The sequence below is a fragment of the Centroberyx affinis genome, unplaced genomic scaffold (genome assembly GCF_046629955.1).
Source record: "Centroberyx affinis isolate AG114_WGS23_722 - 3 ecotype Tasmania unplaced genomic scaffold, CSIRO-AGI_Caff_v1 ptg002102l_1, whole genome shotgun sequence".
NCBI lineage: Eukaryota > Metazoa > Chordata > Actinopteri > Beryciformes > Berycidae > Centroberyx > Centroberyx affinis.
In genome coordinates, this window is record NW_027280428.1 from 254,732 (window position 1) to 527,390 (window position 272,659).

Below are 272,659 nucleotides of genomic sequence, written 5' to 3' on the forward strand. Positions count from 1 at the left end.
GGGCAGGCTGATGCTCTCGTTGGTGCGATGGTTCATGCAAATCAAGCAGGGCATCTTGCCGCGGCCGATCTTGCTGATGGAATTCAGCTTCCCGATCTTCTTGAAAATGGTGTTGAACCTCGACTTCTCTTTGGAGGTCTTGGCGTAGAGGATCTCAGCCTGGCCCATTAATGTAAGTTCATCACCAGTGCTTAGTGTGATGTTGTAAACTTCAGTGTCTTCATTGCATTCCCCTGAAGCCATCTGTGAAAAGAGAACATATAGCCTAAGTACCAAAATCTTACTTGTATTTTAGGGACAATATGTCTGCCTTTATGATTTTGAAAATAAAAATCCATGCAATCTTGACACAAAACAGACCCACATTCAATTCAACCATTTTTCTAACCTCTTTTGGTAGCTGTAGATTGCATCTCAGTTACAACGTAAGCATTTTTTAGTATATCATTCTTTTAACATTTGACTTCTACCACACTGAATTTCCAAAAGGGGATGTTTAAGTTTCAAATTCCACTGCAGTGACAAACAAAGTCCATGCCAGGATGTTACTCAGATTCAAAGTTTACTCTTCTAGTTTGCTCATCAGTGAGCACACAAACAGAGTTTCAGTAGCTCCACTCGTTTCAGACCAAGTGGGAACAAGCATCTCTCACTGGAAAAAAAAAAATCAATTGTTTCACACAACTCTCCATTAGTAAAAGTGCTTAATTGTTTGCATCTACTCACAAAGCTCTGTAAATTGAGAAGGCATTTCAACTAGCATTCAAGCAGAAAAAGCTACTGCAATTTAGCATTCTAGACGTACAGAAAACCAATTGTAGCCCAGAAGCAGCCCAAAGTTAGTGCTTGTTCAACTGTGTTCAGTGGTGTATGGCAGTAAATTCCAACAGTCAATGCTTACTCTCCATGACAATTTAACCAGTTATGAAAATAATAGCACATTCAACAAGCAGTTTCACTACTGGTCTGCAGTTTAACTGTTGTGGTTGTAGTTTATCAGCCATTATTTGTTCATCTTGTGCGTTCCCAGTTGAGGCCGGCATATCAAGCATGTCAGTTCACAGACATCAAATAGGTTTTTTTTAGACTTTAAAATCAAACAGCAGTCATTTGTTTTTGCAACCTGAGCCCTTGGACAACAACAAAATGACAAAAATATCTTTTAAATAATTTTAAAAAAAGAAGCTTTTCTAGACTTGCTTTTATGTAAATGTTTACACTGTTCATTATGTCAAATTGCTGTAAACATTTTATTTATTTTTTCTTTCTATTCATTTACTGTTGTTTGTTGTTTACTCTATCTACTTTTACTTTCATGACTGAAGCAATTCTTCACGTGTGTGACTTTTTTGTCATCTACTACTTTGTGCTTTAAGCTATAAACTCCATTCCAAATTTTAATTGCATTATTTCTCACCTCAATGCTCTTAACACTTTTTCAGATATTTAACTTTAAATACCAACTACTTAACATACAGTAGTAGAGTGGAGGTCAAGAGACTTTAATTATATTTGTAAATCGGTCAATACACACGCTATCCATCTGTCTGTCTGACTGTAATTAAAAGCATAATATAAGATGGCTTAATGATGTTGAAAATCTAGTATCTAGCCCCCAAAGCTACTCCAACACACACAAAGTGCAGTGAGGTGGACCGATGGTATTATTATTTTTATTATTAATAGTAGAGTTTTTTCACACCTACTTAACCTCCTTGAGAGCTGCTTGTTGCCTAATAAGCCAGTTCGCAAACCATATGCTCAGTACATCTACAGAAGTTAAACCAATAATACGGTATCCACTGACAGAAAAGGTATTCAATATTGATACTGCACACGACCAACAGATTAAAGACGTACCTTAACATTGAAAGTGATTTCTTCCATGACGTACACCCTTTCGGGAAACGCTTTGGCCACCTCCTCCACGCTGTTGAAGTACTGCACAGGCTCCTTCACGTCTCGGTCCTGCTCCAGTAACTTAAACTGACCTGAGGCAGCAAAAGACAAAGCCGTCAAACTAACGACGCCTTGCATGGGTTTTACTTTTCAGTGCAAATAATGATAAAATGTCTGGAATATAGCTAGGTGTGGATCTTTTAACCCTTTGACATGCCGGAGTTCCACTCAAAGTTTACTTATGTATCTTCATATATAACAGTGGGAGCTACCTCAGTGAATTAGAGTTCATTCTAGGGCTGCACTATTAATCATACATACTCGTATATCACGATTTTATGTTTCCACAATTGGCAATTGTGTAACTCAGCGATACTGACGTGTTTTATTTCCCAATTCCCCTGAAAGTCCCAATGTAATATATCAAGCACTTCCATTATGTGCGACCAATTACAACCTTTGAATGTGCAACGTTGATTTATGACTGACTGTTTATTAGTTAGATCCAAGTAGGCTTGTTCTCTGTAAGTCCTGAGACATGCTTGTGATGAAGAGTTATGTTATATAAATAAACTTGACTTAACCTGCACCATGTGACCACAAAACAAAAGCTAAGATGGCGAAGCAGGCAGAGAAACCTTACATAGAACAACTCTGGGAAAACGTAGCAATGAGCAAAGTGAAAAAGCATGGATTGGCCCGACATTAGAGAGGAGCATACTGAAAACACTGTCTAAAGGTGGATTGTCTGTCATTTAGAGATGCTTTGGTAAAAAAAACAAAAAACTACATATTCTGTGCAAAGTTTGCCATAGTGTTGCAGCTGCACTCCAATAATTAAGTAGTAATTACTTCTTATTTGAATTATATACAGTAAATAAGGACCACAATAAGTAGGAGATTATGAGTGGAAACAAGACTTTCTAGCTGCTGCCACTCTGAGAAATGATGCATTCTAAAAAGTGAAAATCGGTATTTTCTACATTTTAATATGTAGAGACTATTTAAAGGGCTAAAATGCTGCAAAGTCTCAAATGATTTGGACTCAGAGGGGAGTGAGAAGCAGGGGAGATATATCTATATACATCTCATAAGTGAGACTCACTGAAAGGACCGAATATCAGCTTAGTTTTAAACTTTTCAGCATGACTATAGTAATTCACTGTGTACAGATTACCTCCTCACAATAACAGCTATGTTTCAAACTCTGCTTTATATGCATTGTCTATTGCTGCAATGTCTCACTGCAGCACAATGGATTGTGGTTGTTGTAGTTCAGTCACATGTTCTGCACTTGAATATGTTGGTTGACTTGACTTTTGAAAACTACAACTGCAAGCAAAGAGTGAGTTCTCACAAAAAAAAAACTAAAGTCATCACTCTATCAGGACTAATCACTCAGCACTAGCTCTCTGAACATTGTTTATGACTTTAAAAAGTTCTAACTATAGATTTGTATAAAGTCCACTATGCTTCAGTATTGAGTTTTCAACACCGTACAAGGACAGTTTCCTAGGCATTGGTCATTGAAAACCCAAAGGAAAATGATAAGAGTATCAAAAGTAGGCAAATTTACACAGTTCCCATGTGGATGTGTCTCACCTTCATAGTGCACTGGGATCTCTATTTTGGGCCCAATGACATAGTGTCCCTCCTCCAGACTGTGAGCAGTAATGGTCGTCCACTGACGGCAGGAATGAATCAAGAGGTAGTCGTTGTCTCGAAGCCCTTCAACCAACTCACCTACAGCAACGCAAACAACAAAACCACATATGAATGAGAAGATTGATTATAGACACAGTATACCTTACAGACTAGGAGATATTGTTACAATTAGGTGTAACATATCAATTTGCCCAGGACTTTTGACTATGGTAAATTGTTTTCCCCACATAAATAATGTAGTGAGGATGCTGATTGCTCTAATAAAAATACACCTTTTACATGTCTGTAGTGTGTGCAGCATGTGTGGGCTTCTTTTATACCAAAATTACTGTAAATTGTGGATCTACCAGATCAAAAATAGGAGGTCACTATATCAAAAACTTTGATGGATCACCTTTAATACTTTGAAGGGCACTTGGGATTTTTATTAGTAATTTTTTTTTACCTTTATTTTAGCAGGTTAATCTCATTGAGATTAGGACTCTCATTTCCAAGGGAGACCTGGCCTAGAAAGCAATATCTAATAAAAAAAATTGTTTTGTATTGTAAATTGAAACTGGGCTAAGTGAAAAAAGCCATAAATGCTCAAGCTCTCAAGTTAACAGGCCACCATTAACCAATTATGTGAAGAATGTTTGATTTTTATTATTTATTCATGATGGTTAGCTTTCAAGAAGTTATGTTTTATTGAATAAGTCTGAAAGCATTCTCACACCTTAAAATAGACATAACATTTGTCAAATGTACACTGAATGTACAAACATCTTCCTGAGATGGTTGAATGCAGCCAATTTTGCACAATCCACATCTCAGTTGTCTCAAATCTTAAGACATGTAGAATTTTTACACAATATATAATTTATCAAATTAATTTAGACAGCATAGTATAATGGCTGTAGGAAAATTAGACCATCGCAGTGAAAATCGGTTTATTCTATATGTTGCTTTCTATGCGTTTACTCCGTGTCTTGAGGTTCCATTTGGAGCAAAATGTTAGGACTGATTCACAGCACAAAGGAGCAGCCTCAACCAAAACAGGAAGAGGACGCCTCACTCTACTAGTTGGAAGTATTATATTATATTATATTATATTATATTATATTATATGTGAACAAATACTCAGACAAGTCCATATGCTGTCAACTGTTGCTGTAGTTGAAGTTACTACAGTCCTGGAATAATCAGGATAACACATCATTACACAATGTATTGTAAAGAAGAATAGGCAGGTTAACCATCGTTCACTAGACTGTAACAGTGGGCGAGCGCTATTTCGGTAACATTGCCCAAACTTAATAAATGAATTCTATTCATTCAACAAACTAATGTGCTTAACCTTACCTGCCCTGTTCCTTCCCTGCATCAAATGACTGGCCTGGCCAGCACTTGTAAAATTGAGGGGACAGATTATTACATTGAGGACACTGAGTATTTATTTGAGGAAACAGATAACTAATTCAAGGGCACGGGTTACTATTTCAAGATTATGGATCATTAATTCAAGGGTATGGATTACTTATTCAAGAGTACAGATTGTTAAACCATGCGAACAGATTTCAAAACCGAGGGCACATTTTTTCGTAGAACACTGGACAAGCAAGCATCACTCAATAGGAGGTGAGAGAGCGCTGTTAGACCCACTGACCAGAATTTGGCTCCTGATGAACACATCTTGTGCCGTGGGAGAAATAACTCGCCTCCATATACAAGTTTATTCCAGTTCCAGTATTCAATTTGCTTTATGACAATTTCACATGACCTCTTCTGTATACATATGTCTCTTTACAGAGAACGGGAACAAGTGGCAAGCGGTCTTTGCGACAGCTGGTGTAAAACACCATTACTAAGGGACACATGTGGTCACTAAAATCATCAAGTTTCAAATTCTAGTGGTAGCAGTTTTAAAATCTTTCTCTAACTCGTCTGCTTCTCTTTATCTACATCTCCTCCATTGTGATTGGTACAGATTTGATAGGGAAATCAATAAGGATTAATGGCTTTTACCTGGATTCACCTAATCAGTGTACTTCCTGAAAAGAGTAAGTCTCCCTAATATTTTGTACATTCAGTGTATGTTATCATACATGGTTAGATATAAAATCATTTGCATTTGCTCTCATGACACTTATTTTCTTCCCTCATATGTGGAACATTTTGTCATCTAAACCGGCTGGTTCTCCCTTTGCCGTGGTTATCCAAACTGTGCCCAAAATAGGAAATGTAACAATGGATTTAAAAACAATTAATTCCTGGAAATGCACATCGATAATGATAGAGCCAAAGGCTGTAACCAGGCCATGACTGTGGCAACCTCGTGATTGTTATAAAATCTTGCAAATAAGATAACTGAGGACAAAACTGTTGTGGTCGAGCATTGGTGGCTTTTGTCTGTTAGTGTAGTGTAGTCTGTATGAAACTTTTTAGGGTGAAGCATTTTCGCACTGTGTTCCAGAGTTTAAAAAGTGACAAAGATTTGCCTGATCAGGGAACTGTAACTAAAGGCCAAACTTTCAAAGGCCCTACACCATTGGTCTGATTTTGACAAAGCTTGGAGGCAGGATGCATCTTCACACTGTATTCTAGTGTTTAAAAAAAAAATACACTAATTGGCCTGATGGAGGCATTATAATTCAAAACTCAAACGTGATATCTCAGACTCCACTGGTGCAATATTGATGAAACTTAGAAGGAAGACACAGATTGGCCGATCTGTGGTGTCTGAGATCTGATGCGTGACGGCACACGAATGAATCCACAGAGAAAGACCACACTCCACACTATACAAGCATTGGGTTACAAAGTTGTGAATGATTAGCCAAAACAATGATTGCATCATCCACGGACGGGACGACATGTTCACTGTTGCCTTGTTTAATATTATTTGTGAGCATAAGAAGCTCCAATCAAGCCAAAGCCTTCTACAACTCGACACAATCAAACCATTACTCTCCATGTGGTCTGTCCCACACCTCTCATAAGAGCCACAAGAGAGTGTGGCAGACGGTGGGAAGACGGAGAACAAAACAATAACTCAAACTAATTCTGTCATGACTTTAAAATTACACATCTTAGGCGACATGCTTGTGGTAAGGCTCAGCCGCATGACAAATGGCAAACAAACAGAAGGAAAAAAACAGCTGTTGCAGTGGTAAATTTTGTCACCACATACCATAATAAGCTTCCCCATACAGACACACAGTCAGATGGTTTGCCCTGACCGTCATCTTCTGTAACATTACTGTATTGTTGTTATTAACATGTTTTTCCAGTGTGCTTGAGGTGAGGCCACAGATGCTTATCCGGCCTACATTGGACAATAAAGTTGTCTTCACATCTATCTATTCTATACAAATACTGGTATGGTGCTAAGTGGTTATTGTTGAAGCCCTACCTGCTACAACTGTCACCTGTAGCTCTGCTGTTGTATTTCCCACATGCGCCTTTATAACATACGCACACATTTTTAAAGGCTCGATGTTTTGCACCACAGAACAATATCCTAATCCTTTGTTGTGTCCTGCTGTGCTATTGGAAATGTATTATTCTTACATTCTGAGCTTTTACTATCCATTCATGACACTGCTTGTTGTTGCTTTTTTCTAGTTTTTCCTCTCTGCAGTGTGTTTGCAATGGAATGCGCTTAAAATAAAACCTATCTTAGCTTTAACTACTTGGCTGCAGCGTGTAGGACATAGGGGGCATTATTGTCGGCAGGGTTAACGACAGCAGAAGGGGACTCGACACGGAGCTAAATATACTTGGGGACCGGAGATTCTGGCGGGTCTGGGTTGGGTTCGGGTTATCTGACAAACTCTGAAGACTTTTAATAAATTAGCTAACGTTAGCTGCAACCTGGAAACACGACCGCTGCAAGGGTTACTGCTGGGGACACAAGCTAGCTCACTAACCATTGCCGCATACCAAAGTTATACACATTAATGAGCCTCCTTTGTTGGAAAGCAACAATTAAGATGACATGTCGACTGCAGTAACTTTCCTTAGTCAAAGGGCTTCGTTTACGGTAGCAGCTGAGCTAGCATTAAGGCAGCTAGCGAACGTTAGCCCAGTTGTAGCTTGAGAACTTCTTGTGCCAAATGAATTCCTTACCGTTGTCCAGCTTGACGATTTGCGGCAACCTATAAGCACCGACAAGTTGATCTAATGGCAAAGACGTCGTGCTCCATGTAACATCTTTCAAATTGTTGTACAACATTGTTCCAAGGTCCATATTGCTATTTTACATTAGCTCACTGGAGAGCTAGCTAGTTGTAAACACGTTCACAAGATGCTACGCTAAGCTAACCAACTAGGGAATAAGTCAACTCTCCATCGACAGTTTTATATTTGTCATGTTGCTGATTAATCGACGCATATTTTCCTTTTCATTTTCTTATGTATCGTTGAGGTCTGTTTTCTCATAATATTGCACAGCCATGTTTGTTTGTCTAAATGGTCCTCAGCTAGCGACGACTGCGTCAAGCCAGCTAGAGTAAGATACAATAATGCCGGAAGTTAAGTGATTTTGCTTTTAAAATAAAAGCGCAAAATCACTTTGGGAATTAATTAGTATTGGAATGTACATCAACAACAACATTATATCATAATACGCAATCATTTCATTACTTTAAAATAGAGACTAAACATATTATATTGTGATGGGGTCAAACTACTACAATGTAATCTTTAGGGTGCCTAGTATTTCCTGACGAGAGATCACGTCTGTCCATGCGTGCTTTATTTTGAAAGTGGTAAGCGGAAATTTTTAATTTCCTCTGGCTAGTTTGACACTGATGTAAAGCCCGCAGAAGTAAATACGACTTCCTGTCTGAAACGATCTACAATTTTCAAAATAAAAATAATCTTTTTTGTTTCAAAATTTACCTTTTAATAGCCTTTTCATACTGCATATCATATTTGTGGATTTTCATGAGTTAGCCTACATATTTTTCACTAATTCTTTTTATCCCAGTTTGCTCTACCACTGTTAGTTTACATACCCTGCAGGCATACAATTATTTATATATTTCATATTTCTCAATGGGGATCATTAAAGATCTATCTCATCTTCATCTTATATTATCTTATCTTATCTTATCTTGGGGCACATATTTGTAACTCAGTTAAACTGCAAAAAGTTTTAAAACAAGAGCTAAGACACTAAAAAGCACCTATACATGTCAGACTATGCCTCAGTCAGTGATCACTACCCGCTGCAAGAGCATACAGTATTTGCAGTCATAATATTTACTTTCTTTCCTTCCAGTAAAATTCCTGGCCTCCAGGAGCGCCTGTGGTTGTTAGGGGCTGCGTGAGGCGCTCCTCCAGCAGCTTCCCTCTTCGAAATCCCTCTGAGGAATTCATGTTAAATGTAGTGTGTGCTCCACTCACAAAAAAACATGAGATTACCTTAGTTTTACCGAAAAATAAAACACTCACTGAAGTTCCCCATAGATACCGGGGGAATCAAATAAATTCAGTGAAAAGGGGAACACTATGGGACCTAAAAAAAAACACTTGTGGTGCTGACTAATTGTAACATCACCGACACTGTCATCACACTTCCTGATCCCCTTGGTACAAATCAGAAGTGTTTCCTCTATTCAGTCTGTAGCTGGGCGCAGCTCTGAACAGCCACCATGTCTTTTCTGGACACTCTGCGCCAGTGGGACGAGGCTGCCGCTTGTGTCGACAGGCAGAATTTGGCAGAGGCGCTCCGCATTTTTCTGTCCATCCAAGAGCCAAACTCCAAAATTTACTTCAACATGGGCTGCCTCCGTCTGATCAACCAAGACCTGGATGCTGCTGAGAAGGTATGTGTCACCCTTGTTGGCCAGTATGTAGATAAACTACACAGAAAATATCAAAGTCATTTTGTCATGTTCCACGTCACAAAAGAATTTGGTTGTAATGTCAAAATGAAATGCTTTGATATTCTCATGTGTAAAAAAAAAAAAAAAAAAAAAGTGCAAGTCATCGAGAAAGGAGAAGTGCAGTTTCTTTTTTCATTTCTCATTTCTGGAGGAAGTTACAACGTTTTCTGGTTCTTCCACTCAGGCGTTTGATTGCAGCATAGGCAAGGATGAACACTTGGCTGTCGCCTTCTTTCAAAGAGGAATCACCTTCTACAAAAAGCAGAGGCAAGACACACCCGTCACCTCAATAACATTCATATTCATTGCACTTTGAAAATACTGTATACTGGATAAATTGTGCTTTTATGACTACAATACATACTTTCATTTTACTATTATTGTGGCTGATCAAAACCAAAAGTTACTAACTGTATTGTTCCGGTCCAAAGGTATGAGGAGAGTGTAGCTGATTTCCAACACGCCTTCAAGGAGCTAAGAGGCAACCAGCTGATAGACTACAAAGCTCTTGGTCTCAGATACAAGTTACATGCCTGTGAGGTAAGCATCTAAAAGCCTCCAGAACTCAGAAGTCACACTCAAACTCATAGTTTTAAATGCTTGAGACTTGACTTGGGTTCTGGTGACTTGGGACTCGACTTTGACTTGAAAAGGTTTCTAAAGTCTCGACTTGAGATCTTGTGTTTGTGTAAATGACTCGGATTGAAAGTGGTGAGATTTGTTCCAGCAGACGACTGAATTTAAATTCTGTTTTCTGAATTTGTATGGAATGATTGAATTTATTGAAGCTGAAACTGATTCTAGAAATCAAACTCATGATGCTCTTACCAAGTTTTTACCCTATTAAAACCATATTGCATTGAAAAGTCCTAGATATTTAGTTTTATTTAAGATATCAAAACCATTGCTTTTTGACACTTTCATCATTTTGAGTGCCTGAGGTGAGGCGGAAGCAAACTGACAACCTGATTGGACTTTTCTAATGTTTTAGATTTGAAAAAGGCATCCGCACACTCAAAATCTGTGCAAAAATCATTTAACATAATGGTTTAACACCCTGGAGCATTTCATAATCTATATAAACTTTAATACAATCAACACCAATACTATCAGCACTAATTTTATACGTACACTATCAACATTTACTTACTTATTCTATATCAACAGTTAACAGTCTAATCGATTTTAATCACCAGACATGAACAGATTTCACTTCTGGCTTCTTAAAAATACAATTGCAACTTGTAATTCTCAATTCTCTGCTGCCCCCATGTATTATTCTGTGCAATGAGGGATGTAAAAGGCTTTAATGACTAATATCGTCACAAGTTGTTCATACGATATCCGATCTCCTGCCACAGGTTCTCCACAACATGGCCCTGGCTGAGGCTCAGCTGGGCCACTGGGAAAAGGCCCAGGAAAACCTTGTGAAGGCACTCAACTACAAGACAGAGGCCAAGCTCAGTCTCATCGACAGAGCGCTGCAGTCCACGCTGGTCAGTGAGTCGGATTTTATTTACCGATATTCAATATGTTTAAATTTGAGCATTTTCATGAAAGAAATCAGAGTTTCCTCAGAATTCTATTCTTGTCAGGGTGGAAAAGCCTCTGAAACAGCATTTAGACCATCACGGGACACTAAAACTCTCCACTAAAAACTCAGACTAATGAAATTCTTTTAGGTAGATTGGCAGCTCTTTAAGGGAGGGTGAGCCACCCACCTGATAGGGGAAACTCTGGGATACATTAGGCCTTTAAATTAAGAATATATTTACATTACTGAACAATTAAATGAATAAATAAAATGTGCAAAGAATCTAAAATTGTACTGGAGGAGGACATTGACTGGCCGAGGCCAAGGCCATCATTGATTTAAGTGATAAACTATTCTATAGCATTCACTGTAAAATGCTCTTCTGTCAGAAATGCCTGACAAACATTTTGAATATCCCTTTAAAACCCTGGCAATGAAAGGATGGGGAATTTTCAATCTTAAAATGTAAAGATGTGAATCCTAATAAAGATGTTTCTGACCAACAGAAACAGAAGCTCTTCAAACCTGTTGAGTTCCCGTCAAAAGTGCTATTTCAACCAAATAAGCACTATGTTGCTGAGCTGGAGAAGAAGGACTACCTGGGCAAAGCTAAGGTACCACTTTGCATTACATGCCTTTGCACTAATACATCAGGTACTACATTATTCACTGGGATGATGATAGTACAATAGAGCTAAATGTCTCTGAGTATGTAAATCAATCAATTAATGATTCAATCTTTATTTATACAACACTTTTTGCAGATTGTTTTGCCATGAATCAACGTAATGAACGTTTTTCTTCAAGGAACCTGGGTTACATACATAACCTTCCATTTCCCCTGTCTTCAGGTTGTTGCCTCCATCATTCCTCAGGATGCGTTCTCTGGGTTTGCTCCATTACAGCCACAGGTGAAGTACAATAGGCTTTTCATTAGCAATAACAATTCAGGCCAATTTAATGACAAATCTGCACAGAATGATTGTAGCTGATCATGTTAGACATAATTAGGAAAGTATATTTTATGTAAGATTAAAAAGATTATTTTTATTTAAAGGGGCATTAAGTAATCTATGACCTCTATAAGCATATCTGACTAATCTTTTTCTAGACTCAAAAGAAAAATACAATTTGTTAATTATTAAGGATATTTACAGTATATACAGTATGTTAATCATCACAACTCCATGTTAGGTACTATTTGTTTGATGCTGTTATTTGTTGTGCGTTATGTCAAGCACTATTGATTTGATGCTGTGTGTTTTTATTGACATCTGATAGGTTGAAGACGGTCCTACTGATCCGAAAGCACCTGAAGTTTTGAGGTAGAACGGTCATATTTACTTAAAATCACTTCAAACAGCACAAACTAGATGCTCTCCAAGTAACCAGGACAGACACCATGCAAAAGCTCAAAAGACATATTCAGTTTGTGGTTTTGAACAATATAGTTATAATTCAGCCTTGGCAGCAAAGCTGAGAAGCAGGTTCCCTTAATACATGTTAAGATTTTAGGATGGACAGCAAAGTGAAGTGAGTTGTTATTTGTTGATTTGACAGATTTTCAAACTGGCAACTCTCTAATCATAAGCCTAATTATCCAACCTTCAGAAGTTACAAATTCAAAATTTTTCTATGTGACACATTTATGCCTTATTGTACATTGCCATCTAAACAGTATCATGCTTTTCAGCTTTTATCGAAACCAACTGCTGGTAATGTGAGTGCAGTTAGAATAGATTGGATTGGTTGGAGGGTTATTAAATATAACACAACCGACTACAACATATTAGTAAAAAGTAGTAATAAGTAAAAATGTATGCATAAAAAAAAGACATGACAGTATAGAGGGTGCGCAAAATGACAGTAGAACATACAGAGAAAACAAATGGAAAATACAAAAAACATGAACAATATCAAAAATGTATAATGTAAAATATGAGAATATATGCAGTGTGAAAAGGGCTAGAGGTATATGCAATAAAGAAATGACAAAAATATGAGAATATGAAACGATATTGCAATTTACAGCATAATATAGGATGTGCAAAATTTGTGTTAAAGTGGATTCTCATTTTTTCAATTTAGTCTCCATCTTTGGTGCTCAGTTTGAGTTTCTCTCTTCTTTGTCTGTTCAGCCACGGCGGCTATCGCTGCTCATGCTAACTACCCAGTTCTTCTTCTACTTATTCCGAACAAACCGGAAACGTAAAACGCATCACTTCCTGTGCGGCAGAGGCTTTTTCCCAGGAAAGAGCTACCAGACACCGCAAGTTTAGAACAGACAGTGGAAAAGCTTTCAGGAACTGGATGTAGGTTCAATCACTGTTGTGTTATAGCAATCAGCGACTGTCTCCACAGGGCTTTGGAGGGAGAACCCCACACCGTCCTGTTTGAGTTTGTTCCTGAGACCAGTGATGAGCTGGCTGTGGTGCCTGGCAACATTGTGTTTGTGCTGCAGAAAGGTGCCGACAACTGGGCATCTGTGGTCTTCAACGAAAGAGTAAGAACCACTAAACAACAACCTGCAACCTTCCTTATGAAATATGGATCTCTCAGTTAATTCAACTCAATCATTCATTCATCATTGCCTTATCGTTTATAGAGGGGACTTGTTCCTTACAATTACCTGGAACGCTTGGAGATCACCTTAGCTTCCAAACAGAATGAGGTAAGGAATTGTTTTCTTAAACTTTAGGAGTTGGATAAGGTTTTAGTTTTTTACGCCCTGGTCTCTGCTAGTCAAGAATTTCTCACAGAAGCTTTGGAGATCTTTGAGTTATGGAGCAGCATATCCTCCATTACCACGGATATTTGTGGGTTTTGGTTCATTTCCACTGGTGCATGCAGCCTGAAGATTAGATTAAAATGAAATGATCGCTGTGTTGATTGGGTTGTTGCATATATGATGTAAACGTACACAACTGACAATTCCAACACTGACATATAAGGAAATAATGTAAAAATGTGCAAAACAATATCTATTACAGCATTATCAGGATGTGCAAAAAACAGCAGCAGCAGTAGTAGTGTTTATTTGTTCAGAATGTTCAAATGTTGTTCAAATTAGTTCATTTTATCAAGTTTCGAATTGCCAATTGATATCAGAGATGTGGTCTAATTGGAGAGAAATTATATTGAATTTGATGGTTACCATATGATCTCAGACTAAAATTAATGCAGTCAGAAAAATATATACCTTATCACAAACTGGACTGCCAGTTATCAGTGTGAGAACAATGTGTAATTCCAGTATGGCTGTATTTGGTATGGTATTATTTTATTTCACAGTGCATCGGATGGAAATAAAGATTGGTATTTCTAATAAAATGTTTATTGTCACTGTATGTAGGATGGGAATAACCGTGGACAGGGAGCAACTGAGCCTCCAAGACGAGAACCACCAACCAGACCTGAGAGGAAATCAGGTACACTTGTATATCTGACGATTTAAATAAAATAAACTAAACTAAGAATAAAACATTTTTTAGAATTATTTTTTTGCATGCCAGGCACTTTCCACATTTTAGAATGAGTTAAAGTTTATGAACAAACCACATTAAACCATTAAGAATTTCTATTTTTTAACATCATTGCACTCTAGAAAACACACATTACAGTCACCAGATTTTTGAAAGACACTGACATACAGTATCTTTAATGATGATAACTGGAAGTGCTACCCAGTTCATAATTCCTTCATTGACTTTAAGAATGGCGAAAAATGTATATGATGAATGCATGAACAAAACCTTTTTTCCCTTTTCTTTGGGGATGCATCATGTCAGCTGTAATTCTCGACAATAAGAGCGGGGGAGACGCACAACCTGAGGTATGCAGTCAAACCCCATTAACATATAATATCACCATTCATGCCTGGGCCTTCCCAAAGCTCATCTTTGTTCCACTATAAATCAGAGGAATGTGAACTCAGGGCTGACGGCTTTGGAAAACCCAGCGCTGAAATGTACACTGCTTCAAGTTTAAAGGAGAAAGCTGAAGTGTTTTAGGATGGATTTTATCTTCCAAGTCATAAAATTGTTTGTCGTTTCATTACTGCTAGGGTGCAGAGTCCACTGAAAATCCATCATGTATTGTGAAAGTACATTTCACGTACAACGTAGCGGTCTGTGTATCACCTGGGTCTCCCTATGCCACGCTGCTTGAGAGAATCAGTAAGAAGCTGAACCTCCCCGCTGCTTCGATCATCTTGAGGTATGGTGCCATATTTTTACAAAAAATTACGCCAGTGTAAGTGTTCTACATGAAGTACCAAGTTCAATTTCTTTTGCCGGTTCTAGTTTAACCTCCCAGGCGACTGCACAGACGGTAATCGATGCCAACACCGAAATGGAGAATGTGTGGAGTAGTGCCAGCGAGAGCCGCATCACCTTGTGGTGTAACGTCAAGGAGGTGAGTAGTGGTCTATCTGTCTAGCACTAAGTACATTTGTTCTGGTAGACACTAGGGTTCAGTCAGCTGCCACACTGGTGCTTTAGCTGCACCAATCTGGTCACAACTTATCACAAATTACGTGCTTGTTCAATTCTGGGTAGAAAAGAAGTATACAAGCTAAATATTAAGGAAAAAACATGTAACTCCAGGATCTACGATGACAACTTTATATTCTACACATGTGTATGCCTTCATTCATATTCAACCCCCTTGACTTTTTCCACATTTTGTGGTGTTTCAGACTGAATACAAAATGGATCAAATTGTTTATTTTTGTCAACAATCTATACAAACTAACCCATAATGACAAAATGAAAAGTGTTAAGATTTTGTTGTATTCAATCCCCTGAGTCGACACTTTGTAGAAGCAACTCAATCTAGAGTGTCACTGCAAACGGGTTGAGTACTCATTGACTCAAAACACTTCAGCTTCTCATTTTTAATTCATTTGTAAAAATGTGTTTAAAAATCCACTTTAATTGAGGCTGTAACACCACAAAATCCGGAAAAAGTCATGGGGATTCAATTATTTCTGGGTTTGATACTGAAAGAAACTGTCTGAAAGTACTTTGTACTAACTGTTCTTCTCAGTACTTCAAGCATTTGATTCATACTTTTAGATACTACCATCGCTCAAACTAGTAGTCTCCATATTGGTCTTCTGAGTTAAAAAGTGTCTTCTTGAATCCACTAAGTTATACCATAAACCAAGATCACTTGTTTGATTTTGAGTGATGACAGATAAGAATGTTGTTGTCTCTCACTGAAGTGAAGCAGAAAGGGATTTCATTATTTGTTGACTGTTTTGTGTTTTTAGCAAGTTGATGGAAAGCCAGAGAAGCAGATTCACTTGGTGGCACTTCATTCTTACGAGTCAACAAATCCAGAGGATCTCACCTTCCAACAAGGGGATACAATCATATTACTCTCCAAAGGTGACGTACCATTCTCTTGATCACGCATTGGCAAAACCGTCATCTGAGATATTTGGAAATAATTTATCCAAGAAGCAAAGTTATTTAAATTCATGCTCTCTCCTTTTTTTTTTCAGTTAACCAGAACTGGTTGGAAGGGCAATGTAATGGGAATACTGGTATATTTCCTGCAGCCTTTGTTGAAGAAGTTCCTGTGAACGGCCAATAACACAACTTAAAGCGTCCATCAGAAAAAGTTGTATAGGAAGACAAGTGCTATGTTTACCACATCATCTACTGGCACACTGATGATTCATGGTGTATTGTGATGTTGACTCCTTTGATGTGGATGACTTGAAATGGTTTGGGCCTACACTTTGGAACTGGATTTAAGTCTTGTGTGAATAATTAAAAAAAAAAAAAAAGGAATCCTGCTTATAGTCTGCTAAATTATTACATTGTTGCTCAACCATAAACATGGACATGCCTTGAGGCTGCAGCTTGCACAGGTGGAAAAGGCAATCTGCATAGACTATACATATATTGTGATTATAATGTGGATTGTGCCTTCTGGCTTTAGCAGACCTCAAGTTTAGGTAGATTTGATATTCCCTGCATGTGGTTATTATGTAAGAGAGACTTCTTTGGCTTCAGGTTGCAATTGTTACATCTTGTGTTCTTGGTGAATAAAATATACTTTGTTGTTGAGGGTTTTGCATCAACTTTCAAATCTTTCTATTTTTCAGGACTAGAAAATGGCAAATCTTAGCGTCTTTCACTTACAAACCTAATATGTATAATGCATAAGAATATGGCTGAATTTATATACCGTATTCAATGCTGTTGGATAGTTTAGTAAGTGTATTAGGCTAGCTTCTCAAACTGGCGAATCTGCTTTGCATAGAACAAGTGTGCAACTGTTTTCTAGATGCTCAGGTGGAGGTATTGTTGTTTGACTTCTACCAGTGTACATCCTGGTGTATGAGTGCACACTGTATTTTTCTCATGCAGGGCTCTGCGCTACCTCAATAATGTTCAGGCACTGTGCATGGCAAAAAACAAACACAAAGAGTCCCAATCATAGAAATGGTTAGTCATGTATTAAACCCAATATCATCAAGGTTATGGAAGAGCTTTGGCCGTTTATTTGTAGTTCCCGGATATATATATATAAAAAAAAAAACTGGGTTCCATATGGTTCCACTCATTCATTTGATCAGAGAATTTATGGTACAAGAGTAATGGATAACTAAATTGGATTTGTAGAAATAGAAAAAATAAATCATTGGTACAATACTGTGTGCATAACAGCCTTAACTCGGTAAGGACTACAATTTCCAGTGTGCATTATGCCGTGTTCAATCGACCAGCCAGCGTTATCAAAAATGGTTTTATGCTGGACTGTTACCAATTGTACAGAATTTTACAGATTCCCAAAGAGTGAATGCTTTAAAGAACGGACTTAAGACTCATTCACATCTAGAATAATAACTATAAAGATAACCATAAACTGTAACTGTACATTGTTGCCCAATTCTATGCCCCCTTTTTTCTTAGAACTTGTTCTTAGAATTTGATTGTTTGAAAATGTTTTATTGTCGTCTTTGCATCCCAAAAATTGTCGATCAGTCCAAACGTATAGTTATGGTTTTGGATGTTTTTATATTTATCGTTATTGCTCTAGATGTGCATGGGCCTTTACATGGTAAGATTACATTTCTTTCAAACAGCCGTGCAGGGTGTTAGGATACTAGGGCTGGCACAGAGCATAGAGCTGGCTAGTGTATCCAATCGACACAAAGAGAGTTATGGTGCAAGAATCGTTCTGATTGTGTAATTGATCAGTCGTTGGTGAGGCTATGGGTATTGTAGTAGGCTGTAGTCAACAACAGAATCAAGTTGGACGGAACCAGAACATTTACCAGGCCTTTATGTAACCGGTTCTCTCACTCTCTGTAAAGCACTTTGTAAACTGTTATAGAAAATATGCTATATAAAAAAGTTTATTTAAATCATACTAGGACCAGTATACTTTAAGTACAGGACAGTACTGGTGCAGTGGGGAAAAACAGTTTACCTCAGAAACTGAACTCAATGCCAGCCTCAAGTGAATCACACTTTCCACTCCATGCTCATGTTTTCTAAATTAGACATTACCCTTAAATCCGACTGAATGCGAGCTAAATATGAAGTCCAAGTATTAGTAACATAAGGTAGGAAATGAATTACCGGTGATGCAATTTAGCTGAAATGAAACAAGGGAGGTTTAGTTTGTGAACATTTTAATTTTGCACCTTAACATACTTCAAGAATTGTATTTTCACTTTGAAATAATAGTGTACTTTCTGTGCATCTCGCACAAAAATAAACAATGACTGCATTTTCTAATGTTGGTAGCACAACCATGTGCGAAACATCACATGGTGCACAAACTTTTGATCAATATGGTCATCGTCACAATGACACTGAATGGATGTTGTTCACGTATGAAACTTTCTGAGAGTTTCAAAATCTTATCTGGAAAATTCTGAAAACTTTTGACCCCTCAGTCATTGGCATCTTAGGGCTTCAACCCTTGCTTTGCCACGTGCAGCTCTCTCTGTACAATAATATAATAATATATAATGGGGAGGTCTGGTAATCATTTCCTGAGAACCTCCATGAATTATATACTGTACAGTGAACAAGTAATTACAAGCAATATACAGATAATACCAGTGATTGCAGGTAAGCGTGATTAAATAAGGAATCTGATGGAGATCTTGTGTGTTACTGGTAAATTATAATGTGGACTTCCCTTCATCTTCATAGGCAATAGCTATGCCTTTCCTCCCCTCCACTGCCTTCACCACAGGCGTCTGTCCCAGCTTCTGCTCCAAGCCCTGCCAGCTGCGGCCCGCCAGAAAAGAAGCTGCAAAACACAAAGGGAAACAAGAGACTTTAGAGACAAGTTTGCCTGTGAAAGACTTAAGATTTTCATTTTTTGGAGAATCTTTTCAAAGCAGTCTCTCAACGGCCATGTGTCCTGTCGACGTGTTGAACAAGACACTTCCCATTTACTTAAGTCATTTTGGATAAGGGTGTCAGCTAAATGCCCAAATTAAATTGTAAATTCTATCATCATCCAATTGTTCTTTTGTCTTTTTCACTATATTTTCCATGATCCTTGTTTTCCTTTCCTTTTTATTTCCTTTAATTTTCATTATTTTTTCTTATTTGTATCTATATACTCATATATACACACACATATATTTTTCTAGAATGTATTTACAATGTACGTACTGCACTGTCATAAAAGTGCATTGTATCATTGTATATGGATGTCTATTGAAATCCTCAAATACAGATAATTGAAAATAAATTGTAAATTGTTTATTTTTGCGGTTTTCTCACTTTAACTAAATGCTAATTCAAACTAGTGCTCATTGTATTTAAGTCCTGCTGTTCTTTGGTCATCTTGCTAATTGACAGAGATGCAAACCAAACCACAGCCTGTCCCAGCCAGGCTGAACAGAGCTAAAGCAGACAAGGCAACTCTGATGACAGAGGGGAGAATACCCCACAATACAACTGATGCACGTCTGTTCTGTTCATGTAACAATGTTAAAGTACACAGTCTCCCATGTGCAGCAGAGCTTTCTGATTGTCCCGTACCAGCTGAGTTGGTGTTGGCCACGGTGAGCGTCTGGTTCCTGAGGACCACGGAGGAGCCAAACGAGGACGCTCCGGGTCCGTCGAACGTTAGATGCCGGCTTCGCAGGGCTCCTGTGATCAGAGACACGTCCGTCTCATCGCTCTCCTCCTCCTCATTGGCCAGGGCCACGTGACTCCGCCCACCTGGAGAAAGTATGCGAATGAAAATTTGTACGATTTGGCAAAGAGGCTTCAATAGCTCTCATGAGGCTTCTGATGATAAAAAAAGATGAAGAAAAGCCAAGAACTGTATACAAATGAACTTAAAGTGTACATTTTAAATCATGGGGGAATTTCTCATGTCAGCAAAAACCCTCTCTAACCTGGCAGGAGATGGCGAAAGTCTGTGACATATTCCTCGGACCACTCCCTGTTCTTGTTGCAGGCCACCTCCATCTCAAACGGCGTTACTATGGGTTTGTAGAACTCACTAGAGTCCAGCAGCGAGTTCTCGGGACAGGCAATTAACACAAATATGTCAATTTCGAGAAAGTTGGCAAGCTTGGCCACATTCAGCTTCCCCATGGCGAACATATAGCTCTTCTTCCCGGCTCTGTGGATGGTCTCCTTCAGCTGCTGGATGATGGTGAGGTAGTCGGCCACGCCCAGCGTGCCGACCAGGATGCCCACCACACTGGCGTCTTTGGCTCTTTCTATCGCGTAATACCGCTTCATCAGAGCCCGGTTGATACTTACTGACTCCGTCCTCCCCGTCAGCGTTAAGGGGTCAAAGGAACAAAAGGTGCAGCGGTTCCAAGTCATCATGAAGTTTCGTAAGGTCCCTCCCTCTTGACCTATATAGAACATACTGTAGTCCTTTATGGTCAAGCCACTTTTCAAGGCAAACTGCCTTCCAAATTGATGAAGAACCCGGTCGTCGTCTTGGTCTGAGCGGCAGGCGTCGTCATGTCGTACTTGCGTCTGTCTGTGACTGTAGCACAGTTCCCCGTCCACAACGAGTGCTGAGCCGACAGCGTTTGGATACTCAGGAGTTAGGAGTGCCAGGAGATCATCTGAGGGGGAAAAAATATTAGATTGTGTTCAGTTACTTGGAGAAAAAGAAACCTTAAAACAAACTAAGATGGAAAGTGGGGAGCCTAAAGACAAGGGTTCCACCGATTTGGAGAGTGATACCTATGTTTTTAGATGTCAATCTACGATGACATCACAGCTGGAGACCTTACTAACACAGGGGAGTATGGAGCAAATTGTGGAATTTTAAGTTTCACTTTCAGGCTCTTGTCAGATTGACTGCAATGCTGCTGCTCTGCTGGTCTGTGCGTCGCCAAATGACATGACACAGTGCACACATTGGTGTATTTGAGATCAATTTCTATACACTGACCAACTTTTGATTTCGGACAGGCACAGAGCAATAACCAAACCCTCGGGGGTAGTGATGCGCGGGTCGGGTTTTTTTCAACCCGCGACCGCCCGATCCGACACATCAACATCCGAACCCGCCCGTTCGTTCTCGATATTATCTTCAATGGACCCTAACCGCCCCACCCCGGACAAACCTGCAGGACCCCGGGTTTCGGATTGACCCTTGCATCACTACTTGGGGGTGTTTACAGCGAAAGATTTGTAGCCCTATTCAGTAGTGGAAGATTTCAAGGCCGACATGATTTAAGCTGCATTTTACGATGATGCCCTGGAGTAAAGCCACTGAAGGTTGCATTTTATGTTGCACTTTATGTTGATGTTGGCCTATGTAACCTACAATGCAGGGATATTTTATGTTATAATAAAGAGTATTTACTTTTGAAAGAAAGTCTGCTGATGAGCTATATTGGACTTTAATTTTCTGTGAAAAAAGTTTGTATTCTAAATATATTGTATTTTAAATATATACGCTGTGTAAATTGGAATTTGCAATTGTATTTCCCCTCCCCAGTGCCCCAGATATACAGTATATACACCAAACCAAAACTGTGACCCCCAAACCGTGATATGAACCGAACCATGAGTTTTCTGAACAGTTACACCCCTATGTGCCAATATTCAATATCTTTAAATGTGACAATTTTCATGCCAAAAAATACAAGTATTCGGTGTTTCCCCCCCGAATTTTATTCTTGACAGAATGGAAAAGCCTCTGAAATAGCATTTAGACTACAGGACATGAAAACTCCCCATTGAAACCCAGGAAAATTAATATCCATTTTTTTTAATAAAAAGCAAATAGCAGCGCATTATATAGATCACCATACCAATATAATGGTCTAACCCTATTTAAGACATCAGATAAAAAGAGTTGAAGTGTTTGTGGGGAAGCTTACCAATAACGTGGGCATAGTTAACATCGTAGAGGACGATGATGTGACTCTGCCTGTCGGGGTAGAGGTCCCTGAAGGCCGAGGCGCATTTCTCCAGGTCCACCGCTCTTCTCTCGAACACGTACATCAAGGGCAACCTTCTGGAGGGGCTGAGGCACGTCCTGCCGTAGTGCACGATGCAGTTAGCTCCGAAATGTTCCGCCGCCACTTCGTCCACGCAGCAACTGCTCAACAGAGTTCAAGAAAGACGTGACTTTCCACAAATAACACTATCACATCACATTCATTAATCCAAAGGAAAATAAAGCCTGATAAAGCTTTTTATCAGGTAGCTTTTTTTTTTTTTTTTTTTAATACTACTTAAGTGCTTCCATTTGTCCAAAATGTTGGGTTGAGCATCTCTTTCTCTACACACAGTGTCAGTTGTCTTTCCGTTTTTACATTCAACACTATCTTTGCATACACTCAAACAGAGAATGACGCAGAGAAATAGCTTGGAAAGCAATCATCTTAAAATTTGGGAGTAACACTACAGCTATGGTAACTCAGGACAATGATACAAAGTCTGAAACCCTAACATTTAAGGGGCCATTTTTATGTTGTATTTCTTCTGATAGCAAGCGAATGTGGAGAGAAATAAAAACCACAAACACTGTGTTGCCATCCACTTCCAGTCCCTCATGGTAAAACGCCAAATGCCAATCAAATCAAAGCAAAACACTGGCTCTGTATCAAAGAGGCTCAGACAGATTGGCTGCCTGTTGCACTGCTCTACACAAAGTGGTAGTGTCTAAACCTAGGCAAACTGTGACATTTATATAAACAATTACTAATTTCTATGAAAAATGTTAATTATTTGGGCAGGTAAAAATGATTATTGGCAGGCAGTTTTTTTTAGTTTACAGTCATTGGCAAGTGAGGCAAAAACTTAATGCCTGTAATCATCCTAAACATTTCTATGAAATCTTTCAAATATGTCTCCTGATTCATTTTCTCCTCTCACAACTCACTTTGGATGAAGACACCAAGCACCCAAAATGTCAAATGTAGCGTGCAAAATAAATGCATCAAAAATATTGCAGGTAAACATAAGTTCTGTTACTCAGTGCAAGTATTTTTGCTGGTGTGTTACCTGCCATAGGACGTGTCTCCCAGTATGAACAGCTTGGCTTGAGTTTCTTTCTCGATCTCTGCACCTATTGCAACTGAATCCACCAGCAGCTCATCAGGAAACTGTAGAGCAACCTGTGGGCATCAAGCATTTTAGATGAAGGTAAGTGACTTCTAAAATATAAAGATCTATCCTGTAATCTATCCAGGATCCCCGCCCATTTTCTCTATCCAGGATCCCCGCCCATTTTCCATTTTGAAATTCTGAACTGCTGCCAGTCTCACTGTAAAAACATAAGGGTGTAGTCCTTAAAATCTCAGCCTGGATGTTTTTTAACTTGTGTGAAAAGTGAAAGTGATGTGCTCACCTTTTCAAAGTGATGCTGATTGATGAAGTCACAGGTCTTCTTTATCTGATACAGCTCTTCAAGGTTTTCCACGGGAGCATTCGTAGTCGCTGTAACATCCACCACACGCTGAAGAACCGCCTCCGAGCTGCTGCTGAACGCATCAGCCATGGCTGCATCTAAAACACTCAACAGTGGCTGAGAAAAAAAAAAAATCAGTCAACAACTGCTCACCAACCTGGTGATAAGGACACCAAGTTGATGAAAACATTACTTAACCCAGATTTACATTACTGACTGAGTCTCAGGAACACACATGAGACTCAGAGAGCTTCTGAGTTACAACAAAGGCATTATTTCAATATTGAACATTCCAAGTTGGAGCAATGTTCACAACAATGAGTTATGCAATGTCTAGACATTTGAAATTGAAATATTTTCAACAATAAAGAATAAAATGTATGGCATGTAAATAAGAATATGATACCCCATAAGCTCTTATTCTCACATCGTCTATGAGGGAATATTTTACGAGCTAGGTTATTATAATTAATCACTCATTACACAACTACATGACGTAATTTCTTGTACAAATTCAGGCCAAACTCTATTTAAAAATTTCGTAATTTAAAGTCGGCTTGCTTATCTGCAAAAGTACATAGCTGGTACAACAAGACGTAAGACATTTTAGGAATTGTTAAGCTCTTCTGGTAAATTCGGCATATAGATGATCTACCAGGCAACACTTAAGTAATACAATTTCAACTTTCTTTGTTTTTGATTGCCACTGCTCGGTACCACGCTCCACCTGTATTTCGGTGGAGGAATCTTTGGAGGAAGAGGAGAAGCAGTTATAAAAGTTAAACTTTGACTGAAGTTGAAATTCATGCCGAATTGAAGAGTGTCTCCTAACGATTCGTTAACGGTCTTAAGTTATGTTCTACCAGATATATACTTTTGCCGATAAGCAAAACAACTTTAAACTTAGGTGCCCGAGTTTGTTAAAGACGTTTGGTGTACCGGTCTTTCCATACAAGAGGACACCTATCAGGGCTAGCACTGTACTAGGCTAATATATAGGCGTTTTTGCTTACATTAATCCACAAATATAATTTAACTACGGGTTCACTTGCTTCCCTACAAAAACAGAAACGCAACGTTACTTAAACCGACATAGCATAATCATCACTGACTTTACCTTGGTCCCGTTAGCTAGCTAGTTAGCCGACAGTTCAATCAGACTCCAGAGCGCAGCGTTTAGCATCCCAGTCATGACAAATTAGCATTTAGTAGAACAGACGTTTTATTCTTGCAGCACCACTAACATATAGACTTAAAATTCGGCGTCATTTTGGCAGTTGTTCAGTAGTAAGTGATTCTGTGGCAGCTCTACACGTTTTGTCACTGTTACGCCACACTGGTTACGTTGCTTTTGTTCCGGTCCGATTTTTTCAGAATAAAAGCGTAATCTCTACTCAATTTTTGTGGGGAAAAAAAAAACTTCATTTTGCACAGAAAACACATAATGAAGTAACAAAATGCAACTATACAATCTGAACGATGTTTTTCTATGATAAGAATTGTTGTAAACATTCTGTTGAAAGTACTCTCTACATTTAAACAGAGATTTGACATTTTTAGACTACATAGGCAACACAGATTAAACATTACACAGATCACCTTTCATTGCTACTTCACAAGTACTATGTCAAAACACTCGTACCTACAGACCTGTACCTTCACAACACACTAACATTTAGGCCATGACAGGTCATGACAGGCTCTCAAAGTCAGCCATACTGTAAAATTGTGACATTTTCTGACTATATTGGACACTGCACAGTTTACTTTTCATTGCTACTGCACAACTTCTATGTCAAAACACTCCTACAGACATGTACTTTCACTGCACACTAACATTTAGGCCCAAGCTCTTTAAGAAAAGTCATAGCGAGCCATCAGAATCGGCCATACTGTAACACTGTGTTATTTGTAGAATAAAGTGGACACTGTACAGTTGTAGAACAGACAGTAGTATCTTCTGAATGTGGTAAATACATTGGTGGGTTTAGACTTCCCATGGGGAATAATGGTGATAGGAAAAGACACACACAGATTACAACATTACCTTGCATTCCATCATGAAAGAGAAAAGATGGTAAGGATGCACTGTGTTGAGTGAAATGTGTTTTAAGTCAGTCCTGCCTGTTGATCTGTCTCCATCTATCAGTCAGTCAATCAGACTGAAACAGTTGGGTACCCAGTGGAGAGAGAATTTGAATTCTAAAACGCCTTTAGTACTAACAGATCAGCCTACAATACATAACAAATCATCCTCATGCTAAAATCATACAGTAAAAGAAAAACTAGACTAGCCACTCACCCGCTGCACAAAGCACTCAGCTATTGTGTCTTGTGTCTATGAACAGGTCCTGTTTGTAGATTCCAGCTCTGCCTTTAATACAAGTGTGCCTCTGAAGCGATTTGGTAAGCTCCAGATGCTTGGGGTGAACCTGTCTTTAAGTAGTGAAGATAGGCTCCATGACTCAACACTGGGGCTGGTTTGCAGATGACTCTACAGTGGCAGGGATGATGAAATGGCCTCCAGCACGGAGGTTGAGACTTTGGTGGGATGGTTCAGCATGAAGAATTTACACCTGAACATCAGCAAGACTAAAGAAATGTTGACTATTAAAGGTGGGCACTCTTATTTTACTTTGTAGTTATTTTATCACACTGTAAGAATAATGTGCAAGTGTGGATTTGGTACATGTGTGTTTTTAGGTGTGTATGTATGGTATGCTGCATGACTGTTATCTCATGTACTTCATTGTCATCCGTGTCTTTGTTTTTAATGGAGCAGCATCAAGGCAAATCCTATCTGCCTCCACTGACCCCACCTATTGTTTTCCCTGTTCCTCCAAGCTGCCAGCATGGACTGCCCCAGAAATAAAATAATAAAATAAAATAAATTCACTTAGCAATAAAAACAGAGCATTTCCATTTTAGGAGTCACCCTGTAGGATTTGTTCACTCACTTATCTCATTTCACTTGCTTAACCTGAGTTTTGGCATCCTAAATGTCAGTGAAATGTTAGTTACAGTTAGTTATATTGTCAAATAGGCACCAAATGAAACACTATGGCTAGACTTCCACTTCAAAGCTCAAATTTGACACTTTTCCCTCTTGCAACACACATTTGATGTTGTAGGAGGGGAAAAACAGGTGAAATCAGATGATTCTCTGTGTAGACAGCAATGTATTGGAATCAGGATCCCAAAAGCATCCTAGCAGCAAGATGCTCTTGGTTAATACTAAAATGCTTTTGGGAAATCAGGCCCTGATCAGCCTCACATGGGGGAGTTAAGGCTTTAATATGAGTCTGTCTGCTGTCAAGGCTCCTGCTGCATTTCTTTGAGGCCTCAAACATTCCATTGAGCCATTGGTGTCTTTCTCTGTAGTAATGTTGTACTATAAATGAATAAGTTGAATAAATGCTGTATCATACCATGCTGTATGTTATTTTCCATGGTGTCCAGGTTGCCTTGTAGAGATCATGGACTCCAGTCCCTCTCAGATACAGTCTGAGGTGGAGAAAGCTGAGGCCCAGACCCACACCAGGACCCAGTCCTGGGCGGTGCTGGTCCACAGCTCCTCCCTCAAACAAGTAATTATGGATGTGTGTTCAATGTGATATGAAATGAGAACCTTTGACTCCAAAGATAATCACAAGATGCTCCAGCAGCTGCAGTTCAGGCTTCTGCAGAATTATTTTATTACGTTATGCTCCAACTATTAAACTTATTGACTTATATTACATGCATAGTTGATCAAATCTCAGCTTATGTTTTTGCTCCCTCCCTTGGAGAGTTACACAGGACATGCATGCTTCCCCTTCATTAAATCTTCATGGTTGAAACTCCAGTTCTCTCATGTTGGTCTTCTCTGCTCTCCAGATCAGCCCTTGTGCCCTTCAGTCTGGGGATTGCCTGCAGGCCCACTGCCTCCTTCTGGAGACACAAGGTAATTACATGAAGAGGGGATAGTCAGTGATGGCTATGTATCCCACAATCCTCTGCAATTCATGCGCGGGACGTCCTCTACATGGGACTGGAATCACATTTAGTCAACCTATAGCCAGTTCACACGACTCATCAACTGCAAGCATAAATTTCCCATTTCAGATAGTTTTCACTTTCAAAGCAGCCATCATTATGACGCTACCTGATCCTCCTTGTGTTCTGCTCCCAGGACACACAGCGCCTCCTCTCTTCCTCCTTCTCCTGGGTCCAGGTGACGGAGGAGAAGCAGGAGGCCAACTGTCCCCTTTAATGTGTTGAAAATACTATGTCATATTTGCAGGTGGACAAGTGTGTCCTAGGCAGCTTGGAGGTGGTTTTAGGCCCCAGAGCCGTGCTGGAGAAAGCTCTGTTGGTCTCTTCACTCATCCTCCAGCAATATGTTGTTCACCTGGTGGCTCTGAACGTAGCCCAGCTGGTCCCAGATCAGCTGTCACCTAACCAGGACAGACCGGCGAGTGAGACGAGTTAAACTTACTTTCAATTAAACTTAATTCTGTCTAGACTAGTTTATGTTTTTATTGGATTCTATTTTAATTTTGTTCAGCTTTAAAACGCATGACATGAATAACATAAAACTGTCGAGTGTGAAAAAATGATTCAGACTTGTTTTCAGAGTGATAGTTTTGCACTGTGGAAGAACTGTGTTTGCACGTATAATTTCAGTAAAGTTCATATAAAAAAACAATAGGTAACATTTACATTTTTAGACATTTTCGGGATTTAAAGTGTTTGCAACAGTAACAGAAGCTTAAATTCCTTCATCACCAACAAGCAACCAATAGTGAGAGTTCAAAGGTCAGAGCCATGGTGTCTTGACAATGGCTATCAAACTATTCCTGTGATCTTAGAATGGTAATCTAGCTGTACTGCTCGAGAGCTGCCTCATGGAGACCTTCGGATCATCTATCCAGGTACAACTGGACATCACTGCCAATCACATCCCATTTGTTGGATATCTTTTTCATATAATACTGTGAGCACATGCATTTTCAGGATAGGTGGTCACAGTTGGAGTTGAGCCCCTAACACCCTATCTTGACAAAATACTCTGTACTAACAATGTGAAAATGATACTGATCATGAAGGAATTTGACTTAGTTGACTGACAGGACAAATGTAATATTGTTGTGGTGGACCTAAAATTGTCCTTGGAACAAATCTTTCTGGACTGCCTCTCTCAAAAATGCCTGGTGTGTTGCTGTAGGTGAAGAAACTGCCGGCGATGAGACACCCTGCTCTCCTCTACTCCATCCCACATCTCATCATAGAGTCCGTCCTGACTACGTACCAGCCAGGCAGGCAGGCCGACCTGTCAGGTGCCCCGAACCAAGGTGATCGAATGGAAGAAGCTATGGTCATTTATTGCTGTACATCCCACAATTCCTTGGACTTCATTCAACAGGTGTTCTCGACACAACCAGACTCATGTTGCGGGGAGGAATGGAGTCTTGCTGGTCCCATGATTTTTTAAACTTTAGAAATACTCTCCACTATGACACTGCTTCACCCCTCCTCTACTCCCAGTATTATGACACTGCTTGACCGATCCTTCTTTTTCTGCTCTTAGCACCCAGGGAGAGAGATGAGATGGAGAGCAGGTTGTTCTCTCAGCTTCTCCCTGAATGTCTGCGGGAGAAAATGTTCCAGCAGTATGGAACTTGGATCCGCTGCACCAAGCTCTTCCAGAAAGCTCTGCACAGGATGACTGACCAGGACATCCTGGAGTACCGCAGCAGAGTGGCCGAACCCCGCTCGTCCAACAGGGATGTGGTGCGGGTGGACCGCACTTACTTTGTCGGTGACGACTACGAGGAGGTGAAGACATTGACAGACAACAGCTCGCTGCTCAAGAACCCTCTGGCCCTCGACTGCAGCCTGGCCGCCTTCAAGAAGCAGATCCCCAAGACAGAACTGTCACTGATGGCTTTTCACAGGAAATCCACATAGACGGTTTGTCTTTTCTCAGTGTCCAGGGTACTGCAGGAGGGAGAGGAGACCAGGGGTTTGTCTGCGGCCCTGAGGGGAAACCAACCAGATCAGGCTGTTATGGCTTCAGATCTCTCCAGTCTTCTCCTCCCCAACCATGGGCTGGTGACTCTGCTGCTGTCCAACCACTTCTGACTATACCTCAGCTATACCTTCAACTTTCCTGTGATGTTTTGGTCAAATTGGACCCGTTTTCATGTTTACTATGTAATAACTACCACATTATTTCTCATGGTTACAAAAGGCTTCATGATAGTCTCAACATAGGGTTTTTAAACACAAAACATTTATTAGAAAATAAATAAGCCAGATTCCATATATACATGAGTCTCTATCAGTCAACTTTGACCCAGAACATTGGGTCAATGATCATGTTAATGTTAAATTAACAACAAAAATACTTTCAATACCTGAAATCAACAGTTGAGTTCAGGACTGCTCTATTACAGACTAAAATGATATTATTTTTAAAAAATGACAAAGTACAAAAAACAAGATTTCAGCTTTGTGTCCTCAGTAGAAACCATATAATAGATGTTGTGTCTTTCTAGTGAAAGAAGTGGTATGTTGACCTAAGTAGTGCACAATCATGAGTAGATTATAGGCCTGTGTGTATAAATGAGTGATCAGCTAGTTGGTAAAAACAATATGTAGTAATGCTAGTTGTGTGGAGAATGTTTTCCAGCAGTTACAGTGTGAGTGACATTTGACCCCTGAACATAAAGAAACACATACAACACAGTCCAACTTCATTGAAAAACACCAACAACCAGTTAAATGTTGATTGTCACGGGGATGCCCGATGCCCTATATTAACAGCCAAACATTCCCTGCATTAACTTTCATTTCTTTACAATAGATTACATCTTGGCGCCATTAAGACATGTTAGTTAAGTGTTACGGTGTTTTGGTTTTGATTGTTACATTCTTGCATTTTCTTTGTAGTTTGTGTCTCACTGCAGTGTTCCAGCCATACCGGGAGGCCTACCGGCATTGGCGTTATTTAATATTCCCGCCTGCATTGTTGACGTAACTCCGCAATCTTTACACATCAAATAATTCATTCAAAAGTTAAATAACGAAGCGGAGACATTTAATTATTTATCATGTTTATTGCAACAGTTCACAAATTACTCTTACCCCGTGTATTTTTGTTCTCCTGCACTTGGCAGTTCCGGCTTTGGACCCGGAGTGCGGCAGTGGAATGTGCCAAGTGTGGTTGAGAGAGGGGGGGGGTCCAAACTGATAAATGTATACTGCTATTTTTAATGCTTCAGACTGATTAAAGGGTCATTGCAATTTATTATGTTTATTACATGGTTGTATCAATGTCATAATTATTGTATTGAATCAGACCCTTGAGGTATTGCTGTGTTAATTGAAATTAATTATGTTTTGTATACATAGGAGGGGCTTAGGGTATATAAGAGGCCAGCACCCATGGGTGCTGGCTCACTCTGCCTCGCTCCAGCCAGAAATGGGACCAGGACTGCTGGCCTATAAGCATAGGGCCCACGTCATGGGCTTAGCCTATGTTTAGGTTTAGTTCTAGTTCTGCCTTTTTTTGGTAGTTTTCTTGACGCATTGTCTATTTCTTTATTTTTCTTTTCAAAACATTTTTGAGTATTTTTCATTTTTTTTGTGTTCTGACAACTCAACTTGTAAATACTCCACAATAAATTCCACGTGGTGCTATTGAAGCCTGCCTCGGCCTGTGCCTTCCTCTCCTATCCACTCGCCATCCTAACACTTGGTGTCAGAAGTAACGGATCTTGTTGGGATGCCTCCGAAGAAGAGTCAGCAGCAGCAGCAGCAGATGGGGCCAGAGGCTGACGATGGAGCTGCTGGGGGTCCACTGGAAGAAGGCCTCCATTCCACCGTCAACGCAGAGGTCGCTGCTGAGTCTACCCTCACAACCCTGGCAAGAATGTTTGAAAGTTTTATGCATCTCCAAATGGAGAGAGACAAGAGGCAAGACAAAGAGGCTGCAAAGCAGGAGCAGAAATTCAGTGTGTTTAACCACCAGATTACTCAGCTCCAGTTGGACCTAGAGTCGGCGAGGGCTGGTCGGCCTACTCCACGGATAGAAACTGTGCCAGCTGGGGAACCCAAGTTGGTGAGACTAGAAGACACTGATGATATTGAACATTACCTGACTACATTTGAGCGTCTGGCAGCAGTCTACAACTGGCCACGTCAAGAGTGGGCCATCCGCCTCATCCCGCTGTTGACTGGAAGGGCCAGGAGTGCCTTTGTTGCCATGGACGCCACCCAAGCTGTGAACTATGACATGTTGAAAGAGGCAGTGTTGAGAAAGTATGAAATCAACAGAGATACGTACCGTCAGCGGTTCCGCTCTCTTGACACCCCGCTCAAAGAATCTCCTCAGGAACTGTACACCCGCCTCAAAGACTTATTCTGCAAATGGGTGGAGTATGAGGCCTGCACCAAGGAGCAACTGATGGAGAAGCTGGTCCTGGAGCAGTATCTCAGAGTGTTGTTCCCGGAAGTGAGAGCCTGGGTCAGAGAGCACAACCCAGGGACTGCCGTAGATGCTGCTAAGCTGGTGGACACATACGTGACTGCTCACCAAGGACCAGGGGCCTATCGCTACGCAGGACAACTACGACAAGCCAGGGGTGAGTCTGTTGGGTTGGGGAAAGGTGGTGGTTCCCAGAAGTACTCTCCCAGTCAGCCTAGGTTCACCAAGCCCCTAGTGGTAGAATCCTCCAAGCTCAGGTCTCAGTCAGGCAGTAAGTTGCAGTCAGACGGTAAGGCTGAAGTTGTCTGTTACAACTGTGGGGAAGTGGGTCATACTCGTCCAGTCTGTCCTGTCAAAAAGCCCAACACTACCAGTTTGTGCTATGTCCCCAGACCTGAGGTCATTTCTCCATCTGAGTCTCCTGAGCCACTAACAGCCACTGTTTTGTTAAATGGCAAGCTGTTGTCTGCACTACTAGACACAGGCTGTGGACAGACACTTGTCCAGGCTGAATTCATTGCTAGGGAGACATGGAATATGGAACAGACAGTGCCAGTTATCTGTGTTCATGGGCATAGTGTAGATGTCCCTACTGCTGAAGTCTACATCGAGGTTCACAACCAACCTTACCTGATGAAAGTTGGGGTAGCCACTGAGTTACCATATCCTGTTTTGTTGGGAACAGATCTGCCTATCTTGCTAGACTTGATCCAAGACACAAAAAGGCGGTTGTGTGGAGTGGTGACACGGTCTAAGGCAAGGCAGGGCACCTTTCCACCAGTCCCACAGGAAACAGTCTCAGCTGAGGTAGATCCTGTAGTACAGCTCAGTACCCCTGTCTCCATTCTGCCAACTCCTGTCATGCCTGTCCCTGCTTCTGTGATCAGTGCAACACCAGAGGCAGAGGTTAGTGATAGTCAAGTTGCTGATATGCTTGTTGCTGATGAGTCAGTTGCCCTTGCATCAGCTACCAACCCAGACACATTGCAGTTTTTGCCTTTTTATGGGGAGGAGGTAGATGGGATGCCCACAGTCACACAGGAAGACAGGTGTAGCAGACGTAGAGAGCAAGTGGGGGAAACAATAGCTGAGTCAGATGACCAGTCAGACCAAGAAGTCGAGGCTCCAGAGCTATCTGCTGCAGATGTCCCTTTCCCTGTTGACCTGGCCCAAAAGCAGAGAGAAGATCCCAGCCTGATGGAGTGTTTTAGGCAGGCAGAAGAGGTCACTGGTGTCAGTACTCTTAAGGACTGTTTTGTGCTGGAGAATGGCCTGTTGTATAGACAGTCAGAATATGGCAAGCAGCTTGTCCTCCCACAGGTGTGTAGAGGGGATGTGCTGAGGGTAGGCCATACAATCCCTTGGGCTGGCCATTTAGCCTTCATGAAAACATATATGCGTATAGCCAGGAGATTTTATTGGCCAGGAATGTATACTGAAGTCAAGGAGTACACTAAAACATGCCCAGAATGCCAGCTCACTGCAGGAAAGCAGACAGCCCCTGTACCTCTCATCCCACTCCCGGTCATTAGCACTCCATTTGAGCGTATCGGTGTAGACATTGTTGGCCCAGTGGAGAAAAGCCAGTCAGGCAACAAGTTTATTCTGGTAATTTGTGATTACGCTACCAGATATCCAGAAGCTTTTCCCTTGAGGGAGGTGACTGCTAAGCAGATAGCAACAGCAATGCTAAGGTTTTTCTCCCAGGTAGGCATCCCCAAGGAAGTGCTCACAGACCAGGGCCCAAATTTCATGAGTCGGACACTCTCCCAAGTTTATCAGCTGTTAGGGATAAAGAGAGTGAGAACCACCCCTTACCACCCTCAGACTGATGGTTTGGTCGAGCGGTTTAATCAAACCCTCAAAGGCATGCTGAGGAAGTTTGTTTCGGACACTGGCAAAGAGTGGGACAAGTGGCTGCCGTTCTTGCTTTTTGCATATTGGGAGGTTCCACAAAGCTCTACTGGTTTTTCACCCTTTGAGCTCCTTTATGCCCATCAGGTCAGAGGTCCCCTGGATGTGCTGAGAGAGACCTGGGAGGAGGAGTCGGCCAAGCCCCAGAGCATGAACGTCATTTCCTATGTCCTGAAAATGAGAGAGAGAGAGGCTCATCAACACCACAGCCTTGGCCAGAGAGAACCTGCTGAAATCGCAAGCAAGACAAAAAGAGTGGTATGATCGTTCAGCCCGGAAGAGGAGCTTAGAACCTGGTGAGGAAGTCCTGTTGCTTTTGCCAACGTCAGACCACAAGCTGTTGGCTAAGTGGCAGGGCCCTTATCAGGTCAAGCAGAAGATGGGTCCGGTGACCTACCAGGTATACACGCCGGAACGAAAGAAGCCCCTTCAGACCTTCCACATTAACATGCTGAAGAAATGGCACCCTCGCAATGTCCCTGCAGCGCCTGCGGTCCATTCTCTCTTCATTCGTGCTGTACAGGAAGAGGAGGAACCTGTGGAGCAGTATCTGCCTTGTGAAGAGGAGGGTAAGAGACTTGATTTAGACCATCTCGCAGATGAAAGGAGAAAAGAGCTCCTTGAAATCTTGCCACTTAACCTCTTTGTTGAGTCCCCAGGCAAAACCAATGTTATGTACTATCACATCACCCTGAAGGATCCAACACCCCTCCGGCAGCCAGTGTACAGAGTCCCGGAGCGCCTGTTGCCGGTGTTGAAAAAAGAGCTGGAGATGATGGAGCTGGGGGTGATCGAGCCTTCCTCCAGTGAGTGGAGCAGCCCAATCATCCTTGTCCCTAAGAAGGATGGCACACTGAGGTTCTGCCTGGACTTCAGGAAAGTCAATGGAATCAGTAAGTTCGACCTGTATCCCATGCCTAGAGTGGATGACCTGGTGGAGAAGTTGGGCGGCGCCAGCTTCATCAGGACCCTTGACCTGTGTAAAGGCTACTGGCAGGTCCCCCTTACTGAGGAGAGCAAAGAAATCACAGCCTTCAGGACCCCCTTTGGCCATTTTCAGTTCACCGTCCTACCATTTGGTCTTCATGGAGCTCCAGCAACATTTCAGAGAATGATGGACAAAATCCTGGGGGGCACTGAATCCTTTGCTGCAGCATACCTAGATGACATTGTCGTGTACAGTGGTAGCTGGGAGGAACACCTGTGTCATCTAAAGGAGGTGTTGTCACGCATCAAAGAAGCTGGACTGACAATTCGCCCTGACTAGTGCTCCCTGGCAAGAGAGGAGGTCCAGTACCTAGGATTTGTGCTGGGAAAAGGTATGGTCCGGCCTCAAGTGGGGAAAGTGGAAGCTATCAGGTCAGCTGAACGCCCCAGGACCAAGTCCCAGGTAAAGTCCTTTATGGGGCTTGTTGGTTGGTACAGCCGTTTCATCCCCAACTTGTCAGCACAGGCAGTGGCCCTGACGAACCTCACCAAAAAGAACCAGCCCAACAAGGTGCAGTGGACCGAGGATTGTGAGGCAGCATTTCAGCGCTTGAAAAATTGTCTGTGCACTGAACCACTTCTTAAGAGCCCTGACTTCAACCAGACCTTTACAGTTCAAACAGATGCCTCTGAGTTTGGAATTGGAGCGGGACTGTTGCAGGGAGAACCAGAGAACCTCCAGCCGGTTGCCTACATCAGCAGAAAGCTTAAACCACATGAAGTCAAGTACTCAGTGGTGGAAAAAGAATGCCTGGCCATCAAGTGGTCCCTGGACTCTCTGCGATATTACCTGCTGGGAAGGCAGTTCTTCCTAGAGACTGACCACCGGGCGTTGTCATGGCTGATGACCATGAAAGATACCAACTCCAGGATCACAAGGTGGTTCATTGCCTTGCAACCCTTCAACTTCGAGGTGCGGTACAGGAAGGGTAAGGAGAACTGTACTGCTGACTATCTCTCCAGGACGCCACAAGTGTCGTCTCCAGAAGGGGGGGGAAATGTCACGGGGATGCCCGATGCCCTATATTAACAGCCAAACATTCCCTGCATTAACTTTCATTTCTTTACAATAGATTACATCTTGGCGCCATTAAGACATGTTAGTTAAGTGTTACGATGTTTTGGTTTTGATTGTTACATTCTTGCATTTTCTTTGTAGTTTGTGTCTCACTGCAGTGTTCCAGCCATACCGGGAGGCCTACCGGCATTGGCGTTATTTAATATTCCCGCCTGCATTGTTGACGTAACTCTGCAATCTTTACACATCAAATAATTCATTCAAAAGTTAAATAACGAAGCGGAGACATTTAATTATTTATCATGTTTATTGCAACAGTTCACAAATTACTCTTACCCCGTGTATTTTTGTTCTCCTGCACTTGGCAGTTCCGGCTTTGGACCCGGAGTGCGAAACGGAGGCGGAGGAGTCCAACCTCATTTGTAGAGAGGGGTGGCAGTGGAATGTGCCAAGTGTGGTTGAGAGAGGGGGGGGGTCCAAACTGATAAATGTATACTGCTATTTTTAATGCTTCAGACTGATTAAAGGGTCATTGCAATTTATTATGTTTATTACATGGTTGTATCAATGTCATAATTATTGTATTGAATCAGACCCTTGAGGTATTGCTGTGTTAATTGAAATTAATTATGTTTTGTATACATAGGAGGGGCTTAGGGTATATAAGAGGCCAGCACCCATGGGTGCCGGCTCACTCTGCCTCGCTCCAGCCAGAAATGGGACCAGGACTGCTGGCCTATAAGCATAGGGCCCACGTCATGGGCTTAGCCTATGTTTAGGTTTAGTTCTAGTTCTGCCTTGTCATTTTTTGGTAGTTTTCTTGACGCATTGTCTATTTCTTTATTTTTCTTTTCAAAACATTTTTGAGTATTTTTCATTTTTTTTTGTGTTCTGACAACTCAACTTGTAAATACTCCACAATAAATTCCACGTGGTGCTATTGACGCCTGCCTCGGCCTGTGCCTTCCTCTCCTATCCACTCGCCATCCTAACATTGATAATATTACTTTTTTATCTCTCATTCTATTCCACATCTAACCAACTCTATTTCTGAAAACACACACTTGATAACTGATACATTGGTGTCCATGAGCAGACAACTTTATGGCTCTGCATATCATCAGTGTTGTGCAGAAACCATGTTTCTACACTTATTTATTTATGTGTGTCTGTCTAGTAGCCATTACACAGTGAACTCATATAAAGCCAGCCTCCCTCAGTGTGTTTGAGAGCCAGTTCAGCACAGTTGACTCTGTTCTTCATTCTCATGCCTTTCCTTCCCTCTGAATCCACAAATATCAGGGACCGTTCACTGGCACCACTTTGCATTCTGAAATAAATGAAACCTAATATTTGTTAGGGGCCGCACAAAATGGTTGGTGCAAAATGACAGCAGAACATAACATTGAAGTGACAACGGGGTCATGTTGTCCCTTGTCCTAAAGAATCACTGGCTGCAAAATAAATCAAGTTGCCTTCATCCAGTGCAAGTTAACACTCAGCAGTAAAAAATGATAATCAGCAAACAAAAGAACTTTGATGGATAGAATGTGAATTCCATTTCAAAATTACATCTGTGAATTGTTTTTGGACTGGTACACTGGTAATGTAAAATGCACTCTTTTTATCAGTTTATACTGCACAAGTTGTATGTCAAAACTCTCACGACACACTAATATTTAGGCCCGAGTGGTTTAAGAAAAATCAGGCCCTCAAAGTCAGCCATACTGTAACACTGTGACATTTTCTGACTAAACTGGACACTGCACAGGTCACCTTTCATTGCTACTGTACAAGAGATAAACACTCCTACAGGCCTGTACTTTCACAGGTTCTTATTCCCAAACTGCTGTCCAATTTGGTGACAATATAAAACCTATTTACTCGCTATAAATCATGCAGATGTAGAAAAAGCATGTTAACGCATACACCTATATGTTATATGCTCTATGGGCCACTGTGTTGTGACACTTTTTCACGGATTACTGATCCATGTGCAAGTGGGTACAGATTTCAACATCAATTGTTTTTTTCTACCAGGTGACTCCTGTGGGGCTCTGTAGTAAAGGGCTGGAAGCTTCTCTGGAGAGGGGGGGAGCCACGCTGACAGGTGATCCAGGTACATGAGAACAGGGAGGGATTATATAATACTTCAGTGGAGGGAACAATCAAGGAAATGGAGAGGGGAGGAGCAAACTCGAAAGTCAAAGACAGAGCAGAGTAGCAGGAGGAAAACAGGAAGGCTGAGGCAGGGTGAGTGTTATTACAACATTATTATTATTTTACTGTAACAGTCTCTAAGTCAGTTGTCACCCTGTGGACTGTAGAGGGAATAAGAGTCAGAATGAACTGAACAGTTTATCAGTGATTCATCTGTGGATACAAAATCCTGATTGGCTGTTTAATACACACTGTTTTTACTTAGACATATTTAAAGAAAACAAGGTGATACTAACTTACCCGGTGTAATGCTGGCTGGGTTGCGTGTGTGTGTGTGTGTGTGTGTGTGTGTATTCAGTGTTACTGGTTTACTTCTCAGACTGACTGAAGTCCAGAAGATGAGTGTTCCTGTGGAGGAAGAGGAGGGCAGAGCAGAGCCTCCAGTATCCAGCTGTCTGTCTATGAAAGATTTTCCTCCAGACTTCAGTAATGAACATGGACCCTCAGACACAAAGTAAGAGGACTGGTTACACTGTAAGCCCACTTGATACAACCTGATTAAATGAGAAAATGTCATTTGGTCGCATCTTAAAAATGTACTAAGTACAAATGCAGTATATGCATGAAAATTTTGTAAATATACAAATTACACCATTGTGAGAGTGCTCAAAGTAATTGCAGTGGAACATAATGGGTTAAAAGAAACTCGCGAACTCGCAAACTTGCGTATTCACGCTGAGCACTTCAGTTAACGTCAGACTACATAAAGCCAAAGTTTGCAAGGCAAGGCAGCTTTATTTGTATAGCACATTTCATACACTGGGGCAATTCAAAGTGCTTTACAGGGTGATAAAAATACAGTAAAGGTAAAAGATTTACAATTAAAAAGTGCAAAAGTACAGACAAGAGATACAAAAGATAAAAGACTTAAAAGTAAACTAGTGCAGTTCAAATCAAATGAGATAGAAAGATGAAAGAACACAACAAATACAACAAATACGCCCACTTTTAGATACACATTGTGAGTGAACCCATATGTTTTTCTGTAATTTTCTTTTCCCCTGTCCTTCCTGATTCTACTCTTGATCTGATATTTACGTCAGATCTCACTGCCTAAGGCAGACGAGAATCATAGATTCTCCTCTTGGTCAAAAACCTCACCATCCAGAGATGAGAATCATACAGGGTAAAGCTCTGTCCCCCCCACATATAGTGTTCACTCATGCGCAAGTAAGCATTACCTGGACAAGACGAATGAAAATTCGTACTTGCCCATGTCAGCTCTGTTGGGATCCTGAACAGAAAGAGTTAAAATTAAGGTTATTTAAAAGCTGAGCTGAAAAGATACGTTTTAGCCATTACAGGGTACAGTAGGCAGTGTAAAATAAGAAAGTTTTTAGCTTTGACTTAAAAGTGGTCAGAGTCGGGGCTTGTCTAATATCATCTGGGAGGTTATTCCAGGTCTGTGTTGCATGATAACAAAACGCTGCTTCACCGTGTTTTGTTCTAACTCTTGGGACAGCCAGTAGGCCAGCCCCAGATGTCCTAATGTTCCTAGAAGGTTCATATGGCACAAGCATGTCAGAGATGTATTTGGGCCCAGAGTGATTTGTAGACAAGCAGCAAGATTTTGAAATCAATTCTCTGAGTGACTGGTAGCCAGTGTAAGGATTTTAGAACTGGTGTAATGTGGTCATATTTCTTAGTTTTCGTCAGGACCCTGGCAGCGGCGTTCTGAATAAGTTGGAGTTGCTGAAGAGCTTTTGTTGAAAGCCCTGTGAACAGACCATTGCAGTAATCCAATCTACTGGAAATAAAGGCGTGGGTAAGCCTTTCTAGGTCTTGTTTGGACATTAGTCCCCTGACTCTTGCAATATTTTTTAGATGGTAGTAAGCTGACGAAGTTACCGATTTGATGTGGCTATTGAAATTAAAATCTGAGTCCAGGATAACGCCAAGATTTCTGGCTTGACTCTTAGTTATGAGGGACAGGGAGTCAAGGTGAGAGCAGACATTCTGTCTTTCTTTCTGTGCTCCAAAGACAATTATCTCGGTCTTATCTCTGTTTAGTTGGAGAAAATTTTGCCGCATCCAGTCATTGATTTGTTTGACGCAGTGACACAGAGTTTCAACAGGTCCATAGTCACCTGGTGTAAGTGATATGTAGATTTGCGTGTCATCTGCATAATTATGGTAGGCTACTTTATTATTTTGTAGGATTTGGCCTAACGGGAGCACATAGAGATTGAACAGGAGAGGTCCCAAAATGGACCCCTGTGGAACCCCGCAGGTCATGGCCATCTGCTCGGACACACAGTTTCCAATGGAAAGTACTTTCTGTCATGAAGATATGACTTGAACCATTTAAGGACAGTTCCAGAGAGTCCCACCCAGTTTTCTAATCTTTGTAATAGAATTGTATGGTCCACAGTGTCAAAGGCAGCACTAAGATCCAACAGTACTAAAACAGAGACTTTGCCTGAGTCATTGTTCAGGTGAATGTCATTTAGTACCTTTATGAGTGCAGTCTCAGTGCTGTGATGGGGCCGAAATCCTGATTGAAAGTTATCGAAGCAATTGTTCAGCATTAAAAAGTTACTAAGTTGTTGGTGAACAACTTTTTCAATAACTTTACCTAAAAACGGTAAGTTTGATATTGGTCGATAGTTATCCAGTACAGTAGCATCAAGACTGCTCTTCTTTAGGAGAGGCTTAATGACTGCAGTTTTCAAAGCCGTTGGAAAAATGCCAGATTGGAGAGAATTGTTAACTACAAGTATTAGTTCTTTTGCCAGGCTGCTCAAAACTGTTTAAGGAAGCTAGTGGGTAAAACATCAAGGCAACAGGTGGATGATTTGAGATTTGACACAGTTTCTTCGAGTGTTTTATCGTCAGTGGGATTAAATTGTGTCATACCTACCAAGTTACATCTGGGAGACTGCAGTGATGATGCTTTTTTGTTTGGCATTGAGGAGTTAATCGCATGTCTGATGCCTTGAATCTTGTCATTAAAAAAGGATGCAAACTTGCTACATTTGCTGGTAGAAACTAGTTCTGGGGATATTAGAACCGGAGGATTAGTTAACCTGTCAACGGTAGCAAATAAGATGCGTGAATTGTTACTGTTCTTGTTGATGATCTCAGCGAAAAATGATTGCCTAGCGCTTTTCAAGTTCAGACTGTAAATATGTAATTTTTCTTTATAGATTTCAAAGTGAATCTGGAGGTTTGATTTACGCCATTTTCGCTCTGCTTTACGGCACTCCCTTTTCTGTGCCCTTACAGAATGAATGTTTCTCCATGGTGCCTTTTGCTTATTAGCAATCATTTTAACCTTAGCAGGAGCAATGGCATCAATTACATTTGAAATTTTAGAATTGAAGGTATTCAGTAGATCATCAACATGATTTGAAGCTGGGGCAGTTTCAGATTTGAAGGCTTCCATAAAAAGTGTTGTGGTATTCTCATTAATGTACCTTTTTTTAACAGTTTCTGATCTAATGTTGATTTTTGGTGTAATAGACAGATCAAAGAATACACAGAAATGATCTGATAGAGCAACATCAAGCACAGTGACATTTGAAATGTTAACACCCTTAGTAATAACCAGATCTAGAGTGTGTCCTCTAGTATGGGTCGGCCCTTTCACATGTTGAGACAGATCAAACGTGTCAAGTATGGCTGAAAGTTCTTTGGCGTTTTTGTCACTGACATTATCTATGTGTACATTAAAATCACCCGTAATGACTACACAGTCAAATTCAGTGCAGATAATTGAAAGCATCTCAGTAAAATCATCAAGGAAATGTGGGGAGTATTTTGGTGGCCTGTATATAACTAAATATAGAATACATGGAGAGAATTTCATTTCCATTTTAAACGACACATATTCAAAGGATGAAAATTCTCCAAGTGATAACTTCTTACAAAGGAACCTATCCCTAAAAAAGGCACAAACACCCCCTCCTTTTTTGTTCTGTCGTGCTTCAAACTCAAATATGAAATTTGGTGGGGTGGATTCAATAAGGATAGCATTACCATTCTTGGTGTCCAGCCAGATCTCTGTTAAAAACATAAAATCAGCTTGTAAGAGGTTATAAAATCATTGATTAAAAGTGACTTGTTACACAGGGACCTGATATTAAATAGGGCTAATTTTAGGTTGTTGGAGCAGGGCCTGAGATACTTGGCTTACAGGGAATGTGAATCAAATTTGTAGGATTGGAAGATTTTACTGTGACCCGCTTATGTAATCTTTGTCTTGACACTGTGGCTATTGTATTTGGGAAGGTTGTTCTCTCCCAGGACCTCAGCTTGCTATCAGATAATTTATGAATAACAGTTCTTGAACAGCAGAGGCCCAGAGTGTCCTAGTTGCTGCCGACACTGATAGCGGTGCGCCGGGGGGGCATTGGGGGGGGACAGGTGCGCCGGGGGGGCGTTGGTGGGCGGCGTATAGGTGATGGCAATACCCGTGACCTGGCCAAGCTGGGGGTGAGTGGGATCATTTTGATCCCAGACTTCACCAAGTACTCCATCTGGCTTGTGAACCTAAGAGGAGAGACAGGGGAGGAAGTGGATGCTGGAGAGTCAATTTGACTGAGCTTCAGCGTGGCAGCTTTGACTAACTCCTTGATTGGTGAGTGTGGTGGACGGGGGGAGGGGGGGCGTTGGATCCCTGATTGGGACAGAGACCTCCTCTGAATGCCTTGGGTGATGTGAAGCCGAGGGTCAGGTGAGGGGGGAGAGATACAGGCTGTCTGCCCGTGTGTGCAGTCCTTGTCCTTTGTGGTTATCTGTGCATTCTTGTTTTGGTGTGGCATCCCAAGAGCATGACGTAGATTGGCGCAGAGTAGTCTGGAACCAGTGCTGCTCGGATGAATCCCATCAGGCATAAAGCGGTCTTTACAGTTCCAAAAGATATTGAAATTGTCAATAAACTTTATCCCATGGGTGAGGCACGCCGATGTCAGCCATGTATTCAGGGCAAGGAGTCTGCTGAAGGATTCGATTCCTTTCCTCAAGGTTGGAATGGGGCCTGAAATGAATACATGTTGCGATTGACAGTCACTCAGCTTCTCCAGTAGCAGGCAAAAGTCTTTTTTCAGGATCTCAGAGCCAGTTTTCCCTCGCAGAATGTCAAAAGATCCAGTGTGAATAATAATCCTCATGTTACTTGGATGTGTAGAGAGGATGACTGGCAACAGCCCTGTTAGCTCTCTGACAGATGTGTCATCCATAGTAAGATTTTCAGTCTTTGCCATTCTTACATGCTTTGTTATAGAGTCCCCAATCAGAATAGTGTCTGACTTATCAGCTGAGGAATTAGCAATATGCGAGTCCACAAGTCATTTGGATTCAGCAGCTGAATCCAGACTCACAGACTGAATGCAGATGAAAGCAGACTGACTATACAAATGGGAGCGGCCTTCTCCCCTCACTCGTTGCCGTGCCATAAAATCTGCATCCTGGAGGCCATTGGTCTAAGGCGTGTACCATGTAAACACAACTGAGTTAGAATCCGGCCTGGGACCTTTCCCACATGTCGTCCCCCTTTCTTCCCCCTTTCCTGTCTCTCTCCACTTTACTCTCCAATAAAGCAAAAATACTGTAAAAAATAATATAAATAAATACAGAGAGACTGGAAGGCTGTATCTCTTGGTGTCTCTTTTGGACATGTAGACGTACATTGTGAAAAACTATTCACCTTAACATTCTGTTTACAGCTGCAGATAACATGTACAGAACATGCAGATTTGGATGTGAACATAACTAGTTGTTCTCCTTATCAAAAGGCCATGTTATCAAAAACTCCAATTGTTGTCTGTCTTTACTAGAACTAATGATATGTATAAAACATTTATGTTTCCAGAAGTCAAGTCCACAGGCAGAGAGCAAAGTCTCCAGTATCCAGCTGTCTGTCTATGAAGAGTGACTGGTCTATGGGTCATCGTCCAAACTTCAGTCATGAACCTGGACCATCAGATACAAAGTAAGAGGACTGGTTAAGCCTACCTGATGGAATATAATTAAATGAGTATGAAGAAAAAATGCTGATCTGTCAGTTAGATTGGTTTGCCTTTACTGTTACATTACACACTATGAGAGGATTGTATTCTTGAAGCAAAACTAGTTGTGAAGATATCCAGGAAAGACACTGGACACTGCTTTAAAATACAACTGTTCAGCCAACATGGATCTTCATCTGGATTATGTTAGCCAGAAACTGTGGAGGCATTTTTGCAGCAAAACACCTGAGAACTTACATGTTGGAATTTATACTCAGGAAATATTCACACATCTGTGTCGTAAAGTTGAATTCACTGTAAAGATTTACTCATAAGAAATTGAATATGTGGTTTACATGGGTGGTGGAGATGGAGGGGTTATGTGATAGAAATCATGAGACAAGGACAAGAACAAAAACTATACAAAACACAGTAGATAAAAAGGCAATGTTATCCAACATAAGTAATTGTAAATAAAATCTCACATGCTATACTGTATAATGCCTACTCATATAGGGAATATGCATCTATGAATATGCATCTATCAATGCATCTACACAACTATTGAGTAATCCCACCATGGTGCACCAATTGTGCACCATTGATTGCACCTTTATATTGAGGCAGCATGATGCCATCTGATCATCTAGATAGTATTGGCAAATCTTGACATTTAATTTACAATGAAGTTTTTATTTGCAACTTTATATGGTGTTTTCTGATGATAGCAGACATCAGTTATAATGAATTGTGTTCATCTCCACAGAGAGAGGAAGAGGAGTAGTGTTGTTGTGAAGCAGCAGCTGTCCTGGTGTGCATTGTGTCAGGAGGACCTGAGGGATCCAGTCTCTACCAGCTGTGGACACTGGTTTTGCAGACAGTGCATCACCTCATGCTGGGACCAGTCTGGTTCATCAGGAAACCCAGTCTGTCCCCAGTGTGGAGAAAGATCCAGAACAACACCTGGACTGCAGACACCCAGTCAAACTAGCACTGCACAAAGTAAGACTGGGGGTCTGTCTACTGTTGTCAGCATTTCTAAAACCAAGAAACAATAGCATATTTGTTAAACACTTTCTTATTCTTTCTTCTCTTCCAGCGGACAGCGGTCTGCAGGAGGGTTTAGACGAGCATAAGATCAGTCTGAGAAGGAGATGTGAATTTGTGATAGAAGGAACTGCTGAAGCAGGAACTGGAACCCCCCTCAATAGGATCTACACTGAGCTCTACATCACAGAGGGACAGAGTGAAGGGGTTAATACCCAACATGAGGTGTGGCAGCTTGAGACAGCATCCAAGATGGAGACCCTCCATGACACTCCAATAAAGTGCCACGACATCTTTGAACCCTCACCTGGCCAAGAGAGACACATCAGAGTAGTTCTGACGAAGGGCGTTGCTGGCATTGGAAAAACCTTCTCAGTGCAGAAGTTCACACTGGACTGGGCAGAGGGCTTGGAAAATCAAGATGTCAGTCTTGTGATTCTGCTTTCATTCCGGGAGCTGAACTTGATCAAAGATGAGCGGTACAGTCTTCTCATGCTGCTCCGTGTTTTCCATCCGACATTACAGATGGTCACAGCAGAGAAGCTCGCTGTCTGTAAAGTTGTGTTCATCTTTGACGGCCTGGATGAAAGCAGACTTTTATTGGATTTCCAGAACAATGATGTTGTGTCTGATGTCACACAGACATCATCAGTAGCTTTGCTGTTGACAAACCTCATCGAGGGGAATCTGCTTCCCTCAGCTCTCCTCTGGATAACTTCCCGACCTGCAGCAGCCAATCAGATCCCTCCTACACGTGTTGACAGGGTAACAGAGGTACGAGGGTTCACTGACCCCCAGAAGGAGGAGTACTTCAGGAGGAGATCCAGGGATCAGGAGCTGTCCAGCAGAATCATCTCACATATCAAGGTATCCAGGAGCCTCCACATCATGTGCCACATCCCGGTCTTCTGTTGGATCACTGCTACAGTTCTGGAGCACATGTTGACTACAGACCAGAGAGGAGAGCTGCCCAAGACCCTGACTGAGATGTACTCACACTTCCTGCTGGTTCAGACAAAGAGGAAGAAGCAGAAGTATGATGAGAGACATGAGATGAGTCAACAAGAGCTGACGGAGACTGATAGAATAGTTCTTCTAAAGCTGGGGAGGCTGGCGTTTGAACATCTGGAGAAAGGCAACCTCATGTTCTACCAAGAAGACCTGGAGGAGTGTGGTCTTGATGTCAGAGAGGCCTTGGTGTTCTCAGGAGTGTGCACAGAGATCTTCAAACGAGAGTGTGTGCTCTTCCAGAAAATGGTCTACTGCTTTGTTCATCTGAGCATTCAGGAGTTTCTCGCTGCAGTCTACATGTTCCACTGTCACACAAACAGGGATAAGAAGGTACTGAAGACATTCCTGAGACGAGGCAGGAGTATATTTGACAGAAGATCTCCATCCCTAGATGTCTTCCTGAGGAGAGCCATGGAAAAAGCTCTGGAGAGTAAATATGGCCACCTGGACCTCTTTGTCCGCTTCCTTCATGGCCTCTCACTGGAGTCCAACCAGAGTCTCTTAGGAGGCCTGCTGGGTCGGACAGAGAGCAGTCCACAGAGCATCCAGAGAGCCATCAGCAACCTGAAGAAGACCTCCGATACCTCTCCTGACAGAAGCATCAACATCTTCCACTGTTTGATGGAGATGAACGACCATTCAGTACATCAGCACATCCAAGAGTTCCTTAAGTCAAAGAACAGATCAAAGAAGGAACTCTCTGAGATCCACTGCTCAGCTCTGGCCTACATGCTGCAGATGTCAGAGGAGGTTCTGGATGTGTTGGACCTGAAGGCGTACAACACATCAGAGGAGGGACGAAGGAGACTGATCCCAGCTGTGAGGAACTGCAAGAAGGCTCGGTTAGTAATAAATATCAACATTATACAACAGTGTAGAGCTGCCTTCACACCTGACACCATAAGAATTACAATAAAGATATATAGTTCCTCAAACATACACACTATAAAATGTTGTTCTACATAGCAGTGGTACACAGTGTTGGGCGTAACGCGTTACAAAGTAATGTGTCACTGTAATCACAATAATTTTTCCTGTAACGGAGTGAAGTAAAGCATTAGTGTTCCAATTTCAGTAATCACATTACAGTTACTGATCTAAAATTGTTCGTATCAAAAGATTCACCTTGTCTTATCATGACTTGTCGGAAATATCAGAATTAAAGTAGAGTGCACATTTACAAGCTAACAAAGTGGTAAATTTGACTTGGAAAGTCAGAATTTAATGCTGTAGGCTCTATCTTTATTATCCTACTATAAAATGAGGAAAACTGTCTGTCTGCATCCCGTTTTGCTCCTCAATGGGTTGGCCAATCAATCTGAAACTGCACATGGGCGTTGAGCATTGGCATAGGCAGGGACTGACAAAGCTGATTTTTCCATTTTCCCAAATTTACGCTGTTTATGCGTCTGTGCGGAGTTGTGACGCGCGGATCCCTGGGTATGGACTAGTAAACCTTAAAAAGATTTTGTGTCTGTCATTATTAAGATGACTTCTGCTGGTAATATGAGCTTAGGTCGACAATATTTATTAGCCCAATGAACGCAAATAAGCCTACCACAATCGCATTAGGGTGTAACACAACAGCAATGTAATGAGTAGTGTAACTAATTACTTTTCTCAAGGAGTAATAAGTAAAGTAACGTATTACTTTTAATTAAAAGTAATGAGTAATGTGTAATTCATTACTTTTTCCAGTAACAACCCCAACACTGGTGGTACACCTGTTTATTCCAGAGATTACAACTCAATTGTGATTTGCCAAAAATATTCTAGCAAATTTTTGCTTTGATAATCACTCATTTCACATTAAATCTGTATTCACAGAGTTTCTGGGTGTGGACTCACACACTGTGAAGTCCTGGTCTCAGCTCTGAAGTCCAACCCCTCCCTTCTGAGAGAGCTGGACCTGACTGGCAACAAGTTGCAGGATTCAGGAGTGAAGCTGCTGTCTGCTGGACTGGAGAGTCCACACTGTAGACTGGAGACTCTGAGGTCAGACAGCATTTTTTTATTATGTGCTGACATGAATATTATATCAATATTGTGGTGACACGTATGCATATTTTGATGACATATGCAGGGGCATTGCACTGTATAGGTGTTTCCACAGACTTAAAGAAGTACTGCATGGTGCAAAAACAGTTTAACTTCAATTTAATAAAATAGTTTAAGTTTAATGAAATTTCTCAGCTATTTGGACATTTTCAGAATTATATTCTTCAGTCATTTCACGTTCAGATGTAATTTGAAATGTCCTTTAAGCTGTGTATGTCTGGTTGAAACCTTTTCCATCCCCAAACTAACTGCATCAGTCAGCTTGTTATCTCTTACTTTTGTCTTGGTGAGCAGCCTGTATTACTGAACCCAGGTGAGGCAGTATTATCTGGATTATACAATTCACAAAAAGGTATTGAGAGAATATATTTTATTTGTTTTTATTACATTTGGTCTTGATAGGAGCTAGAGTTGAATGCCTGATATGGGTGACTAGAACTGTGTTTTTATAATAATAATAATAATAATAATGATGATAATAATAAACTTTATTTATATAGCACTTTCCTAAAGCAAGTTACAAAGTGCTTTACAGCAATAAAGACAGAGATAAAAGTCAATAAAACATCATACGAGATAAAGTACTTCAAAATAAAAAATAAAATAAGACTGAAAAAATGTAAATGTAATAAAATAAAAATAAAATAAACATGAACAAAAGGCCTTTACATAAGAAGTGACTTAAAAGATGATACTGATTTTGCTAACCTGAGATACTCAGGGAGGGAGTTCCATATCTGGGGGGCCCTGACAGCAAAGGCCCTGTCACCTTTAGTGATGAGGCGTGTTTTAGGGACAACAAGATGGGCCCTACCTGAGGATCTCAGGCTGCGCTCAGGCTCATGAAAGGTCTAAAATGTAGCTAGGAGCCTGAACATACAGAGCTTTAAAAGTTATCAGTAAAATCAATTCTAAAACCAACAGGCAACCAGTGGAGAGAGGCAAGAATTTGCTTTCTTACTATGTCCAGAGTAGAGAGAATTGCAATAATCTAACTGTGAGGAAATAAAAACATGGATCAACTTTTCAAAATCTTTAAAGGATAAAAAGGACCTGATTTTAGCAATGTCCCTGAGCTGAAGAAAACAAGTTTGGATAACCTTAGTTATTTGGCCATCAAAAGAGAGGTCAGACTCAAACAACACTCCCAGATTACAGACAACAGGTTTGACATTGGAAGACAAGATGCCCAGAGTGGACTGGAAAAAGGTGACCATGTTTGGGGGGCCAAATAAAATAATCTCAGATTTAGACTCATTTAGCTGGAGAAAGTTCTGTGACATCCAGCACTTAATGTCAGTGAGACAAAACCTCGCCAGGTTTGAGTGGGACATATAGCTGAGTATCGTCAGCATAACAGTGAAAGTGGATACCATGTTTACGTATAATGTCCCCCAGGGGGAGCATATAGATAGAGAATAGTAGAGGACCCAAGATTGACCCCTGGGGGACACCACACAAAAGGGGGGCAGAAGAAGAGGAGGCTTCTCCAATTCTGACCGAGAAACTTCTGTTACTGAGGTATGACCGAAATCAGTCAACAGCCTCTGACGCCAACCCATTCCTCTAAGCGTTTGAAAAACAGCGTGGTCAACTGTGTTGAAGGCAGCACTCAAATCAAGGAGGATTAAAATGGAACAATCACCAGAGTCAGCAGCCAAGAGCTGATCATTTAGAACTTTGATTTAAGAAAGCCTGACTGAAATTTATCAAAGATATTGTTCTAATTCATGAAAGAAGTCAGTTGTAGGGAAACAATCTTTTCTAAAATTTTGGATAAAATTGGTCTAAAATTATTTTAAATAAGAGGATCCACAGTGGGCTTTTCAGGAGAGGTTGAACTAATGCATGTTTGAGGGAGGAAGGAAACACGGCAGTATTTAGAGAGCATTTGACAATAGCTAGAATGCTGGGACCAACTGTCTGGACCACCTGTTTCAAGAATCTGGTAGGAATTATCGAGGGGGAGGAAGTGGGCTTCATGGGAGATGGTATCCTCTAGGGTTGGAAGGGAGATTCCATTGAAATGGGTTAGCAGAGCAGGGGGATTGGGACAATTGTGCAAATAGATGTCTCAGGAGCCTGGGAAAATTTGGGATCTAATCCCCTCTACTTTGTTGACAAAGAACTGGAGAAACTCCTCACATTTATCAGGAAGTGGTTCTACTGGTTGACTGGATGGAGGACTGATCAGTGAGTCAATGGTTTGGAATAGAATCCTGGGATTATTGGACTGGATGGTGATTAGTTCAGAAAAACATGCTTTCCTGGCACCCTTGACTGCATCCTGATAAACAGTCATTAAGCCTTTGAGGATATTCAGTGAAACGGCTTTCCTGCATTGTCTTTTAATGTCCCTAGTACTGTCATTGAGCCAAGGCAGGGCATTAGGTTTCCTAGCTCTGTCTTTAAAAGCTGCAATAAAATCTAGAATAGTATAGTGCAATATGCATTTCAGTTTTTGGTGTGTTATTTGTATAATGTTTTCACTGAATGACTGCAAAACAGAGATGAACTCACAGTTAAAATGAACAAAAATCTGTGAAAAATTTGTTTTGTCTGACTGGGTCTTTATATGTTAATGGCCAACCAGTTGTTTGGCTGCCCTGTTTTCTAAAAGTAATTTCAGTACTGACTAAGAACAGTGAACCCTGCTGCCTACAGGCAACATTTCATCAGAATACACATTAAAACAAAGCTTATAACTGAAATGGTAATTTCATCATGAGGTAGTTTCAACAGGATAATACAAATTTCTCCACATTACATGTACAAATAACGTAAAATGTTCTGAGACTGAACAAATATGCACACCTGATTTTCCACCAATGAAGATATACCAGAAAACATATTTACTGCTTTCAATAAATAAACAGCTTGAGTTTTAGTTATGCATAAGTTCTGGCTAACCTAGCATCCAACTCAAATTTAGCTTTTTATCACAATTATTTCCATAGAAACTGCCATCTGAAAATATTGTCACAATTTAATCTACTAATGGTTTATTCAAGAATGTGTTCAAGGTAAATTGACCAATTCTGAGACATACGTAGGTGTGACAGCCTGTCTGATTTCAGATGGAATGACCCTATAAGGCCGATATTATGCTGATCCACACTAACAAAATGCTAAAGTCCATTGACTGGAGCATAACAATGTTGAGATACACATTTAAATCCTGAACAGATATAATTAGTTTATGAAACAGTGGATTGTTGCAAACATTCAGGAATATTTTTATAGCGACATGCTTTATTCTTTATTCAGATTGAGTAAATGCCAGTTGTCAGAGAGCTGCTGTGCTTCTCTGGCCTCAGCTCTGAAGTCCAACTCCTCCCATCTGACAGAGCTGGACCTGAGTGACAACTACCTACAGGATTCAGGAGTGAAGCTGCTGTCTGCTGGACTGGAGAGTCCACACTGTAGACTGGAGACTCTGAGGTCAGACAGCATTTTTTAATAATGTGCTGACATGAATATTATATTAATATTGTGGTGACACTTAATTTGAGGAAGACTGTATACTCACTCCATCTGACATCAGCAGGATGTGGGAGTTTTACAGTTTTAGGTCTCAAATTGTCCTTCTGTTGTTTTCACACAATCCTTGTGTATTCAAATGAATAACAATGAACTATGGTAATGATTTTCTCCATAATTTTAAGGACACAGGGGTCCAAATTGGCTCCAAAATGGCCTCCATCTATGGGGCCAAAACTTTGATCTGAGAGTGTTTGAGGCAATGAAGGAATTAGAGATCTGATTTTTATTGTGGTAATTTCACAGAATGTATAGAGCTCATAATCACCAACGTATTGAGGCAACTATGGATACTCAATGTATTAAAGATATTTTCTTTTGTGTATCAAGGCATAAAAAGTCACTTGTGGGCATGTTAGGACACTCTTCTCTCTTTCACAATTTAAGCATGATGGTATGTAGTTGATGTGTACAACATTTTATCATCCTAATGAAATTCCTTCATGGTAAAAAAAAAAAGTTGTTCTATCATAACTCCAATTTGAATGCAGATTTTGATGTAATATGCACTTTGGACACCAGGGGCATTGCACTTCAGAGGTGTTGCCACAGACTTGAAGTACTGTATGGTGCAAAAACAGAAAGTTTCATGAAATTTCTCAGCTATTTGGATATTTTCAGAATTCTATTCTTCAGTCATTTCACATTCAGATGGAATTAGAAATTTCCTCTAAGCTGTGTATCTCTGGTTGAAACCTTTTCGATGGTGTTGTCTGTTCCATCCCCAAACTACTAACTGAAATGGTAATTTCATCATGAGGGAGTTTCAACAGGATAATGTAAATTTCTACACATTACATGCATACTGAACAGGCTGAACAAATATGCACACATGATTTTTCCCCAATCAAGATATACCAGAAAACATATTTATTGTATTCAATAAATAAACAACTAGATTTTAGTTAGCTTAACCTTAACTAAACCTTTATTTATTTTAAAGGATAAGGCTGGTGTGACATGGTGCCTGCCATGACTCTAGTTTTTCCCTTATGTATCTCTGGGTGCATCCCAAGTCTCTTATTTGATATTTCTGCGCTCCTCGATCCTCGCTTGAACCGGAAGTCGTTCTGGCCCGCCATTTTGAAGGTCATCCCAAAGCTCTTATTTCTGCTCCGAGGAGCAAGGATTGAGGAGCGAGGAGGGATCTCTGAGGAGCTATGAGTGAGGATACACGAGAGCAGCCTTCCTGGAAGACTTTCAGCTGAACGCCATGACGTTAATTACGTCATGACATCGCTTCACATGACGCTTCAGAGGAAAGGACGTCTCATTTCTCTAAAAACATATTTCCTCGTTTCCTGTCTCCTCGCATGGTTTCCTTGCGTCTCTCCATGCATCCTCGGTGGGAGGCACTAAGACACAAGGAAAAGACGCAAGTGAGGGAAACGTGGATGCAATTTAAGGCCCAATCCCAATGTCCCCCCTAAGCCCTAAACCCTGAGCCCTCACAGACTTAATTGACGTCACCTGTGTGCGCAGCTGTAGTGCCTGAGTGTGAGAAGTCATGAGGGCTCGAAACGGTACAGGAGGAATGGGACAGCACTTTGTGGTATCACATGTTGCCTTGCCTACATCAGACTTTGATATCGCCCATCAATTAATCAATTTGTAATTTGCTCTTTGTTTGCGCTTTTGTCTAAACAGCATTATTAAGCTAAAATGAAAAAAAAAGATGAATAATGTTTTTCAACATTGCAAAGTTTATACTGTGCTAATGGATATAGAAAATAGTCTACAATAGGTAAAATATGTAAAAAAAAAAGAAGCAAAGGGTACTTTTAATAAAGCTTAATGAGCACAAATAAGCACATAAGAAAGGCTATGTTAGGCTACATGCTGCTTATATTAGCAGCATCTAACATCCTTCTTAAACGTTTAGGAAAACTTAACTTTCTTTTTTCTCAAATGAGCTGTTTATTCTGTTTTAATGTTGCAATGTTTTCTCTTTTAACTGTATCTTGCATGTAGTTTCACCCTTTCATTCCTGTTTCTCTCTAAGTTCTTGTTAATTGTTTTTTGTGTTTATTTTTCCTTAATTATGTTTTTTTTTCTTTTGTATCGGTTGTATTGGCTGATATTTTCCACATACATGAATATTAACGTCACAAACGCTATGAACTGTGGGTAATTCCCTCAGGCAAAGTCTGCAGAAATGCGGACTTACGGAAAGTCTGCATAAAGGGCTCATAAAGTCCGCCAGTGAGCCCTCGCGCACTTACCGATTTCACAGTGGGACAGCCCTGAACCCTCGCGGGAACACGCGTCAAAGTCCGTGAGTCTCTGAGTGCGGACATTGGGATTGGGCCCAAGAGACTTGGGATGCACCCTCTGTGTTCCCTGCTTCCCTTGTGTCTCCGCCTCCCCGGTCTGTCTCTCTGTGTAAGTCTGTGTCTGTTGTGTGTGTGTGGCGTGGGCGTGGCTCCCTCTCTCCCCCAGCTCCCGGGCTCCTGCTTCTTCTGCACACCTGAACCTCATCACTCATCACCACCAGTATATCAACCCCAGCTTGCCATCCACTCATTGCCAGATTGTTCCGCCTAACTCGTGGATTCCTCGAGCCCTCTCCTCTGTGTGTCTCCCCGACTGCCCATGCCACTCCAGCCAGCCTGTCAGCTCATCTGCTTGTCTGCCTGCCAGCCAGCTCCGCCTCGCTGCCTACAGCCTCTACCCATCTCGTCCCATTCCCCATACTTACCTCCAACCTTCCTATAAACCTTTTTCCATCTTCCTCCGCCTTTTGTCTGTGTCTGCATTTGGGTCCAAGAAAACAAATCCTAACAGAACAATCTGGCCAGTCATGGACCCAGAAGACACACTGAAGGAGGTAAATTAAATTTTGTATGCTGTGGAGCGATTCTCTGCCTACCGCCGTGAGACCTCCAGCATTAAGCAGAAGGATGCAGCTTTTTCTTTGGCACTCCGCACTATTTCATCCAAGCCGTGGCTGCTGGAACTACTGCCTAATCTTAAAGAGTTTGTGAACACTTACGCTGCAGATTCGGCTCCGGCTGGTACCCTGCCTGTATGTCCTGCACCTGATCTGCCATGCCTCTTGCCTGGATCCCCTACATCCCCGGCTGCCTGTCTAGCAGCCTCGTGTGCTGGGCCTGCTAGTCACCAGCCAGTCTCTTTGTCTGCTAGCGACCGGCCTCCTAGCCTTCAACCTGCTTCCCAGCCTGCTAACCATCAGCATGATAGCCACCTGCATCCTAGATTCCAGCCTGTATCTCGGCCTGCACTCCGGTCTGCTAGCCATCAGCCTGCCTCCCAGTTTGCTAGCTTTGGGCCTGCTAGCCACCAGCCTGTCTCCCAGTCTGCTAGCCTTGGGCCTGCTAGTCACCAACCTGTCTCCCAGTCTGCTAGCCTTGGACCTACTAGACACCAGCCTGTCTCCCAGTCTGCTAGCTTCCAGGCGGCTAGCAACAAACCTGATTCCCAGCCTTCACTCCAGCCTGCCAGCAACCGGCCTGCTAGCCCCCGGCCTGCTAGCCTCCAGCCTGCTAGCTTCCAGCCTGCACCTCGGTCTGCACCTCAGCCTGTTTACCGGTCTGCACCTCAGCCTGTTTCCCGGTCTGCACCTCAGCCTGTTTCCCGGCCTGCTAGCTGCCAGCCTGCACCTCGGTCTGCATCTCAGCCTGCACTCCAGTCGATTAGGCTCGGGTTCATGAGACTGCAGCCTGCCTGTTCTGAACTTGCCTGTCCTGAGCCGGCTAGCCCGCTACCTGCCTGTCCTGAGCCGGCTAGCCCGCTACCTGCCTGTCCTGATTCTGCATTCCCTGAACCCCATGAGACTAATATGGATCAGCTGTGGAGCCACCCTGACGTCCAGCGGTCACCCTATGAAGGGACTCGCCTTGCCATTTTCACAGGGCACCGCGGAGTCTCCAAAAGGAGGCGAGGACCCCATGGCTCCCAACGCCACTGGCTCTCTCAGCAGTCCAGCGCCACTGAGTCTCCGCTGCCCAGCGCCACTACTGAGGTCCAGCCTGCTCCGGAGCTGCAGCAGTCTCCTGTACCTGCTGAGCTGCAGCAATTCCCTGTACCTGCTGAGCTGCAGCAGTCTCCTGTTCCTGCTGAGCTGCAGCAATCCCCTGTTCCTGCGTAGCTGCAGCTGTCTCCAGTTCCTGTGCTGTAGCAATCCGCTGAGCCTGAATTGCAGCAGTCCCCTGTTCCTGAGCCACAGTTGTCTCCAGTTCCTGTGCTGCAGCAATCTGCTGAGCCTGAGTTGCAGCAGTCCTCAGTTCCTGTTCTGCTGCAGTCTCCGGTGGCTGTGCTTCAGCAGCCTCCTGTTTCTCTGGCTCCACCGGCCGTCCTTGCCGACGTCCTGCCTGAACTCCCAGACCCCCAGTCGGCTGTCCTGCCGATGTCCAGCCTGAACTCCCAGTCCCCCAGTCGGCTGTTTCTGCCGACCCCAACCAGATCTCCCAGATCATCAGTCGGCCGTCTTCGCCGACACCCAGCCAGACCTCCAGCTGCCCGCCTCCTGCTCTGCACTCCAGCGGTCTGCCTACCCTGCACTCTGCCCCGATCCTCAGCTGTCGATTACCGCTGAAGCCGGTCCCGCACTCCGACGCTGGACTCCGGTCCTGAACTCCAGACGCCGGATGCTTATCCAGCAGCCTGCTCCAACCTGCAGCCGAATCTTCTGATGCCAGCTGCCTTTCCTGACCTCCAGCTCACTGCCAACCTCCAGAGCGGCCCAGCCTTCGTCGCCGGCCTCCAGAGTGGTCCCACCTATGTTGCCGGCCTCCAGGTCATCCTCCAGAGCTGCTCCGCCAGTCTGGTCATCCCCCTGTCCGTCCTCCAGAGCTGCTTCGCCGGTCTGGTCGTCCCCCTGCCCGTCCTCCAGAGCTGCTCCGCCGGTCTGGTCATCCCCCTGCCCGTCCTCCAGAGCTGCTTCACCAGTCTGGTCACCCCCTGCTCGGCCTCTGCCCTACCCCCAGGCTGTCCGCCTGAGGTCCCTGGCTCCATTCTTCAGCGCCCAGGCCACTTGCCCCTTCTGTGTGTCTCCCCGACTGCCCACACCACTCCAGCCAGTCTGTCAGCTCTTCTGCTTGTCCGCTTGCCTGTCTGCTCATCTGCTTGTCTGCCTGCCAGCCAGCTCGGCCCAGATCACCCACACCACTCCGCCTTGCTGCCTTCAGCCTCTACCCATCTCTTCGTCCCATTCCCCATACTTACCTCCAACCTTCCTAAATCTTTTTCCATCTCCATCCGCCTTTTGTCTGTGTCTGCATTTGGGTCCAAGAAAACAAACCCTAACATGGTGTTTTTTTAATGCATTTCTTACCATCAACAAATCCTATGAAAATAACAATACAGCAATGAATTTGTTTTGCCAACAAGTCTCGTCCATGTAGCCGATGGCCAATAAAGCCATGTCTCAGTAGCCACAGCACTTCACTGTATTAAAAAAAATCCATTAAAAACAAGTCAAAGAGCCATGCTGTTGCTCTGGGCAGCATATTTCATCATTGCGATGCACCGGGCCAGCCGACTTTTTCCTCAACCAACTTAATAAGCCGGCTGTAGACACGTTTGCGTTCTCAGGAAAGTAGTTCCGTAGCACTGAAAATAGTCCCTGGCGTAATGAAGAATTTGTTCCCATTTGAATTTGATTTGGTAATAACTACAACAGTCTGACTTTTCATGGTAACAGTTAGCGATTTTTAAAATTTAAACTGTCTTTGTGAGCTGTATTTAAAGGATTTTAGCTTACATGTAAGTGCTGTTGCATAAGTGCTGTGTTCATGATGCATAATTGATAATTGATTCCATAATTTCATGCAATAAATAATATTTGATGTAAAGTTAAAATTTAAATCTGATGTGATTAAATGGATTTGTCCCATACAGTACAGGAATATACTGAGATATATAACAGTTATAAAAATGAACATAGGCTACTGAAAAGGTCATAGCCACTAGTGCATTAGTCCATTGTTTATATTTTCACATTTCTGTTCCGGAACTAACGTTCTCTGTTTGTAGCACCACTGTCTCATGAGGCTCTGCTATATTGCATTCAAAGTTAGAATTATTGACGTCTGAAGTCAAAGCAGACGGTCAAAGAGACTTTCGAAAGATTTTCAAGGACTCAAGAACCTCTTTTCATGACAAGCGGCCAACGAGGTATTTTGTTCTACTTGTAGAATGCCCTTTGTTTCATGTTCGCGTCGTGTCATTTTGTATTTTCGTTTTCATGCTATGTACTGTACAATTTGTTGATGTATTTTGTACTATGTTCATTCACAAATATAGTTCTCACGGCGTGACCAAGGCATGGATGCATCAGAGAAACAAGATGTGCCCAAGCAATAAACGCCCGTTTCAACGAACCGACCTGTGTCTGTGTTGTCGTGAAGAGAGCTACCTTATAATTGGAGCCAATGACTTCCGGGTTGAAGGCTAAAAAGGGAACGTGGGAAGTCGGAAAGTAGCCTAATGGGAGTAGAGCAAACGCATTGCTGATTTTGTTATTTTCATAGGATTTGTTGACAGTAAGAAATGCATCTATCCAGCGTTATCCTTTAAACTACTTGGCATTCAGGCCTGAAACGCTAAGATTTAAGATTTATTCATATGGTTGGTTAAAGAATGTGTTCAAGGTTCACACTAAGAAAATGGTAAAGTCCATTGACCAAGACATAACAACTTTGAGCTACACATTTAAAACCTGAACAGATATAATTGGACTATGAAACACTGGATTGTTGTAAGCATTCAGGAATATTTTATTTTATAGCTACATGCTTTATTTCTTTATTCAGATATAATTAAAGCTACATGCTTTATTCTTTATTCAGATTGAATTGCTGCCAGTTGTCAGAGAGCTGCTGTGCTTCTCTGGCCTCAGCTCTGAAGTCCAACCCCTCCCATCTGACAGAGCTGGACCTGAGTGACAACAAGCTGCAGGATTCAGGAGTGAAGCTGCTGTCTGCTGAACTGGAGAGTCCATACTGTAGACTGGAGACTCTGAGGTCAGACAGCATTTTTTAATCATGTGCTGACATGAGTATTATATTAATATTGTGGTGACACTTAATTGAGGAGGACTGTATAGTCACTCCATCTGACATCAGCAGGATGTGGGAGTTTTACAGTTTTAGGTCTCAAATTGTCCTTCTATTGTTTTCACACAATCCTTCAAATGAATAACGATGAACTTTGGTAATGATATTTGCCATAATTTTAAAGACACAGGGGTCCAAATTGGCTCCAAAATGGCCTCCATCTATGGGGCCAAAACTTTGATCTGAGAGTGTTGGAGGCAATAAAGGAATTAAAGATGTGATTTTTATTGTGGTAATTTCACAGAATGTATAGAGCTCATAATCACCAAGGTATTGATGCAAATATGGATACTCAATGTATTAAAGATATTTTCTTTTGTGTATCTTAAGGCATAAAAAGTCACTTGTGGGCATATTAGGGCACTCTTGTCTCTTTCACAATTTAAGCATGATGGTATGTAGTTAATGTGTACAACATTTTATGAAATTACTTAATGGTAAAAGAAAAATAGTTGTTAAATTATTCTTTATTCAGATTGATTAACTGCAAGCTGTCAGAGAGCTGCTGTGCTTCTCTGGCCTCAGCTCTGAAGTCCAACCCCTCCCATCTGAGAGAGCTGGACCTGAATTGTAACAACCTGCAGGATTCAGGAGTGAAGCTGCTGTCTGCTGGACTGGAGAGTCCACACTGTAGACTGGAGACTCTGAGGTCAGACAGCATTTTTTAATAATTTTTCAGTTCTGTGTTGATATAAATGTTAGATGAATAATTGATGAATGTTGTGGTGACAGTCAATTTGAAGACATCTGTACGCTGACATTATGCAGATCCACACTGAGTAGCTTAATCTATACACACACATCTCATCAAATCCAAGATGGCAGCATGCATAGAGATATAACACTAGAGGAGATATGTCATAGAAAATTCCTATTCTGGAATGGGACCATATGGCAGCCATCTTACCTGGGTCAACTTCTCTGCTGACTGTAATTGGAATCAATGGTGATAGTGCCTTATGCTGCCATTATAATCCTAATAATTTTTTTATTGAAACATCACCACTACTTTTTATTTAGCTCACTGTATGCAACTGTGACTGTCTAAAATTGTACCAGTTTTTGTAGTTTGTAGATAAAAATAGCTAAACTATGTGAAGTTATTATGTTTCAATCATAAAGATTGTCTTCTGGAAGTATTTTAATGGTGCATTTACTTACAGAAACTATGAATCCTTTTTTCAAAAAGACTTCTAATTCTCAGATTTCCTTGGTAGGCTACTCTTTGGTACTGAGCAGTTGTATGAAAATCTGCTTATTTTTAATGTAAAACCCCCAAATTATCTGTTGTTGTAGCAATAGACGGATGTTGGCAGCAATTAAATATCACCAACACTGAAACACACCTAACAATACACCCAGATAAAGTATACAATAAAAGGCAAATGCAATGCCATTAAGTGGTTAGTGTGACAGCTTTAAGCCAATTGAAGCAGGTAATAATGGACATAGGCCCTCACATTTTTTTTTACTTTATTGGCATGACATTTTAGTCTACAATTAAGATTATAATCCATAAAGAAACAATTAATATAGATGCCATCATGTAAACGAGTAGGCTGCTACAGTAAAAGCAAACATCTCTACACTTGAATCAACTTAAAATCCACAGTAACCTATACAGATATTCAAATGAATGCCCTCTCTGTCTGCGACCACACACCACTATGTGTCAATTCCATCAATAAACTACGCCTTGGCAGAAATAGCCTGCAATTCATTTTTAGAAAATCGGCACATTTTCAGCAGCGGCGCCGCTACTGAATACTGTACAAATACTACAGAAAAAACTATGGAACGTATTTTTAGCATGGCGGGTCACAACTTTACGGTGGCAACCTGCCACAGTAGAAGGGGAAACACTGGTTGTACATAATGCTGAATGATGTGTGATGTGATCACCAATATGTGCACTAACTCTTTATAAGCTCGTGAAGAGCGCATGTATTATATATTGAGAACACGATATCACTATTTCGAGGGCACGTTTTGGCAATTCATGCACACGTAAAAAGGAAATCGAGGGAATGAATTGTATCTCGTGTGCATGAATAAACCAAAACAAGGGCTCATTTTAACCAGATCGAGGGAACGAATTGTATCTTGTGCGCACCAAAAAAGAAATACGTTATAGTAAATCGTGGCCACAAGATAAATTATTTTTCTCCCGATGGCCACTCCCGGGCTCCGTAGTATGGCAATAGCAGAGACCTAGCCAACTAAGATACAGCTGAAATGTAAGGATTGCATCTAACAGCTAACTAGCCCCGTTGGGACTGACACCACACTGCGTAGATGTCAGTCCCGGGTCGTTCCCTCCCAATCCGTTGTCCCATTAACTATCACATCGTTAGGCAAGATTTCCAGACCGAATTTTACCATTCTGACAAGCTTTCTGGCGTCCTTGAACACTCTACTATTACATGAGTAAAACATTTTGTTTGAAAATATTTGCAATAAAGTATAAAATCTCACTTTTGTGTAGCTTGTCCGAGTTGTTTTCATTAGGGTGTCATGGCTGCCACTCTTCTTCTGCGACGAGCTGGAAAACTGCTCTTTGCTGCCCCCTTTGGTCAATATCTAGCCCCACAGGGATGCTAGATGGCTATGCCATTACTAGTGTCCCAAAGACAAGTGTCAAACTCACCGTTAACGAGACCTTCATTTAGCGACGCCTTCCAAACGCCTGCTCCTTGGTGGCTCAAACTTACCTTGAGTGTCCTTGGGCGTAGTATCATGTACATGCCACCATAAAATTTTCAATAAAATCTTCTGTTTTCACAAAATGCAGCTTTTTGGAGCTGGGAGCTAAGCTAAAATGCTACCATGTTGATGACGTCCACTGCACGCACAGGTCGTGTCAGCATCATTATCGTGGTAGCATTTTAGCTTAAAGGGTAACTTCGGTATTTTTCAACCTGGACCCTATTTTCCCATCTTTTTGTGTCTAAGTAACTAAAGGGGACAACAATTTTTGAAATTGGTCCAGTATTGAGCGAGATGGCTTCAGCCGGCAGCCGCGAAACGGGCTGCGATGTAATCTTCAGCTTGATCCCCACAAGAAAAATCACCATCAATCTTTTTGTCATCCAGAATGAACACAAGGAATCGCACAAGATAAAACACAATTCGATATCAACGCGTTTGCTTATACTATCAAAAAAAAAGCTCATTGGTCAAAATCTTTGAAAACCAAACAAACAATATTTTTTAATACTTGTACGGTTCTCAAAGGTTGACACATTATGCCTTAATCTGGGTGAATGCAAGAGTTGGTGAAAATGGCTCAAGACTCAGTAGTATTAGTATAATTTATAGACTATATTGGCAAGCCTATATGAATAGGATTTTTCAACATGAGTATATTGCAGATGATGCGGACGTGTGTCCCATCAGTGACCAGACAATACAGAGAAAACTCACTGTATCCATAGCTGCTGTTCTGTTGGCGCATGGTGCGCATGTCCAGTGGGAATTAAACAGGCTGCATCACAACATGAGGCTGTGAAGGAGCTGTGATTGTTTGTGTGATTGTTCTACTATGTGGTTGCATAAACCTAAATCATCACTGCTGCACTGTTTGCCTGTTGCTAAATATGTTAACATTGTGATAACTTTAACAATAATCATAGCATTAATGCATCTTTTCTGTGTCTTTCAGCCATTTTCTCCTCTCCTTAAGAAACTCCTAAGCTCCTAAAAGTCCTCCTCTCTACTCTGAACAGTTTTCCACCTTAGGAGCTCTCTTAAGGGCTAAGATGCTTTGTGAATAGCTTTTATCTTTACGAGGATTTAGTCTTACTTTTAAGGGGAAATTCTTAGAAAACGTCATCACTTTCAGAGTTTTCTTAGAATTTCACCACTAGGACCAACTCTTAGTACTAGGAAGCTTTGTGGATACGGCCCCAGAAGTCCAACCACCCTCTTTTACAAGGGAATGTCCAACAAGCAGGTCCCACATGATGATGATGACAATGATGAGACAACAGCTTGAATGAAGATGAGGCTTGAATGGAGTGGCACGGCTGATCTGGGTTCCAACTGAACGGCTCTACAAAAAAACAGTCTGCACACAGATGTGCAGAGAAATGACTCAAAAGTCCATCTTAAGTGTCCATTGAGCTCTACTTTGATGTATTTCCAACTCTACAGCACTTTTATTTAACACATTGCCTCATAACAGTAACCATATACAGTACAACAATGCAGCTCACAAGCATGAATCATGGTGCAGCACCTCATAAAAAACATCTCGTAAATGAAATGAAACTCTTTGGTACTTATTCACCAGTGTACAGTCCAACTTAAGATGCACCTATAAATCTGGCATTGCAGACACTCAGTTTCTGGCAAAAGGCTGTTAAAGACGAACTTGCATGAAGCTTAGCAGCATAAAAGAATGTATGTTGCACCAACATCTTGTTGCAGATAGCTTGCAAACTAACCTAACAATTAGCCATGCTGCACAGAACAGCATGTTACCCATGGTTAACAAAACTAGCTTAAATTTAGCTACATACTGTATCTGTTGCCAATACAACGTACATTCACAATATTCACTCTTTAATCTCTACTTGTTTATTCAAGCAGCAGAATGTTGTCATTAACATTAGCAAGTGCTGGTTTTCCTTGTTTTGGTAGCCTTTGTTTTAATTTTGGCACCCTGTTGGTGTTGAGTGTTTGGAAAAATCTATATTTAAAACCTTGAAAGCTCTGATTTGGTTATGCGAGATTAGATGTTTTTCTATCCAGGAATATTATATTTATTTTATTATTTTATATTTATTTACTTTATTTCTTTATTCAGATTGAGTGGCTGCAGGTTGTCAGAGAGCTGCTGTGCTCCTGTGGCCTCAGCTCTGAAGTCCGAATTTCATCATGAGGGAGTTTCAACAGGATAATGCAAATTTCTACAGATTACATGCACAAATATTCTATATTCTAATATTCTATAATGTTCTGAGGCTGAACAAATATGTACATGTAATTTTCCACCAATGAAGATATACCAGAAAACACATTTATTGCTTTCAATAAATAAAGAGCTTGATTTTTAGTTATGTATAAATTCTGCCTAACCCAGCATCCAACTCAAATTTAGCTTTTTATCACAATTATTTCCAGAGAAACTGCACTCTGAAAATATTGTCACAATAAAAAGTGGCTATTCAGGACCTTAACTAAACCTTTACCTACTTTGATCTACTTAGGATTCATTCATTCTTGGGATTTATTCATATTGTCGGTTCAAGAATGTGTTCAAGGTAAATTGACCGATTCTGAGACATACGTAGGTGTGACAGCCTGTCTGATTTCAGATGGAATGACCCTACAAGGCCGATATTACGCTGATTCACACTAACAAAATCCTAAAGTCCATAGACTGGGGCATAACAATGTTGAGATACACATTTAAAACCTGAACAGATATTATTGACTATGAAACACTGGATTGTTGTAAGCATTCAGGAATATTTTATTTTATAGCTACATGCTTTATTTCTTTATTCAGATTGAGTGGCTGCAGCTTGTCAGAGAGCTGCTGTGCTTCTCTGGCCTCAGCTCTGAAGTCCAACCCCTCCCATCTGAGAGACCTGGACCTGACTGACAACGAGCTGCAGGATTCAGGAGTGAAGCTGCTGTCTGCTGGACTGGAGAGTCCACACTGTAGACTGGAGACTCTGAGGTCAGATGTTCCTACATTAGTATTATATGAATATTGTGGTGACACAATTTGAGAAAGTAATGTGCACTCTCTTCCTGGTTCTAGTTAACATGCTGGCAGCAGCATTTTGCATTTGTTGCTGTCTCATAGTTTTCTCCATAAGACCAGAGAGAAGTGCATTACAGTACTTAAGTCTGCTGGTGATAAAAGCATGCATTCATTTCTCTGTATCATTGTGGGTGAGAAAAGGTCTGACCTAATATCTTTCAAATGATACAAGGCAGTTTTAGCTATATTTCTGATATGCGCATCAAAGTTTAGGTCACTATCAAAAATAACCCCCAGGTTCCTAGCATGGGATTTAATGTTCTCTGTCAGTGACTTCATTTGTGTTATCATGTTCTGTCATGGTGCCTGGGGCCCAATTACCAGAGTTTCAGTCTTATCTTTTTTTAATTGAAGAAAATGTTCTGCCATCCATGCATTGATCTCAGAAATACAGTTGCTAAGGGCACTCAAAGGAAGCAGATCACCTGGCATGACTGAGATATACAGCTGTGTATCATCCACATAGCAGTGAAAACTGATGCAGTGTGAATAATGGCCCCATGTGGGAGCATTTAAAGGCTAAAGAGAACTGGGTCTAAAATCGAGCCTTGGGGTACACCACTTGTACTACCAACTCTCAGTGAGGAGTGCTCACCCAAACAAATGGAGAAGTCGCAATCTGTCAAGTAGGACCTGAACCAACCTAAAACTGTGCCAGAGAGACCAACCCACTTATGCAGTCTACTTTGGAAGATAACATGGTCAACCAGTGCCAGTACAGGGAACTTATTAGCATCAAGGTTGACTCTCATATCACCAGGGGAATTGCACATCATAGGTGTTTCCACAGGCTTTATGAAGTACTGCATGTTACAAAAAAATTAAGTTTAATGAAATTTCTCAGCTATTTGGACATTTTCAGAATTATATTCTTCAGTCATTTCACATTTTTTAATTTTAATTTTTTTCTAAGCTGTGTATCTCTGGTTGAAATCTTGTGGTTGTCTGCTCCATCCCCAAACTAACTGCATCAGTCAGCTTGTCATCTCTTCCTTTTGTCTTGGTGAGCAGCCTGTATTACTGAGCCCAGGTGAGGCTATTATCTGGATTATACAATTCACAAAACAGTATTTAGAGAATATAGTTTATTTTTTCTTAAATTTGGTCTTAATAGGAGCTAGAGTTTAATGCCTAATATGGGTGACAAGAACTGTGTTTTGCAATATGTTTTTCAGTTTTTGGTGTGTTCTTTGTGAAATGTTTTCACTTAATGACTGCTTAACAAAGATCAAAAATCAGTGAAAAAGTTGTATGTGTTCCTTTTTCAGACTGAGTCTTTATATAATAAAGGCCTACCAGTTGTTTGGCTGCCATATTTCCTAAAAGTAATTTCAATACTGACTAAGAACAGTGACCCCTGCTGCCTAAAGGCAACACTTCATCAGAATACACATTAAAACAAAGCTTATAACTGAAATGGTAATTTCATCATGAGGGAGTTTCAACAGGATAATGCAAATCTCTACACATTACATGCACAAATATCTGTAAAATGTTCTGAGGCTGAACAAATATGCACACGTGATTTTCCACCAATGAAGATATACCAGAAAAAATACACTCATCAGCCACTTTATCAGGTACACCTGCTCGTTAACGGAAATATCCTGCCAATCATGTCGCAGCAACAATATATAAAGAATGCAGACATGGTTAGGTGGCTTCATTTTTTGTTTGACCAAACATTAGAATGGGCGAGATGTGTGATCGAAGTGACTTTGACTGTGGTCTGATTGTTGGTTCCGCATCTTAGAAACAGCTGCCCTCCTGGGATTTTCACACTACAGTCTGTAGAGTTTACAGAGAATGTTGCGCTAAACCAAAAACATCCAGTGAGTGGCAGTTTTGTGGCCGAAAACAGCTTGTTAATGAGATAAGTCAGAGGAGAATCGGCAGACTAGTTCAAGCTAACAAAGGCCACAAATGCTCCAATAACAGCTGCAACAGTGGTGTGCAGAAGGGCATCTCATTATGATAAATAGGCTATAGCAACAGATGACAAGCTGGTACTAGATAGGGCTACCTGATAAAGTGGCCGGTGAGTCCTGCATTCAATAATTCATTAAATAAACACCTTGCTTTTAGTTACATGAACCTTAACTGAACCTTTGCTTATTTTAAAGGTCCCATATGGTATAAAATGGGATTTCTCTTGCCTCTTTGATTATAAAGGAGTTGGATGTGCTATCTAAACATTGTGAAAGTATCAAAACACACGGTTGCCAACTAAATCCACACAATCCATATTAGAAAACTGAGCCTCGAAACGAGCCGTTTGGACTTCTGTAACTTTGTGGCGTCACAAAGGTTCGCTCATTATCATTTTTGTAAGAAATAATAGACTAACAAAGTGTTTTTTCCAAAGCGGTTGAGCGGTTGTCATTGTTTATTTACCGGAGAGTTTTCCCTACCTGTAGCTGCCTGTTCTGCTGGCGCTGTGGTGTCTCATGTTTCACTATTGAAATGGTTAGCCAATCAGAACACAGGGTCGTTAATATTAATGAGCCTTAAAGACACAGCAACAGAAACAGCCTGTTGTTGGTAAGGCTCAGAGGGATGTTGGAAAATGTAAAAATAGATTGAGAGTGTTTTTGGTACATGACACCACACAAACGGCTTTTAACGGACCTCAAGACATAAAATTAACCATTGTAAGCTGTAGAATATGGGACCTTTAATCTATTTGGGATTCAGGGCCCAAACTCCAGATTTATTCATATGCTTGGCTAAAGAATGTGTTCAAGGTAAATTAGTCAAAATAGACATTAGCCACTAACTTGAAAACAAACTCAGCAACAATGAATAGTGAGCTCATATATCAGCTCTTCATATGCAGAGAGAGAGATGAGAAAGTAATCCATATAGAGTTTAATTTTATTTCGTAGCCTATACCGGCTGTCACTGGCTAGCTACTGTAAACTCGTTGCATCATCTGATGTACGGCGCAATAATTATTCCCCCAACTCCCTTAATAAAATTGAACGGACAACATGAATCAGGCCCACTTGGACTGAGCAAATAGGATAAAATAGAAGATAATTTGAAAAAAATGAAATGTATATTAGAAAGTGACTGCTTATACAAATTACTTATGTTGCATTGAAAATTAACTCATAGGCTATTTTGTGAAGCTAATATTTGCCCTACTACAGAGGTTTGAAAACTCTGCACGAGGACATAACAATGTTGAACTACACATTTAAACCCTGAACAGATATAACTGAATTATGAAACACTGGATTGTTGCAAGCATTCATGAAATGTTTTTGTAGCTACATGCTTTATTCTTTATTCAGATTGAGACGCTGCAGCTTGTCAGAGAGCTGCTGTGCTTCTCTGGCCTCAGCTCTGAAGTCCAACCCCTCCCATCTGAGAGAGCTGGACCTGAGTGAGAACAACCTGAAGGATTCAGGAGTGAAGCTGCTGTCTGATCTCCTGGAGAGTCCACACTGTAGTCTGGAGACTCTGAGGTCAGTAGAGGGTTGGAGTCAGTCCATGTTGACAAGGTCCATTGGTTGGTCTCAGTTAGTGGCAGTATTGTGCCAAACACTGTTAGTATCAAACCAAAGATCCAGCATTTCCTGGTAAATCTCCAACCTTATCAATGGCTGCTCTTCCAATCGTGTCAGCCACAGCAGAGAGAGAGTTTCCAGTTGACAGTGTTGTGATCATGTGTTTGAGTTGACCTGCAGATGACTGTTGTTGTGTTCATCCCTACAGGCTGAAATAAACCTGATTATAGCTGACAGCCTTACAAGATGTGAGTATTGACACGGCATGAGCACACTGCTTACACTCTATCTCTCTCACTCTTTTGCGCACACACACACAGATTAATCTGTGTTCCTTTTCTAGTCTTTATATTGTATGTGCTGCATTACTGATTGAGAGGTGATGGAAGGAGTCTTAGTTAATGTTTTTTTCTGATGTCTGTTGTGTGTCTTCTTCTCCCCATCAAATGCCTGTTATCTCACACTGGATACAAACACAGCAAACAGAAACCTCCATCTGTCTGAGGGCAACAGAAAGGTGACGGTGGTGAGAGAGGACCAATCAGATCCTGGGACCAGATTCACAAAACCTTCTTAAATACAAAAAAAAAAGTTTTCTTAAATGCTACATTTTTGGTAACTTTTAGGAAGATTCTTATGAACTTCCTAATTACTTCTTTAGCTAAAATGCTAAGTTACATCAGACTTATGAGGTATACTGATCCCAAAGTTGACATGAGTGATAGCTCATCGGACTCAGGAGAGTTTTCTATCAATTATGATGTCATTTAAGCCCCTCCCTCTTGCCCAATTGGACGTTTTTTTCATTGTCTATCGATCTGTCTGTCCATCACAGAAGTTTAAACAAAATTTGTGCTGCTTTTGATCATCTATATCTATTGACCCCAAAGTCACATTGACATGACTGATGGTTCATCAGACTCCGACGAGAGTTTCCTATTGATGGGTGTCATTTAAGCCCCTCCTGCCTTTTCTGATTGGTTGTTTCTGACAATTTATTTCTATTGATTCCAAAGTCACATTGACATGACTGATGACTTATTGAACTCAGGACAGAGTCCTATTGATTGGTGGCATCATTTAAGCCCCTCCCATGATTGGCTGTGTCTTCATCATCTATATGTATTTATCCCCAAAATGCATTGAGATCAGTGATCGCTCGTCGGACTCAGAAGAGAGTTTCTTTGATATTGATGTCTTTAATGACCCTCCTTCTTTCCTGATTTGCTGTTTTTAATTGTTTATATCTATTGATCCCTAAGTTGAGTTAATGATAACTATGATGAACCCAGTATGCAGGACTTCACTGATAAATGTATCCTCAAACTGTATGAAAAAAAAAATAAGAGCTAACAATTATGTGATGGGAACAGGATGCAGTTTTAAGTAACCAATAAGATATATTAGGGTTTTGTATTTGATTTCGTAGAGCCAAATAGGTTGCAGCTTATCACAAATTACATGATTGTTTCTGTCTTTCAGCTACCCTAAAACAATTTCAACATACAGCTAATTATTTGTAATGTTGTGATTTATTGTCAGCAGCCAACCCTACAATTCTTTATTTTCTATTTTATGGTTTTTATTTCTTTTAATATTCTATTTTTGTGCTTATTTTCTATATTTTTCCTTGCTGAAATGAGGGTGGAAGTAAAAACAAGACTAACAGCCCTGCTACAGTTTGCCATGTTTAGACCCGTGTTCTTGGTAGTGGGATTAAGTGGTTGGTTTTCTCTTCGACTGTCAACTGTTGTGTGCAGGACACGTAAACACTAATAAATTAAACATCACTATGTACAACTTAACACTCATTGACAATAACAGTCACCTGCAATGAAATAATGAATGTTAACCAACTTATTAAATGTATATTCTATCAAAATACTTTTGACAATTTGATGTAGTGGTTGTGCCACAGTGTGGCAAATGTCTGAGCAAAAGAGCACAAATCAATTAAAGAATATGTATTATTTTTTCTTCATTAGGGGGATCTACACTAATCAAGATAAATTAAATGTCTATAGGTTGTAGAAATTTCATGTTTGGCTCTGACAACACAACTAAATCTAGCTGACTTACATTTTGTCCAGTTGTATTCATAAGAAGTACAGTTAGTACGTTATAGACTTCATGTTCTAGGTGACAATGTTTATGCAAGTTGTTCAGATGAAGTTATGAAAGCAAATAAGGGCCATAAAAACAGCCACTGAATACTTAATATTGAATTTATTGGTTCTGAATTCATCTCTTTGAACTTCAAATATTACATTTCTTTCTAAATAAATATGGCTTGATGGTCCCGCCTCTAATGCCGCTTTTCCACCACATGGTACCGGCTCAACTCGACTCGACTCTACTCGCCTTTTTTGGTTTTCCATTGGGCAAGTACCAGGTACCAGGTACCATATCACCTGGTACCTGGTACCTTTTTTGGTAGCACCTCCGTCGAGGTTCCAAGCGAGCTGAGGCGATACCAAAAGGTGTACTACTGACTGGTCAGGGAGAATCGTAATCGCGGCACAGGACATATATGCTAACGTTAGCTACCAGGTTAGCTTACCCTCTTGCGTCGCCTTGAGCAACCAGAGAGCAGTCTTTTGTCTTGCTGCCTTCAGCCTCTTCTGAAATAAAATCTGTTTCTTTGCTGTGACTAACAGCCACATACCGAGAATCAAGAACACCATCCCTTCGATATCCTCCGTTGTTGCTGTGTGTGTCGCGTTTCATGCGGCGTTGCGGCATCGCTATGATGACCAGTTGTGGGGGGGTGGGGCACATTGAGGGGGTACTATCTGCATTGGAAAACCAAAGTGGTACTACCAAAAGCGAGTTGAGTCGAGGCGAGTTGAGCCAGTACCATGCGGTGGAAAAGTGGCATATCATGCCCATCAGCCAATCATAACTCAGGATTTTGGGGTGGCTCCATCTTTATGTAATTTATTTGAATCTTTCAGCTTCCCCACTGGCAGGTTGTTTGCCACCATAAAAATAAACACAACACATACTTTGTACAAAATTAACATTTATTGACAATTTAAGTAAATCTAACATGGACAGCACACAAATCTGAGAATCCTGTTAAAATTATTACATTTTTGTAACAAACCACATATCAGAAAGTTACTGACCTTGTATTGCGAGTACAGTAAAAATTTGATTATTTGTGCTCATATGGTGGAGTGGTTAAGAGGAGTCACTGACACATTATCTTCTCTACAGTATCTCCCACTCCATCAAAGACTTAAAAGCCTGCGCAAAAATGCATATATATGCATTATAAATGCATATATAAAACATTTTCTTTTTTAAAGACGCAACATAAATAACATAATTTCATCCAACTTACTTAGTACTTAATTACTTAAGTAGTTCCTCTATAAGACAGTACAGACCCTGGGCAGACCACTGACGCTCAGTCTCATTTCCGCCTCATTCTTCTTCATTTTGTTCCCCATGCCCTGAAATCTCTCTCTGCATGTGTGTGTGTCTGTGTGTGCAAACCACATCATCGGTCTAATCTTAAAATACAGCCACAGGAGATAAATACGAGTCATTTTCAGACCAAGTGTGAAACAGATCCACTCTCATAACATTTGCTCTGTTGGATGCATCGAAAGTACAAGTGGAATGTCATCTTTTTTTTCATCACATCCAAATGCGGTAGAAACCCAGGACCACAGTGAGACAGGTGAACACTGAACCTAAAAGCAGGAAAGGGAGGAGAAATTTTTTTTTTTTAACATTCAAATTTTTAATTTTTCATTGGATGGAAAGCATAGGTTTTCTTGGAAATAAGCCAATGCAAACCAGTACTTCAACTAACCTCTGTCAGCAATAGGGAGCACATACTTTCATTTTAGACCACATATAAAATTTTTATTATTTTACTGAAGCTGCTGAATTGTGCAAATTACCTCTTCTTACTTCATTGTGATCGAAACGATTAGTACAGAACAGAATCAGTAATGTCATAAAAAAATATATATTTTATACATTTAAACCCATTGACATGAAAAAACCTAATCCTAATATTCTGATATGCATGACTGATATATTCAGTGTTTCAAAGCCACAGTTTCTGATTCTAGATAACATTGAACCAGTGTCATTTCCTACCTGCCAGGTATTTGATAGTGTCCAGTTTATGAGATTCCAACATGGTTTTCAAACCAGCCACTTCAGTGTCTATTTTCATGTTGGTCTGAGTCAAATGACGATCTTGCTCTGCATTCTTCACAAGGCAAAAATGGCAAATAGACACAGATATTACAGATAATGCATCAGCAGTAGTAGCATATGAAAACAAATAGAACTACAACATATACTCAAATAAAATCTTCTGAGCAACTGCTTGCATTACATCTTTCTTGGAAAGTGGTCTGTGTAAATTTTAGCATTAGTGTTTTTATGGACAAATTCAGACACTTCAAAAGTCCCTCAATTCCCAATAAAAGTCAATTAGACTCAAACTCAAAAAAAATATAATGCCCAGTAGATGATGCACTTCTTTCGTTGGTAGAAAAAGTTACACCTTTCCTTTAATCATGTTCCCATTTTACATCCTCATTGTATATACCATTAGTGTACAGTATGTAATTTAACAAACTAAAAACTATTAAGATGGGCAAACATATACAGGTATATATACAAACCATTTCCATAATCCCAGTTCGTGTTTCCAGGAGTTTCTTCTCATGCTCTGCTTTCTGAAAATATAAACAAAGTTTTCATCAGAAATGTTTCCTGAGTAAAGAACATTGCTCACTGTGATATAAAGACTTTAACAGTGGTCAACATAATTGAAAAAACAGAACAGATTTGTTTCAGTGTCTAATGCTCATCTGATAGGCCTACTACTACTACAATAATAATAGTGGGTTGCATTCAGCAGAAGATGCAGCGTTGGTGTGTCTTAGAAGAGCCCGTATTATAAAAGCTTAATTTAAAAACAATGGGCCTTATGCAAGAACGTTTTCGTATTCTTATCTTAAACGTCTCTTACTTTTTTCGTGAGGTGGACTCGTACAAGTGTGCCACGTCAGATTCACCAAACGCTCGTATCTTCAGAAACCTGTTGTAAATGACCTGCGTAAACATGATGAATTGCGTAATTGACGTCCCAATAATCCTATGGGAGGTTAGGGGTCCGGCCCATATGTCAGGAAGCTTCATTCATAAAACTGACAGGAAGACTAAGGATAAGTCTACCAGCTCTTTGAGGATTGAGTCAGAAGTCAACCAAAGCATATACTATTTAATATAATTCAACAGTGGAATCAAAGGCCCTGCTAAAGCCAAGGAAAAAATAACTTGTGCTGTTAATGCAGTGTTGTCTGTTGTGTGTTCCCTTACGAAAAACAACTATAGTATTCCTATACGTTTTAGATGAATACTAAATAAATATCACAACAAAGCCATAATTCCCTATAGGAATATTATAGTGATACTACAGAAGACAAAAATACTATGATACAGTCACTATAAACTAACTATTGAGTACCACAGACACTCCAAGTCCCTATCGGAGTATTATAGGAATATTATAGGACTATAGTGATTTGTCATTACGGCACCGTTACAGAAATCAAAAAAATAAATGGCTTGACATGAAATTAGATGCAAAACCTATACCTGCCGTAATTGCCGATATAGCAGTGTCAGGTGTCCAGCGATGTCGCCCTGGACAGCGACTTGCACCTCAGCCTGGTAAGACCTAAAGCCATTTCTCTTTTTAAAGTTTAGATTCACTTGCACCCACATTAACGTTATCAACTGGAGTAAAATAGCCTAGAAATCAGATTTATCTCCCTCTATAATGTATTTCCCCCAATACAATCTAACCTTTCCTTTGTCTCATCTGAATCTTTGTCAAATAACCTGGCAATTATTAGTGTTTTTTGTTTTGTCTTTGTATTGAGCGCACTTATAGGCTACTATGTAACCCGCATGGATACTTATGAGATTTTATGTGGCTCTGGTAAAATAAATTACGCACTACCTTTTTTTGAAAAAGCCAACAGTGCTCCCTTGCTATTTTTCCTATGACTGTAACCACTGTACTGGTTAATCTCAACATGATTATACATTACTTTACAGTGTCATTTATATATTCAAACTCAACATTTCTTCAAAGTGACAGAGATACAATCCATTATTCAACAACAAAGGTCTTTTTTTTGCTTTGGAGAATGGCAGGTTGATTGTACGTGACTCGTACGACAGGTCTGGACCACTCGTAAATGTTGTTTGTACCTTGAGAAAATTCTAAATACGAGAAAATTGGTGAATGCGGCAAGTTCTCTTAAATCACTCGTACGAGTGGTTCTTGCATGAAGCCCATTGTGATGTGGTGGTGATGAACTCATCTGCAATTTTAAACAAATTCAAATCAAGATGATAAAAAGACATCCAAACACTTACCATTTCTTTCACGCGGCTTTTCTCCAAATTCATGTCCAAAATTGTGTCCGAGCGCACTTTATTCATTACATCCTGCGAGGTGGCAAAGGAAACAAGCAATGGAAAGTCACTAATAACACATCATGAAAAGAAAAGCAACAGACTAAAAACTTGATGGAATCCTTATTCATTTCAATGGGATAACATAATTTCAAGGACTGTTCAAAATGCTGTTTTTGAATACATGATTGGATGTTATTTTTCATGTCATCTCAGTAGCCTCTCTCACATAAGAATGCTTTCCTTTGAGCAGTAAATGTGATACTTATACTTGGAATGAATCCAAATGGCCACTTACAGCCAGCTGCACCTTGAGCTGCAATAGCTGGATCTTGATTTTCTGGGAGAAAGGTGAAAAACAGTGAAATTGGCAAGTCATATGAATCAAAAACAAAACCACAGACAGAAGCATAAGGAAATGATAAATGAATTAAATTACATCAGGGCGCTTCAGAGTGAGAGGTTGGCCAGTACAAAAATGCCTTAAAGTTGAAATGCTTAGACTTCCTGCACATAGTCATTCAGGTTCCTAATTAAAGCAAACTGACACATTTAAAGCAAGAATGTGCAAGAAGCACGTCACATCATACACATCGCAATAAGCGATTTCAGACCGTATAACCAATCCTGAAACTAATGTAAACTATGTGGAGATTTCCTTGAGACATAATGATATAAACAAAATAGTCCCACACGTGGGCCAGCTGTGTTGCTGTTTTCCCCTCTTTTCTAAAGCTTGTTGTCAAAACCCGGACCGACTCGAAGCTCCTCCCACTCCATTCAGTAGCTTTTCATTTTTTAAAAATTAGCTGGTCTCCTCCCTCGCTGTTTAAAAGTGGCGCTCTCCCCCTCCCATTCCTGAAAAATATTTAATAATGGCGGAATCGATGAGGCGAGCAAGTAAACGTAATAAACTAGTAAACTTGCTACCTACCTCTTCACTTGTCATTGTGGGACATGTAAGACAAAAATCTGGCAAAGCGAGACTGGTAAATGGTGACACTTCTCCGTAGGTACGATTAGCTTAGCTAGCTGTGGTTTATTTACAAATGTGTTGCCGTTTCTGTCACCCTCTAGTGGTCAGAAAGTCGCTTAGTGCAGCTTTAACTATAGATCATCTACATGAAGACATTATCACCCAAAATGCAATCTAATGTCCATGTTCATAACTGAATGTCTTAATACGACTATAGATATTTATGAAATTTGATATTTTGCTTCTCAGATATGCGTGAATTCACGGCACTTGCCTTTTAGTAGATAGTTCAAGGAAAAAAATGTAAAAAAAAAAGATATGAAAGATGATTTTTTTCTCTGCATTTAGCTAATGTTAGCATTGTAATATCAACATACTTTATCTAAAATGTTGATTACTGACTACGTTAGGGAGTTAGATAAATACCTCAATTTATCTCTTTCCTGTGATAGCGAACTACGACTTTTGCACCGCCTTTTTTCTCTGCAGATACCTACCGGCAGCATTTGTCTGACTTGCCAAACACAATACAAACTAACCGAAGGCCATCTGTGTCCATGGAGTTTACATTAAGGTGCATGTGGCTGTGAACCCAAGCCCCACAGAGGTCAACAGAACAGCAATGAGCTTAGATGCAAACACTTACTTTTGGGAAACACGGCCCAAGCCTGTTGATATAAACGCTTACCTCATTCTCTGCCAGTAAAGTAGAGAACTCGCTCTTCTCAAGGATAATCATGTCCTTCTTCACTGATGCTATTTGAGACATCACCCGCTGCAACATGATCTCCTGCCAAATCACACAGTCCATGCGTCAGGTGAAAACAAAACTCTGGAGGATGGAGGATAAAACTGATGCCTTACATTTGGTGAAAAGTATCGCAAACTATTTAACTGGAGTGTCATCAGGAACACAACAAGGCAAGACAAAGGAAATGGAACAGAAATGGAGTGGAGGTTGTACATCTAAAAATGATGGAAAAAAAAAATGTATGCCACAAAGTAACCACTAAAAATACACTGTTTTCCAGGAAGTCAAAGTAATGGGATTTTGATATAAGAATACGAGAAAATAAAAATTTCCTAATTTTAGGCATACGTTATGATATGGAGAATTAACTAACAAGGTGAACATCATTTTTCATTTCACTGTGACTTCTCAATTTAAGCCATCTCTCTACTCATCAACACCCTTACTGATTGAAACGGAATAAATTAACATACGAAATCAAAAAGGTTTAAAGGGGAGAGGAAGCATTTGATAATATGACTCTGGTTCATTTGCATTTTACCTCAGACAAGAGAGGACACTGCATTCAAGTCTGAAATTCACCTAGATTTGCTAGAAAAATAAACAACATTTCACTTTTTCGCCACTAGGGCGCAGCCATCTTCTAGCAAGCTAGCTGGTGACGTCACGGGGATGGTTCGTCTCATCTGCTCAACCTAGTAATGCTACGTTTAACATTACTTTAAATAGAATAAGCACAGGAAATGTGTGTGCTGGGCTACTGCCAAAGCTGTGCCCCTAAATATTTCATTAATATTTCATGTAACACAAAAAAATGATGTATCATAGGCCTATATGATCAGGATTATCACACAATATATGAGACAGTACTGTATAATCACACAATTATGTCAGTTAAGTCTACATCGTAACAATAATTATATGTAATTATAAGTTAATCATAATATATTGAAATTAAAAATAAACAAAAACAAAATATTTTCACAGCTAACATGTCAGGGCAATCAAGTTGGAGTTGTGTGAAGGGGCGGAACGCCGTTTACTGCGCATGGTGTTTGTAAACACAGGACACATGCTGCACCGGTGCAGGCTGATCTAGTTCTTATATACCGTTTTCACGGAAGATTTGGACTTTGGGATGAATTATATGGATGTACAGAAGCAATGGCTAAAGCGGGAGAGGACAACAAGACGCGGCTGAAGAGTGAACTGATCTCGGTTTACGGTTTCAGCTTGGCGAACGTGCATAGCCGATAAGCCAGCTGACGAGGGAGCTGGATCGTAGCCAAACTTTTACCATGCCAGTGTGATTCAGTATTTGGTGTCTCCACATCAAGGATCAAAAATGAATTGTCCACACGGAGAGGAGGATAGGTGCATGAACACAAAACCAAGCGGTTTTCAGCCGGCAGCAGATATCTATTATAACCCGGATCGCGACATTCTGGCCGGGGGGAAATGTCGCGATCAACCGGGACAAGTCTTCTGATGGTGAGTCATACCGTTTATTTATTTTGTCTGTCTGCCTGCTTTGTTATGCAGAAAGTGCGTAGATTTGACTTGACTTCTAGGTGGGAATGGTATATTGGTCGTGATATTGTGGCATGTGGCCATGACCGCTGGATTAGGCTGCTAAAGTTAGGTTAGCAGCGACGTGATATGCGTTTACTGTCTCATCAATTTGCCGCACCATAGAGCACAGACTGTGTGTGGAGAGTTGTGTTTTGTGTGGTTTGGTTTCTTTGTTTGCTCTAAGCACCTTCCCGTGGGGCTGAATGTAGGTAGCTACTCTTGTAAGCTCACCTGTTGTTTACTGAGCAGCAGAGTATCAGCAGGACGTCCCACAGACTCTCTCCCTCTCTCTCTTTCTCTCTGTTTGAACGGTCGGGTTGGTTGTGATACAGCGATCTCGTATCAGATAATCCAAACTGACCTCTTGGCAGCACATGCTTTCAACATAGGTTGGCATCGAGCTACAAGCCTCGCACTGGCACCACCTATTATGTCCAATGCACCGATTTTCAAGTTCAGGCATCCTGCCGCCGTGTTTCTCCTCCTCCGTACAGCTGGTCTGATCACTGCAATTTTTCTAACAGGCTCACAGCATATGCTATTGGGTTTCTGACTTGGTTTGTGAGTCTTTTGATTCATTAAAACGTTCAAAATCCTTAGTACCAACACCTAACTAGCCTGTACTCCACTACTGTACTCAGGCTTCCTAGTTAACAACCAACCCTGTGACGTAAGCGCTGACAAAAACAAAGATGGCGGCGCGCTAGGCTACAAATATAGCACAAAGGCATTTTCAAAAATAGATTTTCTCAACAATGGCTTACTTTTAAAATGTTATTTTTATTGTAGTACATCTTAGTAATACCCCAAACTCTATGTAGGTGTCAATTTCGTTGTTTCATCTCCCCTTTAAATAAGGTTCAGTTTAAACCTGGATTCACCTGGTGAATCGATTTTAACACTCTCACATAACCAACCACATATTCAGCTTGTACAGTTAACCATGTGCTTTCCTATGCAGGATAAACACAGTGATGTTGGTTCCATGACCTTTAAGGGAGTAGAAACACGGCCTTAAGGGTTACACAGAGAGGACATACATGGGAGAGGAACAAATGCCTTTGAGAATACTCCCATGTGCCTCTCCTTCAGTTCAGCGATTTTGGACCTACATATAATTTGTCCTGTAGTACTTGGACCCACAGAGAATATTGACTCCCTACTGACTTAAAAGAGTGAGCTCCATTGCCTCTTGCCGCTAACAATGAGTCCAAATGGGGTTTGTCAAAATAGCTCCAAAAAAGCCAGTCTGTGAAAACGATATGGCGACAAACCGACATATTTATATTCCCAGCATGGAAAGCAGCAGCATCGCACCATTTCCACTCAGTGGTTAGTCTTCTACCAGTACAAAACCAGTACAGTCTGACCTGACTGTTCAAAACTAGACCACGCCGCCAGTAACGCAGTTTCACCCCACAGCAGTCTGTGCTGCGGCAGAGAAAAATAGTTCCATGATTTCCTGATTAGTGAAAGTGTGCGTAAGGCTGGAATTGTGTCATGTTTACTCTCGACTCCCCTGTGGAGACTACAAATGGCGTGTTTGGAGAGATTTTGAAAAGCAAAGCTCGCCGTTTCAACCCACAGCTGACTCTGGAGTCAATATTGTCTGTGGGTTCAAGTACTACAGGTATGTAAGAGACAAATTATATATAGGTCCAAAATCAGCAAACTTATCCTTTAACTTTTGACCATTTCATTAGTGACCACCTAAAAAGCCGAACTAATTCAAATACTACTACACACACACAGTCTCACCTGCTGCACTTTGGTTACCATGTCATTATAGATGGCATCCATGTTAGAGTTTGTCGTCCTCACCAGCACCTTGACAATCACCTCAGCTTGCGGAGTGCTGAAGCCTGTCCACAGGAAGAGAAATGTCTTTACGAGGAAAAGAAAATATCAAGATCATAACACCAAAGCTCTGCGTTATGGTGGAAAACTTCAAACAGAAGTAACGAACCATTTTCTTCGAGCAGCCGCACCACTGCATGCGTATCAAAAAACAGCTTCCGGTTTCCTGACTTCGGCATGTCTGCTTTCAAATCGTATTGGAGGGCTTTGATAGAGGTGCTCAGCTCTGTGATCAATCAAACGAGATGAGAGTGAGTGTCAGGGAAAACAATACAGGTATATCTACGAAGGTATGACAATTGAGTACGCTGGACACTGGAATTAGAGAAATTATCAATTAAAAGGTTTTGATGTCTTTTTGGCATTGCACATTGTATGTCACAAAGCAGTGTGACAAATTGCTTTACAAACAATAAATCAAGAAAAGCCAATAGGAGAAAAAGAAGAAGAAAAATAAGGCTGGACATTAATTAAAAACAGGATTACATACAACACTTCTATGCATATGTATGTCCTCCTGTAGACTTGTTAATAAATGAATACAACGCACATTTGCACGTAATGTTAAATGAATACGCTTTTACATTTGCCCATATCCCTCTCATTGTTACGTACTGTATAAAATACATTTCATAATGGCTCCACTATTTCATACTGAATACATATTTTATATCTTTATATTTTACACATATACACTGATACTTTTATAACAGTCACATGAGGGCACTATTCTCTGCAAGCTCACAAAAATATCATTAATAGTATGGATAACTAGTCATCATCAAAGGTTTCTCATCTTTGGACAAATTAGCATATTGTGCTTGATAAAATATAGCCGCATTTTATATTTGGTACTGATAGTAACATCTGTAAGCAAATCCATAGTCTACCTACATGTGATGGAAATGTTGGCTGCATATGTTCATACAATCCACAATTGTTTATATTCCATTTTATTGTTTTTATTGCTTATTTTCTATTCTATTTTTGTGCTTATACAGCCTACTGTTATTCCTTTTTCCATGTTACATCCTATCCCATTACCTATTTACTACTGCAACAACCCAAATTTCCCACGGGAATCAATAATGTTTAACCTTATTTTGGTTGTGAGGGGAGTCAAAATCCATAAATATCAACCATAAAAGCTATATAGATAGTTTTTGTGAAATTTCTCTGATCATTTGTAAAATAGATTGTTCTTGGAGGAGGAAAACCTTTTCTACAAAACGCTATGCTGAGACACACGTGGAAAAAAGGGAGGCACTACAGCATATTATGTCAACACTGTGTGTAATCTGGGCAAAAGTTGCTATTGAAAACACTGAGGATTAGCATCATGGTTATTGGCTTGAGGAATATGCATTTACATGACGTCCAACGGCCAGGCAGTCCAGCAATTGCCCTTTAAAGAATTTCACCTTGGCCCCTTTCAGAGTCTGTCCAAGCCACTGTGGTGCTTCATGGTATCGTTACACTGCTTTGTACTTACTAATTCAAAAAGCCCCTTTGAATCCAATGAGGTTTTTAACAGGCCTAGAGAGGACTTTTATTGTGATATTCTCTGGAAAAACTGGATCATCCACTAACGCAAGAGGTCCCACCGCTGTTCTCAAGTGTGACCAGAAAGTCACGCAGCACTACATTAGAAATGTTGTACTGTTTTGCTTATCGGCAAAAGGACATCAATAATAATAATAACAATAATAATGACTTCATGTCTTTTCTGAATCATTACGAGCCACGGTTCCGCTCGGGCTACATTTAGTACCCCAAGAAGCACTTATTTCAGTTAAATTTAAACTTTACGAATTGATTCGCCTGTTACTCCCACAGGGTTAGGGGTCTTCTTTCACCAAAATACACCGTGAAGGGCGTTAGCATGCAGCGAGAACCAGTTCTAAACAAAATTGAATTTGTAGAAATAAATGCTGCGTGGTGGTTTCTATGTATGCCGAAATTACCTGTAGACCCTATCCATTCGAAAAAGATCTTAAGTCATATTTTACAAGGTATGTACGTTTACCGATAAGCAAGGCCACATTAAATTGTCAGATTGTGGAGTGGAGTTTCGCATGTCGTTATCACCATAAGAGAGAAAAGTACGTATCGCTGCTCTAGGTCCCACAGAGCATGAATTGGAATTAATCTCAAAGTATGTGGGTCAAAGGACACTTGTCAGATATTAGTGACAGCGCGGTTTAGTTCATTAGAGTAAGTAAGGCTACACACAAGAACCTACCTCTTACAAACATCCGTGTCCGTTTGAAAAGATGCATAGTTTTCAGTACAGTAGCTCGTCTCTCCCTCCATGGCTTGCCAATGTTGTTAAAAACTGGAGTGATGATACACTGGAAACATGGCGTGGTGGTGACGCCTGTCAAACTTGTCTTGAATGGGACAATGTTTGATGGCGCCGCGACAATAGCTGTAACTCTGTCTCTGTAGTTATGTCTAGGCTCATACCGGACTTCTGGGCAGAAAACAAAGTGTTTCAACCGCCATTGACACTGTTTCAGAACCATGGCCAAGCCGGTTCTTCAGTCTGTGAAAAAAAAGTTGAGTAGCCTGTATTACTGCCTTTGCCTCGCTCTATGTAATATCATGGCTAGGTTCCAACACTTTTCAGTACTTCTACTTCCTTCACTGCTGTCCTTCGCTAGTTTACTTTACCCCTTCACTGTCAAGCTAGCCAAAATAAAACCCCATAAAACTTCCGGTCCTAACTTTCAAAATAAAAACCCTTATTGACGAACATGTACTCAATTGTTTTTTGAGTGTGAAGTGCAGAACTGAAAAAACGAATGCATTTAAGGGTATACTAAGTTTTGACAGCCAAACCTACAGTACGCGAATAATTTTAGAACTTCGCACTTATTTACATGTGATTTTTTGTCTCATTAGCCTATGTTCTGCTGCTATAGGCCGCCTACTGCTACCATTTTGCACACCCTGTTAATGCTGGAATCCATACATTTCCACTTAACATGTTCTAGTGTTGAAACCTCCTTGGTTGAAATAAAGATAATTTGGGAGAAAAAAGGTAAGTAATTGTATTTTACTGTCCTTCTTCAGGTAATAACACCATAAATAAAGATTTTCTGTTATTATATACAAGTGCTTTGTTTTTTGTTTTTTACTCTGTCACATTTTCACTAATGCATGTGCCTTAAAATTCAAATTATTACTTATTTAATCTTTATTTGGTGGAATGTCAATAAGATCAAAGTACTGAAAAATTGCCACTTTCTCTCCACTAAGTTAGTTCTATCAACACTTTGGCTGTTACTATTCTTGTAACCAGTGGGTGTAGAGGCCAACAGTTTGTATTTACACCACTCGGTCTGGGTCTGCTACTGAGGGGCACAGAAACCAAAGAACACTGACTAATGACTGTCTGAAATCTCATTCTGTATACCACCAAGTGTATAGTAAAAAAGCACATTAATGCATAATGCAACTCAATCAACTATATAGTCATTTTGCTGATGTGAAACAAAATGCTCTGAGCTACAAAACTCACAGTGGTATCGGTTTGACCAATATGGGTTTTTGAGGGCCGATACCAATATTTTTACACTGAAGTCACCAATGGAAGATTTTTGTGCCGATATTCAATATTGTAAATTTGGCCATTTTCATGCCAAATCATTCCAAGTATTCAGCATTTCTCCGGCAATCCTATTCTTGTCAGTGGGGAAAGGCATTTAGACCATCATGGGACATTAAAACTCTAGAGGAAACTCAGGGATGCATCACTGATTTTAAATGAAGAATGACTTTACAACAATGAAATTAATGAATATAATGTGCAAAGAAAATCAAAGTCACTTTTTCTGTAGCTGTGGTCAGGGAATGTACATAGGCTATAAAGAAGGAGGAAAAAAATATGAATTGCATTTTTATTACAAGTATTAGGTCTATTGCTGGAACTCCATTTGTGAGTTTTTGGAATAATATGATACAGAGTTTTGCCATTTGGGAATTCTACATAGTGTCTCTGAACTTTTGATCAGTACAAAAGCATACAAGTGCTACAAAACTATCTCCATCCATGATATACAATTACTAATAACATGAATAACATTGATTTAATACTGTACAGTTCAGTAGTCAAGTACTATTCTTCAACAAGGACTTATCTGAACTTTTGTAGTTCAGCAAATACAAATTAACAGTCCAACAAAGAATTTTCTCAAAGTCATACCACATAACTTTTGTAGTACTTTTGCACCAAAGGATTTGTTAAACAGAAATTTTGCACATAATCATTTTCTCAGGGTTATGCTTTTTTCAAACATTTAAAGAAATTCATGAAAAGACATGAATTAAGATGTAGGCCTAATCAAAACTTTAAGCACTCAGCAATTGTTACACAAAGGTTTTAGTCAGGTTTAGATTTGGTCACTGTCTGTCTAACCAACTCATATCTCTTAGACCAATAAGTGTTTTCAATAACTTTTGCCCAGATCACATATGATATTTACATAAAATGCCTTAAAAACAATGATTCACTTTCTCCAGGTTGGTCACGACCACAGAACTTGAATGGAGAACAGTCGTTCCCATTCAAATCACCGTTCCTGGACGGTCGGAGCAGCAGCCATTTTTATGTGTACTGTTGGGCTAGCTTCCATATAAACCGACTTACGGCAAGTCGCTGAGGTGATAAGTTTTGCAACAAGAACCAAAGGCGTTTCTCTGTCACCTTGCTGCCATGAGTTGCTAATATGCTAATGATAATTAGAATGGCTAGCAAGAGAAGTGCAGTCTTTGATAATGCTACGTTAACCTTGTCGCCAATGTTAGCTTTCATTTGAGTTTTGACAGTTTGCTAAGCGCTCATGCGACAGACACCTGCTCTGCACAGTTCTCAAGCAAGTGTGACACACTTTACGGCCTTAATGCCCAGACTTGTCACCACAGAAATTGACCCTTAAAATTCCATAATCGCCATTTTATACTGTAGGTCTACTAGCCAAAATACCATGGCAAACAGTGGAAGGACCGTTCTATCCACTATTTGATAGTATAACATGCCTGTTTAGCTGATGTGAAGGACTGGATGTTGCACAGATTTAGCTGCCTATTGATCTTTTCACTTGATACAGTAAAGGACTACTGTGCCCATACACCTTACCCAATATGTGACGAGAGGACTGGCACCAAAATCATCTGTCACTTCAGTAGAGAGCTCTGTCTAGCTAACGCTTCAGTCTGCTAATGTAGGCAATTTGCATTATCCTAAAAGTGAGCAAGTGAGAACTTGTAGCAGCTCTAAGACTGGATGGTTAGTCAATTTTAATGACACAAATAAACCTGCCAGACTTGTATAGGCTGGGTATGGATAAAATACACATGCACTTTTTGGAATTACTTGGCAGAAGATGTCTCTTCTTGCAAGAATTTGAGCGTAATATTTGTTTACAAAGGAAGTGAGCGAAGTTAGCCAGAAAGCTAAAGTTTGCTGCACTGTAAATTGTAATGGACTTCAGTAATGATGAAGATTGAGATTTTGTTTTCAGAAGTAATGAATCTATAGGTTATATAATAAAAAAACAACACCAACTTTAGATTTCTAAAAGGTTTATGTGCATACTTTGGAAAATGCTAATCGCCTACAATTACTTGGCATACCGTATGCTAAAGCATTAGCATGCGTACTGGACAGAACTATCTACTGGAGACACAGAGATGTTGTCACATAGGGGACCAATGGGCAAAAACTCCCCAAAAGTCGGTGTAGTTCTTTAAGCCCTTATTTAAGAATTTAGGAGTTATCCTTGATTCATATTTAAAATTTGAGCAACATTCTGGCTCAGACTTCTTTTTTTTTTTCCTAACAAAATACTCAGTTTTGTCCATGTTGAGCATCATACAAGCTTTTATCTTGCCTTGTCTAGGTTATTGACTTAAATTTACATGACCCTTATTTTACCCACGTGTTGCCTGTGTTACAGTACGGATTACTGTTAAGGCTTGGCTGGGTTTGGCCCCTTGTTATAACTTAGGCTATATCCCACATCTTTTAAACCTTTGAGCCATACATACAAGCCTTAATTACAGATTTTGTATAATTGTTTAACTTATTCTCATTGTATTTATTAATTGTTTTATTCTTCTGTAACCCTGTTTTTAATGAATGACTGCCATTTTATTGTTTACCGGCTTTTATTGTAATATTGTTTCATTTTTGAAAAGCACTTAGTAAAAATATTATGATTCTTAGAAATATAGTAGCAGTAGAAGTATTTTATGCCATTTGAATCCTGCTCATATCCTCTTTCCTTGGTGCTTTACCAGGGTGCTTATCAACAAAGAAAACTACACAGTGACATGCCACAATTAACTAGGAGGGATGTTGTAATTTCTCTACAACATATATACAGAATATATACAGAATACGTAACACAGATACCCCAAAAATCAAAAATAAATGTAATTTAATTGGAAGAGGAAATTCTGCTTCTTATAGAATATAAATATACAACTAAAAAGCATCAGCACCTACGTTTTCCTGATGGCAACAAAGAATAAAATGTGAACTTTCTGGAGGACAGTGCTGCAAACCAACATGTTCGGTGGGGAAAAGTGCAGAAAACATCATAGTATTATGGGTTAGGGGAGCGTATAGGAAAAAAGGAAAATGTATCTTATTTATTTTTTGTATGTATTGTACTCCACAGCTTATGAAAACTGTCCTATTTTAATTAAAATTAATAATAGGTTACATTTCATTATTTAACAAAGGTAGGTTAGAATATATGGCAGCTTGGGATTCACCGCAAATAAACGACAAGCTGATTTTGTATACAGACTTATTCCAGGCTATTATAGTCAAATGGTCTTACTGCACTGACAGATAATTTTGCTGGTTTTAAGAAATGTAATCATTTTTTTTCAGGAGAATGTAACTTTTATCAAGAGGACATTGTCTTTAAAAATGTATTTCATTCCGTGTTTCATGATCATTTCTTGAAAGAAGTCACTTTATTGAATTTAAAGTCCCCATGAAATGAACTCCCATTACTTACTTCCTGGAAAACAGAGTGTCATTAATGGTGACCTCATGCTGCACTAGTAGGTGGAACTAAAAATTCCAACCTTATTGGTTGAAATTTTTAGTTGCATCTTCACCATCGCATATTTCTGAACAATCCCACCTCTCCACCCCTCCCATCAAATAAAACTGCCTTTCTCTCTCTGACTGATGTTCCATTGGTTCAGACATTTGAACGATCCCTCACTGCGTTATGTCCCGCCCCAACATCCTGTCTCAACAGGAAATATCAAGGAAGTAAAGATGCCATTTCATGGGTTCTTGAACATGAACCGTGAAGTAAGGTTGACAAGCCTGGGTACAAGATGAATCTACTTGCGAAGCTTGCCGTTCATTCCCAGTGTCATTGAACGTCTTGCTGAGGTTTTACAGAAACAAAAAAAGTTGAGTTGAGTGGTGTGCGTGGAGGTTATCCTCATGAGAAGAAGACAATGCAGACAGACAGAGCGGCTGCTACCAGGACGACGGCACACAGCAGCAACAGCGCAAAGATCTGGCTGCGCCGGCAGAGGGCCTCCTGTCCCGGCTGCTCCTCGTCCACCGAGAGCAGAGCCAGGGAGGCGCTGTCGGTGCTGCCCAGCGGGTCGGCGTACTGCGGCCCGCGCGACTCCACCGTCCAGCGCAGCACGTTGACCTTCATCTCCATGTCGTCGATCATGCCGTCCACCTGGCCGATCTCCTGCTCCATGGCGCTGCGCTCCTGGCTCTCCAGGCCGTCGGGGAGCGTCGGCGCCTGGTTCAGGTCCGGCAGGCTGAGCGCCCGGGCCGCCACCTCACTGCCACCTCCTGCATGGCCAAGAAACTTGAGTGAGTGAGAATATTTTTCACTTTTTAAACACACACGCCTCCAGCTTCTGACCCTCACAATCGATTCTCCTGGTGCTTTCCTAGACCATCGAGCTCATGCTACAGTAGATTTAGACCAAATGCTACTAATAATAATGACTATGATTCGATGAATATGTGGGTTTCAGAGGTGTGACCAAGTCAGCTTCGCTCGAGTCCCAATTCCCAAGTCTCAAGTCTTGAGGTACAAGTCTCAAGTCTTGAGGTACAAGTCTCAAGTCAAGTCCCAAGTCTAAATGTAGATTACCAAGTCAAGTCCATGTCATTAATGTCAAGTCTCAAGTCTAAATGTAGAACAGCAAGTCAAGTCAGAACAAATCGAGAGTCCAGTATCAATTTAATATCTTAAAGTAAACAAAATATTTAGAACTTTTCAATGCAATATGGTTTTAATAGGATAAAAACTTGGTAAGTCTATTATGACTTTGATTTCTATAATCAGTTTCAATTCAGAAAGCAGATTTTAAATTCAGTTGTCAAGTCAAGTCTCAAGTCTCTCTCTTCATTCCTCAAGTCAAGTCTCAAGCAATTCAAATTGTGACTCGAGGAAAGCTGATTCAGCAGAAAAAAGGAAAAATGAAAATATTGACCCCCACAAATGATGCAGTATCCCCCTGTGGGCCAAGTTTTCAAAATCGGATCAGTGGCGTCTGAGATATCCGGTGAGACACATGAACAAACAATAATGTAGCGCCCCCCCTTGGGCTAATCAGTGAAATTTTGAAAAAGAAACCAGTGGTGAGATGCATCATTCCCCCAGGTTTTGTCAAAATCCAAAATTGTAATCGTAGTAATAGTTTACATCAAGTCTCATTTGGTCGACTTGATGTTAAATCATTGAGGAGTGAATCTTTTTCAATTTTTTCCACAATTTCTTTGTGTTGGCAGAAGCATGTTTGACTTCCAATGAATTTCACGCTAGAAATGAAGCAGCTCCATATAATTTCTCTTACTGCAGACTCGTTGGTTATGGTGGTAATGTCACTGATATTTGTGGGAATCATTTTCTGTGTCATGTCGTGGGGATTTCTCCTTTATCTCTAATATTTTCTTTTGAGAGGAAAACATCAAGTCTATGTGCATTGGTGTATCAACATCCAAAACATTATTCTGCAACATTTTCATATAATGAAATATCTTTGTTGTTACTCTCTATCATTCAACCTATAGCCAGTTGATGAAAGCTTTTACATTTGCTGTTTTGCTGTTGTCTTTACTGGGAAAAATCCTCTGGTGCACAGGAAGTGATGTGTTCTACACTTCCGGTTTGTTTGGAATAAACAGAAGAAGAAGAAGTGGGCAGTTAGCATGAGCAGTTTTAGCCACCATGGCTGAACAGACAAAGAAAAGAGAAACTCAAACTGCATCAACAGAAAATCCAAGCTCCGCCCACACTGTTTGATTGACAGGTGATCTCTGGGAAGTGCAGAAACATCACAGTAATGAGCGCTTAGTGACAAAGATGTCACCAAAATCAAGAAAACAAGGATTTTGTGCATTATTACCACTTTAATATTATTCTTGGAGATTTCAATATTAATATATGTTGTCCTTTTAATCATACGCCACAGGATCTATTTGTACTTGATACTAAACTTGAAAAACAGTTGAAACAGTTTAGATGCAAAGGATTTATTTGACTCTGATCTTGGTATTTCTTTTAAATTTACTTATTTTTCTCCCACAAAGGTCTCATCTAAATTCACACAGTTTGAGCTTCCATGTTGGAGGCCCAGGTTTGATCTCATCTCACATGTTATACAGTGGAGTAGGGCTCTTGTTTACCTTGGATGCCAGTCTGCACTAAGTTAGCAGAGTTGGCCAGAGAGAAGATGTCGCCCACGTTGAAGACTTTGCACATGTCAGCATGGAGGAGCTCTAGGCTTGCGGAGAAGGCCACCCATAGGAGCTCCATCTCCTTGCGCTGTTCCTCGGGAAGGCTCTTGTCCCGGAGATGCGACGTCAGGTGATGACAGTTGGCCGCCGCCAGCTTTTGGGCCTTTTCCCGCGTTTGCCTCAACTCGTCCCGCAGCTGCAAGCTGTCTGTGCAGCCGCCGACGCATGAGGCCAAGTGCCGGTAACATGCCACCACCTGCATGAGGACAGAGGGAAATGGGAACATCTGCCAAGGAACGAGAACCTCATATTTCTGTGCATGGTGGAAGGTTTGGAGGAATAATGAGACAGTGGTCCTCAATGTGAAATATTCACTGGGGACCTGGCAGTATCCTATAGACTAGTGGTTCTAAACGTGGGGTCAGGGGACCACCAGAGGTCCCTGAGGGGGTTCCAGGGACCCAGCAAACTGTTAAACTTAACCATTATTTCATTTACAAGAACTTAACACAATCAGAGAATGTAGAAGAATGACTGTTTTGATCATAGTTTCACTGTTATCTCTCTACCTACAATACAGATAGTCATGGAATTCTGGACAAAATCATATCTAACAATAAAAATATTCTCAGATTTAGGTCGGAGAGACAAAATCTCATCAAATGGGGTCCGTGGAAAAAACAAGGTCCTGTTGTCCTTTTGTCGTGTGTTATCATGTAGTGTGAAAGACTGTATTCTTGTACATGTGTTTTACTTGGAGGATAAAGTAATTCTGATTCTGATTATCACTCCATGGTTTGGGGATGTTTCCTTTGTTTAATCATATCAACAAAGCTGCTTATGTGACGTTAAATCCAAATGAGCTGCGGGCCTATTTTAATGCTATCAGTTCTGTACAGGGAGACGTGAGAATACTGACACAACCTCAATCAGATTTTATGTTATCTCTAATTCCTGCAATCTGTTCTTGCTTTGTGGGTGAAAGTATTCAACATCAGTGCAGTAATGCATCTTGTGCTGTTATGTAGCTTGAGGTCTCTCACGTGTGTGTGACATAATCTGAACCAGTTACAGGTAATTAATGCTCCATAACAGAGATTAATAATTTTAAGACTATTAAAATGATCTTCAACATCCATGACATTCCTCTAATGCTAAAACTGCCTGAAAGAAAACCTGAGAAAACTGGGAGACAGTTCCATTGATCTAAGTCATGTAGAAGCACAATGTGTTATTAATAGGCGTTTCTAATCCTGGGGGATTAGAAGATGTGGTTTGCATTAAAAATATTATAAATAATCTGATTATCATCTATTTCTAGATAAGCCAAAGGACCTTGTGTACTCTGAATGCAAGTGTCCCCTTTCCAAGGTAAGGGTAGTGGAGAGGCAGCTTCAGGAATACATATTTTGTAGATATACTGCAAATACTATTACCACTACTCCTACTATTAGTACAACTATACTACTATTTGGCTCTTAGTACCAAGAAAAATCTCACGCACCATAAAATATCCAGCAAAATTTCATAGTAATTATTTTTCTCACTGTGCAGAAATTATTCCAGTTTATAAATTAACTATAGGCTCAACCATTTGTGAACAGACAAGATAGTATAGTTCCTAAGGTACATTTTTTTTTATTAAAACAACTGCACATCAATAACAGAGACAAGAAATGCTAGATACTGGGTTGGCCATGGCATTATTATCACACAGGGATACTGGAATGGGGATAAAGATGCACTGGACCAAGACAATTCTTTTCAGCCAAAGTGCTTTTTTAGCCACAGGGTAGAAAACATGTCTTCTTTGTCTTGCACATGTTTACAGCGAGTCTCTGAAATATTAACCAAAGACATCAAATAAAACATAGTCAAGTGAGGATGGTATAAATGCCAGTACAAAACTAATTTAACTCTATTCTGAACCATTTGTTCTGGTATTGTGCAATACTGAATTGCTATTTTGTGAACAGTTATAAGTCATCAATGCCTTGTATATCAAATATACTGAAAGCATGCTGTATAAAATACTTCTATCCACCCAGTACTTAGCTGTCTACTCACATATAGTTTTCAGAAATGCATCAGCTGGCATTGCTGGCAACCAGCAACTGGGTTTTCAGCAACTATTGTGACAAATACAACTCTACAAAGAATGACACCGTAACATCCTTCAGCTCCTGAAACAGTCATAGCCGAAGTCACTGCTGTTCAAACTCGAACTTGGGCCAGCTTACCTTTATCAAAGAATCCACCAGAGCCTGTCCCTCAGCCAAAGCCTTGTCTGTGCCGACTGTGCCATCATCGCCCACTTTGTTATTTACAAGTGGCATGAGGATGGTTTGTCCAGAGCCTCAGACTCTGCCACAGCAGGCGAGATGCTGGCCCAGCTGCTCTTCGCGTCTCCGGCTGCCCCTGCTCCTCTTCCTCCCTGGGAAGACGCCTCATTCAATGGACGGACTCGGTCCCGCGGCCGGGCCTGCTGCGCGACGCGCTGCGACGTTCCATTCCCGTAACCGCGCCGCAATCACAGCTAGTAAACATGCTTCGGAGGTTTTAAAAAAAGACAAAAAATCCACCAAAAAGTGAAGTTAAAAAGGAGTGGGGAGGGTAAGTTAAAGGAGTGGGGAAAAGTGTAATAAACTGATGTCACTCTTAGGCAAGAGTGCTAATCCTGCGATTGACCCCTTTGCACTGACGCAGACGAGGGCGAACGGCTAATCTCATTAACTATCACTGAGACCAGGGGGATAGAGAAGCAGCTGGCTGTCTCTGCCACAATGGCCCTTTCACTGACCGGGAGGAGGCTGGGCTCTGTCACCTCAAGCTCCATCCCATTCATTGTACTGTAAAAGTCACTATGCTGAATATCAAATATTTTCTAAGCGTGGTGAAAATATACATTATCCTCGTGTTTTTCACACCGCTATCCATGGACAATATTGGCTTTGAGTCATTCTGCGCAGGATTTCTATGAGGAAATTAGACGGTGGACAGTGATGCACTTAGTGAATTGGAATCTGTAGAGGGCGTCTTTGTCCTATCAGGGTCTTTTGTGCTTTACTTTCCCTTGGGCTCTAGGTAATGGATGGCCTCCTTTGACCAAGTTGTATATGAAATTCACTGTGCACCAACCATAAATGCTCTGGCGTGACTTCTATAGCAGTTTATAAGTATAATAAGGTTTTCTTCATGGAAAGAGCAAACTACAAAAAAGCTTAAAAAATAACCCACACCATTTATGCTGCAGCTGTGTGAAATTGTCTTTCATGGTAATGGTGTTTAGTGTTGAAATCATCCAAAAATGACATAAATTTGTATTGTTAATGATTAAGAAGATGTGGAAAATAGAGGACTGCCTACCAGTCCAGATGAAGATGCTGCCATTGCTGGTTGACAAAACTAAAGCTCAGATTCCACTTTTCGTATTATAACTAATTCATGGAGAGGCTGGCCTTCTCCAAGATGGATAATGATTAATAAATAAAGTAAGATGGTGATTTTCAAAGTGGTGAGGTGATACTTTATTAAGTTTGATACATTGGGTTGAGGGGGCCACATTTCATCAGGAGGCCCAGAATTCCTAGCAGTGCCCCTGCTGGTGCTACATGAAGTGGACTTGTTTGAGGTGGTGTCCTTCCACCCTGCTTTTTCCTGCTCAACATAAGCTCATATGCTCTTTAGTAATACTGAAAAAGTCGGACATTCTGATGATTTCAGCTGCTCCATCCAGACCTATCCAGGCATCTTTAGGCCTAAAACCAAAGCAGGTAGGCTCAGAGGAACAACATGTCAAAGAGGAGTTAAAAAGCGCAAAGTATTTGAGCAAAGCACGGCCCTGTTGAAACCTCCACAGCTCCTGTGGGCCCTACGAGCTCCTTGGAATGGTAAGGTACATGGACTCTTCATCACCATCCACACTCTAACCAGGTCTGCTGAGAGTCCAACAAATTGACTCTTTCCTGTCCCTCTCTACTGTCAGTTATCTAATAAAGTATATAATGCCCCCCCCCCCTCCTCCTAAGAAACTTCCCTTGACTGAAACTTGACCTTTAACTGTAGCACCCCCATCAGGCCAATCAGTATATTATATATACTGATTGATATTTATAACACCAGAACAGGGCCAACATGTGTCATCCCTCCAGGTTTTGTCAAAATCAGACCAGTGGGGTCTGAGATATCACATTTAAGTTAAAATTTTGACCTTTAAATACACTTATCAGGCCAATCAGTGTAGTTTTTTTTTAAAATTCTGGAGCACAGCATGATCCAGAAAGAACTAGGTAGAGAAATAATTCAATATAATTAAGGGATAATTGGTGATGAATTCTCAACGGACAAGTAAGCTACTAAAGCTAGCAATGTTAACACCAGCTAACTTAAAAATGATAAGTTAATGTTAGTAATTTTGTTTATATTTTTAAAGTTAAAGCCCAATGTCGCAGTTAGGCCTGTGCTGATATGAAGATTTCATCGTATGCTTATCTTGGCCAAAATTATCTTGACATATGATATTATCTTGATAATTGTTAATAAGATTTAAACCTTAGGAGGGGGATTTGACAGGGATCATGACGCTGATTTATCGCTCGCAGCCTGGTTATCTCTGGCTTCAGCCATGAATGTATCATTAATGTTGGTGTTTTTCAATGAAGTTGGACTGTGTTGTATGTTCCCCATGTTCAGGGGTCAAATGTCACTCACACTGTAACTGCTGGAAAACATTCTCCACACAACTATCATTACCACATATTGTTTTTGCCAACTAGCTGATCACTCATTCATACACACAGGCCTATAATCTACTCATGATTGTGCACTACTTAGGTCAACATACCACTTCTTTCACTAGAAAGACACAACATTTATTATATGGTTTCTAATGAGGATACAAAGCTGAAATCTTGTCTTTTATACTTTGTCATTTTTTAAAATAATATAATTTTAGTCTGTAATAGACCAGTCCTGAACTCAACTGTCGATTTCAAGAGTTGTTTTTGTTTTTAATTTGTTACATGATCATAGTGACCCAATGTTCTGGGTAAAAGCTGACTGACAGAGACTCATGTATATATGGAATCTGGCTTATTTATTTTCTAAACCCAAGCAGAATGGTGACAGTGGGTTTTTGTGTATAAAAACCCTATGTTGAGCCTATCATGAAGCCTTTTGTACACAATGAGAAATAATGTGGTAGTTATTACATAGTACACATGAAAACGGGTCCAATTTGACCAAAACATCACAGGAAAGTTGAAGGCACAGCAGATATTCAGGAATCATTTTATTTAAAGAAATAAAGCTCTGAAGTTAAAAACAATCAAAAAGAAGAATCAGAATATCATCTTGACATGTTGAGGTGGGAGTATATTGTAATGTGAATAAATGTTCACTAGATTTAGAAGTGCTGGTCATAGAAAAAACTAAAACAGAACGTGTAAAGAAGAGTCAATAAAGATCCAAGATCTCCCCAGGTCTGATGATGTCACCAGATTGGATGAGAAACTGTCAACTTCACTTGACTCATTCAACAGTTGAAACAATACAAACTGAGGAAATACCAATGGGACTTGAAGGACTATAAAGAGGGAGCAATCCAGCAGTGGCAAAAGCCAAACTTTCAACAGGGAAGGAGAAACAAAGTCAAACGACGTGACAATTATTTTTCTTTTCTTTCTGTGAGTGACGACCAATCAAGTGCAGAGTGACAATGGTTTTGAAGCATTCACCAATCACAGGGAAGCTGTTTTGGATCCTCAAACTCATGTCCGACCCCCAAGACAACGAGGAGGAAGAAAACAAGCCAGGAGATCTCCAAGACAGTTCAGTCAGCAACTGTGAACCTGTCACAGTTCTCACTGTCCCCTGCAGTGTTTCTCTACCACAAATCAAATCAGTCTTTTCCACTCACAGTGCAATCGTTGGCTTCAGGAGACTTGGATTATGCTATAAGAGCTGTATGGAGTCATTTTGTGGATATTTTCTGCTCTTTTCAGAACTCTAAAGATTGGTCCCTACCGACTTCAGTTGTTTTGGAGAACGCTGCTACGAAGTCATGCTGGAAAGCTCTGGAATTGTTTTATGGACGAACAAACTTCACCCGACTTTCAACTGGCATGGGGGTGAGTAGATAATGACTGAATTTTCATCTTTGGGTGAACTATTCCTTTAAGCAATTTCTCTATGGGGGAAATGAATGGGGTTTTCACATAATCATCCCTGTCACAGTCTGTGTCTAACAGTCTTTTTATCTACATGCATTTGTCTCTGGCACTGGGTCCATTGCATTCTGTAACCGTTTTTGAGTTGAAACAATAACTTTGCCAACAGCAAGCTAACACTTGCAGCAGTGTAATCTGCACCAGCTGCTAGTGGGAGTCTCAGTTTGTCAGAAGAGACTCTGTAGAAGGAGGACCAGCGGACCAGTCCAGATACACTGCTACTCTGTTAGATCCAGAGGAACAGACAGGGATGATGGTGGACTTCCCATTGTGAGGGGCAGTGTAGCTGTTAGGGTTAAAGCACTCCAGTCTCCAGGACTGCTCATTGGATCCAGGCAGAGTCACCACCACTTCTTCTGATTGGTCTGTAAGTCACTGCTATATTAACCTCTCCACTCTACCTCCCAGTAACATCGCCCAGTCAGACCCAGTCTACACAGAACCTGATGCTGCTGGCTAAATCTCTCTGGCTGATCAGGGGCCAGATTCACAAGATACAACTTAAGAGAATTCAAATGAAAAAAATTAGGTAGTTCCTAAGAATCTTCTTAAAAGTTACCAAAAAGGTAGCTTTTTTTTTCTTTCTTAAGAAAGTTTTGTGAATTTGGTCCCAGGATCTGATTGGTCCTCTCTCACCACCGTCACCTTTATGTTGCCCTCAGACAGATGGAGGTTTCTGTTTGCTGTGTTTGTATCCAGTGTGAGATAATAGGCATCTGATGGGGAGAAGAAGACACACAACAGACATCAGAAAAAAACATTTACTAAGACTCACTTCATCACCTCTCAATCAGTGATGCAGCACAATGAGCACTGTGTATAAGCTGTGTGTGTGTGTGTGTGTGTGAAAGAGTGAGAGAGAGTGTAGGCAGTGTGCTCATGCCGTGTCAATACTCACATCTTGTAAGGCTGTCAGCTATAAGCAGGTTTATTTCAGCCTGTAGGGATGAACACAACAACAACAGTCATCTGCAGGTCAACTCAAACACATGATCAGAAAACAGTCAACTGGAAACTCTCTCTGCTGTGGCTGACATGATTGGAAGAGCAGCCATTGATAAGGTTGGAGATTTACCAGGAAATGCTGGATCTTTGGTTTGATACTAACTGTGTTTAGCACAATACTGCCACTAACTGAGGCCAACCAATGGACCTTGTCAACATGGACTGACTCCAACCCTCTACTGACCTCAGAGTCTACAGTCTACAGTGTGGACTCTCCAGTCCAGCAGACAGCAGCATCACTCCTGAATCCTGCAGCTTGTTGCCACTCAGGTCCAGCTCTCTCAGATGGGAGGGGTTGGACATCAGAGCTGAGGCCAGAGAAGCACAGCAGCTCTCTGACAAGCTGCAGCATCTCAATCTGAATAAAGAATAAAGCATGTAGCTATAAAAATGTTCCTGAATGCTTGCAACAATCCACTGTTTCATAATCTAATTATATCTGTTCAGGTTTTAAATGTGTATCTCAACACTGTTATGCCCCAGTCAATGGACTTTAGCATTTTGTTAGTGTGGATCAGCGTAATATCGGCCTTATAGGGTCATTCCATCTGAAATCAGACAGGCTGTCACACCTACGTTTGTCTCAGAATTGGTCAGTTTACCTTGAACACATTCTTTAACTGACAATATGAATAAATCTGAAATCTTAGAGTTTGGGCTCTGAATGCCAAGTAGTTTAAAATAAAGGTTTAGTTAAGATTAAGCTAACTAAAATCAAGCTGTTTATTTATTGAAAGCAATAAATATGCTTTCTGGTATATCTTCATTGGTGGAAAACATATTTGTTCAGCCTGTTCAGTATGCATGTAATGTGTAGAAATTTGCATTATCCTGTTGAAACTCCCTCATGATGAAATGACCATTTCAGTTAGTAGTTTGGGGATGGAGCACACAACACCATGGAAAAGGTTTCAACCAGAGATATACAGCTTAGAGGAAATTTCTAATTCCATCTGAATGTGAAATGACTGAAGAATAGAATTCTGAAAATGTCCAAATAGCTGAGAAATTTCATGAAACTTTCTGTTTTTGCACCATGCAGTACTTCATAAAGTCTGTGGAAACACCTCTTAAGTGCAATGCCCCTGGTGTCCAAAGTGCATATTACATCAAAATCTAAATTAAAATTGGAGTTATGATAGAACTATTTTTTTTTTACCATGAAGGAATTTCATAGGGATGATAAAATGTTGTACACATTAACTACATACCATCATGCTTACATTGTGAAAGAGATAAGAGTGTCCTAATATGCCCACAAGTGACTTTTTATGTGTCAAGATACACAAAAGAAAATATCTTTAATACATTGAGTATCCATAGTTGCATCAATACCTTGGTGATTATGAGCTCTATACATTCTGTGAAATTACCACAATAAATATCACATCTTTAATTCCTTTATTGCCTCCAACACTCTCAGATCAAAGTTTTGCCCCCATAGATGAAGGCCATTTTGGAGCCAATTTGGACCCCTGTGTCTTTAAAATTATGGAGAATATCATTACCAAAGTTCATCGTTATTCATTTGAATACACAAGGATTGTGTGAAAACAATAGGAGGACAATTTGAGACCTAAGACTGTAAAGCTCCCACATCCTGTCTGATGTCAGATGGAGTGACTATACAGTCTTCCTCAAATTAAGTGTCACCACAATATTTATATAATATTCATGTCAGCACATAATTAAAAAATGCTGTCTGACCTCAGAGTCTCCAGTCTACAGTGTGGACTCTCCAGTCCAGCAGACAGCAGCATCACTCCTGAATCCTGCAGGTTGTTGTCACTCAGGTCCAGCTCTCTCAGATGGGAGGGGTTGGACTGAAGAGCTGAGGCCAGAAAAGCACAGCAGCTCTCTGACAAGCTGCAGTCTCTCAATCTGAATAAAGAATAAAGCATGTAGCTATAAAATAAAATATTCCTGGAGAGAAAAACTGCTTGAAATCTTCCAACCTCAATTCCAAACACTCAACACCAACAGGGTGCCAAATTTAAAAAGACAGGCTAACACAACAAGGAAAACCAGCACTTGCTAATGTTAATGACAGCATGCTGCTGCTTGAATAAACAAGTAGAGATTAAAGAGTGAATATTGTGAATGTACATTGTATTGGCAACAGATACAGTATGCAGCTAAATTGAAGCTAGTTTTGTTAACCATGGGTAACATGCTATTCTGTGCAGCATGGCTAAGTGTTAGGCTAGTTTGCAAGCTATGTGCAACAAGATGTTGGTGCAACATACATTCTTTTATGCTGTTAAGCTTCATGCAAGTTCGTCTTTAACAGCCTTTTGCCAGAAACTAACTGAGAGTCTGCAATGCCAGATTTATAGGTGCATCTTAAGCTGGACTGTACACTGGTGAATAAGTAACAAAGAGTGCTGCACCATGATTCATGCTTGTGAGCTGCATTGTTGTACTGTATATGGTTACTGTTATGAGGTAATGTGTTAGAAAAGTGCTGTAGAGTTGGAAATACATCAAAGTAGAGCTCAATGGACACTTAAGATGGACTTTTGAGTAATTTCTCTGCACATCTGTGTGCAGACTGGTTTTTTGTAGAGCCATTCAGTTGGAACCCAGATCAGCCGTGCCACCAGCGGCGGCTGGCCAATAGAGGGTGCTAGGGCGCCACCCTCCCTGGTGGAAAGTGTTCTTTGATTTTTCTTTTTAAAAGAAACATTTTTAAAATAAACAATAATCACATATTTTAAGTATGTATGTGTTTAAAATGCAAAATAACGTGTAATATATAAAATATAAATCATTATGTTTGGGGGAAAATTAGCTTCCTGTTCGTCCTGTCTCTCTCAATATCTTTTCTGGGGTGATAGAAACATCGCCCAGTCAGTGCAGCAGCACAGCCAATTGCTGACACAGGATATGCACATAGCAACATAAATTTAGCCAATCAGCGTCCTCGAATCTGATGCCTAAGGGCGATTAATTTATCGCCCCAAGCAGAGTCAGTCGGTGGTGGAGTAGGGACGCCTGACGTCTTTGACAATGATGAACGCAGGTACTCAAGACACAGGATTTCAGCCGCCCCCAAATTCAATACAATCTCTTCTCCAAAATCCATTTGAGAGGAGAACTTTGGTGGAGAAACTTCAAGTCAAAGAGCTTGGGCCAGATCAACCTGACATCAAAATCAGACAACAAGCTAGCGAAAAAGGTAAAACGTACATGCGAGGCTTCTCCTGTAATTGGTACAACAGAAAGGCTTGGCTAGCTGGATGCAGTCATGTAAATGCCGTATTTTGCTTCCCATGCTTACTTTTTAAAATGGCGGGAACAGATACAACATGGACTGTTACAGGAGTAAGGGACATGAAACATTGATCTGAGAAGATTAAGAAACATGAGTGTACGAGGGCACACATGGAGAATACGGTCAAGCTAGCCATGCTAGGCAGAGTTAACATCGCTGCGCAACTGGACGAAGGCCACAGGATTGGGGTGAGGAAACACAATGAAGAGGTGGATAAGAACAGGCACATTTTATCAAAGATAATTGACTGTGTTAAATTCTGCGGGGCCTTTGAGCTGGCCTTGCGCGGCCACAATGAGACCGAATCCTCAGACAACCCTGGTGTTTTCAGGGGTTTAGTAGATCTTGTCGCCTTGCTAGACAGTGTGTTGGATGAGCACCTTAAGACAGCTACCATTTTCAAAGGCACCTCAAAGACTGTGCAGAACGAACTTTTGGACTGCATGCTGTCAGCCCTTAAGGATTACATTCTGGAGGAAGTAAAAAATGCTGATTATCTTGCTATTCAGGCAGATGAGACAACTGACATTTCCACCCACTGCCAGTTGGTGCTTGTGCTACGGTACAAGCACCCACTGCCAGTTGGTGCTTGTGCTACGGTACAAGCACCCACTGCCAGTTGGTGCTTGTGCTACGGTACATCGACATCCATAACAACGTCTAAGAGCGTTTTTTCGAGTTCATCCCTCTTCAGAATGCAACCACTGACACAATCGCCACAGCGCTGTTGGAGAGGCTAAGCACTATCCTCCCTGAGGGACAAGAGAGCAGACTAATCGCCCAGGCCTATGACGGGGCTGCCGTGATGAGGGGAGCCACAGGTGGAGTGCAGCGTAAGGTAAAGGATGTCTACGAAAGTGCACACTATGTCCACTGCTATGTGCACCAGTTGAACCTCATCATGCAGCAGGCAACATCACACATCCCCAGGATCAGTACTTTTTTTTCAGACGTTGGTGGATTTGCTGCATTCTTCTCCCGGTCATTCAAGCGAACCACTGTGCTTGATCAAGTGGTGGCACACAGACATCCCGGAACTTCGACAACAAGATGGAACTTCCACAGTCGTGCTGTTAACACTGTGTATGAGCACAAGGATGACCTCCTACGGTGTTTCCAGACCATCAGAGACTCTGGTAACTTTGACCTCCAACTGTCAGAGAGGCCGGGGGCTTTGTGAGAATGCTGGAAGATGGGGATTTCTGCTTTTTTCTGCCATTGTTTCACAAGATCATGCCACACGTGGACATGCTGTTTAACCAGCTGCAGAAGAGGAACATCGACTCTGTCTACATCACAGGAATCATCCAGAGGTTCACCAACAGCATGCAAACGATCAAGTAAATAATTATATATCATTGGCTGAGAAAATTCTTATTATGAAAAAACTGTTTCAATCTTAAACAGTCTGTAAAAACATAAATGTGCATGGCTGAACACACTAGAGCAACTCATAAATACTGGTTTGGACATGTGGAGGAATGCTGCAGAGGATGTTAAAACGATACTATTGACATGAATTTAAAGTGTCCTTGCGTTTTATTTTTATTTTTCACCCCCCTTTTTCTTTTTCTTTTTCTTCTTTGTATAACTGCAATTTTACTTTGTATGTACTTAATACCCTAAGCCTGATTATTTTACATTTAACTGGATATTGCTTTTTATTTTAGGACCTGTTCTCTCTGTTTTGTGTGCCCCTTGGAGGGAGGGACAGTTGGTGGGAGGGGGGTGGGGGGTAGGGGGTGAAATGTAATGTAATCCGCACTATTTTGTATGCTCCTATGTATGTCATTCACCCCCTAAAAGGAAAAATTAAAAAATAAAAAACATTTAATTACAAAAAAAAAAAAAAAATACTTGTTTCAACATTTTAAAGATAGTGAATATGAAATCCAGTTAGGATGACAATGTAGATACAGTTTATTAAACACAGTACACAATGACAGACACATTTTTTGTCTCCAGGAGGTTAGTTTCTGAAACAGTAATTGTGGATGTTAACTTGTGTTTTGGATCAGGGACTCCATTCCATCTCTGCATGGGGAATACAGTGGATCTGTACAGCAGCAGCCCACAAAGAAACGGAGGACACTAGGACAAGGAGAACAACAGCGGTTGGCTACGGAGGTAAGCTGTAACATATTTCTGTTCACAAGACACTCAATTAGGTGTTTTTACTTATTTTATTATTTATTAATGTGTAAAGATGTGTAAAATTACCCTCTGCTATCTTTCACTGTCTGCCTTCTTCAATTCCTGTGTAATAATAATAGAGTTAAGGCCCATTCACATCTAGAATGATAACTATAACTATAAAAAGATTTAAATCGTTGTAAGTAAACAGAATGTCTGTGTTCACACTACAACTGTAACTATAAAAACATCCAAAACAACAACTATAACTTTATTCTTGGTTCCATCTCAGAGCGATTTTTCTGGCGATAGAGACAACGATAAAACATTTTCAACCAATCAAACTAAAGTTCTACAAAGAAGGGGTGGGAGAGTTCAGTAGTTCACTGCAGTGACGGAGCTGCTGCTGAGGAACTGATGACAGAAGTCCAGAGGAACCCGGCGCTGTTTGACAAAGACCATCGCCTCTAAAAATGTTGAAAAGAAACGTGACAAACCGGTCGGGATCGGAACAGCTCTTGGGATTAGCGGTAAGGCTGTTTACTGACCTGGAAGCTAGTTAAATCGCTACCTTTTGCTAGCATGATGCTAAGAAAATAGCATAATCTCTTGGCCAACCTGACCGCAAATGCGCTATCATCCTGTTTTCAATATGACCGGGGGGGAACAACATGTGTCTCCAGTAGCCTGTTGAAACCCGTTTAGCCACGGTGACGTTCAGGTGTTTCTCTCAACATTGGGTATAGTACACTTTACTCTTTGATCCACAGTAGATGTGGTGTGCAGTGTCACCTACTGGTAAAGAAATGAATAGCTTCACTTGGTGACCATTAGTACCATTAGCTCTCATATAAACAAAGCACAATAATGTTATGAAAGCGCCATAAAAGAGCATTATTATCTGCCATCTCCTCTCTCTTTTGCGGCAATGCATGAACCCAAATCCTTCGGCTCTGTTATTTACTTTAGAGAGTGAGTAAAATAAAAGCATGTAGTTAAAGTAATCATGCTCCATTTTTTCTCTGAATATTCAGCACCAATATTGTTGTAGTGTGAACGCTTGAGCAACAGCATATCGTTATAGTTTATAGTTATCTTTATAGTTGTCGCTCTAAGTGTGAATGGGCCTTTATAAAAAAAATTTATTCTGCCATGTGATAGGTTCCATTCACCACACAGCTACTGAGAAAGGCTGACACTGAAGTGTTTAGATGTGGTTATTTCACATTCCTGATATTAAGCTGTAAGCTGTCCTTGCTTGTCACAAAATAACATGCTCATCTTGTAAGAGGATACTGATGACATTATTTAGACTGAGAGATGTGAAAATTTAATTCTGCTGTTTACTATGTGTACTGCCCTGTTTTTAAAAAAAATGATGTATCATTTCATAGGTATGTGATACCATTTTGAGTCATGCCAAGGAGGGTTCTCTTTCACCAAGCACCTCATCAGTGCCACTCTGTTGCAAGGAGATTTGTTCCCGGAACACATCATAAAGTTCCCGGATTCAGCACTGGAAACCACAGTGGAGGCCTACCCCATGTTGAACAAGGCCAAGCTCAAAACAGAACTAACCCTGATCTATGAGAACAACGAGTTCAAGGCTTGCAGTGGTGCACTGATTCTGTTCCAGTTTTTCATGGAGAACAACCTTCAGGGCACGTTCACTGAGGCCCTCTTTACACCTTGCATTAACATGCGTCTCGTATCCAGATTGTATCTAGATATGATTTAACCTGATTACATTTACACCTGGTATTAACATGTGTCTCCAGTGTCCACATTGAGATCCGTTTGAGATCCGATCACTTGTCCAGCTCAAACAACCGAACGTCACATCCTCCTCTCGTTTGCATGGGTCCAAAAAACCCCAAAAAAGATGATACCCATCTGTGAAGCCACGCTATGGACTATGGTTTCTGTGGTGTGCCTGGTGTTCGCGGTGTGGAGGGTCTGTGCGGCGAGTGCGGAGCTCCGCAGGGGGTCTGTGGAGGGTCTGCACAGAGCTCCGCGCTCCACTCAAAAAATGAAACTCTGCAGAGGCCGCAAATGCCGCAATCAGTTCAGAGGCTATGATTGGTTAATGGTTGCTATGTTAGTTGGTTACCAGGGAAGTAAGTGTAATCGAGTGACAGCCAAGTGACAGCTGACAACCGGCAAAAATGGACAATAGGAGTTCCCCTGACCCCATTTTTCTTTGTATATATTGTAGTTGACCTTAGCATAAGACATCCAGCAATATGTTTGTGCAATATGCTGTTTATGTTTTTGTGTAAGAATGCCTCAACTTTTTAATATTGGCATTAAATAATTACTGACTATTTCAGAGAACACTGGTATCCTGCAGTTTGTGTTACATTGTATTGGTATGGTTACTGAAACTGACTGAATATGGCACAGCCCCACCCAGAATATTTTTCACTAGCCGCCACTGCGTGCCACTCCATTCAAGTCACCGCCTCATCTTCATTCAAGCTGTTGTCTCATCACTGCCATCATCATCATGTGGGACCTGCTTGTTGGACATTCCCTTGTAAAAGAGGGTGGTTGGACTTCTGATTGCACTCATTTTGTTTTTACCTCATATTCTTTTTTTTTCTCTTCATTTTGCAGTTTTTTCATTCATATGAACTTTTTTTTCCCTGCGATCTCAGTTTTCCCTACAACAAAAAGACTTGAACAAACTAGATTGTGATAAAACAGAATTCTATGTAAACTGAGTTGGTGTAATTGAGGTAAACCACTGAAGATCAAATCATATATGGAAAGGAATAAACTAGCATTCTGAGGAAGGAGTGTAACATAATATTGGGATGAAAGGAACTGATTGCAGACCTTGAAAGGAACAGTAATATACAATATAGTATACTTACCTGTTATAAACACCTAATATGATATAGTACTGATTATAATCAGTAGTATACCTCATTGAACCTAGACTAAACCCTGCCCTGCAGCTTGATATTCTGCACTGGTCTTAAGGTGACAGGTGCAGGGGTTCCACTAGTGGTTTAGAAATAAAACCAGCAGCTACTTTTAAAAAGTAAGACAGCCGACAGGAGAGGGGAATGAAACTGGAGCAGCAGGCTGGCAGATGCTGTGAGAGGAGGCGGGGAAGCTGAAGAAGCAGATTCACCAGGCTCAGACAAACACAGGGCAGGATCAGAAGATAAATCCCAGAGCCACTGCAGTGATTCCACAGATTAATGACTCATAGAGCTCATGAGGCCCACAGTGTGAATAACAGCAAAATCAGTCAAATAATAACATTACAATTCACAAACAATCGCCAAAGACAAGAGAGACAAAGAGACGTGCTGCCATCTTGGATTTGATGAGATATGTGTGTATAGATTAAGCTACTCAGTGTGGATCAGCATAATGTCAGCGTACAGATGTCTTCAAATTGACGGTCACCACAATATTCATCAATTATTCATATAACATTTATATCAACACAGAACTGTAAAATTATTAAAAAGTGCTGTCTGACCTCAGAGTCTCCAGTCTACAGTGTGGACTCTCCAGTCCAGCAGACAGCAGCATCACTCCTGAATCCTGCAGGTTGTTGTCACTCAGGTCCAGCTCTCTCAGATGGGAGGGGTTGGACATCAGAGCTGAGGCCAGAGAAGCACAGCAGCTCTCTGACAAGCTGCAGTCTCTCAATCTGAATAAAGAATAAAGCATGTAGCTATAAAATAAAATATTCCTGGAGAGAAAAACTGCTTGAAACCATCCAACTTCAATTCCAAACACTCAACACCAACAGGGTGCCAAATTTAAAAAGACAGGCTAACACAAGGAAAACCAGCACTTGCTAATGTTAATGACAACATGCTGCTGCTTGAATAAACAAGTAGGGATTAAAGAGTGAATATTGTGAATGTACGTTGTATTGGCAACAGATACAGTATGTAGCTAAATTGAAGCTAGTTTTGTTAACCATGGGTAACATGCTGTTCTGTGCAGCATGGCTAAGTGTTAGGCTAGTTTGCAAGCTATGTGCAACAAGATGTTGGCTGCAACATACATTCTTTTATGCTGCTAAGCTTCATGCAAGTTCGTCTTTAACAGCCTTTTGCCAGAAACTGCAATGTCTGCAATGGCAGATTTATAGGTGCATCTTAAGCTGGACTGTACACTGGTGAATAAGTAACAAAGAGTTTTGTTTCATTTACGAGATGTTATTTATGAAGTGCTGCACCATGATTCATGCTTGTGAGCTGCATTGTTGTACTGTATATGGTTACTGTTATGAGGTAATGTGTTAAAAAAGTGCTGTAGAGTTGGAAATACATCAAAGTAGAGCTCAATGGACACTTAAGATGGACTTTTGAGTAATTTCTCTGCACATCTGTGTGCAGACTGGTTTTTTGTAGAGACATTCAGTTGGAACCCAGATCAGCCGTGCCACTCCATTCAAGTCACCGCCTCATCTTCATTCCAGCTGTTGTCTCATCATTGTCATCATCATGTGGGACCTGCTTGTTGGACATTCCCTTGTAAAAGAGGGTGGTTGGACTTCTGATTGCACTCATTTTGTTTTTACCTCATATTCTTTTTTTTCTCTTCATTTGGCACAGTTTTTTCATTCATATGAACATTTTTCCCCCTGACATCTGTTTTCCCTACAACAAAAAGACTTGAACAAGCTAGATCGTGATAAAACAGAATTCTATGTAAACTGAGTTGGTGTAATTGAGGTAAACCACTGAAGATCAAATCATATGTGGAGAGGACTAAACTGATTCTGAGGAAGGAGTGTAACATAATATTGGGATGAAAGGAACTGATAACTAAACCCTGCTCTGTAGCTTGATATTCTGCACTGGTCTTAAGGTGACAGGTGCAGGGGTTCCGCTAGTGGTTTAGAAATAAAACCAGCAGCTACTTTTAAAAAGTAAGACAGCCGACAGGAGAGGGGAATGAAACTGGAGCAGCAGGCTGGCAGATGCTGTGAGAGGAGGCGGGGAAGCTGAAGAAGCAGATTCACCAGGCTCAGACAAACACAGGGCAGGATCAGAAGATAAATCCCAGAGCCACTGCAGTGAGTCCACAGATTAATGACTCATAGAGCTCATAAGGCCCACAGTGTGAATAACAGCAAAATCAGTCAAATGATAACATTACAATTCACAAACTCTTGCCACAGACAAGAGAGACAAAGAGACGTGCTGCCATCTTGGATTTGATGAGATGTGTGTGTATTGATTAAGCTACTCAGCGTGGATCAGCATAATGTCAGCGTAAAGATGTCTTCAAATTGACTATCTCCACAACATTCATCAATTATTCATATAACATTTATATCAACACAGAACTGTAAAATTATTTTAAGATGCTGTCTGACCTCAGAGTCTCCAGTCTACAGTGTGGACTCTCCAGTCCAGCAGACAGCAGCATCACTCCTGAATACTGCAGGTTGTTGTGACTCAGGTCCAGCTCTCTCAGATGGGAGGGGTTGGACATCAGAGCTGAGGCCAGAGAAGCACAGCAGCTCTCTGACAAGCTGCAGTCTCTCAATCTGAATAAAGAATAAAGCATGTAGCTATAAAAATGTTCCTGAATGCTTGCAACAATCCACTGTTTCATAATCTAATTATATCTGTTCAGGTTTTAAATGTGTATCTCAACATTGTTATGCCCCAGTCAATGGACTTTAGCATTTTGTTAGTGTGGATCAGCGTAATATCGGCCTTATAGGGTCATTCCATCTGAAATCAGACAGGCTGTCACACCTACGTTTGTCTCAGAATTGGTCAATTTACCTTGAACACATTCTTTAACCAACTATATGAATAAAGCTGAAATCTCGGAGTATGAGCTCTGAATGCCAAGTAGTTTAAAATAAAGGTTTAGTTAAGATTAAGCTAACTAAAATCAAGCTGTTTATTTATTGAAAGCAATAAATATGCTTTCTGGTATATCTTCAATGGTGGAAAACATATTTGTTCAGCCTGTTCAGTATGCATCTAATGTGTAGAAATTTGCATTATCCTGTTGAAACTCCCTCATGATGAAATGACCATTTCAGTTAGTAGTTTGGGGATGGAGCAGACAACACCATGGAAAAGGTTTCAACCAGAGATACACAGCTTAGAGGAAATTTATAATTCCATCGGAATGTGAAACTGAAGAAAATAATTTAGAAAATGTCCAAACAGCTGAGAAATTTCATGAAACTTTCTGTTTTTGCACCATGCAGTACTTCATAAAGTCTGTGGAAACACCTCTTAAGTGCAATGCCCCTGGTGTCCAAAGTGCATATTACATCACCATCTAAATTAAAATTGGAGTTATGATAGAACTATTTTTTTTTTTACCATGAAGGAATTTCATAAGGATGATAAAATGTTGTACACATTAACTACATACCATCATGCTTAAATTATGAAAGATACAAGAGTGTCCTAATATGCCCACAAGTGACTTTTTATGTGTCAAGATACACAAAAGAAAATATCTTTAATACATTGAGTATCCATAGTTGCATCAATACCTTGGTGATTATGAGCTCTATACATTCTGTGAAATTACCACAATAAAAATCACATCTTTAATTCCTTTATTGCCTCCAACACTCTCAGATCAAAGTTTTGCCCGCATAGATGAAGGCCATTTTGGAGCGAATTTGGACCCCTGTGTCTTTAAAACTATGGAGAATATCATTACCAAAGTTCATCGTTATTCATTTGAATACACAAGGATTGTGTGAAAACAATAGGAGGACAATTTAAGACCTAAGATTGTAAAACTCCCACATGCTGTCTGATGTCAGATGGAGTGACTATACAGTCTTCCTCAAATTAAGTGTCACCACAATATTTATATAATATTCATGTCAGCACATAATTAAAAAATGCTGTCTGACCTCAGAGTCTCCAGTCTACAGTGTGGACTCTCCAGTCCAGCAGACAGCAGCATCACTTCTGAATCCTGCAGGTTGTTGTCACTCAGGTCCAGCTCTCTCAGATGGGAGGGGTTGGACTGAAGAGCTGAGGCCAGAAAAGCACAGCAGCTCCCTGACAAGCTGCAGTCTCTCAATCTGAATAAAGAATAAAGCATGCAGCTATAAAACAAAATATTCCTGGAGAGAAAAACTGCTTGAAATCTTCCAACCTCAATTCCAAACACTCAACACCAACAGGGTGCCAAATTTAAAAAGACAGGCTAACACAACAAGGAAAAACAGCACTTGCTAATGTTAATGACAACATGCTGCTGCTTGAATAAACACGTAGAGATTAAAGAGTTAATATTGTGAATGTGCGTTGTATTGGCAACAGATAAAGTATGCAGCTAAATTGAAGCTAGTTTTGTTAACCATGGGTAACATGCTGTTCTGTGAAGCATGGCTAAGTGTTAGGCTAGTTTGCAAGCTATGTGCAACAAGATGTTGGTGCAACTTACATTCTTTTATGCTGCTAAGCTTCATGCAAGTTCGTCTTTAACAGCCTTTTGCCAGAAACTGAGTGTCTGCAATGCCAGATTTATAGGTGCATCTTAAGCTGGACTGTACACTGGTGAATAAGTACCAAAGAGTTTCATTTTATTTACGAGATGTTTTTTATGAAGTGCTGCACCATGATTCATGCTTGTGAGCTGCATTGTTGTACCATATATGGTTACTGAGGAAGGAGTATAACATAATATTGGAATGAAAGGAACTGATTGCAGACCTTGAAAGGAGCAGTAACATACAATATAGTATACTTACCTGTTATAAACACCTAATATGATATAGTACTGATTATAATCAGTAGTATACCTCATTGAACGTAGACTTAGAGTAACTAAACCCTGCTCTGCAGCTTGATATTCTGCACTGGTCTTAAGGTGACAGGTGCAGGGGTTCCACTAGTGGTTTAGAAATAAAACCAGCAGCTACTTTTAAAAAGTAAGACAGCCGACAGGAGAGGGGAATGAAACTGGAGCAGCAGGCTGGCAGATGTTGTGAGAGGAGGCGGGGAAGCTGAAGAAGCAGATTCACCAGGCTCAGACAAACACAGGGCAGGATCAGAAGATAAATCCCAGAGCAACTGCAGTGATTCAACAGATTAATGACTCATAGAGCTCATAAGGCCCACAGTGTGAATAACAGCAAAATCAGTCAAATAGCAACATTGCAATTCACAAACTCTTGCCACAGACAAGAGAGACAAAGAGACGTGCTGCCATCTTGGATTTGATGAGATGTGTGTGTATAGATTAAGCTACTCAGTGTGGATCAGCATAATGTCAGCGTACAGATGCCTTCAAATTGACTATTTCCACAACATTTATCAATTATTCATATAACATTTATATCAACACAGAACTGTAAAATTATTAATAAATGCTGTCTGACCTCAGAGTCTCCAGTCTACAGTGTGGACTCTCCAGTCCAGCAGACAGCAGCATCACTCCTGAATCTTGCAGCTTGTTGTCACTCAGGTCCAGCTCTCTCAGATGGGAGGGGTTGGACATCAAAGCTGAGGCCAGAGAAGCACAGCAGCTCTCTGACAACCAGCAGTTATTCAATCTGAATAAAGAATAAAGCATGTAGCTATAAAAATGTTCCTGAATGCTTGCAACAATCCACTGTTTCATAATCTAATTATATCTGTTCAGGTTTTAAATGTGTATCTCAACATTGTTATGCCCCAGTCAATGGACTTTAGCATTTTGTTAGTGTGGATCAGCGTAATATCGGTCTTATAGGGTCATTCCATCTGAAATCAGACAGGCTGTCACACCTACATTTGTCTCAGAATTGGTCAATTTACCTTGAACACATTCTTTAACCAACTATATGAATAAAGCTGAAATCTCGGAGTTTGGGCTCTGAATGCCAAGTAGTTTAAAATAAAGGTTTAGTTAAGATTAAGCTAACTAAAATCAAGCTGTTTATTTATTGAAAGCAATAAATATGCTTTCTGGTATATCTTCATTGGTGGAAAACATATTTGTTCAGCCTGTTCAGTATGCATGTAAGGTGTAGAAATTTGCATTATCCTGTTGAAACTCCCTCATGATGAAATTACCATTTCAGTTAGTAGTTTGGGGATGGAGCAGACAACACCATGGAAAAGGTTTCAACCAGAGATACACAGCTTAGAGGAAATTTATAATTCCATCGGAATGTGAAACTGAAGAATAGAATTCTGAAAATATCCAAATAACTGAGAAATTTCATGAAACTTTCTGTTTTTGCACCATGCAGTACTTCATAAAGTCTGTGGAAACACCTCTGAAGCGCAATGCCCCTGGTGTCCAAAGTGCATATTACATCACCATCTAAATTAAAATTGGAGTTATGATAGAACTATTTTTTTTTTTTTACCATGACAGAATTTCATAAGGATGATAAAATGTTGTACACATTAACTACATACCATCATGCTTAAATTGTGAAAGATACAAGAGTGTCCTAATATGCCCACAAGTGACTTTTTATGTGTAAAGATACACAAAAGAAAATATCTTTAATACATTGAGTATCCATAGTTGCATCAATACCTTGGTGATTATGAGCTCTATACATTCTGTGAAATTACCACAATATATTCCTGGAGAGAAAAACTGCTTGAAACCATCCAACCTCAATTCCAAACACTCAACGCCAACAGGGTGCCAAATTTAAAAAGACAGGCTAACACAACAAGGAAAACCAGCACTTGCTAATGTTAATGACAACATGCTGCTGCTTGAATAAACAAGTAGAGATTAAAGAGTGAATATTGTGAATGTACGTTGTATTGGCAACAGGTAGAGTATGCAGCTAAATTGAAGCTAGTTTTGTTAACCATGGGTAACATGCTGTTCTGTGAAGCATGGCTAAGTGTTAGGCTAGTTTGCAAGCTATGTGCAACAAGATGTTGGGAGCAACAAACATTCTTTTATGCTGCTAAGCTTCATGCAAGTTCGTCTTTAACAGCCTTTTGCTGGAAACTGAGTGTCTGCAATGCCAGATTTATAGGTGCATCTTAAGCTGGACTGTACACTGATGAATAAGTACCAAAGAGTTTCATTTCATTTACGAGATGTTTTTTATTAAGTGCTGCACCATGATTCATGCTTGTGAGCTGCATTGTACTGTATATGGTTACTGTTAAGACGTAATGTGTTAAAAAAGTGCTGTAGAGTTGGAAATACATCAAAGTAGAGCTCAATGGACACTTAAGATGGACTTTTGAGTAATTTCTCTGCACGTCTGTGTGCAGACTGGTTTTTTGTAGAGACATTCAGTTGGAACCCAGATCAGCCATGCCACTCCATTCAAGTCATCGCCTCATCTTCATTCAAGCTGTTGTCTCATCATTGTCATCATCATCATGTGGGACCTGCTTGTTGGACATTCCCTTGTAAAAGCGGGTGGTTGGACTTCTGATTGCACGCATTTTGTTTTTACCTCATATTCTTTGTTTTTTCTTCATTTTTCACCATTTTTTCATTCATATTAACTTTTTTTTTCTGAGATCTCAGTTTTCCCTACAACAAAAAGACTTGAACAAACTAGATTGTGATAAAACGGAATTCTATGTAAACTGAGTTGGTGTAATTGAGGTAAACCACTGAAGATCAAATCATATGTGGAAAGGACTAAACTAGCATTCTGAGGAAGGAGTGTAACATAATATTGGAATGAAAGGAACTGATTGCAGACCTTGAAAGGAACAGTAATATACAACATAGGATACTTACCTGTTATAAACACCTAATATGATATAGTACTGATTATAATCAGTAGTATACCTCATTGAACCTAGACTAAGAGTAACTAAACCCTGCTCTGCAGCTTGATATTCTGCACTGGTCTTAAGGTGACAGGTGCAGGGGTCCCACTAGTGGTTTAGAAATAAAACCAGCAGCTACTTTTAAAAAGTAAGACAGCCGACAGGAGAGGGGAATGAAACTGGAGCAGCAGGTTGGCAGATGTTGTGAGAGGAGGCGGGGAAGCTGAAGAAGCAGATTCACCAGGCTCAGACAAACACAGGGCAGGATCAGAAGATAAATCCCAGAGCCACTGCAGTGATTCCACAGATTAATGACTCATAGAGCTCATAAGGCTCACAGTGTGAATAACAGCAAAATCAGTCAAATGATAACATTACAATTCACAAACTCTTGCCACAGAGAAGAGAGACAAAGAGACGTGCTGCCATCTTGGATTTGATGAGATGTGTGTGTAGATTAAGCTACTCAGTGTGGATCAGCATAATGTCAGCGTACAGATGCCTTCAAATTGACTATCTCCACAACATTTATCAATTATTCATATAACATTTATATCAACACAGAACTGTAAAATTATTAATAAATGCTGTCTGACCTCAGAGTCTCCAGTCTACAGTATGGACTATCCAGTCCAGCAGACAGCAGCATCACTCCTGAATCTTGCAGCTTGTTGTCACTCAGGTCCAGCTCTCTCAGATGGGAGGGGTTGGACATCAAAGCTGAGGCCAGAGAAGCGCAGCAGCTCTCTGACAACCAGCAGTTATTCAATCTGAATAAAGAATAAAGCATGTAGCTATAAAAATGTTCCTGAATACTTGCAACAATCCACTGTTTCATAATCTAATTATATCTGTTCAGGTTTTAAATGTGTATCTCAACATTGTTATGCCCCAGTCAATGGACTTTAGCATTTTGTTAGTGTGGATCAGCGTAATATCGGCCTTATAGGGTCATTCCATCTGAAATCAGACAGGCTGTCACACCTACGTTTGTCTCAGAATTGGTCAATTTACCTTGAACACATTCTTTAACTGATAATATGAATAAATCTGAAATCTGAATGCCAAGTAGTTTAAAATAAAGGTTTAGTTAAGAGTAAGCTAAATAAAATCAAGCTGTTTATTTATTGAAAGCAATAAATATGCTTTCTGGTATATCTTCATTGGTGGAAAACATACTTGTTCAGCCTGTTCAGTATGCATGTAATGTGTAGAAATTTGCATTATCCTGTTGAAACTCCCTCATGATGAAATGACCATTTCAGTTAGTAGTTTGGGGATGGAGCAGACAACACCATGGAAAAGGTTTCAACCAGAGATACACAGCTTAGAGGAAATTTATAATTCCATCTGAATGTGAAACTGAAGAAAATAATTCAGAAAATGTCCAAACAGCTGAGAAATTTCATGAAACTTTCTGTTTTTGCACCATGCAGTACTTCATAAAGTCTGTGGAAACACCTCTAAAGTGCAATGCCCCCGGTGTCCAAAGTGCATATTACATCACCATCTAAATTAAAATTGGAGTTATGATAGAACTATTTTTATTTTTTACCATAACAGAATTCATAAAGATGATAAAATGTTGTACACATTAACTACATACCATCATGCTTAAATTGTGAAAGATACAAGTGTCCTAATATGCCCACAAGTGACTTTTTATGTGTCAAGATACACAAAAGAAAATATCTTTAATACACTGAGTATCCATAGTTGCATCAATAACTTGGTGATTATGCGCTCTATACATTCTGTGAAATTACCACAATAAAAATCACATCTTTAATTCCTTTATTGCCTCCAACACTCTCAGATCAAAGTTTTGCCTGCATAGATGAAGGCCATTTTGGAGCCAATTTGGACCCCTGTGTCTTTAAAATTATGGAGAATATCATTACCAAAGTTCATCGTTATTCATTTGAATACACAAGGATTGTGTGAAAACAATAGGAGGACAATTTAAGACCAAAGACCTAAAACTCCCACATCCTGTCTGATGTCAGATGGAGTGACTATACAGTCTTCCTCAAATTAAGTGTCACCACAATATTTATATAACATTCATGTCAGCACATAATTAAAAAATGCTGTCTGACCTCAGAGTCTCCAGTCTACAGTATGGACTCTCCAGTCCAGCAGACAGCAGCATCACTCCTGAATCCTGCAGGTTGTTGATACTCAGGTCCAGCTCTCTCAGATGGGAGGGGTTGGACTTCAGAGCTGAGGCCAGAGAAGCACAGCAGCTCTCTGACAAGCTGCAGTCTCTCAATCTGAATAAAGAATAAAGCATGTAGCTATAAAATAAAATATTCATGGATAGAAAAACTGCTTGAAATCATCCAACCTCAATTCCAAACACTCAACACCAACAGGGTGCCAAATTTAAAAAGACGGGCTAACACAACAAGGAAAACCAGCACTTGCTAATGTTAATGACAACATGCTGCTGCTTGAATAAACAAGTAGAGATTAAAGAGTGAATATTGTGAATGTACGTTGTATTGGCAACAGATACAGTATGTAGGTAAATTGAAGCTAGTTTTGTTAACCATGGGTAACATGCTGTTCTGTGCAGCATGGCTAAGTGTTAGGCTAGTTTGCAAGCTATGTGCAACAAGATGTTGGTTCAACATACATTCTTTTATGCTGCTAAGCTTCATGCAAGTTCGTCCTTAACAGCCTTTTGCCAGAAACTGAGTGTCTGGGACTTCCGGTTTGACAGATGATGGAGTAGGTCGCATACCGGGAGAGTTCTGTTGAAATCCTGTTTAGATTCGACTCATACGTGCTTTATTACAGTTAACCTGTGTAAACCTGTGCGAAAGGCTAATAAATATGGGAAAGCTTACTAAAAAGCAGAATCAACTTACAGACGAGCAATCTTCTGGAAATAGTCAAGATGACGGTACGCAAGCTAGCCAAAATGAACAACGTGCTACTAGCAACGAGCCGCTAACCCTGGCAGACATGGAGAAACTTCTCAATTCAATGGAGGACCTATCTGTCCAACTCTCTGCTGACCAAGCAACTATCGACCGGCACGACCAGACAATTCAACACTTGGAAACGTCACTCAACGACATGGAGACCAGACTGGCAACCCTCGAATCCACCTGCATAGCCCTGTCCAAAGAAAACGACACCCTCAAACTTAAGATGGACGATCTTGAAAATAGACTTACCTGAAAGAGTTGAGGGCTTGCAATCAACCGCTTTCATGGAGGTATTCCTGAAAGGTACGTTTGGTACAGAGGCTTTTCCTACTTCTCCAGCTGTCGACAGGGCCCATAGAGTTGCCACCTTCCGTAAGAAACAGGACAACCCTCCGCGCCCATTCATCGTACGGATCCACCACTACCAGACCAAGGAGCGTATCCTGAAGCTGGCTAGGGAGACTGGATCTCTCTCTTTCCGCGGATCCGAAATACACATCTACCCCGACTACAGCGTTGAGGTCTCCAAGAAAAGAGCAGCATACTCAACGGTCAAGTCACAGCTGAGAAACGCCGGATTCGGGTATAGGATGTACTTTCCTGTCAAGCTCCAAGTCCCCGACAAGAACGGAAAAAACTGTTTTTTTTTTCTCCCGGAGAAGTTTCCTCCTTTCTTCAAAACAACCGACCAGGCGCGTCTCCCATGCCGTCTACTATACTGACTGTATGAAAACCACTCGGGCGCTGGTGCAGCCACATTGTAAGTTTCGTTTACTGTATACACACATATATACATCTGTTAGTGGCAATACCCCACAACTGTTCCAGTTGCAGCTCCACAGTGTCCTTGCACAGAGTTTCATGCTAAAATCTGTAACTCCTTTTTTTTTTTTCTTGTTGTGAAAACAGAGTTCAAGAGCAAGTTAGGTGGTCTCTAAGTTGGTAGTTAAGAGCACTGATCAAGTCCCCCGTCCCCTCCCAGATGCCTTTCTTCACCTTATTATTAGACGTTTCTATTTCACCTCTTTAATTTGATTCAGTTATTATTATTTTATTTTTTTTCCCCGGTCTCTTTACTCCCCTCTGTCTTTACCTCCACTGCCCACATCAGTCACCCCCATAACCTTTTAAGATATGACAACTACATCTAACTGCAATCAAAACCGGCCCATCCATTTTGTTTCTTTAAACACTAAAGGTATGAATAACTGGGTGAAAAGACAGAAAATAGGGTCCTATCTACAACAATTAAATTCAGACATAGCCTTTCTACAGGAAACCCACCTTAAGAATGACCATGTCAACTATCTTAAAAAAAGCTGGGTTGGTCAGGTATACCACTCACGGTTCAATGCTAAAGCCAGAGGGACAGCAATCCTCACACATAAGGACATTCCGTTTCAAGCTAAGGAGGTGATTGCTGACACAAATGGGAGATTTGTCATTGTTTCGGGTCGGTTATTCACCAGTCTTGTCATTTTGGTCAATGTCTACCCCCCAAACTATGATGATTGTAGTTTCTTTAACAAGCTATTCTCTACTATACCCATTGATAACAATTACAGTTTGATAATAGGGGGCGAATTTAACTGTGTACTCAACACCGTATTAGACGTATTAGACAGATCATCAAACAGGGTCCAATCTCTCACCAAATCTGCCAAAGTTGTCAATAATTTCATCACTCAGAATGGTGTTTCGGATATTTGGAGATTTAAATTTAATAACAAAAAAGTATTCTCCTTCTTCTCCAATGTTCATCATACATACACTCTCATTGATTATTTTCTTTTGGATAACAGATTACTGGGAAATGTTAGCTCTTGCTCATATCACAGTATTACAATATCAGATCATGGTGCCGTTTCATTTCATGTTGCATTACCTAACTGCCTCAGGCCCTCTCGCAATTGGAGACTTAACCCCCTTCTCCTAGCTGACGAACAATTTGGAAACCACGTTTCCTCTCAAATTCATTTCTTTACAGAAACCAATGCCTCCCCAGAAATCTCCCACTCAACCTTATGGGAGACCCTTAAGGCCTATCTTCGTGGGCAAATAATTGAATACTCCTCTAGGGCAAATAAAGCAAGAGACTCCAAACTTAATGACATCTCACGATCTATTGCAGAGATTGATAGCCACTACTCAACCTCCCCATCCCCAACACTTTTTAAAGAAAGACTGCGGCTACAGACAGAATACAACTTACTTTCCACAGACAATGCCACATACTTGCTCACAAAAGCTCGATTCAATGTTTACGATTCAGGTGATAAGGCCAGCAAGCTACTAGCCCAGCAAGCTCGTCAAGCCCAATCCTCTCACCTTATTCCTAAGATTTATAGTAAAACAGGTGAAATAATTACAGACCACTTGGAAATTAACAACCCTTTCAACCAGTATTACAGTAGCCTATACAGCTTTGAATGTGACGATAACTTTTCACAGCTCGACCACTTCTTTGCTAACCTTACTTTCGCTTCTATTCCAGCCAAACAAAACTCTTTATTGGGAGGTGAGATCTCCAATGCAGAGATTCTAGACGCCATCAAATCCTTAAACTGCAACAAAACACCTGGACAGGATGGTTACACCTCCGAATTTTATAAAACATTTGCACTCGAACTATGCCCTCTGCTCCAAGCCATGTTTAATGAGTCTCTGTCATCTGGTCATCTTCCACCAACCTTACGACAAGCTGCAATAACACTCTTACCAAAAGGGGGTAAGAACCCACTCCGGTGTGCCTCCTATCGTCCAATTTCCCTGCTGAATGTAGATTACAAAATTTTATCCAAGGTTCTAGCAGCGAGACTGGAGAAGATTATCCCACAAATAATCTCGCCAGACCAAACAGGCTTCATCTTAAATAGGCACTCCAGCTCAAATCTTAGACAGCTTTTCAATATTGTTTATTCCCCTCCGTCCCGTTCTGCTGAAATGGTTATATCGCTTGACGCTGAAAAAGCGTCAAGCAGTTGAGTGGCAATATTTGTTTTCAGCCCTTAAAAAATTCAGGTTTGAGGATTCTTTCATCATTCATATAACTCCTCTATTCTCACCCTCTAGCCGCAGTAATTACTAATGGACAGCAATCTGAATATTTCTCTCTTGGCAGAGGCACACGCCAGGGATGCACTCTATCTCCCCTACTTTTCACTATCACCATTGAACCTCTAGCAATTGCTCTTAGACAATCCAAGGACTTCCTGGGTATAGAACGAGGGGGCCTTATGCACAAACTATCCTTATACGCAGACGACATTCTTTTATATGTTACAAACCCATTAAAATCCGTTCCCCCCATTCTCAATATCCTAGCTCAATTCGGGACACTCTCAGGCTATAAAATCAATTTCAAAAAAAGTGAAATGTTTCCTCTTAATCAGACAGCCACTCTAATCCCTGCATCACGTTTTCCATTTAGAATTGTCAGCAAGGGCTTTAAATATCTTGGGGTCGAAATTACACCCGCTTTCTCATCCCTCTTCACTAAGAATTTTGGCATTTTATTTGAAAAATGTAAAAAAGACATGGATAGATGGAGGAACCTCCCACTATGGCCCACTATGGCCGAATTAATCTCATAAAAACGATTGTGTTTCCAAAATTACTCCCTTTTACTACCTTTTTTAAAACATCCCCATCCTGATTAAAAAAACATTCTTTAACTCATTGGAGAGGAGCATATCATTGTTTATTTGGAACGGTAGACCACATAGAATTAAAAGAAGTGCCATCCAAAGACCTAAAAAGCTTGCTGGCCTGGCCCTACCCAATTTTATTTATTATTACTGGGCATGTAATATAAAGTCAATGTTACACTGGATTGAGAGAGACCTGCCCGATAAGTGTGAGGCCTGGGTGCCAATGGAGTATGCCTGTAGCCCACTTAATCTAGGTTCCGAACTATGTGCCCTGTCACCCCCCTCTCAAAACCAATTTTGCTCTAACCCAGTGGTCTATCATTCAATCAGAATCTGGTCGCAATTTAGAAGGCTTTTCAAGTTGCAGACAACATCGGTACACTCTCCCATCAAGAATAATCATAACTTCCCACCCTCTCTCTCTGATTCTACCTTTGGAGTTTGGTCCTCCAAAGGTCCTCCAGGGTATTAAATCTATTTCTAATTTATAAGTGGATGGTAAGTTTGGATTGTTTGCACAACTCTCTCAATTATTCGATTTACCAAAATCTCACTTTTTTAGATATCTCCAAATTAGACATTTTGTCCAGAAAAGTGTTACTTCCTTTCCAGACTTTCAGACGAACAACATGGTTGATTATGTTCTTTCATTATCCCCATATCGCAAAGGTCTAATTTCTATTCTCTATAACAATATATGCGATATCATCCCTCATTCACTGCAAGATGTGAGGAGACTTTGGGAGAATGACCTTGGAGAGGAAATGACAGACGATCAATGGGAGGCAGTGCTTGACTTAATACATACCTCTTCCCCTTGTGCTAGGCACAACTTGATACAACTCAAAATTGTTTTGAGACCACATTTGACCAGGGCAAGACTGGCGAAAATTTTCCCCAATGTAGACCCTTAATGCCCTCACTGTAAAGGCCAACCAGCAGATTATATACACATGTTCTGGTCCTGCCCTAAACTTAGCACATTTTGGGCCAATATCTTTAGCGTCTATACTAACATGTTTCAAAAAGACATCACTCCCAATCCCATATGTGCTTTATTTGGATTTACCCATGAAACCTGCTCCCTTAAAGGCAAAGCTTATGTAGTCATAGCATTTACCTCCTTGATTGCCAGACGTCTCATTCTTCTCTTCTGGAAAGAACAAGCACCTCCTAACTTCACGAGATGGATCAGAGACACTATGCATTTTCTGAAACTTGAGAAAATCAGATATACAGAAAATTAATCTTCTAATTTACTATGGGCAAGAAACGAACGCGTTTCAGCTAGAAGCCATCATCAGCGTAATCAAAACAGCCGAAAAAGGACATTTTTATATACAGGTGAGGTTCAAACACCAACCAGAAAAGAGAAAACACAATTACTTAATAAGATCCATCTGTGAATGAACCGCCCCGATACAGCCTCTCCTAATGAAGGAGGTGGGGCCACGATAATCAGAAAAAACAATGGCTGGTGTCACAAGCTGAAGAGTAATAAATAAATGAAACTGAATGCCCAAGACTGGAAACATATAGCAAAACACTATAAAAAGAGCTATACAGACCAGATTAATAAGTGAAGATGCACACACATAAAAAATATCAACTAATGAATGCTCAATGTAAACAGAGAGCTTAAAACTACTCAATGATAGAAAAAAACTCTGAAACATCTCTGAAACAGAATATATCTATATATAATGGGGACACCTAGCCTGAAACAGAAAATAAATTAAGAGCTATACGACCCTGTTAACCCAACCAGTTAAAATTTTTCAACAGAGCATCAAAAAACATTACAAAGAAATATCCTTCATAATGTACATACATACACATTGTATATGGCCTTCATAGAGGAAAAATAGTAATCCGCAAAATACATATAAAGAATACAAATATAGCAAGGACCAATAGCATGTAAAAATTTTTAAGTAAGAGCTCTAAGCCCCCGTTAAATATTTAGAACCCCATCAGGAGTATATAGAAAAAAATAGAAAAAAAGTGACAAGGCAAAGTACATCTACAATATATAGTAACGATAAATAACATGTAAAAGGAAACTAAGTAGAAGTTGTCTGACCCTGTCAACTAGAATGAAACCTCTCAAGAGAGCATAATCAAATATCATAGATAGCCTACAATGTCAAGGATAATTGTCAAGAAAAATCTAAAATCTAAAATAGGAAACCTAATATAGTGGACCTATACCTTGAAATTTCAGGGAACCTATATGTTCCCTGAAATTTCAAGGTATAGAAATGGTACATCCTTTCACAAGGGGTGGTGATAGGGACAGATTTTTGTTACAGAGGGAAGCATATTGGATTCACACATTACAAACGGAGAGCCCAAAGGGTTTAAATGAAGAACTACTGTTGGGCTGCTTCATTTAATCTATCGGGGTCCCCACTATATTAGGTTTCCTATTTTAGATTTTAGATTTTTCTTGTCATTTATCCATGACATTGTAGGCTATCTACGATATTTGATTGTGCTCTCTTGAGAGGTTTAATTCTAGTTGACAGGGTCATACAGCTTCTAATTAGTTTCCTTTTACATGTTATTTATCGTTACTATATATTGTAGATGTACTTTGCCTTGTCACTTTTTTCCTATTTTTTTCTATATACTCCTGATGGGGTTCTAAATATTTAACGGGGGCTTAGAGCTCTTACTTACAAAATTTTACATGCTATTGGTCCTTGCTATATTTGTATTCTTTATTTGTATTTTGCACATTACACTGTGTATGTATGTACATTATGAAGGATATTTCTTCATAATGTTTTTTGATGCTCTGTTGAAAAATTTTAACTGGTTGGGTTAACAGGGTCGTATAGCTCTTAATTTATTTTCTGTTTCAGGCTATGTGTCCCCATTATATATAGATATATTCTGTTTCAGAGATGTTTCAGAGTTTTTTTCTATCATTGAGTAGTTTTAAGCCCTCTATTTACATTGAGCATTCATTAGTTGATATGTTTTATGTGTGTACATCTTTCAGTTTCATTTATTTATTACTCTTCAGCTTGTGACACCAGCCATTGTTTTTTCTGATTATCGTGGCCCCACCTCCTTCATTAGGAGAGGCTGTATCGGGGCGGTTCATTCACAGATGGATCTTATTAAGTAATTATGTTTTCTCTTTTCTGGTTGGTGTTTGAACCTCACCTGTATATAAAAATGTCCTTTTTCGGCTGTTTTGATTACACTGATGATGGCTTCTAGCTGAAACGCGTTCGTTTCTTGCCCATAATAAATTAGAAGATACATTTTCTGTGAGTGCCGGTGTTTCGTTTGTTTTGATCCTTGCTACAACCGTGAACCCGATACATTGTTTAAGATTTGGAGTTGTGCGTGCTGCCACTTTTTAATAAATCAGATATACCCTTAAAGGCTCTCTGCAAAACTTTAGGAAGATTTGGACCCCCTTTCTAGAGTACTATGAGAGCTTACAAGTACCATTAGATAAGGATGACTAGAATACCAGTGTTAGAGTGAGGCGGTGGAGCCCCCCCCCCCCCCCCCTCTTTTTATTTTTTATTGACTTATTGATTTATTTATTTTTTTTATCTTCCTTGTACTGATACTTCTTCACTTATCCTTGAACAATGTGCTATATTGTATGTACTCCTGCAATCCTTGGTTGGACAAACACCTCAATGTACAATCATTCTTGTGAAGATCTGGACTTAAGGGGACAAGTGGGGATGGTTGGGGTGGGGGGGGTGGTTGGGGGGGAGGGTTGGATGGGGTACCTTTCATAATTGTAATCATTTGAATAATGCAGCTGTCCCATGCTTGTATACACTTTTATTTCCAATGTATGCTGCAAACAATGTACGATGGGTTAAATGGAAAATCAATAAAAATTGCTAAACAAAAAAAGAAACTGAGTGTCTGCAATGTCAGATTTATAGGTGCATCTTAAGCTGGACTGTACACTGGTGAATAAGTACCAAAGAGTTTCATTTCATTTACGAGATGTTATTTATGAAGTGCTGCACCATGATTCATGCTTGTGAGCTGCATTGTTGTACTGTATATGGTTACTGTTATGAGGTAATGTGTTAAAAAAAGTGCTGTAGAGTTGGAAATACATCAAAGTAGAGCTCAATGGACACTTAAGATGGACTTTTGAGTAATTTCTCTGCACATCTGTGTGCAGACTGGTTTTTTGTATAGCCATTCAGTTGGAACCCAGATCAGCCGTGCCACTCCATTCAAGTCACCGCCTCATCTTCATTCAAGCTGTTGTCTCATCGTTGTCATCATCATCATGTGGGACCGGGTGGTTGGACTTCTGATTGCACGCATTTTGTTTTTACCTCATATTCTTTTTTTTCCCTTCATTTTGCACAGTTTTTTCATTCATATTAACTTAACTTAACTTAACTTTTTTTTTCCTGAGATCTCAGTTTTCCCTACAACAAAAAGACTTGAACAAACTAGATTGTGAGAAAACAGAATTCTATGTAAACTGAGTTGGTGTAATTGAGGTAAACCACTGAAGATCAAATCATGGAAAGGACTAAACTAGCATTCTGAGGAAGGAGTGTAACATAATATTGGGATGAAAGGAACTGATTGCAGACCTTGAAAGGAACAGTAATATACAATATAGTATACTTACCTGTTATAAACACCTAATATGATAAAGTACTGATTATAATCAGTAGTATACCTCATTGAACCTAGACTTAGAGTAACTAAACCCTGCTCTGCAGCTTGATATTCTGCACTGGTCTTAAGGTGACAGGTGCAGGGGTTCCACTAGTGGTTTAGAAATAAAACCAGCAGCTACTTTTAAAAAGTAAGACAGCCGACAGGAGAGGGGAATGAAACTGGAGCAGCAGGCTGGCAGATGTTGTGAGAGGAGGCGGGGAAGCTGAAGAAGCAGATTCACCAGGCTCAGACAAACACAGGGCAGGATCAGAAGATAAATCCCAGAGCCACTGCAGTGATTCCACAGATTAATGACTCATAGAGCTCATAAGGCCCACAGTGTGAATAAGAGCAAAATCAGTCAAATGATAACATTGCAATTCACAAACTCTAGCCACAGCGAAGAGAGACAAAGAGACGTTCTGCCATCTTGGATTTGATGAGATGTGTGTGTATAGATTAAGCTACTCAGTGTGGGTCAGCATAATGTCAGCGTACAGATGTCTTCAAATTGACTATCTCCACAACATTAATCAATTATTCATATAACATTTATATCAACACAGAACTGTAAATTATTAAATAATGCTGTCTGACCTCAGAGTCTCCAGTCTACAGTGTGGACTCTCCAGTCCAGCAGACAGCAGCATCACTCCTGAATCCTGCAGCTTGTTCTCACTCAGGTCCAGCTCTCTCAGATGGGAGGGGTTGGACTTCAGAGCTGAGGCCAGAGAAGCACAGCAGCTCTCTGACAACCAGCAGTTATTCAATCTGAATAAAGAATAAAGCATGTAGCTATAAAAATGTTCCTGAATGCTTGCAACAATCCACTGTTTCATAATTTAATTATATCTGTTCAGGTTTTAAATGTGTATCTCAACATTGTTGAGACCTCTGAAGTGCAATGCCCCTGGTGTCCAAAGTGCATATTACATCACCATCTAAATTAAAATTGGAGTTATGATAGAACTATTTTTTTTACCATGACGGAATTTCATAAGGATGATAAAATGTTGTACACATTAACTACATGCCATCATGCTTACATTGTGAAAGATACAAGAGTGTCCTATGTTATGACCCAGTGGGGTCATGTGTACTGGCATGTTCTGTGGTATGTATGTGTTTTCTCTCTCTCCCTCTCTGTAGTGTAGTGTTTCTGGAGTGTGGGTAATTGTTTGCAGGTGGAGTGTCACTATTGGCTGAGCCAGGTGATTGGAGGGGTGTGTCTTGACTGCTGATTGGCCTGTGATGACAGCTCCAGTGATCTAAGGCTGAGGACAGCTGAGTCCATGGGCTCTCGCTCTTCTTCCCTGCGCCCAACCGGTCAGACCACGCGTGACGCGACTGCTGACTTTGAAACCCAACTCCAGTGTCTTGTATGCAGTTGTTGTAGTTAAAGACTCCAAGTTATCTGTAGATACCTAGTCAAGTGGCAGCTCCAGGACTGTAGGGATGGGTAGCCTTTTTGTTTCAGCACTGTTTACTCCTGTTTTGGGTTAGGGAGCTAGGTTAGTTACAATGTTCTTTTGTTTATCTTTATTTTCTTGGTAGGTAAGTTAGACCTGGGTTTTGTACTCCTTTTGTTTGTTGTTTTGGCGATGCCCACCCTGAAGAGCAAAGAAACCGGAGAATAAATCTGCTACTTTTGAATGTTACACAGCTTTACTGGTCTTCCTTGGGAGCGGGGAAAAGTGGGGAGTCACACTCTTTTCAGTTGTGTCCAGTTCCCCTAGGCTGGGCATAACACCTAATATGCCAACAAGTGACTTTTTATGCCTCAAGATACACAAAAGAAAATATCTTTAATACATTGAGTATCCATAGTTGCATCAATACCTTGATGATTATGAGCTCTATACATTCTGTGAAATTAAAGCAATAAAAATCACATCTTTAATTCCTTTATTGCCTCCAACACTCTCAGATCAAAGTTTTGCCCCCATAGATGGAGGCCATTTTGGAGCCAATTTGGACCCCTGTGTCTTTAAAACTATGGAGAAAATCATTACCAAAGTTCATCGTTATTCATTTGAATACACAAGGATTGTGTGAAAACAATAGGAGGACAATTTAAGACCTAAGACTGTAAAACTCCCACATCCTGTCTGATGTCAGATGGAGTGACTCTATACAGTCTTCCTCAAATTAAGTGTCACCACAATATTTATATAATCATGTCAGCACATAATTAAAAAATGCTGTCTGACCTCAGAGTCTCCAGTCTACAGTGTGGACTCTCCAGTCCAGCAGACAGCAGCATCACTCCTGAATCCTGCAGGTTGTTGTCACTCAGGTCCAGCTCTCTCAGATGGGAGGGGTTGGACTTCAGAGCTGAGGCCAGAGAAGCACAGCAGCTCTCTGACAAGCTGCAGCCTCTCAATCTGAATAAAGAATAAAGCATGTAGCTATAAAATAAAATATTCCTGAGAGAAAAACTGCTTGAAACCATCCAACCTCAATTCCAAAGACTCAACACCAACAGGGTGCCAAATTTAAAAAGACAGGCTAACACAACAAGGAAAACCAGCACTTGCTAATGTTAATGACAACATGCTGCTGCTTGAATAAACAAGTAGAGATTAAAGAGTGAATATTGTGAATGTACGTTGTATTGGCAACAGGTAGAGTATGCAGCTAAATTGAAGCTAGTTTTGTTAACCATGGGTAACATGCTGTTCTGTGCAGCATGGTTAAGTGTTAGGCTAGTTTGCAAGCTATGTGCAACAAGATGTTGGTGCAACATACATTCTTTTATGCTGCTAAGCTTCATGCAAGTTCGTCTTTAAAGCCCCTGGAAACCTAGTCTCAAATATTATTTTTTTTTATATAATATCACAGCTGACCATCACATTAAGTATCCCTCCAAATATGAGTTAAAAAAAACCGTTCACAACTATTATAAAACAGAGCTCAATAACAGCCAATCTGGCTGCTCAGATCATTTCTCAGGACTGTGGGGGCGTGGTCAGATCACGTTCGATCTACCTGACAGTATTCCGAACAACATCACGCAACGATCTTACGTTGCTTCTAAGAAGACAGGAACACCGGTAAGTTGGCAGAAGCGGGCAGAAGCGGTGCAGTTCAGCCACATCTGTATGAACCGTCAGACTCTGAGTTTTGACATACTGAGGCGGAGGTCTGGCCACCAGCAGCTTCCCGACGTCGTTCTGGTCAGATCATTACTGAATGGTGAGTTACACAATACATGCCGCTAGCCATGTCATTAATTGATACAATTACCATGCATACAATTAGCATTGCTCCAAATGTCAATTGCTTTACTCTACACCTTTTCTAATTTTGTTTTTTTGCCTGCTACAATGTCATACTTGAAATTGTCAAGTTATCTTTCTGCTTGATATGTTACCTGCCACGGAGGCACCTTACACTTAATTATAGCTGGTTAACGGTAGCTGTTAATCTGTGTATTGCACTGTAACTACAGAGCTAGCTATCAGCTCTCCCAGTAAGGGAATAAGGCTAATTTCTATGTCAAGGACTGGCATAGTGTATATCAGGCTCCTTAGAGCGCATTTGGTTCCTGGTTCCCAATTCCAGTCCTGAGGACCTATTGTACTGCTGGTTTTCTATCCTACCAGATTAATTGCACTCACCTGGCATCCCAGGTATAAATCAGTCATTGTTAGCTAGATGGCAATAATGAATAATAATGAAAACAAGCAGTACTTGGGGTCCTGACGACTGGCATTGGGAACCACTGAACACAATACATAGGAATCTCATAGATATATTGTGTTATTTACAGGTGTGGAGAGTGCCGGACCATGCCAACAGACAGAAAATCGCTGCTGCAGAGAGGTTACACCGGTGTGTATTATTTGTATGAAGTCCACGCTAATAAATGGTTTTGTTCCACCAGTCAACTATTGACAGATTTACCATGTTTTGTGGGTCCTGCTTTTTGCATCGGGTCTTTTCCAGTCTGTTTCTGCTCTACCCAGCCATGTTACAGGACAGGTGTGAAGAGCTTCCCAGGTGCATGACTCTTCACCCTGGCCTGGAACCTGTGTGCCTCAAGCCCTATTCCCTCTGAATATTTCCATGGCAGATCATGGACCCCTAGCTATTAGAAGCACACCCCCCCGCGGTTCAGGTCGTTCAGAGTGGCCGCACATCCCGCTCACCTGGAGACGAGCAGAGGGGACAGGAAGAAATGAAAAACTGACCATGAGCCCCGCTCTTGCCCTGGCTGCTGTGTTCTACCTGCTGCATCTGGTTGTCTTGCTGTCCGAGGTCTGCTGCTGCTACATCTCCCAGTGGTAATCCAACCTGTTGCTGCCTGCTTCATTGCTGCTCTACACTCTCCTGCTCTGCTAGCCCTCGGCTGGCTAGCCCGCTAGCTTAGTTGGCCTATTTCTCTCCCTCCCTAGCCCCTGCCCTGGTTAGCTTACCTGCTACCCAGGCCTGTCTGCTTCTCTCCTCCATCTCCTCTCTCTTGTCTCTCTCATCTTGCCTTGCCCAGCCTCTCTTTCTCTCTCCCTCTATTCTGGCTAACTAGCCTGCAACCTTACCTCTCCTAGCCATCTGGCACTCTCTCCTTTACCGGCCAGCTATTCTATGCTAACGGTAGCTAATGCTAGCTAGCCCCGGACTGCTACTTGCTAACCTACTGTTGGCTACGATACTGGCTGTCACCAAACTCCATTTACACGGACTATGGACTAACACTAACGCGTCTATGGACATACATCCAGTGGGTGAGTGTACTGCATCTCAGACTGCTATCGGTGCATTTATGTGCTAACTTTGCCCAAGTTAGTTGGTCATGGACTGCTGCTCGCTGGCTGCTCGTTAGTGGCTAAGCGGCTACCGGTCACGGACTATCCGTTCACGGTCTGCTGTCCGCTAGCTAGCCGTTAGCAGCCCATCTGGCTAACACTAGCGGCTTAGCATCTGTTTTTGTGGACTATCTCGGTATTTCATGGACTATCTGTAACTTGTGCTGTACTATCTGCGGTCTCGACATGGCTTGCTGTTATCTGCTCTCTGTTTACCTGGTATTCATTGTCTCTCTCCCGCTCTCTCCCTCTGTTGCATGCTCGGAGGAGATGACTCCTTGGGACTTTTCTCTCTCTCTCTGTTCACCAAACAGTGCAACAGACTCTTCCAGTGTCCACAACAGTGACTTTGCTTCTCTGCTGCTTACAATGTCTCTGGGGTTACCTCCACTTGCAAACTTCTCTATTCCTCTTCTGTCTTCTTGCCATGCTATGAGCCTGCTTCGCAACATGATTCTGTTACCATCTAATCTGCCTGCTTATCTCAAATGTAAAAACAGTGATTCATCTTCTCTTTGCCGTGCTCTGATTGTGTTACTACTAATGATTTCTGGTAATGTGCATGTAAACCCTGGTCCCCCTGACTTTGTTCCCTACTCAAATGGACCTCAGTCCCAAAATCTCTGCTTCAACGATTTTTGTAATAGAAATTGTATAGGTTTTTTACACGTAAATGTAAGAAGCTTGGTGCCAAAAATGGACCAGCTCAAAGTATGGGTGGAGTCCTCCAATCCCCATGTCCTTGTTATAACGGAGACGTGGCTTCGAAAATCTGTCCCTTACCCTGATACCAACATTACTGGCTATAATCTATTTCGCCAAGATAGATCTTCTAAGGGTGGGGGAGTAGCGATCTACTCTAAAGAACATTTACACTGCTCAGTGGTATACTCAAAGTCTATCCCAAAACAGTTTGACCTCCTGGTTATTCAGATTAGGCTAGCACACAATCTTTCTATCACCGTGGCCGGCTGCTATCGCCCTCCTTCCGCTCCTGCATGTACTCTTGAGGCCCTGAGCTGTGCATTAGCACCTTTCACTAAGTCCGAGTTTGTTCTGCTCGGGGATCTCAACTGGGACATGCTTAAGCCTCCAGAGAAAGTTACACTCCAGCTCGACTCTCTCAATCTTCATCAAATTATTACCCACCCGACCAGGCTTAACCCAAACTCTCCAGATAAGGCTACTCTGCTGGATCTGATTCTCACCAACACTCCCCATATGTATCATTCTGGTGTGTTCTGTAGTGACCTCAGTGACCACTGTTTTATAGCTTGCACTCGTAAAAACACCCCTGCTAAACAGCCCATAACTATCAGTGTTAAACGCTCACTAAAGCACTTTAACACTGAAGCTTTTCTTCATGATCTGGCTAACATTAATTGGCACAGAGTCAGCCTAGTCTCCACTGTAAATGATGCTTGGCCCCTGTTCAAAGAGCAGTTCAGTGCTGTGGTCAACAAGCACGCCCCCCTTAAGAAATTTAGAATAAAAAATCGTCACAGTCCCTGGTTTACCCAAGAGCTCACATCCCTTCTTAAACAAAAAAATGCTGCATGGGGACAAGCTCGCCTATCGAAGTCCCCTTCTGACTATCTTAGATTCCGGCAGCTTCGCAATAAGGCCACACAAGCTGTACGACAGGCTAAATCTGGTTATTTCAAGGCACAATTTGCTCAGTGTAGCTCTGATCCCAGCGCCTTCTGGAAAACTGTAAGAAAACTCCAGAGCAAACCTTCATCCCTGCCCATTTTGCTCAAAACAAACAATCTTGTTATTTCGGACAAGACAGCTATGGCAGACACTTTCAACAGCCATTTCACAAAGTCTGGCTCTGTCTCTGTCTCTGCGCATACTCAGTCCAAATGCTCTACTATACCGCCATCGACAGCCCATAGTTCCTCTCCAACTCCCTCCCCACACAGTTTCTCTCTTCGTCCACTTGCTGAGTTTGAGGTTCTAAAGGAGTTATCTGCGCTAGACCCTCATAAATCAGCTGGGTGCGATGATCTTCCTGCATTTTTTATTAAAACCGCGGCTCCCATCATTGCTGCACCCATAACTGCAATCTTTAACCTTTCTCTCGACACGGCTGAAATACCCTCAGACTGGAAAGAAGCCATTGTCCTCCCTCTGTTCAAGGGTGGTGAGCAGTCCGACCCAAATAGCTACAGACCTATCTCTATTCTGCCATGTTTGTCTAAGGTATTTGAGAAGCTTGTCTTGTGAACAAACAGCTCACAGACTTCCTTGCCGTCTCTGGTATTTTATCCGATGTACAGTCTGGTTTTCGAGCCGGGTATGGGTGTACAACAGCTACTTTAAAAGTGTTAAATGACATCACCTCTGCCCTAGACTACAAACAATACTGTGCTGCCATTTTCATTGATCTTGCCAAAGCCTTTGACTCTGTTGACCACTCTATTCTTATCAGCAGGTTGAGCAGTATCGGGATCTCAGATCACTCACTGGCCTGGTTCTCTCACTATCTCTCCCATCGGGTGCAATGTGTAAGGTTTGGCAACTCACTCTCTCACCCCCTCCCAGTTACTAAAGGTGTCCCTCAAGGCTCTATACTTGGCCCTTCACTATTTTCCATTTACATCAACAATATTTCCCAGGCTGCTGGTAACTCACTCATTCATCTTTATGCTGACGACACAATCCTTTATGCCTATGGTCCATCTCTCTCCTCTGTCCAAGCCACACTCCAGGATAGCTTTCTCCAGGTACAGCAGGCTCTATCATTATTAAAACTCTCACTCAACACATCCAAAACAAAAGCCATGTGGTTTCACCGGAAGGGCACTCCCTCTCCGTCTCCACTAATCATCTCTACCTGCGAGGGAGCTATCCTGGACCATGTCTCTGCCTACAAATACCTCGGCATCTGGTTAGACTCCACGCTATGCTTCTCACACCACATTTCTCAACTACAGGCTAAGGTCCGGGCTAAACTCGGTTTCCTTTATAGACATCGTCTCGCCTTCACTTCCTCTGCTAAACAGACTCTCATTAAATTGACAATACTCCCTACACTCGATTTCGGTGACACCATCTATCGCACTGCTTGTAAAGGCACTCTTGCTAAACTGGACACACTCTATCATTCTGCTATCCGTTTTGCCACTAACGCCCCTTACAATACCCACCACTGTAGTCTTTACTCCCTGGTAAACTGGCCATCACTTCACACCCGCCGTCAGATCCACTGGCTCACTCTTATTTACAAGACCCTTCTTCAACGTACACCCCCCTACCTGTCTTGCTTGCTGCACCGACTTCCTGTCACATACAACACTCGGTCCTCTCATCTCATTCTGTTAACAACTCCTAAAACCAGATCTACATCCGGCCTTGCATCTTTCCAGTCAGCTGCTGTCTCTGACTGGAATGCATTACAAAAACACCTTAAACTGGATAACTTCATCTCCATCCCGGCCTTCAAAGACGCCATCTCACACCTTTTTACAGATTCTTGCAGCTGCTTCCCTATTTAACTACTCAACTATCTAACCCTTTTCTTCAGTTTCTGCTTGTTGAACGCCCATACCTACCGCCGTTGGCCTAGGCCACTTTCTGTGACACACTGCTCGCTAATGAATCCTGTAATATCTGTAACAGACATTTACTCTCTTTTATGCTTGTAATAATCTTGTCTTCTATGCTTGAATATCCTTGGTTATTAACTTTTATGCCTTGTTTCTGCTAAACGTTTGTATTGTTGTGTATATTTGCTATTGTCTTTTAACCTATCTTTTCTCCCTCACAGCCCCCCCCCCCCCCCCCCCCCCCCATCAAGAAGCTTATGCCTCTTGTCAGGCCATCATTGTAAATAAGAACATGTTCTTAATTGATTTCGCCTGGTTAAATAAAGGTTAAATAAATAGACACAGAGCAGCATAAGTATCAAAACAACTGTGCTGTACTGAAAACACATTATGCAGGATAAGATTAATTTTACACACAATAAAATTGCAATGACAAATTGAGAGGAATCTGTGCATGAACACCTCAGTAAAAAGGCTAAAATGCCTTGATCCTCAAACACTCAACATTTTAGAATAGTTTTGTCTAGATGTTTACAAGCATTATAGTCAGTACAGCTCACTAGAGCTGCAGGATACACACACATGGACCCCTCTTGATTTATCTTTGCAATTTGGAGATAAATCAATTCTACGTAATCTAGAATCTAAAATTGTATATAAATCCTTCATACTGTTTTTAATTGGTTCAAAACATTTTAATAAACATTTCAGCGTATACAACAAAGTAAATAATACACAATGTAGAATGAAACAAGAGAGACTTTCACATTAACTACAACTGTTTTAATAAGGTTAAAGTCTTCATCAGGTGTTCCAGTGAGCTGGAGGTCTGCCTGCCCGTCCCGACACTTTGTCCCAAGCTCTCCCACAAGTCTGCATGCAACTAATTCACTACATATTTTGCCACACAATAGGCTGGTCTCACAGCTTGCCACACAGTAGTACACGCAGTAAACCCACAAATAAGCTATAGCCAACATGTGATAATACTGTATGTATGTATATATACATGCATATATATATATATATATGTGTGATACAAATATTCTAAAACAAGATGCTGATGTGTGTAAAGCAATGAAACTCAGCAATTTGTTCGCATGCCAAGGAACTTGATGTAATGTAGAGTAGGAGGAAAGGCTGGCCACACCAGGTGACTTCATCCTTCTTCTGACAGCAACAGGCAATTTGACTGTAAGACAAAAGCAGAGGGAGAGAGGGAGAGGAGACAGCTTAGACACCAAAAACATGACCTGCACTTTTTACATATTTGATCAGAATAACTTTACTTCTAGCTGTGTATCATGTGAATACGTAGCAATTACTATTGAATTGTAATTGTAATTGTTGCTCATACTGAGCACAGAGGGTAGAAAATAAACCTGCTTCACATTACAGGTCCGGTACTACTTAATACATATGAAGGCAAATACTGTATGTTGTTTTATAATTATTAGCCACATTACTGTATAATAGTTTTTTTGTTAACGTTTAATTAGAAATAGTTCATATGTTGTTAGGGACCTGTAAAATGAAGGGTCACCGAATAATGTATTATTATTACACATAGTATTTTTGAGAAATGTCATCTAATCAAAATGTGATTTTCAATAAAAAACTTTCAACTCACAACACGTTGCAGGAGTCTTGACTGGCTCAATGGCACATCCCTCTTCTTGGCCTTGGGGAAACAGACTTTGTACTGAAGTTCACCCTCAGCAGTCCTCGCCTGGCAGCGTCCAGCATTCTCATTGAAGTGGATGTTGTCAGGTCAAGCCTTGAAATCAAAGTGTTTTTATGAGAAATAGCGCACACTGTTTATTGAACATTATAAAATTTCAAGACAGTCATAAACCAACTACAATATTATTTACAATGATGGCCAGACAACAGATAGACTGCCTTGATGACAGGCATGAAACACCAGTGTACACACACGGCATCAAGAGAAATAAACAGCTGACAAGAAGACAGGCAAATAGCAACAGCATGCCAAAAACACAGCAAAATACTGTGCTTATAAATGCATTTACAAATATTACGCATTATAAAGGTCCTCGGTAACAGTTCACAATTAGCATTAAGTTGCCTAATTTTCAGGCATGACTGCATCAAAGCAATTTAAGTGATAAGTGAAAATAATAAAGTGTTATGTGGTATCCAGTTAGGGAATTTATGGTATCAACAGTAACCAGCACGAATACACACCTTGGCTCCTTTTCTTTTCCAATGTTCCTGTAGACAGTTGTGTGCTCACAGTCTTCTTTGGCACGGCTAAATCAGTCTGGTGATGATGGGCAGCTCTGACTGGCTCTGGCACGCAACATCCACCATAGTTGGTCGGGGTTTCAATGTGGGGTCGGACTGCACTTCTGTTGTGTGTGTGAAAGACGCTGGTGAAATACGACTGCCCACCTAAACTAACAATTTGATTAGCTTGTCGTCACCAAAAGGCTAGCAAGCTAGCTAACTAGCCTCACTGGAAAGCTAGATTTTAGCTAGTATTATAGCACAACCATATTCAACAGCAACTTAGGTAGCGCTATCAATTATCTGTCCAAATATGTAAATGCTCCCCACCCGTGAGGACATGTGGAACATTTAGCAAAAGTAACGTTAGTTGGCTGAGCAAAACGTAAGGCGAGCTAACTAGCGAGCTAGATTGAAAGTACAATGCATTGGATTTTGATACCGGCTAAGTTAGCAACTTACATGTTCTAGCTTCAGGCTCCGACCAGCGCCGTCTGATGTCGGGAGAAGGAGAGACTGAAGCGGAGGGAGAGAAAGACCTGCTCCGTCCACCAGGTAAAACCAAGAGCTTTCACCGTGAAGTTTTTGAAGTGGTCTTGGGGGAAATGAGCGCTGCATACGTGGGTTTTTCATGTATATCTCCGGTAGGTGCATCTTATATGGAGGTATTATTGGAGCAAAACATCTGAGCACCTGTGACAGTGGAATCTGTAGTTGTAGAAAATACTCACACGTGTATCAGTAAATTTGAAGTCACAGAGAAAAATGCTTTAAGAGTTGCAAACTTGTAGAATTTTTTTCTCTCCCACAAACACAACAGTTACACCTTCTCAAATTCTTCATTTACAGGTGCACAAATCCTATTCTACGAATCACAAATTAAGAAACTCATACGCTCACATTTTTGCCACAGTTGCTGCAGTGCATATGATGCAAAACACATTCACACACCCGTATCAAATAATGTGAAGTCATGGACAAAATTTGCACATCCACAAATCATTATGTGAATTCATGCAATGAGAGTTGCACACCTGTAGAATATTTTCTCACAAATAATTTTTTTTTCTTGGATATTTTTCTAGCACAAACACAAGTCAATAACTACAACTGCTTGAATCTGCCGCTACGAGTCTCAAATGCTGTTTTTTCGCTCACAAATGTCATGTTCCGCGCGCTCTGACTTTCGCACCACATATCTCTGTGAAATGTGGATTCGTACCTGTAGAGCCAGGGGCGGGCACTGTTCAGAGCACAGAACCCTTTTGGCCAATCAAATGAGCTCGTTTGGGCACCTGCGCAGTAGTGTCTTTCTTGGCCCCGCCTGGCCCACATGAACGAGTCTAGTGGCGTTGTCATAGCGACCGTGACAACGGCGGGTTCATGCGCAGGGTTCTAGGTTCTGATTGACTGTTGCTGCTGCAGACTCGGCTCTTTGAATTGTCATTTTTTAAATCATTGGTTTATTTTTCCTTGGAAGCCACCAAGAGCCGTATAAAGCTCTATTTTCTGGAGCTCCGTGAACGCGCCTCTAGGCCACGGGAACGCTCCGTGCGCATTCACCGCTTCTACTTCCACTCTTGACAAGCTATACAGCTAGCTGATTGTTAGCGGAGGCTTTTAGCTGTATGTGATCAAATTAGATCACATTAAACTCAACCTACACGTCCGCCGACACTTAGGTTTAACAGGCAAGACTTCAGAACAATAACGGATGGTTTCTAATTTGTTTTTGTTTCTCTCTTGATTAAATAGGTCACTTGCAAGCTAGCTAACGTTATAACATTGTTGTAGTTAACCAGCTACATGTAGCATATGCAGTTCTATGCACCTACTTACTATTGTATATTTATTTACATCTCAAAATTCTCAGTTTACAGACTATGCCTATGTACTTTTCTTTATCCTATTAAAGTTATGAATATATTTGGGCTTTGATCTAATTTCTTTTATTGTCTGTAAATTTATATTTAGATGTCCAATTTGAGTTAACCTGCTTGAGTTACTGATAATGTCTATTATGTAAATGGAATTGAGTCTTCTTCCAACCAGGTGTGTTTCTGGGCACTGCATAGGAAGATCAAGCTTATAGAAATTTTGCTATGGCAGAGTCTAGATAGTATAACACTTGCAAACTCAAGTAAACATTGGTGTGACACAACAAACCTAGAATATTCCCAATGATAATAATTTAAGTTTGTTTTTTTTTCACTAGCAAACCTTGCATCTAAATTGCATAATGCAAACCTATCTTCATACACTGTTTATATAGGACTGCGTTTGATCAGAGTACTAATATTTATGTCATGACTAAATGTGAGGTGACCCACCTTTGATCCAGTGTAGTCCAGTCCCATGGATTAAATCAGTATGCAGCAGAATAATAATGGCTACAAGTAATACTATCTCTACATTGAGGCAACAGCATGTTGGTTAACTTGGACTATGTGTGGCTTTAGTCAATATTGTCAGAAATTACTCACAATGAAGAGACATTCAAAAAATGTATCAGTGTATATTCTGTAAGACTTATATAAATAAAAACACTTAGTAATAATATTGATATTTGTGACATAATGCTGGTAAAATGTAATAACCAAGGTAAGATGTAGAAAGTATTTTGAGGGCAATGGACTACAGAGTGATGACAAATAAGACTTATTTAAGAGATGATCCAAGACAAAGTGTTATATGTAAAGTAAACATTTATTTCAAAATAGGTTTCATTCTACATGTTCCATTTTATATGGGTGAAACATTCTCAGGAGTATTAAGCATTACAAGACAGTCTCATCATCAGTCTCATCAGACAGTCATTTGAAGACCAATCCAGTGATTAGAAAAAAACAATCATCTTTGAACTGGCACACTAGCAGGTGGATATTTAGAGATCCCCGGTCCACAGAGGGCAGCTGTAATATGTCAGTACAGGTAAGATTCAGTAAAGTCACAGGTCTTTTTTTGGTCAGATTTTTGTCATCTCAATGGGACTTCCTGGTAAAATAAAGGTAAAAAATAAATAAATAAATAAGAAATCTAGTGAAGAAAGAAAGAAACTAGTGTAACAGATCATAAATAAGTTAATTTCTTTGGGAGCATTTTCCAGAGAAGTGTCAGTGGTTCTTGAAGAGCAGGAGTTTCTGTAACAGAAGAAACTGCAGTAAGTATCTGCGGCTCAGTGTCTGACAGAAAACAGTTAGCATACATCATCATGATGATTACAGCACAGGGTGAAAAGTACTTAATTTGTGAAGCACTGGCTCCAGTAGAGGTGAAAAAGGTACTACCAAGTCATTAACGTTACTATCTGTGACCGACGTGAACCATCTCACATCGAAAATGCTCTAAATTAAGTTCAAAATAAATCTCCTCACCTGGTTAAGCGCGAGTAAACCCTTGACATGGACCTGGCTAGCGATGTGTGGCATGAACTTGGCTCCCTGTGAGAAACACAAGATAATATTCAACACAAGTGGAGCAACACGAGTGGAGCATAAATCACAAATGCAAAGTTTAGTCTATAATCTAGCGAACATTTCTATCTTTAAGTTAACTTGCCTGACGTTAACCCATGGATGTGTTAGCTGACTCCGTCTTGTTATGCTAACCGTTATTACCAACGTTAGCTTAGCTCAACTTTATCCAGACTGAATCGCTTCACATCGGATGTAAGATGTATACAAATAAAGCAAATGTTCTGTGATTGAATAAATTATAGAGTCATACCTGGACCATGGTTTCCCCGAAGAGCCGAGTCTGCAGCAGCAACAGTCAACCAGAACCTAGAACCTAGAAATCTGCACGACTGTCGTCGCGGTCGCTATGACAACGCCACTAGACTCGTTCATGTGGGCCAGGCGGGGCCAAGAAAGACACTACTGCGCAGGTGCCCAAACGAGCTCCTTTGATTGGCCAAAAGGGTTCTGTGCTCTGAACAGTGCCCGCCCCTGGCTCTACAGGTACGAATCCACATTTCACAGAGATATGTGGTGCGAAAGTCAGAGCGCGCGGAACATGACATTTGTGAGCGAAAAAACAGCATTTGAGACTCGTAGCGGCAGATTCAAGCAGTTGTAGTTATTGACTTGTGTTTGTGCTAGAAAAATATCCAAGAAAAAAAAATTATTTGTGAGAAAATATTCTACAGGTGTGCAACTCTCATGGCATGAATTCAGATACTGATTTGCGGATGTGCAAATTTTGTCCATGACTTCACATTATTTGATACGGGTGTGTGAATGTGTTTTGCACCATATTCACTGCAGCAACTGTAGCAAAAATGTGAGCGTATGAGTTTCTTAATTTGTGATTCGTAGAATAGGATTTGTGCACCTGCAAATGAAGAACTGTTGTGTTGTGTTTGTGGGAGAGAAAAAAATTCTACAAGTTTGCAACTCTTAAAGCATTTTTCTCTGTGACTTCAAATTTACTGATACACGTGTGAGTATTTTCTACAACTACAGATTCCACTGTCACAGGTGCTCAGATGTTTTGTTCTAATAATACCTCCATAATCTTAAACTGGAGTTTACACTGGTGAATAAGTACCAAAGAGTTTCATTTCATTTACGAGATGTTTTTTATGAAGTGCTGCACCATCATTCATGCTTGTGAGCTGCATTGTTGTACTGCATATATTTACTGTTATGAGGTAATGTGTTAAAAGTGCTGTAGAGTTGGAAATACATCAAAGTAGAGCTCAATGGACACTTAAGATGGACTTTTGAATAATTTCTCTGCACATCTGTGTGCAGACTGTTTTTTTGTAGAGCCATTCAGTTGGAACCCAGATCAGCCGTGCCACTCCATTCAAGTCACCGCCTCATCTTCATTCAAGCTGTTGTCTCATCATTGTCATCATCATCATGTGGGACCTGCTTGTTGGACATTCCCTTGTAAAAGAGGGTGGTTGGACTTCTGATTGCACTCATTTTGTTTTTGCCTCATATTCTTTTTTCCTCTTTATTTTGCAGTTTTTTCATTCATATGAACTTTTTTTTTCCTGAGATCTCAGTTTTCCCTACAACAAAAAGACTTGAACAAACTAGATCATGGGTTCTCAAAGTGCAATCCGCGGGCCAATTGCGGCCCTCGGAAACGTTTCTGGTGGCCCGCGATGAGTTAAGGTGACATGATGAAATGCATGCGTTATATTTGGTCCAGTTCCAATAATACAGTTTTAAACCAACCTACATCACATATACAGTACTTTGCTTTTAAGAAGGGTAAAACTGCGCCCCTGGGCTAAACTGTCAAGTTAGGAATGGTTGCATGGCAACTAGGCAACTCGCAAGTCGTGTATGACTCGCGAGATGCCTACTTGCGAGACAGATTACGTCTTCATTGCAGCTATGTACGTTAGCCGGTTAGCAAGATGGAGGAGCCGGGGCCATCGTGCAAAAAACGTTGTGTCAGTGAGGAGAAAAGGAGGTTTCAGGAGAAATGGAGCAAAGCTTACTTCATTGTACCTCACGGGTCGGAGGTATGATGCACCTAATCTGCAAGCAGGTGAATGCAATGCGCAAGGAGTTTAACATAAAACACCATTATGATACCAATCATAAAATGTACAACAAGTTCACAGGCGAGGAGCGAACAACTAAGCATAGGCTTAACTGCCCATCAGTCAGTTTTCACAAATCTGGCAAAATCCGGTGAAGCTGTAACACAGGCTAGCTATGTGGTAACTAGAGATGCACCAATCGATCGGCCGGTGATCGGAATCAGCCGGTTTTCAGCTGATTGGCCACGACCGGTGACCGGCAGATCAGTCTCATATATCCGATTCTGTGCCGGTCAAATTTAAGACAACGGTAAAAACTCTGCTGTAATAGTCCATACATCCACACTGATCTCCGTTCCAGCACGCCCCATCTCCTCTCTCCGCCACTGTCCTTTCCACCGCGCTCACGGGTCGCATTGATCCTCCCGATCCTGCCGAAAAACCCGGCGGGATGTGTTGGGACCCCGGCCGAAATCTCGGACGGATCACCGGGAACAAAACCGGTAAACTCCGGAAGTGTCGGCCGAAACCACCATACTCTGTGTCTCTCTCTCTCCGCCGACAGAAGCTCGCGCATATGCATGGAAATAAACGGTGATATGATGTAATTGTATAGATTTTACTTTTCAAGCTTCAGTTTATCACATGCATGATATTGGTCAGCCTGCTTATTGTGTGGCAGAAACGAGCTACCTCCCGATCTCAGCGGAGTCAAAACAAAAAGTCATTTCTTTTCACCACAAGATGGCACTATGGCTCTTTAAATCTCCATTACATTGGGCTGGGCTCCATGGACAACATTTTGATGTAAATAAATGACATCAGGTGTGTTGCACCTGTTTTCTTTTGGGAAAGTAAAACATGTTAGACAAAGTGGGATATACTGCAATTCATTTTCAGTTGGATTTTATTTGTACAAAAAAGCTCTGTCGAGTAAACTGGAGCACTTTATTATTTTGAGATTTGTTTGAGTGAGAGATGGTCCTGTAACCTGGTGCAGTTTTGGAGAAAATGTAAGTTATTAATAGTCAATGTTTTATTATGAACATACAATTGAATTTTAATTTTCCATTAAAGAAAAGTTACAAAAATGTTTGTGTATGCTGTCAATTATAGTTCTTAGAAAGAAAATCAGAATTGGCCAAAATCGGAATCGGCAGGTCAGACTTTTAAAAAATCGGAAATCGGAATCGGCCAAGAAAATTGCAATCGGTGCATCTCTAGTGGTAACCAGGGGTTAAAGTGGGCCGGGACGATCCAGAACGGCGTTCCGGCACCTTCGATTAATACGTAAATAAATCTGATTGGCAGTTTCATACATGATAATGTCAAACGAGTTCACAGGGCTGCCAACTCTCACGCATTGACCGTGAGACTCACGCAATTGACATTTATCACACGCTCTCATGCCACAAGTCCATTTTCTCATGCAGTGAAAAACAAATTCATAAACGTCGCGGCGCGAAGACAGAGCAGCACAGCACAACAGCAGCACCGTGCAGCAGAGAGTTATTCAGACCATCTGAATAGCGAGAAATATACACAAATCTATTATATTGTAATTTATTCCCATGCATGCTGCTCAGAGTAATCTCAGTCAGCGGCTCTTCTGCGTCTCTCCCTCTCCTCTCAGGCAGGAGTGAGAGTGAGTTGCTATGGTTACGGGGACGCTCTGTGTCTCTGTCGCTCTCAAACTTTCTCACAATTCCCAATAATAGGTTTTTTAGGTTAGTATGCCTATACTATGCAAAATCATGAATGTAAGCACCTCAATGCTGAAATCTAGTAATATAACATAATTTAACATTTTTGGTTAATATTATACAGGGTTGCTGTTGCTTGAGTTAATCTAAGAGGTTAGGTAGTGTAGAAATGCAGGAAATTGAAACCCGGCTATTACAATTGAATTTTGCTATTGGCTGTTACTATTGGCTATTATTTTCTGACCCCCCCACCAATTATTATGTACCCCAAATCCCACTTTAACCCCTGGTGGTAGCGGAATTATTTTGTGTTCCGTTTTTTTGTGGGCGGCCCTCAATCCAATGTTGGGTCCCTAAATTGGCCCTCAGTCATCAAAACTTTGAGAACCCCTGACTTAGAGTAACTAAACCCTGCTCTGGAGCTTTATATTCTGCACTGGTCTTAAGGTGACAGGTGCAGGGGTTCCACTAGTGGTTTAGAAATAAAACCAGCAGCTACCTTTAAAAAGTAAGACAGCCGACAGGAGAGGGGAATGAAACTGGAGCAGCAGGCTGGCAGATGCTGTGAGAGGAGGCGGGGAAGCTGAAGAAGCAGATTCACCAGGCTCAGACAAACACAGGGCAGGATCAGAAGATAAATCCCAGAGCCACTGCAGTGATTCCACAGATTAATGACTCATAGAGCTCATGAGGCCCACAGTGTGAATAACAGCAAAATCAGTCAAATAATAACATTACAATTAACAAACTCTTGCCACAGACAAGAGAGACAAAGAGACGTGCTGCCATCTTGGATTTGATGAGATGTGTGTGTATAGATTAAGCTACTCAGTGTGGGTCAGCATAATGTCAGCGTACAGATGTCTTCAAATTGACTATCTCCACAACATTCATAAATTATTCACATAACATTTATATCAACACAGAACTGTAAAATTATTTTAAAATGCTGTCTGACCTCAGAGTCTCCAGTCTACAGTATGGACTCTCCAGTCCAGCAGACAGCAGCATCACTCCTGAATCCTGCAGCTTGTTCTCACTCAGGTCCAGCTCTCTCAGATGGGAGGGGTTGGACTTCAGAGCTGAGGCCAGAGAAGCACAGCAGCTCTCTGACAACCAGCAGTTATTCAATCTGAATAAAGAATAAAGCATGTAGCTATAAAAATGTTCCTGAATGCTTGCAACAATCCAGTGCTTCATAATCTGATTATATCTGTTCAGGTTTTAAATGTGTATCTCAACATTGTTATGCCCCAGTCAATGGACTTTAGCATTTTGTTAGTGTGGATCAGCGTAATATCGGCCTTATAGGGTCATTCCATCTGAAATCAGACAGGCTGTCACACCTACGTTTGTCTCAGAATTGATCAATTTACCGTGAACACATTCTTTAACCAGCAATATGAATAAATCTGAAATCTTGGAGTTTGGGCTCTGAATGCCAAGTAGTTTAAAATAAAGGTTTAGTTAAGATTAAGCTAACTAAAATCAAGCTGTTTATTGAAAGCAATAAATATGCTTTCTGGTATATCTTCATTGGTGGAAAACATATTTGTTCAGCCTGTTCAGTATGCATGTAATGTGTAGAAATTTGCATTATCCTGTTGAAACTCCCTCATGATGAAATGACCATTTCAGTTAGTAGTTTAGGGATGGAGCAGACAACACCATGGAAAAGGTTTCAACCAGAGATACACAGCTTAGAGGAAATTTCTAATTCCATCTGAATGTGAAATGACTGAAGAATAGAATTCTGAAAATGTTCAAATAGCTGAGAAATGTCATGAAATCTTCTGTTTTTGCACCATGCAGTACTTCATAAAGTCTGTGGAAACACCTCTGAAGTGCAATGCCCCTGGTGTCCAAAGTGCATATTACATAGAAATCTAAAATAAAATTGGAGTTATGATAGAACTATTTTTTTTTTTTACCATGAAGGAATTTCATAAGGATGATAAAATGTTGTACACATTAACTACATACCTTCATGCTTACATTGTGAAAGAGAGAAGAGTGTCCTAATATGCCCACAAGTGACTTTTTATGCCTCAAGATACACAAAAGAAAATATCTTTAATACGTTGAGTATCCATAGTTGCATCAATACCTTGGTGATTATGAGCTCTAGCCTATACATTCTGTGAAATTACCACAATAAAAATCACATCTTTAATTCCTTTATTGCCTCCAACACTCTCAAAGTTTTGCCCCCATAGATGGAAGCCATTTTGGAGCCAATTTGGACCCCTGTGTCTTTAAAATTATGGAGAATATCATTACCAAAGTTCATCGTTATTCATTTGAATACACAAGGATTGTGTGAAAACAATAGGAGGACAATTTGAGACCTGAGACTGTAAAACTCCCACATCCTGTCTGATGTCAGATGGAGTGACTATACAGTCTTCCTCAAATTAAAGGATAAGGCCGGTGTTTTTTAATGCATTGCTTACCATCAACAAATCCTATGAAAATAACAAAATCAACAATGTGTTTGCTCTACTCCCGTTAATTTCTGACTTCCCACGTATCGTTTTTAGCCGTCAACCTGGAAGTCATTGGCTCCAATTGTAAGCTAAAACCCTTTAAATACAGCTCACAAAGACATAGTTTACATTTTAAAAATCGCTAACTGTTACCACGAAAAGTCAGACTGTTGCAGTTATTACCAAATCAAATTCAAATGGGAACAAATTCTTCATTACGCCGGGGACTATTTTCCGTGCTACGGAACTACTTTCCTGAGATCGCAAAATGTTTACAGCTGGCTTATTAAGTTGTTTGAGGAAAAAGTCGGCTGGCCCGGTGCATCATGATGATGAAATATGCAGCAGAGCAGCAGCATGGCTCTGTGACGGGTTTTTAATCGTTTTTTCTAATACAATGGAGTTCTATGGCTGCTGGGACATGGCTGCATTGGGCACCAGCTACATGGACGAGACTTGCTGGCAAAACAAATTCATTGCTGATTTTGTTATTTTCATAGGATTTGTTGACGATAAGCTATGCAACACCAGCCTTATCCTTTAAGTGTCAACACAATATTCATATAATACTCACGTCAGCACATAATTAAAAAATGCTGTCTGACCTCAGAGTCTCCAGTCTACAGTATGGACTCTCCAGTCCAGCAGACAGCAGCATCACTCCTGAATCCTGCAGGTAGTTGTCACTCAGGTCCAGCTCTCTCAGATGGGAGGGGTTGGACTTCAGAGCTGAGGCCAGAGAAGCACAGCAGTTCTCTGACAAGCTGCAGTCTCTCAATCTGAATAAAGAATAAAGCATGTAGCTATAAAATAAAATATTCCTGGATTCCTTCTGTAAATGTAGAAAATTTGATTTGCCTGTAGATACCACAATAGATCTTTTTGACAAGTTAGTTGCACCAGTTATGTTGTATGCATGTGAAGTGTGGGGGTTTGAAAAAATAGATATATTGGAAAAACTACACCTCAAATTTCTTAAGTACTCCCTAAAAGTTAAAATGACAACCTGCAATAATATGGTCTATGGGGAGCTGGGAAGATACCCACTGTGTGTCGCAGTTAAAAAGAGAATTATTGGCTACTGGGGGAGGCTGATAGAAGGTAAAGAAACTAAACTCAGTCGAATAATGTACAACTGTTTGCTCAGCCTGCATAATTCAGGTGTATATGCGTCGCCATGGGTCTTGCAGGTTAAGCAGATACTGGATGACTGTGGTTTGTCTTACCTCTGGCTCACACAAAGGTGTAACAACATCAACTGGTTGAAACTAACTGTGGAACAGAGGCTGAAAGATCAGTTCATGCACAAGTGGCAAAGTGAGCTCAGAAGTATGATATCATGTGATATTTATGTAGAATTTAAACAAGAGCTTAAACTGGAAAAGTATCTGTTTTATGAAAACCAAAAGTATAGACAGGCTATCTGTAACTTTAGGGTGAACAACACCAGAATCCCCAAGGTCATTGGAAGATATAAAGGGCTGGATAGAAACCAGAGGATTTGCAACCTCTGTAATGATAACCGCTTGGGAGACGAGTATCATATTCTGTTTGAATGTAAGAATGTAAACATAATTAATTATAGAGAAAGGTATTTGCCAAAGTATTATTTAAACCGCCCATCTATGTTTAAATTAATTTTGTTACTACAATCAGATAAGCCAAAAGTTATTTGTAAATTAGGTGCATGTTACCCATGGTTAACATGCTGTTCTGTGCAGCATGGCTAAGTGTTAGGCTAGTTTGCAAGCTATGTGCAACAAGATGTTGGTAATTTTTGAGTCATTTCTCTGCACATCTGTGTGCAGACTGGTTTTCTGTAGAGCCATTCAGTTCAGAACCCAGATCAGCCGTGCCACTCCATTCAAGTCACTGCCTCATCTTCATTCAAGCTGTTGTCTCATCATTGTCATCATCATCATGTGGGACCTGCTTGTTGGACATTCCCTTGTAAAAGAGGGTGGTTGGACTTCTGATTGCACTCATTTTGTTTTTATCTCATATTCTTTTTTTTTTCTTGATTTTGCACATTTTTTTCATTCATATGAACCTTTTTTTGGCTGGACCGCAACAGCGGGGCCATGCATGTAAGCTGAAGCTAAAGTAGAATCTATACAATTATATCATATCACGTTTATTTCGATGCATATGCGTGAGCTCAGTCCACCTGAAGCCCTCTGTTCTGTTGGTGGAGAGAGAGACACAAACAAGCATGGAGGTTTCATCACGCAGAGGGCTTCTGTTTGAATGTAAGAATGTAAACATAATTAATTATAGAGAAAGGTATTTGCCAAAGTATTATTTAAACCGCCCATCTATGTTTAAATTAATTTTGTTACTACAATCAGATAAGCCAAAAGTTATTTGTAAATTAGGTGCCTTTTTGAAGAATGTCCTTCCTCTGTTTAAGTAACATTTGTTGTACTTCAGCCATGCCGTGTGCTATCGTTTTGTTATTATTGTATGTTCTGTTTTTGCTCCATACCATGTGATCATGGTCTTGAGCCACATAAATAAATGAAATGAAATGAAATGAAAAAAACATCCAACCATCCAACCTCAATTCCAAACACTCAACACCAACAGGGTGCCAAATTTAAAAAGACAGGCTAACACAACAAGGAGATCCAGCACTTGCTAATGTTAATGACAACGTGCTGCTGCTTGGATAAACAAGTAGAGATTAAAGAGTGTAGAGCTGCAACGATTAATTGATTAATCGATTAGTTGTCAACTATTAAATTAATCGCCAACTATTTTGATAATCGATTAATCGGTTTGAGTAATTGTTTAAGAAAAATAAGTCAAAATTCTCTGATTCCAGCTTCTTAAATGTGAATATTTTCTGGTTTCTTTACTCCTCTATGACAGTAAACTGAATATCTTTGGGTTGTGGACAAAACAAGACATTTGAGGACGTCATCTTGGGCTTTGGGAAACACTGATCGACATTTTTCACCATTTTCTGACATTTTATAGACCAAACAACTAATCGATTAATCGAGAAAATAATCGACAGATTAATCGACAATGAAAATAATCGTTAGTTGCAGCCCTAAAAGAGTGAATATTGTGTAGCAGAACCAGGTCTCCACAGCTCCAAATGGACCCTTGAGTAACATTCTTTCACAGGAACAAAAATGACCCTTCACTTTAAAGCTACAAAAGTGTCACCTTGACGCTAACCAAGACCAAGGGGGGGATCTCCTCCACCAATCAGACAACTCTTCTCCCATTTACAGGTCTTATCTATGAGCCACATCGAACTGCAGGCCCGGAATGTTGTCAAAATCAGGAGAAATCCTTGATAAAGACTCATGAAACTTTGGTTAGTACAATACGATGGATCCTAATGTATATATCTAATTTTATGTCTAACTGCCATGATTTATATAAGTTATTTGCATTATTCAACTTCTTCGTTTCCCTATATCAACCCCCAAGTTACTAGCTATATATTTGTGATTTAAATATTACGATTATAAGTATGTATCTAGGCTATTGTGCTAAAACAACTCAGTGCACAGAAAAGTTTGAACAGTTAAAGTTTTATTGTCTAATCATGTTTCATGTAATGGTTTTATACAATCCATAAGTGTTTGTTTACAGGGTTCATAATGTTCACCAATTGACAACAGTAATTGGTTGAGTATGTAAAATCCAAACGTGTTATTCTAAATCTTTATCATTACATAGACTAGTTAGGCTACTAAAGTAATGGAGAGGAGTATTCTCATGTGTCTCTCTGTTGGACGTTGCCCGTGTCCAGAACAAAGAACTGTAGGCGGAATCTCCAAAACTGCGTGAAGCATCTTTTTACACTGCAAACCCCGCCTTGGAATTGGGAAAAACTATAAAACTCTCAGTTCTTTGTCACCTAGGGCGCTTCATGCCCTGAGCTTCATGCTGGAGGCCATGATGCCGTCACCAACTCAAAGACCAACCAAACCAGATTTAGCACAAGCGGAGATTCAGATCTCGTGGCCTTGTAGGCCTAACTACTCTTTGTCACTAATGTGACTCTGTTTTTCAAGCCGTTCATACTATGAAGTTGAGCCTCGCTGTTACAAATTATTTTAAGAACGAGTTATTAATCAGTTAATTAGGAAAAGTTAGAGAAGCCAGAAGCTCCAGTCAACCTTCTCAGCTGACCAGCCAAGCTTCCTGCTCCAGCCTGCCTAAAGTCTGGTCGACAGCGGAAAGCCAGTGGACGTCCACCTGAAAGAGCGTCTTTTTCAAGACTAGGGTTGCAAAGGGGTGGAAAATTTCCGGTAAATTTCCGGAAAGTTTCCGGTAAATTTCCATGGGAAGTTAAGCTGGGGAATTTTGGAAATATTCCAAATTGGAAACTTTCCATGGGAATTATGGGAATTTATGGGAATTTATGGGAATTAATGGGAATTTATGGGAATTAACTGGGAATTGAGGGTAATTTAATGGAAAGGTATCATATCCAAGCATAAATATTTGTTTTGTTATAAGCAGACATCCATCCAAAATAATACAATTAAAACAGATTTATTTGTAAGTAGAACTTTATCAAGTGTTAAATATTTTATTGAACAATCAATTCTTTCATTGAAGAACAAAAACATGAATGTTGAGTTAAATATTACTCATCCCCCCGACCCAACCCATTCAAAAATTAATAAAAATGCACAGGAATGCACAGTGCATGTAGGCATGTAGGGGGCGTGGTCTCAATAGCCCTGCAGTAAGCAGTGTGCTATGTGTGCATGTGATTGGGGAATAGCATAGATATTCAACTGTACTTGCATGATATCTGGTTGTTTTAGTCAGGATTATGCTAAAATATATTTTCCCCAACTATATTTAAGTTCCCTATTAAGAGCATACCTTCAATTTAGTAAATTCCTGGTTTATTCCCGTTTATTCCCATAAATTCCCGTTAATTCCCATAAATTCCCGTTAATTCCCATGGAAAGTTTCCAACTTTGAAAATTCCCGGAATTTTGCAACCCTATTCAAGACCCACTCCAACTCCATCGTTTGCCGAAGCCGGTTCCATCATGCCCGGAGTCCAGTCGACAGCAGAAAGCCAGTCGCAGAGACATCCACCTGAAAGGAACGTCTTTATCAAGACCCGTTCCAACTCAATCGTTTGCCGTTGCCAGGCGACCCGTCTATTGCCGAGCTTACCCGACTCGCTGATCTTCGGGAAACCTGCTTCCACACGGTTGAAACCTCACGATGGACCCCCAGCAAGTAAAGCTGAAACACTTCCATGTCTTTCTGCTGAGAGTTGATGCAAAAGCTTCACTAAAATTATCACTTAATCCAATCAGGAAAGTTAGTATAGTCTGAGTTATCCCTTAGGGCGACCCGTCTCATTCCTCCGGTTTATAGATCTAAATTGACATATCACTATTTACTGTTGCCAATAATTTTCATTCCAATGTTTCTATCCTTTTCATTTTATTTTCACTTCATCCTCCTTTTATTTTATTTCATTCTCATTTCATGAGTCAATTTATAGTTTAGTGTTTTATTCTGGTTTATCATCCAGTTACCATACACTTTCCCATTTCATGGCTACATGTTTGTTTGTATTTGTTTATTTGTTTGTCTAGTAGGTAGTTAATAAATATGTTCATTCCTTATAAAGTCATTGTTCTGTGTTTCCTCGTCTGCAGAGAAAAGCAATCCCTGAACTGGAAAGATCTCATGATCTTTAGATTGATGACTGATTAGTATAGCCAAGGTGGTGCCCCTACGAGTGTAATTTGATATCTTGATCAAAGTTTAATATTTCCATACCTTTACTAAATTCTAAATTTGATATTTTCGACTCTACACGCTACAATTGTGAATGTACATTGTATTGGCAACAGATACAGTATGCTGTCTGTGTGGTTGAAGATGCTTTGAAAGTAATGACAGAACATTTTGTAAACAATGTAATTTGTCAAATAAATAACCTGTCAAAAAAGACTAACTAGTTAGAAGCGATAATAATCGCGCGTCATGTGACAGCTTCTCCTCAGAAGGGAGAATTAGAAAAAAAAGATGGCGAGCGCAAGCGAGTTGGTCCCTAAAAAGAATACAACTGCTGCAATTTGGCAGCATTTCGGGTTCCAAGTAGGGATGGGCATTTCAAGCAAAAATACTATTCGATATTCACTGGGAACTATTCGACCATTCTTCGAAGATCAACCCCCACCCCCCCCACCCCCGCCTGCACGGACAGTGCGAACTAGGCTAGTCATATTGACGTTAGCTAGCCAGGCTAACTAGCAAGGCGGACGTTAGCATAGAGCTAGCAAGCTAAGCCAGCTACCTAGTCTGGCTAAATAGCCCCGAACCGGTCCTTCTCTCTCGCCTTAGCCCACTAAGTGTCCAGGATGCCAGATTTTGCATCAGTGGTATCCATGGCAACAAAGATGAAGAAGGCTCGTCCCATTCACCTCTTTTATGCAGTCCTGCACCGTTGCAAACTCATGTAGTCACTCTGAGCACACTGAGTCAACGTCAGAATACCTAAAACCGTCTGAGAGGGCTCAGTCTGCTTTCTGCATTCAGTCTGTGATTCTGTGAGTCTGGATTCAGCTGCTGAATCCAAATGACTTATGGACTCATAAACTTTGGCTTTATGTAGTCTGACGTTAACTGAAGTGCTCAGTGTGAATATGCAAGTTTGCAAGGGCACAGAACTTTACATAAAAGATGCTAATTGGACGGGCCTATATGTCACTTGACGTCTTTTATCATCATATCCGTAGTGCAATGAACTGTGGGAAATCTCACTAATAAAATCTGCAGGGTAGCGGACTCTCTGGAAGCCCCAAAAGTCCACATGAGAGCCCTTACAGACTTGATGAATTTTGGCACAGGACAGACCCAGACCCCTCTTGGACTTCACAGGAACGCACTGCAAAGTCCACGGGTCAGCAAGTCTGGGAAAGTCCAGACTTGTGGATTCAGCACAGCATTGATTATGTCCATGATGGTGTTTCTGTGGGCGGCTTTCTCAAATAAAGTTTACACCTAGAAGCTGCAATACTGTATATATGCTGTAAATTCGTATTGTTTTCATTTTCTAATATTTTTCCTCATTTGTTATATACAAACAATACATGTAGTTTGATATTTAATCATTTCATGAATTTCATAATTTTCATATGTATTCATATATTTTCATTCCCATTATTAGTATACTTTCATGTCATCCATTTTTAATTCATTTTCCTTTGGAGTTTTGGAAGTATTCTCACTAATTTGTTTTGAGAAGTTTGTTTTTTCTTCAGATGTTGAGGAATACTGAAGAACCAGGAGGAGGTACATGAATAATCAAAGTGACATTGAACCAACCCAATTTCTAGATGAGAGATTAAAACTAATGGCTTTTAATTTTAAAAGCAAAATTCTGTGGTCTACTGTATCGAGGGCTTTTTGAAAGTCCTGCAACACCATTCCACAATAGTTTTTCGTTATCCACCTCCTCATGATAAAATCTGTGGAATATAAAAGACAAGTGTTTGTGGAATGTGATTTTGTAAAACCAGATTGGAAAAGATTATGTTTTTCAAAACCTTCAATCTCTTAAAAAATGATTCGTTCAAAGTATTTTGGATAAAACACTTAAAATAGAAACAGATCTATAGTTTGCCTCATTATGTTCTACTTACTTTACTTTGCGCACCCTCATACTTTGACATTTTCTCATTTAATCAGGTTGTATCAAGTGGGCTTACAGTGTACTCTCGGAGATCTCATGACTTTACCTAAAATTCCCAGCAAGGAGTCCCAGCTCATGAATGATTTAGGAAAGTTGTCAGAGCAACTCTGAGCAAGGAATGGACAAGAACTTTTATCTTAGTGAGGTGTGGTTGACCCCGTTGCTGGGTATTATGACGCTCTCTTTTAGACGCTGTCATTGGTTAATCAAGAAAAATCTCAACACGCCTCTTTTAGTCGTACAGAATGCACACAAGGAGTCACAAGATAATCACACAATTTACTCTCTCTATATCTATAACAACATTAATGATGTAATAGCGATACTTTGTTGAGTGGGAGATGTGAGTGCATCTTAATGAGATCAAACACAAACATCGTCCCTGCACGATACAGTCTGTAGCATTTAGCTCACTCACTGTCATTCAGTGTTTGGAGAACATTTCTCAGTCTGTCAGCCATTTTCTCCTCTGCTTAATAAACTCCTAAAAGTCCTCTCTCTACTCTCAACAGTTTGTGAATCACTTTTATCTTTACTGGGATTTTTTTTTTACTAGGATTTAAAGTCCGTAGGAAAGTCTTAGAAAACGTCATCATTCTAAGAGTTTTCTTTAGCCACGCAGTGTGGTGTCAGTCCCAGCGGGGCTACGCTAGGACCGACTGTTAGTACTAGGAAGCTTTGTGAAAACGGCCCCTGGTAAGTTAGAATCGCCTTGTTTAACAGCTCCGCTACAGGGTGACAACTCAGAGACTGTTTAGCACTGTTACAGTAAAATAATAATTATGTTGTAATAACACTCACCCTGCCGCAACCTTCCTGTTTTCCTCCTCCTGCTCTGCTCTGTCGTTCACTCAGCACTTTCACTTTCGACTTTGCTCCTCCCCTGACTCTTCAGTCCACTGAAGCCCTTTACTACGGTACCCCACAGGGGTCAACTGGTGAAAAAAAAAAATTTGGGAATCCATACCCACGTGTGCACGGATCAGTAATATGTGAAAAAGAGACAACACAGCCTTTTCTACAAACATGAGTTATAGCGAGTAAATAGGTTTTATATTGTCACCAGAGCAGATATTCGGGAATCATGTTATTTATAGAAATAAAGCTCTGAAGTTAAAACAATAAAGAAGAATCATATAATCTTGACATGTTGAGGTGGGAGTATATTGTGATGTGAATAAATGTTCACTAGATTTAGAAGTGCTGGTCATAGAAAAAACAAAAACAGAACGTGTGAAGAAAATTGAGTCAATAAAGATCCAAGATCTCCCCATGTCTGATGATGATGTCACCAGATTGGATGAGAAACTGTCAAAAGAAGAAAGAGTTGAAACAATACAAACTCATCCCCTTAATAACTTTATCAAATATTGTCAAGCAGTCATCTCAAAGCTGCACCAGGCAATTTTACATGGTGGCTCCAACTGGCATTTTGAGGACTCCAATCTGAATACTACGGAAGCCGAGAACGGCCGTACTTGCAATTATTTTTTTAATGCCGTTATCTCGAGATCATGAGTTAATTATCTTGTGATCTCAAGATAACAACGCTCGTTTTCTTGAGATAACGGGTTAATTTATCTCGTTATCTCGAGATAACGAGATAATTAACCCGTTATCACAAGAAAACAAAATGTTGCTTCCTCTTATTATGTTTATCAGAGATCAGGAGTGCCATGCCAGCATGCATAGATGGCGTCTTGACAACTGTAGCAACTGATTAAGCTGAAGATGTCAGATCAAGGAGTATCCATTATTGATCAATGCATCAGACTGTACTTCAATCAAGGTCTAACACAGGCAGAAATTGCATTGTGTCTTTCTGTTAGAGATAACATTCAGATCAGTCCTCGTCATTTAAGGAGAAGACTAGCCCGGCTGCAGCTTCACAGGCGAGTGCACTTCAGTGATCCTGCTGAGATTGTTAACATTAGTAACCAGATAAGGGGACCAGGTCATCTTCATGGTTACCGAATGATGCACGAGAGGTGCAGATTAGCTGGACTGCGTGTTACTCGAGACTTGGTTTACGAGGTTCAGTCATATCTTGACCCAGAGGGCGCACAGCAACGGAGAGGCACAAGACTTTGGAGAAGATCTTATAGTGTCCCAGGGCCCAATTATTTATGGCATGTGGACTCTTACGATAAGCTGACCCCTTTTGGCATTGGAGTAAACGGGTGCATAGATGGGTTTTCACGTCATATAATCTGGATGCAAGCAAACTCTTCAAATAGTAACCCCAAAGTCATTGCAGCCTACTTCATAAGCGCAGTCACTGAACTTGGGGGGTGTCCAAAGATAGTCCGATCGGATTTTGGAACTGAAAACGTTCATGTTAACAGGCTGCAAGACTTCCTTCGAGAGGATGACACTGGCACTGTCCATGGGCCTTGTGTGTTACAAGGACGAAGTACAGCAAACCAAAGGATCGAAAGCTGGTGGGAGATCTACAGGAGACAGAACGTGGACTACTGGAGGGACGTGTTCCAAGAGTTCCAGGCAACTGGGGACTTCAGTGGGGATTTCATAGACAAGGGTCTCATTCAATTCTGCTTTCTTAAAATTATTCAAGTAAGTCCTCCACATATTCAGGTTTTTGTTTTCTAACGTATCTTACAATATCTCAGGGCTAGTGTTTCGTGTTGTTTTATAAATGTATGTGACTGGTATAGGCTATATAGGCTATTGGATGATTTCTAACCGTAAAATCTCTCATACAGAAAGTAATAGTAATTATAACAAATCCTGATTAACAGATAGTAGGCCTACCTCTCTTATCAATTTAAATGCTGCAAATGATTAGAGGATCCCCAAACTAATTAAATGGTTCACTGTCCTCTTTTATAGCCTATTACCGAGCTCCTAAATGATCATTGTGGGAAAAATGTTTTGAAACACTTTTGTGTTTCCTCCCAAAAGCTTTGCGTTCTCTTACAACCCTATCAACTAGAGCTCCAGCAGTAGGCTGCATAGATTATGTTGGGCCTGCCACTGTTGTTCCTCGATGGCGTGAAGATGTGTAAAGCCGAGGTGTTGGCGACACCTGTGCGGTCTCGTCCATTTCAATATAATATTAGGTATTCTATCTTTGTGGAATAGGGCTATTCTTGATCAGCATAACCCATCCAACCACATAAACATGATGTTGTCATTATGATTAATATCAATTTAGGTCTTTTTACTTTATTTATTATTATTTTTATTATTTTTTAGAGCTAACTTTATTCTGGGTTAACATACATGGGTTATCCTTACATGTTTGACACTCTATATACAGTAGGCTATTTAACCCACAGAAATTATTTAACCCTGGTAGGCCTGAAGCGAGCTGTCCAGGCCCCATGTGGTGCTGATTAGGCTACTGTTCACACGCAGCAGCTTGTTTTCCTTTCCCTCCACATCCAACTACGATGACTACTTGGAGTCAAATGTAGCTACGGCTTTCTTGACTCCAAGCCAATTTGGCCGTGAATATGTATTTTGTCCTGTCAGTTATCTGAAGCGCAATGTCAGCGTCTATTTTCTCCGTCGCCAATGGCTGATGAGACGCCTTGTTTAAACTGTTACTAGTTTGGCCTAAAAGGAAGACGATAGTGCATTGCAGCGTTGAAAGCATGATAAACATCTAGCCTAAACATTATGTATACTGTGGCTGGACTTAACTTCATATAAAAATGGCAGGGAAGGTTTTCGCGAGGCAACAGAAAAACTATTGGGAGGTAACGGGAAAAAATGAAATTAATAAACGGAACGTAAAAGTATTAAAAACCCCACCGTGACCTGTCCGGGACTCAGTAGCTTTGATCAAATGCCCACGTAAAGTAACACTCATTTTCAAGTCAGTCATCATAAGTATTGAAATGCTACATTGAAATGCTCATGTTTTTTGTGTTGCAGAACGAGCTGGACACAGTTGTGAGAATGTGGGACAACCATCGCATTCGACCAGGTGGAAACGGATGCGCTTTGTATCATGGAAAACCATGTCTGATGTACAATGTACCTGAGCTCTATCTTGCACAAGATTATTTGCATCCAGTAGAGTATGACAGAGTGGACATCATTCTGCAAGAGGACGTCTGTCTGTGGAAAACAGCCAATCCCTGCGACCTTGACCACTATGAGCTTTGTCTGCTGGTGATGGAGGAAAACAACATAGCACAATGTCGTAACGCTCCGGAGGCAATAACGGCCGAAATACATGGGACACGGACGCGACGCGACGCGTCACGTCACGTAGGCGGGGCGGAGCAGGGTTTTTTACCTGCTACACAGACTCCGTCTTTGTAGCGTATGGTTGCTTGCCACATAGATGATTGGATTCACTGTTTTTTGAGTTCTGCCAAGTGATAGCCTAATGCAGTTGGTTTATGCAAGGTTTGGAAGTGTAGGCGATATTAACTGGTACTGAATTAATTAACTAGATCGTTTTAACTACAGGATCATGGATACACATTGATTTGATTGATTTATTTTGATGTGCAATGTAAAAAGACCCACAAGGTTGCTCTGCTGCGTCCCATTGCCTCTGGTACAATGAGGTATTTATTTTAATAATTTTTAAACAGATTGTACTCGTTTTTTACACAGTTCTATGGAGTTTTTACCTGTTTGAGGGCCGCGTAGCCGCGCGTAAAGGGGAAAAAATAGACCAGACGCGCAAAAATAGAGATGAGCTGTGCGATGCCCGCGCGGGTGCGCGTGGCTTCCGTGGTCCGTGTAGCAGCTTCAGTTGATTATAACGGACGCGCTCTGTTGCGGGCATTCTGCGGCAGACGTGTCGCGCCGCAGAATGTTCCATTCTGTTTTTGCAATGTTCCAAACATTGCAAACTCAAGCCAGTGGTTTCATTGAAATAACATTATCTCAGTGATCTAAATCAAATTAAGCAAAACAAATGCATTTCTCAAAATTGGCATACAAAATGAAATTCATACATATATTTCAAGTAGCCTAAGTGTGGTTAGAATAAATTTATAGAGCTCTTTGAACTCGACACTGACAACATAGAACAGTGCTGCTACTGGTAATATTAACTCTTCCAGGTTTGAAGATCTGTATAGCATTCCAAATACTGGAATTTATTAACTCTGTTTAGGTTTAAATTTAACAACAGTAAACAATGAAAAACAGCAACCACACACAAAGAGTTGGCCAGTTTTTACGTACAATTTTGCCAAGAATACAGAGTGTGTCACACTTCTATCTCTTGTAAGGACACCAAATAAATTGTCTTTCTTGGAATATTAACTCAAGTGTGACTTTTTTTACACAGTACCTTAAGTTCTCATATGGTAATTTTAATTTCAAAAGAGATCATACATTGAAAAAAAAAACCTTCTACCTCCCTCTACCACTATGGTGCATGTGCCCTCCACTATGTAACATCATCCGTTGGATTACACAAACTGGATAACAGAATAAGATAAGATTGTTTTTCATTTGCTGTTTAAGCAAACAAATCATTTTTAGGACATATCCATCACCCACACTCCACTCCTCAACACAGAGCAAAATTCTGATCTAAATTCTGCATAGTTGCTGTAGTTACATGCCAGTTCCAAAGAACAGTACAGTACAGGTGTGAGCCAAAGGCTGCCTTGTGAACTCGGACATGTCTGTGAATGTGACTTTAATGGTCTTAGATAGGAACAAGTCAGACCCTGTGCAATACCTGAGGAACAGGCCAAGCTCCTTCTCATCTCTTTCTCTTACAAATCTCAAGAGATGATTGGAGGTGATTGTTTCTACATGAGACATAGATCGTGGAAACTGAAAGCATTTGGTAATGTTTCTTGCCCTGGGTTTCAGATCATCCAGAATCTTGTTCAGTCCTTCGCCACTCATGGATTCTCCAATAGATCTAAGAATTGGCTTCCAACACTTGATAAATGCTGGCTCTTGCACCATCTCTTTGTAGGCTATTTCCTCCACCAGTTTTGACAGATTTTCTTCAGTTGGGAGCACAGTGCAGTTGTGACTGCTGAGTATGCTGAGGAGTTCTTCTATATCAGCCCCTTTGAAGTCGTCAAGTGCCTCAATTAGCACATCCTTCTCAGTTGGGCTGATGTAGTTGAAGAAAGCCTCCATTAGATTGCTGTCTGAACAGCAGAGTGATAGAGCCTCTGCGAGGAATGGAGGGGCAAGTTGGACTGGGAAGTACTGAAATCGCTGCCATCCAAAGGCCAAAATACGAGCAACAGCCGCCCACTCTCTCTCTTTGAAAGTGCGGTGCAAACTGGGGATTTTGTAGGTTGTTCCACAGGTCTTTGTTGTATAAAACATATTCCAGAAATCAGTGAGACAGTCTCTGATGATCCCACTCCCAACTCCAGCCTCAACCTCGCCATGGTCAAGCACACGCCTGAATGAAATATTAGCATCCAGTATGTTCTTGTCTGTAAATGCTTCAACCATGTCCTTAACACAGTGTACTTGGCGGATCACAATGATTTGCTTCTCAACGATATTCTCTGGATTTCCAAAGAAATCACTTGCCATTGTGCTGGTGGAAGCCTGGTCAGAATCCACAATGGGAATAACATGTTCTTCCATCTCAGCTACCACTGTTGCCTCTGTTTGATTTTCAAAGACTGTGTTTGCCCCACTTGATAGTTGGCTGTTACTGGTCACTTGCTGGGGTGAATCTGGATTAACTGTAGTCACCACAACCAACAATTTACAATTTACAATTTCACATTTGGCAGACGCTTTTATCCAAAGCGACTTACACATGAGATTTGCATACAACACAAGCAAGTTTCTAGATAGAAACAACAACCGTTGTTGGCTGATCAGCATTGACTTGACTGACAGCATTGAGAGGTGAGTATATCAGTGTGTCAGCGACATCATCAAAAGGTATGTTTGTGTCATATCCAAGAAAAATAACTTCATCATCAAAGGACAGATTTATTGATTGAGGCTGGCCTGATGTTTGAGAAGCAGGAGTAGCTTGGAGTGTTGAGGTAGTCTGGGGACTGCTACAAGTGAAAGACCTAGTGCTGGACAGAGGTCTTTTGACAGGACTGGAGGAGACCAGTGATGAGCTGGATGAATGTAGGCTGGATGAGGATGAAGATGCATGTGTAGCTGACTCAGGTGTGTTGAATGTGTCAGGTGAAAGGGGGTTATCTGTTGCATCACTAAGCTCAGAATCACTACAATCTTTTGGCTTTGTACAAAGGTATATTCTAAGGATCTTGTGACTAGTTTGCTCGTACAAACTTCCAATTGTGACACTGGCCTCAAGGGGCTCTTCACAACCCATGAGACAAAGCATGAACTCAAAGTCCTCTAATTTGCCTGTTTGATCTCCCATGAGGGAAAAAAAGTTTTTTCCCTTTTTCAAGAATGCTGGATACCATCTCATTTTTCCCTACAATTATCTCTCTTGTTCCACCCCCTGTAGGCCTTCTTACTTGTTTGTACATACAGTCTTGGTAGTTCATCCAGCCAAGTTCAATTTTTCTTGTCTTCCTTTCAGCATTCTTATTTCCAAGTCCAAGCCTAGAGTGACTGTTGCTGGTTGCTGTGGCTGAGGCGGTGGATGGAAGTTTCATCTTCTGTCTTAGGCGATTTATTAACTTTTTTTTCTTTGCTCTGTATCCTCCATTTCATTTGAGGATAAATCCCTCCAGTTTTTGGCAAAGATGCGGTCTCCATATCGAGGAATATAAATTGAGAGTTCCTCTTCTCCAAGGAGCTTTACAACATCTTGATCTACCTAAAACACAAAGGCAGATATAATGTCATTATTCACCTACTGGTAATTATCACTCTCAGAAAAGAGGGTTCCAAAAGGGTTCTTCACAGAGAGATTGAGTTCTACCTATAACCATTTGACTCTAAAGAACCCTTTTCTCTTGGCAAATTTCCAGAGGGGTTCTTATGGAGGCAAATGGTTATATCAACAACCCTTTCTATTTAAAGAACCCTTTTTGAAAGAAAGAGTTCCTGAAGAAACCTTTGGAAGGAAAAATACTATTTGTTCGCTAACTTTGATTTGATGCTAAACACAGCTATAGTTAATTAATCACAAATTAACAAACTAATGTATAATGTAAACTAACAAATGTGTTGGTGGCTCAGTGTGGCCAGTAGACCTAACGTGTCTGTATGTCTGTAATCCTACTTGTGTGTGTAATGGGCTAACCGAGTTGAAGGCGCTGTCCATTTAGCACCCCTGCTATTACATGCCAGAGTAAAAACAAACAAACAGCCTAGACCAGCTTAAAAGTCTTTACCGGTGTAACTACAAGTCATTACCCATTCACAACATTTGTCATGTCTAGACCATTTTCCTGAATTGTTTTATTTATTCAGTCTCATGCATGCTTACATTTTCACCATATTCATTAAAACATTACAAAATTTACCTGAGAAAATGTGTCGTGGTTAACTTTTAAAACTTTTAAAACTCAGAATTGAACAGGCTCTCATACTGAGAAAATACGAGTTTGGAGTACAGCAATTCAAAGGAGCTATTTTTCCAGATGTAACACTACTCTGCTTAACACCTCCTTACAGCTTTGTTGTGATAGTTAGCTTGTGTGGCAGAACAAAAATATAATCCGACAGTTTTACAAAGGTAATGTTAAATGTCAATGCTTAACTTTTCTACACCTTTTCAACATGAATGACAGCATTAATTGGACATGGAAGTAAGCTAATTTTCTCCAGAAGCCTTAATTGTTCACAACTATGCTCATAAGTTTTGCTAAAAGTGTAGTGTAGTGTAGTGTACTCATACTTGGTAGCAGCTGTAACAAAGTTGTTCAACTCTTGACTGCTGGCGTACCCTTCATCAACTGAAATTATAAAAGGGTCGTCTAGTTTTTCTGATGCAGTTTTCTGATTCATTAATAGCCACAGTAGCCCATTTTCAGAGGTAAAAGCAATGGGGCCTACTCTGTAGGTTACATAAATTAATCTTTTGGGAAACCTGTAATTACTAAGTTCCTGACTGACCTTTCTACTGTTTGGACTACCAGGCTGAGAGGTCATATATTCTTGGATGTCTAACACTATGTATTCTTTATTTTCAAGCCATATCCATACATGGATATGCTATGTCTACTTGACAACAGTAGTGAGAATGTGAGAATGCCTGAATGAGTCATCCATTTCATGTGAACAATAATTCAATACCTCAGGATATTAAATAAATAAACATAACCTTAACCATTCACTGCATGGTGTACTCCATTGGCTACCATGATGGTTCAGTTTACACCACTAACAATTTAGATGCTTTTATCATATCAATAATAATAAACCTAATGAAAATATAGCAATGCATATTATTTTGTCATGGAGACACACATTAGTCTAAGTGTTTTGTTAGTATCAGAGATTCTGCTATGTAGTCTGACTTCTGGCTATAGGACAGTGTAGTTCGTGAGATGTGCCACCTCTGAGTGCATATCTCTTCAAACTTCTTCCATGAGTGCTCTTGTGACAGCAATTTTGTAATAACTATTATGAGTGCACTATTATTGATGTAGCATTGGTTCAACATAATGGACAATGCATGGAGGAATGACATGCAACGTGCCAGTTAATATTCATTTTCATACTGACCAAAATGAGCCAGCAGCCAGGAAAAAGTGCATGAAAAGAATCTGGACATTGCAGGGATCTTTGAGCTCATTTAATAAATCTCAATCTTCTTCTGATATATTTTGTCAGTATTGCATCACATTGCCAGGAAATTAATAGCTTAAATTAACTCTCAGATGAACATTCTGGTAACAACTCTTTTCTCTCATTGAACTTCACTGTGCCTTATCAATCTGAACTGAACAATCTTACTTTATTATACCATTCAAACACCCACCAATGTGGGTAGTTTCTTTTCCAGTTCTCCTATGCCAATGAGAATTATTTTGGTTGGTGCCTACTGGACAGAACATCTGCTTTTAAGTTGACCGCTGTATGTAAGCCTGTCCCTTACAGTAATTAGCCATAATGTAAATACCCTCATATCAAATCACTAGGCAAAACAGTTTTACAACAAATGGCAAAAGTTCATAAAAAGTTCATATGGTTTGCTTTGAAACTCACAAATCCACCCCACAGAGCAGTCTGTGTATGTCATGGTCCACTCTTATGAATTTAAACAGAATGGTGGCGTCATTGTTTCTTGGTGAACACCAATACAACACAAATATGAAACACAAAAAAACAGAGGCTGCCCTGAGAGTGAACAGCAGCCTGACAGCTGTGGCATTTATGAGGAGGCTGAGCTGTTGAAAGGACAAGACTGCTGTTACCAAACCAGAACTTGTCCAAACGTATACACTGTATGGAAAACACGTTAGCTAATGTTAGTTGCTGTCAGTCAGTCAGTTCAACTCATTTTTGCCTGTTAGGCTACATATCAATCTACTCCTCCGCAGCTTGCGTGCAGTACGTGAACAGGCCCGTGTTGTAATGGTAACAAGTTAGGAGAAAGAGGAAGCTTTGACAGAAAACAACTAACGTTAACCATAAAACTAAAGATTTCCAAAGGCTCCTGTTTCAGGGTTAATCGCTAGCCAGCTAGCTAGCATGTCGGCAGAAGTTAACTTGCTGAAATATTTTGGTGTCATAACTTACAATCTTGCTTTCAGCTGCTAGGAAATAAATCTTTCATCTCTTCAGCAGGTGTGTGGGTGTGATCCATTTTCATTTGAGTACACATGACATTCCGCTAAATTAGCTACGCCATAAATTTGTTGATAAAAGTCCGGGGTCACAGTCAACAGGTGTCTGTAGGCTATGTGGAGATGCTGTGGGGGTCACGTGGGACGGGCTTGCAAGTCTGACAGCAAACTGGATGGCCTTAATAATGTCCTTACCTCTGCCATTATAATATAGGCTTTATTTGGTAACACTTTACAAGACGGTACACAAAATTGTGGATATACAAAATTGTTTATTTGAGCAGCTGCTGGATGAAGCAGAGAGATGGGAGTTGGTCAACCTCTCATCTTTGGCTACTATAAAATGAGATTGTCTGCTCTAATGATGTTCTCGAGATCACAAGATAATATGGAGAACTCGAAAGAGTGTCTGGTTCATTTGATCACACCTGATTTCAGCCTTCAAGATCACTGTCATTACTGTCGGGGAGGATTCATAACTGAACAGGAAGCATAAATGTGTAGTTTTGTTTGCTGCAGTTACATTTCCAGCTTAAAAATCAGTTGCTACAGTTGTCAAGACGCCCTATGCATGCTGGCATGGCACTCCTGATCTCTGATAAACATTTTAAGTAATAGGAGGAAACGACATTTTGTTTTCTCGTGATAACGGGTTGATTATCTCGTTATCTCGAGATAACAAAGCTCGTTTTCTCGAGATAACGAGATAATTAACTTGTGATCTCGAAATAATTGTAAGCACGGCTGTTCTCGGCTTCCGTAGTTCTTGGCCTCCGTAGAATACAGTCCCGAAATGTCTCAATCCACTGGATTATTGGCTCCTACTCCAGATGGAAATTATAAATGTGGTTCTTGCTCTCAATGCAATAGTACAGTTGAATGTAAATGGTTTAATCATCCTCAAACAGGAAAGAAAATAAAAATCAAAGGAGTAATCTCATGTAAAACCAAGGGAGTCATTTATTTACTAATGTGTCCATGCTCCCTTGTTTACATTGGAAAAACAAGTAGGGAACTAAAACCGTAGTACAATTCACTGCAAAAACATAAATTATCCAGTGGCAGCTCACTTTGTAGAAAAGAACCACCCAGTATCATCTTTGAAATATGTCGGGATTGAAAAAGTTTATCTCTCAAGAAGAGGGGGTGATATTGAAAAACTTTTGTTGAAGCGAGAAGCATTTTGGATCTTCCACTTAAAAACATGAACTCCATGGAGTCTAAATGTAGAGTTTGACCTTCAACCTTTTCTTTGACTTCCCGTTGAAAATGATTGTATACTAATAAATGTGTGAGCAAAAAAAAAAATATAGGCTATGTATGTATATATAGATATATACAGACTATATATATTTATATTTGTTACTGTGGTAGGACCAGGACCAGTGTTGGGCAGTACAGTTATGTGATTACTTTTTTCAGTAACGAGTAGTGTAAGAGATTACAATTTCAAATTCAGTAGTTACATTACAGTTACTAATCCCATAACGCTCCCTTACCGCGTTACCCCGTCAACATTTTCTTTTCTCTGCTTTTAAATTTTCAAAGGTTTTTTTTTTCCAAATCCCTGTTTGTTTTTTTCCTTTTCCTCATATGTATCTTAAGGACATGCACGGCCCGGTTTACGCCAGCTACTAGCTGAAAAGCAAAACAAAAGATGAAGGGTGAGGGAGAGACGCAGACTTTCAGCAGCTGGAAGTTTTCCCGTTACTTTGAATTTATCTCAGTCAAGGAAGCAAAAACATTCTGGTCCGTTGTAAAGTTTGTGTGGCAGTAAAATGCTTTCCACAGCCAAAAACACAACATCCAATTTATCAGAGCATCTAATATGACAACACAGCAATGCAAAACTCAGGGAAAAATAACCCGACAAGGAGCCTCCGCTGCAGTGGCGGACTCAGGCTGTTTGAAGGGCAGGGGCGAAAAAATAAAAAGGGCACCTACTGCACGACATGGGGGCCCACCAGCACGCAAAAAGCTATGATGCATCATGTATGATGAAATAGTCTTCATCCTTGATTAAGATTAACATTATGTTATTAGGCGATCCATATTAAAAGTATAACCACACCTCTATGATAAAAACACACAGGGAACTATAAACCTTTAAAATGTTTATTTCACAAACACCTCCAAAGTAAAACACAGTAACTACATCTTAGAAGGTTACTTTACAACTTGAATATAGTCTATTATCGTACAAAAAAATATCATGCCACAGAAAAGCATTAAGTAATAGCCCACTGTAAGAGATTATAGGCTATGCCACAAGGTCACTAGAAACTAGAAACTATAGACTAGAACAAGAAACTATAAAAACTAGAAACTATAGACTAGAACTAGAAACTATAAAAACTAGAAACTATAGACTAGAAACTATAGACTATAGAAAAGATTTTTTAGTGACCATACAATGTGCTTTGAATCGAAGCAGGGTTTGAGAGGAAAATTCAAAATCTTATCAAAGTATTTGGCGGCACCCCTAGACTGTTGTCACGGCACCCACTTTGGGAAAGCCTGCCCTAGAGAGGGCACGTTGTAGGGGAGACTGTATCTCATTTTCTTCACTGGGATTTTTTTCTCTCCATTGCAAGGGCACTTCATCGTGTTTTCTCACTTGGAAGGGCATCTAAGAGGGCACTTCATGAGTTTTTCATCAGAAAGGCACCTGTAGGGAACCTCAAGTTTATCCCATTGTAAGGGCACCTATATGGCACCACATCACATTTTCTCCACTGGAGGGGCATCCATTAGGAAACGTCCCCACATTCTCACGCATGTAGGGACACCCTTTACAGCACTGCATCACATTTTATCCACTGGAGGGGCTCTTCTCCATTAGAGGAGCACCTAATTGGGCACTTCATCATGTTTTCTCACCTGTAGGAGTACCCTATACAGCACTGCATCCCATTTTCTCTACTGGAAAGGGCACCCTTTGGGACACTGTCATGCAGGGGCGCCATAGAGGACACTTCATAACGGCACCCTTTTCCATTGGAAGGGCACCCATAGGGAACGTCAAGTTTAGACTATTGTAAGGGCACCTTATAGGGCACTGCATCACGTTTTCTCCACTAGAAGGGCACTCATTAAGACAAGTTTTCCAATTTTCTTGGTTAGTGGTTAGGGTTAGGGTTAGGGTTGGCTTTTTCAACCATAGGGGCACCAGGGGGGCAGTTGCCGCCCCCTGCCCCCCCCTTAGTCCACCAGTGCTCTGCTGCCAACGACGAACGCACTCCGACTAAACAACAGATCTGGATTTCAGAGCAGGACGCTGGTGGACAAACAGCTACTCAGCAGAAAAAGAAGTGATGGATTATTAGAGGTCAGGAGGATTTGGGATTGAGACCCTCAACCAGTTCTCAAACATCCAAAACATTTACATCTAGTGCCTGTGGAGCGGCTGTTCAGTTCAGGAAGTTTGCTGCTCACCTCCAGAAGGAGCAGACTGTCTGACAACAGGTTAGAGAAGCTTCTCCTTATGAGACACAATCGTTGTTTCACTTCTGAACAGCAGGCCTGGCTGTGGTCAGGAGCTCTGCTCTTAGTTTTTTCCTCAGTGTTTCAATAACGGGGATCCATTTTAAAAAGACTTTACATTTGGAAAAGGAAAGTCATGTAACTAATTACTGTTCCTGTAGAGTAATAAGTAAAGTAATGTGATTACTTTTTAAAGAAGTAATAAGTAAAGAGTAATACATTACATTTTCCAAGTAACTTGGCCAACACTGGTCAGGACATTATTGACTATATGACAAGGAGTAATTGCTATTGTAGAATATTGGGAAGTCCAGATTTGTGATGGAAGTTAATATTTTTCACGTTTTATATCTAAACATTTCTCAGTTCTTTTTTTCTTCTTTTTCTATATTCATGCATTAGAAAGTATTGTGGATTATGATTGAATATATGCATTACAAGGGCCCCATGCTTGTTATAGCATCATGTAAAAGGTGTAGCATATCTGATGGGTCTGAATTGTGGGTCTTTATGAAGTATTTATGAAGATCTAATATGTGCTTACATTGTATTTCCTTAAACTGTCATGTTTTATGATTACTATGAAATATTTGTTGCCAAGGAACATTGATTGTTGTTGACGTCACTGACTAGGCACCTGTTGCAATCTTGATATTTCTGACCGATATTGAATGAAGGGCCCATGCTTGTTATAGCATCTTGAAAAAGATGTAGCATGTATATATATATATTTTTGGGTCAAATAATGTGAAGATGTGAGTATACTTTTACAATGTATTTTATATTACTGACTATTATTAAATAAGCAACCTAATATTTGCTTTCATGACACCCTGAAGAAGGCATAAGGCCGAAACATGTTGGTAATGTAAAATAAATATTTTCATATGGAGAGAAGTGTGCAACCTTCATGATTACTTATTCTGACTTTGGACCGTTGGTTTGCACCTTTTTACGGGTGTGCGCTCTACTGCTGAACTACTTGGATTATTGTAAAACTGAACAAAAATATAAAAGCAACATACAACAATTTTCAAGATTTTACTTGGTTATAGCTCATATGAGAAAATAATTTGAGCGAAAAAATTCTCGGCAAAGGAGAAATGCTCAGCAACAGGGATGTATCCTAACAAACTTGTACAGAGGATTAGAGAAAAATAAATGGGACATTTTAATCATACATGAGACCCAAACTTTACATGTTGCATTCATATTTCTGTTCAGTAAGCTATAGTTTAAAGTCCTACTGAAACGGAAGTTTCAGCAGGACGTCTTTAGCTTCTGTACTGTGACGTATTTCCCAGTGAAACAGAATATTTGAGTGGTGTACAGTTGCAAGAGGGATTTAAATCTAATCTAATACAAAGAAATGGATTTTTTTGAATTTTTTTTGGCATATATTGTTAAATAGGTGCACAATATGACCAGGGATGTGATCTAAAAGGGTTAAAAATGCATTTTTCATTTCATCTTGACTTTAACTAGAATACTCACTGAGAGATGGACACGATGAGAACAGGTGTTCCGCACAGGGCTGCCCACCGTACATGCGTGTCCCTCGTGTAATACAGCATGTCACCACTAGACGGCGCATGTACTCCACAATTGAATCTGTGCCTGTGTGTCACTTTCCTGAGGTCAACTTGAGTCTGCTCAGTGCTCAGTCGTGTCTGCACTGGTCTGCTGCGGGGGGAGACAGCTCGGTACGACGAGCAAACAAAGGTGTATCTTGCAAATGTAATACTTTGAATTAACTGTAGATTCATATGTTGTCTTGTTCCCAATCATTTATTTAAGCTTGTGTTAATTTACTAAGGCCTCGGAATCTTTGACTGCTAACCGTTCTTTACCCAGAGCCAGGCGAACATGCCTACTTTGTAAAGTATTGGGCTACTTGTGCAGTCAAAATAGTTTTGTCGATTTTTTTTTTTTTTTGTCAAGTACTATTTTTAAATAAACAAGTTAAATGCTATTTCCTCTCGGGTTCATTTTGATATGCACGCAGGCTAAGCTTGCTTCTTGTTTTCTTACTTTTTCTGTTCAAAGTAAGTCACAAGGCTGTCTGAAACCAAACAGGCACCGAGGTAAAGGTTTTAGACGCTAGTACAGATGTTGAAATGCTATTTTCAAGCAAAACACATGTATTGCTTGTTGATATTCTATCAGCCTACCATATCAACTATGAATGTTATTTCTCTTTTCTGCATATATCTGTATCCCCAGACATGCCATCCACAGGTTAGTGCTAGATAAATTGATTTGATATTATATGAATTAACTCAGTAAAATCTTTGAAATTATTGCATGTGAGGGTAAACATAATTGATTTTAATCACCTTTTCCTGTTGCATTTTCTCTCCTTGCCTCTCACATGCAATACATTGAAGACAAGTTCATCATGATCATTGTGGTAACTCTCAAAAGGTTATAGGCCATTTCAAATAGGCCGACCCAATGCAGTGTATTGTTGCTGAGGGTGTGCTGTATGCTACTGGGAGCTAAAATTTCAAACAACAGTCAGTCAGGTGTTCACCCTCCAACGCCCCTGGACCCAAACAGGCATATTTATGAGCAAATGCTCAATTAATATGCTTGATTGGGTTCTTGCTGTTAGATCTGGTTAGATCTGTATAATGTATTCTAAGTGGAAAAGACAGTCTGTTCTACAAATGGGTTAAATGGGTTTGAGGTTGTAGTTGTAGTCCAGTTCTTTGGTACAAGAAGTCTACACGTTTTGATAGACTTCAATGTGGCTAAAAGTATGCATTTTGCAGTAAAAGCAACTTTGATATGAACTGTAGAATCTGTATAAGGGGATTCACCCTCTGTGATTATGCCTTTCTTTCTCGGTTTGTATGGTAATCCCATGCAAAAATGTCATGACTGAACCCAAGTTGGTCTTTAGCCTACATTGCAATCCCGGCTGATTTATCATTACTTGTGTATCAGAGCTAAGGCACAGAATCGTTCACATGGGAAGGCCTATACATGAGCCTCTTGAGTATTTTAGATGTGTGATAGGCCTACCACTCATTCACAAATGTACAAAAGTAGTGACCTCTGACTTTACACATGACAACACTCACTGTAACACATCAGATCATATGGATATGTTGTCTTGCCCCAGATGTTTCATCTCCCTATAGTCAAGTGAAAATCAAGGAATCTCAGTTTGCTGAAGGGTTGAACTCCAATGTAAGTTAATGTACTTTTCCCCTCAATCTTCCCCTCTGCTGTTTTTTCTTAATCTCCTGGTTGAAGAGTGAATTGAAGCCAAGTCATAAAATTATTGCTTTTATGCCTTATCATTTAGGGTAGACAGACATTTTCATGTCCAGAGGTAGTGGCAGTCCGCCTATCTTTGGGTCTACATGCAGGTCTTCCCCTGCTGGTCTGGCCTTCCGTCCCACCAGAACCTTCTCGGATGTTTTCCCCTACTCTGTAACCCTCTCAGCTTTCCTATTGTCTCGATAATTTAAATAACTAAGGGGAGTGGACTGGCCACTCTAAAAGCAAAATACTGTCATTATCCCAATATAAAGAGAAACCAGCAAGACTAGAGCCAGGGTGTGTTTCATGAATTTTTCCCAGTCTTTCCCCAGTCATAGAGAGGAATTAAGAAAAGCAAAACACAACGATAGAAAGACAAATGGGATTTACAAGAGAAGTATGAGAAAGGTCACAGTGGCTCAGTGGTCTAAGGAGCTGGCTCACAGTACAGGCTGCAGAAGTGAAGATCATGGGTTGAAGACTCACTCATTATTTGGTTTGTTGCATGTCAGCCCCATCATGTCAGATAGCGTATATATAGGCCCACTTATTTGGAAAGTCATGAATTGTTTAGATTGTTTAGATTTTTCTTTATTACTAATAAACATTAACCCATTTTTCCATCTTACATTTAGAGATCTAGAATTTTGTTTTTGACGTTTGGAAATAGCGTGTACAGAAAATACTTTATGAGGTTATGGGTGGTTATAGAATTGCGGGTACATTTCGCATCTGCCAGGTTAACCTTTTGTTATTTTCCCCAAAAATGCTCTTTTGTGAATCAATTTTAAATAATAATAGTAATTATATTAAACACTCACTAATAATAATGCTTGATGTAAATTTTAAGCATAATTTATACATAAAATATTAACCAAATCACTTCCACCCTACCTATTATTGACTGTCTTCGGCTCCTGATTTATACATTCAACTTGAAATAACATAGAAGAATTAAGTGTAATTTTCAGTTTTTTTGTGCTTAGTCTATTAACAGTTATAAAATCAATTGCTGAGAATATCTATTTTCTGTATTATATGTAATTTCAGTAATACAAAAATATATTTTGAGCCTGTCCCTATGTTCTGGTCAACTCTGTTACCTCTGTTATAAAAGCGCGAAAAAATCTCCAAAGCCTATATATATAAAGCATGTGACCTGCACTCAGTGATGTCACTTTCTCTGGCGGGAAACATCTGGAGTAGAGTGAGGTTTGTCATGCTTCTTCTCTCATGATTTTGTACAAAATGTTGAAGATACACCAACAGTAGATTAATTATTTGTCAAATCTGTTACTGTGATATTGGAGTGAATATCTTGTTCAATTTTTGAAGAACAATAAAATGATGAAAATCCATAAAATTCTGTTTTTAGACATGCCATGTGCTATCTGGTTTGAGGTTAACACATGGAGTTAAGGCACAAAATGGTGAAAAATGTCAACTCTGTTACCGTCAACTCTGTTAATGTTTTACTCAGTTTAACGATAACAGAGTTGATGATGAGTAACAGAGTCATATATTCCCAACCACATTTAACCATTTTACATTATTTTACAATAAATGAACAATACAATAAATAAATGTAATATGAATGGGTCATTCTAATGTAAAGGGTACATTTTGGGTACACCATTCCAGGTTAAGGGAATTTGAATAATTTTATGATTTTAATTTAATTTTTATAATTTTATGGCCAACTTTATGAATAGAAAATCTTTATACTGCCTCAATGTGTCCACAAAATATTTTATCAATGGAAAATATGCCCACTGTGTCCTAATGACGGGGCAGTTCCTCCAGTAATCCTCTCTAGCCTTAGAAGCAGAAACAACTTTCCTTTTTCGCGGTTATGTTTTCTGATACCAATGTGTTGAAAATGTCAGCGGTATATATTAGGGTTTAGGCGTATATAATAATCCTATAATTAGGTCTATTTATTGTCTATGGCTTTTATTGTTTGATTATTTTATTATTTTCGCCTACTTCTATTACTTCTTTTTATATCTTTGCACTTATATTCTATATAATTTTCCCCGCTGAATCATATGAATTTTGCTATTGCAACAATCTAATTTGCCCACGGGGATCAATACTTTCATCATATCTTATCCAAACTGTCTGATCTGGATCTGTCCATGTTGCATGTGATTGGCGCTCATAGCTGGATAGGTAAATCCTGGATTGACAGAGCCAGTTGATAACCAGCTATGTGAGACCAGTTATCAGGGAACACCAATGTTAGGTTTAGTGAAGCTGGCTAAGACTGCCTATGTTGAACTCGCTTGGTGAGACAGGCCTCTGACCTTGAACCACAGACATCCAGGTTAGATGAGCGCATAGGTCCATGAGTCCATGAGTAATTAAATTAGAGTAACTGTACACAAAGTTCTAGGTAGATTGAGAAAAGTGTAGTTATTTGATTGTTAGTATTAGTCAAAATGATAGTATATAAACTGAATGTTTATAAAATGTTTTGTCTTAAAGGTATAGCCTACTCCTTAATTTCTTTATAGTTTGTTTACACGTTTAACACATTAAAGGTGCACCATGTAACTTTTTGAGTAATAATTTTGTTTATATAGTCTTATATTCCTTAACTATATGACTTCTAGATAGGACATTCTTTTTTTGTTCTCACCCCACCATAACTCAAAATACAAGCTTGTGTTGCTCTAATGTTTACAAACAATACAATTGTATACAAACCTTTTATGACATTAAAGTACATCTAAAACTCATGTTAGCTCTTGCAAACTGCTATTCCTTGTATCAAGAGCTCTGTCTCTTTCTTTGTAGGTGTGTAAAAAAGTTGCATAGTGTACCTTTAATGATAAATACCAATTTCTTGAAAAATAAAATACTTCATTTTCTAGATCAATAATGAACGAGAGACATGCAGTTATTATACAAGTTCATGAAAGATCTGTAATTCAGAGATACTTGGTAGGATAGGTAGGAAAACATCACAGGAAAGTTGAAGGCAGAGCAGATATTCAGGAATCATTTTATTTAAAGAAATAAAGCTCTGAAGTTAAAAACAATAAAAAAGAAGAATCATAACATCTTGACATGTTGAGGTGGGAGTATATTGTAATGTGAATAAATGTTCTCCAAGCCAGTTCAGTCAGCAACTGTGAACCTGTCACAGTTCTCACTGTCCCTTGCCCATCCTGCAGTGTTTCTCTACCACAAATCAGCTGAATGCATTCAGTCTAAATCAACAAAACAGCAACAAAACTAATAATAATAATAATAATAATGATAATAAACTTTATTTGTATAGCACCTTTCATACAAGAAATGCAGCTCAAAGTGCTTTACAACAAAGAAATTACATGCACCAAGTGCTTCACATATAACTTGATAATAATAGTGAGATAAGATAAAGATGAGAATAGAATACATAGAATGCATCTTCACATGAAAATAGACATAGAATGAGCATAAAAACAGGGATAGAATGCCATAATTAATGTAAAATAAGATGGAGAATAAAACCCACTTGATAATAATAGTAAAAATAAGATAAAAATGAGGAATGCATAACAAGATGGAAAATAAAACCCACTGAATAAGAATAATAATAAAAATAAAGTTAAAAAATAGAGTACATAGAATGCATAAAATCAAGTAAAATACAACATTTTAAGAAGTGCAGCAGTGCATAAGTGTGAAGCAAAGTGTAAAAAAGAGTTTCAGGCCTGTATCAGGAAAGTCAGAGCTAGTTAAAGGCTAAAGTGAAGGGATAAGTTTTTAGCTTTCTTTTAAAAATATTTAGTGAGCTGGCTTCCCTGATATCTATAGGCAGTGTGTTCCATAGCTTTGGGGCATAATTGACAAAGGCTGCATCCCCGATTTTCTTTGGGCTGTTGCTGGGAACCTCCAATAAACCAGCAGCAGATGAGCGCAGTGTTCTTGAAGGCAAGTAGTGAACAAGGGAGTTAGCAATGTAGCTTGGTCCTAGCCCATTAAGGGCTTTGTATATAAGGAGGAGGACCTTAAAATCGATTCTAAATGTTACAGGAAGCTAGTGTAGTGTAGTGTGTAGTGACTAATGTGCTCTCTCCTCTTGGTTCTGGTTAATAGCCGAGCTGCAGAGTTTTGAATGAGCTGAAGTCTCTCAGTGTTTTTCTTTCGGGAGACCAGTAAAAAGTGCGTTACAGTAATCGAGTCGGCTTGAAATAAAGGCATGAATCAGTTTTTCAGCATCTTTTTTATTTATAAATGGTTGTACTTTAGCTATATTTCTAAGGTGGAAAAATGATGTTTTCATCACCTTGTTAATGTGGGACTTGAAGCTTAGATCTGAATTTAGGATAACACCAAGACTTGTAACCTCAGATTTAATCCAGGGAGTCAGTTTTCCCAGATTATTAAACAGCATTTCTCTTTTTGTTTTAGCGTAGGATTTCAGTTTTGTCCTTGTTTAACTTTAAAACATTTTTGCAGTAATGGAGTTTGTAGCTGCAGCATCATTTGGTTCAGCAGATATGTACAGTTGCGTGTCATCCGCATAACTATGGAAACATACATTGTGCTCTCTAATGATGTCACCAAGTGGCAGCATGTATAGTGAGAATAATAATGGACCAAGGCAGCTCCCTTGTGCAACCCCAAAACAGATGTCATGTTTCTCAGACACATGATCTCCAACACTGACGTAAAACTTTCTCCCTTTGATGTATGTTTTGAACCAGTTTAACACACAGTCAGAAAGACCAATCAACTTAATAAAATGAACAAAACAATAATACAACAATACAATACAATGTTCTTCTGATATAACAACAAATCAACAAATCAGGCTTTGGTGACTGTGTGTGTCTATGTCTATGTCCTATGAGATTCAGGACTGCGGACGCGCAACGTTTTTTTAACGTTTTTCAGCTGTAGTGAAGATTTGTTCTAAATAACGGCGTCAATATCGGTCTTTTCCACTCACTGTGCAATCGTTGGCTTCAGGAGACTTGGATTATGCTATAAGAGCTGTATGGAGTCATTTTATGGATATTTTCTGCTCTTTTTCTGCTCTTTTCAGAACTCTAAAGATCGTTCCCTAACGACTTCAGTTGTTTTGGAGAACGCTGCTACAAAGTCGCGCTGGAAAGCTCTGGAATTGTTTTATGGACTAACAAACTTCACCCGACTTTCGACTCGCATGGGAGTGAGTAGATAATAGAGCTGCAACGATTAATCGATTAATTGATTAGTTGTCAACTATTAAATTAATCGGCAACTATTTTGATAATTGATTAATCGGTTTGAGTAATTTTTAAAGAAAAATAAGTCAAAATTCTCTGATCCCAGCTTCTTAAATGTGAATATTTTCTGGTTTCTTTACTCCTCTATGACAGTAAACTGAATATCTTTGGGTTGTGGACAAAACAAAACATTTGAGGACGTCATCTTGGGCTTTGGGAAACACTGATCCACATTTTTCACCATTTTCTGACATTTTATAGACCAAACAACTAATCGATTAATCGAGAAAATAATCGACAGATTAATCGACAATGAAAATAATCGTTAGTTGCAGCCCTAGTAGATAATGACTGAATTTTCATCTTTGGGTGAACTATTCCTTTAAGCAATTTCTCTATGGGGGAAATGAATGGGGTTTTCACATAATGGTCCCTGTCACAGTCTGTGTCTAACAGTCTTTTTATCTACATGCATTTGTCTCTGGCACTAGGTCCATTGCATTCTGTAACCGTTTTTGAGTTGAAACAATAACTTTGCCAACAACAAGCTAACACTTGCGGCAGTGTAATCTGCACCAGCTGCTAGTGGGAGTCTCAGTTTGTCAGAAGAGACTCTGTAGAAGGAGGACCAGCGGACCAGTCCAGATACACTGCTACTCTGTTAGATCCAGAGGAACAGACAGGGATGATGGTGGACTTCCCATTGTGAGGGGCAGTGTAGCTGTTAGGGTTAAAGCACTCCAGTCTCCAGGACTGCTCATTGGATCCAGGCAGAGTCACCACCACTTCTTCCGATTGGTCTGTAAGTCACTGCTATATTAACCTCTCCACTCCACTCTACCTCCCAGTAACATCGCCCAGTCAGACCCAGTCTACACAGAACCTGATGCTGCTGGCTAAATCTCTCTGGCTGATCAGGGGCCAGATTCACCAGATACAACTGAAGAGAATTCATACAGAGAAAATTAGGAAGTTCCTAAGAATCTTCTTAAAAGTTACCAAAAAAGAAGCATTTAAGAAGACTTTTTCTTAAGAAGGTTTCATGAATCTTGTCCCAGGATCTGATTGGTCCTCTCTCACCACCGTCACCTTTCTGTTGCCCTCAGACAGATGGAGGTTTCTGTTTGCTGTGTTTGTATCCAGTGTGAGACAACAGGCATCTGATGGGAAGAAGAAGACACACAACTGACATCAGAAAAAAACATTTACTAAGACTCACTTCATCACCTCTCAATCAGTGATGCAGCACAATGAGCACATACAGTATAAAGGCTAGATAAAGAACACAGATTAATCTGTGTGTGTGTGTGCAAAAGCGTGAGAGAGAGATAGAGCGTAAGCAGTGTGCTCATGCCGTGTCAATACTCACATCTTGTAAGGCTGTCAGCTATAATCAGGTTTATTCCAGCCTGTAGGGATGAACACCACAAAAACAGTCATCTGCAGGTCAACTCAAACACATGATCACAACACTGTCAACTGGAAACTCTCTCTCTGCTGTGGCTGACATGATTGGAAGAGCAGCCATTGATAAGGTTGGAGATTTACCAGGAAATGCTGGATCTTTGGTTTGATACTGTGTTTAGCACAATACTGCCACTAACTGAGACCAACCAATGGACCTTGTCGACATGGACTGACTCCAACCCTCTACTGACCTCAGAGTCTCCAGTCTACAGTGTGGACTCTCCAGGAGATCAGACAGCAGCTTCACTCCTGAATCCTGCAGGTTGTTCTCACTCAGGTCCAGCTCTCTCAGATGGGAGGGGTTGGACTTCAGAGCTGAGGCCAGAGAAGCACAGCAGCTCTCTGACAAGCTGCAGCGTCTCAATCTGAATGAAGAATAAAAAATGTAGCTTATAAAATAAAATATTCCTGGATAGAAAAACTGCTTGAAACCATCCAATGTTTCATAATCCTGCATCTCAATGAGACAACCTGGTAAAATAAAGGTTAAATATCTGTTTAAATGTGTATTCCAGAGGTTTTCAAATCTCTGTAGTAGGGCAAACCTTAGCTTCATAAAATAGCCTATGAGTTAATTTTCAATGCAACATAATCAGTAATTTGTATAAGCAGTCACTTTCTAATATAGGCTATTGCATTCAAAGAAAAAAATGATCTTCTATTCAATTTTATCCTATTATTACGAGTTGGGGGAATAATTATCGCGCCGTACATCAGATGATGCAACGAGTTTACAGCAGCAAGCCAGTGACAGCCAACATAGACTATGAAATAAAATGATGTTTTCAAGTTAGTGGCCTGTCTATTTTGACTAGCTAGTACTTTTTCATAGAAGTACACGTGTGTGTGTGCGTGTGTGTGTGTGTGTGAGTGTGTGTGTGAAATATCTCTGAAAACAATATAATGATAATATAATGATAATATGTTATATTCTACGTATTTATTACACTTGAGATTTGGGTTTGACCTTTGGTGTGCCTTAGCTGCAAAAAGATTGAAAACCACTGCCCCAGTCAATGGACTTCAGCATTTTGTTAGAGTGGATCAGCGTAATATCGGCCTTATAGGGTCATTCCATCTGAAATCAGACAGGCTGTCACACCTACGTTTGTCTCAGAATTGGTCAGTTTACCTTGAACACTTTCTTGCACCAATATATGAATAAATCTGGGATTTTGGGGCCCTGAATCCCAAGTAGATTAAAATAAATAAAGGTTTAGGGTTAAGGTAACTAAAATCAAAATGTTTCTTTATAAACTAGAAAAAGACCTCCACCATGTCTGACCGCAAGGAACTTATGCAACTTTTTGGTGATATGCCATGCCAGGCGATCTGCTTCCTTTGAGGGCCCTTAGCAACTGTATTTCAGAGATCAATGCATAGATGGCACAACATTTTCTTCAATTAAACAAAGATAAGACTGATGTCAAGAAGATGACAGAACATGATAACACAAATGAAGTCACTGACAGAGAACATTAAATGCTAGGAACCTGGGGGTTATCTTTGAGAGTGACCTAAGCTTTGATGCGCATATCACAAACATAACTGAAACTGCCTTTTATCATTTGAAAAATATTACCAAGGTCAGACCTTTTCCCACCCATGATGATGCAGAGAAATTAATGCACGCTTTTATCACCAGCAGGCTTGAGTACTGTAATGCACTTCTCTCTGGTCTTCCAAAGAAAACCATAGGACAGCTATAAATTGTGCTGCCAGAGTTTTAACTAGGAAAGAGAGTACACATTACTTCATCAAATTAAGCGTCACCACAATATTCATATAATGTCATATAATAATATAACTAATGTAGGCACATAATAAAAAAATGCTGTCTGACCCCAGAGTCTCCAGTCTACATTGTGGACTCTCCAGTCCAGTAGACAGCAGCTTCACTCCTGAATCCTGCAGGTTGTTGCCACTCAGGTCCAGCTCTCTCAGATGGGAGGGGTTGGACTTCAGAGCTGAGGCCAGAGAAGCACAGCAGCTCTCTGACAAGCTGCACCAATTCAATCTGAATAAAGAATAAAGCATGTAGTTTTAATCAGCATAATATCGGCCTTATAGGGTCATTCCATCTGAAATCAGACAGGCTGTCACACCTACGTTTGTCTCAGAATTGGTCAATTTACCTTGAACACATTCTTTAACTGATATAAGAATAAATCTGGAGTTTGGGCCCTGAATCCCAAGTAGATTAAAATAAGTAAAGGTTTAGTTAAGGTTCTGAATGGTCACTTTTTATTGTGACAATATTTTCAGATGGCAGTTTGTCTGGAAATAATTGTGAAAAAAAAATGGGTTTGGATGCTGGGTTAGCCAGAACTTATGCATAAATAAACATCAAGCTGTTTATTTATTGAAAGCAATAAATATGTTTTCTGGTATATCTTCATTGGTGGAAAATACGTGTGCATATTTGTTGAGTCTCAGAACATTTTACATTATTTGTACATGTAATGTGTAGAAATTTGCATTATCCTGTTGAAACTCCCTCATGATGAAATGACCATTTCAGTTATAAGCTTTGTTTTAATGTGTATTCTGATGAAATGTTGCCAGTAGGCAGCAGGGGTCACTGTTCTCTATGGATGGTGTTGTCGGTCGGTCGCTCTGTTCACCACTTTATGGGTAAAGTGCAATGCCCCTGGTGTCCAAAGTACATATTACATCAAAAACTGCATTAAAATTAGAGGTTTTTCTTTTTTTTTTTACCATGAAGGAATTTCATAAGGATGATAAAATGATGTACACATTAACTACATACCATCATGCTTAAATTGTGAAAGAGACATGAGTGTCCTAATATGCCCACAAGTGACTTTTTATGCCTCAAGATACACAAAAGAAGATATCTTTAATACATTGTGTATCCATACTTGCATCAATACCTTGGTGATTATGAGCTCTATACATTCTGTGAAATTACCACAATAAAAATCACATCTTGAATTCCTTTATTGCCTCCAACACTCTCAGATCAAAGTTTTGCCCCCATAGATGGAGGCCATTTTGGAGCCAATTTGGACCCCTGTGTCTTTAAAATTATGGAGAATATCATTACCAAAGTTCATCGTTATTCATTTGAATACACAAGGATTGTGTGAAAACAACAGGAGGACAATTTGAGACCTAAGACTGTAAAACTCCCACATCCTGTCTGATGTCAGATGGAGTGACTCTATACAGTCTTCCACAAATTAAAGGATAAGGCTGGTGTTTTTTAATGCATTGCTTACCGTCAACAAATCCTATGAAAATAATTAAATCAACAATGCATTTTCTCTACTCCCGTTACTTTCTGACTTGTACTGTTTTTAGCCGTCAACCTGTAAGTCATTGGCTCCAATTATAAGCTAAAAACCTTGAAATACAGCTCACAAAGACATAGTTTAAATTTTAAAAATCGCTAACTGTTACCATGAAAATTCAGGCTGTTGTAGTTATTACCAAATCAAATTCAAATGGGAACAAATTCATCATTACGCAGGGGACTATTTTCAGTGCTACGGAACTACTTTCCTGAGATCGCAAACGTGTTTACGGCTTATTAAGTTGTTTGAGGAAAAAGTTGGCTGGCCCGGTGAATCGTGATGATGAAATATGCTGCAGAGCAACGGCATGGCTCTTTGACGGGTTTTTAATATTTTTTTTAATACAATGGAGTTCTATGGCTGCTGGGACATGGCTGCATTGGGCACCGGCTACATGGACGAGATTTGTTGGCAAAAGAAAATCATTGCTGATTTTGTTATTTTCATAGGATTTGTTGACGGAAAACAATGCATTAAAAACACCAGCCTAATCCTTTAAGTGTCACCACAATATTAATATAATATTCATGTCAGCACATAATTAAAAAATGCTGTCTGACCTCAGAGTCTCCAGTCTACAGTGTGGACTCTCCAGTCCAGCAGACAGCAGCATCACTCCTGAATCCTGCAGCTTGTTGATACTCAGGTCCAGCTCTCTCAGATGGAAGGGGTTGGACTTCAGAGCTGAGGCCAGAGAAGCACAGCAGCTCTCTGACAAGCTGCACCAACTCAATCTGAATAAAGAATAAAGCATGTAGCTATAAAATAAAATATTCCTGGAGAGAAAAACTGCTTGAAACCATCCAACCTCAGTTCCAAAGACTCAACACCAACAGGTGCCAAATTAAAAAAAAGACAGGCTAACACAACAAGGAAAACCAGCACTTGCTAATGTTAATGACAACATGCTGCTGCTTGAATAAACAAGTAGAGATTAAAGAGTGAATATTGTGAATGTACGTTGTATTGGCAACAGATACAGTATGTAGCTAAATTGAAGCTAGTTTTGTTAACCATGGGTAACATGCTGTTCTGTGCAGCATGGCTAAGTGTTAGGCTAGTTTGCAAGCTATGTGCAACAAGATGTTGGTGCAACATACATTCTTTTATGCTGCTAAGCTTCATGCAAGTTCGTCTTTAACAGCCTTTTGCCAGAAACTGAGTGTCTGCAATGCCAGATTTATAGCTGCATCTTAAGCTGGACTGTACACTGGTGAATAAGTACCAAAGAGTTTCATTTCATTTACGAGATGTTTTTTATGAAGTGCTGCACCATGATTCATGCTTGTGAGCTGCATTGTTGTACTGTATATGGTTACTGTTATGAGGTAATGTGTTAAAAAAGTGCTGTAGAGTTGGAAATACATCAAAGTAGAGCTCAATGGACACTTAAGATGGACATTTGAATCATTTCTCTGCACATCTGCGTGCAGACTGGTTTTTTGTAGAGCCATTCAGTTGGAACCCAGATCAGCCGTGCCACTCCATTCAAGTCACCGCCTCATCTTCATTCAAGCTGTTGTCTCATCATTGTCATCATGTGGGACCTGCTTGTTGGACATTCCCTTGTAAAAGAGGGTGGTTGGACTTCTGATTGCACTCATTTTGTTTTTACCTCATATTCTTTTTTTTCTCTTCATTTTGCAAATTTTTTTCATTCATATGAACTTTTTTTTCCTGAGATCTCAGTTTTCCCTACAACAAAAAGTTGAACAAACTAGATTGTGAGAAAACAGAATTCTATGTAAACTGAGTTGGTGTAATTGAGGTAAACCACTGAAGATCAAATCATATGTGGAAAGGAAACTAGCATTCTGAGGAAGGAGTGTAACATAATATTGGAATGAAAGGAACTGAATGCAGACCTTGAAAGGAACAGTAATATACAATATAGTATACTTACCTGTTATAAACACCTAATATGATATAGTACTGATTATAATCAGTAGTATACCTCATTGAACCTAGACTTAGAGTAACTAAACCCTGCTCTGCAGCTTGATATTCTGCACTGGTCTTAAGGTGACAGGTGCAGGGGTTCCACTAGTGGTTTAGAAATAAAACCAGCAGCTACTTTTAAAAAGTAAGACAGCCGACAGGAGAGGGGAATGAAGCTGGAGCAGCAGGCTGGCAGATGCTGTGAGAGGAGGCGGGGAAGCTGAAGAAGCAGATTCACCAGGCTCAGACAAACACAGGGCAGGATCAGAAGATAAATCCCAGAGCCACTGCAGTGATTCCACAGATTAATGACTCATAGAGCTCATAAGGCCCACAGTGTGAATAACAGCAAAATCAGTCAAATAATAACATTACAATTCACAAACTCTTGCCACAGACAAGAGAGACAAAGAGACGTGCTGCCATCTTGGATTTGATGAGATGTGTGTGTATAGATTAAGCTACTCAGTGTGGATCAGCATCATGTCAGCGTACAGATGTCTTCAAATTGATTGTCACCACAACATTCATGAATTATTCATAAAACATTTATATCAACACAGAACTAAAAAATTATTTTAAAATGCTGTCTGACCTCAGAGCCTCCAGTCTACAGTGTGGACTCTCCAGTCCAGCAGACAGCAGCATCACTCCTGAATCCTGCAGCTTGTCGTTCTCACTCAGGTCCAGCTCTCTCAGATGGGAGGAGTTGGACTTCAGAGCTGAGGCCAGAGAAGCACAGCAGCTCTCTGACAAGCTGCAGCGTCCCAATCTGAATAAAGAATAAAGCATATAGCTATAAAATAAAATATTCCTGGAGAGAAAAACTGTTTGAAACCATCCAACCTCAATTCCAAACACTCAACACCAACAGGTGCCAAATTTAAAAAGACAGGCTAACACAACAAGGAAAACCAGCACTTGCTAATGTTAATGACAACATGCTGCTGCTTGAATAAACAAGTAGAGATTAAAGAGTGAATATTGTGAATGTACGTTGTATTGGCAACAGATACAGTATGCAGCTAAATTGAAGCTAGTTTTGTTAACCATGGGTAACATGCTGTTCTGTGCCACATGGCTAAGTGTTAGGCTAGTTTGTAAGCTATGTGCAACAAGATGTTGGTGCAACATACATTCTTTTATGCTGCTAAGCTTCATGCAAGTTGGTCTTTAACAGCCTTTTGCCAGAAACTGAGTGTCTGCAATGCCAGATTTATAGGTGCATCTTAAATTGGACCATATACTATTGTATATGGTTACTGTTATGACATAATGTGTTAAAAAAAAACAAAAAGTGCTGTAGCGTTGGAAATACATCAAAGTAGAGCTCAATGGACACTTAAGATGGACTTTTGAGTCATTTCTCTGCACATCTGTGTGCAGACTGGTTTTTTGTAGAGCCATTCAGTTGGAACCCAGATCAGCCGTGCCACTCCATTCAAGTCACCGCCTCATCTTCATTCAAGCTGTTGTCTCATCATCGTCATCATCATCATGTGGGACCTGCTTGTTGGACATTCCCTTGTAAAAGAGGGCGGTTGGACTTCTGATTGCACTCATTTTGTTTTTACCTCATATTCTTTTTTTCCTCATTTCATTTTGCAAATTTTTTCATTCATATGAACTTTTTTTTCCTGAGATCTCAGTTTCCCTACAACAAAAAGACTCGAACAAACTAGATTGTGAGAAAACAGAATTCTATGTAAACTGAGTTGGTGTAATTGAGGTAAACCACTGAAGATTAAATCATATGTGGAAAGGACTAAACTAGCATTCTGAGGAAGGAGCGTAACATAATATTGGGATGAAAGGAACTGATTGCATACCTTGAAAGGAACAGTAATATACAATATACTTACCTGTTATAAACACCTAATATGATATAGTACTGATTATAATCAGTAGTATACCTCATTGAACCTAGACTTAGAGTAACTAAACCCTGCTCTGCAGCTTGATATTCTGCACTGGTCTTAAGGTGACAGGTGCAGGGGTTCCACTAGTGGTTTAGAAATAAAACCAGCAGCTACTTTTAAAAAGTAAGACAGCCGACAGGAGAGGGGAATGAAACTGGAGCAGCAGGCTGGCAGATGCTGTGACAGGAGGCGGGGAAGCTGAAGAAGCAGATTCACCAGGCTCAGACAAACACAGGGCAGGATCAGAAGATAAATCCCAGAGCCACTGCAGTGATTCCACAGATTAATGACTCATAGAGCTCATAAGGCCCACAGTGTGAATAACAGCAAAATCAGTCAAATAATAACATTACAATTCACAAACTCTTGCCACAGACAAGAGAGACAAAGAGACGTGCTGCCATCTTGGATTTGATGAGATGTGTGTGTATAGATTAAGCTACGCAGTGTGGATCAGCATAATGTCAGCGTACAGATGTCTTCAAACTGTCACCACAACATTCATCAATTATTCATATAACATTTATATCAACACAGAACTGAAAAAATATTAAAAAATGCTGTCTGACCTCAGAGTCTCCAGTCTACAGTGTGGACTCTCCAGTCCAGCAGACAGCAGCTTCACTCCTGAATCCTGCAGCTTGTTCTGACTCAGGTCCAGCTCTCTCAGATGGGAGGGGTTGGACTTCAGAGCTGAGGCCAGCGAAGCACAGCAGCTCTCTGACAACTTGCACCAACTCAATCTGAATAAAGAATAAAGCATGTAGCTATAAAAATGTTCCTGAATGCTTGCAACAATCCAGTGCTTCATAATGTAATTATATCTGTTCAGGTTTTAAATGTGTATCTCAACATTGTTATGCCCCAGTCAATGGACTTTAGCATTTTGTTAGTGTGGATCAGCGTAATATCGGCCTTATAGGGTCATTCCATCTGAAATCAGACAGGCTGTCACACCTACGTTTGTCTCAGAATTGGTCAATTTTCCTTGAACACATTCTTTAACCAACAATATGAATAAATCTGAAATCTCGGAGTTTGGGCTCTGAATGCCAAGTAGTTTAAAATAAAGGTTTAGTTAAGATTAAGCTAACTAAAATCAAGCTGTTTATTTATTGAAAGCAATAAATATGCTTTCCGGTATATCTTCATTGGTGGAAAACATATTTGTTCAGCCTGTTCAGTATGCATGTAATGTGTAGAAATTTACATTATCCTGTTGAAACTCCCTCATGATGAAATGACCATTTCAGTTAGTAGTTTGGGGATGGAGCAGACAACACCATGGAAAAGGTTTCAACCAGAGATACACAGCTTAGAGGAAATTTCTAATTCCATCTGAATGTGAAATGACTGAAGAATAGAATTCTGAAAATGTCCAAATAGCTGAGAAATTTCATGAAATTTTCTGTTTTTGCACCATGCAGTACTTCATAAAGTCTGTGGAAACACCTCTGAAGTGCAATGCCCCTGGTGTCCAAAGTGCATATTACATCAAAATCTGCATTAACATTGGAGTTATGATAGAACTATTTATTTTTACCATGACGGAATTTAATAAGGATGATAAAATATTGTACACATTAACTACATACCATCATGCTTAAATTGTGAAAGAGACAAGAGTGTCCTAATATGCCCACAAGTGACTTTTTATGCCTCAAGATACACAAAAGAAAATATCTTTAGTACATTGAGTATCCATAGTTGCATCAATACCTTGGTGATTATGAGCTCTATACATTCTGTGAAATTACCACAATAAAAATCACATCTTTAATTCCTTTAATGCCTCCAACACTCAGACCTAAGACTGTAAAACTCCCACATCCTGTCTGATGTCAGATGGAGTGACTATACAGTCTTCCTCAAATTAAATGTCACAACAATATTAATATAATACTTATGTCAGCACATAATTCAAAAATGCTGTCTGACCTCAGAGTCTCCAGTCTACAGTGTGGACTCTCCAGTCCAGCAGACAGCAGCTTCACTTCTGAATCCTGCAGCTTGTTCTCACTCAGGTCCAGCTCTCTCAGATGGGAGGGGTTGGACTTCAGAGCTGTGACCAGGACTTCACAGTGTGTGTCTGAGAGTCCACAGCCAGAAAGTCTGTGATTACAGATTTAATGTGAGATTATTATATTAGAGTGATTATCAAAGCAAAACTGAGACTAAGCATACCAATTGAAATTACATACTGATAGCACTACAACAGCTAAAAATTCTAATACTAATTTGTATTATAGAATGTGCTTAATCCTAACCCTAATATAACCAGAGACCAAGCAGAAACAACACAGGCATTTCATGATGGTCCTGTAGATTAGAAAAAAAACAACAACCACATCATGTAATACTAATCGTAATGTGCACACTATCCACTGGAAATACTGCTGTCTGTTGTGATAAAATATCCTCTTTCTAAACTTTTTCACCACAGCCTCTTAACTCCTGAAGCTCCTTGGTTAGTTTGTAGTAAGCTCTCTTCAGCCCAAGGAAGATAAGTATAAAAACAACACTTTTTCTGTAAAGTCACAACATTCATTACAGCTAAACAGGAGAACTGTGTTCACTAACATGATGGCTTTAAACAGCCAACCGAAAACTAGAAGTGTACTTTGCTCTCACTGCATTTGCAACAGCAATTCAAGAATATTTTTGGCTAACCACAACTGAGTTGTAATCTCTGGAATAAACAGGTGTACCAAAGGTGTTAAAAAGTAATGAATTACACATTACTTTTCACAAAAACTAATAAATTACTTCACATATTACACCCCAAGAAAAGTAATTTGTTTCAATATTGATTACATTGCCTTTGTGTTATACCCTAATGCGATTATTCTAGGATTATTTGCGTTCATTGGGCCAATAAATATTGTCAACTCTTGAAACAGTAATGCCTTACTTTACGCATTACGCCCAACACTGTGTACCACTGCTATGTTGACATTTTATAGTGTGTATGTTTGAGGAACTATATATCTTTATTGTAATTCTCATGGTGTCAGGTGTGAAGGCAGCTCTACACTGTTGTATAATGTTGATATTTATTACTAACTGAGCCTTCCTGCAGTTCCTCACAGCTGGGATCAGTCTCCTTCGTCCCTCCTCTGATGTGTTGTACTCCTCCAGGTCCAACACATCCAGAACCTCCTCTGACATCTGCAGCATGTAGGCCAGAGCTGAGCAGTGGATCTCAGAGAGTTTCTTCTCTGATCTGTTCTTTGACTTAAGGAACTCTTGGATGTCCTGATGTACTGAGTGGTCGTTCATCTCCATCAAACAGTGGAAGATGTTGATGCTTCTGTCAGGAGAGGTATCAGAGGTGTTCATCTTCTTCAGGTTGCTGATGGCTCTCTGGACGCTCTCTGGACTGCTCTCTGTCTGACCCAGCAGGCCTCCTAAGAACCTTTGGTTGGACTCCAGTGAGAGGCCATGAAGGAAGCGGACAAAGAGGTCCAGGTGGCCATTTTTACTCTTCAGAGCTTTTTCCATGGCTCTCCTCAGGAAGTCATCTAGGGATGGGTCACTGCTGCCAGATCTACTCCTGCCTTGTCTCAGGAATGTCTTCAGTACCTTCTCATCCCTGTTTGTGTAACAGTGGAACATGTAGACTGCAGCGAGAAACTCCTGAATGCTCAGATGAACAAAGCAGTAGACCATTTTCTGGAAGAGCACACACTCTCGTTTGAAGATCTCTGTGCACACTCCTGAGAACACCAAGGCCTCTCTGACATCAAGACCACACTCCTCCAGGTCTTCTTGGTAGAACATGAGGTTGCCTTTCTCCAGATGTTCAAACGCCAGCCTCCCCAGCTTCAGAAGAACTATTCTATCATTCTTCGTCAGCTTCTGTTGACTCATCTCATGTCTCTCATCATACTTCTGCTTCTTCCTCTTTGTCTGAACCAGCAGGAAGTGTGAGTACATCTGAGTCAGGGTCTTGGGCAGCTCTCCTCTCTGGTCTGTAGTCAACATGTGCTCCAGAACTGTAGCAGTGATCCAACAGAAGACCGGGATGTGGCACATGATGTGGAGGCTCCTGGATGCCTTGATATGTGAGATGATTCTGCTGGACAGCTCCTCATCCCTGGATCTCCTCCTGAAGTACTCCTCCTTCTGGGGGTCAGTGAACCCTCGTACTTCTGTTACCCTGTCAACATGTGTAGGAGGGATCTGATTGGCTGCTGCAGGTCGGGAAGTTATCCAGAGGAGAGCCGAGGGAAGCAGATTCCCCTCGATGAGGTTTGTCAACAGCACATCTACTGATGATATCTGTTTGACATCAGACACAACATCATTGTTCTGGAAATCCAATAAAAGTCTGCTTTCATCCAGGCCGTCAAAGATGAACACAACTTTACAGACAGCGAGCTTCTCTGCTGTGACCATCTGTAATGTCGGATGGAAAACACGGAGCAGCATGAGAAGACTGTACCGCTCATCTTTGATCAAGTTCAGCTCCCGGAACGAAAGCAGAATCACAAGACTGACATCTTGATTTTCCAAGCCCTCTGCCCAGTCCAGAGTGAACTTCTGCACTGAGAAGGTTTTTCCAATGCCAGCAACGCCCTTCGTCAGAACTACTCTGATGTGTCTCTCTTGGCCAGGTAAGGGTTCAAAGATGAAGTGGCACTTGATTGGAGTGTCATGGAGGGTCTCCATCTTGGATGCTGTCTCAAGCTGCCACACCTCATGTTGGGTATTAACCTCTTCACTCTGTCCTGCTGTGATGTAGAGCTCTGTGTAGATCCTATTGAGGAGGGTTCCAGTTCCTGCTTCAGGAGTTCCTTCTATCACAAATTCACATCTCCTTCTCAGACTGATCTTATGCTCGTCTAAACCCTCCTGCAGACCGCTGTCCGCTAGAAGAGAAGAAAGAATAAGCAAGTGTTTAACAAATATGCTATTGTTTCTTGGTTTTACAAATGGTGACAACAGTAGACAGACCTCCAGTCTTACTTTGTGCAGTGCTCGTTTGACTGGGTGTCTGCAGTCCAGGTGTTGTTCTGGATCTTTCTCCACACTGGGGACAGGCGGAGTCTCCTGATGAACCAGACTGGTCCCAGTATGAGGTGATGCACTGTCTGCAAAACCAGTGTCCACAGCTGGTAGAGACTGGATCCCTCAGGTCCTCCTGACACAATGCACAGCAGGACAGCTGCTGCTTCACAACACCACTACTCCTCTTCCTCTCTCTGTGGAGATGAACACAATTCATTATAACTGATGTCCGCTATCATCAGAAAACACCATGTAAAGTTTAAACTAAAAACTTTATTGTAAATTAAATGTCAAGATGCTAATACTGCCAATACTATCTACTATCTAGATGATCAGATAGCATCATGCTGCCTCAATATAAAGGTGCAATCAATGGTGCACAATTGGTGCACCATGGTGGGATTACTCAATAGTTGTGTAGAAATTTGTACATATAACCATCTCCATATTTGCATAGATGCATGTTCCCTATATGAGTAGGCATTATACAGTTTAGCATGTGACATTTTATTTACTATTACTTAAGTTGGATAACATTGCCTTTTTGTCTACTGTGTTTTATATCGTTTTTCCTCTTTTTCTTGTCTCTCATTATTTCCATCATATTATCCCCTCCCTCTCCACCATCCATGTAAACCGCATATTCAGATTTTCACTTGCTGATCAGTAAATCTTTAGTGAATTCAACTTTAGGACACAGATGTGTGAATACTCTCTGAGTATAAATTCCAACATGCAACTTCTCAGGTGTTTTGGTGCAAAAATACCTCCATAATTTCTGGCTAAAATAATCCACATGAAGATCCATGTTGGCTGAACAGTTGTATTGTAAAGCAGTATCCAGTGTCTTTCCTGGATATCTTCACAACTAGGTTTGCTTCAAGAATACAATCCTCTCACAGTGTGTAATATAATAGTAAAGGCAAACAAATCTAACTGACAGATCAGCATTTTGTCTTCATACTCATTTAATTATATTCCATCAGGTAGGCTTACAGTCGAAGCAGTCCTCTTACCTTGTATCTGATGGTCCAGGTTCATTACTGAAGTTTGGAGGATGACCCATAGACCGGTCACTCTTCATAGACAGACAGCTGGATACTGGAGACTCTGCTCTCTGCCTGTGGACTTGACTTCTGGAAACATAAATGTTTTATACATATCATTAGTTCTAGTAAAGACAGACAACAATTGGAGTTTTTGATAACATGGCCTTTTGATAAGGAGAACAGCTAGTTATGTTCATATCCAAATCTGCATGTTCTGTACATGTTATCTGCAGCTGTAAACAGAATGTTAAGGTGAATAGTTTTTCACAATGTACGTCTACATGTCCAAAAGAGACACCAAGAGATACAGCCTTCCAGTCTCTCTGTATTTTTTTAATATTATTAATTAAGGCATTTTTGCTTTATTGGAGAGTACAGTGGAGAGAGACGGGAAAGGGGGAAGAAAGGGGGACGACATGTGGGAAAGGTCCCAGGCCAGATTCAAACCCAGGACGTTGTGTTTACATGGTGCACACCTTAGCCCACTAAGTGTCCAGGATGCCAGATTTTGCATCAGTGGTCTCCATGGCAACAAATGAGGGGAGAAGGCTCGTCCCATTCACCTCTTTTATGCAGTCCTGCACCGTTGCAAACTCATGTAGTCACTCTGAGCACACTGAGTCAACGTCAGAATACGTAAAACCGTCTGAGAGGGCTCAGTCTGCTTTCATCTGTATTCAGTCTGTGATTCTGTGAGTCTGGATTCAGCTGCTGAATCCAAATGACTTATGGGCTCATAAACTTTGGCTTTATGTAGTCTGACGTTAACTGAAGTGCTCAGCGTGAATTCACAAGTTCACAAGGGAACTTTACATAAAAGGTGCTAATTGGACGGGCCTATATGTCACTTGACGTCTTTTATCATCAGATCCGTAGTGCAATGCACTGTGGGAAATCTCACTAATAAAATCTGCAGGGTAGCGGACTCTCTGGAAGCCCCAAAAGTCCACATGAGAGCCCTTACAGACTTGATGAATTCTGGCACAGGACAGACCCAGACCCCTCTTGGACTTCACAGGAACGCACTGCAAAGTCCACGAGTCAGCAAGTCTGGGAAAGTCCAGACTCGTGGATTCAGCACAGCATTGATTATGTCCATGATGGTGTTTCTGTGGGCGGCTTTCTCAAATAAAGTTTACACCTAGAAGCTGCAATATTGTATATATGCTGTAAATTCATATTGTTTTCATTTTCTAATATTTTTCCTCATTTGTTATATCTATAAACGATACATGTAGTTTGATATTTTTATAATTTTATAAATTTCATGTATGTTCATTTACTTTCATACTTTTTTGTTTGTTTGTTTCCTATTATTAGTATACTTTCCTATCATCCGTTTTTAATTCATTTTCCTTTGCCTCATGTTATACTGTAATTACTTTGAACACCCTCATAATGGTGTAATTTATATAGTTATTTAAACTTTTCATTCATATACTGTATTTGTACTTATAACTGATGTTATACTAATTAATGATTAATTAAATTAATGATTAAATGATTATTATAACTGTCTGCTATCATCAGAAAACACCATGTAAAGTTTCCACTAAAAACTTTGTCTTGATAATTGCAAATTAAATGTCAAGATTTGCCAATACTATCTACTATCTAGATGATCAGATAGCATCATGCTGCCTCAATATAAAGGTGCAATCAATGGTGCACAATTGGTGCACCATGGTGGGATTACTCAATAGTTGTGTAGAAATTTGTACATATAACCATCTCCATATGGGCATAGATGCATGTTCCCTATATGAGTAGGCATTATACAGTTTAGCATGTGACATTTTATTTACTATTACTTAAGTTGAATAACATTGCCTTTTTGTCTACTGCGTTTTATATCGTTTTTCTTCTTTTTCTTGTCTCTCATTATTTCCATCATATTATCCCCTCCCTCTCCACCACCCATGTAAACCGCATATTCAGATTTTCACTTGCTGATCAGTAAATCTTTAGTGAATTCAACTTTAGGACACAGATGTGTGAATACTATCTGAGTATAAATTCCAACATGCAAGTTCTCAGGTGTTTTGCTGCAAAAATGCCTCCATCATTTCTGGCTAAAATAATCCAGATGAAGATTCATGTTGGCTGAACAGTTGTATTGTAAAGCAGTGTCCAGTGTCTTTCCTGGATATCTTCACAACTAGTTTTGCTTCAAGAATACAATCCTCTCATAGTGTGTAATGTAACAGTAAAGGCAAACAAATCTAACTGACAGATCAGCATTTTGTCTTCATACTCATGTAATTATATTCCATCAGGTAGGCTTACAGTCTAAGCAGTCCTCTTACCTTGTATCTGATGGTCCAGGTTCATTACTGAACTTAGGAGGATTACTCATAGACCAGTCACTCTTCATAGACAGACAGCTGGGTACTGGAGACTCTGCTCTCTGCCTGTGGACTTGACTTCTGGAAACATAAATGTTTTATACATATCATTAGTTCTAACAAAGACAGACAACAATTCATGCAACGTTGCACATCGTCAGTTTTTCTGCACATCTTAAGTTTTTGATAACATGGCCTTTTGCGTCAGTGGTATCCATGGCAACAAATGAGGGGAGAAGGCTCGTCCCATTCACCTCTTTTATGCAGTCCTGCACCGTTGCAAACTCATGTAGTCACTCTGAGCACACTGAGTCAACGTCAGAATACATAAAACCGTCTGAGAGGGCTCAGTCTGCTTTCATCTGCATTCAGTCTGTGATTCTGTGAGTCTGGATTCAGCTGCTGAATCCAAATGAATTATGGAATCATAAACTTTGGCTTTATGTAGTCCGACGTTAATTGAAGTGCTCAGCGTGAATATGCGAGTTTGCAACGGAGCAGAGCTTTACATAAAAGATGCTAAGTGGACGGGCTTATATGTCACTTGATGTCTTTTATCATCATATCCGTAGTGCAATGAACTGTGGGAAATCTCACCCACTCGCAAAGTCCACGAGTCAGCAAGTCTGGGAAAGGCCAGACTTGTGGATTCAGCACAGCATTGATTATGTCCATGATGGTGTTTCTGTGGGCGGCTTTCTCAAATAAAGTTTACACCTAGAAGCTGCAATACTGTATATATGCTGTAAATTCATAATGTTTTCATTTTCTAATATTTTTCCTCATTTGTTATATACAAACAATACATGTAGTTTGATATTTAATCATTTCATGAATTTCATAATTTTCATATGTATTCATATATTTTCATACTGTTCATTCCTATTATTAGTATACTTTCATGTCATCCGTTTTTAATTCATTTTCCTTTGGAGTTTTAGAAGTATGCTCTCTAATTTGGTTTGATTACTTTGTTTTTTCTTCAGATGTTGAGGAATACTGGATAATCAAAGTGACATTGAACCAACCCAATTTCTAGATGAGAGATTAAAACTAATGGCTTTTAATTTTAAAAGCAAAATTCTGTGGTCTACTGTATCGAAGGCTTTTTGCAAGTCCTGCAACACCATTCCACAAACGTTTTCGTTATCCACCTCCTCATGACAAAATCTGTTGAATATAAAAGACAAGTGTTTGTGGAATGTGATTTTGTAAAACCAGATTGGAATTCATATGAGATTATGTTTTTGAAAACCTTCAATCTGTTCAAAAATGATTTGTTCAAAGTACTTTGGATAAAACACTTAAAATAGAAACAGATCTATAGTTTGCCTCATTATGTTCTACTGCAATTACTTTGAGCACCCTCATAATTTGACATTTCCTCATTTAATCAGGTTGTATCAAGTGGGCTTACAGTGTAACCAGTCCTCTTACTTTGTGTCTGAGGGTCCATGTTCATTACTGAAGTCTGGAGGAAAATCTTTCATAGACAGACAGCTGGATACTGGAGGCTCTGCTCTGCCCTCCTCTTCCTCCACAGGAACACTCATCTTCTGGACTTCAGTCAGTCTGAGAGGTAAACCAGACACACACACACACACACACACTGTATAAGCAACCCAATACTCTCTGAGATCTCATTACTTTACCTAAAAATTCCCAGCAAGGAGTCCCAGCTCATGAGTGATTTAGGAAAGTTGTCAGAGCAACTCTGAGCAAGGAATGAACAAGAACTTTTATCTTAGTGAGGTGTGGTTGACCCCGTTGCTAGGTATGATGACGCTCTCTTTTAGACGCTGTCATTGGTTGACCAAGAAAAATCTCAACACGCCTTTTTTAGTGGTCCAGAATGCACACAAGGAATCACACAAGATAATCACACAATTTACTCTCTCTATATATAATATATATCTGTAACAACATTAATGGTGTAATAGCGTTACTTTGTTGAGTGGGAAATGTGAGTGCATCTTAATGAGATCAAACACAAACATCGTCCCTGCACCATACAGTCTGTAGCGTTTAGCTAACTCACTGTCATTCCGTGTTTGGAGAACATTTCCTGTTTCTCAGTCTGTTAGCCTCAACTGAGACTAAGATTGATTCTCAATCTTAGTCTCAGTTGAGGCTATCAGTCTGTCAGCCATTTTGTCCTCTGTTTAAGAAACTCCTAAAAGTCCTCTCTACTCGTAACAGTTTGTGAATAACTTTGATCTTTACTAGGATTTTTTTTTACTACGATTTAAAGTCCGTAGGAAAGTCTTAGAAAACGTCATCATTCTAAGAGTTTTCTTTACATTTCACCGTTAGGACTAGGCACGCAGTGTGGTGTCAGTCCCAGCGGGGCTACGCTAGGACCGACTCTTAGTACTAGGATGCTTGTGAAAACGGCCCCTGGTAAATTAGTATCGCCTTGTGGATTTTTGTGTCTCTGCCGGGAATCGAACTCCGGTCTCCCGCTTCAGAGTCAACAGTCTAACTCCCTGCGGGCCGAGTGACTCATAAAGTGGTGAACAGAGCGACCGGTCCCGCTGTTGCGGGGCTAAAGACAGTGTATCCACAGAGGAATCACTGATAAGTTGTTCAGTTCATTCGGACTCTTATTCCCTCTACAGTGCAGGGTGACACTCAGACACTGTTTAGCACTGTTACAGTAAAATAATAATTATGTTGTAATAACACTCACCCTGCCGCAACCTTCCTGTTTTCCTCCTCCTGCTCTGCCGTTCACTCAGTACTTTCACTTTCGAGTTTGCTCCTCCCCTCTCCATGTCCTTCATTGTTCCCTCCACTGAAGCCCTTTACTACGGTGCCCCACAGGGGTCAACTGGTAAAAATAAATAAATGTGGGAATCCATACCCACGTGTGCACAGATCAGTAATTTGTGAAAAAGAGACAACACAGCTTTTTCTACAAACATGAGTTATAGCGAGTAAATAGGTTTTATATTGTCACCAGAGCAGATATTCAGGAATCATGTTATTTATAGAAATAAAGCTCTGAATTTAAAACAATAAAGAAGAATCATATCATCTTGACATGTTGAGGTGGGAGTATAGTGTGATGTGAATAAATGTTCACTAGATTTAGAAGTGCTGGTCATAGAAAAAATTAAAACAGAACGTATAAAGAAACTTGAGTCAATAAAGATCCAAGATCTCCCCAGGTCTGATGATGTCACCAGATTGGACGAGAAACTGTCAAAAGAAGAAACAGTTGAAACAATACAAACTCATCCCCTTAATAACTTTATCAAATATTGTCTAGCAGTCATCTCAAAGCTGCACCTGGCAATTTCACATGGTGGCTCCAACTGGCATTTTGAGGACTCCCCAACTGAATTTGCCTGAAGGAGGGGTGGGGGTTGCCAAAGTTACTTGAGGAAGGGTGGAGGAATCTCTTGGGGATGTGTTCTTGTGTCCTCCATGGTGCTTTTTTACGTATTATCTAACCACCGAAGCACAAATCCAAAACGAGAGAACAGGATGGAAGACAGATAGAAAACCCGGACGTTTCCTTGCCAACCTCAAAATATCGAGGATGCATCGGATGGAGACTTGACCGACGACAACGAATTGAAAACCCCAAGATTCATTGCGACAATGGCGATGAGCGCTGTAGTCTACAGTACAGAGCCGGTTAACGGGGGGGAAAATTAGCAGCAGTCTGTCTTAATCACGCTCGCGATGTGACACACACGGTCCATCTCAAACTGTAAGGAAGCTTCTCTGTGCTTACTTTCATGAGAAGATCGTTCTCTCCAAGACAACTTGGGAAGAACGTTCTCCACAAGGTCCACAAGTAGCGACTTGGCATTCTTGCATTTGATAATGAGCCATGGTTGGACTCGTGTCCACCATGCAAATGTCTTTGTCCCAGTTCACTACAAAGAACCCTTGGTCGCCCACCCCTACAACATGTTCTCGTCCAAACATCAATGACCAGACCTGGCACACTACACACCTTTCACACTGAAACCCCTGTAATCCCCAGTAAAGCTTTTCTCAGTCTAAAGCTCCAACATATTTCTGTAATTGGTTTTTATTAAAACAGTTTTAAAAATCACACAAAACACACAAAATAATTATTCTTAAAGTGTCCAGAGCAATTTTTCAAAAGATATCCTATAACTGTCTCTAGTCTAGCTGCTGGGCTTGTTTTTCAGCGACGGTGTAGCCCTGACGGTCTTCCTGAGTGTTCGGCCAATGGCACTCTTCCGCGGGGAAGTGACCGACTCCCTGATGTTGGCGAGCAGGCCTCGTTTGGTCTTGGGCTGCACAGGGGACTTCTGGGATAGCTTGGCGAGTTCGGCCTTCAGGGAGGCAATCTCCTTGTCCTTGTCCGCATTCTCCCTTAGGAGCTCAGCCATAGATTTTGCCTTGAGGGGGAAAGAGGATTATATTCAAATCATAATGCAAAGTATACAGCAATAGTTCCCACCCCAGTTTTTTACCTGAAATGCCTACAACCAGCCACTGAGATGGACAAATTTACACAAAACAAACATACTTCTGGGTGGATATCATTGATTGTGCCATCTGTTATTTTGGCGCCCGTTTCAAGACCAAGGAAGAAGACATTTACAACATAACGACTATAATGAGTAGGGATGGAACAATGTATCAAAATTCAATATATCGCAATACAAAAATGTGACAATACGCATCGTGGGGCAGAAAAATGAATGGTGATATTAGCTCCATTTTATTCTACTGTAGTAATCACAAATGAGACGGCTTGACCAGAACAATTTCACAAGCTCTCCATCCAAATTATATTATCGTCACTTTGTAATGACATTTTGAAATTGTTTACATTCTAGTAAGCCAATGCTAGAAAGGTTTGTGGCTCAGAAATGCATTACTACAGAACCTCACTAGTACTGAAATGTACGATATTTCAGAAATTCAAAAGATTGCACCATGAACATGTATTTTTTTCCCTACTTGGTTCACCATGCTCATTGCGTTAAGCCCAAAGTTTGTACGTCTATTCTGACAAATAAATTTCTACTTTGAGTCACCTCACCTTATCCTCAGCCTTCCTCTCCAGAGCCTCCAGATCAGCCGATTTCTCTAGGAAGCCATCTCTGACCTTCTGAAGAGTTTCATTCAGCTCCTGCAGCCTTTTCTCTAGAGACAAAATCAACTGGAAGACAAAACACTTGTGATGCATCATATAGAATTGTACAGGCTCTTACATGACCAGGTTCATCCAAAGATAAAAATGGGTTACAGAATTTAAGTTTGTCTTTTCTACCTGCTGTTTATCCTCACACATTTTCTCCATCGCACATTTTTCCTTGTAAAGCCGTTTGCATCGATCGTCACCTGTGGGGAGAAAATGAGGCGACGCTGGAAACACAACGTATGTTTGTTTTTGCCATGGACTGAACAGAAATGACTTACATCTGATCTACAGTATGCTAACCTGCTGCTTCTGTCTCTGTAGATGGATGGATGCTGCTCTGCGTCTGGCAAGACTGGTCCAGCACCGGAACTGGAGATGCTTCTGTTCTGGGAACAGACATGAGGCTCTCCACCTCTGACAGCTTACGTCTGAGGGCCTACACAGATGGTGTGAAAGCCAGATTTTATGTTTTAATGACAAACCAAAAAAATCTGAGGATACTGACTGTTTAGATTGTCAGCATAAGGATGCTACTAGAGTACTAATACAGGGTATCTGCAGGTATTAAAAAGCCAAATCAAGTTTAAGACTACATTCTACCTGGAATTTAATTTAAGACCAATGTAACAAAATCAAGACTAAAGGCGGCAAAATATCCTGTTTCCAATTGAACATAGCTAATCAGAGTTCTGAATCTATAAATGAGCAGTATAAAAAAGGAAATTAAATGTAATCAGAGAGTGGACATGCATCATGTGATCAAGTGGAAGTGAAGTAATGCAATACAATGTAAGAAAACAAAACCAACACTACTGCTGGTCTCATTTCACATTTTAGTGAAAACACAGATTTCATGGCTTTTGCCCCATTTTGTTTGGTTTACTGTCCAACTCTGCCTCACCTAAATATCACTGAATGTAAAGAATCTGTCAATACCACCATCTCTATCAAAATTAAATGAAAATATATCTGCATAACATGGTGAAAAATTAAGAACTAATTACTGTATTTAAGAAACCAATAGCTTCAGGCCTTCTTTAGACATTTTCAGACTAATGACCCAGGACACCCTGTATATAACATACCTCTGCCTTCTCCTGCTCAACAATGAACTCGTCGAGAGGCACGTAGTTGTCCTCCACGCGGTTCATAGCACACTGGTAGGCGTGCTCTTTGATAGCATCCTTGTACATCTCAAACGTGTTCTCCAGCTTCTCCTGGTAGCTCTCCTTCAGCTCTGCCATCTGTCGACTTCCAACATTGAAAAGCACAAGTTCCATTTACAAAAACTGATTTCATGTTGACATTTATCAAGGGCAAGGAAGAGATCAACTTGATACAAAGTGTGTCCTAAGGCCCAGTGAACGTTTGTGAATGGGTTTGTTTTCCTTATTTGTGGCTACGGTCATATTATTCGTTCAAAAAAGCAATATAATCTGTCCCTTCACCCTTTGAAGAACAAAGCATACCTGCGGAGCTCTTCGCTCTCCATGAGCTGCTGTAACATGGCGTCTCCCATTTCCTTGCGGATCTCAATTTCCTGGACCAGGTTTTTTCTCCGCTCGGCCAGCAGTTTTGTTCGGAGGCTCTCGATCACATTCACTAGCTCCTGGGAAAGTTAAGAGTCAGCATATAGATAACTTCGATCCGAGTGGCAACATAAGCTGTCACACACGGTGTGTACCTTGTGATGAGTGAAGGTAAAACCCATGTTCACATAAGGGAAGTGAACCATCCTGCTGCCCTATAGTTCTCTATGAGCAAGCATGTATTATATTGCTGCCAAAAAAAAAAAGCTCTACAGTAGTAGACAGCCATGGTGTGTCAGTAGTGTGGTTATTAAACTCTGAAGTCCCGTCTGATCATTACAAGGCAAAAAAACTATACAAAACACATTCATACTATTGTTTTTGTTATATATTAATAAAGGACCACATTACCATGCAACTTTCATCATTCTGACACCAATAACTAATATGCGCTATGGATTTGTATCACACATATTTATATCAGCTTACTAAGAGCACAGGCAATGCCATTAGCATTTGCAGATAATGTTATTAAGGTAACAATGTTAGTAGCCTGATATATGCAGTCACATTAACAGGGTAGGCTAAATTGCTAATGCTACGTATTGCCACAATACGAGTCAAGCCACGCAAGCCTTTTTTCTTATAAAATAAATATTCATATATTTTTATTTACATACTGACAAAAAGTATTATTCCCTGACTATATTGTACTGTATACGCCAAAGCACATGTCTTTAAAGTATTCATATCAGGACAGCTTCATTTGCTGATCCGAGTATGAATACATGGGAGCTGGGTTGGCACCAATCCAGATACTACAGATACTGTCGCCGCACCTCTCCATTTATATGGAAAAATGTTTGAATCAGAGAAGCAAAGTCAACAGTATAGAGTGATGGTTCCATCATTGATAATATTGTGCTCAAATATACAGAAAATTCTCTGTGTGATAAATGCCATGGAGTAGAGCATTTGTACTTTCTGTGGCAGGATGGACATGTCGGCCTCATCCTCTTCATCCAGCAGCTCTTCTTCAGACAGGTAGCTCTCCAGGGCCTGGCTGTCAATCACCCCGTCCCTCACCAGAGGCTTGCCGTCGCGACCGACCAGACGAGGAGCCAGAGACTCCAGAGACTTGGCTGGAATCACCTGGACAACCTACAGACGACATTAATTGGGATGATCTTCATTTAAAGGAGCAATCAGTAATATCTCACTGGTTCGTTGCACAAAATGATCATAATATATCAGCAGGGATTCACTGCACAAAATGATCATAATATATCAGCAGGGATTCACAAGTGTTCTTGATCGATGCCACTCACTTCACTGTTAACTCAATAGCTGCTGAGATCTCAAACTTTCTAAACAAGCAGTCCGGCCTGTACTCTTCTCCACACCCCCTAGATATTTCACTATATGCCCAAGCTCCGCCCCCTGAACTACCTCCCTTAGATAACCGAAGAAAGTATAGTGACTGAAGGATCGGCTTTGCAAGACAACTCTGCAACAAAGCCTAAAAACCCTTGTTCTAAAGCCAAAAAGGCTCCAAAACCTGAGTGAAGACTACTGCTGCATTTCAAAGGTGGAGGTAGCTTAGGCTTACAACTTTGCTGCGCATTAATAAATACCTGTCAACCAATATGCTCACAAACAACCTGTTGCTAGTAAGCAGCTAAAGGGTACTTGGGGAAGTGACCTCTGGGTTAGCCAATTTAGCATCGCTAATAGTTTTGTAACTGGGATGTTGTAAACATTTATAACAGTTTGCAATGGGATATATTACTACTTCACATTTCTAAATTCTAACTGTACTAGGCTAGGTGGTGTCTGTTGCATCACACAAAGCAGTTCATACTTGGTCAGTTTCACGCCACCGTAACTCACAGGGACGGGACGAGTCGGAGAGGTTGTGGCTGAGACTTGTGGAGGAGGACACAAGTTTGCAGATGTTGTAGTTCCTATGGCTGCCGTTAGATGTAACGAAAGAGTCCATATTACTGATTGTTCCTTTAAAGCACAACTCCGGCCATTTCCAACCTGGACCCTATTTTTCCATCATAGTGATCGAGTCTGACCAGAATCTCAATTGCTTCACTATAGCTTACTTCACTACAGCTACTTAAATATTGAATTTTTAGACTTGGTCTCAAAGTCAAAATTCTGGTATGTGACAACACTACTGACAGTTTAGGCAACACAGATTAGTGGAGATCTGTTGCGATTCAGAAAGATTTGTGACAGAGGAGCATGCCTGTTCCTCTCACACTGACCTGTTTGGCAACAGCAGAGAACTTCATAACGTGGAGTGTCTCGTCATAGGTGGAGGCACACTGGTTAATGTTGACGATCATGGAAGCTCTTCCCTTCCCACAGAAAACGGCCTGGAAGAGCTTGGTGAGTTTGCTCTCTCTGAACGGAATGTAGCTGCTCTTCGTCCTGCCCAAAAACACGAGAGAAGTAGAGGGCTTGAGCAATGCAAAAATACCTTCAGACAAACTGAAAGGTTGTTTGACATGCTTGCCCTTTTCCCTCTCGTTTTTAAGGATCAAATTTCATGTTTGGGGGTCATTTAGAGAGGCAAAGGTGAATACTCTCAACTATTCGATACTTGATCAAGATGTAAGTTAAACATCCTTAATCTGGTATTCAAGACTGTGCACACTTGCTCACGACCAACAAAGTTTGCCAGTACCAACTTCAGTGTGTACAGAACTCTGCTATAAGGACACAAATTTCTACCCCATGTGAGAACCACGTCATATCAGTTCAAACCTTTGGCACCGTGTATGAGCCCTAGATTTTGTCCATCTGGTGAAAAACTGTCTCTCACACGTTCATTACCAACTGTACCTGTCAGTCTGATTGTTGCGAAGGGCAGTGATACACTTCCCCAGAATGAGCAGGGAGTTGTTTATGTTCCCCGCCTCCTTTAGCCTCTCTCCAAATGTCTTGGTTTTGTTGCATCTTTCCGAGCCAGCCAGATCACACAGAGAAAACCTGAGAAAGACAAATCAATGGTGATGGCATACAAGGCAACTAAGAAAACTTAGGGTTAGACCAATATGGGTGCAAAGCCGTAATCTGAATTTTGATGTTTTCGCTACCAGCTACTTACTCTGAGATCCTTTGAACTGTAGTACCATCAATCTTCAGTAACTTCATGGTGAATATGCTGTGGCTGTGTAAATGGAAAGCCCATATGAGTTTTGCAGACAGTAAATCCCAACTGCTACACCAACTAAACAAATTATGCCATTTACCTTCTGCTAGAGGACTGGTTCATCTTAGTGGATGCAGCACTTCGATTTTTGTTTCCATATCGTAGAAGTTTGCAGGCTTCCTCCAACTTTTGGATGTTGATCCACTTTAGATCTGAAATTAAAATACATTAAGATTCTAAAAACTGAAAAGAACATTCGATTTTTAAAAGCTTAATCTTAATAGTTAAAGTTTGACAAAGAAAGTTGCTCTGATGAGCATGTACAGCCACCAAGACAATTATGAATGAATCGCTGAATTACAGCGATGAGTGTTCACACCTCTAACATAAGTGTTCCCAGCGCCGTCTTCACACACACGAAGAGCAGCACGCTTCTTTGACTTGGTGCACAAGGGAGGCTGCAGCAGATCGTAAACACTCTCGTTGTAGATTTCAAAGAACGCCACCCACAAGGCAAACCGGCTGCTGCCTAGTTCTGTTGGGTTGCTCGCCATCTCCACTGGACGGAGAGGAAGGTACAGAGTGCACAGAGGGTAGAAAAAGAGAGAAAAAACAATTGAGGAAGAGAGCAGGAATCATGCATACAAAATGCTATCCACATATTCCTAGGGAAATGACCACAGGTAGAAGGGTTTGGGTGGTGGCGATTGATTCCTGATATTAGTTTCTTCAGAACTTTTTGCAGCCTACATTAGGATGTTATCAATCTTAGTGGTATAATTGGATTTGTTTCCTCCCCAATAGACAACTTTAACCACTTATCAATGCAAGACAATGTGTGGCATAGTTTCAGTTTTAGTCAACTGGAGCCTCTGTTTCATTGTATCATAATGACACTGTGGCTCAGGAGACTTTGGGGAATGTATTGATCAGTGTGTCGAGTTGCTGTGGGCTACCTGTTTGCTCACAGGACAAAGAGAAGAACGAGAGACCAATGGCCGAACTACCACTGACTCTCAGGGGATTACACTCCTAGATGGGGACAAAGAATGCATATCTACGGTGAATACTCTCTCCGCAGACTCTTGGGCCTTGGTGGCACATGATTGAGAACCACTGACAAACATCTAGTGATTGGACATGAAGTTCTCACCTCTTTGAATGAGGAAAAAATGGCAGCCTTGGCGCTCCTCTCCTGCTTGACCTGGTCAGGACCCAGATACTGAGCATCGTTCCTGAGGTACGGTTTCAGGTCCATCCCCTCATACAGGTGGCCTCCAATGTACTGGAAGGTGGCATCCAGCACTCGCGGCAATATTCCTGGCTCTTTCGGAGTTCCTAAAACACATTTCACATACTAGGAAGTCCAACTAAAAACATCCATCCATCCATCTATCAAGAAACAGACTTTGAGGACAGATACTGCCAATGTTAGAAGATACAAGAGAGATGGATCTCAGAAGAAACCTTATCTTAAGTGTTAATTTTTTGCCAGTAGGCAGTAGAGCAGGGCATTTGAGTACACAGATAGTATGAACATCTAGCAGCAGCAGCAACAGGAAAAATGCCTAAACCAACCTGGATAATCATCAAAATGTCAGTGTGTTCCCATCCTTACCTTGGATTGTGTAGGTTTTCCCAGCGTTGGTTACACCATAGCTGAATATCAATGCATTCTTCCCATCCAAGTAGTCGGACACTTGGCTTTTGATGGTTTCCTCAAATAGCTCAGCCTGCGTCGTCTCAGGGCCAAAAATCTAAAAGAAAAATAGAATCCCGTCTTTGACAGATGTGAAGCCAGCTTCTTCTACAGCTAAAAGCAATTATTACAATGATCCAATTAGCCTGGACTTTATCCCATGTCCTGGCATAAGTCACATTAATAGATTAATTGCATTGGTATTCTTCTTTTCCAGGGTCTAAACTAGAGCATGATGCCACATATCAGTCATTTCACTCAGACTAAAAGTATGATTACCAACTATTTCTTGCATTTTACCACATTGTATTAAACCATACCATCATTTCCGTCTGGATTGAATGCATAGTCAAACGAAGTGCTTGATTGTGCTTCACAGAGCTAACAAGTAGCATTATCAGCTTACAGATAGTGTGAAAACTATACTGCTGAAAGTCTTGAAAGTCCAAAAATGAAATAGAACCTTATATCCTAACAACTCAAATAATGATGTTTGTAGGCTGTGACTTTTTGTTTTTTTTTAATAAAGGTGTGTGAGGACTATTAACATATGATCAGGCTGCAGGTCAACTGTTACAAGCTCAGGAAATTTCTGACCTGAGAGAAGGAGAATTTGTGGAGTGGCAGACCAATGCCCCTCTCGCTGCTCTTCATGGTGGCAGAGCCCTTTGGTGCGTTCAGCGCCACCGTCTGACTGTTTTCCATCACTACACAAGCCTGAGGAACAGAGAGGAGAACTTGCAGTCTGAATAGAAACATGCATCCTGGCAAGGGCAGACTGTCATGTTGTCAACCACAGATACAGAGGTTCCTCCCCAACCACATAAATTGTGTTAATTCTTCATCTAAAAAGGCAGGAACGGATCCCAGAGTGTCCCCAACCATTGAATAGATGGACTGGGTCACTCTGCCTTAAAGAGCTACTAACTCTCATCACCCTGTTTTCAAAAGAGAGTTTTAGTGTCCCATGATGGTCTAAATACTGTTTCAGAGGCTTTTAGTTATTTATATTTATTGTCACTTTTAGACTCTATAGATTTTGAGCTGAGAACTAGACTGATAGACTAGATGTCACCTTTCACATTAGACGCTATACTGTACCTGATCCTCGTTATCGGAGAGTTCCTCTTTAGAGAAGGGCCTGACTCTCAGGTAAACCCTCAGAGTCTGCTGCTGCTGCTCAGCGCCGCCTGGCATTTCACTCTAGAAACCCAGAGGACAAAGGTCAGACCCGACACCAAAACTCAGTGTAGAAGAGCTGAAATTTTAGGGTCGCTTCAATCATTCTGATCAATTAGTGATCTAGTCAAGGAAACCTGGACAGGCATCCTAGGTCAGCCTTCTTACTCTTGAAATGTGTACGAATGACTTAAAACAGAAAAATGATGATATAAAAATTTTTTTACGCTGGAGTGGAACAAGAGGAAAAAGATCAAGGAAGGCTACTGGACAGAAACATTTAAAAGACTCAAGAACTGGAATCTTAACATTATCTGATGGAAAAAGATTACCTGCTGGGGTAAAGTGCTGGCTGGCAGATCATTACATGTGGACTCCATTGCCCCAGGCTGCATATGGTCTGTTTCTTCCATGGTCAAATCAATAATGGTACTCATCTTGAGACGAGACAGCTCAGGGAAGTCTGTGTTAATGCATGTGCCTGATTCAGGTCATGCATTAAATGACAGCGCCACCACTTTCACAAGAAATATTGGTTTTAGAGCTACAGGTAGGTCTGCTGACGTTACTCCACTGGATATCAGAGGGCAACTTCTAATCAGTTTTAATTGGAAGCAGGTGAGAAGTCCAACAAATCATCAGGAATAACCAACCAGTTTGGAGAGAGGGAGGGAGCAGTACTGCCACCCAAGGGTGGAAGTAACTACATTTACTCATGTTGCTGTAATTGGGTAGCTTTTTTGTGCACTTGTACTTTTGTGAGTATTTTTTAAGTCAATAATTTTACTTTTAGTTAAGCATGTTAGCTACATTTTCAATCAGATTCTGTCAACCAAGGACTTTAGTCATCTACTATCCTTTAAAAAGTACTAGAATTTTGATGAAAAATAGATCCAAAGCACTCCAGGATACAGTTTTTAACTTTTCATAATGAATAGCCAAATAGCATAAAGGTTTTTTTTTAACCTATTTTAGAGTATCTTGGATCTCTTTATCTTCATGAATAATCTTTTTCTTGTAGCACCCAACCCCTATTATCTCTTAACATCAGAAGCTAAGACGCTTTCCAGCCTCCTACTTGTTCGTGTGCTATCATTTGTTTTGTTTTTTTTACAGTCAACCATTTTTCAAGAGTTACTGTCACCTTTTTTCCCCAAAAGGTGGATATCTTGTTTTGGAATGCCATTCATTACTTCATCAAGCTTTCTTCCGTTCCCTTGAGAGTTTTGAATGAACTAAGTGCATGAAGATGACAGTCCACAGCAGTAGCATCATTAAGTGAATCATTTTTACAATACACATGTGCACACCTAGTCACTTTCTGTACCAATGCATGGCCTTCTGCTGACCTGGAAATGTGACAGCACAAATTTTGCACAAAATGCACATAACCTCTAAATTCAGACTTGTTTTCTTCATATCGTTATATAGTATGTTGCATATATTTTGATATTTGTACACTTCTTTCATACTATAAACCTCTTAATATTTTCATACTCATACTTTAGAAGAGGCATCCCATGTTTGAAGTGGATGTGTAGTACCGGTGTGTGTCTGTTACTTGGTTTAGTTGTTGCTCCAGCAGGGAGTCACTACAGGCAATGCTGGTGTATGTCACCCCCTAGTGGTAGTTTTAAATTTTTTTAATTTTAAACTGCAACCAAGAAGATGCAGAAAATCATCTTGGGAATGAGTTTATCCTTAACCAATGTATCAGTACATTGGACTACTGGAGGATCTCTGGAGCAGCCCAGAACCCAAGTTGATTAAATATGATCTCAAATGAGTGACAGACATGGGTCTACTGTAAACTTTGTCAGCAACCCGAGTTAGCTTTGTTGCCTGTGACCAATTGATGCTTTGCAATGTTTCTCTCTACTGCTTACAAGTATAATTCTAGACACTAACATTTTTCTCATTGTACAATTCCGCATGTTAATGTTTTGCCTCCATCATTTCACTCATTTTGAGCGGCAAAGACTTTGGTGTAAGCAATTTCCAGCACGACGAACACCTTTTAAGCCTGTTACACTGTCAAAATATTCCATGTTAGCCACACTTGTGTCAGGCCATGCAAATAATAACACAACAAAGTTTCCTCATTTCTTTTCTTTCTTTATTGCATCATCAGTCAGCTTTATGCGTCTGCGATGGTGACCTCGACCTCTACGCCTGGTTCGATGCTGATGGAGGTGATCTGCTTGACGATCTCGGACGGGCTGTGCAGGTCAATCAGACGCTTGTGGATCCTCATCTGGAAGCGGTCCCAGGTCTTGGAGCCCTCACCACAGGGAGTCTTTCTGGTGGTGATACGCAGAGTCTGGAGGGTGGGGGGAGAGACCAGATTTAAGTTTGACCAAATCCAAATGAGGGAAAATTGATATTACTGCCCCCGGAATTGTATTCTTTTCAGGGTGAAAAGCCTCATTTAACAGGACATCAAAACTTGCCGATGAAACATTCATGCGTGCTTGAGTTTGATCAGTCACGTTAGAATCAATTCAGGTTAAGGGCTTCCCATAGACAACCAGTGTAGTATTGATGAATTCAACAATAAATATGTAGTCAAACTGCATTATATCAGAGGTAGATGACAATGACCCATACAGTATGTCCGTCTAACCAATATAAACCAAGATATTTGGTGTTCCAGTACCTTGGTTGGCATGCGGACTGGTCCCTTAACCTTCAGGTTCTTCTCCTTGGCGCCACGGATCAAGTCTGCGCAAACTGAGGGTTTGAAAAAGAAAAAAAGTCAACAAAACACCAGTAACCAGCAGTCAGCCACATGGTACTTTGAAATCCTGGCTCAGAATAGCGTATAACGTCATCACAGTTTATCAATATCATATTTCTATCCTCATAGCTCAGGTCAGTGCTACCAGAAACCATTTTAAAAATGTCCTACTCCGAAATGACTTACCCTTCTCCAGAGATTTGACGTTGCGGCTGGTGAGTGTGATGCGGATGCGGTGAATGGCCACCTCAGTCTCAACAGGTGCCTTGCCAGTGTCCTTGAAAGCCTGCATTTGTGGAAGCAATAGGACAATTAACAAAAAGGCAGAAACTATTTTTGAAGTCACAGTCACATGATTCCTTGGTTTCTTCCTTCAGGTCACAACCACCACATTTTGTTTGCATTTCAGTAAACCAACACTTAGAATGTACAATGACAGACCGAGCTGAAAAATCTTGATTACGTAGTACCTTGAGCTCCCCATTTAAGAGAAACTACACTTGCTTTTAATCTAACTGTCTTGGTTCCAAATAACTTTTGACATTTATATAGGATTTACATACTAGGCAGCTCCAAGGCTGTTTGGTTTAATGGGATAACCCCCTTTTACCCCCCATTCTAGCTACATATCTAATGACTATAATATTTGTATAGCACCTTTCATACAAGAAATGCAGCTCAAAATGCTTTACAACAAAAAAATTCACATAAATCTTGATAATAGTAAAAATAAGAAAGATGAGAATAGAATACATAGAATGCATCTTCACATGAAAATAGACATAGAATGAGCATAATGTAAAATAAGATGGAGAATAAAACCCACTTAATAGTAAAAACGAAAAAATGAGGAATGCATAACATAAGATGGAAAATAAAACCCACTGAATAATAATAAAAAATAAGAGTACGTAGAATGCATAAAATCAAGTAAAATACAACATTTAAATAATATATAAATAATTAGCATTGATGTGCGTCTCCATTTTAACTGTTAAGTGCTTATTCGTAGTATTGATTTATGACTTCGGCGCTTGGAAGTAGTAGAGTTTACGAGTAGGACATGAACGCAGCACACGCTAATGTTTGTTAGCACGAGAGCGCCTGCTACTGACAAACGTCACGTTACATCCAACGTTATACGGGAACATTTCACTATAGTAATGCGTTTTCATTTTTACGTTGAACCCCCGTTCTAGTTCACGTTTAGTTAAGATAATTGCCGAAACAACCGTCGTGATAACGTCAAGTTTCTAGCCACTTTACAGTCAGAATTAGCACGTGTACAGCATCGACTACTAGGTTAGCAGACTGGCCCTTCTCCCGAGACTGCTTTCAAACTCTGGTAGTTTACTGTTTCAATGCTGATCGACAAGCTTCCTCATACCATACAACATAACTTAGGACCTTTGACAAATCGCGGGGGTCTACTGGTAAATTCAGCCTTCATCTGGTCCACGAAGCAGAATGTTATTTTAATAAAACCTCATATATTAGAATGTAGTCACTGCTCACTACCGCCCTCCACGGTGCAATTCGTTGAAAGAAGACAAGAGATTAAGAGGCGACGCGCTCATACAAATTGGAATTGTATTAAAGTAAGTGCTGTTTGTGAATTGAATGTATGCCGAATTGTAGAGTGGCTCCTAACGACTCATAAAAGGTCTTAGGTCATGTCCCGACAGGTATTCATCTTCACCGACAAGTAAGGCAGCATCAGTGTCAGATTTTTGAACGAAGTATGGCGGGACGTCACGTATGGGGGTTAGCAAACCAGCTCTATAGCATTTGATGTGTAGCCAACTTTCAAATCAGTAATAGATAAGCTACGCGTAAAATAGTCAATCAAAAAGTTGTATTGAAGTGGCACTCACCATAGTTATTATTCCTGACCGACTTATTCGGAAGAAATCCAAGCGAACAGCGGTGAGCCAGGAACGGGCGCCACCAACGTGGTTAGCTATTCAGGAAAAGAACGAGTAGAGGCCCGCTTCCCTTTATGTACCGCTCATCCGGGTTCCTGCGGCTTCTTCTTCTTCTACAACTGAGCCAAAATAAACAGCGCCATGTAGTGGCTGGAGTAGTGGCTGCGGTAGCAACTTTTTTTGGATAAAAAAAAATACATTACTGATAAACAGTCACTAAAAATCCAAACTCATACAGCAGAATCCCCTGCTTTTCTATTCCTATCATGTATTAGTTGACTGTATTAGCCAATAACCCAACAAAAAAATGTAACCTGTGGCTATATGGTGCAGATGGACATGGTTATGCCATATTGAGGGGAAACAAGTTTAGGAACTGATTGAGTTTAAAGAGATAAAATCATCCACAATCAGTTTCTAGTTGTGTATTATAAAGAGTGCCAATAATTCACCATGTATGGCATATTTAATGTAATCACCCATTAAATAACCCATTCAAAAATGTATTAAGAAACTGATATCCACAGGATGAGATAAAGCTTTGAAAAACAGAAACAAAGTACAAAGTATAAAAATATTTTTAATGAAATCCCATCACACTAAAACATTGCAGGATAAGGTTAAATTTCAAATTACAAACAACTTGTGGCAAATAAAAATTCATTTCACACCGATACATTTTAAATTCCTAGTTTAAGAGACAAAACTGGGTAAAACAAAGTCAATTAGAAACGTCACAGTAACTGAAAGTCTAAGGTTTGAGTTGGCTAAATGACAAACACTGATATGAAACGTTAGTTTACAGTGCAAGACAACATAAATTAACAGACTTAGGCCTTTAATATAATACAGTGCAAACAATAGCCTATACACCTTAACCTATACAGTAAACAGACTGTCTGGTCTTTATAGCTTATTTTTCTTCAAACAAGTGAAGAAATTATGCCATTGGTGTGAGATAATTCCACATTTTTCCTTTGTAAATCAACTTGTTTAAAGAATTTCCTTGAACCAAATGTCATTTTCTTCATACCAATAGAAATGTCTGGCTTGTTTCAAGATATCAAACAGCCAAATTCCTCAAACAAGTGAAACTGCATTGGAAACATGTGGACTTACATTCACCCCATTGGTAGTAAGATTTTAAAACTGAGACTAAATGACTTCTTAAGATAAACACTTCTTGCAGTGTAGCAGTTTGCAAGCAGTTCTATTCCTGCATAGTGTCAAGCCAAACTCCATTTCATAATCTGGCATCTTAAAGTTGCCTTGCTTATCGGCACAACTGCATACCTCATAAAATATGACTCTCTATCTTTTCTCAATCATTAGGAGCCACTCTGTACTTCGGCACACACACTTAGTTCAATAACATTAACTTTCAACAATCTTCCTCTACCAAAAATGCATTGTGGCAGAGGATAGTGGGCAATGGGAAACAATTATAAAAGTTAGTATTTTATTCCAATAACTGCATCATGGATTATATGCATGCCGAATTGAAAAGTGCATCCTGGTGATTCAGAAAAGTAGTGCTTCATAGTGTATGAGGCATGAACTTTTTCGTCGACCAGCAAAAAGCCAATTTTTGAACGGATTTCGGCGTGATACACTCAGGTCTGCTCACAGTTCAACAGGCTGTGTAGTTTGCCACGCTAAAACGTTCATAAAATTGGTAGCCTACATCATACTGAACCAACGGCGGCCAGTATCAGTCCTACCAGCTGTAGCTGATTAAAACAAAGTCAGTTGTAAGCCCGCAGTTTGTCCAGGTGGAGCAGCAGGTCCTGGGCGCTGGGTCTGCAGCGGGCCTCTCCGCTCCAGCACTGGCTCACCAGAGTCGCGCAGAGCCGCCCCTGCTCCGACCGGAACACCGGCTCGTCCTTTACTGACGGCCGCAGGTTGTACGCCACCACCGCGTACAGGACGTGCTGCCTGTCCCCGGTGTACGGCTGCTCCCTGGTGATCAGCTGCCACAGGGTGATCCCGAAGGAGAAGATATCCGCTTTAGGAGACACTCCCTCACCCTTCAGCAGCTCGGGTGCTCTGTGCGTGTAGGTGCCCCCGACGTGGCTCAGGTGGGGGCTGATGCTGCTCACCTCGCATCCGAGGTCCAGTTTCACAGAACAGCCGAAATCAGCAATTTTGCACACGTCCTCGCTGGAGACCAACACGTTGGCTGGTTTGATGTCCAGATGCGCGACGCTGTGGGAATGAAGGAACCGCAGGCCGTGGACAATGTCTGTGGAGTACCTGAGCCACCTGTCCGCCTCCAGCGGGTCCGCACAGCCGTAGATAACCTGCTGCAGATCTCGGCTACCTACGAACTCCATCAGTATCGTCCCGATGCTGTTTTCGTCTTCCAAGTCCGCCGGGACGCAGGTGGTCGCCGCTATGACGCGAACGACGTTCTTGTGCCGCAGGTGCGCCGCGTTCAACTCGGCCCAGAAGCTCTGCCGGGACGCCAGCTTGTTCTTGGCGCACTTTTTGACTTTCTTCACCGCGACGGTCTCTCCGAGGTAGTCCGCCTTGTAGACGGAGCCGAACCCCCCGGAGCCCACGGGCTGCACGGACCGCAGCTCCTTCCAGTGGATCACAGAAGACCAGAGTCTGCTGGCGACTCTTCCGTGGAGCCGCTGAGCGGGGACTTTTAAAGTTGAGTCGTGCGCGTACTTGGTCAGCGGGCTGCTACAGACTCCGAAGTCCAGAGAGGGATAAATGTCTTTGGGCAGCAGGCGGGTCACGGGGATTGGAGAAGGCATTTTGAGTGGAGGCGACTATCATTGCAAGTACCAGCACACCAAGTTCACCGTGCAGACTCCTCTGCTAACTGACTGAGCAGCCTGACTGCAGGCAAACCACTTTTACTCAGCACCATATGGCGTTTCCTCTGGTGCAAACACACAGCTGCACCGTCAGTCATACCGCCACCTAGTGTCCCGGAAGACGCAATGCTCTCTCTTGTCCTCAGTTCAACTCGTTCACTCCTTTATAGGAACTGAATGTTATGAGGAACAGTAGAGTACAGGGTAAAATGCCCACCTTTTTGCATGTTGTGCTACTACAGCAAAAGGATGTGTATTTCAAACAATTATTGCTATGTGTACTTCCATCCGTGGCACAACTTATCTCAAGCTAGTCCAAGTTGAGCATAGGGATGGGACAAGTTGAGCCCTATTCATACATTTGGTTACATCACCACACGGCCATCTTGGTTGGAAAATAACAGCTAATTGTAATAAATTAACAGGTGATTATAATCAAAGTAATGCCAACACATGAACTGAACAGGTAACAAACACCTTTTAATAGGCAAACTACACACAGTAGCTAGCTAGGTATTAGTGGCAGTTTGTCAAACAATGCTAACGTTAGCGATAAGCTGTGTTGTGTAATTTGGCTACTGTAGGCCTACATATACAATAACGAATCTAATGTTTAGGTAGGGTTAGGGTTAGGTGTACATACAATTGACCAAGCAGCGCTTATTTTAATAAAACCTCAACTTATTCTCCCAAGCTCTCCCACCAAAACACACCAAGGTGGGCATTAGCAAGTACTGTTAACCAGTTAGAAAAGTTCAGATTTTATTACAATATGCTGCTGGGTTGATCATTTGAATGCTGAATTTACCAGAAGAACGTAAAATTTGTGTAAGTTTTTAAATCATGTTCTATCAGATGTGGACAATTGCCAGTAAGCAACATTAAACTGACAGATTTTTGAATGAAGTTTGGCATTGCCCTCTCTCCCATAATGGAACATACTGGGGTTAGTGCACCAATCCTCACAAAATTCAGTTGGGTGTCCAGCTGTAATTTAAGATAATGCTGTATGGTGTCTGTTAGTCTAAAGTTAAAGTTATTTGGGAGTCCATGACATGAAAGCATTTGAGAAACCCTAAGTTACACCTTCAGAAACACAGCCATAGACAGATACACTCAGCGTATGAAACAACTTTAGGAATGAGCAAACCGAGTCACAGTTGGATCCTTCTTTTTCGTTTATTGAACTTTCATTACATTGTGTAAAAACACTGGAGTTGAAGACTGCAGCTCTTCTCTCTCATAGCAGCAAGGTATGAAGATCAAATCAGGTTATTCTGCCAGACAATAAATAATCTGCCTCTTTGGATGATGTCAATGTTAAAAAAAAAAACTGATAAAAGCTGCAGCATTAATTTCTATTTTACACAACCTATAAACATATATATATATATATATTTATTTATATATATGTTTATGTGAATTACTTTGCCTATATTTATAAAAATACAACAGTAGTTTGTAAAATAGATTTGAAGTAAAATATAGAGAATTAGCAACACGAGTCCATCATTATCACAGGATGGCATTGTTTAAATGCAATGAATAACAAAACCAACATGGCTGGAATGCAGTTCGCCTCTGAACTTCCTCAGCTCATTTTGAATCATGTGGAGTCATCTTCATCATCGTCGTCCCCGACTGTCATCACCTCTGTCGAGTGAATCCACTCAAGGCTATCTCCCACCGTGACGACGTTCCCCCAAACCACAACACACATGTGAAGAAGGGAGGGGGGGGGGGGGGGGGGGGGGCATGTGATATTACAGGCAAGTCTGTAAAAAGACTACAAAAGTCACAGTACAAAAAAAAAAAAAAAAAAAAATAGATGTAGCTATATAGTACAACCAGGCACACACATGCCGACTGTTCAGCTAAACTGGATATTTTGTTTGTACAAACGATACAATTAAGAACTAGAAAAGAGGTCTGTAGCACCTTATGGAGCTTTAGAAGTATATGTTAGCAGCTTGATCCAATACCAAAAAATATTGCAGTATTGCAGTGTTTCTTACATACACATTCAATAAGGTTCACTGGTACCACTGAAGCTTATAAAGAAGGTTGACATGAATTGCTAAAGGTCTGTGTCTCTCACTGAAGAGCATCTCCCGTCTACTTCTGTTCATCAGCGTTCGAGTCCTCAAAGCGTTACAGATGAATACCACTTCATTTTTTTTTGTGTCCACGTGTCATTCCTACGTCCCAGGACAGTTTCGATTTGTGATTGTGAACATGCACCACTTGAGCTGATGGCTACCGGACTGGACATCTGGATCTACATTCTCTAATGTATAGTATTTATTTTTTTCTTTCGAGTTCGATTCAAATTTTGTTTATGTATATTATTTTTCCAGCAGCATAACTGGGCGTGAATCAAGAGATGTCGTTTTTCTCCCATCATATCCCTGGATTCTGCCATATAGTCCATATGAGCTGTATGTCATGATGACATTAAAGATTTGCTGATTGGAACATTTCTGTTCACGTGACAGTCTTCAGACAGAAACCAATAAGAAGGCTGAAATCAAGTAGTATTCCTTTTAGCATAATGAAAGATTGAGGTCAAAGGGTGAATTAAACTACAAAATCAGCCTGTAAGTTATTGAACATATTCCTTGTTTGTCTTTTCGACAAATAATTAAGCCACATGTGAACTTAGTATATAATTAAGTGCTACAAAGTCAGTTTAAGCTATATTATTGCCTGTGATCTCACCTAAACCAGCGGTCGAATTGTCAATAGAATGGCCTTATCAAATACTTGGCCTAAGGAAATCTGGGGTTTAAAGGTACATTATTTGTTAAAAAGCCCCTCAATGAGATACACAGAACGCTTGTGCAAGTAAAGCAAAAATGACACTTTGATAGGAAAAACACTGTCAAATTGTACCTGTAAAAATAAAACATTTTATATTGTATTTACATGTTATTGTTCTCTAAAGAGCTAAATATATCATCTACACATTTTGTAATAAAGGTTTTAAACAAAAGTATTGGAGGAAATAAAGGCATTCAATTTACAAAAAGTGCTATGATTACAAAACAAAAAAAACAAAAAAATACCATATAGCGGCTTGCTAACATTTCTTGTAAAACCACAAACCTTCACAAGATACAGATAGCAAACTTCCATAATGCTTTAAAACATTACACATTCAGCTCTACATTTCAAACGTCACACAACCCATAAAACTATTGTATTGTCTCCATACATGTTTCCTCAAGTCCTGTCATTCATGAAAGGCATGGGGGTATTTAACACTTTTTTTTTTTTTAACCTTTTTGATTCTCGGAGCGAAAAAACAAAAACAAGATGAGTATGTGAGGTAAATGATAACACCATTGGGTTATGTATGCATGATGACTAAGCATGTAAAGGCTATAAGTTGGTGACTGTAGACAGCTGAAGCCTGGCGTAATTTTGTAGGCTGTAAAGTTAGCATTTCCACCATTTGTCGTCCAAAACATAAAAATATAAACGGGATTTGTAGTCTGTGCTACACACTAGCTATGCTACATTTTGTTCCATGAAATAAAATACATCAACTAACATCACCTTAGTGAATTTTTGTCCTTCAATTACCTTTTATATCGACTGTTGCTAGCGAAATGCTAATCGTTTGGGAAAGAGGACTACAACAGTCGTTAGCCTGTAGCTAGCAACAACTGGAAAACAAGAATTGGAACAGAACTAACAACTCACAAGAACAAGGCAACTATAACTATATATGAATAATAACTATAATCACTACAACTATAATAACTTGAATGTACAACACACAGTCAGGACGACACAAAAGGTAAAGAAAGTCATTAAATGCATCAGTGCTATTGTAGTCCGCTTTCCCCGATGATTAGCATTTTGTTAGCAAAAATCCATATTAAAAGAACCTAAAAGATCAAAATTCATGCTAGTGGATGTATTTTAATCACTGGAACATGTAGTAGCCTATATCTTGCCAGTTTTCGAAAAGCCCACTCATATTTTCCATAGGGATCTTTGACTACACACCAAATGGTGGAGATGCTAACCTATGGCATACAAAATGACGCAAAATGACGACTTCCGCTTACGGCCTCTATTGCGTTTGGACATCGCTTTCTCCATGCTGATGATTGAGCAGCACAGCTACTGTACACGGCTTCATTTAGAAAGAACGCGAGGTGGAAATGTGTGCTTATGTCTGTCTTGACTAACTGAGGCACAAGAAGACTCTACTGTTATATCCGTTTGAGGTTTAATGGAGCTGCTTGGGACACGAGACAAAACAATTTTCTCATCTCTTCTCATCTCTACTGATGACATCCAAAACATCAACCACTTTTTTCATATTCTGCAAATCCGCTACTGCCATGCTGGTAGAGGCTTCGCTACGTACGGCTTCGGCTTTACTCTTCACGTCTCAATTAACAACATTCAGTCAGACACCTTAGAATACTTTTTCCCAAAGATTCTGAGACAACGCTGAGAAAGCCAAACCCTTCGTTTCTAGGTTTCTTTCGTCTTTTTTTTTTTTAATTAAACAAACATTAAATACAATCTAATATAGAGTAGTGCATGGAATACACTATCTGGTAGAGTATGGAATAGGTTAGAGTTTGGTTGGAGGTGGACGCTCTGATTGATTGCAGAGAATAACAAAAACACCACCTCTAGAATTGAAACGATCAGAATAACAGACATGCGTTCATTCTGAAACTTCATGTCCTTTTTTAAAATTGTTTCCATTTAAATTTTGTATTTTTGCAACAAAGGTCTCTGTGGTGACTGAGCCTTGGGGGGCGCTTCCAGGTTTTCCCAACCCAGCGCTGTTTTCAACATCGCGAGCCACCAGCTGTGTGACACTTTACACTGATGGTTGAAGTACTGTCTCGATTAAAAACGACCCTACATGAGCAAAGCAACTGAAAACCGGTACTCTCTTCCCATCATGCTCAACAGTCTACATGTGTCCTTCCAAAAGCAGGGACTCCTACACAGACTGATCTAGGGCTCCCAGCTTACATGGATTTGACTTAAGTTATAATCCATAATACAGTTATGCACATTCACACCCGGACACTACCCAGTACGACCACAGACTACTACTGTCTGTCAGAGAGCAGCTTCACTGGAGCAGTTGGGGGGGGGGGGGGGTTAAGTGCCTTGCTCAAGGGCACCACAAGCGGTTGGTTCATTCACTTTCCCTGCCCGGATTTTCTCATTTGCACCGACGACCCTCTGGCCCTACATGCCCCTAAAACAGAATTCATGTGTTTCTATTATCTTAAACATTTCAGGCAACAGTGGAAAAGATGAGCGACTCTCCCCCAAAGCTAGAAACCACTCTGATATATGAAGACATGGTGACAAAACCTACAGTGCTCTATTGACAATGAATGGGAGACTGGATTTGTGAACGTATGCTTTGAAGAATTACACTTTTTCATTATAATGTTCACAACAGCAACAATGTATTCATACTCCTGTACAATCACCCTGGCTGCTGTCAGCGGCTACGTTTGTGTGCACATCAACACTTTGATCTTGATTTGATAATGAGAACTCGGCGCTTAACAGCATTTCAGAGTAATAATAAATACTGTGATGTATGTAGTTAATAAGGTTGGAATTTTGGAATTATAAGGTTCTATCTGGATAGAGTGCATCAATTTACTTTCTATCTTTTTAAATATTTAACACCAAACGGTTCTGTAAAAACACCACAAAAGCATAAAGTAACACTCATATATGAATATGTGGAGAACTGAATTTTCACACTAAATTCAGATAGAACCTTTTAATTCCGAGCTCACGATGTGGAGTCCTGCGATGCCGGTCACATTATTGCAGGGACGTTTTGACATGTAAACACCGTTCTCGAGTTGCACAAGTCGCAACTCAACTCCAGCACACCTCGACTTGCTCATTTTCATAGCTACCGTCGTTATTTACATACGACCTTCATACCTCGAGTCTCAACACTGGATTAACTGTGGGCAAGTTACATGGCAGTGACAGAAATACAATAGAAGCAATATGACTGCAGTTTCCGACGGGGGGAAATGATTGATGTTGCTCGTAGCCTAGAGGGGAGGAACATACATTCGACCTCTATGTGCATTTGCATGAAAACCGGAATACTAACAAAGCCTTCTTCTGTCCTCGTAATCAAGCTAAGGGCGATATTTAGATTATTGCGTGAGCGTAAACGTAGTCACTGTGTCTCCCAGCTCCATCGTCAAAAGTGCCTCCGCTCGATTGTTTCTAGCTTTTGGGGGAGTTCACGTACACGAATCCAGACAGCACAGCACAAACCTATAGGAATGACATGTGTTTTCTGTTTTAGGGGCTGACTGCCACTTTAATCCAAACATAAAGTGAAGTGGAGCCCTGCCAGAGGAAGTCAGAACATGTGGTTGTGGACATTTATTTTCACCATCAAACTGGTGAACTGACACTGAACCGTTCAGCATTATGGAGCCGAAAGTTTGCTTACATTTGCGTTGTTTCTGAACGTGGGGAAGCAGACCTGCGTTTTGGGTTACGATGGGATCGGAAAGTTGTAAAACATATTTTACATCCAAGTCACACCTTGCGAGAGTTTGCACACATAAGAAAAATGATTTATGTTCTAGAAAAAAAAAAGCCTGGATTCAGGCTTCAAACCTGTAACGACAATCTAGATGTGATACAGTCGCTCAAAAAAGTAGCCCCATAACTATAAACTATAAATGTTGTGCAACACTATTTTTTTCAAACTACATTTGTTTCTGATTTTTGTCTGGATTCTGTGCAAAGTATTCTGTCAAAAATGTCCCTCTCCGTTATTTGAGAAGCAAATATCAAAATGTCAAACTGGAATACTGCAGAATTGGACACGAAAAACTGAAACTGTATTTTTGCAAATAGAAACAAAAGAGTGATTTATATTTTCTTTGAATCCTTATGGACTAGACTTGAATGTTGTCCAGAAGTGACCTACATTGTCCATATTGTGCTTGAATCCACCCTATGCAGTGGTCTAAGATTTTATGGCATCATTTAAAAAAATATACTAGAAGGTGAGCTTAACCATTTCACTATAAATGTGGTTTTGCATATATAACAATAACCAATATTTTAGCATAAAGTCAGTGTTACTGCTCTAAACTGTTTGGATAGCTCTGGGAAAACACACAGAACCTCAACCTCTACTCATGGCAGTTTTAGAAACTACAGTAACAGTTGTTTAAATTGAAATAACTCATTGTATCTTAAGGAACACTCTATTCATCTTACAATAAAATAGCTGAAATGACAAATCTCTGTTTGACATATGATCTTCTTAGCAATTGGGGAAAATTTCAGGATACTGGAAAGTAATATTATGTTGCTGTATGCAAATATGTTGGGAAAGACCATTTCTTTCCTCTGCAAACCCATGGTGTAACACTATGGAACACTATGGATCTGATAGTAATTAACTGGTATATCATTATGGCACCTTTAAAAGTGGTGAGCCGTCTTCGCAAAAGTGATTTAAACACTACCACTATGGGGCTCAAGGGGTCGCTAAAGTCGTCAAATTTCCAATTCTACTGGTAGCAGCTTTAAGAAAACTAAAAGGGGGACCAAGTCAACCTTGTTCGAGTCCCACACAGTTCTCAAGCCCTCAATGTCCAGGTCTCAAGTCAAAGTCAAAGCTAAAGGGAACGGGACTCAAGTCCATGCTTTCGAGGTCACAGATAGAAACGAGTAAAACTTTCAAACGCAAAGATGCAAATGCTCCGACGAGAAATATCCTATGTAACACTGCTCCATCCGTTCTAGTTTTGCTCATTCATTCGCTCATCCCGTCCAATTCAGTCAGCTGCACCAAAGGAAGAACTACTACAGAAAACTAAGACCAGCCAGGCTGACTCTTCATTTGAACAACCGCACATACTGTAAGTAAGCCAATGCATCTCAGCTCATCGCTGCTCTATAGGCTTCTACAACCTTTTCAGAAATTATAGACATGTTCACAAAGGTGCTCCCAAGCCAAACAGATCATACAGAACTGCTGACGACAATCACAAATAATCACAGCTCTGAATGTGTGTTTGAGGATAAGTGTTCAGATCAGTCATGATATATAGCTAATGTAGCCTTTAAAGCCTTCAAGTTATTGGAGTGTATTGATTATAGCTGTACATGTATAAACACTTGAAAGGTTATGACTTGCAGATGCAAATAAGCTTTTTGCAACTTTCTCATCCCGTCACAACTTAAAATATGTCTAATTGACTCCAACTTTCACAAACAATGCAAACTAACTTTTTACAGCCTCAAACTACATGGAAAACCCAAGTTGATTGTATTGATGGCCAGCTTTTACATCAAGGGCTCTATCAGTTATTTGGCACTACACTTCTTAGAAGTCTAAATCCTACTGTACCAAAGTGAACACCAAGGTACTAAAAACATGACAGTAACATCATGAAGGAGATACTTCATGTGTCTGATGATGCGTTTTTGCATTTCCTACACAAAACAGTCCATTTCCATTCATTTCCTTCATCCACGAAGGAGTGCTTGTTTTTTTGTTTCCTTGATAGAACTGGTTCTATCGCTTTTCATAAATAAAGCAAGATGATATTAGCAACGGGAAAGTAGGAACAGGTCAGTAGCCATGTTTAAAACCATCAGCAATGGCACATTTAGCCTAGTTTAACTTGCCTAATAGCGTGTGATGTACTTCCTTGGTACTCACTCCTAAGACAAAACACTTGGGTAGCTCAGATAGATCCTTTTCAGCTAGCCGACTGGATAAGCCGGTGGCACTTCAACAGTGTATGGCCATGTGCCTTTGTGTGCCATGGTTAAGAGTGTATTGTCAGATATCAGTGTGGAATTGTGTGTGTTGACCCAGATACATGGTTGATCTTAGCTCTCCAACTGGGGTCGCTGTGTCTCTAATGGAGAGAGAGTTTAGAGGGGAATACTGGAAAATGACAGCCCTTGGTGTCTACTTACTCCTAAGTTAAAATACACTGACCAGACTAGTTGGAGATGGATCCTTTTCAGCTATCTGAATAGATAACACTGTGCGATTTAACAACTAGCAGCCATGCTTGTTTGCGTTTGGTTGACTTTGGTTTGGGGCTGGGGGGAGTACTATGGAGCTAAATAAATGACAAATTTGAGCTTTTATGAAAAAGCCCCCCTGTTGAAGACTTAAGATGAAACTTTGCCACGGGATCTACCAACTACCAAAGTGAAATTTAAAACCGTAATACTGCTGCTCAGTAGTTGCTACTCAGTACCTAGTCTACAACAACGTGGATGAACTTCTGCTTTGTGGATTGCTTAAAATCCTACCACACATAACAAAAACATATAACAAAAAGGTCAATTGTGATGACATTCAGCATCACAAATGTTCAAAGTGCTATATGAAAAACAATATACAATGCAAAATCTGCACACTAAGGTCAATCTATTCTAAAGCATGGGGGGTTAGGTATAGAAAAAGGGAAATATCACTGCAATCTCATTTCTATTTTAATTCATCTATACTGAAAACTCTCCAAATCCCAACAGATGAATTAATGTGTGAACTGACATGGCTGTCGCTGTCAGTGTTAGAGAATAGTGGTGGTGAGGATTTGCCAACTCTCAATGAACGGTTGATATTGTAACAGAGTCAAAACTTCAAAACATCCCAACAGTACCCATTAGAAAGCTGTGTGGAGGTGCATGTGTACTACTGTCAGTGCTGATCGTCACATATGTAATCTGCCGCTTGTGTCAGTGTCTGCACATGTTATCATATTCATTGGACAGAAGTGCTAATATCTTCAAAGAAATGTGTTACTGGCATCGTTAATGTGTCCAGAGTAGCCTGGGTGTTTTGTCTGCTTGCTGGTGTGTGACATGTAGCTTGAAATGCGTGTAAGTATGTGTTAGAGTACATGCGTGCCGGGGGCAGTACATACTGGATCACTGAAAAGCATGATGGAAGCGGGGCAGTGTGGTGGGTGTGCTCAGGTTGGATATGAAGGAGGAGGTGAGCCCTTGGAGGGGGCCTTCTGCAGCCTCGGGGCCGTCGGGGGGCTGGGGGGGCAGCTGGACTAGAGGCGCGGGCTCCTCGGCGGGCGGGTAGGGCACGCCCAGCCCGCCGCTGCCCCCCGCCTGGCTGTACGGCGGCCCGTTCAGCGGCAGGAAGTTGAAGAGCTGCGAGAAGTCCAGCAGGGAGGAGGACGAGGCCAGCGAGTCGCCCGCCGCGCCGGCCACCACCGCCGCCGCCGCCGCCGCAGACGTGGACATTTTGGACAGGGAAACCTCCCCGCTCGCTTCCTCCAGCACGCCCACCTGCGGTTCCAACTCAAGTTTGGAGGTGGCGAGTTGGGTGTCTTCGGCCGCAGAGGACGAGGAAGGCATGGCGCTCTGCAGTTCCATCAGGTAGGTCTCCAGTTCTCCCTTTAGATTCTGCTCCCGCTCCTGCGAGGAGACGGTGTATGAGGTAAAGTTGGAGCCCAGCGGGTACTTTAGAGAGAAAGGGTGCGTCGGGTTGGGGAAGGGCTCTGCGTCCAGGACGGGACCTGTGTACATGTTGAGCTGGAGCTGCCTGGGTGCCAGCATGCCCGGGAGCTCGCCCTTGATGCCCCCGGACGCCAGGTCGCAGACAAAGGGCTCCAGCGAATCGGCCGGCTCAGTTTTTACCCTCAGCAGCTCCCGCGCGTGGCTCTTCTTCACGTGGCGCGTCAGGTGGTCCTTCCTGCCGAAGCGCTGGGCACAGTACTGACAGAGGAAGTCCTTGCGTCCGGTGTGCACCACCATGTGGCGCCGCACGTCCTTGCGGGTGTAAAATCGCCGTTCGCAATGCTCGCACCGATGCTTTTTCTCTTTGGTCCCGCCAGAGGACTTGCCGGCGTGCGTTTTGAGGTGTTCCAGAAGCACCCCGGTGCTGGCGAACGGCTGCAGGCACACTTGGCAGGTGAGGTCTCCGCTGTTGGCCGCGTGAAGGGCTAGGTGGCGCTTGAAGCCCAGCTTGGTGTTATAGCTCTTGCCGCACTCCTGACAGGCGAACGCCTCCTTGTACGGGTCATGAGTGTGCAGGTGATTCTTTAAGTGATCCTTGCGATGGAACATTTTCTCACAGTATGAACACTTGTGGTTTTTTTCTGGCGAGTGAGTTGCCATATGCCTTTGAACACAGATACATTCTATGAGCACTCAGTATTTCTGCAATCATCTAGGTGTTTTATGTAGGCATGCTATTCATAACACTTAAAACACATGATCTCAAAGTGCAATGGCATTCATCAACAAATCATCTTTGACTACTAAAGAGCACTACATGACAAATGGTGTAAAGAGAGAAGCAACATGCTGCAGCCTGCTATATATGGCCGCTTGTCTGTACCGTAGCAGCTTGTATTTGGAGACGAAAGCCTTGGTGCAGTCGGGGTGGGAGCAGCGGTAGGGTCTTTCTCCTGTGTGAGAGTACGAGTGCACCTTCAGCTTCTCCACACTGTTGAAAGCCTTCTGGCACACTTGGCAGGGGAAGTTCTTCTTCGGCTTCCCCTCGGCTCTCCTGCGCCTCCCGGTGGCCGGCGCGAGCTTGGCTTTCTCCAGGACGTGGTCACGGTGGCCCTGGGTTCCCGTGGCCATGGCACCCTAAGGCAGACCGGCTACATGGACAGGGGCGCGGTGCCCGGCTAGTATTGATGCGATTGCTCTATCCAGTTTTATGTGCTCAACACCGCCCGGACTCAGGGGCCTGAGAGAGAAAAAAAAAAGGACAGAGAGAAAGGGAAAGACAATTAGGGGAATTGGAGGGTAACACTGTCATCTTTACAGCAGGAAACAAACCACTCAAACTAGTGCAAAAAAATCGACCAAAAACAGTTTTGTGAGTACATTTTTTTACCCAGTTGCTAATTCAAAATGTACTCACCATATATGCACATAAGCAACTCATTTTCATTCTTTATACATCCTGCAAACAAGTCACCATTGGGCTAACAGCACCAGTATGTGGTTTAGTTATGGTAATGTGACATTAGTACAGCCTGTCTGCCATCCCTGTGGCAGGATTGATTTTTATTTTTTATTTTGATATACTTTATTGATCGCCAAGGGGAAATTCTCTTTTCAGCCTCTGGTTGGGGTGCAGGCTCAGCCAGCTAGTGCCATGTCCCTGCAGCAGGTAGGCAATACGCATCTTGCTCAACAACAGGACTGATCACAGTCGGGAGACGACCTCACTGACCACATGGCCATTTTAAAAATGGCCGCCAGAAGTGCTTGAGGCAAAATCTGGGAATGCTCTATAGCTAAAACTACTTCCGGGTACTTCCCCTATATGTACTGCGTTATTGAAAAACTGCACAATGATATGCATTTGCTCCTCTACTAGTATCCAAGTTCAACTGCAGGACTGGCATTCGGCCAGATGCAGAATCTGTGAAAATCAGGCATGTTACATTTTTCAGTGTTGTTCTAAAAATCGCTGTTGGCTGATCCCAGACCATCTGGGACTCCATACTAGGCTAAACTGGAGTAAAATTAAGTTAGCTTGAATTATTATAAGCCTTCATTTTTCAAAACAGACAAGTCTATAGAATTCCAACTCTTGCCCAAACCCGACCAAAGTTGAAAAGCAACATTTCGATTAATTAAACATAACCAGATGAAACCCTGCTGAGTAAACACAGGACGTATCTAGCAGACAGGAAAAAAGAAAATCAGTTAAATAGATTACATGCACTGCCATACATAACATTGATTGAGTGCAGCGCTGACAGATCAGTGGTCCTCACATTACATTATCATTAGAAACTCACAAGTGAGACATCGGATTGAAAATCCAGAGGTGTAGAAATAACACAGTCTTCACAGCTACAGGGTTTACATGAACATGAACAGCAATCATGTTGGGAAATGAATCCAAGTTGGAAGATTCTCCTATTCTTGTGACAAATGATTAAGTACAGGATGCACTTCCAATTTCGCAGCATGCTATAAAACCAAACTTTCAATTTTCTTTATCATCACAATTGCATCCAGTCTTATAAAATAATGAAGGGTGACATTATTCCTTATGCCTCAGCTTTACAATGTGATAAGGACTGAGATTTGTGTCATATTGTAGTTGTTAAATACTCTTAAATATAAAACTTAAAAACTTACTTTGTAGCTCTAAAACTCAAGAACCATTATAAAAATCAATCTTTGTGCACTTTTCAATTTAAACAGACTTAATTCAATCTTCAATCTGTATCTTCAATGTTTACAATTTTATTAATTTAAGTGAATTACTGCTAAACCCTACAGTGATAAATAACATAGCAAACTATTTTGCCCTAATTACGGCTTATCAATGCTTGAAATTTTAAAGAGCTTAACCCATTTAGCCTTTTAAAAACAAGAGTAAAAAAGTCACATATTATTTAGCAAAAGAAATTATTATGTGATCACAAAAAAATGATTTTTATCCTCATCACTGGCCCATTATATCAATTTAACTGAAATTTTATTAGGACACATACTTGTAAACAAGTCTGTGAATTTTCTCTGTTTTTATGCTTTAAGATTATATACAGCAGATTCATTCTGTACCTCTGCTCTTTTGTGCACTTGCCTAAACTACTAGTTGCATCTTAACTTTCTATGCTAACTATACAAAATTAGGGGGAAAGAAACCTGAAATATTTTTACTCCAGTAGAAGTACAATTACTGTATTGTAATTAATAGGAAATTAATTTCAGTCAAGTAAAAGAGTAGCTTACTAAAAAGGTACAAGGAGTTAGTTACTTTTAAAACAAAAATCAAAGATTTTATGCATGTTCTTAAGATGTTAATTAAGTCAAGTAATTTAGATTTTTATTCTAATTGGCCTAGGGTTTGGGGATGGTTGTCTTACAGCCTGTAACAACACATAGATCAAACTTGAGGTTAAGTTCACAATAAAGGGGTTTTAATGTAAATTATAGATTTCAGTGTTCTTAGTAATCCTAGGACAAGAAATAAAACTTGCTCAAAGTAGGACAAAATAGTTAAAAATGACTCAAGTAGAAGTACAAGTACAGACTCTCAAAATAATTACATTGATTTAAAATTCTAATCTAGTACAATAACTACAGTAGCTAGTTTAAATGCTTTGTTATCAACAATATTGAAAATCCTAAATCATAGAAGTGAACAACATAATTTTTGGTACAAGTGATCTGGTAATCAAGCTGATATTTTGCGCTAATCTATCAAAAACAAGGTGTTAAGCAGGAAAGTGTCACTGTTATTATTTGTTTTAGGTTATGCTCTGCATGCAGGACATGGAGACAGAAAATATTCTCTCCAACTTTCTCATCCCTTCATGAATCAAAACACAGGTCCACTTCTGTCTTTTCAAACAATATAAACATAAAGAAACCCTTTTCAGCTTCAATCACATTTATCTCATGTCAGCCAGCAGTCCTTAAAATATCCAAGTTTCTGTCACTTCAATGCAAAATAGAAGAACATCTTGCAACCCATAGTTTGGGTTATAACCTTTTGTTGCCATCAGGATTACAGATTAGGACTTCAACTGATCCATATACTGCATTGCTGCACACAAACACAAATAAACAACCAGCAAAACAGACTAGTACCACACTGTAAACACCCAGCGTTGAAATTATGAAAGCACACTGACAGATTCCAGTTAAAATGTACAGTGGGAGTCCAGTGGAAGTTATAGGACAGGTGTAAACACAGACATGGAGACTTGAGCCAACATGGTCAACATAATATCAACAGTCTTCCTCTCAGAAAGTGATACCATCCGCACTATCATCTCATCCAACAATATCTGGCTGCTTCAAAATATGCCACAGAATGCTCTTAAAATAAAACTGAACAACCCCCCCCCCCAAAAAAAGAGGCTTCTAATCTATAAGGAGCAGTTCTGGACTTTCTCTACAAGCTTCCACAGCTATATGCTCCAGTGGGCTCCAATACAATGACATTGCACTGGATAATATAAGCAGCTATAGGATCATATCTATTACTAACATGCCTCTTGCAACCTGCCACAACAATCAAAGTGAGCAGAAGTTGATTTTTGCCCTCTAACACACTTCAGATAGGCTGTTTAGGACACACACTGCACAATCAAAATCTTAAGCATAGCCTAATTAGTTTGCCTTAAGTTCTCCCTCCATTTTGGTGCTTTATTGACAAGCAATTTCTTTCCGTTTCTTGTTTGCTAGGCTTCCACTATGGATCGCAGCCGAATTGGCACCTCTATGAGAACGTGATCAATACCTGCGACGGGTGAAAATGTGATAGCAAAATAGCCTAAAAGCAGAAATAGCATGATAAAAAAAAAATGTGTCATTGTAGCGTACACATTGGTTGCATTCGGCGTTACAGTTTTGGTAAAGGAGATGCTTCAATCGATAAGGATATGTTTACACTGCTTATGATGAAGCCTACATATATAAGGCACAATTAAAAGTGAACGCGGACAGCGGGAATATTGACATTATTATTGAATCCAAGTGCGCCTGTTGCTGTCGGTGGTCATCGCAGTGCCGTTGTTATTATATTCCAAAATAACTAAACTAAGAGAGTCTGTGCAAGTTCTCGCAACTTTTCTTCATTCTACTGGTTCCTACGCTTGTTAACGTTCGCGGACATGCGGCGTGACACTAAAATCACGAATGACATAATTTATTTAAATTTTTTTCTAGACTTGTGCCTTCCCTTGGTTTTCTCTGTGGTCCCAAACTGGGTACTGATTAACACAAACTTTTTTCCCCAGCTCACCCCTCTCTCATAATTTAAATAACCCCGATATTTTAATTCAAGAACTGAGTAACAATTTACTTAATTTACATCAAACTTACCCCGGGCGCTTTAACATCCTTTCTGTTGAGTTTTTCTTGACTTTCAACTATTTTCCGAATTTTTAATAATTTTTTTCTCATATTTTTTGCTAGACGCGGCGGGCCTGAAAATTGTTTGCTTTCCCCTCTTTCCAGCAGCCATTGTGTATGCGCTGCGATGCAACCTAACTACAGTTTAGCCACGCCCATCTCAAGTTCCTCCCCCTTCTTATTTTTGATTTGTGTAAGGTGCTGTCACTTTCATTTCAATGTCATTTACAGTCCCTTTTAATAAAACTCAATTTTTGGACTCGCTAGAGATACTGTCAATCGTTTTAACTCAGTTTAGTTTCATTTACAACAATAGGAGGGCTAAGATGTCAGCCAGTCATTCCTATTGGTTTATTGGGATGTCATTCTGTGAAGTTGTTTCGCGTGCAGCGTCTCCTATTGGCTGATTCTGGTGTCAGCTCTCAGTGACCGTGTGGCTGATTTTCCTGGTGCGCTGTTGAGCAGAGAGCAGATAGTTGACATGAGCATGACGGGTAGGCTATAGCTAGTGTAGCTTTACTACATGTACAGTACACTGTCGATTTTAGAGAGCGAGAACTAGCCTTGATAGCCATACCGAGTAAGTGCATTTATGCCAAAATAATCCCTTAAATGCACGAGGTGTGAATAGGCTATTGGCCACAATTAGCCTACTTGTTTCTATATTGGATAGCTAACCTCCATTGGTGGGGAAACCAAGGTGCATCAATAAGTCACTACCGGTGGATAAAGGTTGGAATTTGTAAAGGTAGGCTTTAATGCTGCTTTGCTATACCTCGGCTTTATATCTAAGCTCAGTTCAGTCATGCCAGCTCTACAAAACCTTACAGACTTTCCCCGTTAGCCAGGTGCGTTTGCTAACGCCAATGAAGGTCAACTTAGATAATGTTACATATCCGCAATGGGACCTATGGGAGACCTACTTTCACGCCAAACTCCATTCAAAAATCTGGCAGTTTGAAGTTGCTTCGCTTGTTGGAAAACGTACACACCTGGTAGACGTGACTTTGGAGCTTTTCAATTCGGCATTCATCCAATACACCATGCGGCAACTTTAAATAAAAGTACAACTTTTATAATAGGTTTGCATTTCATCCCACATCATCTTCCACCAAAATATAGCTCACATTGCTGTATGGTAGCAAGCAGCATGAACTAATTCAAAAAAATGTTTTTTTTTATTGAAATAAATTGTTGCTTGTGGATTATATGTATGCCGAATTCACCAGGGGACACCATCGACTCACGAAAAATCTTAATTTATATTCTACCAGTTATGTATGTTTGCCTATAAGCAAGGCCACATTAAAATGCCGGATTGTTTAATGGAGTTTAGCGGGATTCTCTCCATATTATAGAACGACATGCATCAGTGCATGGGGAGACCGGGATAAGTTGTCTTGGGGGCTATCTAAAACTGAAAGGTTTAGAGAAAAATGTGACATTATACAAATGTTTCCATCTGAGCAAGTAAATGGTTTCCTATAGTGGTTTCAGTCTTGAGATGAGGGGCAAATTTGTGTTTTTGAAACCCCAAAATATAAACGTGAAATCTTGACACTGCTTGGTAAACCAGAGAAGACGTTGTACCTGTGTGATACATGAAGGTGAGGGTTAACTAGCATAACAAGGATTTCAACAAGCAGATTTTGGGTGAATCTAAGATTTGTTGACCTGAGTTTCAGTTTAATTTGCATTGAACAGTGTACTTTTAAACTCTACTTAACCACGTGTATTATTATTAGTGTTAGTAGTATTATTAAATGAGTTGGATGCAATAATGTATATTCAAAATTGGCAGTAAGCATCCCAGCACCAGAAATATTTGAGTGAAGTGCGTCAGGCTTTTTCAATATAGTCTAGTCCAGCTTTTAGACACTCGACTTTAAGCCAGCTCTACAATGAAAGGAGGTGGGAAAAGCAATCGCTGCCCAGACCTAATGCAGGAATAGTGCTGAAGATCAAGATCTCTCCGTCCTCCACTCTGGACAATGGTCCAAGCTGCAGAGGCAAAGGATGGAGAGCAAGCCAGCAAAATAACTGAGAGAACTAACCGGCTGACAGCAGGTTTGTGGCCGGATAGCGTGGCAATAGGCGGGTTATATCAGCAGATCTCACACACAGTTGCTTCTAGTCACTCACCGGATTGATAGCAGTTGAGAGGAGTAAAAAAAAGGTGAAACGGTAACGAACTGAGAACCATCAAAAGTGGCTGTTCAGCAGTCGCTCTCTGCAGCAATCCTTTGGCTGCCAAACTGAATTTCTGCAGTTTAAAGTGTAGGCCGTGAAAACAATGGAGCAAGAGGAAACGGAATAAAGCTCATTTCTTTCATTGTGTGTATGAGCACCGGCTTTTCCTGACGTGACCAGGGCACAAGCTAAACCTTCAGACTCATACAGCGTCTATGGTTACAACTTGTCTGAAGAGGCTGATTAGATGGTGTTGCTTATGATCAAAGCTGCTTAGCTAACAAGCCAACTGCAATTTTATTTTAGGAGATTTTAATATTTGTGTTGATTACATTTAGCCTCATTTTCCAGATTGCCATCTCTCCCTGATGAAATTGCTGTTGTTTTTATTTTTAAACTTTAGATAGAATAAATATTTTAGATGTCCTGCATTTCACATAAACTTTTGAAAACATTGTTGTAGCGCAGACCACACTAGCTTGTTGTTATCAGTAGCTCCAACTAATTTGTGGAATGAGTTGTAAAGCTAGCTTATTAGACACTCAACAGTACCCTGGTTGCAGAATTTTGTATTTTGTATAGCTGTGCCAGTTTGTTGATTGAAACAGGGCGTTATAGTTAGTATGACAAGAACGACAAACAAAATATAATCTTGCAATGTTTCTAAATTGGTCAAAACATGTCTGACGCTCAAGGTTAACATGAATCAAAGATCACTCATATTTTCTGATACAAGCTAAACAGTTTAAGTACCAATAGAATTAAGATTTTCTGTTGGTCATGTAAGATAAGAGCCAGTCTCGTCCCAGAGATATCAACCCAGTTCCTCACCCTATCAGTTAGAATGGCATGATCAGTCGTGTTTTAGGCTATACTTGGCTCTAATCACCAGAATCTGCATTCAACAGGAGATCATTAGTAATGCTGAGAAGGGAAAGCTCAGTACTGTGACGTGTATTAAAAAAAAGAAAAAAAAGAAAGTTAAATTTCTTTCAAAAATGGTGTTCCTTTCCATCACCTCTAGGAGTTTCTTATATTACATTAACCCAAAATGTAGCTGGAATAGGCCCATAACTTGGAACTAGGTCTATGGTTATTAACTCTGACTTAAACAGCAAAACAAAGACTCCTGTCCCATATTATATATTGTTTTGATTTTGTTGGGACTGTAAATGGAAGGAAGAGACCTATAATCCTTTAGAGACAATTGTGCTGAGCCATGCTGTTAATAGAAAAGCTGCATCCAACTCATCAAACTTGTCAAGTATTTTTTTTGGTTCTCTGTAATGTAGAGGGGAAATCAACCAGTCTCTGTGAATATGAGAGCTGTTTTCTGGGAAATATGTCCCACAGTTATATGGATATTTATCTTGTTAAAGTTGCATCACCTGAAATGCACACAGGCAGGGAAAATGGTGCTTATGTGGAAAACATGACTTGAAAATTGTCTGTGCAACAACTGAACCTCTTAATATTGTCCGTCTCTACACAGATCCAAATGGATAAAAATGCACGAAAAGTTCGGAATCAAGACATTAACCCGTGCATTGAAGTAAGCCGACCGACCCTTTACAAAATACCATGCCATGTGCCAGATATCTGCCTGCTGTTGGGTTGTGTGAGATAACGTTTCTGAATGTCTTTTCCAGGAAAGCGATGGGTCTCAGAAGTGTTTGGACGCCAACAACTATGATAAGAATATGTGTTCAGCATATTTCCAGAGATATAAGAACTGTAGGAAATATTGGGTGAGCCTCATTTTCTTTCAAGACCATATATTTTTCCTCAAGAAAAGGAGAACAAATTGAAGAAACTAGTAGAAAATGGTTTTAGACAAGTATTGTGATTTTTGTTTAATTTTTTTTAATCAAAATTGTGCATGTGATATCTGTGCATGAGAGTTCATGAACAGTCAGTCTTAAACATTCGCTGTCCTGATGCAGTGTTTACAGAAACCAATGGTAGCTGTTGGCCAGATGTATGGAAGAGGATTAGGGCCACATGTGAAAAATTTGAGTTCTGAGTAGGGCTGGGCAATGTATCGATATATCGATATATCGATATCGTGATATGAGACTAGATATCATCTTAGATTTTGGATATCGTAATATCATGATATGGCATAAGTGTTCCTGGTTTTAAAGGCTGCATTACAGTAAAGTGATGTCATTTTCTGAACTTACCAGACTGTTCTGTTCTATTATTTGCCTTTACCCACTTAGTCATTATATCCACATTACTGATGATTATTTATCAAAAATCTCATTGTGTAAATATTTTGTGAAAGCACCAATAGTCATCCCTACAATATTGTCGCAATATCGATATCGAGGTATTTGGTCAAAAATATTGTGATATTTGATTTTGTCCATATCACCCAGCCCTACTTACAACTGAACATTTAGCCCACTTCGTAGAAAATACCGAGATATATATCGTGTATCGCCATTCAGCCTAAAAATACTGAGATATGATTTTTGGTCCATATCGCCCAGCCCTAGTTCTGAGTTTAAATTGTGACTTCAATCTCAAAATTTGGACTTTTTTTCCCTTTTTTTTCTCAGAACTGAACTACGTTTTTCACACATGGCCCTAATCCTCTTCCGTACAGATGTGAAGTATTTTTACATTCGGGGGGGGGGGAATCTCTTCATCTTTGTCTCCTTGTAGCACAACATCATGGTGGGGAGGAGGAGAGACGGTGTGAAGCCGGACATGCCCACCGCTGCGGAGCGGCAGGAGATCCTCGCCGCTATCGGAGGCAAGCCGTACTGAGGACTCGGCAAAGTGACGCTCAGAGGACTCGAGAGCCCGGGACTAGGCTGCCAAATGTTGGGTGTACCTGTCGGGGTTTATACTGCGATCCAAGGCCTTGTCTGTTGTTTCGAAGCTCCGGTCGAGTGGAAGTACCTGCGTGTGGCAGGTCGTTCATCTACAATTAAACGGAAAGAAAGTCCCAGCACAGAAAGGCGAGATACAGGAGTTTTTCAATCACTAAATTTGCAACTGATTGCAAATTTATGGAGATTTATCAATGTTTGTGACACAAACAGAGCGTATATGACAGGAATTAAAGAACTTCTGAAGCTGTGAAAGGTGTTTGTTTCCATTTTTTCTTTTCACTAAAAGATCTACAGTATATATATATATATGTACATATTGAATTGTGATGGTATTAGAAAACCAAGTACTGTGTGTATATTCCATCATGTATATTTGAGGTCCTCAAAAATTAGATGCATGATTGAGTCAGTGAGTTACGTTGTAATATTCACGACATGACACCCTTTACACGAAGAGCTCTGTCAGACCGTGGATTCCAGCCTGTGCAAGAAGAGGGAGAAGAGAAAGCAGACTGTTTGGACATCAAGATCAATATGACTTCTCGTGGTGTGTGCCCCCAATAAATAAGTGGAATGTGAGTATTGTATCCAGTCATTGTTTCCCCAATTTTTGGATGTTCTGCCTCACTCTGTTTTGTGTGTGCAATCCTCATGTGAGAATTCCATCGTTGAAGCGCATGTCTTTCCCTCACATAGTACTCCCATCAAGGTGTCAGATCTCCATTAGACACAAGTCTGAGCTTTGAGAAATCTCATGTACCCCCTTTTTTTTTTTTTAGATGTTTTTTTAATTGTTGCGGTTGCCCAGATTGATTGTATCGGAGACCAGCACATCAAGTAACCCATTGGCCTTGAGAGGTAAAGCCAGGTTCTGATTAGAGGATTTGAAAAATTGTAACCTATGGACACATTTCATATTTACGGCCGTCTTTCCAAATTTTTCTAAAAATTGTGTGTCCTACAATTCTAGAGGAAATCACAGTTGACGGGCAAAGACACATTTTTACACATTACGTATACTACACAATTTTTAGGATTTACTTATTTGGACTGGGAATCTCAAACTCCCCAAATCTGTTCATGTAAAACTGAAACTGAAAGCAACAAATCTATGTTGACAGTGCAATGAGCAGCATCTAATTCATTAAAGGAAGTATAAGTTTAAATTTAACAAACACATCTTCACACAAGTATACATTTTCACACAATTCCCATAATCCTCTTGTATGCAAATTCATTTCAATGATGTCACATCATGGGAGTGTGCTTCTGAGTTGTTCATGTATTTGCGTGGACTGCTGCCATACAGTGATTTATGTAGATATATGCAGAGAGCTAAATCTTATGATGACACACAATGTAGCATTTTATAATAAATCACATTATGTAAACTAAGCTGCATGTATGCAATATGCCATAAACTATGTTGTTAGCAACAGTTCAGTCAATAACATTAACTATAGCCAAGTGTTACTGTATTCTTCCTGGAAGAGATTAAGCCAGAAAGATGAGATCATATTCAAATAAATGATTGGTCCATATGTTTATGCCACAAATGTGCTGTGGGACTGTACAGAATCTAGACTAGTTTCCATGAATGAATGAACATAAGTGATTCCCTATCTTCTTTTGTGTCCCCTTATTTTTTTTATTTGACCATTTGGCCAGGCAAGAGACTCGTCATACACCTCATACTACAGGACCTGTGCAGATTTGGTGCCATGAAAATCAAAATAAAAAAATAAATAAAATAAAAAACAAAACAAAAACGTGTCCATTTTCACTCCAACCTTGACAGAAATCCCATCATAATCTATAGTGGCGAAACGGCCAAGATTATTGTTTGAATTGATAGGTGTGATGGCCCAAATGACAGAAAAATAAGGTAGGCTATAGGTCGAGAATACCTAGAATGATCCTTTGATGTTTGCATTCACGGTTGTTCAAGTAGTAAAACAAATAAATGAGGAAAAAGTGAGGCTGAAAGTGAAAGTGTGAACTGTTTAACTCTAGATTCAACCAAAACATTGATTTAAGAGTCGACATCCCTTGATATGATTAAAGTAGGAGCACATTTTTATTGTTAATACTGCTTTGCCAGCTGTCATACAGGCCACGCCCACATAGTTAATAATAATTAGCAGCTAATCTTAATTAACTTCCTGTCACTCTGATGCTAGTTAGCCTCCGGATCGCCAGACTGCCAAACCGGACCGGACTCTATAATCACAAGTATGTTCTTCTTCAGTGGTTTTACTTGTCAGCTGCATTTTTTTTTTTTACTTTGTGGATTTAATTTGCTCTCCAAATGTTAATGATAAAACTGCCCACATAGAGACAAACTGCGGACAGAGAAAATGGATGCACAAGTTATGAATGAAAAAGGTGATGGCAAAATTAAGAAAATTTAACAGATTAATTAAAGTCATATATGTATGCATACACGTTTTATACATAGCCTACACCTTTAGGAATTACATTTTACAGCACTTCCAGAGAAGTGCAATGCAATATTCTAGTTTCCAGTGATAATCTTTTCTAGATTTGTTCAGCAAGAGCTTTGGCTTGGCATAACATCCTGAAAATGCTGTAGTGACTTTGTAATGTGCCATGAAATAATATACAGTATATAGTGGATATTATACCAGTCCCCTATTAGCCCTCTATACAGGTCCAGCAGCAGTCAATGCTTTCTCAAATGCTGTATGGAATACACATAGAACATACAACACAAACTAGTGTCAGTTCTTGTGCTTTTGAACAGCTGGAACAAAATTCATTCTTGGTGGTTAAATGACAGTAAAAAAAAAAAAAAGTCTGATTTACAGGTACATGATTTACAGAGGTAAGGCAAACACACAATAGAGTTGTCTCACAGCTGTACTGTAATTGTCATGGTCAGGTGCTTTTATTCATGGACAAACTGTGTTTTTAGGGTCATCGCCTTCCATCGACCTGATCATGGATGCCTGTGTGGATCTCTGCTGCTCATTTGGGTAAGGGTTAGGTTCTAAAGATTTTCATGAACTTTCCTGGCTGGCAAAACAGGCTATATGCACGCATTCATCCCTTGATCTCTTGCAACCTGTATCCACTCTGTAGAGGCTTTGCAGTTGTGTCATCATGTCCAATGGAGAATTGGCTGTATGCAAATAATTGCTGAATAAATAATAACCAGACTAGAAATAGAGACAAAGCAGAAAAAGATTGTTGTCTTGTGACTGTTGATCCATTCAGTAACATTGTAAAATGAATAGTGTGATGAGGTGGATTTGTTTCCAAATGTAGGTTACTGTGACACAGTAAACTGTCTTGTCTTTAGCTCTAGTCTCTACTCCAAAACATGAAGAGTTGTAGCTTGAGAAGAGTCAGCTCAGTTAACCTGAACAAACTGTTAGCTAGCTAACTAGCCAGCAAGCTAATTTAGCAAATGTTACTGTTAATATGCGACTAATAGCCACAACTAACACTAATGTTTACTTCTAGGCTACTAGATAGTTATGGTTAGCTGCTAGCTAACAAGCTGACATTATCTAAACACAAATCCGATGAATCAATGGAGGAATAATCAGTTCCCTGTCAAAAGCAGCACAGATATTGACCATGTCTGTCTGTAACTGTTGTCCAAGAGCTGAGGACCTCCAATATGGCCGCCAGAGGGTTCCTTACCTTCACCTGAAGCCCACTATAATATCGAGCTGAAGTCGACATCATCCCGCCTGGCTCTGGCTCACTCCTGTGTATTCCAGTACATTGCAGATTACTTGATCTAATGCCGCTTTTCCACCACATGGTGCCGGCTTGACTCGACTCTACTCGCCTTTTTTGGTTTTCCATTGGGCAAGTACCAGGTACTAGGTACCATATTACCTGGTACCCGGTACTTTTTTTGGTAGCACCTCCGTCGAGGTTCCAAGCGAGCTGAGGCGATACCAAAAGGTGACGTGAAAACACTGCAGACTACTGATTGGTCAGAGAGAATCGCCATCATTGCGCGACACACGGGACATGTATGTTAACGTTAGCTACCAGGTTAGCTTACCCTCTTGCGTCGCCTTTGAGCAACCAGAGAGCAGTCTTTTGTCTTGCTGCCTTCAGCCTAAGCAAACAACTGACAGCACAGGTCCCATTCTGAGACATGTTATAGACCGAAGTGATTTATTCCTCGGCCTGATTTTGGTGGAATTCAATCAATAGAATGTATGATTAAATGTATTGACGTTCATCACACTACGCTACCCAGCATCCGTTCGATACAAACAAGGCACTTCCTCGTTTGAAATTCTCAAAATATGTTGCAGAGAACTTTCAATGCCAAGCTAACATGTTGGTGCTCATTTGAACTCCTCCTTTGGTGATGGAACAAAACCAGACATCACTTAGCTTGCTAGTAAACCGACTTGCACCAAAAATTGTGTAGCTTGCAATGGTTATGGTCTTTGGCTAGTGTACGCTGTCAGACAGTGACAGTGAGTACATTAGTACATGTTAGTACACCAGAATAAAGGTGCAGTAATTTTGGTATGCTCCTTAAAGTGAAGAGAGAGGCATGGGGAATGGGAGTCATTCCTATGTTCCCAGGGTCCTATGTTCCCCAGTTCTAGGCTTAGGGTTAGGGTTTAGGGTTAGGATGTGTGTTAACAGATTATTGAACTGGGGAACATAGGACCATGGGAACATAGGACCCTGGGAACATAGGACCTTGGGAACTTAGGACCCCGGGAACATAGGACCCCGGGAACATAGGACCCCGGGAACATAGGACCTTGGGAACTTAGGACCCTGGGAACTTAGGGACCCTGGGAACATAGGACCTTGGGAACATAGGACCCCGGGAACATAGGACCTTGGGAACTTAGGACCCCGGGAACATAGGACCCTGGGAACATAGACACACTCCCGGGAAATGTTCCATAACTGCACTTGCATCTTGCACCTATGTCTTTTTCCTCAAAACTTACAAAAATGTCTGCATCTCACAATTCATTTTCCGTGGCTGTGGAAAATCGCGCTAGCCACTAGTAAACCATGTGGGACGGTCTTGGCTAACTTTTATTGTGAAACAGATACTTTACAACAGATACTTATTGTAGACTGAGGCTGTGCACTGTACAGGTATAAATGTGAAGGACATGTGTAATGCAATAATATTCCAGATCTCCAAATGTTTTTTTCAGATTACCTGTCTGGATAGCACCGCTGCTCCATGCTGCCAGGCGCCTGAGGACCGACCGCGCCCGCCGGAAGAAGGTCTACAGACTTATGCAGCGGAAACTGGTCGGTGCTTAAGATGCTGTCGCTGCTCTAGATTGTGATGTTGAATTTCCCTTGAAAGGCCAAAGGCAATGTGCAAACGTCATCTTTGTAACCACGTATCTGGCGAAGATACACGCATAAGATGATAAAGTCCATGATCATAAATTGAAATAATTCATCCTCTCATTCAAACACTGTTTTATCCAAAAAGTTCAAATTTCTTTGAACATACTGAAACCCAGGTTTTTTGATGCGCCAAATATAAAGTTGGCTACATTGATAGCAGAGTGTAAATGTAATAGTGTTTCCAATCCATATACAATGAATACACATACATAAATAAACACTCATATAAGTAGTTTCTGTTAGTTGTATTGCTGGATTTATACAAAGACAAACGCATGTAGGTTGTAGCATTGCCATTGGATGAATGTCCTAATCAGTATAAATCTTCACTTTAGCACCTTAGCATTCCCATACATATCTTAGGAACTGTTAGGAAAGAGTACGAGAATATCCTACTCCAGTAGAAGTATTGTTACTTTGCTGATATTTTACTTAAGTAGAAGTAAAGGTACTGGTGTAAAAATCTACTGAAGTAAAAGTAATAAAAAGTGTCTCATTTAAAATGTCCTCAGAGTAAAAGTTCCTGAGTTGCTTTTTAGAAAAGAGAACGTTGTTACAGTGAGCTTTTTCATGTGGTTCTAAAAGGACGAGAGGACAGAGTTCAAACTGGATTCTTTTAATTGGAGAAATTAGATTACATTATAAAGTGCACAAACAAAGTAAAGTCAGATTACTCTTCAGATCACTGATGGAGAGCCACAAAATCTGCACTCCGAAATGGATGTGAATTGAAATGCAGTGATGTACAATTAAAATTACTGAATCAAAAATGTACAAATACACAATAAAGCAACTCAATTACTGTAACGTGAGCAAATGTAATTCATTACTTCCACCCTTGTCAGCATCTAAGTGACGCTGCCTTCCCTCGTTTGAGTCACATATCTGGCGACCTGTATTCTGATTGGACCACATAATGCCACGCTCCATCTCGGGTTTCTAGACATCATCATCCAGCTACAGCTGAAACAGAGCTACTCTTGACTCCTTGGCAGCCTTAAATCTTCAAACAAATTGAAATTGGCTGTAAAGACTTAACTTAAGGATCTCTTTCTAGATGTTTCACAAGGTTGGTGTGAAGGAGGGGAACCTTGGCCAGCCCACCTATGTTTACCCTGATGAGGTGAAGATGCTGATGCGCTCCGTCTTCCCACAAGACATCTGTGACTTTCCAGACCCCTGCCACCAACAGGTCAGGATTTCAGCTTTTCAGCTTTTCTGTGTAGAAGTACTGATCTAGAATCTAGCTCAGGCTTTCAGGTAATAATGAATTAGATGGCCAATGGGTCCTGGCTACTGACTCCAGATCAGCTCTTCTACTCTGAAAGTTCACCATCCACACACTGAAGAGACCTGGTATCAGATGTATTAGCAATGTATGCAGATTTGGAGCAATTTTGACAAGAAAATCAAACCCTCACATACAGTCTAAAGATTATTTTTTTTTTAGAAAAGTCAGACAGAGAAAAAGTAAATAAAAATAAAGTTACATGTGCAGGTGAGGTAGAAACCCACTACAGGCTTATCTAAAAACATACATATATATATATATATATATATATATATATAAAATAAAAAAATAACGATACAAAATAAAACATCAATTAACATGCATATCTTTTACATGCCTAATCATGTTGTAAAATTTTAAATAATATAGGCTGCTATAAATAACGGCAAAAAAGGTTAAAAACAAAAATCAAGATTATTCAATACAAAATCTTTTTGACATCAAAGCACTTTTGAGTCTCATTTTGTATATAGACAAAGACAAAGAATCAGTCAATAAGTACAAGTTCGTATTCCATAATTGGACTCCACGGTATTTTAACGAGTACTGTCCTCGAGATGTAAAGGTTATTGATTTGTCTAGTTGTATGAAAATGAACTTGAGAATTACAAATAAAAGTATGAAATGTTGAGGAAATAATATCAATTAGCTTTTAAAAGTTCTTCAAAATGTCTTTAAAAAAGGAGCTTCCAAATACATTTAAAAGTCATGATGGATCAATACTAGTGTAAATTCATATGAGACTAAAAAATATCCCTAATCCATTGGTTTTGTTTTATGGTTTTCTGTGGCTGATGAATGTAGTTCCAAATTGTTTACCATTCATATAGTTTCTCTTGTAATGATGTGTAACAGTGTCATGTTTTCATTGCTGTTGTGTCCACATGATGCTGTGTGTGTGTTTGCAGGTGGTGTATGTGACCATGGAGGACCTGCACAGAGCTGACCTCATATGAAGTGAAGCTTGATTACTTCCCTTAGCTAATGCACCAGTGCACATGCACAAATTACAGTAACGGACCTGCATGGAAGTTGCCTGTATTTCATAATAATTTTGTATTTCAGAAAATGGATTGCTTCATATGATGTGCACCGGTTTTCATGTGTGTTATTTGAGTTTCAGTGTTGAAACGTCATTATTTTTCTTAGTAGATTATCAGTGAGCTCCATTCGTATTTGGACAGTAACACACATGGTTTGTTCAGGCTGTTTTGTTATTTTGTTTTAAATATATTCAATAATGCATGAGGTCAAAAAGTCTTACTGTGCAGCGACTTTGATTTATCTTCACATAGAAAAGGAAAGTAAAAGAAAAGTAGCTAATGTTACACTTTCTCAATCTGCAATCTACATTAGGTTACATTACAAACATTGGAAATAAACTATAATGTGTTTTGTTTCACCTTGTTTTGTAGTGTATCAGTTTTCAGTTATTAATAAGTAATAGTGATGTAATTGTCCTCATAGCTAATTTCATCCCAGACTAGGCAGCATGTTTGATAACTCAGGATACATAATGGTAAGGGCCTAGATAGCTCTGTGCAGTAATATTCTACATTCATATTACTCATTAGATGTATTTTATTTGTCAGTTATAATGCATGTTATATGTATATTGTATATGTATATATTGTATGTTGTAATATTGTTTTGTGTTTTTAGTAGCAATAATAGTCAGCCTAATAGTGGTAGTAGTAGCAGTAGTAGTAGTAGGCCTAGTAGTAGTACTGGTAGTAGTATACTGTAGCAGCAGGGCAGTGTGTTGTCGTTTCTTAAGTCCACTAGATGGTGTCAGAGTATCTGAAGTCAGTACAAGCTGTGCCACTTGGCAGTTAATCAGCTCTTTCACCAACAGCAGACAGTACTTTATTTTATAAAGCATTGTAGACTGTTTAGTTATGTCCACTGGGGGGCGCTCTCTATGTTTTCATATGGCCCGTCACCCTCCTCCCCTCCTAATGACAACTACATAAAGCACGCAGCAACTAGCAGAAATAGGTTTTCCGGTTTAGTTTATCTCTTCAAAATAAAGGTGCATAAAGTGATTTTTTTGCGCACGCGAGACGACAGCCGTTACTGCGCCCGCGGCAAGTACCCCGCACACGCTTCTGTGCTAGGCCTACTTCCAGTCCTCTTGCTCGCGTGGAAATTAGTTTTGTGAGTTTTGTCATGGAAATACTACAATACACCTCAGCTTAACCTGAACAAACAGCTGTTTTTTGTTGTTGTTGCTTTAGTTAGTTATCTAACTAGCCGGCACGCTAATTTAGCGAAGCAAAAATGGTGACGTTAACATGTGACTGCTAGCAACCACTAATGTCTAATACTAGTTTCTACCAGATATGTTAGTGTGCAACTCAGATATGTGTACGTGATGGTGACCAGATATGGTTAGCGAACTAACAAGCTGACAAAAAAGTGATATGTATTAGTGGGGAAGTGACAGAAGTTAACAATTTCTGTTGAATTCTATTGGATTCTGCTGTACATCTAATCTTAACCAGCTGTTCACAGCCACTAGCTGCCGATGAGCTGAGGACCTCTAATATGGCCAGGCGGTGCGTTAGGTTACCTGAAAGCCCCCAAATGTTGTAGTGTTCTCAGACCCTTGCATTATGGGTTTGTCATTGGGACTTTTACTTTGAAAAATGAATTCCATCACAACGGAAGTCTAACTACGGGCTCGAGCGTAAATTGCCTTTCGCCTGAAGTTGCGTGTCAGTTAAATACACAACATGCGTGTGTTTTGTTGGGTGCGACGCACAACTGGCATCATTAGCATAGCCTACATGTCTGGTGAATAACCCTCAGTCTAAAATTAGACTTAGACCTGGCAGTATGAGAGACAGTGTTAATAGTGCCATGCTCGGCTGGAACAGAAATCAAAGTTACAGATAGGTGAGCTGCGAGGTCTCCCAGAGCTACATACCGGGGAAGGAAAATGGATGATGGGAATAACTTTGGCAGTAACGGCAGAGAATCGGCCGCAGAGAGACGCGGATCGGCGGACAGAGAGGAGGCGAGGTCCGGGGGACGGTCGGAGCTCCTCATGTATCTTACCTGTCTACCGGAGAGATACCGGACCGCCAAGTTCACCCTGGCGGCTTATGTGCTCTGCTGGGCTCTGCTGAGATGGTACCAGGTGAGATTGTTTTTGAATGATGGAAAACCTTCTCAGTGTTTCCCTAGTTGAATAGATTGTTCTGCACAGGTCCAAGTCAAATTTCAAGTCACTCTAACCACGATGTGTGCCGTTCTCTTTCGTATGCAGCTGGTCACGCCGAACTCCATTCAAAATATCTCACAGTTTAATGCGGCTTTAATAACGGCAATAGCACGTACAGTCTAACATGACTCAAGACTTTTCCTTAATCAAGAAGAGACACTCTTCAATTCGGCATACTTATAACCCACCAGGCAGCACTTACTTTAATGAAATCTGAACTTTTAGAATTGCTTCACGCTGCTCGCCACCGCCCACCATGGTGTATTTTTGGCGAAGAAGATTATGGGAATAAGAGGCGAACCGATTATAAAAATTGAAATTGTTTTGAAATGAAGTGCTGCTTGGTGGACTAGATGTATGCCGAAATGAAGAGTGGCTCCTATTGATTCAGAAAAGATATTGAGCCACATTCTATGAGGTATGTACTCTTGCCCATAAGCAAGGCGACACTAAACTAACAGATTTTTGAATGGACCATATCAGATCTATAGTGTCTGTCAGAGAAGTTTCAACTGAGTAAAGCCATAGGTCTTTCAAAGCACTTGTAGCCTGTTTTGGCACCAGAAGTAGGCTACTGAAACACGGGCGTAAACCCTTACAATAAAATAATAATAATAATAAAGTTGCATCGAATGCTATTGAAACAACTGTCCAAAGATAAGATGAGGCAAACGTTTCAGTAGCCCTTAGCACACACACACACACACACACACACACACACACCAAACAATATGACAAATGAGCTGACCAAAGGACATTTAGACTACAGATAATCAATAAGTCCACTCATTGGTTTCAAAGTTTCACAGACACCCTCACAATAACAAGATAACTATCAATTGAAAGCAAGTATCAGTGGATAAAACACCATTAAAGACAGCACATTGACATTACTGTCGGTTCAGTCAACATTACAGCTGTTGTTGCCAAACTGAGGCGGGACATCTTTATTAACTTCATTGAACCTTGCTATATATATGCCATATATGTGTATAAAGTCATGTTAGGAAAAAATACAATACACTTTATAAATGATGGATTACTTAGGCTAATCAATGCAGCAGTATGTCTCTTAGCTGTTTTAATGTATTTTTGAAAGCAATGGGAGCCTATGATTCTAGTTTAACTAGGATTACATTGTTGGGTTTAGACCTTTCATGGGCATTAATGGAGATAGGGGGAAACATTACTTGTATTATCCTAAAAACTTAATGTTTGTGCATTTACACTGGCAAAGCAAAACGGAGGGGTATTTATAACACCGGTTCCTAGCATACAGCGTTATGAGCCAGCGAACAGCAGAACGGCACAAAAGTGAATAGCAGCCAGTAGCTTCAGTGAAGCTTCCACATTGACAATGAAGGCAGCGAGTCGAGTCGCTCTGGTCTCAAAGATTGGTAGTGATGTCACTGTTTCAGCCACATTTCGCAGGTTTACCCTGCCTGCAAACTGGATTTTACAATCTGTCAAAATGTTTTCTGATTCTGGTTATTATATGTGCTCATTTTCATGAAAAAATAGGAAAAAGACACAGGGAAAGAGTGCAATATGATACTGTTTTGGAAAGCTGATACTGCTTTGGAAAATAAAGACATTTTCCAAAGCAATATTACCCAGTGTTGGCGTGCTTGTGGTAATTTAGGAACCATGTAAAGCAAACTTACCTAGACTTCTTGAGATCATTTGCATGCCAAAGTAGTCCAAAGTAGCCTACCCATCATATTACATAGATTATTTTCATTAGCTTTGTCCTCTGCTTGTGTACCTGTGAATCTCTCACTACAGGAGTCTGTCCAGATTAGAGCCGCACAAAGATTAGATCCGTTCCAAACATGTTTGAAACAGTCGGCCAGGCACCGACTAGTCTGCAGCGGGATCTGGGGGTATCACATTGAGTCTTAATTATGTTTACACATAAAGATCATCACGGCTGACTGTCGGTCTCGGCGGTGGAAAAACCTGTTCAGACCAGGTCAGCCTGGTCCCATCATGACAGACCAAATTGGACCAACGATCAGCAATAGTCTTCCCATGTGTGTCTGGCTCTAACAGGACGATTAGACAGGATGTCTGCTGTCATGGCTGCAGCCAAGCAAGTATTACATAAGACGCTGTGCTCTTCTAAGTCCACAATATGAATCACAATCAAAACATTAGTAATTCCAAGCACAGGTTCTGTACACTCCCACGGGGCATTCAAGAGTTTGCAAGCTACAGCTAGTTGGCTAAAAACAATTTCAAATCCCATTGTCAAAGTTCAAAACCCTGTTGTGGATTGGGACCGGAATGTCCTACCTTCTGGTGGGCAAGATATGTATTTCCAGCAGTATTGCCTACATCCAAAAAAAACCCAAAAGGAGGTTTTTCTTCAGATGTTGACATGAGAAGTCAAAGATAGAGTAGTTATTTTTTAATGTGTGAAAATTCAAGTTAAGTAGATACTGCTTAATAAACAACAGACCTGATATGTAGAAAATGATTTTCCCAGGCAGTAAACTGAACTTTAATAGCATACAGGACACACTGAATCGAAGCGAATCGGCGTGTTAAACAATTACATGGAACGTGAATATTTTCAATAATCTGCTGTAATCCACTGCACCTGCACTCAGTCGGTGATGTCACACCGCGGTAGACCACGAAAGCTCTGTCATAACTCGCAACACGTTGGCTTGACAAAAGCCATTAGCGAGGCTAATAAGACAAGGGCGTGTCAGGAAGAGGGCGAGGAGCCTGAGCGCCGACCCCCCCCCTGAGGTGAAATCTGTTCCGTGGGACTCGGCCCAGGTTCTCGCCTCGCTGCCGGGACAAGCAAAGTCATGTCTGCAGTCTGTCTGCAGGCTCCACTCCACGCAACCGCCAAGGAAGTGTACTGGCGCGGATCCAAGCCAGGCCAAACCCAGGCGTTTCTTTCTTCTCTTGGATTGCGGTGTCATTTTGCAGGCGTGCAGCTTGTACGCTTGTCTTGTCCGATGTTTCATCAAATGATTAATGCTTCCGGATGGTTTGGGGTGTGAATATAAAGGAAAATATAAAATGTCCTCAAAGTTCCTCCTGCCTTTGTAAGAGTCTGTATTGAAAAAGCAACAATTGCCCCAACAATCCTTGGTTAACTTGACTTCTAACCTTGAACTAAGAGCGCGTTCACACCCAGCATGTTTGGAGCAGATTATTCGAACTCCAGCATAACAAATGGAGCAAGTGAGGGCAAACCGCTTGAACTGGCGCTCATATTCAGCTATTTCAGAAGGGAAATTACAGCGAAAGAGCTCAGACAAGTCCATCATACTTAGCTAAAGTTACAGGAACTGGAAGCGGATTGTTTTTGTTTCTTCCCTCGCCGCCAAAATCTCTCACCTGGCAGGATGACAGGTCACCAAAACTCTTTCCAAACGAGCTGCTCATGAGTCAACGTGACTTTTGTTTACAAGCCCCGGTTTGCTTGTAACTGGGCGGTGTGAACCGCACAAAAATGCAGCAAGGTAAACTTTCCCTCTGGTTCGGACCAAAGACAACAAATAGTAAGCAGGATCTCATCCTAACAGAACATAGTGACAGACCTCTGCCTGGCTGTGCTGTGCTGTATGGTGCTTTGCTGAGGTTTTTAATGATCTATTCATCTTTTTTTTTTCATCTCAGTGAGTTTTAAAAAGTTGTAAATAAGCCATAAAGTGTTTTTTTTTCCAAACCTGTATTATGGACATGTCATTATAAACAATCTCATCTTGTGAACGATGGATATAAGTGGCTTCTGAGCAGCCAATGCTGTTTTGTTTGTGATATGTGGAGTGCAGTCAGTGAGTTTTAAATGCTCCCATGATCGATCATGAAGCAGAAAAACTTGGAAATAACAGTCTTGTCCTGCTTTGAATATGCCGTGTTTCTTGTCGGTTGTTCAAATACAGTTTATTATTATTAGAAACTGTTTAACACTATTCATTTCAAAAGTGAGTTTTCCCACGGTAAGCTTGCCCCGCTCTGGAATTGGGGTTGAGGGCCACGGTCATCTCCCTACGGTGGAAAAATATTAACAACCAGAATTAGGTTTTATATACAACTAGTTCTGTGTGGCTGTCAGGTCAGTACAGGACAACAGATGGAGAGTTTAACTTCAAACAGATAGCCACTAGTTTGATTATATTGGATTGTTATTGTTATTAGCTAATGCTTTCCCAGGAAAGACCTACCAGACACCGGGCGTTTATTTATAACAGCAAATGTAATAGCTATGAATAAAAAAGAACTGGGTGGAGGTTCAATCACTATTGTGTTATATCAGTTGGTGTTAGAGAGTACCACAACAGACATTTATGTATATGAAAATGTCACAGTTGATGTAAACACTTTAAACCTGGTTTAACAAGAGCTCAGTGTGAAGCCCTTAGCCCCGGGCTGAGACTAGCCCCCTGGTTTAAAGAGTGTGTATGAAGAAGGGGTTACGCTAACTGATGTCTAAGTACTGGTCCAGGGGTTAAAGTTAACCCTAGGCTAAGAATGGACAGTGTGAAAAGCCCTGTTGAAAGAGGAATGGCGGGGCGCGGGGTCTTTAGAGGTTTTACAGGCCTGAAGCTGGCCAGGGGGGGTCAAAGTTGAAAGTCCCGACTTCATCTGACAACTGGTGCTCTCATTAGTCCCGTCACTCAGGGAAACTCTCGGGGCTCTTTGGGGGTTTGGGTGGCGATGTTTGTGCGCGTGTGTAGCTCTGAATAGCCATGTAACTAAACACAACTTTCCAGATTTCAGGCTGCTGCAGCTTAGCTTCCCGGTCAGGTGAAGCTTACTGCATGAGTTTGACCCTTGACCTTTCAGTCTTTTATAAGCACTGAGTTTGTAGAAAAAAAGTAAATCCCTTCACACACAGGATTAACTCTGCATTACTATATTTTTACTCAACCTTTCAGTCGTAAGAACTTTCTGCAGACGTACTACCCATAGTGCTTATACACTGCTTCTCCTTATCTCTTTATCATCTCCTCCTTTGTGATTGGTATATATGTAATGAGGTAAACCAATAAGGGATAATGGCTTTTACCTGGATTCAAATCATCAGTGTACTTTATGAGAAGAAGAAGTGTCGCTAACAGTTCAAGAAACAGTTCAAGCCCATCAAGAAACAAGAAAAAATCTTAAAAGTCTTAAAAGTTTGGACAACAGTGTGCAGAAGGCTTAATAAGTACCAGCTCTCAGCGATTTGCCATGAAAACGCAGACACAGTAAACCTATACATGCGTATTGGAGCTATTTATTGCCCCATGACCACCCTTACTTTTAACACACCATTTAAGCGCTGTGCTCCTCTCAGTGTGTCAGGGTGCCAGAGTCAGTCTCCTTCATGTGGTACCCTGTTTTCCCTCCGCATCAAAGCATCGCAAGCGCGCCACATGATACAGTTGCCGTATCTTAAAAAAAAAAAAAAAAAAAAAAGCGCACCAACAAACGGTTTTTACGAGGCTCCGCTGCTTCTTTCCCCGCTGCTGAAATGTCAAGGGAAGGCGGGGGAGGGGGGACTGGGGGTTCGTTACAAGACCGTCGCCACGTGTTTCCAAAGCGGCTGTGATACCAGCAGCAGCCCTCAAAGTGTCTGACATCAGAGGTTTTGGCTTGTAAGTGGGTGTTAAGAGTAAGAAGTGGCTACCAGTCGTTTCATTAATATGTCTAACCCCCTTCTTTCTCTTCGCAGAAACTCCGATGCCAACCTGCCCCTCTACAGGTAAGCAGACAGAAGACAGTTCATTGTCATTTATAACCTTCCATATGATAATTGTAGCTTAGATACCACCCACAACTCTGAGCCTTGTATCTGAGTAAGCTGAGGCAAAATCGGTGTGAACGTAAGCATGTTGCCAATCATGGGACCACCTGGACAATCTTTTACTTTGAAGTACTGAGACTTAAGAAGGGAATCTCTGCCTAGCCCTCTCAAAACTCACCCTTTAGAGAATGGTTTTACACTCAAATACTTGATTTAACTAATAAAGACCCCTATTGAAAGATTAGTTTGGTTATAGCACAAGGCGTAATCCGTGTCTGATAATCCAGCACCTATTGTCTGTTCTCTCTTGTGGCAAAACGTGAGAGTGGTTATGAGCAAAGTGAAGATAATAGGTGTGATGGTTGCCATATTTGGATGGGATAATGACACGTTGAAGCTTGTTTGGTGCCTTGGGCCATGAAAAATGTCTGCTTGAATAAAAATGCTCAGTGAAATGGTGATAGCACTTTTTGTATCATAACCTAATTCACATGCTGGGCTTTAAAGGCCCGGTCTGTAACGGCTGTATAGCACCCCCTGTTGAAACACTGTTGCCCCACTGCTAGCTTTGTTTACATAGTAATTCATTACAATGAAGATTTCTTTCACTCTAAAATGTATTGTCTGTGCTTTTGGTGCATTGACTGACAGTATGTGACAGCTAAACCTGAGATTTACTTGCTAGAGCATCAATTTAGATGGTGTAATTGTATCTTTAACAGGTACCTGCCCTCTTAAATTCTATTGCTTTGCTAATAAATAGTCTGAGCAGTGTGGTGAGGATTTGCACATGTTGCCAGCAGATGCTAAAACAAATCAATACACACAGTGTTAAAGGATTTGGCTAGCCTTTGAGACTTTATGGAAGCTTACGCTCACCTTTTACCTGGTTTAATGTTTTCTGGATCATTGCTAATGCGCTCTATATACGAGTTTCAAAGGCTCACATGACTTCACATAGCTACCGAATAGTTGAAACCATATGGCACGACGGGCTCCTCACGTTGTCGGGGTGATTTGTAACTCTTTGGTGTCGATTATGGGAGGTTGCCCCATGTTAAGAGAGGAAAGGAAAGTTGCTGGATTGTTTGGAGGAATGACTTAACCCCTCATGGAGAACCTAGAAAGCCAACTGTTGCTTTATAGGACTCAAGTAGCCAGTCAATGGAATTGGCTCCCTAAGCCCTCGAAAAATCCCCTGAGACCCTTCGTCTTTGTCGGGGGGCAACTCCGCAGCGCGGTGCAAGGGAGCGAAATCGGTTCCAGTACCCGTGACCCGCACTTGAACCCGAATATCCCGTCGCATACGCTCTGTCTGTCAGCGGTCCGCTTGTCGGTTTCCCCCAGGGGTGTGGAGCTCATTGTGCCGCTGGAAACCAGACTCCACTCCGCACTTTGAGGTCCGCACTGTGAGGAAACGCTGCTCCGAGGCCTCTCTGTAATTTGCGAAACAACAAGGAGTTAAGTCCAGTTCACTGCAAAGGCTCAGAAAAACCACAGCGCACAGCAGTAATAGAAACGCGGGGGCTGTCTGGACCTGCCGCTGCTTCATCCGTGTCCCCAGTCTCAGAGTATGAGATCGAAATACAGAGTCTGGATGTTTGTTGATGCAGGGATGTGTCGTACGTTGATGTATGGGATGCATTTTTGGGGTTTTAAGCCTCCTGTTTTTGGAATTTTTGCGTGGTTTGTGTTGCCTTCAAGTGCATTTTAATCATTTTGTCACGTCCATTGAAAATATATAAGTCCACTGTGCTTTGAATCCAATGTAAAGGATCTGGGCGTGTAAAGTTCCCACAGTGTGTTTTTTTTTTTTTTTCACCGTTTGGCGGTTAAAAAAGAGTTTGGTCTGAAAACAACTGGAACCTAGCAACTCCGCCACCGTTCCAGACGTCTCTCCACAGACCAGGCCATTTTCTGCGGTGGACCGTACGTCTTCTCTTCAGCGGCAGTGGCTCGCAAGACCGCAGCCAGTGCATTTGTGTTTTGAAGGCATCTCAAAGGGCTTTCGGGGGCGTCCGCGGGGCTGCCAGGACAACGTCGGTGCCAACTGCTAAGTGCCGCCTTCCCTGTGGGCGGTTTTCATAGCGCAGCGTGACCCCTTTTCCTGGCAGCGGCGGGAGAAGCGCAGCGTGGCCTGTGTGTGTGTGTGTGTGTGTGTGCGCGTTTCAGTCTGCGTCCGTCCACGGCGCGTTACAGCAGATTAGCGGTGTCAGTGCCAGCCTTGGGACGGCCGATTTTCTCAAGGGAATTAACCCAAGTCAACGTCTGTGCAGTTGGCCGGTGAGAACAAGCTTTATTCAAGAGGTATTTTAGCACAACGGCCTTATTAAAGTCGGTGTACCAATACTATAGTTTTACACCTAAAGATTTGATACTACAGAAAAAACATTGAACTATTGTGTTGTGTTGGCACACATTGGCAACATTGTGTTGGCACACTTGACTTGGACAGCTTCTGTAGCAACTCTTGTACAGAGGTTTTGAAGTCGGTTGGACATCTTTGTCCGCTTTGTATCTGAAATATTTTTCACTTCCAAACTGCCAACCGGTTTAGTTGCACTGGATCCAGTTCAAGAAGTGCTGGACTGTTTGACACTGTTGCTGGTTTCAGTCCGACTGCTGCAGTCCACTATCAAGAGCCAGTCTGTGGTTCTTCCTATTCCAATCCTCCTCCTTTCGCCGGTGTACGCCCCTTGGAGGTGACGCAGAAATCTTTTGCAAGAGTATGGACGCATTGGAACAGCAGGGATTGTATACACACATTTATAATGCTGGTGAAGCCCTTCCAAAAACATCATATCTCAAAATACAGCTTTAGCTTGGTTGTAATGGAAAAGAATCTAAAACAAAGCTTGCTAGTGTCATTTTTGTGATGGTGAAATTTTGGAGTTGTTAAAGGGATACTTGGTACTAAATTTAAACTTTTGGAATCATAAGAACTGTAGTGTGCCCAGACACAAAATTAGAGCAACGTTTTTACTTGAGGTGGTGCATTATAAGCACTTTGTGAGTTTATGATAATTACTATAATCAGAGCATTGTAAAATAAACACAATGGGGATGAATAGTTTTCGGAGCAACTGTTTAGTTAATGACATAATATTACCCTGAATATAATTTTGTGATGATTGTCTGATTATAATGTAAGAACAGTTTATCTGCGCTTCTTAATGGGCTTATAATCTGCTTGTAATGCGCCACAACGCGCCTCCAGTAAAGCGCTAGTCAGAATTACAAGCCCCAGCTTTCCAAACAGCTTTCTCACATGGAGCTGCTGGACAACCCTCCCCTCCCTCCTTCCCTCCCTCCCTCCCTCCGGCCCGTTCCTCCCCTCTCTCTCCTCCCTCTCCTCCCTCTCATGTGTTTTCTCTTGTGGGGTCGAGCTGCAGCCCTGCTATCCATCTGTGTGAGTTCAGGCTACTGTGGGAGAGAGAGAGAGAAAGACAGAGAGAGAGAGAGAGAGAGAGACACTTCTATACTTGCATGGAGAGAGAGAGAGACTTGTATTTTTTGCCCGCCTGGACCGGCCACCGCGACCCTCCGCAGGATGTTCCTCCGACTTTGCCATGGCACAGGTGAGGCGGTTTTCGTGGGAAAAGGGTTCGGAAGGAGCCGGAAGAGGCGTTCAGGTCCGCGGAGTCTTTTTTTTTTTTTTTTTTTTTTTATCTGACGGAACAGTAGGAGGTTTGTTATGTAACGGCCGCCCTCATTAGTTCTGCTGCAGTTGATTTGCGTTGTCGTCGTTCGAGCGGCGAGTTTCACTGGATTGAAAAATTTCACTGGATTGAAAAGCTCTCACCAAGTCCTAAAAACAACCCTACCTCTCTTCTTCTTCTTCTTCTTCTTCTTTCTTTTCCTTAGCACTCACTGTTACATGATTGTTCTGTGGTCACTGGAATATTGTAAAGGCACCTGACCTTTGTGCTCCTCACTATTGGTTGCTTGTCGTTTTTGGTGATGCAATTGAAGTGTATTCTTACTCTCGCGCTCATTGTAAGTTGGCGAAATCTACTCTCTATCGCCAATTGATATCGCACAACAGTAATTCAACCTAGTTGAAGTTCACGAAAATCTTGGGAAGATGCTCTGGCGCACGGGAAGTGATGCGTTTGACGTTTCCGGTGGTTTGGAATCAGTAGAAGAAGAACTGGGTAGTTAGCATGAGCAGGGATAGCCACCATGGCTGAACAGGCAAAGGAAAGAGAAACTCAAACTGCATCAACAGAAAATCCAAGCTCCGCCCACACTGTTTGATTGACATGTCGATGATTCCCACTTTAATATTTGGAGTTCTTTTGACCGGTGTCATGCTTGGTACTCGTGGTTTGGATGTGTTGAGGGATCTAGATTGAAATCAGACAGTGATGACATTCTTTATTTTCCAAAATCTCTCTCTCTCTCTCTCTCTCTCTCTCTCTCTTTCTCTCTGTCAAACAGACTCTCAGAATGTGAGCAGACATGCGAGGTGGTCCGCCTCCCCTCCTCCATGTGCAGCATGTGTTTGTAGTAGTTTGAGAACACTGTGCACACATACACACACGCACACACAAACCACACACACACACACACACATACACACACACACACTGTGATCACTAAATCAGTGTCCAGAGGCAAACCCCTCACATTCCTCTCATACAAGAGGATCGAAGGGGTGAGGGAGGGGGGTGGGGGTCGGGGGTGACGGGCCGCCGTCCAGACTTTTAACACACAGTTGACACAAGAGAGATACTCAGGAATTTGTCTCATTTCGCGTCCACAGCCAAAGCTAATGGGAACGGACGGCGAGGAAACTCTCGGCCGTCCCGTTTCCCATGCTCCCTCGCTGTAGCCGCGGGTCTGAGAAAGGCCGCGGTCTTCTCATTTGACTTATAGTGTCTCGGCTTTGTCCCGGCATGTTTTCTCTCTCTCTCTCGCTCTCTCTCTCTCTCTCTCACTCTCTCACTCTCACTCTCCCCCTCCCTTTGTCTAAGGTCAAGAGACTGAGTGAGTTCATATATACATCACTATATATCATCACATTTATATGATTATTATATTGTAAGAAACGCTTATGTATGCTTCTAATCTGCTTTTAATGCAACACAATGCACTTTTTCTAGCCACTATCCATCCTTTGCACTATCTAAAGCTTTTTCCCCCCAATTATTCAAGGTGTGTGTGTGTGCTGGAAGCATGATTTTGAATGAATCGAAATGGAATGGTTCTTCACACACACAACAAAAAGTTATAGATTGTACTTTCCCAAGATGCAGCTGGGTGTCCTCAAGTTGACATGTGTTCCGCTTTTAACAAAACAAATTCCTAACAAAGTGCTTTACAGAGCAAAACAGGACAGATGGCATACACAATTTAAAAACAATTCATTCCAATCAAAAGCTTGACTGCACATGTTCTCCTTTATAAGCTGGGAGCAGTTTGCTTGACTGAACACTCAACTCCACCTGTTTACATCTTTCGCTGTGTAAATGCTATGCTGTGTGAGTCCTCTGTAGCAAGAAACCTTGTTCATTCTGTATCTGAAAATACCAAAGTAACCCGGAGAGCTCGGTGTGACTTTTGACCCCGGCCAACGTTGGATGGAGGTCAGAGGTCACCAGACGGCTGCATTAGTAGTGTGACAGTGTGAATACAACAGCAGATATAACCCAAATTTATGAAGCTGCTGAAGCCAGTCCAGGTGTGTGTGTGTGTGTGTGTGTGTGTGTGTGTGTGTGTCTCTCCCAGCCGTCCCCCCAGGCTCTCTTGTTCCCAGGTCAGTAGCACCGCCGGGCCTCTCTGCTTCCTCCCAGCGCCCGACCACTAATTTCGGATCCGCTCTCCTCTAGGTCCGGCCAAAACTTGACTCTCTCCAATTAGAGCGAGTCAAATGTAAAAAAAGGTGAAGCCAGACTCGGACCACAGTTAGCCCACAGCGGCCGAGCCGCACATGCGGGCGCCCCGGCCTGGCCTCTGGCTTCCTTTTGTTGTTATTTTGTGCCCTTGCTATTTTAGCGGCCTCTATGCTAATGGTATCCAACCAGTACCGCAGGGTTGGACTTCCTCTGCTTTTTTCCCCATTTGACTTTTGCATGGCATTAAGTCTCACGCACTTCCTCCTTTCTCACTTGACACATGTTATTACTTTTTTTCCCTTTTGAATGCATATGGTTACAATGGACGCATATGTAAGGATGGATACATACACCCAGTAATGTAGTGGTAAATTAAAGGTCCCATATCGTGGAACATGGGATTTCCTTTGCCTCTTTGATTATAAAGCAGTTGGATGGTCTATCTAAACATGGTAAAAGTATCAAAACGCACGGTCGCCAACTAAATCCACACAATCCATATTAGAAAAGCGAGCCTCTAAACGAGCCGTTTGGACTTCCGTAACTTTGTGGCGTCACAAAGGTTCGCTCATTATCATTTTTGGAAGAAATAATAGACTAACAAAGTGGTTTTTTTCAAAGCGGTTGTCATTGTTTATTACCGGAGAGTTTTCCCTACCTGTAGCCGCCGGGCCGCGGCGTCTCACGTTTCACTCTTGAAGCGGTTAGCCAATCGGAACAGAGGGTCGTTAATATTAATGAGCCTTAAGGGCACAGCAACAGAAACAGTCTGTTCTTGGTAAGGCTCAGAGAGATGCTGGAAAATGAACGTGTAAAAATGGATTGAGAGTGTTTTTGGTGCATGACACCACACACACAGCTTTGAATGGACCTCAAGACACAAAATAAAACTCTGGAAAGTGGAGACTATGGGACCTATAAAGGGACTTTAAGTAATCTATGACCTTTATTGAGCTCTGTTGGCGACCAATAGGAATTACAGCAACATTTATACAACTTATCTTCTCTCCAAATGAGAAACCCACATTTTTATAGGCTAGAAAGTGAGTTTTGAAAGCCAGAAATCTCAGCAGCTGGCCAAGTAATCATTGAGGCATTGGTATTGATCAATAACCCTATAAACCCCCGACATATATATACATAGATGTACTATGGTCATTTTGTACTATGAGACGTACATTTCTTATTGGTTGTCTCTTTAAAAGGTGAGGCATTATGAGGCAAACAACCAGCAACAAAAATCAGTTACAGGATCAGAAAAGTATCCATTTATGTTTATCTTTATATAACTGTATATAACTTGCATCCATTTTACAGTACTTATTGTGTCAGAATTATGTCAGTCTATATATATGAGAACTCTCTCTCTCTCACATACACTGACACACACACACACACACACACACACGTGAGCACACTGTTATACATGCACAGATTCCAGTCATTGAGCAGGTGTCACTTGTCAGTACTGGCCCCCAAGGCTGTTCTCATGTGTTTTCTGTGTTCATGATGGTTGGAGGACATGTTACTAGGGTTAGACCAATATACCGGGCCAATGTTGGCCTTTTATTAAAAATGGGATATGGTCCGGTCAGTCTTGTCCACCTCTGATATGATGTATGTAATGCTTCTATATGTAATCAACCTATATTTATTGTAGAATTAATCAATATTACACTGGTTGTCTATGGGAAGCACTGCCTGAATTCATTGTAATGTGACATTTTGATCAGATCAGTATCCTGGGTTTCAATGGATAGGTCTAATGCTGTTTCAGAAAACTTAATTAATATTTGTCCCGAAAATAGCCTAGTCAAAATCAAATCATATTTAATGATATTGCATATTGGCACAAAATATCAGCTATCAGGGCATCTTGATGTCTTAGTTGGCTAAGGTGCATACCATGTACCATGGTCCCTGACATCCTGGGTTCAAATCCAGCCAACGACCTGTGTCGCATGCCCCCCCTTCCCTCCTCCAATCTCTGTCATCTGTCAAATAAAGGCAAAAATGCTCAAAAATAATCTTCAATCCAAAGAATATTTCAAAAACCCATATCAGAACAGAATCTGGTGCCTTATTGTCCACAGATAGTAGTAATGGCTGTGCAATCTTAAACCTTGCAGGTGGCACTTCAGGCATTTGATATGCACCGCTTCCTTTGGCTGAAGCCCATTCACCCGAGTTCATGGTGAAGATCAGTTTGAAGTGAAACCTGTTTGAGTTTGAAGAGAGGGTGGTAAACCTGATCCTTTGGTTATGCCAGTGGGGATGGATTCTCATTATTGAAGTTTTTTTCTGATTGTGTGTGTCTCTGTGTGTTTTTTCAATAGGTGGCCTAGTTTTTCAATAGCAAATTGTTGTGACAGTCCGCATGGGAGAAACGCCTGGCCTTAATGTTCATGCCTTGTTTATAGAATTTTTTCGTCCATTCATGTTGATGTAATATCTTGAACTGACTTGCTATATAACCTGGGCAACCAAGCTTGAAAGATGTGATATGTTTGATTTAGAGAAAATTATGAAGTACCGTAATTGAGGATATAACAATAGGGACAGTGAAAGCTATAATCTGGAGCACCATTGTCTTAAATTCCATCATTGTGCGAACTTCCAGTGTATTAATTAACAATGAAATTATACTATTCAGTTTGCTGGCAGGCAGTTTGACGGGTTTGAAGCCAAATTTCTGGAAGGCGTGCGCGTGATAGCCGATAGCCTACTATCATGTTTGTGAGATATCCGCTCATGCGGCGCAGCCATGACATCACTTGTTTGTACGAGTGTGTGTGCCATGGGTTTGGAGTTGAAGCGGGTTACTTTGATCCACCTCTAACCCAAATTCTTCCCCTCGCCGAAAATAGGGAGGAAGAGAAACCAGTCGGAAGGCCCAGTAGGCCAGCAGAATGGAAAGGGGAGAGCCAAAGAAAGCATTCCTCACAAAGGAGGACTGGGTATGGATGAAATGAGCCAGAGGGATAGTAATGACTGAGTGACTGCTTTTCTTTTTTGGACCTGTGGTTTCTCTGCCTGGTCATTAGGTTTCTCTGGCCCTCCAGGCCCAGCACAACAGCTCAGAGAGAGAAAGAAAGAGAGAGAGACAGCAAATGAGTGGGTTTGGGATGGATGAGAGGAACAGATAGCAGAACTGACATAATCCCTTTGTTATTATTTTGACATGTTGGCAACGGGCCTTTTCTCCGGAGGATCCCATTGAATCCAATGAAAGATCAGAATGCGAGTAATTTCTCATGGTTTCGGAGGAACATTGGACTTATATATTAATGAGCTGTGCTCCACTGGCTCTCAGCATGGCTTTTGAGCGAGAGGGAGAGGGGAGAGCTTCTCTTCTCACCATCCAGCAGCTCCAGATAATGTCCAGCCGGTACTCGCTGTCAGCACTCATTAGGGCTCAGCCTCTAAGACCACACAGTTTGACCCATTCAGAGAGCACAACAGTGTTTGCATTCCCTCCTAATTGTCTCTTCTTGTCCATATGCTACATTTAAACAGGCATCTCATTGATCCTCACGTCCGACAGTGCACCATATCCCGCTAATGGGGCCCGAGTGAAGGGGGTCCGGCGGTACGAGCTCAACCTTATCAAACACGGGAAGCTCAGGACAGCTCATTTGCATGTCCCTCTCATCAATTATTCAGCCGGAGCAAACAAAGCGCAGTGTTAAGTGGCTACTTGGGGAGAGCGGAAGGGGCGGAGAAGACTGCTGGAGCTCCTTGCATAAGCGTCGACGCTCTTTGAGGTTCACAGAGTTGGCCCGGGCCTCTGGACCCGCACACTTGTTATGCAAATGAAGGAGCGGATGCATGATGATTTGCCCCTGTAACTGTTGGTTACCCAGGAAATATGGAGGGCCCAGTATCTTTCAAGTCACTTGTGTGGAGAGAAAAAGAGAGAGATCGCCGCTATGCTCATTCTCTCAGGACAGCATTAGTATTACCAGGGACGTCTTCTGATAACAAAAAAGAGACACAAATTTGAATTTTCCAAATAATTCTTCTTGTGAGCTTGAACAGCAGTGCAGCAGTAGCCTGTTGCTGCATGCCGTACATGTGGTAAAAACAGGGACTTTTCCAGTGGCTCCATCAGTTGTCCTATACTGGAGACCATTGACTTTTGAGCTGTTATAACATTCAGCAGGGCTGGACGTCAGGTATCCTGCTGTTTAGAAGATAGGCCCTCTTCTCTGGAGAGGAGGAAAAACATCTTCCATTGCTGGCCTCGATCGTTCTGGGTGCAACCATTTCTCTCTTAGCTCCTCTTTCCCATCATTAAGAGTCTCATCTGAAGAGTCCATGGCCTTGGTTTTTGTTTTTGACGAGGAGCAAAGACGAAGGTTCAAGTGTTTTTCCCATGCTCCAAGGTCCACCAAGGTCTTATTCCTCACAAGAGAGCAACTAATAGCCCTAAAAGGTTCCAATGTGCTCTATACACCATCCTCCAACCTCCATCTCACTTCTTTTGGGAGCTTTCGCCGCCATTTGAAAACCCATTGTCAGCACAGAGCCCTCGTCCTTCGAATAGACAGCGTGGTCCCGTGAGCTTAGCATGTAGCAGCGGCGCATGCATTGTCATGCATATGTGTGAGGCCACCATCTTGTGCACCGGTCAGAGAAGTTCTAGAAAAGCACACTTTCCCCCTCTGTCATTGACAGGCGTTGTCAATGCTATGAAAGACAGAGCATAATGGCGTCCTGCGGGCCTTACAGCCGGCAATCACGCAGCGACGTTACCGCAGTGAGGCTGAAACCATGATGTCATGTGTTTACAGTCTCCTGAGCTTTGTACAAGGGTTTAACCTGTGACCCCCTGGCTATATTGTGTTACATATGGCACCTTGTTGGGGAGCAGGCCTCAGCTATTTCAGCAAGTGGCTAGAGAGCAGGGGTGGTGGTACATAAACAGGTGTCTCTCTTTACATGGCACAGCACTGGATAACCAGGCTGCACAGGCTAATGTTGCCCAAACCAGCTTCGTTTCAACAATTTGGGTTGGCGGAGCAGTGGTGTTCAGTGTTCTGCAGTGCCAAGCCTGAGGTTTATCTTCAGACAGAATGTGGAAAAAAAAACATTTAGAGGGGGCGTTAATATGTGCAAAGTCAATGGAAGGAGCAGGATGGATGTAACTTTGGTTTAGATGGCGCAAATTGAGGCAGAGGCGGTTGATTTGAACTTGAAAATCGCCTAACATAGTAAAGAGGAAGCCAATCAGCTTCAAGGCAGACTCTATCCATGCACCTGTAAGTTTGTCTCCCCACCCTAGTATTTATAGCAGGAAAGAGTAAATGGTTCATACCACAAATGAGCACACAGCCAAGACTTGTTATCCAGAGTTTCAACTAATCTATACTCTTATCAAGAAAGATGTCGACCAGAACCACTAATCATAATGGCTGGACTATAGAAAGATGTTAATCAAAAACATTAATCATAATGGCTGGACTACAGAAAGATGTTAATCAAAAACTAATCATACTGGCTGGTCTCTCATCCTGCTGCTTTCTGTTGGGTCAAGTGGTGTCATCAAACCTACTTCCATGTTGTCACCTACTTATTTTTCAAGTCAAGCTGCTGCCATGCTGGTGCAACAGAGAATATTGTCAACACACAAAATTGGCATGTTCTTACTCTGGACAGATAGAAACAGGAGCACTTCTGTTGAAGTACTCAGTACAATGAGCTATCTACTGATATGAATACATAGCAACCTGTCTTAGTGCCTTTGTAACTACAACTGGAGAAGTTGCGATCAGCTGCTGATGATTTAACTTTGGATCACAGATAAAACCTGCAACTCTGGAATCCCTTGTTCAGCAGCCTGAACCAGATTTTCTACTGCCAACGATAGATTCATTTATTCAGGATAGGTAATGCGTTTTGGTCAAACATTGAAGTGACTCATTGCCTAGTTGCCTATCAACATTCCTGGACAGCAAGCCTCTTGCACCTTCTCTATTTCTTTCCCACAGGAGACAAAGCAGAGTCTTAAAAACAAGACTATAATGTGTGAACTTGCCGGTGCAGTGCTGGCTGCACGGTTACAATGGAACCTAATCACATGTGGTTGGCACAGAGTAAGCGACCAGGCGAAGCTTTAAGCCTGTTTTGTCCTACGCTTGTGATTGAAATAAAGAATGAATAGAGGCACTTAGGTCGAACTCACATGGAAATACAGCCACACTACAACCTGTTCTTCATAATTAGGACTTTTCTTTCAACCTATAGCCAGTTCTTGAAAGCTTTTGCTGTTCTAAACACCCGATGTCTAGTGGATCTTTCCAGGAAGAAATGCTCTGGCTCATTGGAAGTGATGCGTTTTACGTTTCCAGTTTGTTTGGAATAAACAGATGAACTGAAGAAGAGCTGGGTAGTTAGCATGAGCAGACAAAAAAAGAGCGCCAGCTACAGAAACTCAAACTGAATCCAAGGAAAAAGACGTCACAGTACAGGCCACACTGTTTGATTGACAGCTGATCTCAAAGATGGAGACAAAATAAAACTAAAAAACCAGCTTAGTGGTAGTTTCAAGCTCGCCACCTGTTTTGTCTGTGAAGCTGACCAATATAACAGCTTAAAGTATCAAACCGTATATCAGTATATAACAGTATATCAACTGTACCAATTCCAATAATTGCCAACATCTAGGCTATGCTGATGACATCATACAAAGGTCAAATGTCAAGAAGACCCAAGGCAACCTGCTTAGGCCTATAAAAGAGTAACTCCACACTAAAATGCCTCTTTTAGTTAAACTTGTAATTAGTACTATGTAGTTATGAAATACAACAATGGCAGTCATATTGTCAACATTAGTCGTTCTTGGCCTGATGATTGGCTTCTCTCCCAGCGGAGCGCTCGCGGTGGCTCCGGCTGACGCCAAGCAACAATTAGCCAACCGCTCCGCATAGCCTCAGCTGGTAAAGCTAAAATAACTGGATAGATGTTAAGACAAGGAAATAAACTGTGTTCAAACTGGGACGGCCGAAAACCGGGGATGTCTTGAAAGTAGGCTCAGTCATTTCTCTGTTTTGTTTATTCTGCTACTCGAAGCGCAGAGAGATGTAGAGTGGGGATATGGGCCCTGATTGGTCAGTTGTCAGCCAATCAACCTGCTAGACAAGCTTGCCCCCAAAAAGGAGAACTCCACCCCAAACACATCACACAGAAGTGCTCCACTCTAAGTGGCCCACTGAAAAACAAGAATCCTGTGAATTACCACTTTAATTTCTAATATTGTGATAACATTGTTTTGTGAACCCAACATTGCATATGGAGTTGTTTTAGTGAGCTGAGCAGGTCGTTTCACCACTATCAAAACGCTACAAAGTTTCCATAGGGCTCGTCAAGGACTGAAACACATTGCTGACTGACTGTCTGCACATGCTGAATCTTTCAACTGACAGACAGTGGTGGGCTGATCAGTCGGCTCATGTTCTGTTTTGTCCATCTCCTCTGATGTGCCAAACGTCCAAGTGGGACCTCCCCGGCTCTTAAACCACAGCAGCATTCCTCTTCCTCTATAATCCTGACAGGCAGCCTGCAGCCTGGCCAGCGCACAGCCATTTATTTCAGGCCTTCTGGGAAGAGAAACGCTTGGCTGCCAGAGAATAGCCTGAGTCATGGCTGCAGCCCGCTTGGGAATACTGTGTTCAGTTTCTAATGATACAAAAGACATGGAGCAGCTGCAGAAGGCACAAATTCTTGTTTGTTTTTAGAGGTTCCGAATGGGGTTAGTCAGATACTGGGCCAGTGTTGGCCTTTGATTAAAAATCAGATCTGGCCCAGTCGCTGTTGTTCTGATATAATGGATATGATGCAGTTTGTCAATGGAAGTCAATGGAAGTTTTAGTGTCCCATGATCTAAATGCTGCTTCTGAGGCTTTTCCGCCCTGACAAGAAAAAAAAATCTGGAGAAAACGACAACTGAATACTTGAAGATGAAGAAAAGAAAGATGTTGAATATTGGCCCAAAATATCAGCTATTGGTGGCTTCAATCGAAAGGATATTGGCCTTCAAAAACACATATGCGTCAAACCCTAATTCAAAACAAGCGGTCACATGGGTTGTTGCTAATTTAACAATACTATTATTGGAAGACATTAAAGCCAACCTTGAACCAACCCTCAACCCCCTATAATAAGGATGCAGTGTGCTGAGTCAACTTGCAACTGGTGTTGGAGTGGGACCGTTTGAGTGTGTAGAAGAGCAAAAAAGTGTGAAATTTTTTCCAGAGTTTAGTTAGTTAAGTTTCATTTAGAATCCTGAGCACCAACAGGTAAATCTCACTGTTTTTATTAGTTGTCTGGCTTTACACTATGTACTTATGTACATGTACTACTATGTATGTACTACTTAAAATTTAAGTTTACTATGAAAAGTTATATCCATCATGTTGGGTTAGCAGTAGCCTAGAGTTTAGAGAAGTGGACTTGTGACTGGAAGGTGACGGGTTTGAATCCCCAGACCAGCAGGGAAAATCTGGGTACGAAAGTCAATCATATTCCCCCTCTCTCAGTAACTACCTTTGAGCAAGGCACTGAACCCCAAAACTGCTCTAGTTGAGCTGCTCACAACAGTAGAAATGGTTGTACTGGGCGGCTCCCAGTGTGAATGTGTGGAACTGTGTGAAAGTGAAGCACGGTGATGCTGAAAAAAAGCATGGAGCTCAGTTGATCTTCCCTGGATAAATAAAGGTTAATAAATGGCAGTCCTGTATTTTACACAGCAGGTGGTGCTATTTGTCTTTCTCCTGTTTTTTTGGTATGTTAAAAAAACTCAACAATCAATAGGTGTAAGATGGACTGGTTGGGCACAGGGAGGGGAAAACGGCACCGTCCTCTTCTGCAAGGCCTGCTGCCAGTCTCCAGCAGTGGGAAAGGGGTTACAACAAATCTTAGTGCTTCAAATTGTGTGTTTATTTGCCAACATGCAATGCAAGCGTATTATTTCATAGTTCAATAAAATTGCCCCCGAAAAGGACCAAAAGGCGCATAAAATCAGACCAAAAATGCCCTCTGGAAAAAAAGTGAATTTCTTACCCTTAGTACCCTTACAGTATGGACAAAAGTCTTATCCAGTGGGATTCCTTGGGATAAAATCTTATGAAATCAGGGCCTGTGGTCTTCAACATATCCAAGTGTGCGTCCTTCAAATGAAAAAGTGTGACCTTGTGAAACCTTGCTAAAAGGGCTCTTTATAGCACTAAAAAGGGTTCTGCTACGATACAATTTTCTGGTAGAACCTAGAACCCTTTTTGCTCAGAGTTCAGCCTGCCTCCTTTAGCGGGACTCCAGTACAAGGCCTCCACCTGCATGGGGCTCTGCTGGTTAAGCTCTGGATGTTATGCAACTCCTCAGCATTAGCTTCTGGCAGGGACTCTTCCCCCCTCCCTCCCTCCCCTCCCTTCCCTCCCCTCCCTCCCTCCCTTTCTCCCGTGCGATCGGCGCTAAGTCCGTTTAAAATAGCAACAGGTCGCGCGAGCCGGGAGCTGCTACCGCTAGACCCAGAGCCCCGGTAGCGGAGCCGGGCAGAAGTGAACTGCCGAGGAGGGGAGGGGAGAGGGAAGACGACTCTATGTGTCTCTCTCTCTCCCAAAGAATTCTCCAAGCATGCTGAGCGTCATGTATTTCCTCCGCGCTATCTTCAGGGTAAGACCTCTCGGCTTTCTACCAAACAGAGGGATGCCAGTTCTTTCTCTCCTTTTCTTTTCCCCGTCTGCTTTTGTTGCCGTCTACTTAGTTGCGCTTCGCTGGCTGACAGAAGAAGGGAATTTCACTCTTCGTTGTCATGTCAAGTGCTCCTTCTGCCTCACAAAACTCACTGCCTTCACTTCCCTTTTATGTTTATCACAACTGCATTTTGTTTTGTTGCCATCAATTTGCACAGTTTCCCGCCTGGGAATTCTCTGCTGTGTTCTGTTCAAAGTGTGAAGGCAAGTAACAGGCAAGTTTGAGCAAGTTATCAAGATATTGCGTTCCTCAAACTCTCAGATGTAAGAAGAGTGAGTCTTCTCAACATGCTTCGCTGCCTCTTGGGGTTTGGTTTTGATCTGGCGAAGTGAGGCACCGCTCGGATGCTCAGACGGATTCCTCGCACTAGTCCGAAAGCCGTTCTGGACTAACTGTTATTCACGTCCACGCTGGCACTGAAGGCACCACCCCCCTTCCCATTCATCCTCAGCTGCCGTTGTACCACGACAGGTTCTTTCGCGTGCGAGGAAAGACCTGAATGCTAATGGTGCGTTCAAATAATTCTTTGTCATGGTCTGACGTCTAGAAGACGCCTCATCAGATGAACGTGAGGGTATTATCAGCTTTACTGGGAACGCAGGCTTTGACAGCAGCATGGACACTTCACCTGTTAGAGCATCTGCTACTTCCCATCTGCTGCTGAAGACAGGGTCGCTTAGGGGACCTTTTTATTAAAGAAAAAATGGATAGTGTGCAGACAGTAGGAAAGTTGAGAGATACTCTAGAGGTCCTGGTGGAATTATGGATGAGCAGGAGCAAGTGAGGCTCCAGAGTTGACTCCAGACTGAGATCTATGACTGAGTTTTTAAAGGCTGATACCAATGTTTTTTGGATTGCAGCTGCCAATATTCCGTATCTTTAAATTTGTCAATTTTCATGCCATTCACTGTCATCCAAGAATAGTCAGATTTATGCAACAAGAGAAAGATTGAGAAAGATAACATATCATTTTGTGTGACAAATGCCTCCCAAAATGTACCAATATAATACAAAAAAGGGAGTATTGTTAAATTGGCAGCAACCCATGTGCCAAATTCCACAGTTTTGAGCTTGGCTTTGGCTGATATGGAGTTTTGAAGGCCTTACCACAGCTAGTCATTGTTTTTGCAGTAAATAAAATGATCATTATGTAACGTTTTACTGGAATAACCCACATCTTTGGCCACAGATGGCACATATCATCAACACATAAGTTATCACCCACCTAAAGGAGAGTTTTATTGTCCCATGATGGTCTAAATGCTGTTTCAGAGGCTTTTCCACCCTGACAAGATAATAATTCTGATCGAAACTTTTTGACATGAAAATTTATTATCAGTACATATATCCGCCATTGTCAGCTCCAGTCCAAAATATTGGTATCGATATAAAAAATCTATATCTGTCAAACCCTAATAATAACCTCAGGCTTTCAAATAAAAAAACACAAAAATGTCTTGAAGAGGTGATACTCTAGAGAGGGAGGACCATATTGATTGAATCCCATGTTTTGGGATATAGAGAGCGCTCCAATGTGACAGATGGGTAGATGGGGTTTTGAGGGCAAGGAGCCCAGGTATCCAGCCTGACCAATGGAAATAAGAGGTGACTCGATGGTTGAGCTCAGGTGGAATTCGCTGAAGGCGCCAAAGCTCGGCATTTTGTTGGATTCGGTCCTCTTTCTCTCCGTCTCTCTACCTCTGCCTTTACCCCCACTCTGATAGGATTAGGATTACAGGGTAACGAGGATAATAAAATATTAGCCATGCTCCTCTGTTGTTTAACTCATTGCCCCAGACGGTTTTAAGCCAAATTACAGCCGGACACATGCAGTATGGTCAGACATTTCCGGATGCAAATGTCGCTGTGCTCAAAGCTTGCTAGTTGCTTCCAATAAAGTGCCCAAAAGTTCAACATGGACTAATGGTTTATGGTTCCACAAATAAATTCAACCCTCGTTAGCCTATAGATAGCTGTCATTACAATGGCCCATCATAGCAGCTTGCAGCATCTAGCTCTCCTGATGCTGGCTCCCAAGAAGGACTGCATGATATAGATGGAGTTTTTCCTACCAGTTAAATGAGCAAAAACTACCCATCTTCACTATAGCCTACAGCTCACACCAAAACAAAACGGCACTATCTTGAATAGAGTGAAATTTCTTAATGACTGGGGACTTAAACTACAGTGCTGAGTATGAGAGTATGATTCAGGCCTGAGGTATGCGAGCGGAGCTGAGCGCTGGATTCCAGCTCGTGATCCCCACCCTCCGCTTCGGTCCGCAGGGAGCGCGGCCGGCCATGCTGGAGCTTTCCGGGAGAGAGAGAGTGCGCATGCGTCCACACACACGCACACAGAGACACAAACAAGAACACATGTACCCATGCACACGGAGATACACACATGCAAAACACACACGTGAATGCAAACGGCTATACCAGAATGTGCTACACTTCCATTTAGCTATTGCTTGGTGGCCACAGTGCTTTTTATTTACCTTTTATTCATCCAGGGAAGGTTCACTGAGCACATATGCCGTTTTTTTCAGTACTGTCTTGCTTCACATTCATACAGTTTCACACATTCATACCTGGGAGCTGCCCAGTACAACCAGTCTTCTACTGTTTACGTGATATTGCTGGTATACAATAAACGTTTTGCATATCTTACAATGCTACCGTACAGTTAAAACCTTATTTACATTTCTCTCAGAGGAAACAAAATATTCCTGGAACAGCGCTAACCTTCCTCCTGTTAACCTGTTTTTGCATGCTATTTTGGATAGTTCCCAGACGCTAATGCAAATTATAAGGGAATTAAGAGATTTTCAGAATGAATGGTCTTGTCAAATCAGAAATGTTTTTGGCTATTTTGCATTATTCTTTTGTGTGTTACAGTACTTCTCCCTTATCTGTCAAAAAATGTGTTATTTCTTATACATAGTGGTACTGAGACATGTCCCTTGAAGGCTTGAGTGCAGTATTCTTCTGTTTAACTAATAACTACAATATACTATAACTCTGTTGCATAAATATTGAAAAAGTTCGGCACAGTTTTTGTTAGTCTCTCAGATTCCTATTGGATCCCCAGCAATGACTGCTGTCCTATATAGCAGACACTGTGGTGGATGAAAGGTATTTCCTCTTCTTTAGTGGAGCAGTAAACGATGAAGGCCAGTGTTGTCTGGGAGAGAGGCAGCATATTGATTTAGACACAGAGGGGTCATTGTGAATGATGAGGTGCTGAAATGAGTCTGGTCTTGCCTGTCTGTCAAGGAGACATCCATCCAGTTTAGCCAGAATATGATTTGTTCTGATGGACGGCTACTGTAAGCTCTGTTAGTTGTACTATCTGGGCAATGGGCTACATAATGAGTTTTGGTATATCCACCTTGTGTTCCTTAAACAGCTGTCTCCCTGCAAACCATAAAATCACAAATGAATAAATATGCATAAATAAATAAATACTCACGTTAGCAGCACTCTGTTATCCTATCAAATATGCGAGTGCATGCTTTTCATTTGTGACCATATTACATTTCACTGAAAAGTGCCATATAAATCAGGTTTATATGACACAGCAATATTATGCATAATTGATAAGTCAATATGGGAATGTTTTCTGTCTTCTCGAAACACATTGTCGTAACGGATTTGTTACAGCTGAGGCAAATGGGCCAATTCTATCACATAGGACTTGATAGAATTTATCACAGACTTTCACTTTACCATACACTAATGCTACTCACTTGTCTTGTCATGTTTATACTATTCACTACAGCTAACTGTGAATAGCAAAATGGCTCTGACATATCTGACTCTTCCTTCTTTATTGATTTCTTGGCGGGAAAGTGGCAATGTGAAACCCTGCAAATAGAACTACAGTTATGAATACATAGGGTTGCAGCAGCTTGGTGTAGTGGTCCAGGAAGTTGAGACCATCTTTTAGACTTAGAGGATCGACCTGATAGAGATGGGAGCATTTTTTGCCACTACAGGACAAAAATCTCTCTCCTTTTTAATGGTATGGAAAAAAAGTTTGGTTAGATGCAGTTGTACGAACAAGTTTTGTTGATCGCCATGACTGGTTACATAATAAATACACAGTCATAGACTTTCTAATAGATCTCCATTTATAATTTATTTTTTGTTTGTCATTGCAAACAAATACCATACATACCATACATAGTAATATGCTGGCTCCTTAGTCCATCTCAATAGGTGTGCACATGGGCTGGTGTTGGCTGTGATAAGCTCATCAGTTCATCAACTCTGTAGCAAGAAAGAGAACAATGATTCAACATGTTTGTCATGCTTTGAGGTTAGATATCTTACAAACACATTGTAGATGCGTAGCTTTAGCTGTTGTTGCCAATAGCCTGCATGCTATTTCTTTTTAAAGTAACTAGAAATAAGCTTCTTAGCACTTACTGAGTCGTGCATTACTCACTGACATGACATAAAATGGGTGTATCGGCCCAAAATGCCGCTAACACACTGTACCCACGGACTTTGCCCCGGCACGCCAAGTAACCTTACACTCCTCTCACTCCACTCCACTTGAACCCAGCGAACAAACAAAGACCTCTTTCACAGATTACCCTAACTCCACGTTTGCTTAGTCGTCAAATTCGGAAGTCTGTTTTGGAAATCGACACTTACTTGAAGGGAAATTCCACCCTAAAACGCAAAAAAAACCCAGCTGTCGGCGATGTACCTTGTATTTCTGGGTCATGGACAACTGGCCAAACGTAGATGATGTGATCCGCATGGCGTGAGAGTTCCCACCGTGAGGTAATTTAGGTGATATCTCCGCATTTATTAAGTTGACGCTCTTAAGCGGAAAACGTCTTTTGGCAGTGAGAGTGGGTCAGGAGGGCAGGGCTCTCTCTCAGACGCACAGAGACTGACTGACAGCTCAGTTGTCATGGTGAGTAATTTACTCGCCCCGACATGCCGCTCACACACACACCAGTTATTAAATCTTTCCCTCATTGTCCAGGTCAGGCAGCGAGTAATGAAACCATCAGTGGCCCGGGGTTCACACTGCCCCTATTGTTACCGCCGATTGATTAAAAACTCTCGCTAGGCTCCAGGGTGTCTGATAGCCGTTGGCAGACTTTAAATGGTTCCGCTCAGATCCGAGGCCCGCGACTGGGTTTTATCACCTGTTGGACTTGATGGACCGCCAGCTCGGTGTCTCGGCCTCGTATGTATCGAGTTGTATCTGTTCTACAGGCGCATACCAGGCCTACTTGGACATGTTTTTCTCACATGATCTGAAAGGCCAAACTGGACGCAGACCAGGATGTGGACTGACGGATGGCTCCTGGCTTCCAGAGCCGTCCATTTGTCTGGTAGTTCCCCAGTACCTGTTTTTAAGTCCTGCCACAGTCTGAACTTCCTGCTTCCAAGTGTTTAACAGATAGTTCCCCTGGCTGCGTGACATAGCTGGCTTAGCCGTGCGTAAATAAATCTTACTCATCTCATGTTAGTGTGTGCTTGATGGCTGAGGCGCTTACTCATTGGCTCTACCTTCTGTCCATTAAACTGGTTCTAATCTGTGATCATAGGCGGTGATCAGACATGAACTGTCAATGCCAGATGGACAACATGCCTACACTTCTAACTTTCATAGGACAGTTGAAACATGATGAAGACTGTGATGTACAGTTGGTTTGACTACTGTTGACAAAATACACTTAATGTAAGTCGCTTTGGGCTGAAGCATCTGCTAAATAATGTAGGCTACTGTAATGTAAACAGTGCCACCCTAGAACCCACAGTTCTGGGTGTCCACACTTGACCTGAAAAGCTTTAGCTGTATTTATGTGTCTGGATTTCCCACTCTTTAATTTCACCTCTGTGTATCACTGATTATCACTGTAGGTGGATTGCATCCTGACTATAGAGAATTCCAATCCCAATACAAATGTCAGCCAGTGATGTGGTCTGGCTCATCCAGAAAAATTCCAATGTAGTGCATCCAGACCAGTCACTTAGGCGTGATCAGATGCTAAAAAATCTCATTGAAACAACAAGTGCACTCGTAGCTGTACATACACTGTCTGTCTTCATTCTTCTCATGGGATAAGAGCAGTACCTTGGGTTTTACTGCATGATTCTTCACACTGCAGTGCCATTTACATGTAATGGTCTTATTCAAAAGAGAATTCCTCTGACTTTTCGGTGGTCTTTTGCAAAATTCTCCTAACATTTACAGAGAATATGCTGTGCTGTTTACCGAGTTTTGGGTACGGACTTCTCAAGATAAAGGTACATCCTTGGGTGGACTACTCCAAAAAAAACCAAAGTGTTGCGTGAGATGATAACAGATGACCCGTCTTAAGATAATCAGTCGGTGATTATATTTGAGATTGTATCTGCTTGCTTTGTGAGAAGGACATAAAGGCAGAGGCAGGCCAAAATGTGCAGCCACAAGCCCAAAGTAGGTAATCCAACTTTTGTGAAAACCTTGTAAGTCCATGTTTAGGGATTTTTATGTTTTGACTTCAATTTAAGGATTACATGCTCCTCTGTGGGTTGAGAACATTCTGCAGTGTTTGGGCTTATGAAGTCCTTTCAGAATCCAATGGATGACCTCAAAAATACATGGCGGTCAAGCTAAAAACGAGGCTGGTTTTCTTAGTTCATGAAAAGTTATGGCGATGCAAGGTTTTTATTCAGCAACAACAACGATACAATCATAGCAGAGTTGGATAGTCATGCACTGTCCGCAGCTCTGCTTTTTTTGTAGTCAAGTCTATTGTTTGATGATACACTGAGATTTCTGAGCTGCTGAGTGGTTTCTTTCAAGCTAGAATGAACACAACAGTCGCCCCTTAATGGAAAAACGCACCTTCAGATACTCTTATATTGCTAGATATCATCAATCTGTGATGTTCAGTGCATTCCCGGAGTTATTTTGTGATGATGTACCCACTTTCTCTCAACCTGCCTTGTCAGTTAGTGACTTCCTACATTTCCCAGAATGCCTTTCAACAATTCCCAGAGAAGGGGCATGAATTTATGAACAACAAAATAGACCCAGAAATGCAAGGCGCGTCACCAATAGCTGTTTTTAGTAGTGTTTTATTTTGGGGTGGATTTCCCCTTTTAAATTTCTGGCTCTTGGTGCAAGTGTAGCTGAGTGTTGTACTTATCAGTGTTGGGGTTGGGTAAAGAACGGGTGGTTCTGGGATGCCAGAGGTTCCTGTTGAGCCTTCTCGAGATGCCAAACAAACATCTATGATTAAATGTGCTTCCTTGATCAATCTATTGACATCCATAGGAGATCCCTATTAATCCCAATCTGTCTTCTAACATCCAGTCCAGGATAGGTACATCAGATCCTGTGTACTGGTAAATTGTGTACGTCCGTATGTTGTCAGTCCACGTGCGAAATACTTATATTCACAGTACAGGAATTGGATTGCATGGGCTCCTGTTCTCATCTTTGGAATTCAAATGCACATGCAGTGTGCCACACATAGAGATATATCAAATGGCTTCAGCATGACAGCGCTTGATTGCAGAGAACTATCAGAGGTGAAAAACCAAACCTCATTTAGTTAGCAATGCAGCGTTCCGAGACTCTCGCTGGTGGTTTAGTGGAACTTCCCATGTAGTGGGAAAATGGATAAGGCTATCATGTATCTTTGGCATGTGAAGAGGTGGTGCGGGAGGAAACGCCGGCCAAGATAATGAACTCTGCGGGGAATCTCGTGCAATTATTTGCTTTTTTTCCCACACTTTGCTATTAGTATTCCAACCCAGATCTCTGTGGCTTGTTTTCTCTATTCCCTCCCTTTTGTCCTGCGTTGCCATGGTAGCCTCCTTGGAGGGGAGACAAGTTGGGTTACGTGAAAGGACGCACACTGCAGCGTGAAGTGTGTGTGTGTCTGTGTATGTGTGTGTGTGTGTTCTCACCTTCCAGCACGCATGCTTTTTTTTGCAAATTCAGAGTTATCAGATCCACTGGATTAAGTGGGGGTTACATGCCTTGCTCAAGAGCACCTGTCTTTTTTGTCCACTGTGGAGATGTTTGCTAATGCTTATGTGTGTGTGTGTGTGTGTGTGTGTGTGTGTGTGTGTGTGTGTGTGTGCATATCAGCTGATAGACACTGTTTGGGAAACTTACTTTTAAAAGTAATTAGTTACTTTACTTCCTTACTTAACTTAAAAAGTAAGCAAATATGTTGCAAAGTTACTTTTGCGTTCTCCACTTCAAAAACAGTACAAGCAATATGGCCTGTGCTGCCAAGTGTGTTGTCATCATTATTCTAAAATGC

General features: G+C 40.7%; 11 protein-coding genes, 1 non-coding gene and 1 pseudogene across 14 annotated transcripts in view; 3 read left to right on the top strand and 10 right to left on the bottom strand.

Moving 5' to 3' along the window:
* The window catches only part of garem (GRB2 associated, regulator of MAPK1), an 11,208-nt gene extending 3,255 nt beyond the window's left edge, over positions 1–7,953 (bottom strand). For both annotated transcript variants that reach the window (XM_071531616.1, XM_071531617.1), the window contains exons 1-4: positions 7,672–7,953; positions 3,502–3,642; positions 1,861–1,991; positions 1–243 (exon numbers count right to left, since the gene is read on the bottom strand). The exon at positions 1–243 is cut by the window's left edge and continues 969 nt beyond it. In XM_071531616.1, coding sequence (XP_071387717.1) covers positions 1–243; positions 1,861–1,991; positions 3,502–3,642; positions 7,672–7,792 — 636 coding nt within the window. In that variant the 5' untranslated portion in view covers positions 7,793–7,953. The remainder of the gene's footprint in view (positions 244–1,860; positions 1,992–3,501; positions 3,643–7,671) is intronic.
* A 1,234-nt stretch (positions 7,954–9,187) lies between these two features.
* Positions 9,188–17,042, top strand: ncf2 (neutrophil cytosolic factor 2). Its single transcript, XM_071531606.1, has 15 exons — positions 9,188–9,374; positions 9,619–9,701; positions 9,866–9,974; positions 10,796–10,930; positions 11,475–11,582; positions 11,820–11,879; positions 12,250–12,293; positions 13,330–13,471; positions 13,574–13,639; positions 14,321–14,396; positions 14,757–14,800; positions 15,032–15,183; positions 15,270–15,381; positions 16,241–16,358; positions 16,475–17,042. The coding sequence occupies exons 1-15, from the start codon at positions 9,201–9,203 to the stop codon at positions 16,564–16,566; spliced, it is 1,515 nt and encodes a 504-aa protein (XP_071387707.1). The 5' UTR covers positions 9,188–9,200; the 3' UTR covers positions 16,567–17,042.
* Positions 17,043–18,633: 1,591 nt separating this feature from the next.
* Positions 18,634–25,181, bottom strand: dph2 (diphthamide biosynthesis 2). Its single transcript, XM_071531613.1, has 7 exons — positions 24,965–25,181; positions 23,788–23,964; positions 23,442–23,554; positions 22,313–22,533; positions 20,354–21,043; positions 19,992–20,174; positions 18,634–19,248 (listed from the first exon to the last, which is right to left on the bottom strand). The coding sequence occupies exons 2-7, from the start codon at positions 23,935–23,937 to the stop codon at positions 19,118–19,120; spliced, it is 1,488 nt and encodes a 495-aa protein (XP_071387714.1). The 5' UTR covers positions 23,938–23,964; positions 24,965–25,181; the 3' UTR covers positions 18,634–19,117.
* A 13,599-nt stretch (positions 25,182–38,780) lies between these two features.
* Positions 38,781–68,998, top strand: LOC139654528 (NACHT, LRR and PYD domains-containing protein 12-like). Its single transcript, XM_071531623.1, has 10 exons — positions 38,781–38,910; positions 45,171–45,422; positions 45,511–47,304; positions 48,290–48,457; positions 51,788–51,961; positions 58,870–59,043; positions 59,612–59,785; positions 64,649–64,822; positions 68,206–68,417; positions 68,868–68,998. The coding sequence occupies exons 1-10, from the start codon at positions 38,795–38,797 to the stop codon at positions 68,996–68,998; spliced, it is 3,369 nt and encodes a 1,122-aa protein (XP_071387724.1). The 5' UTR covers positions 38,781–38,794.
* Positions 68,999–71,435: 2,437 nt separating this feature from the next.
* mcur1 (mitochondrial calcium uniporter regulator 1) lies at positions 71,436–82,658 on the bottom strand. Its single transcript, XM_071531619.1, has 9 exons — positions 82,279–82,658; positions 80,146–80,262; positions 79,938–80,041; positions 76,545–76,646; positions 75,179–75,220; positions 74,842–74,913; positions 73,074–73,127; positions 72,538–72,652; positions 71,436–72,122 (listed from the first exon to the last, which is right to left on the bottom strand). Exons 1-9 carry the CDS (start codon positions 82,559–82,561, stop codon positions 72,067–72,069), a joined length of 945 nt encoding a protein of 314 aa, XP_071387720.1. The 5' UTR covers positions 82,562–82,658; the 3' UTR covers positions 71,436–72,066.
* A 4,853-nt stretch (positions 82,659–87,511) lies between these two features.
* rgs9bp (regulator of G protein signaling 9 binding protein) lies at positions 87,512–92,114 on the bottom strand. The gene is made up of 3 exons (XM_071531624.1): positions 92,019–92,114; positions 89,728–90,034; positions 87,512–87,882 (listed from the first exon to the last, which is right to left on the bottom strand). Exons 1-3 carry the CDS (start codon positions 92,112–92,114, stop codon positions 87,512–87,514), a joined length of 774 nt encoding a protein of 257 aa, XP_071387725.1.
* A 2,868-nt stretch (positions 92,115–94,982) lies between these two features.
* LOC139654513 (NACHT, LRR and PYD domains-containing protein 12-like) lies at positions 94,983–194,741 on the bottom strand. The gene is made up of 26 exons (XM_071531605.1): positions 194,724–194,741; positions 193,472–193,606; positions 191,996–192,115; positions 189,657–189,776; positions 188,599–188,834; positions 188,131–188,501; positions 186,695–188,028; positions 185,569–185,742; positions 184,200–184,373; positions 182,307–182,483; positions 180,334–180,507; positions 178,300–178,473; positions 176,648–176,821; positions 145,293–145,466; positions 126,600–126,773; positions 124,987–125,160; positions 115,235–115,408; positions 113,732–113,905; positions 110,768–110,941; positions 109,292–109,465; positions 107,771–107,944; positions 105,914–106,087; positions 98,718–98,891; positions 97,195–97,368; positions 96,904–96,943; positions 94,983–96,721 (listed from the first exon to the last, which is right to left on the bottom strand). Exons 2-24 carry the CDS (start codon positions 193,585–193,587, stop codon positions 97,203–97,205), a joined length of 5,250 nt encoding a protein of 1,749 aa, XP_071387706.1. The 5' UTR covers positions 193,588–193,606; positions 194,724–194,741; the 3' UTR covers positions 94,983–96,721; positions 96,904–96,943; positions 97,195–97,202.
* A 1,438-nt stretch (positions 194,742–196,179) lies between these two features.
* LOC139654529 (kinesin-like protein KIF20A) lies at positions 196,180–205,178 on the bottom strand (annotated as a pseudogene).
* Positions 205,179–206,835: 1,657 nt separating this feature from the next.
* LOC139654519 (small ribosomal subunit protein uS10) lies at positions 206,836–209,486 on the bottom strand. Its single transcript, XM_071531612.1, has 4 exons — positions 209,353–209,486; positions 207,665–207,764; positions 207,398–207,471; positions 206,836–207,061 (listed from the first exon to the last, which is right to left on the bottom strand). Exons 1-4 carry the CDS (start codon positions 209,353–209,355, stop codon positions 206,879–206,881), a joined length of 360 nt encoding a protein of 119 aa, XP_071387713.1. The 5' UTR covers positions 209,356–209,486; the 3' UTR covers positions 206,836–206,878.
* LOC139654531 (small nucleolar RNA U54) lies at positions 207,544–207,611 on the bottom strand. Its single transcript, XR_011696031.1, has one exon. It is a non-coding gene; the product is annotated as a small nucleolar RNA U54 (small nucleolar RNA).
* Positions 209,487–211,148: 1,662 nt separating the features above from the next.
* LOC139654526 (serine/threonine-protein kinase mos-like) lies at positions 211,149–212,165 on the bottom strand. Its single transcript, XM_071531620.1, has one exon. The coding sequence runs from the start codon at positions 212,163–212,165 to the stop codon at positions 211,149–211,151; it is 1,017 nt and encodes a 338-aa protein (XP_071387721.1).
* Positions 212,166–222,173: 10,008 nt separating this feature from the next.
* LOC139654523 (zinc finger protein PLAG1-like) lies at positions 222,174–223,847 on the bottom strand. Its single transcript, XM_071531618.1, has 2 exons — positions 223,600–223,847; positions 222,174–223,380 (listed from the first exon to the last, which is right to left on the bottom strand). Exons 1-2 carry the CDS (start codon positions 223,845–223,847, stop codon positions 222,174–222,176), a joined length of 1,455 nt encoding a protein of 484 aa, XP_071387719.1.
* A 4,724-nt stretch (positions 223,848–228,571) lies between these two features.
* Positions 228,572–233,373, top strand: LOC139654521 (coiled-coil-helix-coiled-coil-helix domain-containing protein 7-like). 2 transcript variants are annotated; one of them, XM_071531615.1, is made up of 4 exons: positions 228,572–228,846; positions 231,781–231,840; positions 231,938–232,036; positions 232,959–233,373. In XM_071531615.1, the coding sequence occupies exons 2-4, from the start codon at positions 231,787–231,789 to the stop codon at positions 233,061–233,063; spliced, it is 258 nt and encodes an 85-aa protein (XP_071387716.1). In that variant the 5' UTR covers positions 228,572–228,846; positions 231,781–231,786; the 3' UTR covers positions 233,064–233,373. The 2 variants fall into 2 exon arrangements, with proteins under 2 accessions (XP_071387716.1, XP_071387715.1); XM_071531614.1 differs by lacking the exon at positions 228,572–228,846 and adding an exon at positions 229,573–229,705.
* The last annotated feature ends 39,286 nt before the right edge of the window (positions 233,374–272,659 follow it).

What these genes read in the sequence shown, in the direction of transcription:
- LOC139654513 (XM_071531605.1), bottom strand. Translation starts at nt 193,587, where the DNA reads ATGAGTGTTCCTGTGGAGGAAGAGGAGGGCAGAGCAGAGCCTCCAGTA. An exon ending in CCTGGACCATCAGATACAAG is followed by an intron (nt 189,777 to 191,995) that starts GTAAGAGGACTG and finishes TTATGTTTCCAG; the next exon opens with AAGTCAAGTCCACAGGCAGA. An exon ending in TGTAGACTGGAGACTCTGAG is followed by an intron (nt 107,945 to 109,291) that starts GTCAGACAGCAT and finishes TTCTTTATTCAG; the next exon opens with ATTGAGAGACTGCAGCTTGT.
- rgs9bp (XM_071531624.1), bottom strand. Translation starts at nt 92,114, where the DNA reads ATGCCACTTGTAAATAACAAAGTGGGCGATGATGGCACAGTCGGCACA. An exon ending in TGGTGGATTCTTTGATAAAG is followed by an intron (nt 90,035 to 92,018) that starts GTAAGCTGGCCC and finishes GTCCTCATGCAG; the next exon opens with GTGGTGGCATGTTACCGGCA. An exon ending in AGTGCAGACTGGCATCCAAG is followed by an intron (nt 87,883 to 89,727) that starts GTAAACAAGAGC and finishes TTGGCCATGCAG; the next exon opens with GAGGTGGCAGTGAGGTGGCG.
- LOC139654528 (XM_071531623.1), top strand. Translation starts at nt 38,795, where the DNA reads ATGAGTGTTCCTGTGGAGGAAGAGGAGGGCAGAGCAGAGCCTCCAGTA. An exon ending in AGGAACTGCAAGAAGGCTCG is followed by an intron (nt 47,305 to 48,289) that starts GTTAGTAATAAA and finishes CTGTATTCACAG; the next exon opens with AGTTTCTGGGTGTGGACTCA. An exon ending in TGTAGACTGGAGACTCTGAG is followed by an intron (nt 59,044 to 59,611) that starts GTCAGACAGCAT and finishes TTCTTTATTCAG; the next exon opens with ATTGATTAACTGCAAGCTGT.
- ncf2 (XM_071531606.1), top strand. Translation starts at nt 9,201, where the DNA reads ATGTCTTTTCTGGACACTCTGCGCCAGTGGGACGAGGCTGCCGCTTGT. An exon ending in ACAAGTTACATGCCTGTGAG is followed by an intron (nt 9,975 to 10,795) that starts GTAAGCATCTAA and finishes CTCCTGCCACAG; the next exon opens with GTTCTCCACAACATGGCCCT. An exon ending in CTGTGGTCTTCAACGAAAGA is followed by an intron (nt 13,472 to 13,573) that starts GTAAGAACCACT and finishes TATCGTTTATAG; the next exon opens with AGGGGACTTGTTCCTTACAA.
- dph2 (XM_071531613.1), bottom strand. Translation starts at nt 23,937, where the DNA reads ATGGCTGATGCGTTCAGCAGCAGCTCGGAGGCGGTTCTTCAGCGTGTG. An exon ending in ATCAGCATCACTTTGAAAAG is followed by an intron (nt 23,555 to 23,787) that starts GTGAGCACATCA and finishes TGATGCCCACAG; the next exon opens with GTTGCTCTACAGTTTCCTGA. An exon ending in TAACTATGCCCACGTTATTG is followed by an intron (nt 21,044 to 22,312) that starts GTAAGCTTCCCC and finishes TTTCCCCCTCAG; the next exon opens with ATGATCTCCTGGCACTCCTA.
- LOC139654521 (XM_071531614.1), top strand. An exon ending in ACATTAACCCGTGCATTGAA is followed by an intron (nt 231,841 to 231,937) that starts GTAAGCCGACCG and finishes TGTCTTTTCCAG; the next exon opens with GAAAGCGATGGGTCTCAGAA. An exon ending in AGAACTGTAGGAAATATTGG is followed by an intron (nt 232,037 to 232,958) that starts GTGAGCCTCATT and finishes GTCTCCTTGTAG; the next exon opens with CACAACATCATGGTGGGGAG.
- LOC139654526 (XM_071531620.1), bottom strand. Translation starts at nt 212,165, where the DNA reads ATGCCTTCTCCAATCCCCGTGACCCGCCTGCTGCCCAAAGACATTTAT.
- LOC139654519 (XM_071531612.1), bottom strand. An exon ending in CGTCAAATCTCTGGAGAAGG is followed by an intron (nt 207,472 to 207,664) that starts GTAAGTCATTTC and finishes TCAAACCCTCAG; the next exon opens with TTTGCGCAGACTTGATCCGT. An exon ending in CAGTCCGCATGCCAACCAAG is followed by an intron (nt 207,062 to 207,397) that starts GTACTGGAACAC and finishes CCCACCCTCCAG; the next exon opens with ACTCTGCGTATCACCACCAG.
- mcur1 (XM_071531619.1), bottom strand. Translation starts at nt 82,561, where the DNA reads ATGGTTCTGAAACAGTGTCAATGGCGGTTGAAACACTTTGTTTTCTGC. An exon ending in GACACGGATGTTTGTAAGAG is followed by an intron (nt 80,263 to 82,278) that starts GTAGGTTCTTGT and finishes GATTGATCACAG; the next exon opens with AGCTGAGCACCTCTATCAAA. An exon ending in GAACTGGGATTATGGAAATG is followed by an intron (nt 72,653 to 73,073) that starts GTTTGTATATAT and finishes TGCCTTGTGAAG; the next exon opens with AATGCAGAGCAAGATCGTCA.
- LOC139654523 (XM_071531618.1), bottom strand. Translation starts at nt 223,847, where the DNA reads ATGGCCACGGGAACCCAGGGCCACCGTGACCACGTCCTGGAGAAAGCC. An exon ending in TCCAAATACAAGCTGCTACG is followed by an intron (nt 223,381 to 223,599) that starts GTACAGACAAGC and finishes CTGTGTTCAAAG; the next exon opens with GCATATGGCAACTCACTCGC.